Source organism: Erithacus rubecula, assembly GCF_903797595.1.
Source record: "Erithacus rubecula genome assembly, contig: SUPER_Z_unloc_2, whole genome shotgun sequence".
Lineage (NCBI taxonomy): Eukaryota > Metazoa > Chordata > Aves > Passeriformes > Muscicapidae > Erithacus > Erithacus rubecula.
The window spans coordinates 3,672,498-3,960,855 of NW_027635860.1; the positions used below are offsets into that span (position 1 = coordinate 3,672,498).

Sequence of the window (288,358 nt, forward strand, 5' to 3'; positions counted from 1 at the left end):
TGTGCAATAACTTTATGGTATGAAAGTGATAGACAGAATTCTGGTCCTGCAAAGACCTAGAAGTGCATGAAAACAGCCATGTCCAAAGTGTCCCAAAGCTGTAATTGGGCAGCTGTAGAGCCTTCAGAAGGAAACACAGAGCACAGATTTTGGACCACAGTCCTACTAAAGGCAACAGAGTCTAAAGGATGACCAGAAATGAGTTCTTTGTACCTTACATGTTTTCAGGTGAGGTCACATCTGATTTGCACTCACACTGTGGTTTAAGCCATTAGTGCAGTGCTCAGGGGCGAGGTTCCTTCCCAGTGCCTGGTGCAGACTTCCCAACACCACCTGACTCATGGGCTAATTCTTGTCCTTATCAATTGCATCTCCCTGACATATGCATTCATGCTGGCCAAGTCTGAGGGCAGCCCAGTATGCCCCACACCTGAGCAGCTGCATCTCCCAGCAAGGCCAGCACACCCCAGAGTGCTCAGAAACACGTGCGTGCAGAAGAGCTCCCCACACATGACAAACCCCACGTAGGATGCATCCCAACAGTTGCATATCACTGTCCTTGCTCCCAGCATGTGCATGAGCACTTCTTCAGGATGGCTGCCCAAAGCAGCAGATGACAGATTGCTGCTTAACACAGTGGTCTGCTGTCAGAAGGAGAAGGGTTGCAGGAATGTCCTACTTAGGGGATGAAAAATGGATCATCTATAGACTCAGGAACTATATGAGTCATTATGGCAGATGTAGAAGGGAAAAAAAATAGTGTCCCTCAAACTTATTGCCATATCATGAGGACAGTGAGGAGATATGGAAAAAAAAAAAAAAATGAAAGTCACAATGTCCTTTAGGGAAAATGCAAGCATCTACAGGATGACTCTGGGGGAGAAAGACCAAACTCCAATCAGTTGAGGGGGAGCAACTAAACTGTTGGGAAAGAGCTATTTTCTCAGTATATGAAAATAGTTTTTCATCTAACCCAATGGATAATTTTAATAGCATGAAGAAGGAAAAAAGCATTTGCAAGTAGGAATGAAGAATATCCTATAGAGAACAGCAGGACTGACATACAGCAGAGACCAAAAGAAGGTGGATGTATTAAATCACTCAGACAGCAGATACCAGGGAAAGAAAAAGAACCCCAGATCTTCCCTCTGGGGCTCACTTGAATTTCAAGTGGAGGCAGAGAAAGAATCAGTAAAGACAGGCAGGGTGTCAGAGCTCCTGCCTCGGAGAGGGATGGGGGGAAAGGAGGCTGGGAACAGGCTCCCATGGGGAGCTGCTGCAGGCAGAGATTTGGCAGCCTGTCCAGACAGGTCCTGCGAAGGAAGAGGAGAGTTCTTCTGTTTCACTCTGGTTTTTGTTTGTTTTTAAACACCAACAGCATTTCCCAGTGTTTATACTCATGTTTGCACTCATTAGCAGCAGTTAATGCACCATCTTTGCCGTGATATTTGTGGATTCATAAGGCATCAGTGCAGCAGAAATTTCCTCAGCCGCAGGGCGTTTGGTTTGTGCAATTCGTTTTAGGAAATCTCTCTGGATTTTCCCAGGTTTTGTACAGAGTTAGTTTTATTGATGGTTGTGTCTGCAGTCAAACCCCTCTTTGCTTTTGATACGTTCTCATGGCTCTGCTCCATAACACTCAAAGGCCAGCTGGGAAACAAAAGGAACCTCTGAGATCAAATGGCTTCCAGCTAGTATGTGATTACACCTGTGACATGCTTACCTTGAGAAAAAAATCTGCTTTTTAAGGAGAATGAAGCGTTAAGGATGTACATGTATATGCATATATATCTGTATAAACAGACATAGACATATACTTTTTTTTTCCTCTCATGCGTTGAAGGCCTTATTCTTATTACAGCTCTTCCAAACAGAAGAACTCATGTGTTAGCTAGGGGTGATTAGCTTTGGGCTCTGGGCCTCACCGTTAACATTAACATTTTCTTAAACACAACTATCTTTGGTAATTCTTGCGGATTCACACCTGATTATCCATCAGGTTACATTTTCTTTTTTTAGTTTTAGTCAAAACACAACTAATACCGAGTCGATACTTCTTGTAATACCGTGTTCCACCACCCCTCCTCCCCAACACGGCGCATATATACTGGGGGAGGTTTCTCGGTCAATTCTGCCGAAACGAGAAGGAGTAAGGTCCATTCCCGGTTCTGGCGAGGTTTTCTCGGCTGGCTGCACAGCAGGGGCAGGCTGCAGCTCCTCTGCAGAAATGAGTCAGAGGCCAGCAGGGCTCCAAGAGAGAGGCGGCCTGTCCGCCGCTGTCGGGGCCTGCAGGCACGGACGGCCACATCCTGCCCCTGCCCCGGCAATTCAGGAATTCCTAACCTCAAAGGAAAGAATTCGGTGCAGAATATGCATAACCATTAACCTAAAGTGCCCGGGCAAGCTGCCTGTTCTCATGCAAGTGGGCAGGTGACACAAGCTCCGGGGACATGGATGCCCTCCCGAAGGGAGGACAATGTCACCCTTATCAGCCTCTCGTTTTTCACGGCTGAAGGTTAAGCCCCGATGCTTACACAAACGCTAGTCGTAGCGGAAGGTTCTTTTTCCATCGGATCCCTCACAGCTCTGCTGTCTGGTCTGAAAGCTTCATTAAAATGCAGACTTCCACTCCTACCTGATTATTCCCGCAGCGATCCGCAGGAGGTCTGACAAGACCCGGGCAGGTGGCAATCCCTGTCACATGCGGCAGTTTCCTTTCTGGAAAGTGGCCAAGACCAGCACCAGAGGCACCGAAATTCAGAAAATAACAAATACAACAAAAGATAATGTGGGCGGGGGAGGGACGTGAAGCAGTAGTGCCATCCAGACAACCCATAAGCGGTTCGGAGGGTCTTTCTGGGCAATCCCCAAACTGGAGGTGCCACGGACCTCATTTATCCTGCAGCTTGACCTCTAACACAGATTAAGTTCTTGAAAAGGAAAGAGTAAATCTCCCTACCTTTCTCCAGAAATTACATACACCTCTGCAGGGCAGCCAGCCAACAACAGCACAGCATAGCGCACATCTGCCTTGGAGATCTTTCTTTCTCACTTTGGCTCCCAAGGAAACGTGATTCACAAATGAAAGGGCACTTCTCAGAGGAAATTCAAAGTTTTTTACGTCAAACCGTTGTTTCAAAGAGAAAACTCCCAAAACCAAAATGTTATACTCTTTAAATGATAGAAAAAGCTACTTTTTGCCACATCCTTCCTTCATGAATACAGCAAAGCCAAGAGGAGTATTTTCTGAATGCTGCAGTGCCTCTTTGTTTAATAGTCTAAGCTTTGTGTAAAACTAATTTTCTCCTTCTGTAACTGACTCTGGACTCACTAAGCATGCAATAAATTAAAATTAGATTTATTAATGAATAACCATCTTCATTCATAAGAAATGCAGTTATGGACCTCCTCTGAAAGGGTTAAAGTGCTTTTTGGCTGCTTACCACCTACTATCAATTTGCATAGTTAACCCAGTGGGAACTGAGGAGTCAGGCTGGGAATATCTGTATGTTTTCAGTCTACATCAAGGATGGAAGCATGACATTATATAAAGTAAACAAAGATGGAGGGAGTGCAGAATACTTATTTTAAGTAAGGACTTTATCCAATTTGAGTAAAAAGGATCAAGAATGTTTATAAACCATTGAGTGCAAATACTTTAGACTCCACCATAACAGGCTAGCAATAAACAAAAGATTTCTGTAATATTAATTCTGGTTTAAGCAGTAATAGTGTGCATGATGAGGAAGATTAAATTACACAAAACTACTTTGTGTGGGGACACGCCATTCTTGCCATTTCATGGTGCTGCATAAATGGTAAATAATACCATAATATCATAAATGTTTCTGCAAAACCTGATCATACATAATTTCTCCCAATTTATCATGTTGGTTCATACCAATAATTTCCCAAAGGATCAGCAGGTATTGATTTCTGAGCCCAGACTGCATCTTCCTACTATTACACTTCACGTGAGAAATTAAAATGTTTCTGAAAACTGGCAGTGGGGCAACACACTACCTTCCTGGCAAGGGAACATTACAAGGCATTTACTGCTGTCAGCACCAATTCCATTTACAAGGCTGTAGTGCATGGGAAAACTTTTCTGCATTACTAATGAATAACAACTTCTGAAAGATGGGAAATTATTTTGATAAGAAGCCACCCAAACCCTTGCAGAGCAGGATAAAGGCATCTAGGAGGAATGCATAAACAGGATGGCTGAGTCGACAGGGTAAAGCAGGAGGGCTGTCAGAGGAACACTTCGACTTTTCTAGCAGAGGCTCCTCGAGGAACAGCTTCCCTGAGCTCTGAATGCCACATCAGCAGGGCACCGATTTCACTCCCAGCTTCACCTTCTGGCCTTCTCTGTGTGGCCCTACTCACATCTCTACAGCAGTAGTAGGTCTGGCAAGAGCCAGGAAAGTACTGAGAACTTCAGACCTCCCTAATTAACTCCTTAGTCATCACAGTCCTTGATCTTTCTAGTATGGCCTGTCTTCCTTGTACTAATCCGTGAAATCAAGAGAAGTGCTGACAAAAGTATAATTGCTTGGGCTGCTGTTTTATGGTATGGAGCATTTGGTGGCAAGACCGCTTGAAGGTGTTCCTGTTCCCCTTGTCTGCCCACTGCTTGCTTCCTTGGGGGGAGACCACTCCAGCAGCCTTGCTGCAAGCTGCTTGAGGAAATGCCCCAGCTCAAAAAAAAAAAAAAAAAAAAGAAACCTGCAAACAGACACCACACCTGAGACAGATCCGTGTGCAGAGGAGAGATTAGGAACGAAAGCTGATTTCAGGGCAGAGACCCAGAAGCAGGGCTTCCTCAAGCTTGAATCTTTGCCAAGCACTTGGTAGCTGTATACACATGAATGTTCAGGGAGATTTCTGCTCCAGGAGGAACTCACTGTATTTTGTATGCCAGAAGACAGTCATGGCCAGCAATAAAATTGCTACCAAATGTGATAATATTTCCATTAGGAAAGATGTGTTTGCATCTGGGTTCAGCTAGGATAGCTTTATGCCCAGAGAGTTATCAATCAGTGCTCCTTCCTTTTTGTTCTGCACTCTCAAGTCTGATTGGTGTTTTTGTCTCTGAGGCTAGAGACAAATTTATTGTTTTTTCTTCCTAATACCATTAAAGCTTTGTCGTTTTGGCCTTGTGAGATACTTTATTTAATCAAAAAGAAAAATAAGGGATTTTATTTCTACAAAGACTAGCAGGAGGCAAGAGCTTTCAGAACAGTTGCTCTCAGGAAAATTATTCTCCAAATGGAAGCTGAGGGCACTGACCACAGTGAACTGAGCTGCGACATGTAATTTCATTACCTTGGCTAGGCTAAGCTGCCTAAGCTTATTGCTGCCTTAGCTGGGGAGCACTTCAGCTTGCAGCCACAGTGGAGGGATGTAAAATGCTTGAGGGTTGCTACAGTTTCCCAAGTGCCTAAAAAGTGTCCAAGTGGTCATTAGCTGATCGACTCTTGGTTTAAACAGATCACACACTGCTGTGATCTGAAAACACACTCGTTAGGCAGCATTGCTGTTACAGACTTGCTCTTGAAAAATCACTACGCACATAGAAAATCTGTTTCATTCCCACATGTGTTTGGTTTTCAGACTTACAGGCTCCATGGTGGGGTAGGGGGAAAACCAACAACCAAACCATCATTAATTCCTTTGAGATCTGTGCTGCAATCCTTTGTTCTTCAGCAGGCTGTGTATACCAGTACAGCATTTCTTCTCCTTCCTGGCCCTTTGAAAGTAAGAGAGTAGGATGAATAACAATCTTGCATGGTGGGTATGTATATCTGTCTGTAAACATTTATATGTGACTTTCATGTCTGTGAATTGTGCTGGGCAGATAATCATGAAAACTTGACAGTCTCTCCTTCAAAGCAGAACTGTGAGAAGCAATTAAATACACTTTGAATACCAGCTGGACAAGCTTCCCACACCATAAAACACCCTATTTAGTTTTAAACCTGAAGGAGTTGCATCCTGCCATCTTTACTTTGTCTTCAAATACGATTACTGCACTGTGCTCCAGGAAAAAACATAATGCTTATCATTTGCACTAGCTGCAGAAAACCTTGGCTGAATTCACTGACCTCTGTGATACACAGGGTAAGACTGCATGATCAATCATCTTTAATCCTTAAAACCTACCAACAGGAAGAGGGAAGTGCACAGCACCCTCTGATACAAGCTGTTCTGTTATATGTGGCAGAATCCCTAGTACATAAGGATCTGAGCTTTATAAAATGCCTCATAAAATCCTGCATTTATCATGGGTGTCGGTACTGGGTGTAACTAAACCAGAATGGAGAGTGGTTTAACAACGTGTATAAACATGACCAAGCAATGCAAATCACAGTTCCTGCAACGCATTTTGAGCTGTTCTTAGAACAGGGAGGAACAATATACACAATAAAGGGTGAAAAATCATCGGTTTTCCCCTTTTTGAGCTTTTACTTCTTGTTAACTAATTCATATTTTGAATTAATTACGATTGGTGGATACATTTATGTGTTTAGTGAATCTGAGAGCAGTCCTACCTCCATTCACACTATGAAACAAGCACAACAAACATGCCTATTGACTGGATATCTGTACTGCATTTGGTCATTTGAGAGCTGTGCCACCATAAAGGTCACTCGGATGCCTGAGGACAGGAGGAAGGAAGATGTAAGTGTAGAGGCCCATACATCGCACAAGGGCTGTCAAGTGACAGGAGCTGTGGACAGGCTCTTTTGCACCCCATAAAACCTGCTACTCCACACACTACTGACAGCAACGCGTTTACTCTTATTTTAACTCAAGGCATATACCTGCACTCAGTCAGTTTCAAATTATCATTAATCAGCACTCCAAAACTGCCCTGAAGTCTTCACGCACTCATTGCTGTAAGCCAGTCAGCCAGACTCACTGCAGAGCACAGGAAAAAAAATCTTGTGTGATTTAATTTCCTCAGTCTGAAATATCAAGAGATGTGTTAACTATGTGGACAAAAATCCCATTCTGATTTATCAGGACTTAAATACATATTTTCAAGTCAGTATTTGCCTTTTTCCCTAAGTATATTTCTAGCTAGCCACTAGAAGAACAATGAGTGCCACCTACACCTGTTTATGATAGAGACTGGCCAAAGATTACCAGTAAAGCCCAGAATATGATAAAGGCAGAATTGGCAAAATTAAGGAAAAAAACTGTGAATGTTCTAAATAATGGCATTTTCTTGTGTCATTTCCTTCTATGGCAAAGCTCTGAGAAGAGGGCTGTGTTTGCAGGGATTTTCACAAATCTTGCTGAGAAGAGAGGCTTTACCTGGGAGGAACGTGTTGTATGTTTTGCTAGAGATGAAGCAATTTTCTCCTGAAACTTTGTCCCTCTGTATCAGGTCAGGATTTTGCTCAACTTGCTCTGGTGCCAAGCTGAGCTGACAGCACACTTGGGAAAAGGGGAGAGGGGCTGTGGTGCTATAAAACCCTGTCAAAAGGGGAGAGAGGTGAAGACACCAAGGGGCACCCTTGCACCCACAAAATGCAGCATGGCAGAGGCAAGTTATATTGCACCACCCCCGATCAAATTCAGCTGATGATCAGAGAGCTGGTAACAGTTGGGAACATCCCACAGAAATTTTTGCCCAGACTAAGGTTTGAAGACTATGAAGAGGATAGTCTTTCACTTCTGAAGAGATGAGCAAGTGCCATTAAAAGGCCCAGAAAGGGACCTTGTGAAAATTCTACTATCTGCCTTCTCCATTTAATTGAAAACAAAGTAATTGGCAAGATTCAACAAGGACACATGACAATAATGCGTCACAACTAGGACATGGTATTAATAGGCTTAAAATCCCTTGGAACAGCAGTTGCTTATCCCATTTTTAAATGTGTTAAATATGAAACTTTAGTGATAGCTGGTACAAGTGCACATATTGCCACCACTCCTTTGCATTGGGATTGGAGATATTTTGGCTTTTCAACTTGACTGCCTGTACCACTGGCACTGCTTTCCCCAGCTCCTACCACTGGTAATTTCCTGCACAAATGGGCAATCCCAGCCTTTATTTTGAATCTGTATTTAGACTTTAGAAGATCTACCACTTAGCGTTTGTAAAAGTATCTGTTATTTTTGCAAAAACAGCAGGCAGCTTAACATGTTTGGATTTGGGCTTGGTTTTTCTCCTTTCTTTGCTTCACATAGAGACTCATGAGCGGCTCTTTTGATGCCATTGGCTTTTCCAATGCTACATACTATCTATTAATTTCATACTACCAGACTTCCTTGGCTGTTATGTATGAAATGATTTCCAAGTGACTAACTTACAGACAAACAAATGAGGTTGGGCTCTGGACCAGGTAAGGGAGCACCAGCCAGGGAGTCTGGCACTGTGTTTGTCTTTGCCTTAAAATGATGGGACTTTATGCAGAAAGAAGGCAGGAGGACCAGTAGGAATTGTGACAGTGAGCAGAAGGTGCTGATATGATTCTGATCCCTGAAATCTATTCAGACAGTCTTTGACTGAGCTATTTGTGCAGCTGCAAGGTCAAAGAAAAAGTGGGCACAGAAAGAAGTAAATACCATTTCCTTATCCTTTGTTATAGGGTCATTTTTTGTTGTAGGGTATTTTTTTTTTCTGATAAAGGAGTGTACACAATAGATATAGACTGAAAACACAAGGCATGCAGTGACTCCCAAAAGCATTGCTTTAAAATGTCTGCCCCTAGGCATATCACTCAATGAATCCCAGAATCTGGAAACTCCAGACCTGCCCTAACACTGAAGACATATAATAACCAGAAACAACAGGCCTTGAAAATAACTTCAAAACCCTAGGAAGTCTGGGAGTGAACTTTTTTTATTGTTTGTAATTACAGAATATTTCTTATCTTTCTCCTTATCTCAGTGGAAAAACATATTTTAAATGTGAGAAGCATATAAATAACAGGCCCAGCTGAGTCATTAGATTTTTCTGATATTTTTCTCTGATCCTTTTTTCTCTACCTCTTTTTTTTCTTTATCTTGGCTATTTCTTACTAAAGATGCTTGCTTTCTACCTGACTTTCTTTCCTTTATTTTCATTCCTAAAGCCAAAACAAAGAACAGTGGCTATCAGCTAAGATCCTTCATAATTCCTTTGTTGACATTTTTCTTAGTCTTCTTTTTTATCTCTTTCAACCTAAAATAGAAATTTTAAGCCTTAATCAGAGAAAAAACAAAGGGTAAACATGTTTTCCCAGTTCTTCCAGCTTACTCCTAAGGTTAGTAGCTATAGCTCTATCGGCTATACCTGCTTTTAGAGTCAGGGTTTCTCAGCAATGAGGTACAAGGAAGAAGTTCCACTTTTGTCCCAGACATAAGCCCAAATGTGCAGTACAGCCCCTCCCATGCTCCTTCCTGCCTCCCCTTTATGCCAGTGACCATGCTGTGGCAGAGGGAAGAGAGACAGCTGTTTGGGTAACAAATCACTTTAATGTCACATGAAAGAATGCAGAACCAAAATCTGAGCTATGAAGTTTTACTGAACAGTTTTGCCAGGCTCAGCACGGCTAAATTCGTTATCAGGGCCCAGCTTCTGGATGGCAGCGTGCATGGCCTGACTCCCTGATGCAACAAGGCCATGACACAAAAACCTGAGTGACTAACAGGCCTCTACTCCCATATTTCCTATCATGATCTATTACCCTGAAGACTACCAAGAATTCTGGACACCTCCTTTCTTGCCTTAGAATTTTCCTTGATATTAAAGCTTTGCAAATCTACGCCAGAAAATCAATAGGGAAATTGCTCCCAGAGAAATGGTTGATCAAATTGTTTCATCTGTAATTGAATATATATATTTTTTAGTGTTAATTAACATTTATTTTCAAAATGAGAAGACCTTCAGGATAAAAACTTTTGGCTAATGGATGAAAATTGTTATCAACTTGATAATTGTAGCTAAAACATCAGTGTTTAATCACAGGAACTGAATCTCTTTCCTTGTAAGTAGTTTTTGTTAAGTGATGGAGAATTTTCAGGATTATATAAAAATAATCCAAACTTGCTCTACTATAAAACTTTTGCTTAATTTTCTTCACAATTTATTTATTTTATTTATTTTCCTGTATAATCTGGCACCATGGCTAGAATAATGAACTTCTAAGGAGGGGAATGTTTTAGACAGATAAAAGACATCTTTTCCTGATAGCCAAACTGCTTGATGCACATTGAAAGCAGTAACCACGAGTCTTTGTATTTTTCTTTCCCTTTCAGGGATGACAGCAAGATACAGATGTGAATTCTGATATTGTGCACATCTACTCACTTGTATTGTTACACAAGTCTCAGAGAAGCTATAAAATGTTCCAAATTTCTGCATGCTTAAAATGACCTTTTAAAATGGTCTTTGTGAGACTCCCATCAAAGACCAGCCTTGGTCTCTTCCACCCTACCTTTTATTTTTCCTTTTGTTATTCCCTGGAACAGAGCTGTGTGTCCCCAAGAGGGTTTTGATAGGAGCAAATTGATCACATCAGCTTAGAAAAACCCATCCTCTTCTGTACTGTATGTCCCTTTATTTAGTTTATAATAGTGAGGCAATTGGATCCTTTGGTTTGTTCTCCATATAAAATAACAGAAACCTAATAGGAGCAACCAGTGGAAAAGAAAACCTTACTCTAGGGCAGGAAAAACATGTCTCTGTGACAGACAGCATACTGGGAAATCATGACCTGGCTTAGCTTCAGCCAAAGAGGTGGTTATTAGGGCAACTTAGTTCAAGAAGCAAGTTACATCAGGTTTTTGCATTCTTTGGGAGTGAGAAGGACAAAAGATGCCAGGACAAAAAAGAAAAAAAGAAAAAAAAAGAAAAAGAAAAAAAAAAAAAGGTTACACAAGGACAGGAAAGCTGTCTGCTTTCACCTTTTATTCACAGTATATTTCCACTGCTGACTTCTCATTTTGCAGATTCCTGATTGTCTGGGTGTTGACAGGAATCAATTGGCTTGGGATAGGAGATAGGAGATAGCTGCCCTGTACAAGAACAGGAGCAACTATAAGATACATGCTTTAATATTGTTTCTCTATCAAGGTTAGAAATTGAGAGTCTACATGCTCAGCAGAAGTTACAAAGTTAGTTACAGACATTGGTACAAGTCAAAGAATCCCACTAGTCTTGTGATCCTCTCTGAGTAAACTGTGTATGGAAAGTAACTGAATTAAAATGCTATGTTGAATGATAAAAAGGCAGACTCTTCACTCACTACTGTGGTGATGCATTCCTCTGTTTGCAGGCCACACTAAGATCTGAGACATGAATACACAAAGGAGACAGGTCTGTGGTTACTATCTTTTACAATCAAGCTTGTCACCAGAAAAATCTCTTATAATTCCCCTTTTCAATTTATTTTTGTAAAGCATCATATCATTAGTCTATAAAAAGAAATAAGAAAAAAAAAAAGAAAACATCCTAAAATATTGTAATAGTGCAGGCAATAAAAACATAGGGTTCATCTTCATACAGGAAGAATGCAAGTTTAGTATAAAATTTATAAATGTCTCAATCCACTACTGTCAAACCCTACATTTGCTTTTTCCATGTTAACAACAGAACACCTTTGTTACCTCTCTGGTTTCATATTTATTCATGACTAACATGTTAGTTTGATATTGATATTATACATGTGAAAAACATATAATCAGAAATAATACCTGTGATTGGTGATAACTCCATTAAACAGTTTTCACTAATTTGGTCTTTTTGGAAATGGAATTGCATTTTCAAAAAACATAAAAACAACATACTGAGTTTTAGTTTCTTCATTATTCTTAATGTACTACATTATTGATGTTGCCTCGTTGACCTTGTCCCCTGAGGTAAGCACTGCTGACACCTTTTTTATTATTTTTCTCATTAATAAACATGTGCCTCCTTCACTAGCCCATGTACTTCTTCCACCATGTAGAGTGGATAAAGTGTCTTTTATCATTCATTTATTATTCATTGACTGTTGATTCTGAATCCTTCCATGCCATCTTCCTATGAAAAGACCACTGGAGTGGTTAGTTTCTTAATTTTGCTCCCATGTACGTAACTTAGCTGTTTGTGTATGAATTACAGGCTCTGTATTTTGACACTAAGTAATTGAGAACACAAAGTATGTTATTAATGTAATTTTCTGGTAATATCTCATTTTAAAATTCAAATGCTGATACAGCACCAGAAAGAGGGGAATCCCTACCACTTTTGCCACCCTTCCCTAAATTCACCATGTCCCTTATCCCTTGAGCAAACTTTCTAACAGGATGTGCTGTGAGATTTAACAGAGACTAGACTACAGATAACTCCATGATTAGACACTAACCTAGAGCATAGGTCCACTAAATCTGTTATTCCAGATTAGGAAATGAAAAGTAAAATATTCTCTGTGACCTTTGCAGTGTTCTTAGCCACACAGTTCCACCAAAGGCAGAGAAAAAGACCTTCCTCTGCCATGTCATCCAGACATGCACTTCCCCATCATCTAAATGCAGATGTCTGTGTAGCATTTACTTAACTCCCTCTTCTTCTGTCTTAGGCATACAAACATAGTAAATACAGGGACAGTTTAAAGTCTCTGAGTGTATCCTCTACATAATTGCCATGTTTATCCATAATGATATAGGAAGTGCTCAGTCCAAAGAAACCCAAAAAACCCCAAGGTTAGCAGATAAAATCCCTTGACTATTATAATTTAGTTTCACTGCCTCTGTAATTGCAAAAGTGAAGTCAATGCATTTTCTCTGCCTGATGGGGAAGATACAAAAGTAAAAGGTCAAGGCTTTACTCATCTGTGGTTCTGCCACTGACTTAGTGTATAATCTTGCACAAATGACTTTGAGCTTTTGTGTATCAGGTTCCTAACTAGGATAGTTAATGGCATCTTTCTGCTCTGCAAATAATTTTAGATCTATGCCAATTCTAGCAGCTTAATAACGTTAATCAACATTAATTCATTGGGCAATGCTTTCAAATGCCTTTTGTGCACTTATTTTTTTGTGTAAGTGTTTCCAAAACTGTTTTTATTGTCATGATTGTAAAATGTATTTAAAATCCATATTTTTATTATGTTGTTTTCCCACAATTAGTAGTGAAAAGACATTATTTTCAGCAATGTGTACTGTTTTCCTCTAATGTTGGCATATGTCAATGACAAGTGATCTGAAATGCCATGCTATCATAGCAATATAAAGGTATAGCTTGAAACTTTGACTTTATTCAGAATTGTTCACAATTGCATTCATTCAACCCAACTATTTATTCTTTTATTTTCTCATCCATTCATTCTCTCATGCACTCTGCTACTGACCTATTCCCTGCATTATATATTGGTTTGCAAACCTCCAGGCATGTTCACTGCCCTTTTCACTGACTTACTAAAAACCTACCACCTGTTCACTCACTCACTCACTCTTGGACAGAGCTGCCCTCAGCCTCAGACCTGGCTTCTGAGACACTTTTGGTCTCCTCTCATTCCCTACTCTGCTTCTGTATCATCTACCCTGTAGCTTATTTGTTTGTGAGTTTAATTAAGGACTGCAGGTTTAAGAGCACCGTCAGTTGTTAGAGCTTTAATCCCTTTTTCTGGCTTAATTGCCCCTTTCTTTTTTTTTTTTTTTTTTTTTTTTTTCCACAGATTTGATACAGTTTGCCTAGACTTAAAATACCCGCATTTATATTCAACATCAACACATTGTCTGAAGTAACTGTATTAGGACTGAGACGATCTTGACATATTATTACTTTGCAAAAGCATTATGTGTTCTTTTGGAGATTAGACTTTATTATGCTTATAGTAGAGGTTTCTAAAAGCATGTTTCCTCCATGTCCTTGGAATACCCATTATGGACTTGATGTGGACATGTATTAATAATTGTTCATTATATGATTTCATCGCCACAGCATGTAGTATTTGGAAGATTGTTATCTTTTTTAGGAAAACAAAATCAGTTACAATCACTGTGAGGACCAGTGTCTTTAGCCTTACACCACTAGCTCAAATACAACTCAGATTACTATTACAGGCCATTGAAAAACCTCTCAAACTTGTGTCAGAGGTCGTTTGTTTTTTAGTCCTGTGAAAGACATGAATTATAATTCAAACCAAAAGGAATTTCAGTGGTGCATTTTATGGTACTAGCTGTATGTTCCCAACACTGTTATTACTACTGTTTCTTTTTCTCATCAAATCCCATTAGTAATATATTTTACTTGAAAGAAGGTTTCTAAATGTGATGGACAATATTCCAATATAATTTCATTGTTTTATCTCCAATCTTCAAATCTCCAAGACTCTCCAAGTTTTGCTAAGAATAGAGATTGAAAACTACATTATACAAACTAACAATGTGATTCTTAAGAAGTCATAACATCTAACCAAGATAGAGTTAGAAATAAGGGAAATTTTGTCTTGGTGCTAGCCTCTGCTCCAGTTCCCTTGTGCCAGTCTGGATTTTTGAAATTTGTGCAGACTGCAGGCTCCCTGGGGAAACCTGACAAAATCCCTGTGATTTTCCTAATCAGAACTGCCCAAGCATAGATTTTGTAAAATGAGAGATTAAAAAAGCATCTTTGTTTCTTCCCTTTGAATATAATTTCATAGTTTTATCCCTCAGGAGATGTTTAAAGTCTTGTCTACACTAGAAGGTTTTGTTAGCATATTAACATCAGCAGTCAGTCCCACTGGAGATGCAGGTTAATCTTCTGATAGTAGAAATCACAGCAATTGCCCAAATAAAATATGATAAGGACTTTTTATCATGTTACTGTATTTGCAGAAAGGATTTTCTGGCATGGATTCATCTGACCCTTTTTTATGTCCCTGTAAGACTCGGGTTAATCATCAGAACTAGTTTTCCCCCTTCCTGGCAGACCATGGCTTCTCAGACCCTCCTGCTCCCCACTGCTGCCGTCCCCCAGAGCTGAGTATGACTACTTTCTTCTCCATACTTCATATCCAATGTTTCGGTGGCATTATGACCCTAATTGATGTCGATGGTGTGATGAGCACTGTTTTCCCTATGCTAACCTGGACTGTGTTAATAAAAATGTAACACAGGGAAAACTGATTTCCCACCGTTTTTCACACTACACACTGTTTGCTGGCTATGCCAATAGCCTCCTTCAGACACTACCATTTCACAGACCCTGAAATATTAAGGTTGCTTTCCATCTAAACTTCCTTCATCTGAGGTTATCATCATGTCTCCATGTCTTTCAGAGGCTCCATTTCCTCAGTTTCTTACCTACAGCTAACGTGAATTATTAGAGATTGACTAGCATGTTATTGTAAAAATACATTGTTGTATAATGCTGGAACTTAAAGGTCAGCCAGTATCTGACAAACTACGAATTTTGTTCAGTCTTGCTTCAATGACTGTTGCTAACCGAGCTACGGCAATTTCATGACACTGGTATCACCTGTTCCACAGCAACAAAAAAACCCCAAACCAAACTTCAGTCCAAAACCAGACACCCATGTCACTCATCTGAACAGTCACAGCAGGCGTGCACGGACATGATGGTGATCAATAACTCATCAGTGACTCAGCAGAAGGATGGCGGGTGAGATCTGTGCATTTACTGACCTATTTTGTCCTCCTTTTATACACCGCCAAGCAGTCCCCTAGGCGAACCTAAGCTCTCAGGTGCAGTAACTCCAGTAAGGTTTGCTTTCGGTACGAGTTATTCCAACCCCACGGTGCCGAGAGGCTGGATCCCAGGTGCGGCTCTCCCTGCGGTCTGCGGCGAGCGGATCCATCCTGCCCGAGAGGAAAAGGCGGAGGAGGAGCAGCGGAATGCGACAAGTGGCACTAGGTGCGAGGAGCTGCGGCGGCTCTCGCTCGGCCCGGCCGGACTGCGGGGCACCGCACCTGCTCTCGGTAGAGGCGCCCCGGTGCCGTGCCAAGCCGCGCAGCCCCAGGTGGCGGGAGGAGCCGCCGGCCGGCGCCGGGAGCGGGCTCATGTCCCCGGCGCCGTAGCCGCCCCGCGGGGCCGCTGCCGTTAACGGGGCCGCGCCGGGCGCGGGGAAAGGGGCGAGCAGCACCGAGGAGAGCGCGGCTAGGCCCCCTGCAGGACCCCTGGGGGCGAGGGCCGGGTCCGCCCCCAGCGCCGCCCGGCCGCCATACTGCGGGGCAACCCAAACTTGTTACACACGGGCACCAACTCCTCCTCCTCCTGCTCCGGCTGCCGCCACTCCCGCCGCCGCCGCCGCCGCCCTACTCCCGCCGGCGCGGAGAAGAGGGGCCTGCGCCGGCCCAACCCCAGCCGCGGGGAAGGCGCCGAGGCGGGCGGGGGCCGCGTGAGGGGAGCGCCGCAGCCCCCCGCAGGTAGGAGCGCCCGGCGGGGCGGGCTGTGCGCCGGCCGGGGAGGAGGAGACGGCGGCGGGGGGCGGGCGGAGGGAGCAGGAGGCGGCGGCGAGGGAGCGGTCGGGAGCGGTCGGCACCGGGGCAGGGGCCGTCCTCGCATTCTCCCGCCGAGGTGGGTGCGGGGCTGGGGGACCCTGCGTGGGGGCGGGCGGCTCGGCACCTACGGAACGCAGTCGGTCCTGCCGCCTGACGGGCCCGGCCGCCGCTGCGCTCGGGCGGGGGGCGAGGGCGCTGGCAGCCCCCGCCTGCGACGCGGCCGGAGGGAGACGGAGAGGAGGAGCTCCAGCAGCAGCAAATGAGCGAGGGCTGCCAGGTTTATAAATCTGCTTTTCCTCCCACCGACCCCGAGCCCGCTGACTCCGGCGGGAGCGGTCGCCCGCCTGCCGGCTTTGGCTCGGCCAGGTGCGTGCCCGGGGCGGCGGTCGGGCCCCCACTGCCCGCGCTGGCCGCACCTGAGCGGAGTCGGGCGCCGGGGCGCCCGAGGGTGATGGGGACGGATGGGAGGCGTTTTCGCTCGGCTGAGGAGTGGTCTGTTTCCAAGGGCCAGCAGCCCAGGTTGCCAGGAGCGTGTCCGGGCGCTTCGGGGAGGCCGCTGTCGGCTGGGAGCCGCCGTCCCTCATGCGGCGAGGAGCAGGACGCGGTGCTGGGTGCTTGCTGTCGTGCAGCCGGCTGCATGTGTTCTGAAGAGCTGTTATGTGCTATTTTATTTTACAGCTGTCAGGAGAGTTTAAATCTCGTCTCCGCAGAGGTGCCGAGCTTGCAAGGTACTGGTGGAAGAGAGCGATTTCTGTCCCCATTTGTCCCTCCGCTAATTCTGAGGGATGTTTTCACTGCTTCCCGGAGGTGTGGGTTGTTGCATGGTATTTTCCGCGTATAGGTGTCATGGGCGTTTAAGGGAGAAGGATTTAGTGGATGGATGCAGCCTGGTAACTTCATTGTTGCAACTCCTTTCTGTTACGCGACTGCCTTTAGCAGGGAGGGGAGCAGGAGCCTGATCCTGCCCTGGTGTGGGGGGAATCTGATGGGTATGTAAATTGAAGGGATTTTTCAAGTCTGCTTTTTGGTTTAATGCCGAAACGTTTTCCTATCTTCGTTCATTTTATTATCATGCGCTTCTTGTGGAGAATTACTTCGGCTGAAAAATGTAAAACATCACCTTTAAGTTCGTAGCACCCAGGTATATAGTAGCTCTGAAAATCAGTGTAGTAATAAAACCTCTTTTTTAAAGAAAATTAAAATTCCTACGGTAATTAGCACATGGCTGTTGGCTGCTTTGTGCCCATCAGGCTCAGCAATAGCTACTGATCTCATACTCCCTTTTGGATACCTGCATGGAGGTTTTGTTAGAGAACTGTTTAATGACTTCTTTTATTAGAAAGAGTGCGAGCTCAGGCAGTTACGCAAGTGCGCCTAAAGGAAGCTGTGCTGGCTGCATGGATGGCGAATGTGGAGGCCGAGCCGGAGTGGGAGTATCATTTACCAACCGAGTTAGAAAGGGGCATTGTAAGAGAGAATCGGGTGGCTCGTGAAAATGCTGTACGTACCATGTTCCCTGCTGTGCAGGGAAGAGCCTTAGTACAGTGTGCTGCCTGGGATGAGCAAGCTATGTATGGATGGCCACTCATCATTCTTTCCGGTAACAGGGATGAGGTATAGGTGACTTTTTTTCCCACTGAAAGCAGATGAGGGGCATGGGAATGTGTTGCTGCGTGTATGTTCTTAGAGGGAAAAAAAAAAAAAGCTTTGTAAATGGGGAGCTGGCTTGTAGAGGAAGTATTTAACCATTTCTCCCTCCTCCCCTGAAGCAATTACTTCATATACCTTTTTCGATGGTCAAGGATTGCTACAGAGTCTGCTGACAAAAGCTGTTTGCAGTCATACCTACCAAGTAGGTCTATAGCTGTTTTTAAAATTTCTTTTTAATTTTTTTTTTCTTAAAGAAACAAAAGCCTTTGTAGCTAGTGGGGAGGGTGGTAGCTACTTCCACAGCAAATGAAGCGTCTGATGTGAACAACTAGTTCTATTTCAAAACTATCACTGTTTCATAGGTTTTTCTGGACACTCTTTAGTACAGATGTGCCCACAGACTTAATTTAATATGTTGTGTTGCCATCTCTTTGCTGGTATTCTGATTCAGTCCCCTCTCCTTCCCTCACCCCAGTTCCTGCATAAACAGCTATTACATTTTTGTTAACCTTGCATGGATACAGGGGTATGTGGATTTATACTACTAACAGGTCCTGCAAGAAGGAGAGGTGTTCTGGGTGCCCTGGTACATCCCATATTGGCTTGCCTTGTGAGCAGCTGAGCTTCAGAGTTCCCTGCTTCATGCAGCCTTTTGCTGGGGAGGAGCTGGAGAACTTGAGAGGATCTGTCATCTGCTGAAGGCCACTTGGGTGGAGTTGAAATCTGCACTGTGCTTGCTCTGCAGCACACTCTTGCCCTCTCTCCCAGCTGTCTCAGGGGGTGTGTGCCAAATGAACATTTTCGTTTTAAAATACATTTTCTTAGTTGTTTTCTTGCAGTGGAGCAAGTGGGAGATCTCTTCCAGTAATTTCAAAATTAATTCTTGTTTTGGGCAGCTAGCATTAGATATAATACTTGCATATGCAAGTATTTGTTTGCAAAAGTTTGGAAAAAGGTATTGGATAAATTGATAGGTGGTTGTGCCATAATCTGATTTTTAAGGATGGCTTTTCAAAGTGGAACTCTAAATCAATAGAAATAAAATCTTGGAGCATTTCTATTTCTATTGGAACTCTGACAATTGTTTTGTTTTAGTTTTGGTTTTCTCTAGGAAAAACGGGATCTCAAACCAGTTATTGCAATAGGGATTTTGTAGATAACAAGATTATAAAATATTTTCCCTGAGTGTTCAGGGGTGAAATTACTTATCCTAGGTTTTTCTGTGCAAAGGTAACGAAATAATTGCCAAAGTTGACAAACATGTCTTGTAAGCCTCCAGTGCTTCCAAGTGTTGGATCTTGTTGGGTTCATATGCTGTGATTTAAATGAGTTGAAAAGTAGTTTCTAAAGGTACATGACCTTGAAAGCATTATTCATGAATGGGTGGTGATCTACTGTGCTTCTTATTAAATTAAGTATCAAGTACTTGTTGACGTGACCGAGACAATTTTTCACTGGGTTTTAAATTCTGGGTAGCATGTGAGAATAAGGCTGGAGATTTAAAGATGGCAACAAAACCAAGTAAAACAGATAGTGAACTTTCATTGTGGTAATAGTAAACAGTTTAGTGGGGGAGTGTTCTCTCTTGTGCCCTATACGTAGTTGATGGATGCCATGTTAATTAACTGAAGAAAGGTATGCTCTATTGTAAACCTGCATAATAAACAAGGAGCTAGGAAGTGCTTTTGGCTTTGGTTGCTTTTTCTCTGAAGTTTTCTGCCTCCTTTTTTGTAAGTAGTTATTTCTCTGATGATAAAGCAATGTTTTATAAGGCCTTCTTCATCTGGCTTTGCATAGCAGACCTGTGCTTGACTGTTCAGGTAGATAGGTAAAAGAAGTGTATTGAAAAGAATGAGAAAAGTCCCACTTTACTTGTGTCTTGAGCTTTGGAAATTGAAGTGGCTGAAGAATTGCTTTTCAGTGGAGCATACAACTGTTGAGTACCAAAAAGACCTTGGGAATGCCAAAAGGCACTGTTGCAGCTTCCATTTGCAGTTAACTTGCTTGTGTGTTGATGTAACTGTGCAGGCTAGTTGTGGAAGCTGTTTTAATTGTTTCCCTTCTGCTATGAGGGTTTTATCCTTGTTTCTTGGATGAATTAGTGAAAGGAAGCGAAAATTAGTTTTTCTGTTCCCATAGCTCTTCAGCTACAAAGAAAAAGGTAGAACCTCCTGTTTCAGACTAATGTGTGCTGTCATCCTGGATTTGGAAGTTACAGATCTTGCTATCCAGGACTGGATTAATGAGGTTTTACATTTAATTGTATTCTGGCCAAAAAGCTTTTATATTCTTTTATCTGCCTGTGAAGTTCCAGGAATGCGAAGGCCTGTTTAGCTTCTGGAGGTGCTGCTGTAGCCTGCCTTCACCACGAGGGAGGATATTACTGCAGTAGGAAGAGTGTTGAGCTCCACTTCTAGCCAGGAGTGTCCAAGAGCTGCTCTGTTTCCTCCTCCTGCCTGTAACACCAGGTTGTGGTGCAGCGAGCTTCTGGGTATTTCAGTGTTTCTGAAAATAAAATTGAGAAATAAACATGCCAGAACTTACTTTTAGTAGGTGTAGTGCTTTCTCTTTTTTTTTATGATGGGATGGAGGAGGAAAAAAAAACTTATATTGAATTAAGGGGTATGAATGTTGTTGTCAGTACTGTAACTCAGACTTCTGACATGTAACTCTTTTAAAGCACCAAGCAGCAGTCTGTACTTCAAGAGAATGTTTCTTTTTCTGTACTGAGGAGGCCAATTCTTGTGGCCTGGGGGGTAAACAAAATAGATGACAAAATAATAAAAACATGTAAACAGATGAAAAAAATAATAAAAATCTATACATGTAAGCAGATAAGGAACTTAGGAATCTTTGTGAAGACTGTACATATCATTAATTGAAGACCACATATGAAGTTTAGAACCAGGTTTGTTGGTATGAGAAACAGTGGATACAGTTTTTTGTCTTTCTCTATCTGCCACCTATTTCTTTTTGTCTCTGTTCCTGTACAGCAGTGAACTCATAATCCACTAGGCATTTTCTGCACTGATCCTCTTAAAAAATTAGCGTTAGCCTATATATGAGGCAGGCTAAAGAGGATTGAACACTGCTGCAAAATTAGTACCTGTTGGCCTCATTGCAAGGATAGGCAGGTTCCCTGTTTCTTGCACAGAGCTGTGTTTTGTGTTTGTCTGCAGGATTGTGCAGATGTGTAGATGATAGAGCACTGGTATTGAAGTGACTTGGGAATACATGGGATTAGCAGACTGGGAAATTGTGATGTCATTAGTGCATCTGATTACTTAGCTGGAGACAGAAAAGAATATGCAAATCAGGGGAAGGTTTATGGACATGACCAGTTCTTCTGGGAGGAGAGGAGAAACTTTTACAGACTTGATTAGCTCTTTGCTGGTGTGCAACAGAGAAACCGAAAGTTGAAAGGTGAAGCAGGTCTGACAGAACAGCAGGGTGAGACAGATGGAGTGGCTGGTGTTCCCTGTGCCTGGGTGAAACCTCCAGGTCCACACAGATTTCTATGCACTGCAAATGGCAGAGCCAGGGAGTAGGGGGAAAAATGCATGAAATGTGATTATAGTTCTTGCTTTGTCAAAGAGTAGTTTTCGTGGCCAAGGCTTTAACAGTATTTCTGAGTGTTCTTCCTTCTCCCAAAATAAAGCAGACATTCTTTTTGCCCCAAATAATTGATTTATAAGTATATGCTCAGTTGTGCTTTGTTTTTTTTTTTTTATAAACAAATGATACTGTATGAACTTGGTCGTTGAATATACAAAGGGGTACATAGAAATGTGGAGGGTTTTTGTTTTTTATAGAATGTCTTTGTTCTCATTTCCACTGAAAGAGATAATGAGTTATGATTGTGTGTTACTGGGAAAACAATGCAGGATATGGGGAAGAGACCTAGAGATGTGGAAGGTCTTGGATTTATATTTGAGTTATCTCATGTAAATTTTTTATGTTCTAGGGAGAATGGAGAATATAGACTCTTTAAAAAACAAAGTGCTCATTGATTTGACATCTTAAATCAGGTTATTGAAGTTGTGCTTGATGTTGGTTAGATTTGTCGTAATTAAACTCATAATTCTGGAGTACTTCAAAAGGAGCTGGTTTTTGTTTTGCTGAGTGTGGTATAGACTGGTCAAAGTCTATGTGAGGTCACAATTAATTCCGTAATTTATCTCCATAAAATGCATTACTTTACCTTTCTGGTTTGCACATCATTTTGTGTAGACTGGCAATACCTTGTGGTGTTTGGGAGTGTCATGTGGCTATGGATAATGCTGATTTGTTTACTAGATTTACAGTAACTTGTAAAAATATATGTCAATAAGTATTTTACATAGTCATCTCTCTGTCTTTCACCTCATCTAGTAATGCTTGAACGTATTCAGAAGACATTTGTTAAGTCACATTTAAGAAATAAAATCCCAGTTGTTAATGCAAACAGAACATGTGACTCTTCAGTAAAATCAGATGAGACTCCTTTTGCTTGTCTAAGGATGAAGGAAGACAGTTTGTGGAAGGGGGATCATTGGACCAAATGATAAAATGACAGGCTTTGGGACAATCGATATTCTCTCAGCCTAATCTTATAAAATATTTATTGCCCTTCTTTCTGAGCCCCATCTTGGATGTTCTCAGTAGACTCTGTAATTCGTGCCAGACATTGCAGTGTGGGCCACGAGATACTACTCTGTCTAAATATGTACTTAATTTGAGTATGGTAAGAATTGTCTGCAAAACGTTTGAGAAGAGTAGTCTGCACAGAGAAGTTAATAATCAGGGCCCTGGTCTTGCCAGCAGGTTTATGTGAGTGGAATGTAGCTGAGGCTGGGCATATGCCTGCAGAGGTTGCCCTCTAGTACAAGGACCTGCGCAAGTATCCTCTCATGACCTCTCAAAAGAGCAACAACAAAAATCCAAACCAAACAACCCCCTTCCCCCCTGCCAAAATAACAACAAAACAATTCAATCCAGCTAAAAACACACACATACACAACCCTTAGAGAGCAAAAGCCCCCAGTAACAAGCTTTAGTTGTCTGCAGACTTCAGGAGTCTGCTGGACCAATGCTGTGCTGTGCTCAAAGCTTTTTTTTTTTTCTCTCCTGTATATCTGTTGTTCCTTTTCAGAAAAAGTGCCTGAAATGGCCAGAGGCAAGAAATTCGGGCGTTACTATTACCACTTAGCAACTGCATATAATTACTAAGCGCACAGATCCCCATCTGTGTGTGGCTGTAGATGGACCCCACCTGAAGGGTCCATTTGTCAGAAAATTATTAATTGATCAGAGCTGTAGATGTAAGGAAAATAAGTAACTTTGATGGAATTAATATCCTCACCAAGAAAGCAAAACAACAACAACCAAAAAAACTTGCACAGCCATTAAAAAGTATCTGTATTTTGCTCAGTGATAGGAATTAAATTTTTCTTTACTGTTAAAATCTAGTCCTGTTTATAGGCGAGAGAGAATGATTGCCTTTTTCTTCATTAAATTAATTGGATTGTTGAAAATCTGCAGTTAAATGTTTAGATGCTTGTCCCTATGGAAATAAATTTGCTGTTCAGCTGAATCTGACTTAGGTTTTACTCAGCATCAGTGAAATTGATAAACTGCCTTGAAAGGTCACCCGATTATCTTTTAGGCAAGTAAGACAAAGAATGTAATTTCACTTCTTTTGCACTGGAGTTAGTTGTGAAGGATTTTATAAGTGAATATGCGAGATGTTTCCATAGACTTAAGAGCTTTTATCTCTACAGTTTTATATCTTTAAAGAATTAAAAATTAAAAGAACTAACCCATAGATAAGTGTTCACAGTATATTAGCTGTTTGAAGTATTTGACTGGCTATTTTTAATGAGGATACTACTGAAATAGTTTCTTCAAATTTGTAGATAAATGTGTTCTAAATGAATGTTGAATCTTATCTTTTATGTGTCTAAGGGATTTATTACTGCAGTGTCAGAGGGTATGTGACACAAATCTCTTTTTCATACAAACACGTGACTGCAAAAATTAAATGTGTATATTGGCTCGTGTGTATTAGTATGTTGATGAGAACACATTCTCAGATGGTTGAATTTGCCTCTTTGGAATTTATTAAAATAATAATAATAAAAAAAGGCATCTGTTTGCATGTGCCTTGAAATGGGCCTCCTATGTGCATAAATTGATTGTGCGTCAAATGGTACATGCTGATATCCAGGAATTCCACTGAGATTTTTAAGAATTTCTTGTTCTCCCTTTAGCAGTGACAACCACCGGACGTAAAAGTAACCATTAATCAAAAGCTGTCTTCTGTTCTGTAATTTAATTGTTGGCTTTTATGAATGAGTGTTCAGTTCCTGTCACTGCATGTCTGCCTCTGTTTTTCTTCGTAGCTCTGCTTTCCATCTTCTGGAATAGGATGCAGATTTGTTATATGTGAATTGCTTTGGAAAAAGAAATTTCTCAGCAGATTATGAAATGATGCTCTTGATCAGGTGAAACATCTGATGGCCTGTGCAACCTCTGGTTTCTGCTTAGTGTTTGCTGAGAAGGCAGTATACTTTGAAGATTAATTTGCTATAGTGTGAGGATAGTGCTGAAACAGGTTTGGGAGCATGTCCTGGGAGAATGGTTGAGTGCAGCAGAAAGTCAGTTGAGCAGGAGTAGTTACTGTTTGTCTGTGGAAGGTGAATGGAGTCAGCTGTGCTAATTTCTATGCAATAAACGGGCTCTGGGAGTCAAAGGTGCTAATGTGGCCCTGTCATTACAAGGTGCCTGACAGTGAAGGAAGCTTTGAGGTTCCCACGGAGAAATGTTGGCCTGCATATTTCCATGGCAACAGCTATCCCTTACACATTTATAACCTTTGATTAAAGATACAGAAAGGAGGGGGAAAACCTTTTAAAAGTTACAAATATGTAGCTTTAACTAGATCTTTCGTTTTTAACAATATCCCTTATTTACATTCCTTGGAGTGTAGAGATTTCATAAGGAGCACATCTGTCCTTTCCTCATTTGGTAGACTATGGGATGACATTTGGGGGCATATGTGATGTTCTGTAGATGGCTATCTGACTTTGATCATAGTTGCACTAACATCACTCCACTAATTTAGTTGCTATTTATTTGCATTAGTATATTTTGTACCAAAATTGTAGTCAAAGTTTATTATGCAAGGGGATTTGTTACTCTGATAAAAGTGTTTTGAGGGGGGTGGGGAACCCCCTAATTCTCTGTTGAATAAGACTTATTTTTAAAAAGGAGAAACATGAGATAGCATATATCTTAGTTTCTTAGGCAGCATAGTGGCTGATGTACAAAACCTTATGCTGGTGGGGAGAGCAGACTGTTCCTGCAGAAACTTAGGCTTGCTCTTTGTTTGCAAGCTACGTGGAAGGGCAGATTCTTGCTTGCTGCATCTTCACATCTCTCCCTCCCTTACCCCACCTCTGTGTTCTTTACAGTATTTTTCTTCATGCAGTGGTGGCCAGGTATCAGGATTGTGAAAGGAGTGTTCTCTGTCTTGGTCAGCTATTCTCACTAATTCTCAGGTGCACCATGTTGCACTTCTTGGGAATTTTTGTTATTGAAAAGCAACAAAATTTTGCCACCCATCACTTTTCTTGGATCATCTTTGTGAAGAAACAGTAATTACTTTTGGATTTCACATTTATGCTAGAAGTTGAGCTATAGTACCAGAACTAATGCAGTGGGACCTTTGTGGAAGGATGAAATAAAACTGTGTCTCTTCTGTGCCTTTACTTTGGACAGTTAGTCTTTCTTTTTGCTTTAGACTACTCACTACTGTCTCTAGGTGAGGCCATTGCTGCCTTGATCAGGGGAAATGACAGATATTTTGTTGGACTGCATGCAGAGTCTCTTCAGCGTTTTACTGTCATTTCTTTCAGAAGGAAGAGGTGTATAGACGCTACTATGCTTAGTGGTTGGTGATAGGTAGTTTAAATGAACAGGGTTCCCGAAACAGGAAGTTTTAGTGCTGCAGATGTACTATTCCTCTTAATTGCTAAGGCTGAGCAGACTCTGTGGTTACTAGGAGCCTCATGTACTGCTTCTGCTTTGACCATAAAGCAAAGCATCCTTCATGTTGCTCTTGTACAGATCCCTAATATTGCTTGAGAGGTTTTGGTACTGAAAGACTGGGTTGGTTACTGTGGAAAGTTCATTGTGACTATGCAAGCAGGACTTGTTCACGATGCTGGGATATTTAGGATAGTCTACATTATAAAAGAGATGAGAAAAAGAAAACTTGGAGGAAAAATCAGAAGGTATTGCAAACTACTTTTTTCATTTAGGCTGCAAAGGATATTGAAAGTTACTAATCTGTGTAATTTTTTATTGATTCCCGTGTTTTGGGAATGGCTGATAGTGACTGTTGTGATATGAATAAGTATTTCTTGTCACTCTGAAATAAGAGGTGACTGTTGTTTGCCTGGGATCTAAATGAAAGCTGAAAACAGGTCTTCGTGACGTCAGGACCGCATGTCAAATGGACATGGTGGCATAGTTACAACATTTCCATCCATTTTCATGAATTATGTGTGGATTGTTTTGATTTTATTGTTAGACAGAGGATGAGGGATTGTTTCGGCAATTTTTGGTTTTAACAGGAGTTAAAGAGATGCTTTTTAAGGCCAAAGTAAGTTTTGGGTCAAATTGCCTTACTGCCTGAATACAAGACATTGTGCGAGTGAATATAGTGACATCCATGCAGAGCACAATCATTTGTCTGAGAGAATAGTGCTGTCAGTAAAACACCAAAGTCACAGCCCCACTCTCTGAGGTTTTGCTCTAGTGGTTACCACCAGAGAAAAATTGTGCTGTTTTTGTCAGCTTCTGCAATGTGGCAGAATATTCCCATAGCAGTTTTACAGTGCCAGGAGTGAGCTGAGGTAATGCTTGAGAGCATTGTGTTAGCTAGCTTCTCTGTCAGTTACAGCTAAGATTCTAACCGCTATTTTTGGGTCCTGAAAACTTGTTTGCAAGCTTTGTGAGGGTTTGTGTCCTGTGTCGCTAAGAGAGAATAAAACCAAGCAGGATCCAGATAAATAACATTAATTGAAACTGCCTAAAAGGGAGATAGAAATGTGTAGAGGTGGGAATCAAGTGGTATGAAGGATGGTGAAAGCATATGTTGGAATTTGAAGATGGGTACATAAAATGCAGAACAGACTCTGATGATCTGAACATGTGCTTCTGGTTGGAGAGCTGCTGTGAGAGCTCTGAACTTCAGTGTTCAGACCATAATGTCTGGGCAGTCTTTGAACAGTTCACTCTGATCCTGAAATGTATACCTGGATAAAGCTCAGCTGGAATAGATATGCATCTAGAAGATAACACTGTAGCCATTGTTCAGGATTTACAGGTTTTTATGTTGGCTTCTGAAAAGTGTTTTAATGATCTCACAAAAAAGAGCAGTGTGGATTTTTAATATAGTACTTACATTACAGCCAGTAGCACCATAAAAATGTTTGGTTAGATGTCCTTGTGGGATTGCTGCCATGACTTCGAAACTTCTTCAGATGATCAAATGGCTTTTTTGAGACCCTTCCTGAGGTGTTGAAAAATCCCTTGTGGTTGTATGAGTTCAAGATGTTCAAGCTTTAAGACTTTATGGAGTTGCAAATTGTAAATGTGGCTGAGATTCTGTATGTGGTTACGTGGGCAATATGCTTTTAGTTTTTTTTCTTTATGCATTGCCACCCTGAGCATGCCCTCTGTTCAAACGGACAAACCTTTGGTTAGAGTTAAAATTAATCAAATACTGAGTAAAGCCACTAGGATTTTTATAGGCCACACTGTCTAAAGGTGGCATATATATAAGATTCTCGTGGAAAGCAAGAAAAAGTGAAGCTTTATTGCTGAGCTACTGACAATAAGGATGCATATCAATTTTAGCATTCAAAGAGGCAAAGTACAGTTTTGAGCCACTGTGTTTGTTTTGGCAAGTCATTCTTTTAAAATGCATTGATGGGACTGTTTGTACTATTGTGAGCCAGAACAATGTCAGGTGGGTACTGCATGTTCTGGAACAAGCAACTTTAGTGTTTCCTGAATCATCCTGAGTTAGAGGAATGTGAAGGACAAAACTGTAATAAAAATGGATGAATATTGCTTTTCAGTGAGAGAGCAAAGCTATAGTTAAAATTCAGTTCAGTTTAAATTCTTGATATTTCATTCCCTTTACTCTAAAGAAGTTGATAAAAACATATTTGATACCTTCCTTTTGAAGACCCATATATTCCATGGGACGTAGAAGTCAGGCTTCATTAAAATTAAAATAATTGTAGGCTAAATTTTAATATCAAGCTACTTAGAAATTGTTTTAATCCAAATTTTAGATTAAAACTGGATAGATAGTTGTAGTTGATTTAGTGTGTACTTAGTGACTGGTAAATATATCTTGTTATATAAATTTGGTTATATATATATAGGTGTTTCTAGTACCTATGACAAAGAGGTATTGTATATAATAAAGCTTGTTTTTCAATTGCCTTGAATTCCTATTACTGTAATGTACAACAAATTACACACATAGCTTTTTGTTCTCTTGGTGCATTGGCACAGATTCTCGAGACTCATCATGCTGAACCAGTGGTGGGATTTGTGCCAAAGGGTTAAGTGTATAGAATAAGAGGCAGGGCATGTAATATCCAGGAGAGCACCAGCAGTGTGACCATGGTCTTTTCTGGGGCTCTGTTGTGATTTGTACAGTCTATGTAGCATCGTTCAAAACCTTGTATTTGTACTTTGAGCACATGTGTGTGTGGCAAAGGCAGGGAGTGGGAAGGTGGAAGCTGTTTAGTTTTCATAAAATGCACAGCAAGATGCAGAATTCGTCTGCGGTTCTGTTGCTGCCCAGCTGTTAGCCAGCTAGTTACCCATAGGAGTAAAGTACTTGTGCTTGTTTGGGGGTTGAACTTTGTGGCAGGTGGAAATTTAGGATTTCACTAGGAACAGCTGAGTCTTTGCTGTGGTAATTGTGGCATGTGTCTGGACTTCATCTGTAACCCCCTGCTCAGCTCTTTGGCAAGAGGACAGCGTAATCGGGTCCAAAGCCTGAGGTCAGCTACTCAGGCCTTTACCTCTCTGAGAGGCATGTGGAACAGCCTAGCTCTGAAACTGCTAAGGGGGGAGAAACTGTGATAGCAGGGAGGATCAGTAATGAAGTTTACTTCTTGTGACCATCTGCAGAGTTTAGTGAGGTTCACTGTTCATCTTTAATGGCTTTGTACTTGGGGGTCATGTAGACGTGCGTCATAGAGGAATACATTGATTAATCAAAGAAGTGTTTCTAGTGAGAAGAGGAATCACTTCAAAACTGGAGCTTCTCATTAGCATTTCCCCTTCCCTGTCTGGCCTCTGTATGATGAAATACAGAAGTTTATTTACTTCTGTACTTGAATGCCTTAAACGTTTGGCAAAACTTTCTTGTATTCAAGGTTTCTTTATCTGCTTACTTTGCTGCCATGTTTCTTCAACTTTCTTAGGATGCCTTGATCATATTCAAGATATGAAGCATTTCTTACTTTTGGATCTCCCAAAGCAAAGATTTTTCTCTCCATATTCAGAACTTTGCTTTAATTTTAATTCCTAATTGCATTTGTTTTTCAGTGTTGTGTGAAGAGGTCGAAAGGTTTCTGTGTTACTGTGATGTGACATGAAACAAGGGCAGTTTAATCTTTTGTAGTTGATGAAAATGTGAGCTTTAGAAAATATTCAGTAAACAGAGAAGAAATAGAAGTGATTTTTTGGGAGGCTGAGAAGCTGATTATGAAGGCTTCGGGAATTCTCTTTCAACAGCCAAACAGTGCCTGATAAAGCCAAATTAGGTAGTTCCCTTTATGTGGAAATGAGAGGCTTGGAGATTGTGAAAGCATGGTGTTTGTTGCTTTCACAATTAACGAGTTCCGTTTTCTGCAAAGCTCTAAGATTTTAGGCTTGTAATTGATGGCTTTATGGCTATCAGGACAGTCATATTCCCGTGGCATTTGAGGGCCCCAGACAGGTGTGTTATGAGTTCATGGTATCTAAGCACCAGTGGGAAATATGGTCACTGCCGTATGAAGTTGACAGTGCAGTTTGAAACAAGAAGAAAATGAGCCTCATGGAAGGAGGAGAAGCAGAATTTTGTGAGACAGTTTGAGTGGTCCTGCTCTTTTAAGTCACTCAACTTTGTCTGTGGCTGTTTTATCTGAAAATTCTTTCCAGGTAAGTCCTTCTGCGGAAGTGAATCTCAAATGCTTGGAGGAGGGAAAGGTGGCAGTAGCTGTTAGTTTATTGAGCGTACAGCAAAATTAAAGGAAAATGGGGTGTGGGATAGGAGCATCAGCCACATGTCTGAGCTGTGTGGCACAGACAGCAGGAGTGGATAGTTAGGAAGGGTGTAGAGTTAGGAAGGATGGAAAACTGGATAAAAAAGACATATGGCATTTACATGCTCTTACAGAAAAGGTGACTTTGATGTCTCTTTGAGAAAGACTATGGGAAGGAGTATGTCTAGATTTTCAAGCAGTGTGTCATGTGAAAAGAGAAGGTGAGTTGCTCTGAAGAAACACATCCATGCAATTTCTAGATGTTGATGTTTCATCGTGGCATGAAACTATCGTGTGTATTACTAATCTGAAATAAGCTGAAATATGTATTATTGTGATTCACACATTACTTTCTTGGTATATCCACTGCAAGTATATTAACAAAGCCCTTCGCCATCCCTCCATTTTACTGAGAAATAGATAACTAGTTTTATTTTCTAATGTATTTGTGCAGAGAAGTAAATTCATCATATTTTATAAATCTAATAGAATTATGCTGGTATCCTTCCTATGTTGGAGCAGTAGAACTTGCAAACCTACTGCTGCTGATTACTTTGTTCACACTATGATAAAAATGTCAAGATAAAGCAATTGATTATTGCTTGTGATTTTATATCTAGGTATACCAAATATGTTGGGAGTTCATTTCTACAGATGGATTTTCCCTGAGGTTTGTATTCAGGCTGCACTGATTGATCCTACGCATAGCTATATCAATAAGCTTTAAGTCCTGATAGGCTGCTGGTAATAGAATTGGGTTTTTAGAGGGCAGCCTCATTGGCATATGGCTCTCATTATGGGAGAGTACCACATCTAAAGTCATTTTAGTTCTTGATGTTGCCATAGTATCTTGTAGAGATGGTGCAGTTGCTCCAGGGAGAAGATGGAAATGCCTCACATCACTCAGCTGTGCTGCTGCTGATTAAGGAGTGACACTGTCCGAGATGTCTTTAGGAGGCAGGCAATTATTTTCAGACGGAGAGATGTTAACCAAGAGCTGAAGCCTTATGGGAACAATGGGTAAGCAGGGCTGGAGAGGGGGGAGGCTGTTCCCAAAATATTTATTTTGCTGCTTCTTAATATTAGGGTCTTTAATAAGGTTTTCCATTTACGTGGTGAAGCATTTAGCACTTGTGAGCTGACTATTTGAAGAGCTAAGTGTTCTGTTTCATATTCTGTATCTTTACACTTGGTCAAATGTAAAATAATGTAGTGCTAATTTGCATCCTGTTAGTGAGACCAGCACTGCTCTTTTTCTTTCTACTAATTTCAGATAGTATTAGGGGGTTTGTTTTGTTTTTGTTTTAATATTGATCCAAAATCTAGTTTTAAACAGCAGAGGGATTTATATCCAGCAGACTGCTGTCATTTGGTCATTATTTTTGTGGCAGACTCATTACTTGATGACAAAATTCAGGGCATTGCCAACTGCTCAAGGCAACCTTTGCTATGGTCCTTGTAATAAAGCTCTGAGAACAGCCATGCAACTTGAGTTGCAGGTAAGAAATTTATTTTTTAGATTTTTTTAGGCAGGGTAAATTGGAAGCTCATATAAAGATTCTTCTAATAAATGAGTTGTCACAATAGGGAATAATTTAGTGGCAGTGGAAAAGTATTTTTTGATTTGTAAAATGGTCTAATCTAGACTCAAAATGGGAGAAGTTTACATAGTGTTTTCACTGTTGACTGGCCAATTTCATTACATCATAACTAACAATAAAGCTGTTTGAATTGCTTAGCAGATTTAAGTTTCCTAAACTGGCTCTGAGTCATGTTGTCTATGTAGAGATTAATTGTCAATATTCTTATGTGTATGTATACATTGAGATACTTTCTGTGCCTAGTTTTCCTCATTTCTGTAATAGTCTTGGTTCAGCTGGAGACCTACATAGGTGTAGTCTCCAAGAATAGCAATGCCTGAGTAAGTGCTTCAGTGTTGTCTAGTAGGACCTACTGGGAAGCTGCTTTCTTTTTTTTTTTTTTGTTGGTACATTGTTTATATATACTGTGTGTTTTCTATTGCCCTACAGCTTAAATGTGAAGAGATCATGAAAAACAATGATGCCTATTTTGTGTAAATTGTAGCTGAATAGTTAGCTTCTTTGTTTGCACTATAAGTGTGCAAAGCTGTAACTTGAATCTTGATTTATTTTAAAGGCATCAGGCTTTGATGTGATTTGTAGAAATATGCACGGAGTAATCTGTGTTTACAGCAGTGAACGGCAGTTATGGGTTTTTTGCCCAAAGATATGCTGAAGTTAGATGAATAGATGGGGCCTAGTATGACAGGCACAGACCTCAATTTTGCTTGTGCTCTAGAATGTATTATTGCATTTTCTGGTTATTGCTTCTGAATCATACCAGTGCTTTTGATTTTATTAAAACTTGTGGTATGTATTGCATAACCAGCATTTGTTTTTTCCGGTTTTGTGACTTTAAAAATTTACCTTGATTATCAGCATCGCTGAAACTCACTTGAATAAATGAACAGAATGCACTCCACACAAATGCAAAATCAGTGGGGTGTTATTTAGAAATGCGTGCAAAACAAGAGGCAAACCAATAATAAAATCTGCATAAAAGATTATTCTGATAATCTAAAAGATTTCTTTTCTTTGATAACAAGAATCTATTAAATACTGAAAAGATGCTGTTACATTTTAATGACATTGATGCTTTATCCAATAAAAAACCCAAAAATGTGGAAATGAATCTGTCTACACTTTGAGAAGCTAAGAATTTAACAAGAAACTTACTTGGTGCTCATTTAACATGTGTATTTTTTCAATATTTTTAATGTGTTAATTTTTGCTTCACTATGTTTTAATATGACCTTTAGTTAAGGTCTCACTGAACCTATGAATTCCCTTTTTTTTTTTTTAATTTGATGAGGAAAAGAAGACCAAAACAACGACAGAAAAGCAGATTCTGATAAAAGAATGTTTGTCACTTAGTTGTGAAGGATTTTACAGCAGTGAGATGATGGCACACACATAATTGGATACCTCTGTTGAGGAGGTCTATCTTTGTTGGGAAGGGAGACTTTAGTGGAGAATGTGGCTAGTAGGTGGTGTCCATAGTTCAGTGTGCAGGGGCACTGGATGGCTGCAGGCAGGCAAGTAGAGTTTGGCCTGGTGATGGTAGGGCCTTCAGGAAAAGTTTGCCACAGCAGGTTTTTCTTGGTTTTGGTTTGGTTCTGGAGGCTGCTGGGAGATGGGGATTGTTTTTGTGGGTGCAGGTAGTTTTTCTTTGCAGTCAGTTGGAGTGATTTGAGAGGGTGGTGGGAAGTGTGTGTGATACAGACCTGCTTTTCTCATGAATGGCTGAAACCTGGCACATGCTGTAACTCTATGGGAATGGTAAGCTGATACTTCTGGTCTGCAGTAACTATCATTGGTGTTTTGCTTTCTCCGTTTTCTGTCTGGGTATATAGCTGTTTGCTTTTTCCTATTCCTTTCCTGGTTTTATTTTTTATTTTAAGCAGGTATCACATGAGTGTTGTCTTGCATAACTCTCTACAGCTTTGTTTATTGATACACTTCAGTACAGACAGTTATTTTGTGTTTGCTTTTGTTTCTGTCGCGTGTGTGGTAATTAGTTTTCCCCTGAGCTGTGCAGGTGCTGGCTGACAGGGGCAGAGGTGTCAGTGCTGTGGGGCAGCTCAGGAGGTCCTCTGCTGATCTGGAAGTGATGACTGCTGCCGTGGGAGCCTCACTGGGGCTCCAGTTTGCCTGCTGGCAATGGCTTCCATTCCAGCCTGGCAGCGGCTGCCTTCTCCAGCAATGAAAGCACTGGAACAGGCTGCCATGGAACCTTCACAGAGGGAGCCTCTGGGCTGCCCAGAGTGTCAGGGCACAACCGCAGCCGCTGGTAGCAAGTGGAACTGAGTGTGTTTCTCACATGAAAGTTGTGTCCCTCTTCACTGCTTCTCTCATTCTACACAAATCACGTTTTGCCCTTGTTTCTTTTCTAACTCACAAAACCATGATTTTGCCAAGTAATTTTCATAAAGCAGTTTTTATTTGTGTGATGAGAGTTTCTGCTTTTTAGTAGCAGAATTGTGCTGGAAGTATCAGCAGAAGAAGTGTAGTTTAAGGTTGGAAGTAGATAGTGTTCAGGTTCTTTCTCATTATTCTGTCAAGGATGAAATGGTTAAAACAATGAGAGGTTTCCGGTTACCATGTTTGTATGAGCTGACTACGTGTTTTCCTTATTAATGAACTGTAGCTGAGTAGTTGGCATCTGCTGTGAGGGAGGGTGAATGGGAGAGGGAAATTATCAACCATCAGTTTTGTGACTTCAATTTGTAGACCAGCTATTAACAGAGTGCAGTAAAATTTGGCAATTTTGGCAATTCTGAATGATGCTGGCAGTTTCACATTGTTTTCTGTGTGACTGTTCTGGTTGTTGCTGTTAACCTTCATCAGGGTAAAATAAGGTCTAAAAAAACTGCTGTGAAACTAATGATCTCTTTTGAAGAAATCACAAATGCTTGGGATTAGTGTGGCTGCTTCAGCAGCGTGACCAAGGACCAGATTGGGGATATGTAGTGCAGCATGCCAGAGCAGAACCAGTGGTGCATGCCGGCTTTTGCAGTTGAAATGGTTTGCAGAAATAATGCTGACAAAGTCTCCCCATTGCAGGAGCTACCAGAGATGCAAACAATCAAGAGGTTTGGGAAGAGCTGCAGTGGCTGAGATGCCATGCTTTCTTTGGTCTCTGGGAAAGTCACTGTATGAAATGTTACTGAACAAAGAAGTTTGTCTTAACTTTTTAGAACAAACTACTTTTTTTAAGTGACTTTGAGTGATAGATTATGACCTTGAAATTAGTTTATGTGGGCAATATAAGTTCGCTCTTTAAATTTTCCAACTGGGAGAATTTCAAAAAGCTCAATAAAGTAAGGTGTGTAAATCTGTTTGAAAGACCAAAGTAAAATGAGTTCATAGCCCATAGTTTTCATGACTGTTTTTTCCTTTTATGTTAAATATTGCTTTAAACTTTAAAGACATCAGTTAAAGAAGTCTGTGCGTTTCAAAATTTTTCTAATAAATATAAGTAAATATATAATTGTACTAATATGCACTGTAGTACCTAACATATAATATATAGTAATATGTTATTGAAAGTAATTATAGTAATTACATTATTAATCATGTAAATACACATTTTCTTGTCTGGAAATCTAGTGCAGGTCAGGATCCTGAAGGGCCCTATTTGCTTGGAGCTCAGTGTTATTCTGAGGATGAATGAGGAACTTCAGGAAGAAAAAACAAGTTATACCTGTTTGTTTGATTAGAGAAACTACTAGTTACAAGCTCAGGACTGTTTACTGCTCTTATTATAGGATCTGCCTTCTTGATTTGGGTTTGTGGGTGGCAGAAGCAGATGAAATACTTCAGGAGGTAGTCAAGAAGGGAGGCTGCTTGAGCTTGATGTCAACTGGCTATGTTTTGTCAGCCTTTCTGGATGATAGGGATTCATTACCTCCTGAGGGGACCACTTGTGTCTTCAGAGGCTCCAGACATGCAGGGCTTCTGGGAATGGGAGTGTGTTTTAACTCCGTGTCAAGAGCAGCACTTCAACACCGGGCACACGAACAGTGGGCCTCCTCTGCTCTAAGATTTTGTAGTTGTGTGAAGGGAAAGACTGATGTAGGAGGAGGGATTCTCAGTTATGCTGGCACTTGTTGTTGACTTCAGTTTGGCAGATGATATGCAGAGTAAGGTTTATTCTGCTAAACCCTTTGGGCCACATGCCTTCTTTTGGGTAGTAACGGTACACAAATGCTTTGGCCAAATGATAATTTGGACAAGATCGTGATAGCAAGAGGGGTGAGAGAGTTTCTCCAGTGTTGCTACCATAGACAAAACATGACATAGTGCTGGTTTTCTTTTGCTCCGGCTTCAGATCCCATGTCAGATATTCAGAGTTTTCTGAGGTCTTGCATATGAGCAGAATGCAGTGTCTTGAGTCTGAAACTTACTCTCCCATTTATTTGATTTTACAGTCTATCACTTTCCAGTTTTACAATAGAATTTTTCTTCATATGGGATTTCTCATGAAGACTCTTTTTTTCTCATGAAGATTTCTCATGGAGAAATATGGTGTGCAATTGGCGGAGTTCTACTTGCATTGTTACTTTGTATTTTATCTTGTGTTATAATTGCTGTTCGGGAACTGCACTATGGTAGAGTTTATCTAGAAATGAAGAAGTAAATGGTGCAGCACTGTGTAAGCATAACATGTGAAATAAATGTGTACTGAGACATTTCCTTTGCATGGCATGAAATCTCTGAGTTAAATATGTAAAAATATGCAGAGAGAACATTTGTAATTATGCCATGCAAGGTTGAAGAAGTTAATACAGAGAATTTGTATTGCAATGATTCACGGCAAATAAGAAAAGACTTCTCTAAGTCTGGCTTTGTGACAGAAACTTCTTAAAAATCTAGGTTGGATTCTTCAAAGCTACGTATAGAGGCAAAGAGAAATGAGGAAGGTTTTTTCACAATAATTTTCAGATAGGTCACTGTGTAGAGCTTTGCTTTGTAATGATTAGACATTGTTTCCAAAGCACATATGTACTGATTCTAGGGTTTTGCTTCCAACTTGGCAATGGCTGGGGTGGATTCATAATGGAAAAAAATCTGTGCTGTAGTGATGAATTACTGTTTTTTGGTGTGGTGTGGGTTTTTTTGCTTTTGTGTTTTGTTTTGGGTTTGAGTGAAAGAACAGCGAAATGTATTTAAAACAGCCGTAAGACTGATTGCTGCCTTGGTCTTTGTGTCTCTCAGAGTTACACACATGAAGTCTTTCAGAGCTCTGCATGGCATGGTGAGGCTGCTGCACGTGTAGCAGCAGACTGCTGAGTGGGTTTTGCCCTGAGAAGGGGCTGTGCCTACTGAGCTGTGAATGCTACTGCTGCAGCTGTGCTCTGTCCTTCATTGCTATTGCAGCTTTCTGGCGTGGCTGCATTGTAGAACTATGTAAAAAATGTAAAAGAAAGTGAAATTCCTGATGGAGGCACAAAATCAGTTTTCTTGTAGCACCCCAGAATTACAGCAGCTGTTGTCCTGCCTCCCTTTCAATGCCTGCTCTCTTGCCTGAGACAGGGTAGGGGTGGGCAGTACGGTGGTGAGCTTCAGCTAAAAGTGAAAAGATAATCTGATTAAAAAAGTGAGCTAGTGCTTCCCTGAAGAAAAGCAAATTCGAGGAGTTACCTTAGCCCCAGAGTAACACAAACGTCTGGAATTACTGAGTGAAATTTTGTAGCATGCCTTGTCCACTGCTCTCATGTTCCCCATGCAGAAAATGGATCTCTCCTCATTTTGATTCTAATGATTGCAAATCCCCCATGTCATCTTATTTCCAAGCATAAATTACTCTCCTCTGTGAGAGCATGCACATTTTGTTGTGGATGATGAGTTTCTGGCTGCTGGATCTTTTCATACCTTTTTTAAATGAATAACCGTGCTATTCAATATCACCTTCTCCTATCAACATGATTATCTCTTAAATTGCTTGCATATTGCTTAGACTGTAGTAGGTGTTTCATAGCAAATTGGTTACTGTAGGAATTGTTGATCTTTGTGGACAGAGAGTCTATCATTTGTAGTGTCAAAATTCCAGAATATAGTTTTACTATAAAAATAAATATAAACTAATTTATAATATAAATATGATAAATATAAACTATAATTTTGTAGTTTATAGAAGTGGAAGCCTCCTAATACTGTAAAATGAGATCATAGAAAAGAAATTAATGAGCAAAATCAGTACTGAATCTTGTTTTTTCCCCAATTCATTTACTAAATGTTGTAAATAAAGTGCTGGATGGTTCACCATTTAAAAGCACAGTTCTGGAATAATCAACCTGATTATTTGGTTTTAAGTAAATAAATAATTTGGCTGCTTTTACTTTTCTGTGTGAGAATTGAAGAGGAGGATGAGTGATTATATTATTGAATGTGCCAGTTAAATATCCTAGGCTGTTTACACTGTAACTAATAGTGCCGATTAACTCTGGGAGTGAATTTGTTTTTACTTTGAGTAGACAGCTATAATAGCTGCATGTTATATTAAACTGCAAACAGTTTTTAAGTACAGGTGGAGTAGGAGTTTTTGTATCAGCAAATGCAGTAAAACTTGAATTGAGCTTCTTGTTCAATTAGTTGTATGTTAGTAGGTGTATATTAGTCTGTTAACCTGAGTGGCATGGTCTGCTGCCTGCCCTCTCTGTAAAAATGAAAGCAGTATCTACTTTCAGCAAATTTAAGCTATGTCTGCCTTAAATCCTACCTTTGTGAGCAAGTGGAAGGGGAGTGTTTTAAAGAAAAAACAGCCCTGAGGGGAACAGCTGAGGCTTGGGGAACACTGCAATAGACAGTGAATGTGATGGTTGGAGTCACAGTTTCAGTCTTTGGAGGTGTGATGTGAGGTGGGGCTTTGTACATTGCCTATAGATATCCTTTCCTAGGGAAGTATTTCCCTCACCAGCTGGAGTCACAATCCTGGAGAAAAAAACCTTTTATTCAGTTATCCTGTAATACTCAATTGAGCATAGGGAACAGTTGCTCAGTTCCTGGTTACCTTTTTTTGGTTTTATTGGGGTTTTTTTGGTTGTGGTTTTTTTTTTTTTTTTTTTAAATCTTGATGCATCTTTCTGAAGCTGGAGCCAGACTTGGTAAGTTCTTGAAAAGTTTGTACAGAAGTATGTACAAAATCAGTTTAGAAGGAGAAAGTGCTTGCTAGCAGTTACATTAAACTGTTCATGTAGATGATGCTGACTTGCAATGAAAGCTTGCACTTCTGAGTTTGTATTCCTTAATTTCACAATGCTGATATGCTTCAGTGGTGATTCTCATGAGGTGTACATATTCAGTCTCAAGCGTGCCCCTTTACAGTAGCCTTTTGTGACATAGTCTGTTTTTCAGCACGACTTACTTTGACATCTACTTGAGTAGGTTTTTCTGTTGAAAAGAGTATTTCAGATATCGTACCGTAAGGTTTACAAAAGAGTTGCATCTAATTGCTCAGACTGAAGTGCTCAATCTTCCTGGCTTGCACACACTCTGCCCATGAAACATGTTAATCCTCTCCTGCCCTCCCCCCATTGAAGAAGCCTGATACATTTCCTTTTGCATTAGTTGGGCCTTCTGGGAAATACATGCAGAAATAAAAGACTTTTCTATAGCCTTTTCTCCCTCAGGAATGCATAGAAACTAGCTCCTTGGATCTGGTCCACAAACTTGAAACTTGATTGGGGGGTAGCGGGGAGGGAAGGAAATCTATAATCCCATGCACATGTTACTGAGAGAGTCCTAATTGCAAACTGAGTGAAGGTATAGAAGCCCAGAAAATCTCACGGTACTTTGCAGATAAAGAATATATTCAGTTGTTTTTTGGTTTTTTTTTAAACTTACGTGTTTTGCTGAGGTTTGCCTCCGAAGCAGGTATTTAAGGCTGGCTTAGCTTTGTGACCTTTGTTTGTCCTTCATCTTCATTAGCAGTGTCTATCCAGACAGTCTGCATTGAAGAGGCTTGTTTTGTTTGCAAAGATTATTCAGGTATGGTGATAGTTTCTCAACTAGTGGTGGTGCTCAGATATTTTACTTTAACTATAGCAAGAATCAGGATAATTATTTGTGCATACTGGTTATACATGCTTGAAAACCCACAAGAAAGGTGACTGCAGGTTTTTACATGGTATCACGTGTTGGCAGTTGATATCTGTAGTGTACTACATGCAGAAGGGCCGTGCTGAGGTTGGTGGAGTGTTTGGTTGTACAGCTTGGGATGGTCTGGCTGTCAGTTGCAAAGGACCCTGAGTTTTGAGGTGCCTATGTATGGCAGCCGCTCTTGGGGCACACAGGTGCTGTACCTTTACAAGAAAGCCCTTGTGAGGGCTTTCCTGGGGTTGGTTAGCTGTGGACATACACTGGTGCTGCCAGGGTGGAGTGGTGTGGTTGCCTGTCCATGTCATTGGGCATGTGGCAGTGCCTGAAAGAGGAGTCAGTGTGATTTGAGAAATGTGAAGCAGGAATGCAAGCCCGTATGGACAGGACAGTGTGGTTGTTCCCAGCATAGGCTTGCCTGTGGGTTCATCTTGACTATGGGCAAAACCGAAGTTCCCTCTTTCTCTTCTATGATTATATTTATTGCTTTACTGTAGCTTGAAAATTGCACCGTAAAACCCTTTATTATGAATACATATGCAAATATCCAATGTCGCCACTTGCTCATTAAGATCAGCTCAAATATAGCAACATTAATACTGTTTTGTGTTTCTCATGGTCATGGCATTCATGGAGGCTTGTCCCTGTCAGTGTGTTGGTGCACCACTGCCATTGCATATGCCAGAAAAGCCAGTTGGAGCTACTTCTGCCACTTCTCACTCTCTCGCTGTGCCCCCATGCAGCTTCCTCAGAAGTGGTAGTGCCACTGCTTAGAGGCCTGATGCTGCACCACATCAGTGCTGCTTGCTGATGGTGTGTCCCCTGTGACAAAGCAGCACTGCTGCAGGGCCAGGAGCTGCCTCAGCTGGTTTTGCCAGCAAGAGGAGTGTTGGTGAAACCGTGGTATGATCTGTGCTGTGGTGAGTTGGAGCGTGAAAATGGGCATCAACGAATTAAGGGTGCATCTGACTTGACTGAAGTGACAATTTCTTTCAGCTGACAAATATTTCATAAGCGTTGGCTTTTTTTCACCTATTTAGTGTGAAATTGTAGGTCATGTTCCTTGGCAGCCACCAAAGGAGGGAATTATTTTAATTCCACTCCTCTCCCTGAAGCAAGAGATTATGATCTTGGTGATGATGGGTTGTCAGGCTGTCTCTTCTACCCCCAAGTTTTAGGATGGAATTGCAGAGCATGGAGTGTTGGGGACCTGTTGCACAATGTCATTTTCTGATGCTGATGTCTTTGCCTCGTGTTTCAGTGTTCTCTGCACCTTGACTTCTGCTATGGGTCAGTTTAATAAGAGCATCTGGCATTCTAATGTTACCAGCTGGCAGTTGCTTAGAGCAGGCTGCATTTTTTTTTCCTCTTTGATTTTAATTCAGGTTAGTAGTTGATCTTGTTTGTGCAGGCGCAGATTTTCACCATGTTGTTTGCTCTCAATAGGTGACATCTTGTTCTGTGGGCATAGTTTAAGCTCAGGCTTTCAATGTAGAGGGAGAGCTCTCCTTAATTTGTAATGGTGGTGTAATCTGGCTTTATAGGCATTTGGGGATGCTTTCCAACACTGACCAGCTCACTGTGATTAATTACTTGGCTACTAATGAATTGAGGGATGTTTTCTGCATTTTTGTTATTGTCAGTGGTTGGTGCTTTTTCACAGCTTGAATTCTGCTTAACTAGTTTCCCTACGATTTAATATGCTGCTTCCAGCCTATATTTTTAAATTATGTTGAGCAAGTTGCTGATTTTAATATGGAATCTTCATTTAGTAATGACCTCTCAGGCTGTTGGCAATGTTTTGTTACAAAACTGGTTCACTTGAGCTCTCCCATATCTGACAGTTGCCATGAAGTTTGCTGGTGTGCTTTTTTCAACAGCAGACTTACTAGGTAAGAAGGCTGAAACCAGAAGTTTTTATTTAATTTAGAAACTTTTAACTTTCTGTAGCTTGTTACGCTTTGCAGAGAATTATGCAGTACATAAATACAGCATGTGGTTAATCTTTTATGGTAGTATTGTTTACTTTTAAATGGTGGAAAAATACTAAGAAAAGTGTGTTGGAAAACACAGCTGTTTAATGAGAGGTTTTAATTTACTCCTTGATTTGATGTTAAAATTTTTAAATATGCAGAAATATTTCTGTATCAAAACTTGTATCATAGGGACAGTATGGTGTGCAGCTTCTTTTTAATCATCTTCCTGAAAGAATGGTTGCTATAAATGTGACGAATATTCAGTCTATTTGCTGAGGAGTGCCTGGAGAAAAAAATGTACTTAATCATGCTGTGTGTGTTTATTTAGCACTTTAAACTCCTAATTTTCTGTATTGTTTCAACTGCATTTATTTCAGGTCGTGCATTTGATTATGGAATAGGGTTAGGCATGGAGAGGATATTTCCTGCTTTTACAAGGGTGGTATGGTGGTGTTTTGTGCTCATGGGTTAGAAAACTATATGTCAGCAGAGTTTCTTCAAAGCAAGAAATAAGTAAAAGTTTGGAGTTTGGAATTGGTGACTTTTTTTAAATGTCCAGTTAAAATACAGATCACTTGACAGGTTCTAGGTGAAACACTTGGGCAAGAGTTTCAGTGTAAGTGATGAAAACCATCTTTGTCTTAGGAAAAAACGGTTGACACATAATGTGAAACAAACTGATCAGTTATGTTTTTCAGCATGGATGCCATTAAGGGCCTGATAAATCAGTTGTGTGTTTTCACATTGAACAAAACCCTTTTTAAAAATAATAAAGCTATCTGGTATTTTGTCTTAAATTGTTAATGGTAGATGATAGCTGTAGACTTCCTTCTTCTGCAAGGTATTTCAATTTCTTCTGTGTAGGGGCCCTCTGGCTGTTGCAGCAGTGCTGGGCATCAGCTGCTGGCTTGGTGTTACCAGTCTTCTGCAGTGGCAAAATTGGTTGGGAATCTGAGATGTAGTAGGGATCCAGGGAGGCTCTGACCCAAACTCTTCACCAGACAGAAACACCACTGGGCAACCATTACTGCTGGGGTGGCAGGCTCTTCAGGTTTGTCATCTGAAGTTTTTGAGTGCGGAGTTAAATTTCTTTCTAAATTGGGTGTGGAGTTTACTTACCTTTCTTGTGTTTGACAGTGATTCTTCCTTTGAATATCTCAATGGTAACTTTTTTTTTTCAGCCTTTGTTGTAAGTGTGTCAAGTCTGGCATGGCAAGATCAGCCCTAGTGTCAGCAAGGCTGTCCTCCGAGGCTTTATGCCCTTGTTGAAGACACGGGGCAAGGACGGGGACAAGAAGGAGCAGCTGCCAGGCCCTTCCTTGCTTTCAGGTAGTGTGACAGGAGAGCCATCCCTGTCAAGGACTAGCCTCTGGGAGGGGCTGCTGGATCGGAATGGGACCAGGAGGACTGTGAAGGATGGGTGAAAAGTATGTTGTTTTGTTTTACTCTCAATTAACGATTGAGAAAGTTGCAATGCTACATCTCCTTTTGGCAGCACAACAAAAATGGCCTCCATGGTAATTTATGCCTCTTACCAGGATTTTACACTCATTGTTCTCCATGATGATCACTGCCTCTGTCAGCTTCTTGCCCTGCTGTACCCCCTTAGGCCTGGCCACTCCCTCCCTGCTTCCCAGTGCCTGCCAGAGACAGCAGGCTCTGAGCTTCTGCCTTCCTCCTGTGGCTTTTGGGGATCAGTGCTGTGTGGCACGGTTTGGCTTGCATTGCGGACAGTTGAAATGGTGGTTTGTGAGCATGCGGGTTAGCCTGGCTTCTCATCCTGCACCAGAGAGGGAGAGTAAACCAAAACCCTCTGGCACAGGCTTGCTTTGCTGGCCCTGGGAGGTGGAACTGGGCCTGCCACACCAGCTCCGTGTCCCATTTAATGTTGGTAAAGAGCTGTGAATTGCCTCTTTGTATCTGTAGAAATTGGATTCAGCAAAAACGGCAGGTTTAACAAGTAAGATGCCTTTCTAGGGTATTTGTGTTTAATGACGACAAGAGGCTATTGTGAGGGTTGGCCTCTGTCTCTTCTGGGTAGTGATGCTGTTAATAGGGTTTTCTAATGTGTAATCAGAGAGTATTCTTTGTCCAAACTGATCTGTTTTGTCTGAATGCGAAGTGTCTGGGTCATCAGGTTTCTATGATTCCCAGGCTCACTTACAGCATATTATTGGATTGTATTTTTTTTTTTTTTCTTTTTCGGTTTTGCTGTTGCTGAATTCCTCTCTGTAATTCTCTCAATTCTGTTTCATTTTTTTGCCTGTTTGTTGAGGAGCTTTCTAGAGCAGACATGGTAGCCACTTCCTTGAATTCCCATGGCTACTACTGTGCTGTTGCCCTAGGGTACTGCACCGAGATGACATCAGTTGCTTCCCATGTAAGTCAAACTAAACAAAAATGGGCCCGTACACCAGAAAGTCAGCTGGTGGAAAACAGAGGACCCTTTCTCTGTCCTTGCTTTTCCCCATTGTTTTCCTCTCTGTGGTTGAGCAGGGCACTCACGTCTGGGTGGACAGGAGCCAGATACAGTGGTGGCCAGACTGGTTGCAGGACATGGGGAAGCAAAGCTGTGTTGTGGGGCTTGTGCAGCACTGGGCACAGTGTGAGGGAACTCTTGTCTTTTCTGGTGTTCAGCTGGGTGGCCCTCGCCTTGCTGCTTCTTTGTACCCACCCTGAAATAGTTTTTCTCTCATCCATGTAAGGTTAAAGCTAGGAAGGCATCAGGATTCTTGTTGCCTAAAGAAGGTAAATTCAAGTGCTGATTAAGTGGAGTGATTTTTGCTAAAAGATGAAGGCAAGAGGTTTTTTGGCTTGTAGTAAATGAAAAGGGAAGAAGGAAATAAATTGGTTTAATTTTTTTTTTTTAACCCCATTAGTTTCCTTTACTCTTGCATACTTTTATGTAGGTTTTAGTTGATAGGAATAAGAGGATGAAGGGGATTTTATGTATTCTAGCAATTTAAGAATTGGACTCAGGTTGAAGAGAGGTACATATATTCATGGCATGGCCAAAGTTACACCACGAGACAAATCTATTGTGTCTTAGTAGCTTATCTCTGCTTCTTACTTGTTTAGACGAGTTTCTACCTGACATACCTCCTTTACCCTCATGAAATGATGTAGCTAGAGTGGAAAAGGAATACAGAAGTGGACTAGGACTTAACTTTTTTTGCTTCTTAATCTTAGGAACTGTGCTGAACTGACTGAGTGTGATTTAATGAAAGACCTTGGTGTACTGAAAAGTAGTGTTTTAAAAGGCAGTAACTCTAGAGCTACCTAAATTGACATGTGAGGACTCCAGTGCTGACAGCCCCCAGAGGCTGCTGGTCTCAGTCATGACTTTTGGCTCTGAACCTGGTTGCTTTGAAAACACAGGGTTTTGGACAGTCATTATCTGAGTATCTTGGAAAACAGTTTTAAAGTACACTTGCAAAGATTCATTTGAAAGGTTGGAGATTTATTGTAATATCTTGGTGATTGTGAACAGATTCCATGTAATCCACAATGCTTGTAATGCATACCAGTTTAGTGAAGCTCACAACGCCTTGGTTTAGTCTCCTTCCATTATCTTGTTGGCCTGTGAGGGAGTTCAGGATATTACCTGAGTTGTAGAGGGTTGATAAGCACTAGAAAATATTTACAAAGTGGGATAAATTCAAAAAAGCACTGCTGGTATAACTTATCAGAGAAAAGGTAATGGGCATAAATGGATATATACAAATGATGATGAAGAAAAATTTATCTGACTCCTTAGGGTAACATATTTAATACCCCAGTGTTTGGAAGCTGAAGGCAGGTGTTTCAGAGCAGTAATAAAGCACACTTCCATAAAAGAGAAGTGGCAATGGATTCTACTGCTGCAGGAGGTTGTATGTTGGGAACTGCTTTTCTAGGAGCAGATTTTCACTTCAGATGACTTGTGGAGGAGTTTAGCAGCTTCTGTTATGTGGAAGGGCAAACTGATTGTCAGTAGCAGTGTTGACTTTGTTAGTTGTGTGGTATTTTCCCATTCATATTTTCCCTTCTGTAAATGCTTTTCATGCAATAATTGTTCTTTGTGAGTTTGTTTCTTACAGGCTTTACCTGATCTAATTCACTGCACTGTTACTGACTTTTGTGTAACAACTTTATGCATTGTTTCATCTGTATCGTGCAGAAACAGAGATATTAGAGAAATGTTGGTAGCTGGGAGAATTACAGCTTATATCTAGTATCTAATTTCTTTTGGTTGGTTTTGAAGATAGTGTTAAGGCATGTCTTCATAAACTTAAGGTCATAAAATGTAATGGATTTTAAGACTTTGTTTAAAATGTTCATCTGTCATTTTCACAAGATTATCACTTACAGGCACTTGACATCAGCTGACTTAAATCCATATTGCTAATTGAAAAACATTTTCTCCCTACATAAAATCCTAAATCATGTGGGCTCATTACATAACCTGACACTAACAGGCTCTGATAGAATAAATCACTACCATTAGAGGCCCTTTACTTGTCTCAGCCTACTATTTCATTTTATTCCAGGGTTTCTTTCTTTACTTGTTTCTGAGGCTTTGTTCTTTCACTATTTTTTTCTTCTCATGAAAATTGGGATAAAGTATCTGCTTGGTCCTCACCTGTGATTGCTGCTTGTAGTTAGTGTGGTTGATCAAACATCACAATTCAGAAACTACATTGATATGATTGATTTTAATTTTTAAATGTGTTGTATATATTCATGGAACACCACCAGAAACTCAAAACCCTTCTTACCTTCCTCTATGAAAGAAATTTTCTCCTTACCCTTTTCTTATGGTGAGTCTTTTGCAATTTCTTACATCATATTTTTACTGAAGAACACCTGTCATATCATAAATGTTTGGGAAGAAGTGAATATGTGATTTTTTTTTAGATGTTTATCTCATACTCGAGTGTCAAAATGTTGTATTTTTTCATAGGTTTGAAAAGTTTCAAAAGACCACTAAATATGGTGACTGAGGAGGATGGAAGGAGGATAAACTGTCCTTCCTGGGGAGCAGTTTTGTTCTATCTTCTCTAGCTAATGGCAGTAGTTAAGTGGTATGATGTTGGCAGTTATGAAAAGATACTGTTTAGTGAAACACTGTAAGAGAAAACTTTAGGGAACTACTGTGTTTTATTTTTATTAAGAGTTTTCACCCCTTCTATCAGTGCAAAATATTTTTTCACTGTTTGTTGAGATTAAGAAGTGTAACTACCTGCAGAAGTTCAAGTCCTTGTTGACTGTACAACAGTCACCTTTTGTTCTCCAGTAGAATATGTAAAAGACTGACTAACAATGGTTTTGTTATGTGATGGCTCCTGAATGCTGTTGCCTGATGGGCAAGGAAGCGTCAACTTTAATTACTGAACAGTCTGTTAGTACAGTTGGTTTGTTAGAACTGTGCTAGGAAGCCCACTGCTCAGTGATACACTAACCTACAGGAATATGTAGTTGTTTGCATTGGAAACCTTTCAGACTGGTGTATGAATTTCAGCATCTAAAACTCATTTAATGTTAGAAAAGTTAGACTTGTGCCAGTAGCTGTGAATTATGATTTATCTCTTTTGAAGCTCTGCTTCTGAGAGACAAGCTTAGTATCCAGTTCTTCTCACAGAGAAGCAAGTGGATGCTGTCACTCTTAGGCAGGGCTTTAATCACAGACCTGGTTCTGTTTCTCAAGATGGCAGTACCCACCTAAACCGTTTCAGTAACTGCAGTGCTTTTTCTTTGGGATCCCCCTTCCATTTACAGTAAGGTAGACAAACCTTTTAAAACAAAGTTTCACATACCCATTACTCAGGGGTGCATAGCATGAAAAGCAAAGGTTAATGAGGTGCCTGTGTGTGAAAGTCTCAGTTGTATGTTAACTTTTCTTTGGCAGCTCTAAACTATCCTGATTACAGCTTTTGTACAAAGCATTTTCTGTCTGCTGCAGCTGTCGTGACTATACCGTGTGTCATGATCAGTCTGTCACTGTTCATTGATTTGGAGGGGGTAGCCATTAATTACTCACTCACTCCACTACCTGCTTCTCTAGCAGCGATGCTTTTAGAATCTTCTGATGAAAATACCATTCTAACTTTGATAGAGTGAGAGAGCAGAATCTGGTTAAACATCATTGTATTTCAAATTAGTTCACTTCATATTGTTTCTACACAGAACTGTCTCTTTTAGATTGGCTTTTTTTTTTCTTGCAGCCTTTGTTTGCTGTCTGAAGTTGCTTCAGGCTGAGGGCTGTGAGAGTTTGTGTTAGAACTATAAATGCAGTTGGTTTGTGTTTGCTTTACCCATTGCCTTGGTTTTCTGAGTAATCCTTTATATGGTACATTTTCAGTCTTCAGCATGCGGTATGGAAATTTTAAACATGCTAACAGTGCTTGTTCATACTTTTTTGCTGCTATCCAAGTAGTGAAACCAGCTTGTGATACAAATTATTCTTGCCAAACTTGTCATCAGGCATTTATCTGCCCTGTCTCAAGTACTCAAAATGGCTTTTGGCATTCTACAGTCACTGAAGTTGGAAGATGAATAAAGGAAATAAGCATGCTACAGCATAGGTGACTTGTCCCTTTCTGCTCTTCCTCAGTGTTCGTTTTTGGTTCCTGCTGCTGACCGTTCGTGATGCATTGTTGTATTCTCATAAGTCATTAGGTCCCTGCCACAGTCTGCTAGGTTTTCGTCAGCCTGGGAACAGAAGGGAACTGTGGGCAACTCTGATTCAGTGACTTACTTTCTTATTTATCTTCTGGGAGCAGCTCACGTTTTGTCTGGGACTGAGAATGGAGTAATATGGGTCTGGTATCCCCCAAACCCTGCTGTAGAGAGGCTTTTGGAGCTGTAGCTCACATTATCTGTCTGCTTAAGGGACTGAAACAGGTCTAGGGTAGAGATAGCAAGGGAAGAGGGATCTGCGTTGAGTCCTGCTATTCTTAACTCGAGATCTTCTACTTTTTAGTGCACCTGCTTTACAGGCTTTGACACATTGTTAATATGACTGTAAGATCAGAATCCTCTCTGTGTCTGTGTTTCAGTGATGCTCAGGTTGGTGTTTTTGAAGTGCTCTCCTCTGTGTGTGTGACAGAAGCACAGCTTGTGCACTTCCACTTATGCTTATTTAGTCCTCTGATGCACAGGATTTTCAGAGCCTCAGTGGTCCAGCTTTTCTCTATGCTTCTTATCTTCACTATAGCTCAAACAGAAGTTAACACAGATTTCAAATAAAATAGGTTGGTATTGTGCAGTGTTTTCTCACTTGGTTAGCAAGAGTGTTAACTCTGTGTGTGCTGTAAGCTGAAGAGGCATGCATCACAGTTTGTCAAGTGTCTGGTGGGACTGCCAGAAGGGAAATTACATAAAAGACATTCAAAGGATACACATGCAATTAGAAATTGAAGGGACAGGTGGATCAGAGGAAACCTGAACTTGTGAGGAGCACATTCAAGATGCTTTGTTCCATGGCAGCAACTGGTCTGGTAAGCTTCCAAAGTGTTTTCTCTGGTTGGCAGAATTTCAGTCAAAACCTTAACACTTTCCAAAACTGTAGTTCTGCACTGTGAAAGAGAGCATATTCTTCCTGAAAATCTGCAGTTAAATAAGCTTTTACTTGTTTCCTTGCATTACTATTAGAACTATATTGAGCTGCATTTAGGAACTGATCTGTCTGAAAAGTGATGTTGCACCTCCATTTCTTCACATAAAAGCAAATGGCCTTTTTTTTTTTGCTGGGTAAGTTTTTTGAAATTGCAAATTTGTCTGTAAGAACAAGAGAAGAAACCTATGCATGTGTAGCTTTCTGCATCTCTCTTACTAATACATATGTTACATATAGACTGTTGTTAAAGTGTCATTTTCAAGCACTGTCAATCTGGTGGTTGTATAAAGAAGAATTTTTCTGCTTCTGTGCCTGGTCCTGTTCTTCTTGTCCCTTGGGTGATGACTTCTGTTCCTGGTTGGTGGAGGTGGAAAGAAGACTGCTGGTAAATTTCTGTATCTCCATTAATGCAGTGCTAGTATTTATTCAAATTATCTTCCATCTTATGCTTGATACTCTTCAAACAAGTGAATTTGGGGGCTTTTCCAATGGATCAAATTTTGAGCACTTAGTAGTTTACATTCTCCTTAATCCCTGGAAAGTAACACTGATCAGACAACAAGAGGGAGAAGGAAGGTGCATGTGCAGATATAGCAATATAGCTATAGCTATATAGATATATAAAGCTATATAGATATAGCTCTAGCAATGATCTGGAAAATGCATTTTTGCTTCACTTTTTTAGTATATCCCAGAAGTATATTTTATATATCCCAGAACATGAGAAGTGCTGAAACGAGCAGCGGTATGGATCCCTGCCTCAGTTCTTTCAGCTACGATCCCTGGTGTTTGGAGGAGCACTGTTTCTTTTTGCCACATTTATAGGAAATGCCAGTCTTCTCTCTGTATTGCCTAGGGTGGTTCAGTATGCAGTGGGGCATGATCCTGGGAATTTTCATTGAGTACAAGAAGGAGCTGGATGATAGTTCTGTTTGAGCAGTAATTTCCAAAGTAGCCACTGACAGCCACATGACTCCTATGCCACCTTTGATGGAATGATCTTTTGCTTGCGCTTTGCAGATGATGTGTTGTTGGGTGCCCATCTTCTGGCCTGAGACCAGAATGTGTGGGGATGGAGGGCACAGCCTTGTGGATCTGTTTACAGTAAGGCCCATCTTTTCATTCCTCTGCAGATGTGCCTTCTTTTATGGTACAGAGGGTGATACTGATACAGTTCAGTTAGTGAAAATTCTGGTGTCTTAGCACAAATTCTCAGGCCAGAGTAGAGGAGGAGAAGTATATTTGTGTATTTTAAATCAGTGTAGCAAACACTCTATTTACACCATTGCCTGGGTTTGCTTCTTAGAACAGGAGATGTGTGTTTTCAGCACTCGTTGTACTGTCTTAGTGCTTTCTGATTTGATTTTCATGAATCTTATTCTTCAGTCACTTAACACATGCAGGATGAGAAAATGACACCATTTGCAACAGGAGAATTGGCTTCTATGAGAAGTTTAGTTTTGGCCTTATGGAGGCCCTTCAATAGTTTTGGCCTGGCTTGGAAGCTGTCTCTGTCAGTCACATTATTTCAGATGAGTTACCTATAGCTGTGACAGTAGGCATGCTATTGCTTTTGAAGAATCCCAGCACTGGAAAAAAAAAAATACTGCCCAATTACTGCAGTACGTTGAAGTTCTTTTTCTCCTTGTGTAAAACCCCAAAATGAAAGCCTTGCTTTCTTTGCTCTATGACCATGAAAGGGCCAAGTTTGGAAGAACAGTTATGGTTTTATTACAGAGAAATCTGGGAGAAAAAACTGTAAATTGAGAATATTTTTTTTCCCCCCTCTCTTCATGGTACAACAGGCTTGGCTCTTTGAAGAGGCAGCTCTTTGACAATATGTTCTGAACTGTGAGCATGGAATTTTGACACTCAGTGCTGTGAGAACAGAACAAATGTTCACACCTAGGTTTTGGTGTGGAACTTTGCTAATTTTTCTTTTCTTTCTTTTTTTCTTCCTTTTTCTTGTAACAGAAGCTTTGGTCTGATTTTTGCCTGTCCTGTGCTACTGTCATAACTCTCCTGGACACCAGATGATTACTGAAATTTTAGATATACAGTCTTAGTGCATTAAATGTAAGTCTCACAGAGAAATGATGCTCTTAGTGCATTAAATGTGAGTCCTACAGAGAAACGATACTTTTTGGAATCTGTCATAAAAAACATTTGAAAGAGATTCTTATCCCTTTGTTGTGCCCAGCCTTCCAGAAAGTCTTGCTGTGGAAACAATGAAACCCAAAACATGCGTGTTGTATATTCAGGATATTGGTGTCTGAAGGCTCTGTTTCTCTGCAAACAAAGTAAGGTGTTTTTATTGTGCTGTTTATGTTTACAGGTTTTTTGTTGTTTTCTTTTTTAGGTTTTTTTTTTTTTGCACATGGTGTTTTGTTTGTAATTTAGCATACCATTCATTGTGTATGAAAGTAATCTAAAATAGCCAGGCAGAATTGAAGGCTCCATTGTGCTTGGTACCGTGATGGATGTATTTTTTTGTTTCCTGATGGGTTTGCAGCACTATTGATTATGTTGGATGGACAATGAAGCAGGTTTTGAACTTGTGGCTAAAGAGAATATTTTTCAGTTGGAAAACCATACTTACTATTATTTGTACTGCCACATGCAACAGAAGTTAATCCTTTGCTGCAATATATCCTTGGAAAATCATGTTTAAGCTGCTGCCAGAGGGACCCTAACAGATGGGGAATTGGAGAAATGTGCCTCTTAAGTTAGTAGTTAGTAGTGTTAAAAGTCAATATATGGTCCCTATCTGTAGTATGTGTAAAAGCAGTAACTTAATGTAGGAGACTGTCCTCAAGTTCACTCTTGCCTAGTTGTGCCACGTCCAGTACTCTTGTCCTGTGAATCTCCCATGGATAGGCAATGTCCTGACAGCTGGAATCTGCTGTCAGAGGTGTGTGGCTGTTAAACACGGCACTTTCCTGCAGCCCCTACAGCAGTAGTTTTAAATCTCTATTTCCTGATAGCTATTTTACAGGTGTGTTGGATAGAGTTTAAATGAACATAAGTTCGTAATCTTTTGGCTGTGCTTATATGAGGCTGTAACATAGAGGTATTTTTAAATTGTTGATCAGTTAGCTTCCTTGATTGGACATTGTTTACATTACCAAATAATCCGTTCAAATATTTAAAAACAAGCACTCCAAGATTAAATTTGCATTCCAATTTACTAGTTTATTGCCTTTCTTCAAAATACAAGTATTGCCAAAAATGTTGTCAGTAATGTGCTATCTGCATATGATATATGCAGATGCTGAAGTATTTTAATGTCAATATGAACAAAATATTTTCAGGAATTTTTTTCTGCTGCTTGCTTTGCTTTTTGCAAAGGTTGTAGCCTTGGGATGCTAGCCAAACTTTGTACTGTAAAAGAGAGCATAAAGAATGCAGGATGTTTTTAGAATAGACTGAACTGTGAGCAGATGGTTTCATTAAATTCTTTTTAGGCAAGGAAAGCAGTTGCTGCTTTTGGAACAAAATTGGCTGGAGCAACTGCTTGTACATTGCCATCCTAAGTGTGTGGCAGGTAGAATATTCATACAACTCTGTGTAAAAGAATTGGCCCATGCACCTTTAAAATACAGTGTGAGACAGTGATGACTTTGTTCTGAGAAATTATAGGTATGAATTAGAGCAAAAGACTGAATGTGTCATCAGTAAACTTTCTGTGCATATTTAAATTATTGACTGCTAGTTGATTTTTTGCTTCTTGACCCCAGAATTATGTTGTTTGCCACAAAATCCTTTGTTTTACTTTTTTTTTGTTTTTTTCTTGCTTTCTGGAGAGCACAGTGGGAAACGACATTTAGAACTGAATGTAACAAAATGGAGTTATAAATGGCTTTCAAAGGAGAGTGATACCCAAAAGATAATTTTCTTTTTTTAGAATATAAAGACTTCTGGCAGAAGTGTATCAAGAGCATGGTTGCTCAGGGTTTTAGAGTTTTTGTGTTGGTCAAAATTTTGTGTGTACAATGTGAGCAAATTTATGCTTTGCCTGCACCTAAGCTGTAATTAGGTACTTGATGCTCAGTCCTTCCAGCCCCAGTCTTAAAGAACTTCTAAAGTTTGGGTCAAGGCAAATACTCTCAAGTCACAATATCTGAATACCTCCTACAAGCAGAATGTCTTTTGAGCTTCAAAGATAGCTTTAAGGAGGAGAATTTGAAGGGCTGTTGGCCCTTTCAGAGTTGAGTATTTCCTTTAATTTGTTGTCTTCAAATTCAATTTTAAAGGCAATAAGCCTGGTATCTGGGAGGACATTGTCCTGCTGTAATGCTAACTTTATTGGTATTGACTGCAGCATATCCATTCTTTTGCCTGTGAAATGCCTCTTTATTACAAATTAGATATTACTTGTTTTAAGTAGTGAAGGAGGACTGGTGGGTCTGCTGCAAGTGGGTCTGAACTGACGTGTTAAGGCTCGTCTGTTGGTATACTGTGTATTCTGAGGAAGACTTGGCTTTAAACAAGCTTCTCTGTTAGTTTCAGCTCTGTTAAAATGCTGCTAGCAGATAATCTGGGCCAGTAGTTTTGGGATTAATTCTTTGTTTGTGATTGAGTCAGGGGAATGCCTTTATTTATGAAGGTGCTTGTGCACTGGTGTATCACCATACTGAACCAAATACCTCAGTGTAATAGGTGTGTGGAAGTTTGTTGCAAATGTTTACATATATTTGCATAATAGATCATGTCCATGGTTTTTACTCAGGTTGCTTTTTTTAAGGGTAAATTCGTAATGTACACAGGCATTGTGGAAACTGGCTGAGCCAGACATCATATTGCTGGAGGAAATTTTGTGCTTAATTAGAATCAATACATTCCACAGTGAGAGTAGAAAATGACCTTGAATTTGGGAAGATGAATTACTGGCATGTTATTGGCCTTGTTTGAAGTTTTTCCCTGTGTTATTTGCACCCTGATTTTCCTGTTAAGCTTTTGTATGTCTATGGTACTTTCTTTTTAAATGCTATCTTTTATGTTTGTGTGTTCTGGGACTCTATGTTGTACTAAGAGAGCTGTCAGTGACACTATTGTGATAGAAGTATCTCAGCAAATCCACTGCAAGTGTAGTTCTGTCCCTAGCTCTCTCATGCCTGCCATTGTCTGTAAGACAAAGCTTTTGAACTTAGCTTGGTACATGTTTGTGAAAACAGTAATGGCTTTCAGTGGATCACTTCACCTCACCCTGTGGTGTATCAGATATTTGCCAAGATTGGCAGCATTTTCTCACCTCTTTTTTCCTCTCTGTCTCTTTGTTGCTGACAGGTGTAGCACTGCTTCATAAGGTTGTGGGGACCCTAATGGGCAGGTGGTTTAGATTGTGCCTATTTTCACCTCTCACTTGCACAAGAACTGAATGTTGTATAACTGTAGTTCTGGTACGTCACTGAGTGTTAGCAATATGTGCTATGAAAAGCAGTCTTGTTAAATGCCAGGCCTTGCACGTCCTCTGGACAGGAGCTCAGTCCTATATTTGTGTCTGTCATTCTTTATTGATGTTTTGCAAACAAAGACTGCTAAGCCATTTGGACATCTGGGCTGAATCACATTTAACCGGCTTATGTGAGCAAATGTTTCTACCCGTTCACGCAGTGAAATGTTAGCTGCAAAGCCTGGGATGTTCTGCACAGAGATGAATGGCTTAATGTGGTTATGATTTAACTGAATTCGCTCAGCTTGTTCTAACTCTGGGTTTTTCCTCATAGAGGCAGAAATGGCTGCCACTTTGCAGTCTAGGTTTAATCTTTCGACCCACTGAAATTCTCTGCTCTTGCTCTGTTTAGCTTCTGTCAACCACAGACCCTTTATAAGCAGAATCAAAGGAAAGAGTGTCTACAGACATACTGCAGATCAGATGCTTCTTGTGTCTGTCAGCCTTGGTTTGGACCAAATAGTACACATCTGAAAATATTTTTGCTAGTTTGGTAGTGTTTTTCTCTGCTGGTAGAGTAGATTTTCAGCTTCCTTGAAACTGGAGATGTAATAATGATCTATATGTTAAGAAGATAAAATGTCTTCTAAGACTGGAGGGGAAATAATTCTTAGTTGGAGTCTGCATTGTTTCCAGATTTTTCCTAATATGCAGCAGAGGAAAATTATTCTGGTGTTCCCATATTTGCTCCTGCCAGTTTGATCTAGTTGTCAGTGCTGCAGCTCATAGGTGCAAACAGCTTCACACTACTCTGAGCTGCTATGGAAAGTGGCCCAGCAAGAGGGTGGAAGGAAGGCCAGTATTCTGAGGATGCAGCCATGGCTTCAGGTTGCATTTAATTGAGTAACTGTAATTGCCTGTTCCTTGTTCTTTTTCTCCCTTCCCTGACCTCTCGGCTGCTGGTGCTTCTCTTGAGTTAGATCTTTGTGATGATGGGACTGTATGTGTTCTGCTTAAAAATCTATTCTTTGTCTTATTCCCCAGAGACAGCTTTTTCCTGAAACAGCTGTCTGATTTTTAAGTTTGATTTTTAATTTTTACTTTTTACCTCTGCTATACTATGCGCTGTGTTACCTGTCCAAACAAGTTATGCCTCTTCTGTTTTTGTATTGTTCTCTTTCATGCTTAATTCAAAGCCTGCTAATCAGTGGTGGTTGTTCCTGTTTCAGGTACAAAAAAATGAGTCATTGTTACACTAGCTTCCTCAAGTCCTGGTTGATGGGCAGCATCCACTGTGTATATTGAGTTTGAATGCTGTGTAAACCCTGGCCTGACTATAGTATTGTCTACAGAGTGGACTAGTAACTTGACTTTCAGGCCTATAGACTTTCTTATCCTCCCTCTGGTGGTGATAAGCCTTCTGCAGTCTCATGGATACAATTGTCCCAGACAGGCTTCTAAAAGTGACATGTCATCCTTTCTAATCCAATAGAGTTTAATCTTTTGGACTATGAACAACTGACATCATTGAAATGGGGTTTGACAATATTTTATATTCTCTAAGCATTTTTATTTGCTATTTTCTGTTTAAATTTGGCAAGATAGCAGCAGAAACAATTCCATATTCTTCCATAGATTTGCTGCTATAAAAACCTCTTCCTTTGAGAAAGTTTTTATGTTTTGGATAAGTCTTCCAGTGTGCTGCAGTAACACACCGAAGTGTTTGCTTTATCTGCTTTAATAGATCACTTTAAGATCTTGTAATCTTATTTGTCTCAATTTCAAACTGGAAGGGCAAGGATTGAAGGACTACAGACTTGCTATTGGATGAGCATTTCACCTGAAAAATACCATTCAGCTCTGTTCCTTGAAATCATGCATCTTTGCTGTTGATATTCCAAGAATAGGCTATGTTCTTTGCTGTGTGAGAGTACTTCTTGATGCTTGTCGATCTGAAAATTTTTCAGTCATTGTGGGGTCAAAACTGTGAAACAGGACCTGTGTAGCAATGGGAGAGAGAAGTCCACATGACCCTTGCCTCTTCTGGCAGTACAGAAGAGAGTAGAGGGTCTGGCATGGGGTCTTTGTGTGCGCTTGCATCTCTCACTTACCAGCAGCTCACGGAAGGGGTTTTATTTTGGACACAGGGTATGGCTACTGGGAGACCAGATAGTGTTGCTGAGAATATAGGGACTTCTTCAAATTAGTCTGCATTCATATGCATGAGATTGTCTCTGTCTCTGCTGCTGGGTGTTTTCTAAGCTTGTGTATAAGTACAGAAAGAAAGTACCCCCATGTCAGGCATGGATCATTCAGTGCAGTTGAAAGAGTCCTGTGGTGGCAAAAGAGTGGCTGCTAGAATGAGGTAGCTCTGGTGTCAAGGTAGATGTGAATGAAAGGATGTGGTGAGTGGCTGGGAGATCCTCACAAAGGTGGATGCAAAGTGATGGGAGGTGCTCACAAGCAAGCTATGCTACCAGCTCCTCAGACTGTTAAGGAGACAGTTAAATAATGTTTATTTAACTTATTTTCCCCATGAAACCTTATAAAGTGGCTTAGTAGGAGAGAATTACTTGGCTAGTGACATAAGCATTAACATGTGTAAGCTCAAAGTAGTGCGAACTTTCACTGAATTGCTGAAATTGTAACTTTCACAAGCCATGTGAAAATCCTCACTAGGCAGTTTTCTCACCTTTTTTCTGTTGGAGTTGCTGAAGTCTTCCAAGTCTTTCTGATTAGAAAAATTTTGCTTTTTTGAACTGTTGTCAAAATGCTGTTCCAAGAATAGGCTTTCATTGAGTCCATTGTGACATTTTGTTAGGCTACCTGAGCCAGGCTGTTACCAGCACTTTGTGTGCCACAGGAGCTGGTGGAGTGTTCTGCTCAGAGGTCTCTTCCCAGGCATGGTCGCCTTCTGTGTTTGCAGTTACCATGTCCTTCAGAAGTGAAGCAGTTGATCCCAGGCTCTTGCGCTCTTTCTCAGGCATGGAACTGGCAACTGTGCTGTCGTGTATCAGAGAAGCTTCAACATAACGCATGTCTCTGAGAGCTGGAAAATGTACCGGAGCACTGGAGATCAGATAAATGCCATTGACAGGTTCTAGGCCTTGGATGGAAAAAGACCCATCACCAATGGACTGGTCTGAGTGATTGCTAGCAAGCAGCTCATCTTGGTCAGGACCTGGCCAGATTGTTTTCAGGACATATTTTCTCAGGAAGTGTCCTATGAAGCCTCTCTTTTGCTAGACAGGAAGGACTCCTGTAGAAAATCTTGCAAAAACATCTGTAATAGGTAGAATGAAGCAACCAGTTTTCGTACTCAGAGAAGCAGCAGGAAATGCATCTTTGGTTCCCTTGTGCATCATGAGTAATTTGGAGAACTTAGATGAGTGAATGTCAGCAAGATGAACCTTTTCTATCACTACTGAAAATCTGTGAAATAAACCTAATTCTTTAGCTTGTCCTAAGTTTGTCATTGTCTTGAAGAAGGTTCATTGTGAGCAGTGATTTCAAATGCTAACATTTAAAATATTTTGTTTCATTCTAACACAAAGGTAAGTAAGCAACAGCTTATTTTCCTGCTGAGGGAGATGCCATTTAACATCATCTAAGGCAACACAGCATGACAAGTGTTTTGCTAGCAGTCTTGAGGCAGGGGTCAACTGTCATGAAATTGCATCACCATTTTCTGTTACTTAGATGTTGGATATGCCACCAGCCTTTCAGAGCATATTAGAATTCAAAAAAACTTTAACCTATTCAGATAGTTTTAAAGTGCCATGTCTCAAAGGAGCTAATGGTAAAGTGCATAATGCCCATTGTGTTAAAAAGATAAATAAGCTGTTTGAGCATAGATACTCCAGTACCTATATTTTTTTCTGCAGAGACTACTAGTTTTAGGCTTTCTTAGAGTAATCAGGGAAGTTTAGTGATCAATAAGGAGCAGCTTGGTGTTGTGCTTCAAGGTATGCCATTGGCTGACCTTGCTGTTAAGCAACGTAGACCATTGCATGCAAACTGCAGCGCAGTTTCTCATGTGTCGTTGAACAGCAAATCTGTTGTTAAAGACAGTATTGTGCCAAACAGAGATATGTCTGCAGCCTGTAAGAATAAGAAAGCTTAAATGAAGCTTGCTAGCAGACAGTCCAGCAGGAGACAGGATTCTTAGCAACAAAAACAAAGAGATTTGTCATTCTGTCTTAAATTATAGAGGAGCAGTAGCAAAGCAGCTAATACATGGATGTTAATCTGTAGTACTGATTTCAGTTTGTAGTGTGTATACTCATGGTTACCTTGGATGACTTCTAAAAGATCTGCCAAAGCTACTTAAGAAAAGCAAGCTGACTGTTAGTAGATTTAAATTCTCAGTGCAAGTCTGCAGATACTATTGAGAAATTTAAAGATTAGTGGTTTTCAGTTTCTAAAAAAATAATTTCTGGTTTCAAAGAAGTCTAGATAATAATTTACTGTAAAGAAAACTGTATATCAGAAGTTATTTCACAAATAACGTTGTCTAGCTGGGTCCACATTTTAATACTGGGACATGGTTTTGTTTTTTTTGTTATGTACTCTTGCAATAGTTTAAAGCTAGTATTCCAATTAGAGAAAACTGGGGAAAGTGTCAAGGGAGAGTGAGAAGGAAACCAATGCTTAGTAAGAGTAATTTGTTTGTTTGCTGTATGAAGTCTGCCTTTATCAAACAAAAATAAAACCCTAAACCAGCAGACCCAAAACAAACCACCAGACTTTTAGCAAACGAGCTGCATCAGTCGAAATTTAAATTCAGAAAATAATACAGCCACAAAGAACTTTAACATTTGAAGTTTAATTGATTTGAATTAATGTAGAAAGATGATCTTTTGTTTTGCTTTGTATAAAGGGCCCATTTATTTTATAGGCTATATGGGCAGCTTTGTTTTGTTTCTTGCTTATTAAGTGCGCTTTAGAAGAGAAGGATATTTTGCAGTACAGAATGACACTTGGAATAGAGACAGTGAAGGTATCTTCTGAAGTCCTGTCTCTACGTGTTCTGGCTTGTGCAGCAAGGAAAGGGGATATAGCAGTCTCAAGGATGTTCTTCTTTCTTTCTTTTTCTTCTTTTTATTTTCTGGTAATGTGTTACCTGTGTCTGATGACCTGAGAAAGCTAAAAAGGGATACAGGGAAGCAGCTAATGGCTTTAACATCTCTGCAGAAACTGGTTCACAGTTAACATTAATTACTGAATTCTCTGACATGTCTCTCTTGTTTGGGATTAACTTTTCCATTTGGCTCATCTTAAATGCAATTTTTCTACTCTGAGATTTGAAATGTAAAAGATGTAATTGTTCTGGGGTTGAAATCTCTGGTTTGAGATAAGACATGAATGGTGGCTGCTGTGGCATTTGGAGGTCAGTGTTGCCAAGGAAAGCTTTGTTTCTCTGTTGAGCCCTAAACCTTTGAGGAAACACATAAATCTCATCTTGCCTCTAATGCCTTCGTGCAATTTTCCAGATCTGCTTTTCTGTAATACTAAAGCCCCTCAAATTTAGCTTTCAATGACTAAAAACTTGTAATAATTACCTGTTTTGTCAGTGTTTGTGGTAGAACCTCTGTGGTGCATATCTCCTATCTTTCCTGTTAAAATATTTGTAATGATAGTGCAAACAAGGTTTTCGAAGTTAATCGTCAAGTGTTGTAATGACTCTCTCTGCAGCATTTCATTTGGCATAAGAAAAAGCTCATTTTAGGCTTTGCAGGAGTTAAAGTCCCAGTAATGCTCATGCGAATGTTCTGCGAGCAAAGCTTCTATAATCCTGTTCCTGACATGCTCACACATAATTTGATGTGAAACCTGAAGCACTTGTACTGAAAGATCTGCACCTGTGTTTTTGGATAAGCAGTATATGGGCACAAACTGATACCCAGTTACTAGGTAAAGGTCAAAATGACCTTTGCATTATTAATATTGCCACAAGGGTTGTATTGAGGCAGAAACAGTTACAATTGATGCTCTGTAACCCCACAGAGTAGACATAGCAGCATATGATTAATCACCACATTTGTGGAAGATATACCAAAGTCAGAGGGTTTTGGGTTGTTTTGTTTGGGTTTTTTTTTTTTTTTTTTCCCAGTGTCAGTCATTGCTGAGTTGTAGCTGCTTATGTGTAACAAGTTCTGTTCAATGCAAATATTTTTGTATTTGCTGGTATCTGTAATTTCTTTGTATCTCTTACAGAAGAGTGCAGGCTCCCTAGCTGTATGTAGTTTAAAAAACAGCGAAGCTTATTAGTGAGCAATGGTAAAATAGTCTAAGGATGATTTGTTAAATCCATGTCTGTTAAAAGCACTACTAGCTTATTTCAGAAGTTCTGTTACTTTTCAGCATAAAAAAGAACAAAGGTTGATGTAGACGTTTTAACATAGTAAAAAAGGATAATTCATTTCTGACCTAACAGAATCTTAACCACAGCAAAATTGCAAACCTTTTAAAATGCTTTGCCCTGAACCTCTCTGCATTAGCTGTATCTGTTAGAGTGAAATTATGATTTCTTAAATATCAAGGCTATTTTACAGTATTTCTGTGGAGCTTGGCAAAAAAACATGAGTTTTATTCTGCTGTTGGAGATAATCTCATATCAAGATCTCAGCTATTAAAAATGACCTTTGTAATATGTGGCAAATTCTGGATTTTCACCCTAGACCTCATATGTCCTGTTTTGAGTGAGACTGGCTGGGGCATGCAGTTGTGCATGGTATGTGATCTTTGCCAGTCCTTAGAGACAGTGGAATTTCTTGAATATGCAAACAAATGTTATAGTAACATGCTTGTTGCCAGGATTTAAGCTGATGAGAAGGAATTGTACTTGCTTATCACTGGCAGGGTAAAGTAAGTAGTTTTCATAATGGTGTTGCAGGAGAAGAGTGGTGTTTACTCTTGGGGAAGCGGTGTTACCCTTGGGTGGGCTTTGTCTTTTCAGTGTGTTTTTCAGCAGGCAGCCCTACAGAAAGCCCCATACCTAGTGGGTGCTATACAGCATCAGAGGGGAGAGCTGCATTTTCTGTCACAGGTCTAGTCATATATAGCTCTCAGATCTTCAGAGTTCTCTTTTATGGACTGGGATGTCTTGTCTCTTCCTCACTTTTTCTTACTTTGGCCCTGAGATGAGGCAAGGAGAACTTAGATTGTGTCAAACACTTACATGCTACTCCCATGTTTTTTTTCTCCTGCCCAAAGAAGGCCCAGATTTAATGTCTCCCATAGTATTGCACTTATATTTCAATCTGCCACAAGCTAGCATAACGGCTGAAAGGGGCACTATGTGGATTTAAACTCCCTTGATCCTGCACCTTTCTGAAGCAGATTTTTAGCCAGTGGAAATTTATCAGTTGACCTCTCTGAGTTGCACTGTGTGGTGTAGGTCAGGGTGGGGAGTTACTGACAGAGACCAGAGGATACAGAGGCAAGACAGCTTAAGTAAGCAGGCTGGATGCCTGGCAGCTGTAAGGAAGAAGAGCAGTTACCTTGCTGTTTTTCCCAGCCCCTTTTTGGGGTCTGAGGGGATGATTGTTTTAAGCCATTCACCCTGGCACATTGCTAAATTTATGATGAGTGTCTTAAAACTTAGATGTTCATGAAATTTATCAGCTGGTGTCTAGGGACCTATTGAGCCTAAAGGTGCTGTTTTTACCAAGAGTGAGCTACCTCATCCTGCAAGTGGAATACTGCAGGAGAAAAGAAAAAAATTGTTTCCTGGTGGTAGACCAGGTGTGAGAGCTGAGATTGTCATACTGTACTTGTGTCAGTGAAATAAAACTTGAAAACTGCATTGTTTCTTTATACTGTTGATGTGGTATCTGAAAACAGAACTTTACACTTGTTGTCTGCAAGTCAGGTATCAAAGAATCGGTATGGAAAGTAAAAGTAAGATGTTTCTGTTACTTTCATTAATTCAAGGGTAAGAAGACCTGAGGGAAATGACCAGTTTTATACTTTGTTATTGTTGTTAATTCTTTATTCTGTGTCAGGTTTTCAGTGGAAATAAGTTTAGAAGCCAAGACTGTGTTTGCTTTGAGAAGATTCTCCTATATGACTCTATCCCATGGATGCGTGACAGGAAGAAAGGAATTGAAGTTCTGTTTAAGTCTTAACATCCCTGTCTCTGTGATATGGAAACCCAGGAGGTGAAACTTGCTGCTGAAAAAGCAGCTTGCAAAACAAACAGGACATGCATAGAGGCACTGGCTTCAGCTTGGAGCTTTGGAAAAGGAATTGACAGCATTTGATGGACACTTCAGATAAGTGCCATAGAAATACAATGAACTGAGGAAAAAGAGTTTTGAAAGAGGACTTTACTGCACCACCTTCAATGTGTGTAATGCCAGATGGAGGAAAAATTGCACAGATTTTACTGTTTGGGCAGCATGATTCATGTCAAGTATGAAGCTGCATGTTTGTGGTTGGCAGTAGAAGGAGCACTGGAGGGACAGGTAAAGCATTGCGAGTGGTGATGCTTCCATCCTCTCACTGCCTCCAAAACTGAGAACTCAAAATTACTATCAAAGACCTGTTTGGCACTTTATTGTTGTAGTTTTTCATCCCAAGAGTAACTGGGAATGTGGTACAGGTGGATTCAAGAATGTATTAATTTCTTGTGGTCCATTCTGGTTGTCTTGCTATATTGAATGGGCGTGTTTTTGTCATGCTATGAAGTGTTGTCCTAACCAGTTCTAGTGGCATTCTCATTACATCGTGACCATGAGAGCAAGATAGTTTCAAAGTGGCATGTGTGATAAGGCAAGTGGTGCATGATAGTAAGATAAAAATACTCAGAACTAGAACAAATTTTACCTGATCGTAAGTCAGAGACGTCCTTGCATAACTTGAAATGCTTGAGGTAATCCTTTTTTATAGCTTTTTAGGGTGTTTTTGGACACTAAGTTTTGCTTTGGTTTTACAAAAGATAGGTACATTCCACATCTGAATTTCAATTTGGATTTTTTAAATAGTATATGCTGCTGCAATATTCAGTTTCTGATTTTTATATAGCCAAAGACAGTAAAGTTTTGTTTTCATTACTTCTCCACTGTTTTGAATAACTTGGTTCAATTCCTTACTTCAGCAACCTCGTGCAGCTCCCTCAGGGAGGCTGTGCTGTCTTATGCAATCAGGGAGTTGACTCTGGCTCCTTGAACTGAAGTTTCCTGTTTCTTCCAGCACAGAAGCTTTTTCTCAGGACAGGTAGCCTCTTCCAAGGTTTCTCTTTAAGGTGCAAAAAGTTTTCTGTGCAGTTGAAGAAGTACTGGTTTGTAATTTTATGTATTGAGGTGAAAATTGCTCCTCTTTTTCCTTTTGGTCTACTTAATGCCAAATAACTTTTAGGGGAAAAAAAAAAAAGAAAAAGGAGGGCAGTATTTTGAACATGCTTTTAAAGTTAGTTTAAAGCTGGCTTTGTATTATGTTGTCTTATTGTTGGTGTCCCTGTGCAGTGCATGGTGTTGACAGTGTGTAGGAATATGTACAGACTAACAAGTTGTTCTCAGTGGGCAAACAGGCCCAAAGATATTTTGGTATTGAAAACTGCTCTATGTGGAAAAGGTAGTTGTTGCATTTTCCTCCTCTGAGTCAAGAAACTTCAGAATCTGGACCCTGTCAGTAATGGGCATATTTTGTTAAAAACTGTCTTGAAAGCCTGAAAAACTAGAATCTGATACTGAATAGCTGGGTTTTTCTGCTCTACCAGGATGGTAAAATACTCAGAAAATATTCAGTTCTAAAGAATGTGAAAGATTGCTCATATCTTTTCCTTGCCTGCTGTTTTTTTTTTTTTGTTTGCTTGTTTTTGTTTTTTTTTTTTTTGAGAAATGGCCATGTGTTTCTCAAGGTGAGAGAGAAAAATACCAAGATAACATTGAAAAACACTAAATGTGAAGCAATGTGAAATCTACATGTTTTGTAATCTTATGTCCAAATAACTCTTACACATATTGAAAGTATCGCCTGTAAACACTGCTAATGCACTTCAGGTAAAGAATTCAGAGAAGTAAAACAAAGAAATGCTGTAGTATTATATAGTTGAAAAGCAGCAAAAGTTCTCTGAAATGACCAAATATTTGATCTAAGCTCTTAAGAAAGCAAGTGATATAATACAGCATGTCGGTGTTAATTTTGGCTTTCCCGAGTTGCCATGTTATCAAAATGAATATGGAAATAGGTAAATTCTCGTACTAACATTAGGAGGTATTTCCCCATAATTGGCAGCTGATAGTCTTTTGGGTAAGACACATGTTTTTTTGTGGGTTTTTGAGGGCTTTTAAACTTGATTTTCTTTTCAGGGACCTTAAACATCTGATAACCTTAACAAAGAATGCAGGCAGAATTTAGACTTCTGTTTTCTGTTACTTTTCATTGAGTACCAAGAGTAAGATTTGGAGGCTTATCTGCTGTTTTTCTTGTGGAGGTTTTTTAAACAGCAAATTATTTCCAGGATTGCTCCTTTTCTGGTGGAAGGAGATTCTTCTGTCTTTGTGATAGAAGAATCCCATGGATTGCACAGGATTTTATGACAAGAGGAATAGTAATTGTCTCCTTTATATTGATCTTGTTGAAGTAAAAAAACTGTTGAATATGGTAGTGATCACAATGATCTCTGCTCTCCAAAGATTGATTGTTTATTGATCAGAATAATCCAGTGTTGCTTCTGAATTTTTTTCTTCCCTAAGCGAAGGCTCTGTGAATATATAAAGATTTTACATATCTCTGAAGTGGTGGCTTAAAAAGATTAATCTGAAGGAAAGGTGTTGGTACTTGTTCCTTTCTTCATGCATTTGTGCATCCTTGTTTCTTCTCTCGGGTGCTGTGACTGTTAGCCTCACACAATTGTGTTGATGTTCTCTGCCTCTACTGGATTTTGATTCAGAACCGCTACCATGTTTTTTATTAAAATACTAGTGTTGATATTTGTACAGTGTTGTAACTGTAAAGTAATTTGTACAGTATTGTAACTGGAAGAAAGCTAAAATTGTGAAACCCTCTTAAATCCTTTCCTGAGAAGGGTTGGGATGCATTGATACTATAATGAAAGCTCCTGTTCAGTTTTATGGAAGTTTAGTTGTTTAGCTACAGATTTTCCATTTTGAAGGATATTGAGACAAACTTTCATCATGGCAGTAGTTGGCCCGACCTTGATATTTTTATTTTGCCATTGGGATGAAGGAGGCATTTGTGGCTCTCTGCCATCAGTTTAGTCTCTTTTTTTTTTTTTTTTTTTTCCCTTGGCTTATTGAAGATGTTTGTAAGATCTGAGGAGTACCAATGTGAAAGAAATTTAAAATGAGGATCCCAGCAGAGTTTGAGCCAGATAGAGATGTCTTTTCAGGACCTAACAGGGCTTTTTTACTTCCTTGTTTCAGAACAAGGTTTAGGGGCCTCTTTTTCAGGTTAAAACTCACATACTTTTTTTCCCTGTAATGCTTAGAAAAAGTAGAGGGTGTTGATAGGCCATTAAATGGGTCTATGAAATAAAGATGTTATTATGAAAAGTAAACTTCGTAGGCAGGAAAGGGGAAAAAAACATTGGAGTTTTGCTTTCTTAAGTCTTGTAGCACGTTTGTAACTTGATTTCTTACCCCCAGTGTCTTGCACAGGTGGTTAGCAGATATAATGACCAGCCCCATGCAGAGTGAGTGGGGGCAGTGTCAGCAGTAGCTGTTTTAGTGTGTCAGATCACTTTAAATATAGTGATGCTAATATGCACTGTTCTTGAAGTTTGTAATCCAGCCTACGTTTTAATGTAATTCAAAACTCTAAAACCACACAGAGCATTTACAGGAAAGTTCTTAGTGACAGACACGGTCTGTGGGCTGTTTTCTGTACAGTCTTACTCAGAGCTGTTTACTTTATTGTGGCTTCCATATAAGCTTTTAAAATAGTTTTTCTAAGAAAACCAGTATATATAGGTTGTGGCTAACTTGAGATAAGGGTAGAAAATACAGCTCTAGTTGTGATCATCAAGGTATATATCTGGAAATGGTATTTCAGTAAAGTTGGTGTATAGTGCTGTAACTCTAGAAGTGTTCCCAAACCTAAAATTTGCCTCCATAGGCTCCCAAAGAATCTTTCTTTACAAAGTGTGAAGAAAATCTGTTTATAAGCTAGTTTTCTTGAATTGCCTTCTTTCTTCTCTTCATTTAGAGAATCACTAGGACCTGCTTACAGCTGCTATGTGCTTGAATAGAAAATGGAAGAAATGCTTCTGATCTAGACGGCAGTTGATGTGCAGAAAGAAAAGCAGTACATGCTAGTTGATTTTTTAAATTTTTTTTTTAAACACAAGTAGGATGTGACAGCTGGAAGTACCTTGTATGCAAAATGTTAATGTGGTTTGGAATTTGACAGATTAGAAGGTCTTCAAATAAATAAAGTGTATGCAAACACACATATATGAAGGATTATGGATCTTTTATGAAAAACTTTATTGAGGTGACTATCCTTTTATTCTACGTAATGTATTCCAGACTGTCTTTCATTTATAATCCAGTAGGTGTTTTCTTTAATCTTGGAAGACTTAGTCACAGTTGTCAAAATAATGAGCTATTCGTGGTGTAATTTTTCTCTCCAAGCTTAAGTAATTGTTGCCAGAAGAAACAGTTTGGAGGGTTTTTTTCCCCCGTAAGTTTTGATTTTAATACTCTTGAAACCTCATGAGATCTAAGGTTTCTTAGGGAGCTCCTGCAGTGCCTGCTGTAAAGGATCACCTGTGAGATTTGGGTCAAACAAGAGCACCTGAAGGATGTCTGCCAACCTGCAGTTCTTACACGGATGCTTAATTTCATGCTCGAGTCCTAGCTGGATTAAAGGGCTTAATTATGTCATAGCTTCTGGCAAGCTGGGAGTAGTTATTAATGTGTGTAGCATGACTACAGGTGGTGTCTTGACAGGCAGCCGGTGGCAGTGTGACCAAAAGAGAAGAATGAGCCCCTACTTGCAAACCACCTTCACCTCAGCCCAGCCACCCTTACACCCAGCCCCATGTCTGTGCTCTTCTCTGCCAGAAGCACTGATGGTTAGTGGCTCCTTCCCAAGGACCACCCTGAGGAGGGATGGGACTGCTCTTAGGAGCAGAGTTCCTGAGCTGAAATGCCACAGCTTGGAAGTCCTAGCAGCTCATCCGGTTCTTATCATCTCCATAGAGATCCAGAGGCTGGCTGAGAGATGCCTGACCTCAAGCCATTTGCCACCTGTCTTTCAGACCACACAGTGACCTCAGATCATAATTCAGAAACCTGGAGCTGTTTGCAGAGAATTGAAAACCTCTATGTCAGGATGTTTAAAGTAGGGCAGGAAGGTAGACAGGTCCCCTGATTTGCTGGTAGGCTTTGTAGAGGAGTTTCACACCTACTGTAACCATTAATTTAGATGCAAGTGTTTAGTTACAGTGAAAGTGTTTGTACAAGCTGTAGGCTGCTGGAAGCTCTTTCTCAAGAGAGGCAAAAGAGAATTTTTCCCTTAAGGTACCTGCAGCTAAAATAGATTATTATAGTTTGCTCTGGGAGCAGTAAGCTGTAAGGAGGTGTACTGGGATCTGAAAACTCCAGTAGCAATAGTGGCTATGTTGATTGGTGGCATCTTTTGACAAGCAAGAGTTTTTTGTAGATTTTACCTGTTCTCTTAAATACTGAGTGGCTCCAGCCATAGAGATGACCTGGTATTAATTAATTTGCGGTGAGCTTTATAACTGATCAGATGATTTAAAGTTTGCCTGCTCTAGTTTTTTTTTTAACAGAGTGAAAGATGGATGAGGTTTTTTTTTTCATCCAGAATAAGTCAGTTACATTCTGCTACTGTTTGTGGAAAGTAGCCAGGTGGTAATAATGTAGAGGGGTAATGGATTTTCAGTTTTTCTTACTGAAAAACGATTCTGGGGAGAATCAGGCTGCCTTGCCCTCTTTATATGGCCCAAAAGACCCAAATGATATGGAAAATAATGTTTTGTAAGTGAAAGTATGTTTGATATAGCTGCCTGATGCCTTTTACCATACTGGTAGCTACAAAACATTCACTATTGAAGATCTCTGGAGAAGACCTTGTATAGTCTCTCCCTTAGAGACCTATAGTATTGAGCTGCTTCTTGTAAATTTTTTCTAGCCTGTTTCTTTTGAGGCCTCTGTCTTCTGAGTAATTGTAATTTTCTGGGACAAGAATGAAACCTTGTGGAGGTTTTGTTATGTGCACCTTCTTACCACTTGCATCTTTGGAAACCTCCTAATTATTGACTTCAGTGAAATCTACTTTAAACCCTCAGTGACTTGCATTTAAAAACCAGTATCCCTTCAAGTGACTTAGACTCTTCTAAAAATGCTTTGATGAACATTAGGAAATATGTATGCTAAATACAATCTGATGTAAGTGTTATGTGTCTCTTGGAAGCATTGAGAGCATACTGGAAGCATGTTATGTAGAACAGTCTTGGAATAAATGCTTTGTTGTGATTGCTTCAGAGTGGCCCACTCTTGTCCTGTGATTGCAGCAAAATAAATACGAGCATGCCAGGATTCATTGTCAGTATCCAGGTCCTCTTTCCTAAGCTTGTGCATAATGCAATCTCCTGGTTTGAAGGACAATTATCTGCCAATAAAGGCAGAAGCTTCTCTTTGAAATGGAGAATGTAAACCCCCCTCCCTCCAAAGTATTATAAATTTGAAATTAAGGGACTCTCAGGCAAAGATATGGAAATTAGGAATAATAGTTCTTTACTGGGAAAATTAAAATAGAAGTACAGTATTAGAAAAACAATTCCAACCCTGATGGAGTCAGAATACAACCTGACACCCTGTCAGTCAGGGATTTGGTAGCAGTCTGATCAAATGGTGGCCGCAGTCCCCCTGTGGTGGCAGATGTGGTTCAGCTGAAACAGTGCTCCTGTAGAAGGGTGCAGCCTTCTTCCAAAAGTCCAGGGATGATGTAGAAAGGTCTGGCTTCTCCTCTAGAATCCAGTGGAAAGAAGGTAATTTGCTGTCCAAAATCTCAGTTTTTCCTCTAGGTACGGAAGGCTTGGCTCCTCTCCCTGGCTGGAGCATCTCCCAATGGGATAATGTAATTTTATCAGTCATCCAGTGGGACTCAATGGCCCAGCAGCAGATGATATCTTCCTGGAGTGGACGGGTTGTGGAAAAGATAAAGATGATTGCCCCATCTTGTCTTAAAAATGGTCCATTAGCAGATGGTATGTGCCATGGAGATAAGGAATCACTACCCCACCCGGTTTTAACAGGTGGTGATAGAATACACATTTCTGGCCATATCAACCCAACACACGCAGTTCTTAAATAATTCAGAAAAGTGTTGGAGCTACTTTATATGAATTTAGTAAAGGTAGTTATTCTGGGGCTGGCAGGTGTCTTAACCTCTCTCTGGTACATTCTGTACCAGCATATGAGGGGTCCCAGACTCTTACTAGTATCATTAATTGCTACTGCAGTGCAAATGCTGAATAATTTTGTACTAGGTAAGTACCAGCCTTCTTGGGATAGGAGAAACAAAATGAGTTTTAAAAAGGCTGATGTGTCTGCTTTTTATCAGGTCTGCTTAATATGTTTTGTGTTAAGTGCAATGTCAGGATCTTGGCTCATTGGATGCAAATGTAGCAGTTCTGGTTTTTGTTAGGAATGCTCTGCCCTGGTAATCTGAAAACTAAATGCCACACTCCTGGGGGAGTATTTATTATAATTCCCATATCAGAATTTGCCCTTTATGATTATGTGGTACTGGTGTCAAACCTGTTTCTTACTCCTTTACAGAAAGGACGTCTTTCTGACGGCTTCCCAACTCCAGGGTGTGCAGGAGGCTCCAAAGGGTGGCAGGTATGTATATTGAAAGCAGAGGAGCATATCCACAGCAAAGGGGCTGTGTTGGATTTGTGATGACTCTGTTACAGGTGTCCTCATTAACGAAACAAATAATTACTGCAAGAGTACTAGGGACTTAGTGCATACTGAAAAAATATAAATTAGGATTGAATTACAATAAGTTTGATGTATTATATTGTTTCTCTTCAAGACCAAAATACTCAGGAAACTTACCAGGAAAGGATTTTTTTCACTCAGGAATCTACTTTGTATTTACCTGTTCCTTAGTTACCGTTAAAAGGTCATGTTCAGCGTTTCACCTTCCCTGTGTTATGTGGCTTATGTGTATGAAAGGGTGTTGGGCTTGCTTTTGGAAATGTTTGACTGTGAAAGTATTGCTGGATACTTGTTTTTTGTTTTTTTAAAGCATATGTATCTGTTAATTCAGATATGCAGGTACTTTCACGTATGCCATTAATTGCCAAGAGGCAACTCTAAAATAATTTCAAATGACTCATTCAGTCCTGTGAGCCCAAGAAGAAATGAGAAAGAAACTGCAATGAGGAGAAATGAGCAATGTTTTTGATTGTGACAATATGTTTAACTGGTAGGAAAAGATGAACTTCAGGGACTTTTTTTCTTGGTTTTAGTTGCAGCATTCTCTGTCACAACCCAGGTTTAATATCTGGGAGTATCCAGTCAGGCAGAAAAGGGTCTTAGAATATGCCCGGGGAAGCTCTTGAATACTATGTTTGGGATAGGTCAGCATCCAAGTTAGCTCTTCCCTGTTGCTCTTTGAAGTTGAATCCTATTCCTAGTGATCTACCCACAATAATCTTAAAAATAAAGATTTTAATCTGCCTTGTAATTTTTTTATTTTTGTATTTTTTGCATAACACTTTATATTGTCATCTTTGCCCACAGAAAAAGAACACAGTAGTAAAAAAAACAGGAACGTGAGTTTAAAAAAGAAAGGATCTCTAGTAGTATCCCTCAGAAGAAAAATTCTCTTCTTTAAGCATAAGCATTCATTTCCTGAGGACTGCTTGATGGCACATTTATTGTGCAGAAACAGAAAATACTGATTTCTGTTTCCTCAGCTTATATCCTCTTTCAGCACTAGTGCACATCCTCTAGCAAGCTTTTTGGTAGAGATAAAGACCACACCAAATTGTCTTTAAGAATCTTTATCTAATTTGTAATCATCTAGCAACTACAAAGTATTTTGGTTACAGTTTGAGATGCAAATAATCCCTTGCTCTACATGTAAATTAATCACAAAGGGCTACTGCTGTGCTACTTCTAGGCTTTACCTTACCTCAAGAGAAAATGAATCCATAGGTATGTTATAAAAGGTTGTAAATAATGATGTTTTTCATAACCCTGGATAAAAATGGCACTGTGCTTGAGGATTTTAAAACTGTGAGAACTAAAGCAAAGGATATAACCAGCCTGTCTTTATTAGTCTGAAATTCACAAACTATGTAAAATAAAGCTCAGCTGTTAAAGGTAATTTGTACAGTTCTCACTGTGTAATTATGATTAAATACAAATTTGCTGACTTGTCAGTTTTGGGGAAAATAAATGAAAAATAAAGGTTTAAGCAAAATGTCGGACTTCTTGGCTTGTTCTTTATATATGGAGCTTTAGAATCTGTTATAAAATAGGCATCAATAAATATTAAAGCAGGCTTGTATTCTGTTAAGGCTTCAAAAGAAGGTTATTTAGGAAGAACTTGGAATTTATGCCCTCTGACAGTCAAATCCTTTAACTCACCCTTTTCTGCAGGCAGAAACAATTAACTCATAAATCTACTTGTCTCCACATTGAGCTTCATATCCCTGATCATAGTAGCTTACAAGTTATTCCTTGCAAGTTTTGCAAATTTTTTTGGTGGGGTTTTTTTGTTGCTGGTTTTGTTTTCTGTTTTTTTAATTATCTAAAAATAGCAGGGTAGACTGCCTGGTAAACCTGCCATGCTTGTTTTGCTCCTGACAGTCAGAAGGAGGGGTGTCTTGCAGTTGGTTGTTCCTTGCTGTGAGGTCTTCATTTTGCTGTCCCTGGACAATAAGTGATGTGACAGTGATTTGATGGAGAGGTAGGGAGGTGTGTATTTTGAAGGGCCTTCCTTCAAGCCTAAAGGAAAGTGGTCTTTTGTCTGGCAGCCTCACTGGAGAGCTAGCATCACCTGTTTCATGGAGGTGTGCATTGCCTGGGGAAGAAAAGTGGGTGACTGTGTGGATGGGAGAACAAGTACAGAGTAGATGAGGGATTGCAAGGAAGGATAAACCCTGTGGAGGAGAATAAAGAGCAATACAGAAAGGGAGAAAGGTTATGGGGACATGTAATGTGGTTGGGGAATCATGAAAAGAGTGGTGGAACTAGGCTGGGATGGCCAGTGCTCCTTTGGCTTTCTTCAGGAAGAGGCTGGATCCTCTCTGTTGGTAATGATTATTTCTTGGGAATCACAAGAGTTCTAGTGATGATGCTGACTGTTTCTGGTGTGTTGGTAAATTATCCTGGTTTTAACTTTTATATACCTATAAAACTAGATCCACTGAGCAGTTTAGGTAATACCAAGCCAAACGGAGAAGTTGCACACTGCAGCTAAGTGTTTATCAGAAGAAAAAATATTTCAAAACCAATGTTGCAGAATTGGCCATTTCCTGGTTTTGAAATTGCAGATTTTGGCTAACTTATGTGGTATTTGCTCATATAAGATACATACTTAGATACAGCCATACCTTGCTGACTGGGGAAGACACTTGCCTCTGGGTTGTATTACTTACAAAAAAACCTGGATACTGGCAAGGGTTGTGGAATTGACACCTCTGAAAGATGAAATTTTGTGTTCACAAGTACTTTTTTGTGCATACTTTGCCTCTGTGTCCTGGAGGATGATAAAGATTACAGTCTCCTTCCTATGGTTGGCTTTCTGGCTTCTCACACTGCGTGACTAGGATTTTATATTTTTCTAGAAGGTGGATTGAACATTGCCTCCTTGATGTCCAGTGACACAGATGTGAGAGGTAGATGTTTTCTGATCTTGGTGACAGTGTATACCATCGCAACTCTCTGTTTTCAAGACTTGTGTTAATATTCCCTACTAGCAGTTATACAGTCTGAAATTTTTCTAACAGCTTTGAATTTTTGAATTTCTATCCTTATTTCTCTGTCCATGCATTACAATTATACATGTCAAGGGGAGTGTTCACAGCTTTAAACTTCCAGCTGTGCTCTGCCAAACTGACAGGAGCTGTATTGATTGCTTCTACAGTTGCCCTGTTTTTAGTCACCATAAATACAAGCATTGTGGAAAACTCATTTTGCTCCAATTCATTGTTACACATTGATGTAAAATTATCATCCGAGTCCCTAAAGTACGGATTTACTGATTATTTACCTCAGAAAATTTTTTACAGAATTTTTTTCAGTTTTACAGAAAAGTAGACCTATGGTTACTTCAATCAGATTTTAATTAGGTAGACAAATATTTCAGGCTTTTTTCTGCTTTACTAATTTAGAGTACTTGTTTCCAAGCAAACTGTGGCTTATTTTTTGGGAGTCATGCTTTAAGGAGATCTAACTTTTCAGAGTTTCAGAGCAGTCAGATCTTATCAAAGCTAGTAAACACTGATGAAACTGAGTTAGTCTGGAAATCAGGCCATTCATTGTCTGGGCCTTTTAAATTTTTACTTTTTCTTCCTGTACCCCTTGTATTATGTAAAAAGAGATTCGTATTAGATTATGGATGACCTCCCAGTGTATGTCAATAAAGGGCTTATTCCAGATAATTTTCAGCACAGGGAAGGGAGGAACAGGGGAGAGTAATTAAAGTGAAGGCTAAATTAAAGGACAAGGCTCTGAGTGTATTTTCACCTCTATTTAATAGAAACGAGAACAAAGTAGATCTTGCACAATTGGGCATGTAATGTTCACTGTAGTCTGTTTTATTCCTTTCTATAACATGCAAAATTCTGACCTAAATCATCAAGTAATGTCCCACTTGTCAGACTTAGTAATGTGAAAAAGGACCATTCTTGCAACCCTCTACAATAGGAATGAAATCACAGATTTCCATTTTGTATAGCCAGAGCAATTCTCAGTCCACACAGCAAAGCAGGCACTGAAGGATCCAGACAGACCCTTCGTTTCCTTCCAAAGATAATGTAATTTGTTTCAAGTTTCATTGTCATTTTGCATTTACTGAGGTAGGCAAGCTAGACTAAGAATGTAATGTGACTGTAGGAAAACTCAGGATTTTCCTTTACTAGGGCTTATATTTGCTAATCATGTTTGAAAGTCCAAAATATGTACAGAACTTCAGAAGTCTCCTCTGGAGTTGTCTCTGCTATATGGTGTTGTACATAACTGATAGCTTAAATGTGTCCTGGCTATCTCTTTAAAAAAAACAAATTAAAAAAAATCAAGAGTTAACAGGGGATTGATTTTTACATGCAGTCTTCTCAGTAACAAAAGGCAGCATTAAGGAAAGGATTAACTGTGTGTATAAATAATGGCTCAGATTATTTATTCAAACGGCTGTTTTCCTCCTTATATTTGTCTTAAAATGAAATAGCTAAACTGCCTGGAACTTTAATAATTGAAGTATTGTAACATTTTTAAACGCTTACCTGTAAAGCTGTTTGCTTGCCTCAGGATGTCATACCTTGTAACTCAGATCTGAGTGGACATTTTTTAGTGTATTGGAGAAAAAAACCCTGAAATTCCTTGTATCTTACAATAAACAGGAAGGATGAGAGACAGAGAAAAAAGCCTAGTAAGCTTAACTTAAGACATCTTGCCTTAAAAACCAAAATGATTTGTATTATCTGTTACTAACAGTTGGATATGATCCAGAGTGCTTTCCAAGACAAAAAAAAAAAGGAAAAAAAAATTAAGTTACAGGTTCAGCTTGAGCAAGTTAGGCTTGTTTGGATTTTTTTTTCTTAGTAGATAAAAGATTTATAGAAATAAGTGAGATTTCTAAATCTTCTAATCTTGTCTGTGATCATTTAGTAAAGCAAGTGTAAACACTTAGAATGTGCTTCTACTCAGCCTCCTTACTTAAGATCCACTGGCTGTGCTGATTAGAGATTCCTTGCCTTTTCTTGCTTAAACCCAGGTCCTCCCAAAGGCATCTCACTTGTGCTTCTTTTTGCTGCAGCTTCCCCTTAGTCTTTTTACCTCTGTGTTTTTCAGGTACTGTCTCCTTCCTTTATAATGTTACTAATGATTTTGTAACCTTCTGTGTTATGGGTTGACACTGGCTGAATGCCAGGCATCCAGGAAAGATGCTCACTGACTCTCCTGTGCAAGTGGGCACGGGAGAGAAAATTTAAAGAAGAGTTTGTGGATTGAGATAAGGACTGGAAGACATTGCTCATCAAATATCATCATGAGTGAAGCAGGCTCTAATTAAAGATATTAATTGAAAACATTACTAACACAATCAGAGCAGGATAATGAGAAGTGAAAAAAGGCCCTTAAAAACAACTTTGATGCCCCCCACCCTCCTTCCAAGCTCTACCTCCTATGCCCCGTGGTGCAGGTTGACAGGGAATGGTCAACTCATCAGCCATGGTTTATCCTGCTGCTCAGGGGCAGGAGTCATTCCTGCACCATGGGGCCTCTCCCACAGAAGACAGTTCTCCATAAACTTCTCCAAAGTGAGTCCCTCTCATGAGCTGCAGCTCTCTATGACCTGCTGCAATGTGAGTCCATCCCACAGGCAGCAGTGCTCCCAAAATTGCTGCAGCCTGGGTCACTCTTCCTCGGGGTGCAGTCCTTCAAGGACAGGCTGCTCCAGCATGGGAGCAGAGCCCCTCTCTCCACAGTTCTCTCTGGGGGTCACATCTCCCTGCTCCAGCCTGGACTCCTCCATGGGCTGTGGTGGGTCTCTGCATCCCCATGGATCTTCATGGCTGCAGGGGCACAGCTGCTTCTCCAGGGGCTGCTGCACCAGGGGCTGCAGGGGAGTCTCAGCTCCTGCCCCTCCTTCTGCACTGACCTTGGTCTCTGCAGGGCTGTTCCTCTCACATGTTCTCACTCTGCTGTTCTTTGCCTGGAATTAAATCTGTGCCACCACCTGTGTTTCTATTTCTTCTTACAGATGTTATCACAGAGGCTTTACTATGATTTATAATTGGCCCAGCCTTGGCCAACAGCACGTCTGTCTTTGGAACTGCCAGGCATTGGCTGTGCTCTGCTGGACATGGTGGAAGCTTCTAGCAGCTTCTTCCACGAGTCACTCTTGTAGCCGACCTGCTACCAAAGCCAAGCCTTGCAAAATAAATACACCTTCACTTGCTCTCCTGCTGGATAACCTCTAGGTGTTACAGTTATCTTGTAGTACAGCTCTTGCTAGAGTCACCTCGATGTCTGAGGCTGTGGTGGCACAGTGAAAATTTAGCATCTTAACGCCCTGCTGCAAAGGGCAGTGTGGTTTTTTTTATCACTGCCATAAATGTACAGGCCTCAAAACCTATTTATAATCTAGTATTTGATGGTACTCACTGCTTCTGGAATATTCACCTAGGAGTGGTTGTAGGAAGACAGGAGGAATGGAGACTTCTGAAAGATGGTGTTGAAAGCAGTGAACAGTTTTGTTTATTAGGACAGACCTTTCTGGGTCTGAGAGAAATAGTTGACTCAGAGACACGGTGACTTTCATGGGACTGCCTATCTAGCAGTTTCACTGTTTAAGTGTTTTCTCCCTTAATTTTTGTATGCAGTTCATTAGCTCTTTGTTCCTGAAGCTGTATTTCTACCCCCTGCACACTGCATATCTTAAGTGAGTTAGTAGTATTGTAGGAAACTTCACTAAAAAAGACACTTCCATAAGGTCTCAAGTGTGGGAGGTACAGGAGATTTGTGTAACCATACCTACTATTAATGTGCACTTCTCATGTTCTTTACTCTGTGACCTTAGTCATAGTGATTTTTTGTTATAATTTTTTATTATTTGTTAGAGAGGTGGGATTTGCTGTTGAAAGAATAGACTAGAGTCAAGTTTTATGCAGTCAAGTTTTATGCATCAGGCATAATTGAACTTTGCTTAAGTATTTGCATTTTACATTCCAGATTGAAATGTTGCTTTCAATTATTGCCCATTTGCCATGTAACGTGTGTCTTGTTTTTAAGAATATGATTTTCAACAATTAATACATTTTATATTCAAATTAAGATATGTAGTCAACTGTAGAAATACTGCAAGATCAGTGCTATTTTTGGCAGTATTAGGTTTGCTTCCTCATCTACTTCTTACTTCCCTCCTCTCTCCACAGCATCATTTATTTCTCTAGTGAAACAGAAGAATGCACTCAGTCACACTTCTCAGCAGCTCTGCAGCCTGTGGAGTGTGTGGGCAGTCTCTGTATGCAGCATCCTGGAAAATGTGTGTTCTCTTGAAGTGATCTGCTGAAAAGCACGTACTTGTACTGTTGTTCCAGCTTCCCTTGTTGCATTGCTCTCAAGGGCTGAAATGCCTGGTGTCTGATACTCCCTGAGATCTCCATTTCATCTGCCAAAGAAACACTACCTGCTGCAGTTATCTGGTGAACCCCAAAGAGCAGGGACACTGAAGATGGCTCTGTGTGCTTTTTATGCAGTTTGGGGTTTGTTGCTAGAAGTGGTAATAGCATTTGGCCCAGTACCAAGGATCACTTGGGAACACAAAGGTAAGAACAGAAATTTAAGTATTGTGATGTTTGTAAGTATTGTAATATTTGCTCATCCTCAGGATTTCTGTGGGATTTGAAACTCAGTGAAGCTTTAGGTTCTTCTGTTCGATTTGGTCTGGTGTTGCTACTTTGCTCACCTTATGAAATGCTTAGGACTAGAATATTCAAAAGTCATTCAGATATTGGGTTATTGATTTTGGTTCCTTCAAGCAGCTTTAAAAACAGACCTGTTTTGTCAACAGAGGAGAAATTCCAAATTTGGCTTTCTCAGCTAAGGATACTGCAATTGAAACTTGTTTCAAGAGAAAATCCCAATAGGTGTATATTATTTTAAACAAATTATTTTACCTGGAGTCTGAATATATCAGCAAAATGCACCTCTCTAGCTAATAATCTGTTTTGATACTAAGCCATCCTGAGCATTAAATAAATCAACAGGTAAAGGAAAAGTAAGCATTTGGCCCTCTTCTGACAGTATTTTATGGTGACTAGATATGAAAGTCTTACTTAGAATAGTGCTTTTCTTGCATTTGAAATTGCAGCATGTATTCATAATCTCCCAATACAATAATCAAGAGTCTGCAAATACAAGTACCAAGAGAAGTTAGAGAAATCAGAGGATCCTATAGCTTTTAGTTTATTAATTTAGCCTGGATCTGAAAAGAAATTTAGAGCAAAGCCCACAGAGTAGTTACTTGTGAGTATGTGTGTTTTTTTCCCCTCTTTTCTGCTCCTATGCCCCCATTACCCATGTGATATGGATGCTTTAAGAGATTTTGTCTTTGGGTCCTTTTTTAACACTAGTAAGCAGCAATTGATTACTTACCCAAGTGTGCAATAACTGAACAAACCCAAACAAATACATTGGCCATATAATGAAGCAATCTTAAATAAGGATGTTAAATTCTGAACAGACTTTCTGCAGGGAAAGATGGATGGAGATTAAGAATGTAGTAAGTATAAGCAGATTATGACGTGACTGTAGGAAGTGTTTTTCCTGATTATTGGTATAGCAATTAGTGAGTTGCTGATACAGCCTTTTAAAAGGATGGCCTAGACAAGGCTTGTAGTTCTTGCTTAGACTCCTTGATGCTTCTGTCTTGTAGTTAAAATTTGGCAAGTCGCTTTTTAATGGTACAGTGAGGTACTGCCAACTCACACCCAAATTAGTCAAGATAAATGAAGTTTATTTTTGTTCCTACTGTTTCTGTCTGCTAAAGATTGTTGCTTTTAAATGTTGGAAACTTACTTTGAATTGAAGAGGGAATTTAGTTCAGCAGAGTTGTATGAACTAGTTCATCTATTCTGGGAAAATTTTCCTGCCAAGTAAAAGATTTCAAAATTACATACTTGAGAATATAGTTTAAAATTAGTGTTTCTGGAGTATTATAATTGAAAATGTGCAATTACTGATGATAGAATTGAAAGAAATAGTACATTGTTTTCATCTGTATCGTAAAAGCCATGCTTAATCTTGCATCTTCATGTACAAAAACTTTCAGTCATTTTTACATTATAGTTGTACAAAAAAATACTCTTTTGTATTAGTCAGTTTGTGTCATCTTTCTTCAAGTTATTCTTGTCCGTTCTACACGCTTCTCATTCCACTGCCTTTTCTCTCATATTTCCCTCTTTTTCATATCTTATTGATCTTCATTTTGATTTTATCCTCATGCTGTTATTTTATGTGTCTGCTGTGTATTTCATCTCTGGTTTTCACTTCACAGTCGGCTGCAAATGATTTGCTATTTGCTTCTGTATCTTCTTTCTGTTATGTCAGTATTCTGAAGAGTTGTCTTAAGGTGCAGGATATTTTGTAAGATTTGTTGAGGGTAATTTCAAGGGATGTGGTTACTGGCCTGATTTTCCACAGTAGATTAGTATATGGAAAGGAAAAGGTGAGGAACTGACAGTGGGTGTGGAAAATAGAAGTTTAGAAAAAGCAAGTAGGAAAAAAATGAAGGAAGAAGTGAGTTACAGGGATCCATCACAAGAAGAAGTACTTGAGCATTTGAAATTGAATGACAAAGTCAGGACAAGTGATTTTGATGTTGTTGGTGGAAGCTGCTGTTTCTGCTGAATCAAGCTTCTAAGGAGTCCCTTGTCTTCTGTATGGGTTGTCTGAACCTAAGTTTTGTTGTTTTCAAGTTTTCCAGCAGCTGTTAGACAACTTAGAAAAAATTAGTCATGAGCTTGAGCCTAAATGATTGTGTTTCTTCATGAGGTGTTTTTTTTTTTTTTTTTTCCGTTTCAACAGAGGTCCAGCTAATACATTTTAATGAATCAAAAGTGTCAAACTATTCAACCTTGCTGTTAAGTGAAGACAAAAATGTTCTATATGTAGGAGCCAGGGAAGTGATCTTTGCCTTAAACGCAGTGAATATTGCTGAGAAGCAGCACGAGGTATGCCTTTTAATACATTATCCTCCATGTAAAAATTGTACTCCAAGTTTGATTTAATTTCCTGATATCAGTAGCACTGCATTTTAGACAAATAGATACCTAAAAGAGAAATTGCTCTGTATGGGCTACTAGTATTATTTTGGAAGATTTTACAGAGTAAAGGAGAGTAAGAAAGGAGAAGCTGGATATAAACAAGTAATTAAAGGTCTCCTTGGGTATTTTCTTCTTAAGGGCAGGGTGCTGGACAACAGAGATTGTGGATATCATCTTTAGCAATACTTCTTACATGTTTTCTTAATATCAGGAGTGGGCTTTTTTCTGCTAATCTGAGTCTAAAAGCAATCTGAAACAGAGGTAGAGCTGGGGCTTGCTGAGAGCAGGCAGTAAATGTTCTGCAAATGAAGACCCTGTCAGCCTCGTGTTCTGTTCTGTGTCTAGGTGTATCTGCACAGCACGTGGTGGTGCAGACAGGTCTGATCAGCTTCCTCAGAGAAGTACTTTGAATATGTTTGTGCTGGTTTCTCGAAGTAGATTAGCCCAGGCAGAAGTCTGCTAATGTTACTTTGCTTCCAGGTTCTTCCCAGGCTCCTGCTTTTCATTCCATCAGCAGCACAAGCTGACTTGTAGAGGTGCAACGTGGTGCACCACCCAGAGTGCTTTAGAAGATGCTTATATGAGTTTTAATCTGAAGAACATGTTCAAGAGTGGTGGTGGGCACTTTCACTAGCATATAAAACATAGTTGTGTAGTGTAAATTAGTCCAGTAAATTTTCTTTGATTCCTTTCCCCCAAGTGTTTTTATTCAAGTGTTAATGAAATAGAGAAGTACTTCAAATCGAAAAAATACTTAGGCCAGTTACAGTTGCATTTCCCTAATGCATATGATAATGAAAAGTTTATTAGCCACTTGTGGGGAATCATTATTAACCCAGAGGATGGTAATTTAGTTCTGCTTAAGGCACATGGATTTGAAAATGTCACTTTCCTGGGAAAAAGCGGCTTTGAACCTTTGAATGCTACTTGCAAAATGTCTTACATTTGCTTTATATAGGATTGCCTTTTCTTATGTGTGTTATTGCAAGATTTTCAGACCTTGCATTTAATTAAAGTACTTTGAACGTGCTTTTTGCTATATGTTTTTTCATTTAGTTACACTGGAAGGTCACAGAAGATAAAAGGACTAAATGTGCAGTCAAGGGCAAATCAGAACAGGTATGTACTTCTATTGAACTTTGAGAAAGATCTTGTACATTTTACTTCAAGAGAAGTGACATTAAAAGAAGAAAGTCTCCAACTGTTTGAAATTAAAATTTCAAAACAATCACGTAATTTTTTTTTAAATTAACTTGAGCATTAGAAACTACAGCATACTTAGTCTTTTTTTTCTTAGTTCATTATTTTTGTTGTTGATTATTATTTGAATGCTTGAAAATCCGAATGCACCTTGATGTGTGTTTAATGTTAATGGTTTTCCATTAAGAAGATAAACCAATATTGCTTTCACTGAAGTAATTGATAGCAACTGTTTTGTTTTGTTACTGCAACAATTCAGTCAGAGCATTTGATTTTACAGAGTAAGTGATTAATTTTGTGTTCTTTGCTTTAGGTCATAAGGGTTTCTTACTAGGCCAATGTATTCTTTCACTAACTGTGTTAGTGTTGTGTTGCTCAGTGGGTGTGCACACAGGTCACACCCCTGTGATGCCACTCAGACAGCACCCGAGCAGCCAGACCTCCTGTCAGCTTGGGCAGGGTCCCCTGGTGCTTCTGGGAACCACTGACTCCTGATGACTGCCAGGGCACAGGCTGGCCTGCTTATCTTGCCTTTCGCTGAGGATGTCCTTTACTTGAGGTGGTTGACTGAGTGTGGATGTACCTTTCTGTTTGTGTAACACCTCTTCATTTAATGATGCAGTAAAGCAAGGGTTTTCTGGGCAAGACTGGTGGTCAGGCCTTTAACACAGTTTTGAAAGTAGAAGTCTGCAAGTCCTCTGAATACAAAAAGCAGATCTTCTCTGCAGTTGGAGGGATGTGATCCTTGAATATACAGCCTGTTTAGTTTGCACCGTTAAAAAGAGCCCCAAATGCTGCATCCAGGGCTTATAGTTATCCTGGATTCATGTGGTTCATCTGGATGAGAGTGGGCTGTCTCCCTCTGACTAGCTGCTTCTTTTCCTTGACTGATTACTGATAACCATCAGTACATTATTCAAACATGAGTTATGACAGATATTTAAGGTGTGTTTCCTCTTTGTCTACCTCTGTAGGATAGGATCAGAGAATATTATTTTTATTCTGCAGTTCAGTTGGGGCTGCTACTAATACACTGATTCACAGCCATGATGAACATGGGATACAATTTCTCTTGCACATGAGCATATTTTTAGCAGACTTGTGTGTGAATCTCCACAAGTCCTCTCAAAAATCGTTGGTGGGGTATATTATACCCCATAAATACATAATTTGATAGAGCTCTGAATTTATTTTCTTCTATTTTCTTCTGCTCCCAGTTTAGCAACTCATACTCATGCTCATGCCATACTCAATACCAACTCATACCAGCCATGCTTTTTTCTCACTTCTAACCTTCTACTAGTCATATGGTATTTTGCGCTGTACAAAAGTTTGAAAAGAGTCAAGGTATTAACCCATTGTTGCTATTTGTTACACTTAAATGGACAGTTCTCTCCCCCCCCCACCACCACCCATCAGGACTATGCTGCATGATGCCAGCAGAAAGCATTTATACAGCTTTTCAAGGGCTTTATCTGGCGGAAAACTGGTCTTACACTCTTTCCCCCACTTTTTTTCTCCCATTCAGCCACAGAAATACCTAATTTGTGTCATAAGAAGAAATAGTAAGGCCAGTGCTTAAACTTGTGTAAGAAGTTCGTGGAACAACAGTTCAGTGGAGGGATCTGGCAGTGTAGCAGCAAGAGGTGTTGCTGATACGGGTTTTTAACCTCTCTCTAAGTGGTTGTTGAGTTGTTTTCATTATTATTCTGAATTTTTCTGGTATCCTTTATTAAGGATTTTAGTCAAACTCCTTGTTCTATTTCAGAGGTAAAGATAAATAGTGTCCTTGGCCAGTATCAAGGACTGGAAAAAAAAATGGCTATAAGCGACAAAGATTTGTAGCTAATTTAAGGCTATTAGAGATTTAACACACTTAACAACCTTGGCTGTCATTGTTTCATTTAGATGTACAAGAGATGACAAAGTCTAAAACTCACGTCGTGTTTAACTAACATGAAGTTGTTCCCATGGACTGGAGGTGTGTTGGAGCTTGTCCTTCCATAAAATGGGATGGACTCTGCTGACCATGCTGTCCTGCTAGGACACTGAGGCAGCTGCATGCTACTGGCTGTAGGAAACCAGCTGCTGCAGGATTGATTAGAGCTCGTGGAGACTGTAGGGTGATGGTGTCCCAGTGTCACCCATGTGTCACCTAGGCTTGCTGGTGTGATGTAGCATAAGTAGTGGCAATGGACAATATGTTTGTTTATGTTGGAATGTGGAAGATGTGTTTTATCAAACTAGTTCTTTCCTCATCCTCTATTACAGACAGAATGTCGTAATTACGTGCGTGTCTTGCAACAGCTGAATGATACTTTCCTCTATGTGTGTGGAACTAATGCATTTCAGCCAACGTGTGATTACCTGGTAAGAAATGTACATGTTTTGACCCAGCAACAGCTGTAACTTAAAAGCTGCTCAGGTAAACATTGAATTACTTCCATTTCCCAAAAGTGTTGCATCTTCACTGCAGGCTGTAAGGTTAGAAGTATTTGTTGTACTGTCCCATCATAATGGCAGAGCATACTTCTCCTTTTTTAGAGCACTTAATGAATTATTGGTTCAACTTGTCTAACTGCAGATTTATTTTTTTCTTAGCTTTTATACTGTTTCATCTGTTGTGTGTTAGCATGAAACTATTACTAAAACTGAAATTACATTGTTTGCAACTTCCACTTATTACTGGATCTCCCTGAAATTTCTCAGATTCCTGTCTCTGTTTGTGTCTGCTTCTGGCTGTGCCAAAGATACGTAGTGCTGAATCCTTCAGAGTGAAGTCTTGGCACAAAATTAGAACTATCTTTTTCTCGCTGCTGACTCTTGTATCATTTTCCTTACTGCAGCTCTTAGCCATTTGAAAATTGAGAAATCTTGTAATTCTTTGTGCCTTTAGTTTCCAGTGCTTTGATTACATAGTATAACTATTGGGAAGGATGAACCAGGAAGACTTTACAAATATGAATGCTTAGATTCTGAAAATATGAAAACCATGAGCGAAATTGAAATGAAAGCCACTTTTGAGATATCAAACCTCAGTTACTGAATAACTAGAATACAATAGGATGGCCAGCTGAAAGTAATCCCCTCTCGATAGAACAGTGTCTGCTGGAGAGCAGGTCCAAAGGTCAGAGAAGACCTTGCTAGGATCCAAAGAGTAGTTTTTAGAGTTTAAAGTATAACACACTATGGTAATGTAATGATTCTGATACACAGTATGTAAATGCTGTAGAATTAGTATATTGTATTAGATTGGTTAATGGAAGTTAAAATATTCATCATAGAAGAATACTTACTGTATTGTAAACGGGAAATCTCGCTCTCGTTTCTCTCTCCCTCTCTTTCTTGCTTTTCTCTTGCTCTTGTTTCTCTCTCCCTCTCTTGCTTTTTCTCTTGCTGTTCTCTCCCCCTTACTTCTCACCCCCCTCGCCCCCTTACTTTTACTGTTGCCACCCCTCTCTTGCTCTTCTCTTTCTCTTACCCCCACTCTGTCTCCGTCCTGCTCAGGGCTGTGGCTGACAGCCCTTAGCAGGACTTAACATACCCACGCCCTTACAATAAACTGCAACTGTAACACCCGGAGTATTGTCCATCCCGATACACAGACTCCCACATATAACTGATTACTTTCCTAGTACTGTGGCTATGTTTCAGCTTTCTGATCCTCATTTTTGAGCTTTGTTAACGATTTATGAAGTAGCAGACGAAGTACTCTGTTGCTTTTTAAAGTCTAGTTGAATTACGCCCTATCTCACAAATTTACCATCATCTCAAAAATGGCTTAATCCACCTCGGAACATCTTGTTTTCTAAGACTCTCCATCTATTTTTTTCAAGCTAATTGAATAATTGAAAGATCTTTCTGTGTGTCAGTTAACTTCTCTACCTTTCTTGCTGCCTAGTTTTTTTGAGTGCTCTTTCTTGAGGCCTGTCTGGATTTAACTTTCCATCTTTTGCTCTTTCCTTCTTCCACCCTCACAAATTACAGGATCACATTTTTTCTCTCTCTTTGAGACTCCATGAGATTTTCTGAAGGCACATACGCCTTCTATAATTTTACACAAAAAGCCTTTGACGCTAGAAGTTGATGATACAGCTCATTATTTAGTGTTTTGTTTTTAGCTAACTTTGCAAAAGTTGAGTTGCTGAAAGAAAAAAAGGGCTAGTAGTTGTTTTGTGGTTTCCAACAGAATTTGATTTCATTTGAACTTGGAGGTAAAAATGAAGATGGTAAGGGCAGATGTCCATTTGATCCTGCTCAAAGCTACACATCTGTTATGGTTGGTAAGTTCAGACTTTGCATTCCTCATTCTTATATTTAAAAATGTTCTATATTTTCCACTGTCACCCTCCAGTCTGTCACTATTAAAGTGGCTTGCATCCATATTTTTTTGTCTGTATTGTGTATCTGTATATATGTTAAAATACTTATGTAGTCAACTAAGCAGGTTTCTTAAAAGGAGAACTTCAACTCTAGGTTGTTTTGAAAGCAATTTCTAAAATACCAATTTTCAAACTATTTCTACATGTTAAACATATTTAGTCCAGATAATCTAAATGTACATTGTAAGTGCCCTTGTAGTATCAATTACTGTAATTTCAGTAAATGTAACAAGCAGTATTGTTAGCTGTTCCCAAGATGTGCTACAGAATAGGGAAGCGAGATATTTATTGCAAGTGTCCTTCCTACATAGCAACACACCAGTGAATCGTAATTTGGGGAAGCCAGAATTTTTGGCTTTTACCTGCATGTCTCAAGATCATAAAAGAGAAGCTCAATATTACATGAAACAGGAAATGAGAAAAAAAATTAACATGCTCCCTGCCTAAATCTATACAAATGGAGTTTGAATAATTGTGGCATAGAAAGAGAGGAAAATAATTTCCAGACTACTGGGACATTTAAGTAAATTTACAGGTTTTAACATAAACTGTAGATTTTCATTTTAAAATGCCACAAAAACAATGTTGACTTTTGTCAGTTTTCATGTTAGAGCAACAGTAATAATAAATCCAAGTGTGAAGTTAGCTTGAGAATGATTGACAGAAATGTAAACGTGAAAGACGTGTCTAGGGCAATTCAGAGGAAATCTGTGTTTCCCTTTTCTTGTGGGAAGTTAAAACTTACACAGACTCACAAAATATTTATGTACTTTTTTTTATATCCAGTCCATAAGTTCTAATATGTTTGGTTTTGTGTTGAAGATGAGGAACTTTATTCTGGGACTTCCTACAATTTCTTGGGAAGTGAACCTATTATTTCACGGCACTCTCATCAGAGCCCTCTGAGAACAGAGTATGCAATACCTTGGCTTAATGGTAAGTGAGCATGAGAACTGGCCCAAACAAATTACTTTTCTTCTTCAACATCACATGTACAGAGTTTGAGTGTCTTACCTGGGTAAGATGTCTGATGTCTCAAAGAAATGGATTTTGTTATACTGGCATGCACTGTGAGTGTATGCCCTCATGTATGCCATCAAGAGATTGAATTTTGAGATTCCAGGATTTTTATCAGCATTGATGGTGAAAACAGCTTCAGAATATATATGCTTCAACTTGACATTAATGGTTTATTTCTTATGTGCTTGTTCATCCTTGCAATAATGCAGCTTAATTATGATATGGTAAGGAATTGAATGGTTTGTTCTTGAACAATGGTTTGTTCTTAACACTTTAAGTTACTGAATTTCAAAAGTCACTGAATTCCGTGAATTCTCAGAGGGTTGAGGCTTTGTGCCAAAAAGGACTAAAACTTGGCCATTTTCAAAAAGTATAGGATTCAGAGTTTTGTAATATATGTTGTAATGGCACTGTTGCTGTAGTGCTTCAGCTAATAGTTGAAATAAAGGAGAGGCAGGCAAGGAAGGGTTACCTCTCCAGGCCCATTAGAAAACCACATTTGAGTGTGAAGAATGCTGAAGTAATGAGCTATCAGATCATAGAGATCTCTTAGGTATCTTAGTGCTTTCACGTACGTTTTGTGGGGTTATGGGGTTTTTTTCTGTTTCTGGTTGTTTTGTGTGGTTTGGGTTTTTTTTTTAGAAATCCTGTTCATATTATGAACAGCAAATTGTGTAAGTAGGTCGAAGGGAGAAGAAGTAAATGCAGTGGGGAGTTTGGGTTAAAAGATGACTTCTGTGCATCTTTGAGGCAATCAAGTCAGTAGTCACATATATAATAGAAAATTATTCTGTTTGTGTCTGTAGAGCCCAACTTTGTTTTTGCTGATGTGATAAGAGCAGATCCAAACAGCACAGATGGAGAAGATGACAAGATATACTTCTTTTTCACTGAGGTGTCTGTGGAGTATGAATTTGTTGGAAAATTGATGATTCCAAGAATAGCTAGAGTATGCAAGGTGGGAGATAGTTCAGTTTACTTTTACAATATCTCATAGAATCTTGTGTGTGCTTGTTAAGAACATCCTTTATTCTGGATTTACTGCCAGGTAAGTGGAGGTGATTTAGTGTGGTAAATCTTAAAGAATAAGTGGTTTCAGTCAGTTCTTTGGAACTGAGAAGACTAATGGTTGCTTTTTAAATAAAACTTGATTTAATTTTGCACAGTTGTGAAATTTCAGTATATCTGGGGGTTATGCTTCTCTCTGGGAGAAAACAAAGCAACCGTGATAAAACCCAGCAACATAAGAAGTGTTGCTTCACTTTTCATTGTTAGTTTTCTTAAACAAGGGCAGCTCCCTGTGAAGAAATGACTTTGCTGAAAGCTGAGCAGATAGGATGTGTGTCAGGTGACTTGGAAGTAGCTGTATGCAAGCACAACTGTAGCTGTGTCATACCAAAATAGTTGGTGACTGTGGTGTAGCAGATGGGACTTCTATGAAGCTGCTGCAGCTGCCGGGGCCTGAAGGGAAATGGTCACCAGCAGCCTGATTCTGTCACACTGCCTGTGCTTAAATCTCAGTGTGTTAAGCTGATTCAAGTGCATCCTCAGGAGTGCTGGTTAAAAGTCTTGCTGATGGAAGATTTTTCAGCAGAAAATGTTTATTTAACAAAAACTTTTTTAGTGGAATGTATCAATTTCCTTTTATTCCAACAGGAAATTCATCGAGCTGTTTCATTTTTATGAGGTTGAAAGTTTTATTTTGACTTCCCTGTTTAAATACAAAACAGTAAAGTCAAAACATCAATAACAAGTTAGTGCCCTTGAGATTTCCTTTAAACAAGAAGCTGGAGGCAGGTTTAGATGGGGCTTATTATTATGGCACTCTGCCTACTGACAACTTGTGCACACTTTAAAAGGGGAGTATTGTGCAACATGAGAGCTTCATTTATTATATTGTTGTATATTTCAGACTATTGTTTGAAATAGAAATCAGGGGCAGATTGCAAACCCATAAACACTTTAATGTATTTATTAAAACAATTATGTTAATTGATAATTAACAACTTAATTGTTTTAATAAATTTTGCAGATTTCCTTTAGTACATTGCATACACCGTTGGATAATGAGTGGAACTATTAAATGGAAGTATTAATACTGTTTCAATATGCCCTTTTATAAGAGAAGTATTAGAGCTACAGCTCAATTATCAAATATTTTGAAATACATTTCTAGTCAATAGATCTTAACTTACGCCTTGGTACCTGCAAATCCTTAATAAAGGCGGTAACTGCTAGAAGGATTAAACCATAGCTGGATTTCTTCTAATGAAATTATCAGTGTCAGGCAAATCTTAAGACAAATTGCAGCATTGGAATTTAAATCAGTTTTGATGTCACAGAACAAATGCAGTGTTATGTATTTCTCTTAAAGGACAGTATGCTTCCATGCTTGTTTTACTTTTTTAGTAATTTTTACGTGCCCATCTCAACTTTTCTGAGTGATGCTGAAGTATGGTTCTTCATTAACTCTCATATTTCATCTTCCCTGTATATGTGATAAAAATAGTTATTTTTGTTGAACTGATTTTCCTGTGGCTTTCATACTGTTTTGTTTGTTAATTTATTGGTGTTGCTAAAGATAAAATAAAACACCAGGGCTTAGTAATTGCATGTTCTGTAGCAATGGTTCTTAAATGCAAAAACGCTGCTAGTACTCCTCACAAACACCTTTTTATTTTTTTAATACCATAAGAGGGACCAAGGAGGATTAAGGACCTTGCAGAAAAAATGGACTTCGTTTCTCAAGGCCAGACTGATTTGTACCATCCCTGATAAGAATTTAATTTTCAATGTTATCAATGATGTTTTTATCCTCAAATCTCCAACTTTGAAGGAACCAGTGATATATGGAGTCTTCACCCCACAACTGTAAGTGTGGTATAGCCTTTTCCTGGTTAAGTACCTTTAATCTCAGTTGGTTACTACAAGAAAATGGTAATTACTTCAGTGTTTTATTATTGTTTTTTTTTCTTTCCCAATTTTTTCCTGAATTAATAGGAATAATGTGGGGTTATCAGCAGTGTGTGCATACAATCTGTCTACTATAGAAGAGGTTTTCTCAAAAGGAAAATACATGCAGAGTGCTACAGTGGAACAGTCTCATACAAAGTGGGTACGGTACAACGGGGAAATTCCTAATCCTCGACCTGGTGCGGTAAGTTTCTGTCGTCTTGGATCTGATGACTTTTTTAATGCTTAAGAGAAAGCAAACTAAGAAATACTAGTAACTTACTAATGATTCATTTGTGTGTCCTCACTTGGTTGCTTCTTGTAAAAACTTCATAGAAAAACACTCAGGTGGTACGTTCTGAACTTTTTATCTGGGAATCAAAGTCTTTGGGTTTGGGTTTTTTTAAATTTAAAATTAGGTTATTTGCTGGTTTTGTATTTAATTATTTTGTTGTTATCTCATTGTCAAATAGAACTCAGTTTACACTAGCAACATTGTACACTTTTTAGTTCAGATGAAAAGAAATATAACAACTGTTGCATTGTCTCAATAGAATCAGCATGTTTATCTAATGTAATCTGCTGCTCTGCAAACTCAAACTTTCGTAGACGTGGGTCTCTTTCAGACTTTTTACTTCCTTATGTTCCTTGCAGTCATACTTTTGCTAGTGCTGAAAGAGGTGATGGTTAAAAATGGTGCATGAGACCACAGAATGAATATTTTCCTAGAATCTATTTTGGACCTAAGCAAAAATGTAGTCCAAAGTTCAGGGATTAGTACATACCTGAGACCATCCCTAGCTATGAGACCCGAGGACATTCCTTGGTACAATGAGTTTGGTGTACCAGTGTGGTTACTGGCCAAAATAATGTGGAGAAGAAAATGCATGCATTGTTAATAGTCTTTATTTTGTACAAGTAAATTATACAATTTGGTTGTCTTTTTTCTTTTTCACCATCTCCCTGTCCCCCCTTCTAGTGCATAAACAATGAAGCCAGAGCATCAAACTACATGAGTTCTCTGAATTTACCAGACAAAACATTGCAGTTTGTTAAAGATCATCCTCTAATGGATGACTCAGTGACCCCAATGGGAGACAGACCTCGGCTAGTAAAGCGAGATGTGAAGTATACACAGATTGTAGTTGACAGAGTCAGAGCACTCAATGGCACCATCTATGATGTTATGTTCATCGGTACAGGTGAGTTCTGCAAAGCACCTGGTTTTGCTGATGCACTGATTCTTTAGTTTTCTTCGAGAAACTCTTGAGATTTCTATATTTGCAGTACTTTTATGCCAGCTGGTGTTTCAACACTAAAACAAAAATAAAAACATAAGGTACCACAGTAAGTAGACAGTCTTAGGTACTTTGAAAAGGTATTGCAGGAAAAGAATTGCAAAGCTTCAGTGAGTTCAACAAAACCACACAATATAATCCCCAACTGGTCATTCTGTGTACCAAATTGTTATTTCTCGCTCCGAGATATTGATGATGGCAAGTTTAACAGTTGCCTTTCACACAAAGTTGTGCTGCTGAACAGCAAGCAGATTGTTGAGACACCTTACAGAAATTGTGAAGGCTTTTTTCTTGCCTTTCTTTTTTCAAGGCTCTTAAACATATTGTTTTGTTGTTTCAGATCGAGGAGCCCTGCACAAAGCTATCAGTTATGAAAATGGAATGCATATTATTGAAGAAACACAGCTTTTCCCAAATTTTGAACCAGTCCAAACTCTCTTGCTTTCATCCAAAACAGTAAGTGATGTAAGCATTGCAATATTCATCTCCTTTTGTTCTTTCACAAAACTTCCTTTGTACCACTTTGACCTTGTGACAAGAGACCATTGCTGTGCATGGAGCCAAAGGCTGCATTTGTAACCTGCCATGCTGCAGCAATCACATATTGCCTCCTGCATTTCAGTATTTTTGATAGGTGACAAGCTTCTGAAGGTATTTAGACATGGAGAATGGCTGGGGGAGCATAGGTATGCAGGTCTTCACTTGGTTCCATGTGCAGAAGCAGGAAACTGTAAGGTGTTTTAAGAAACCAATTGCAGGTTTGGAGTGATGTAAAAAACCTGACCCCTTGTGGCCACTGTGGATTTCTGAGGAAAAATCCCTGGGGCTGAGGTTAGCAGAGGAGCCGTGTGTGGTTCTGAGGAAATATAAGAGAGAACAATCTTCTAGCACAGGGACTCATAATTGTGTAGTTAATTTATTTCTGCTGTCCCCAGTCATGAAAGCTCCTGCATGCTGGTTGTGTTATGAGAACAGTCACATTTGCAGCTGTGGGTGAGGACTTCTGGTGAGGTCTGTCTGCCCAGTGGGCACCAGCTGCAGCTCCAGCTGGATAACACAAGAGCTGCTGCACATTCCAAACTTGGAAGCTGTCCTGCACTGTTTATCCATTGCTTGGTTTAATCCTAGAGTGCTTTTGTGACAGTAGAAGGATGTTCACTCTGTGTAGTTTGTACATGAGTTAGGTTTTTGCCCCTAGTTACTAAGATCTTCATGTCCATTAATTTATCTATGTGACTTGTAGCATCAGTGAGATTTTCTGGGTTTCATAAAGAACGAATCCCTCTTTTGAAGTATCTAATAATAATACCAACATTTAGTAGCTACCTAGTTAAGTGCTCTGCATCTTAAGGACTTAGAATACTTTGAGACAGCTGTTATTTTTGTGTGATGTTTAATAAAAGTTTGCATATCAACATGATCAGCTCAGTGGAACAGAACTTTATGCCATAATTTTTACAAGCTCATTCTGCATGCTTTTTTTGCTTTCATTCTTATAATAGAAAGAAAGGACAGTATGTTTTTGCTAGACAAATGAAAATGTGGATTAAGAACATATGTGCTTAGTTTTCCATAAACGTGTTTGTATTATTTTTGTGTGATACATCACACTGACAACTTGCACATCTCTGCAGATACGTTTTATGTGTGTATATATATATATATATATACACATACACACACACAAAGCATTTGTTTAATCTGCAAAAAAAGTTTTAAATTACTTGCTTTGACAGGAAGTTTTGGAATTTGCTCTGTCATAGAAGATAATTTGATAGATAGCTCTTGTAATATATATGCTAATCCCCATTCTTCTAAATGTGGGATCATTCTTATACTGGCTTAATGATGATTTGCTTGTTTCAGGAGAGTGCAAAGAAAGAGATGGACATTAAGCCTGGTACCAAATACACATCATGTAGCAATTTCAGCACATATTTGGAAGACTGTTACAGGAATAATAGCATTGAATTTATTCACTCTGGGTCCAGGTGCCACTTACTCACTGAAATAATGCTGCCTGGAACATTCCTGTAAAACTGTCAGTCCTTTACAGTGATGGGGAGTGGGAGGTTAGGTCAGCTTCCAGAGTCATGGTAACTGTATAGTCACAGTACCACCCAAGCAGGGATTTGCTGCTTCCCAGCCTGAAGACACAAGTTTCTGCTTCCAAAGTCAGTGGCTGCTGAAGTCCATCACAGAGCTGGTATTGTGTTACATGTCATGGCATCCCACACTAGTGGACTAACCACAGAAGGGTAATAATTACCCTGAGAGTAGGCTTTAGACCTCTCTGGAGTCAGAGTCCTTTCTGAGTGCATTTTCAATAGTCTCTAGGTTCTTCCCAAAGTGTATGGAGGGTGGTGGACAGTCAGATGAGCCTACAGCAGATCATCTTAACTCCTGCTTAACTAAAAGGTGCGTCTGGTTTTTGTTTAAAAATGGTTTGCTGAGCTCACTGCCTGTTCTCTGAACTCTTGGATGTATGAGCTGGGAAACATGCCAAGACACTACAACCCATGCACAGTGTTGCACTATTGCAGTGTTATCCAGCAGAGCACTAGAGAGATAAGCAGTGCTTGGTGCACTGTGGAGATCTTCAAGCAGAATGGGAAGCTTTTCCTAGGAAGTTGTATGTCTCCAACACTGTAGGCTTCCTTCTGTGAGCATTGCAGCATAACACTAATCTGTGTTAGATTTCAGGATGGAAGAATGCATTTGAATGTTTGTTTGACTGTCATTCAAATGGTATCTTTCAACAGTGCCAGCAAATTCTTCTTTGAAAGAAGTTTTCTCTTATTTTTTCCAGTGTCAAGAGTTTCCCTGAAAACTGTTTGCACACTTCATATGCAAGAAGGATTCAAACTAATTTGTGCTTGGTCTTGCATCTTCTTCTAGAGACTTTCTCCTGATCATTACTTTAAGGAGACTGAGCTGTTCAGAGTTTTTGTGGTAGAACCTCCTTACATCCTTAGTTGAAAGAGCAGAGTATCAATGAGCCCCAAAACCTAACTACAGCCTTAAGATGCTGTGTCAGTTCTTTTCTTTAAGGTATTTATGATGTCAAGACTAATACACCTGAACAGGAGATTAAGAATGTTTCTATGCTTTAAATCTTCCCTTGGATGTCGTCATTGCTTTGTGACCATACTCATCTCGCTGAGTCAAGCAGTCTCACTGCAGACATGACTGAGTACCTTTCTGTGCATGGAGATCTGTACAGCTGCAGTACAGGAAAAGTCATTCCAAGCTTGGATACAGCTCATTTGCCTGGCAACTGCAATAGGGTGCTGATAAACCTGCTTGGTATCTTGCTCAGATGAAGCCAACCCACTGCTGAGGTGGGGTATGCCATTCAGCTTTCTGTGCAGACCCTCTCAAAAGGTGAAGTGGGTCAGTCACTGTAGATTTGGGTTGCAGCACAGAGGCTTTTCCTGAGGCTTTGCCTGATAATATGTAAAGTCAGTGTACCTTTAGCCATCATTTCCCCCCCCAAATTCTAAAGCAGATGAGTGAAATATGGTAGCTGCCTGCCTTTTATTATAAAGATAAGTGTGCTCTTTTTTTGCTGTGCTCAGACTGCTTTGGGATCCCCAGCAGCAATGGTTCAACAGCCATTGTGATTATTTTCCCCTTCCAGATGTCTTGCTAGTTGCTGTTTCCTTTGAATACTGCCAGTGTTCCTTAAGAAGCAGTGGACTCTTGTAAGGTTGATGCTGATGTGGCTGCAGAGACTGGCAGGCTAAAGAGCTGAAAGCAGTAGGGCTGCTTGGGATTAACAGGAGCAGCCTTACTCCCTGCTCAGTCTTGCATGTGCCAACTGCAGCTTTGTCACCAGCCTTGCCTTGCCTGATAGAAGGATTATTGCATTCATATTTCTGGAAAAGCTGATAAAGTCATAGTTAGACATGGTTACTTCCACATACCCATTACAGTTCTTTGCTGTCTTTTTGCACTTTGAGCATTGCTGCAGTATTTCCAAGTTAACTTTCTAGAAATAAAAGCTAATAAAATGCTTACTCTCCTGAGGTACCACTTTTTACAAAAAAGGCAGATATATATATATATATCTGCATATATGCATATATGTATATATGCAGCTCTTTAATAACATTTAAATTGTTCCATTAATTAAGTTGTTTGGGTTTGAGAAAGTGATTGTCTGTTATGTCCTTTGTTTTCTTTAGGGCAGAAGATACCTCTTTGCTGGTTCAAACTCTGGTGTGGTGCAGTCTCCTGTGGCATTCTGTGACAAGTACACCACTTGTGTTGACTGTGTTTTAGCAAGGGATCCTTACTGTGCTTGGAAACCTCATGAAGCTTCCTGCATTGATATTTTCAAAGAAGGTGAAAGGGAAAGGTAATAGTATCCTTTGATTACCTTACGATTAATAGTTACAATTAATATTTAATCATTTTTGTCCCTTACTGATAATTGGAATTTTAAAAATATAATGTTTTCAAATACAGACTTTTTCCTATCATTTATGTCTGCTAGTGCTGTTTAGATGACTCATTAGTACAAATGGATGGACGGATTTTAGGAAACAAGATTCGAAGTTGTAATGGTTTGACTTCCTTTACAGGAACTGGATGCAAAACATAGGTGGAGATGCATCTTCTTGTTCTGGTGAGTTAGTCTTCAAACAGCTCCTTTGTATGTCTAGGTAGAGTGGTGAAAGAGTTCTGTTTAGTTCAGCTTTGCTTTTGTGATTATCTGGACATTCATTTACATTTTAATAGGTATGAGATTCTGCTTTGAATATTTGAGCACCTGTACAACCTGCATGTTGTCTTAAAAACTGTCTGTGTTTGTATGCATTTCAGTGTGCAGTGCACAACCCCCTGAAATGAATGGGGGCACCTCAACAGTGACTTGTGAATGAAAGCAATACCAGAAGTACTTCTATTGCAGAGGCCTCTGTCTCTTTGATGCAGCATTTGACATTCTACTGTGAGCTTTGACAAGTGCTTGGTTATTGCTGCTAGATCAGATTAAATTAGTCTGAAAAATAGCTGTTTTAATGGTGAGAGGGGAGGGGGAACTTAGAACATGATATACAGCAGCTGAAGTACCTTCCACAGTGCTTTAAAATAAGTAACCACAGGTTCTTTCTTTATTGTGTGTGCTGCTGCCGCCAGATCAAGGAGATCATAAAGTGGAGTAGAGTTACAGGAGCTGCAGTAAAAAAGCTCTTAAGAGTTTGATGTACTCACTTCTTATTTCTAATCCAAGCAAAGCATGGACCACCATAAGAACTTTGCTTGTTACTTTTTTTGTTGACTTACAGGGTGCCATAAATGCAAATGTGCCATAAGTGCAAATACCCTTTTTTTCAGAAGAGAGTTCCTAGTTCAGTTTCTTCTTGGATACTTTGTAGTTGCTGCTTTACTTAAAATGCACTGATTGGATATAACATAAGACCAAGTACAGTATCTTTCCCAGACAGTGACTTCTCAGGTGCACAGTCAGTTGTGCATCAGTGAGATCTCACCTTTATCTAGGCGTGGAGGCCATCGTAGAGTTGAGGTGTCCTGTCTCTTAGTTTGTCTTGATGTTCCACGTGCAGCTTGGTATTCCACTGAGATTCTTGCATGCTGTCCACCTGGTCTTGTGAGGTGAATACCATAGTCTTCATGCTTCCAGTAAGACTGTAACACAGTCTGGTGAAGCTGTACAGATTAGAGCAAACTGGAATCATTGCTGATACTCTGCACATTTATTTTGATGTTCCAGATAAAGTAAGAGAGAATCCCCTACAGCATACATTCAAGCATGGGAGCACAGCAGAACTCAAATGTTCTCAAAAGTCCAATCTGGCACAGGTAGTTTGGAAGTTCAAAGATGATGTGCTGAGAGTGGAGAGTCCCAAGTACCGTCTACTGGAGAAGGCACTGCTCATCTTCAATTTATCAGAAGGAGACAGTGGTGTTTATCAATGTTTGTCAGAAGAAAAAGTGAAAAATAAGAAATTTTCTCAAGTGTTGGCTAAGCATGTTTTGGAACTGAAAAAAATGCAGCATACCACGGTGGGCCCCACCACGACTGCCGCACCAACAGAAGGTAATAGTGATGTGCCAAAAGTATCAGCCCTATCAACCGAGGGGTCCACTGCTCGCATCTCAACCACTCACATGGTACCAGTAACGACAGCAAGGATATTAACAAAGCCCATTGGCCCTGTCCTAACAAGTGTAGCTTCCAACACGGAGCTCTTCAATTCCATTCCTGATGCAGTCCCAGAAAAGACAATGTTCCTCAAGTCAAATGATAACTTCCTGTTGATGTTTCTCTTCCTCTTCTTTTTCATTCTCTTTTTGTGCCTGCTCTCCTACAACTGTTACAAAGGCTACTTGCCAGGGCAGTGCTTGAAATTTCGCTCTGTCATGCTGCTTGGCAAGAAGAAAACAAAATCAGATTTTTCTGATTGTGAGCAAAGTGTGAAAGAGACGCTGGTGGAGCAGGGCAGTGTCAGCCACCAGAGCGGGGAGCAGCCCAAGCCCGCGCACGACACCGGCTACGAGACGGAGCCCGACTGCGGGAACAGCCAGCTGCAGGCTGGGGACTCGCAGGCGTCCCGCGAGGCCAAGGACAAGCCCTTCGACGTCAAGTGCGAGCTCAAGTACGCCGACTCGGACGCGGAGGGCGACTGAAGGACCCCCCGGCGTCCTCTCGGTGGCAGAGTGAGCTGTGCTCCTGCGGCTGGCTGTTTGAGCACGGAGAGCCTGGGTGTGACAGCCAAGCCATAGCAGGGGTTACATGCTTCAGCTGTACAGCAAGCCAGATCCAAACAAATTAGAGAAGTGGTGTACTTGTCTGGAGACCATAGCATCTTGTGTTGTACTGTCATTTTATCTGTTTTTTAAAAATGGCCAGTTTCAGATCACCACTTGTTCATTCCCCAGTTTTGCCCCACCACTGAGCACTTTGCTCTAGTGAAGCTACTTGCTTGTTCTTTGGCCATATTCTTCGATAGAGTAAATGTAACTTTATAATTCAGTTGGCTTTAAAAAGTACTTCAGTCTTCACATATTTTTAGTTGCCATTAAAAAAAGATCTAGTTTCATTTTAATTCCAAATTGGAAATTGAGTTTAGTTTATCAGATTGGTAAATTATAGACTTTTGTCCAGATTGGGACATTTTTTTTCTTTGCTTCTAGTGATTGTTTTTAGTTTTATGCTTTGTGTTACGGCACACTAGATCTCTTTAGTTGGTTAAAGTTAATTTTTTTAACTGCTCTATAAGTATCTTAGATTTTAAGGTATAATGGGGATAGCATTGCCTTGATTTGTGTAAGACTCAGGGATAATCTTGTTTAAAGGCTCTTTTCTTTGCTGCTTTCTAGAAATGTAGGTACAACAATATCAGTACAAAACATGGAGTAAGTGGGGAATGGGGAAGGAGGAAAAATGCTTTTTTGTTGGTTTTTTTTTTTTTTTCCTCCCCCCCACCAGCCAGCCAGCTGGACATAGTCACATTTTATTTTCTATACAAAACTGGATTTATTTTTTTCTTTAGTTTATAGAACAGTACAGGCAAGCAACTGTCAGTTAGCAGTGACACGGAAAGAGATTTCTTGCATTGTGGAAGCAAAACAGGAATCAAGAAGAATTAACTCCCAACAATTCAGCTAGTGACTCGCTGGAATGGACTGTTAGGACACAGCCTGATGAGAAAACGTTGCTGATTTTTTTCTTCTTTTCAGATTGAGAAATAACTCAGCTTCTTTTGTGACAAATACTTGCAGCATCACCCTTTCTGGATGATATCTTCACTCTCCTATGCAACTGGAGACTGAAACTGGAGCTGCTTAAACAATCAGTCCTTTGAACTGTTTATGTGAATCATGCCTGCTAATGTGAAAGTGTGCATTTGTTCTCAGCCTGGTTCACAGCAGCACTGTTTGTCTGTAAAAGCATTTTATGTGTGCAGTACAGTCCTGAAGAATTGTTCCTCTCACTGCATCTTTCTGTAAATATTGCTAGAAGTAGAATACATTTTAACAGTAAATAGCAGTATGCCTGGGCTGCTTTTCTGTGTTGAACCTTCATGCAAACATAATTTAGACCATCTTAGTGTAAACAGTTTATATTTTATAAGATTCAGTTTGGTTTTATTTTTCTATTTTTAATTATGTACATATAACAGAATAAATATTAAAATAAATTGTATTACATCTTGGCTTTTCTGAAACATGACACAATGACAGTGCTTTCCATTTGGCAAGCACTAATGTTCCTTGTGATTTCCTTTGGGGGGGAATATAAAAACTCAGTAATTAATTTGAAGCAGCCCCTCAGCTTCAATTGAATGGGTTATAATCTAGGGTAAAGAGATGGGAAGGATGGGAGAAAAACAACATGGGTGAAGGAGGAATGTGCTCTTCTCTTAGGGGTGTAGGGACACTTTGTCTTACTACCTTTCTAAAACTCATGTGTCCTTTTGCATTATTTCTTCATTGTGTGATGTGTTTCTTGCAATTTCTTTCCTTAGTACCCTTTTACTTTCTTTTCTGTCCTCTTCTGTCACACAGCCTCATCTCCTATACCTTTCCCTCCTACTGGTACCTCCTTTTTGTCCTGTGTGGGAAGTGATTCACCTCCTTCACCCACCAGTACCCAGCCTGCTGTTTGGTCTAGCAAAGACCCCGTAAAGGTCATGTTGTTGCCACCTTTGCTAAGTGACCAGGTACAGCATGTTAGTGTCCGGGGATCCTTCCACCTCTTCTGCCAAGCCACAGGTAAGTTGGAGGACCCCTGTATAAGCCAGCATTTTCTGCATTAAAGGTTTAGCCATTGTCACCATGTACTGTATAAATATCACTTTTGTGATGTCTGGGGGGAAAAAACAAGAGCAAAGAGAGACAGTATCAGGATGCCAACATGATCTAACCAAGAATAGGTCACTGCGAGAACCGTACTGTATAATGGAGGCTCTGATTCAGCAACCCACTTTAGCATATTAGTAGTCAGTTGATTTTATTAGCCTCACTTGCATGGTGAAGGAGTTCAGTGAATCAGGAGTGCACATGGATGTCTGGCAGGTAGATATTTTCATTGTAAACGTGTATGCAGTTTAAAAAATACATTTTTATTGGATTTGAACTTAGCATTGAACTTACTTTCTGAACCGGATCAGTCCTTCTTTTTCCGTCTTATTTCAAATGGTTAAGTACATACAGTAATAACAACTTCCATTTTACAACATATATTTTCTGAGGAGTACAGGAGGACAAAGCTATTTTTTCCATAGTAATTCAGCATTTTTTCCAGTTTTTGTTTGGATTGTTACAAATTTCAATTTGTAATTTTTGGTTTCAACTAAGTGTGATTCAATGGATTGAAACAGGTCTTCATAGGTAACCTTATTATTTAAAAAAAGAAATGGTATAGATTGAATTATTTTAAAAAGCAGTGTTGTTCTGTATTGGCATCTCTGTTAGTGTTACATGGAATCCAATCAAAATGCTTAAGTCTTTATTAGCATAGATCTTAACAAGGGTACCATTTGTATTTCCATTGGTAAAAAAAACAACAGTGGGATGAAGGTTCTTGCATAGAATAGAATCATTTAGCTGGAAAACACTTTACAGCAGCAGTTTTTTCTTTTTTTTTTGCAACAGGCAATTCGGAAACTTGATTGTCCACCATGAAAAGTAAAGTTACAGTAGCACAAAAGTTTTAAATGGATAATAGTAATTAATAATTTTGTTTGATAATTGTGCTGCAGATTTAGACTTTATTTTAGAATTGCTTCTTTTCATCCAGCAATGCCCATCGTAACATGATGCTGATGCTGCTCTTAAAAATTGTCAGTAATTGTATTTGCCTTGGTAGTGAACTTAGGACGGAAGGCGCGGTGTGTCAGCGCGTGGACTCCATTCCTCAGGAGGTGTTGGGGTGAATAGTGGAAGAAACTCCAACAATCACCTGACATCCAAGGGGATTGCAGTAATGGCACAGGTGGGGCCAAGGTGACCAAGCTATGGAAGCACTTCCACTGCCTGTCAAAGCAGGGAAGGACTGGACTTTGCATTATGGATAGAGCTTTTGGTCCCTTTGGGAAGCAAGGCAGTTGGCTGACACATCACACTTCTCTCTTACCCAGACTTATGATTTCAGTCTCTTGATTTAAAAAATGAACAAACCAGCAAATGCAAACCAATACACTGAACTGGTGCAAGTATTTGTGTCTTTCAGGGTCCTGCATGTGAGGATATGTCATCCTGGGTGGGGGGTGGCTAAATAATTACTTTTGCAAGGAAGGTCTCTGGATTTGTTCAAATTTGTTCAGTATCTGTTGGCATTTCTTTATATTAGCATAGCTTTAGTGGAACTTGATTTCTTTCAGCTATGTATATAAGGTAAAATGTGCTTGCTAGGAGCAAAGGAGACTGGCAGTTAAATGTTCTGCCTGGTTGTCTGCAAAAAAAGGATGTGGCATCAGTAAGAGTATGATGCAAATACACAGATTGCTACATCATCCAGTAAAAACCTCAGAGCTTCTTTTTAATTAAGTTTCTAGCTTAATTGCTATTTTATCAGAATTGCTGAATCTCTTCCTTTTTTAATTGTAAATATCTGTTTCAAGCTGTCTGGAAACTCGGCAGGAGTTGGTGAGTTGTTTTGCTCATCTCTTACTCATCCCACATGTTTTAACCTGAAAGCTCGCCTAAGGATAAGACTTTACAACCTCATAACTGGCTCATTTCCATAAGGTAAAGTTTAGTGCATTCAGCACAAACAGCACTTGTGGCAAACTGCTTCATTTTTTCTTAAAAATAAGTTTTCTCAAGCATGGAATATTCCTGTCCTTCTGGAAAAGGGAGGAATAAATCTCACCTCACAAATTTTCTCCCAGTTCATCTCTCTCTACTTCCCCAAATACTCTCTCACATTTCTCCAGAAACCTGTCTATCATATGTGCACAAGCAAACATTAGGTTTCCTGTGTACTTTCTCTAATAGAAATTTTCTCTTCCATCACAGAATTTTTAAAACTTTTAGAGGCAGTTCAGGCAAGTTTCAAATAAATTGAACAAAATACTACACTGTCTGCTTCAGGGGTGTGAGCTGGTGATGTATGCACCTGCTGTGCAATTTCTCTGGTGTGCCCTGTTGAAAGCAGGTATAGTAGGAACAGGTTTTTTCTAGAGTTTTGGTTCTGCTCGAAGATGTTTTACTGGTATCTCCTCCCCCAGATTTAGAGTAGTATCTCCATATACGTAACTTCACAGACAACAGTAAAATACGGGGAATGTGCTGTGCAACAGTTTAAATGCTTCTCTAATCAGAAATGCTGCAAAACACTGTGCTTCACCTTGAGATTGAGCCTCTCTCTGTCCATGATGTCAAGATGACTCCCTCCCTTAGTTCAGCTGGAGATTTTACATATTGGATTGTGTTCAGTCTTGTTAAAAACCCCGAGTAGTGTGAACATAGTTCTGTGAACATAGTATGAACAAGTTCTGTGAACTTGGAAATATACTTTCAAGGAGTTACTATTTCATGGAGATAATGACATGGGTAACTGGTAACACCCACATATAATTCCTGTTCCCTGTAGTTAGGCTATTTTAGGAGGAATACAAGAAAGTTTCCCACGTCTGTGGAAGAAAAGATCCACAACTTGCAGGAATCAGAACTGCAAGTGGTTCACTAGAGATTGCTGTTTGGTGGAGCATGAAGTTGCACTGAATGGCATGCCAGAAGGGTGGCATAATACAAAACACAACACAGTGAATGTGGGAAATGCAGCACGTTGCCCTTGAGCAGGACTGCTGCAGACCAAGCAGGACTCTTGGCACCTGCACAGCGAGGCCAGAGGAGACCAGCCCCAGGCCTGGCCAGGGGCCTGAGGGCTGCCTGTGCTGGTCTCACCAAGTGCTGCTGCAGGTCTCAGCTGAAGGGCTCCAAGTCCATATGCCTTGCTGCGGAAGCTGCATGTCAGAGAATGACTTACCCATGGAAATGAGCAATTCGTTCTTGGGTGAGGCTTTTTTGCATCATTTGCATGATTGCATCAGCCATGGTGCACTGGGGTGGTCTGGTATGGTGTACAGCTCAGCCAGGAGAGGCATGGAGGTGAGCAGCATCCAGAGCAGAATGAGCCTGCCTAGGAATGTTGTTTGTGCTAGACAAAATGTAGGTCCAGAATGACAAATGACAGCATTTAAATTACAGCATGTCAGTGTCTTATAATGGACTTTACTTGGGTTGTTACTTTCCCTTTTTTAGGAAAACACAAATAGCAATTTTTCATACACTTGTGTTTTATAACCACTTCAAATTGTTGAGTGACTCTTAATTATGGCTATGGACAGATACAATGTTAATTTTTGAAAAGATAATGATAATGGTTTAATTGGTAGCCTTGAAAGGAAAAGCTCTGCATCTTCCAGGACTAATCAATCGACTGCACAAATATTTCAAAACTTTATAAAATTTTCAAATTTTATACAGTATATTTTGAGATTTACACAGTGATGTTTTCCTGAAGCAATACCCACGGCTTTAATCTGTATGCTTAATAAATGGGCAGGTTATCTTCCTGTGGGAATGTAAGTTTCTACCTTGTTAAACAATTTCATTTCCCACTTTATGAATTGTCTTTGGTGTTATATCACATACTCTTTGACTTAAATTCAGTATCTTTGGCTACAGTTATCTTGTAGCTGTTAATTCATCATTTTGTGGTTTTGTCCCTTTTTTTTCAATGATTTCTGCACTGATTAAATATTGCTTAACAACACTCTGGCACTATAAAATATTTCCTGTGTGCAGATCTCTGACATGCCACCTGTTTAATGTTATTTGGGATGCTTCTGGAAGACAAGTTGAAATTACCCATGCACTTGTTTTTGTTCCCCATGACAGCTACATCCTGTGGACCTGTAATTAGTAATCTGTTGGTGTGGTGGCCGATAAACTGAGTACTAATTTAGACCAAATTAATATTTTTTAATTTAGACCAAGTAATTTTTTTTTTACTCTTTCAGCAGAAACTGCTACTGGAACTGTGTCAGCATATTGTGTGCACTGTCCCCACAGTGGAGATGAAAATCTAATTTCCATCTCTTCAGTCATCTTCCTGCTAGATCTACCTAGAAAACAAAGCAAATGCAGTCATTTGTGTTCTCTGGAGAATAGGAATTATATGTTCTCCAGTTTTCTTCCCTTTATTTTAAAACTTAACATAGTAGCCTTGTTAGCTGATAGAATGGGCAAAAATAATTAGGCAAACATGAAGTGCCAGTTCTTCAGAGAGAGAGTCATTGGGCATTGGAATGGGCTGCTCAGGGAGGTGGTAGTCACCATCCCTGGAAGTGTTTAAGGCAGGACTGGATGTGGCACTTAGTGCTGTGCTCTAGGTTATAAGGTGGTGTTAGGTTATATGTTGAACTTGAGGATGTCAAAGGTCTTTCCCAAACTAGTTAATTCTGTAATTCTGTGGAAGTGGAACATATTTTTTTTTTTTTTTTTGTGACAGTCCCTGGTTCTAGCTTACTAGTGTTTCATCAGATTTTTTTTTCACAGACCATTATCTAGGTTCCAGTTGCAAAACTTTTTTCTGGACATCCTCAGAGACTATCTGAATAAGAGAATGAACAATTACCAATTGCATTTTTATCAAATGAGCCAATCAGCCATTTTCCCAACCTGCTTTTAAAATTCCACTCCAGGAGGACAGATGCCATGTCCTACGTGTGCTGTGCATCACCTCTAGCAAGTGGTTGCTGCTTCCAGCTCTCATGTGGTCCACATTTCACAGGAAGCACTTCCTGCTTTTCATCTGCCATAGTAAGGCTGCATCAGCTTGTGGTGTTGATGTTACAAAAAGGGATGGGTAATTTAATGAAGCACCAGGTGTCTGAAGGACATCATGCATTCTTCATCAGTATTATATATTGGTATTGGAAGTAATATTCTTTGGTATTTCGGAGAGGTCTGTTTTCTTGGCTTTTTAAGGGGATTTTTTTCCATTTCTGTCAAGCTTGTCCTCTGGAATGAATTGCCCTACTTTTAACAATCAAACACCACCAAAAAAAATGCACCCGAGTTATAGGGAATACAGGCTATGTAACTTGCACACTATTTTCAGAAAATTGCAAAGATGCTTGTTTCAGCTTAAAAATTTCCCCCCCCTCCCCTCCCCACTTTTCCAATCAGCTACCCTCTGATAATCATACTGATTTATTATTTTGGTATCTTATCAGCAGCAATGACTCAGACTTCTACAACTCAAGAAACTATGACCAGCCCTAAATCTTTAGTTCACATACTGAGCAGTGCTGGTGGTAATGTTTCTTATTAATGATTGACTAACCTCTACCTAGACTAACTTTGATGTCTGATTTTTAAAAAAAAACCTTCCTGCACCCAGATTATAGTGCCTTTTTAAAACCTAATCCCTGCTCCAGATGAGAGCTTTCTGTATGATCTTGATTTTCAGAAATCTGGGATGTTTGCTTCCGTAGCATTCAGCAAAGCCGCAAGCTTGATAACAAGCATTAAATCCAGATGCTGTTCTTAATCTGATGCACGTGGTGAGCTTTGAAAGAGGTTCTGGTGTGTATTGGGTTATACAAGGGAGCTTTTTTTCCTTTCCCTTACCTCTGGATAGCCTCTGGTAGCAGTTCTTTGTCTAGATTGCAGGAATTTGCATAAAAGACTTTTTGTTACCCTGGCAGAATTTCTTTCTGGGATACCTGTCGATTATCTTCACTGGATTTCAATTTGCTGTCAATTTGCAGAAATTAATAGCTGGGATATAGGTTTTCTAATGGATCTTGCTTTTGTACCAACTCCTCTGTCTTGGAAGTGTTTCTATGAATATAGGGAAGCCTTACTGAAATGCTACCCTTCAAAAACTGTGTTAAAAATGAAGGAGACCCTGTGCTGAACCACCACCAGTGCTCAGGTTTAACAATGCAGCTTCACTGGGCTGCTTTTGAAATGTCTTCACAGCTGCACATGGCAGTGCTTGGCACAAGGAGCCAGCTGGGCCAGTCCTCCCTCTTGCTCTCCCTGCCTTATGTCACTGAGCTCTACTTTTAAATTAGTGTCTCCAAGCCATCTTGAAAACCATATGTCTATTAGGACGTGATGCGTATATGGCAAATGCTTAATTTGGTCCAGCTTAGCAGGGCACATCCCCATGCCACTCTGAATCTGTAGCTTTGTACTACAATTCTTTAAGTCTGGTTTTATTTACTTTCCTTCTTTTAACTTTAGGTCAAATTTATACCAATAACCCAGTGGATGCAGTCAGACTGTGGGTGGAAGATTAGAAGCAGTTGCAGTGGTTTGAGTTTCTGTGCGAACAATGGTGGTTGAATTTTTGTCTTATGGAAAATATTGAGAAAAAGTCATCTGAATATTAAACACGCAGTTTTTGTAGCCTAGGTTGATTTGACATAGGTCAGAGAACCCATTCTGCTGGCAGAAACTACCCAGGCCCTTACTACTCTGGCCATTACTACCTGTGCATTATCATCTCATTCGAACTACTGAAAGCAGAGAAAATGAAATCTGTGTGGAAAGAAGCAAACACTTCCACAGACACTGGAGATTTTGAAGGGCTTATGCAAAGAAAAGGGTTGTTCAGATAATGTCACAAAGTTTCCTGTATTTCTGTTTGATAACTGGTAATTCCCCTCTAAATTTATCAAGATGATGAAGTTGATTTAATCACCTGTAATCAGTGTAGTTTATTGAAGAAATGTTTCTGAAGTTAACTGTTTGAAATGCATTTCATGGCTGCTTAGACACAGTTACTTATGTACTTAGCCTGATGTGCTGTTTAATTCTCTGCTTGATTATTATGTTTTAATAAAATTGCTTTTTTAAAATCTTTCAAGCATTCCTAACATGGATGGTGAAGTAAGTAGATCAGGTCAGAAACCTGTATTTGCACTAGACATGTAATGAATTATAGTGACAGTAAAAAAAGCATAGTATATGTTCATATTATTTTATTTTATCTTCAAAAATATTTGTCTAACCATTATATCTCAGTCTGAATTTCTCACCACAGAGAAAATACGCATTTAACAAATGTGATTCAAAATTTTTGCAGATTAAACTGTTTTACAGTGTATTTTTTTTCTATTGATCCATCCTGAAAATGAAATCAAAGTAGAGAAGGTAATTGCCTGAAAATTGGAAGCAAGCTGCACTGAAACAGGATCAGGAAAACCCTGAGTACTGCTTGCACCTAGATATTGCTGTCACCCAGTGTAAGTGGGGATGAGTGTGTATCTCTGGGGATTTCCAATGCTTCTGACTGCACAGAAGAACAATGGAAGCGTAAAATTGCCTAGTTGCACTTCATAAGGAGCCAATCTGAACCAATGCAGCTTGCAAAATTTCATGTATAAGGAAATTGCTGCATTTTAGTCCATTGGTGAAACATGGATGTAAGCTGAAATTCTGGCAGATTTCCAGCACCATTGGGATCTTCAGCACTGGAAAGGAGAGCAGGTTCTCTGGTGTGAACAGGACATCTGAAGTAGATCTAGGGACGTGTCCTGCGCTAAACATGTTGCTTCCCTGCATGGCTCTAAAACAGCATTGACCAATTTTGATTTTTTTACTGTGCTTGCACTTATTCCTCCCATTTGTCCAAATTCTAACTTCAGCTTTAGGTTCTGAAATAATTTGTCCCTGGTTCCACACTTCCCATGAACTTAGTCACACGTAACCTATCTGCTGTTAACTGTAGAATGAGTACAGTCATCCATAAAACACCTTTAAAAAAAAAAAGTATGTGTTGGAAAAGCTGTTTTCAGGCCAGGCATGCTTGCCCTTTCTGCTTTGTTAGAGCTGCTCTCAGCCATGCAGATTGTGGCACTTCCCTCAGAGAAACTCTACAATGCTTTAACTAGACCATGTCTGTATCATTCACCTTACTGCTAATTTATGTGCCCATATATGTGGAAGATTTGGAAATAAAATGTATGAGTTAAGAATTTAATATGATATACAATGAAAAAATGTCTACTGTGTATAAATATGTAGTACATACACAAATGTAAAAACCAGAGAGGTTTTTTTGTGCATGATTATGTAAAACTTAATGATAGAATTGTATTTTTCCAGGAAAAAATGCCACATCAACTTGCAATATGAAGTGCTCACAGTAAAAGCTGTAGTACTTTCTGTCACGACATATTTGCAACCATAGTTCATTTTCTTTTTCCCCAAATTTCTCTTCACATCTTCTCTTGCTAAGGCTAGTCTAGATCCTAGGCCCAGAGGGAGGAATAGTCATGTTTTAAACATCAGAATTACAAAGTTCTTAGCTTGGCCCAGATGTCTGTGTCTTAAATGGAAAGGTTCTGATGCTGCCAAGTGCACTTCAGCCAACCTTGCTAGCTAGATTTCTGGGAACAGCTGTTCTGTCCTCCAGGCTACTGTCAATCTCTGATTTATTCAAATGTTGCCCTTGCAGGTTAAGACAAATAATAGTAACAAGGCTAAAAAATTACAAAGGCTCTTTGTTGTTGATCCAAGGTTCTTTCAAGTTCTGTCTTGCTTAAGTGCCTGCTGTGACTACTGGTTCTGTGGTTTTTCCAATTCTACCTCTTTTGTTACTAGTTCCAGCATCACTGATGCACTGAGTTCTTGAACTTTTCCCCTCCTGGCCTTTTTTTCAGATTCGGCAAGGCATGTCTCGGGTGGTTTCAGCTTTGTAGCAGGACCTTGGGTAGCAGTAGGCAATGTGTCTTAGTGCTACAGGAATTCACACAGGCAGATAGATGGTGCTGGAGTTCATCACTGGCTCTTACTGTGTGTGCTAAGTTCCCCATTGTGAGAATCCACACAGAATTCCTAAATACAAACTTGCAACTTTGGCTTGAAATTAAATTTCCAGTGCTAGCTCCTCTTTATGCTGGGTTTTTGATACCCAGAATTTCAGCTGAAGAAACCTAAGAAACATTTCAATCAACCATTTATGTGATGGGGTTTGTTTTGTTTTCAAAGACTCATCTATTTTTTTACAGAATAACCTGACATTTTTACAGGTCCGGATAACTCCTACTTTGTCTGGGAGAAGAATGGACAAAAGATGAAGGCATGCATCATGGAGCAATCTCACAAGCTGCTTGATGGCAGAGTGCATGTTCTCAGCTGGATGAAAGATGCAGTATCAGAAAACACAGAATACAGATGTTCATTCATCTCAAAAGTTGGGAACACAACGTCAGAAGTGCTGATCACAGTGGAAGATAAAGGTAGGCTTGTTTCAAGTGTATGCCTGACCCTGGTATGAGTAAAGTTCTATAATATTCCCCCATAAAATGTGCTTACCTAAAGATGGTAACTCTTGCCTACTGTATCAGTATGCACTTCATTTATGGAAAGGTTTTAGTGCCATAGAAACTCCTCCCTCTACCCCCCTCCTCAAAGGACTAATGTAAATTAGCAGTTATGATCTAGAAATTGAACCAAAACCTGATAAACTAATTAAAAAAATCTGAAAATCAGATGAGTAATAGAGAGTTACAATTAAATACTCTGATGGAATTCTACAGAGTAATGTAGAAAAATTCTTTAATTCATAGGGACTTAAGGAAGCCAGATGGTAAAGAGAAACGCCCACTGTGCTGGATTTTAAAAACTGCATGATTTGTAAACCACTTTTTGTTGAGCAACGTCTGTTCCCTCTGCTCCATTTGGACACTAGCTAACTAGGCAGGAGGGCAGTTAGGTAATGTCAGCAACTGCAGGATTTTAGGGTATTCAGACTGCCTGCTGCAACTAGCTCTTGAGACCTTACTCAGGTGTGGAGAAGGTCTGAATAGTCTTTAAAAAGACAGCAGGAGCAATGAATATACAGCAGGGATACAGCGGGAATTTTCTTGGCAAGATGAAGGAAAAATCAGGAAGCTGGTAAATACAAATGTGAGTCTGTCAAGAAAGGCTCAATACTTCTTTTTTCAGTCTCTCAACAGAGAAAAGCCATGGGAGTCATGTCATCACTCCAGTTACTCTGAAGTCTGTCTCAGAAGCAGAATTAAGAGCATCTCAACCAAACCAATGTAAATGTAAAACAGACAGAGGGGCTCTCACTGTACTCTAAAAACATATGGCTGTTGCTAGTGTCCCAAAAGATAAATAGAAAACATGTCATCAGTCTTTTGCAAAAAAAGCTGGCAAGTAAACCAAGATGCAGTAATATAGCCCTTCTTAAATTATCAATGTAAGGAAGTATAAAGAACTCTTGAGTGAAATTACATGACATGGCTGAAAGATCAGATCCAGCCAGCATGGATTTAGGAGAAGCAGGTGCTGCCTGACCAACCTGATCTCCTTTTACGACCAGGTGACCCACCTGGTAGATGCAGGAAAGGCTGTGGGTGTTGTGTCCCTGGATTTCAGCAAGGCTTGTGGCACTGTCTCCCACAGCACACTCCTGGAAATGCTGCAGCCCGTGGCTTGGACAGGAGCACTCTGTGCTGGGTTAGGGACTGGCTGGATGGCCGGGCCCAGAGAATGGGAATGGTGCTCCATCCAGCTGGGATTAGCACCAGTGGTGTCCCCCATGGGTCTGTGCTGGGGCCAGTACTATTCAATATTTTTATTGATGACATGGATTAGGATATTGAGTCTCTCATTAGTAGATGACACTAAACGGGGAGCATGTGTTGGTCTGTTGGAAGGTAGGAAGGATCTGCAGAAGGGCATAGAGAGGCTGGATTGATGGGAAAGACTGGATGTGGCACTGAGTGCCATGGTCTGGTTGACAAGGTAGTGTTGGATCATGGGTTAGATTCGATGATCTCAGAGGTCTTTTCCTGATGGATTCTGTAATCCTGTGATTACTGAAAAATGGGGAATACTAACTGGACCTGTCCATCATGGCACCAGTCCTTCATGCTAAGTGGTCCTCTGCCAACATGTCACTTTTCTCCCCAGGCTTGTTATGATCTACCTGGAGTATTCTTGTGCTTGTTAGAAGGATTTGAACTTCTAGATTTCAAATCACAGATAATGACACTAAACCTGTTTACTTTGGAGGCCATTATGCTGCAAGTGTAAGAGACATAACCATTTCAAGAGAACTTACTGCAAAGTAACATGAAAAGATGTAGAGCCAATGAAGGATAAGAGGGAGGCTCCTTCTAGCCCCCTTCCTGCACAACAGGCACTCCTGAATCTGACAAGGTACTGAGTTCTGCCATTATGTGGTTATGTAATCATCCCATTCTATTCTCAGACAGTGCTGGTCAGGATGCATGGACCAAAGAATTTGATACCTGGAGAAGTGCCATCAGTGAACATGACAAGATGATGCAAAACTGGAGGAAAACATGGGTAAGACTTTTATAAACTGCCTCTTGCACTTCTCCAACTGCATGTATTTATATAACAAAATTATCTGTGCTCTTGTACATGTCATCATCCTTGACCCTCTCAGCAAAGTCTGTTCTATGTATGACATTCCTTGTAGTTCTGCCAGCTTATTCCTTCAGTCCATTAACCAAGTGCTCATCATCTTCCTACACAAAACAGCAAGTCTGTGTATAGTGAATAGAGTAGATCAATTTCATCACATCTGCAGACTAACTGGATTGCAGAGACTACTGGACTTCATAAATGGTACTGTTCATAAAAGCTGACCTATTTAAAAAAAACAAAAAAGTCACAGCCATCTATTTATATTTTCCTCAAACAGTTAGAAAAAAGATTGTTTTTCAAAACATTATAGATATGTGCTTGCTGCCTGTAGAACAGTTAGTGCAGGCAACCTTAAGCCCCATTTTCATTTTTAGAGTGGTATTAACACATCATTCTGAAATTTTTCTTCAGGAGACCTGCAACAAGAGAAACAGCCTCTAATGGACAAAGGAATGAACAGAAGGAGAAATGTACACAAGAGTACCTGTTACTCTTAATATAGCATTTGGAGAAGTCTTTGCAAGCGTTAGCGATGACATTAAAACTGGTATTCAGGAGAATCACCTCAAGCATGAAGTGGAAGGGGATATTCTTACTGCACCAAAGAATAACTAAGCTAAATTACATGGTACAAGAGAAGCCACACATCCCATGCTGCAACCTTGCCTGTTTTTCTGATGTCAGCTATTTCAGCTTAATAAAGAACAAAAGTAGTCTCAACAAGACTTGTGCTGCTGTTCAAAGAATATAGTATGATGTTTTCTGTTTTGAGTTCATTAAGTCAACCAGATAATTTTGAGCTTGAGGATCTTGGCATGTGATTTAGAAGTTAGGACATGGATCACATTTATTTAAAGGCAATTCAACTTGTACAATTATTTTTTTTTTACTATGTTTTCCCTTATGTTGCCAGTGTTTTGAAGAGCGTTCCTTTCTAGTGTCAGCAAGCTCATTTGTTCAGACATATTTCCTTTGGTAATTTTGTGCTGGGTTTCAGTTAATTTTCTTCAGAATGGCTGGTTATGAGAATGTTTTGGATTTATGTTGAACAGAAAGTTGATAATGGAGAGATGATTTTGTTATTACTCAGCAAGGCTTGCACAGAGCCAAGGCATTCTCTGCTTTTTTCACCGCCTGGATGGCAAGAAGTTTGGTGTGCAAGGGAGGCTTGGAGGAGACACAGCCAGGACAGGTGACACAAACTGACCAAGGGGATATTCCAGACCATATGGCATCATGCTCAGGACATAAAGGCAGGGGGCATTTGGAGTGATGTCATTTGTCTTCCCAAGTAACTATTACATGTGATGGACCCTGCTCTCATGGAGATGGCTGAACACTTGCCTGCCCATGGGAAGCACTGAATGAATTCCTTGTTTTGCTTTGCCTTATGTGCATGGCTTTTGCTTTCCGTGTTTAACTGTCATCATCACAACACACGGGTTTTCTGGCTTTTACCCTTCTGATTTGCTCCCACTGTGAGAAGCTGGGTGATGCCTGGTTGCTGGCTGGTCTTCAAACCATGACAATAATAAAGTTTCTATACCAATTACAGAAGTTGTGACTAATGCTGAAAGTACAGATTGCAAGTATGCAAGAACACTCTTTAGTTTTTGCAAATTCTTCTTCTATATTTGAGACAATGTAACTTAAAAATTCTATGATGAATTAATTCAAAGTCCATTCCTTATGATCATCAAGTGCAGACTGAAAATGTGAGGACCTACACTATCCACAGTAAAAGTGTTGCACTGCATTACTGTTCAGAGTTTTGTCCTTTTGCATCTAAGAAACAGAATATATAAATATATATATAAATTAAAATATAAATTAAAGTATAAATTAAATTTTCTTTATTATCTGGTCAATGGATTTCAACAATCTGGAAGCAAGAAAGATCCTCCCTAATAATCAATCAGCCCAGGTGGAAAGATGCTTCAAGCAGTATCAGAAAGCTTCATACTCATCCCCAAGTTCTCTCCAAACTGGTAAAATTTAGAGTGTTTCCCACATTAAAGAAGGCAGTCTCTTCATGCTAAGACTTGAATGATCCTTTTTTTCCAGTGTCAGACCACTCTGTCACACATGCAGAGTGAAAACTCATTTTTTTCCCTACTTAGCTTAACCATTTTCCCAGTTTTTCACATAGGCATTTCACTAATGCTGATGGCAGACTTTTGACACTAACAGAGATAATTTTTTCTCATTTGTTCTTGTAATTTTTTTGGTCCCAGGACAACCATAAATAGACTTCCCTTGATTGTCTCTCCTCTATTTGTTCAGCTGACTTGGAGCACACTTAGTTTTGTGCTCCAGAGTTTAGTTCTGTGGAGCTGAGTGGGAATATAAAGATAGGGGTCAGGTTTATGCATGCTGTAGCTAAACTCTGCTTGTTTCTGCAGGAAATTACTGCAAGTAGTAAAAAAGTTGCCAAATGTTTTGTTTAGTTTAGTTTTATGGGGGCAAAACGAAAAGAGTGTGTACACTGGTAGTGTACCATTAGTACCCATGGCTCTGACACCTTACAGTAAATTGTTTTAATACCCTCTAAGAACTGGAAGTAAGTCCCTAAGATTGTGAACGACCTAAAATGTCTCTGAACTTATGTTCTTCTGCAGTAAGACAAAATAATAAACATGGTCAAAACCCAAACTTCCTTACCAACTGGTCCGCATTCAATGCAATGACTCGGTTTGGCAGTTCCAGAATTTCAGACGTGTATCCAAGTGCACAGGTACAAATGAAAAAATTACAGCTTACCTTTGCTTCAAGGGTATATGCTGGCTAAAAGCATGTTTTGTCACTGGGACCTTTCACCCCAATTTCCATTTAAGATTAGAGGGAACTAATACAAAAAAGATCATCATCATAACCAGTGCATTTCAGCATAAGGCTGGCTCCCCTTGTCAATGCTCTTTCCCAAAAGTGACACTTCAAGTATCACTAAATTCCCACAAGACGCGCTTATTTAAGTCACAAGCATTCTTTATAGAATCAATATATTGTAACAGATTTTATACAATTTATATTCTACAAAATTGTTTGCATTTCAAAATTATTTAAATTTTTTTATATCAGTTCTATCATCACAAGGCAGCTACGTTCCCAAGTATTGCACTACAAATGTTCAGTATGGTGAAGCGCTTGCAGACACACCTCAGAGGTGCTGAGCAGCACATGACATCTGTATCACTCTCCAGAAAAACTGACACAAGTTACATGTGCATCCCTCCAATTGCTTTCTTTAGGCTTGTCCTCAAAAAACAGTGTTTATATAGGCTACTCCCACTAAGGTGCTCCACCACTATAAGCACATTTTGTTTTCAAAATTTTATTACCTCTAGGATACAAACCTCATTTCTTATAAGATATAAATTTTTTCTATTTAGATACAAACTGAGATTACTCAAAAACTCATAGATGTAAATACCAACACAACCCCAAACTGAAGGAATGAGGAGTCTCAGCAAGGAGAAGGTACAGATAAGCAGGCTAGCACATTTGCTGTCCTGCAATATCCTCTAACTTCAAAGCAGGATGTATTATAAACTACTCTCAGTAGCAACAGAAACATCAAATTTATAAAAAGGCTAAACAGAGCACATTCACTGCAGGAATTTCAGATCCTTGTAGTCTGTGCCATATCCTTTGCACCTGATGAATGATCCCCAAAGAACAACACAGAAGAGCTAACTATGGCCCTCCTTAATTAGTTTAAATCAAGCCACCTGCCCCAAACTAATTTGCTGCTGACTAGAAAAAAATGACATTGATAGCAGCTTGCACTTCTGAGCAGGCTTGTTTAGAAGGAAAATTAAGAACAAACCCACAATCAAACAACAGCTGAAGTTTTTTATACAGGAGTTAAAAATTAAGGGCAACTTCTTAATCTCCTTCTAGCTCAAGGAATCTCTTCCAGAAGAAAATAATTGTCCTATCAGATTCTTCTGGTATATTCTACCCCAAGAAATCAATGGTAGTTCATAAAAGCATTAAAGTATGCCCAACCAGTTCAAGTGGTTTGGGGCTACAAAAATTTGGTGCTGTGATCTGCTATAATAGTCACAGAAACACATGGAATATAAGAACATTAACCAGTGCCTCATGTGCTCCAGTGTATATTTTGCATAAAGGGATTCAGACAGTTTGCTTAGCTGACTTCAGGTATTTCTTTATATTATGTTATTTTGCTACCTTCTTCCTAGGAATCTAACAGAAGAAAAAAATTAAAAGCCCAATAGACCTGGATCTAGATTACTGATGGTCTTCCAAATTCAGTATGGCCATGTCAGCAGTTGCACTCTTTTCCAATGCCATTGCATATGGGTTATATTCTTCTTCTAGTTTTCTCTTCCAGACTTTAACTAGGGAATATTGGAAAAAAAAACAAACAACAAAGAAAAAACAGCAACCAATACATTACCATATAATACTTGAGTAAAAACTTAAAATGAAAAGTCAACCCTGATTCTTTACTTCCCCTTCAAAATAAGTACTGAGATAATGCCTGGCATTTACATTATGCAACATCAGATGACACACAAAAGAATAACTTATGAGTGATGGGGTGCACTGAGCTCCTTGTGTCCAACACCCTACTCAAGCAAGGCTAACCCTGAAGATGGTTCCAACTTTAAAAAATCCTGTAAGTTTTCAAAACTATCTGCAATACATTGCATTGTCTGTTGACTTATGAACAGAGCTGGAGGAAAATGTTTCTAGGAATGAGTGCTTGTGGACAGGAAGGTGCATCTCAAAACAGGCTTCAGTACAGAAGTTAATTCTACCATAGTCACAGAATATGGACATCTACAATTAATCTTAAAAGGATTTTTAAACAAATAGGAATATAATTAAGAGCTCTGTTAAACCTCCTTGAGCAAAGCATTGAGTACTGCCTATCATTTGTAGATTTCAGAGAGGAACTTCCTTTAACATTTTCTCAGCAAAAACTGGCCTCAGATTTATTAAAAAAACGCTCCTTATTTGTCCCCTCCTTACTGATGACTAGAGCAGATGTCATTTGTTTCAGTGAAAATCACAGAATTGATGACCACTATGAACGAAAACAGAAGAAAAACCAAGTCAGTAAATACTTACTGTAATTTGGTACATCCTCATCTGAGTCCTTGGATGGGGTTTTATAAGTTTCTAACAAGCCATTTTTTTCAGATTCAGGAGTTAAGATGGTGGGTTGGGTTTCTGTTAGTCCTGCTTTAGCTTCTTCCTCTAAAGCTGCTATCATATCTTTGTAGGCCTTCCTAGCCTCTGTTGTAAGCTGTACCATTCTATGAAAATGGTCCTATGGCAATATAAAACACTAGTTCAATACACAGTAAGCTTTAATATTTCCTTGAAAATCTAATGAATATTCCTTATTCAGAATGCACAGGTTCACATACAAAAGTTGAGCAGCTTAGCACATATGAAAAACACAGCATTTATAAAAACAGCAGTTCTCTTGAAAAAAAAATCGAGGGGGATAAAGGTGAAGTGGATGTCGGGAAGAGACAGCAAGAGTGATTTTTTTACACAGCGCTGACTGCTTGTACTTCTAAAATCAGTTTTTCATAAAAGCTATGTATATGACCTGTGATGAAGAGTGTAAGTCTGCAAAAGCAAAACAAACAAACCCCACCCTGAAAAATCACAGTATTTTCATCACCTCTTCCAAATAAAAAGTGAAGCTTTTCGGACAAAACCATGAAGTGACTTATTTCAGCTTACCTGAGCCCCATCATAACTGAAGATTCCCACCACACTCACAGGCACTGCTTTGTTCACACAGCGGCCCAGGGCCTTGCGATTCAGGGCAAAAACAAACGGGATGTTCTGCTCACAGGCACAGTCAATAATGTTGTGCAGAGTCTCGTCCAGCCCACCTGGAGCAGACAATACAATCAGGCTGATTGGAGCTAAAGAACCATGGCAAAAACTACCCCAAGATTATGGGTGCATTCTGAAACTACACTTATAGGGAAAAAACCCAGAGATCACAATAGAAGCATTGAATATCCATTTTTAAAGGACAATTGAACAATTTTTTCTTAATTCTTTGTTAGCAGTAATTTTAGTAGCACTAGTAGCACTGCTACTATTCCATATTTTACTATATATGTAGTACAGTCTAACCTAGTAACAAAAAAGACCCAGCTGCTAAGGAATTATTTAAATTATAATAATTACAACGATTACAATAAATTAATGCAAATAATGACAACTTCTAGGAAACTATCACTAGTGATTTATCGCTGCTCCATGTCCTAGAAGAGATTGATACAGTGGGAGACTCCTTGTGATGGCAGAGCCTTTGGATGGCAGAGCTGGACAGTGCAGTTTTTTGTGCAGTAGCATAGCAAATCAGTAACTAAAGAGACCATAATGTCAGGTAACTTCTCCCACCCCAGACAGTCTTGACTCAACCCACAGTTCAGCTGCACAGCAATAAGCAATCTGAGCAAGGAAGGCAACTTTATACGACTGGATTTCAAAGGATACTCAAATAAGTTCTTCCAATAATAATACTGCTGTCAATATACTGAACCTTCTCTTTGCATTTCTTTTATTAAGCAGACTTTTTTTACCCTTTGATTGAATCTTTTCACAGTTAGGAGAGATGATGACACACTTCAGTTTTTTCAGCTTCAGATGTTTCAGAACTTCCCTGAGACCCATAACAAGCCTGCGTTTGATCTTGGCCTTTACTGGGTCTTTCTGGTACAAGCGATCTTGGAAACGAACCAATTCTTTTAAGAGATCTGTCACGCAGCTGTCAACTTCCTTACTGAGTACCTGGCTGCAGTAACTGGAAGAAAGAAGCAATCAAATGGTTAGATTCACCAAAATTACAAATATGTACCATTTAAATATGTAATAAATTAAATATACATTTTAAATTCTATTCTATGTCTTCGTGGTTTTTTTCTGTTTCTACTACAAACACACTTGTTATACACACAAAAACATAAAAGTACTTAGGATTTCTTTTCAGTGTCTAAGAACTTAAGAGGAAGATGTTTTGCTCCTTGTGTTACCTGGCTTCCTAATCAAACTATATTAAAAATACCATACAATAAATCTATTTATCTATATAAATATATATTTTTATCACAAGAAATAGGTATGTGCATATCTCTTTCTATAGAAGCATTCTTCTGAGGTCATTTATTTTGATGTATATAAATCAAAGTAGAGCAACCAACATATGAAATTCTAACTTATTTCTAAGTTCAAGGCTCTGTGTAACAAACATTGAAAACTGGATCACATTCCTCCTCCCTGCATTGGTGTCTGTCATCCTCTTTCACTTACTTGACTATATCTTTGTGTTGTTCATAAGGAAAGAAAACAAAACAATGTAATTCACCCTTCTAGTACACTCTTGGGAAGATCAGAGTTAGAAGTTATTTAACCCACCCCATTTTTACACAAAGAATTTTCCAGTGCAGAAGGGTATCAAAGAGAAAAACTAAAGATATATCAAAGCATTGTCAACAGAAAGAGTTGCCAGTGGCAAATTCACATAAGATAATGTGAATTACACGTGAATAATAAGAAGAGATCACATCTTCTATCCTGAATCTCAGAGATACAATTATTTCCAAATTTTATTTAGGTTACAAGAATTTTTACTTACTATTTACTGTTGGTTTCACTAAATCTTGAAGACAGATCTACTGGGACACTAAAAATCTCAATCTAAAGAAAGCAATCTAAGCTTTGCTGAATGCACTATGTCCTCTACACTGGGTTGTTTCTCACATATTCAACACAAACTGTGCTGTGAGTTGCACAGACACAAATTAAACAATTTTTACTAAAATTAAAAGTTAAATTAAGAGTTAACACCGTTAATGGTTGTATCACTATTAACCATTACTGACATGAACTGCAAAAAAACCACCAGTGGTGAATTTGCTTTATGGGAGGAGAACTAAAAGATAAAACACTGCTTTCCTCAAGAAACTGTTTTAAGCTCTCATGACTGGATCTCTGACCTCTTCACATATAGAAATGACTATGTATTTTTTATAATGAAGTGTGTAGACACATCATCTTGCACATTTAGCTGACAATGTTTGCACACAATAACTTGTAAGTATTACCTTTATTTCTTTGCCCAGCCATAACATGAAAATGTGATTTCTTCACATTTTTGCCATTCGGTCTGGCAGTAGAAAACCAAACTACAACTAAAAATATTATTTAAGAAATAAAGTAGCACACCTTATTTAAGCTGTTACCCTATTATTTAAAATATAGTACTTTAACAGCAGCTTCTTTTCTTCCCTTAGTCTCTAGTAAATTTGTTTTTTATTCCTTCAAGGAACATGCATTTTCAAATGGAATCACAAAACACACTAAGTTTATAATTTCTTTGTGTGTCAGCTTACAGAAAGACTGAAAGAAAATATTTAGAGCCTTCAGTTTAAATTCCAGTCAGTTTTGCAAGAATGCAACTGAATTACCTTGCTTGAAAAACACCATGTTAGTGGTACTGTGCAAAATGCACCATCAATACAATCAATACTTACTCTCTAAAATTCCTGCTGTGGATTTTTGGAAGAGTGGCAGTTAGCTGCTTTGGAGCCACAGAACCTTCTTTGGATTCCTTGATCCCCGTGTGCTCCGGAAACCCTTCACCAACTTGCGCTACCGGAACAGCTACCATGTAAACCAAGATATTTCAATGAAAAGACAGCCCAAAAAGCATTGTGAAGAGATTAATCTGTCAACCATGTATCTAAGAGACACTACTTTAGTATTAGAACTGTGGCAATAGGGAAACAGGTCTAACTTCTTTTTTTCTTTTTAATCTCATAGGATTTTTTTCTAATTTCAAACCTTTTTAATTGCCAGAGATAGGCGGGAACTCTCTTTACAACATATCATAAAACCAACAGGCACAGAAGTGTGGAACAGCAACCAGAATCCCTACTGCTGGCTTTCAGCTTTGGCCCACTTTATGGCCAAGATAAGCCTGGGGTAAATCTCAGAAAACTCTAAGGCTGCAGCCCTCATTTGGCAGTATTTAGTACTTATTTTCTAAAGTACTAAATGTGCTCATATTTCCAGCTACATACTGTATTACAGGTTCTCTCAAAAGATACCTTGACTATCCTGTAGAAGTGTTGCGTTTTCAGTAACATTTCCTGCTGTCTGAGAGATGTTGTCTTCATCTTTTGGTGCTGCTTTCTGTTCTAACAGGTGCTGCTGTTTTTTTTGTTCTCTTTCTTTCAGAATAATCTAAAATATATATCAAAATCAAACCAATTTGATGTCATGCAATTAACAAAGCATTACTCTTACCACATATTTACACAAAAATCATTTCTAAAGAGGTTCAGTACTAACATCTGAAGCTTAAAACTTGGCTATTTGCACATAAAAAGAAGGAAAACTAATTCCTAAATTTACATAGAAAAGGACTTCTACCTTGATTACCAGTGTATGGGTGGAGAAAATATTTACTAGGGATAAACTACAAGGGCAGAGTAAAGTTTAAAAAATCCTCTGTACAGAAGATGTTACAGGAGACAACATGAATGGGCAGAGGGTCAATACAACAGAAACCACCAGCTGGACCTAACACCTGTTACTCCAGAATCAGCTGGAGTTCTGGCTTGGAAGAGCCAGAAACACTAAATACAACTATGTTTGATCCAGTCTCCTCAGTTCCTGAGGTCATCTTTGCCAAACCAAGTAATATTTCTTTGCATGTCTCCCTGTACCAATGATGTGCGGATACTTTTGTACTGGGACTTTATCAGCTGTCAATTGATTCAAGGGAGAAAGTATCTTTTTTGGGAATTTGTATATGACATTTAGCAAGACTACACTTTTCTACCCCTCGCCTCTTTGAAAACAAGCAAAGCTAAAGTGAATTCAGACAAGTGGACACTGAGATGAAGATCTCCATATCAGAGAGCTTAACAGACTCCCAGAGTAATAGATAGTTTTAGTATTAGAGTAATTAGAGTATCCCAGAGTAATATATAGTACAGTTTTAGTATTTAAGGTTAAAAAAAAAGGACCTTTTTAAGAGGTGTTGGTCTCTTGGCTTTAGGTACTTCTCTCTGTTTCCCTTTCTTTACCAAAGGAGCACTGGAATCCAAGGGATTATGAGGCATCTTTCCTTGGTTTAAACGGTGACTTCTTGTGGCGGTAGCAGGGTCTTTAGATAGCAATGGTATGGCACCACCAACTGAGATTTAAGAAGAAATCTGCATCAAACAACTAAAATAAATACCTGAACTAGACTCCACGTGTTAAAATTGTGTTGATGTCAAGAATACTTGCAGGCAATCCTGTATCATTGAACAATGCTATTTTTAAAGGATACACTTCACAAAAGACTACTGTGTTCTCTACTTCTATTATATCCATGGAATCAAGATCTCTGTCCCAAAAGCAGAATTTGACCAAAAACTGCAGTCCAAACTACCTTCAACACCATGCCATGCCAGGTAGGTAAACCTTTAGGAATTTCTATGTTTCATGGTGGTGGCAATTCCTCCTCCCCAGATTCTGTACTGGGTTAAGATAAGCACTGAGTAGCAGTACTCCGGATTTTTTTGTTGTAAATAAACTCAAGCACTTATGCCTACCTTTTTTTACCTTAATGAAATTAATTTGCAAATGGGTCATGAGTAATGCAAAGCTACAGCTAAGTCTCTTTTTTGCTTAACCTGCAAAGCTCGCTGAAGATGCCCACTTTACTTGCATTTTTTCAGAAGGTTTAGAGCACAAAGCTTTAAATGACTGTAAAAATGACTAAGCCTGGATCTTCCACACCATGACCTCATACCAAATAAACTCCTCTCCCTCATTATCAGTAGGAATTGCTGTATCCTTTAGAGCACTTTGTCCAATTTCAGTTACCTGCAATATAAAGCAGTTCACATTAGCAAATCAAAGGAGAGGATGACTTAGCAAGTATCAGTGGAACCAGCTTGACACCTCCCTCTGTGACTCAGGCAACCTCTCTCCCCTAAATAAAGGAAAATACACTGGCAGCTTGTCTTAAGCCATCTTAATTTACTGCTTCCACAGTGTTTATATGCAGATCCTCCCACATCACATGCAGTACTCTTACCATAAAAAGTTTACATCAGAAAACTGCTACACTCTATGTTTCTTTTTTGGCTCTGTATATCAAAGGCAAACTGAGAACACTGCCAAAAATGTGCATCATAGTTGGCTACAAAAATTGAAGCTGCATCTGCAGCAATAAATAAGCACGTACCCTGAAGATACGTATTTCCTTCATGTGTACATCACCATTTCAAGTTCACAGTTTTCATGTTCCTAGACTTGATGATTTTACCAGTATTATCTATCATGTGAAGTAGTAAGTGGAATAAAAACAACTGTCTGTGGTCACACTCCTTTCCATTCTTGTTCACTGCCCTCTTCCTGGTAACAGAGGTCAGCACGATGCCATTTCACAAACTAACTTTGTATTTTGGTACACACCACATCAGTGGTGTACTCAACAAAAAGGTGACACATCAATTTTTTTCCTGCAGCAGACTCAGGCACAGGAAACTTAATATTAGCAAACAGGTATTTTGACCCATACCTTTGTGGCTCACCATCAGTTAAGTATTGTGAGATTATATCTTTTGTGATAAGATCTCTTTCTGAAGGAATTTCTATATAAAAACCTTTGCTGAAATTAGAGAAATTTTACCATCACAGAATGCTAACAAATATTGTAGTTCCTTTTGCAAAACATACTATGGCAGCATAATCAAGATTAAATTTTGACCTATAATGAGAAAGGCAATGAGGTATTTTTTCTGCTTTCTGGTTGTACATTATTGCACAATTAAGATGTATCTCAGAACTCATCCTTTGGCTTCGGCTGCCTGAATCTCATATAACCTCTCTGCTTGAAAAGGAGCTTTTTCAATCAAGCCTCAGCTCCATGATTTCTAGCATTAGAAGATATTAAGAAAGACTTTGTTACCATGTAGCCCCCTCCTACCCATTCAGATTGGAACAGTAACACAAATACTTAGGGGAGAGCAAAAACCTCCACAAACACTGGTATTTCTGCCAAAGCAACACTTCAATCATGCCTTGTATTTATACAAGACACTCTTTCACAAATCAGTGTCCTTAAGATACTTCTTTCCATAATTCTTCCGTCAAACAATTCACACTGCCATGCTCTTTAGATTTCTTTTTTCAAGAATCTTTGTTTTCTCTTGTATCTGGTGAACTGTGCTCTTGCCTGCATAGAGATCATCACAGATCACAAGTCAGACTACATTTAATGTCTGAATACTTAAAAATAGCATAAGGAGAAAGAAAGGAAATATCACATTAACCAATACCTGAAAATACCACAGGTTTAGGAGACTGTTTTGACTTCTCTGTTTGCTGCTTCTGCTCCAAGACTGCAAGCATGCCACCCAAATCCAACTGCACTGGAATTTGACTCTTCTTACCACTGCTCCTGGATGTTTCCTAAATAATTTCAGTACCAGTTAGTAACAACCTCCACTTCAGAATGCAAAGACCATTATTTTTTACAGTGTAAAACAGTCTTCTAACATCTTTATCCACAATACTTCTGATCTTTAATGTCACTCAAATAAACATTATCTTCAAATAAATATGAACTTTTATATCAAAAAATAAAAAAAAAAAACAGAAGTAGATCAGTTAACTTTTAAAAATGCTACCACAACAAAGCATAAAAGCATGTCTTCAATACAGGAAGCCTTTTATGTTGGGGTCCCACTTTGGTCAGACTGCCATCTATCTTTGAAAGAGATAAAAGGCTCATAAAATTTAAAGTTTTCTTAAAAGTATGAAAAGCTGCTGTGATACTTCCAGGGTATGTGACTGCAACACACATAAATCATTATCTCCAGTGTCTCACTATAAAGAGGTCATCATCTCATCATTTTTGCACCACCTCCTCACAAGCACTCATCTTTTTCTCTGCTTTGAAGACACAAACCATGATCCATATTTAATGATGTAGCAAATAAAAAGACTACAAATGAATGATGTGGTGAAGACCATGAACAAATGAACTACCGCAGCAAAACATGAGAAGGAAAAGAATGCCAGATTTGGCACTTTTAGAAGACTTATCCAGGAGAATCAATTCATTGTACTTCCTGTTACAACAGGGTTAAGGACCATGATCTCCTCAGTCCTCAACTGGGATCTCACCTTGGATCAAAGCAGGCCAGAACCTACTCACTAAGACAAAACTACTTCCTGACCTCACTTGTTGCTCTGTATCCCTCTTGCCCCAAGATAAGGGGACCTCCTTGCCTCCCTATTCCATCAGAACCACTTTTAGGAGGTTCCCAGCTCCTTATGACAATCAGTTTGGACTATGCCATTTATGCCATGATCAAGCAGAACATGATATCTGAAACCCACAGATATTAATGAGAAGTTTGTATTTTTCCCTAAATACTCAGTACCAACCCCTGGAGGCTGGTAACTACTACCACTGATTGCTTCTAATCAAGAGCACCATGTCACTTATCTCAAAGCATGAATGCAGGATCCCAGAAGAGCATGGACTCAGTCTTATATTTAAACAGGCTCAATTCTTTTGTCCATTTTGAGTTGTGAACTCCTCTTTGAACATGAATTAACCTACCTGAGCTTTCTTTCTTTCTAATACCGAAGATGAAGCTTGTTTCCCTGACAGTCCATCCACCTTGGGAATTTCATCCAGAGCGGGAAACCGACTATCACAAGGCTCTTCGGAGAGATGGATCTTAGAAATTTAAAGACAGAAGGTGACAGGGAGGAAGAAAAAATATTTTACAACAGGATACATGGGAAAGGATGAAGATGATACTAAATTCAATAGTTTGAATTTAATTTGCCCCTTCTTCAGCACACCTGTGAATGACACCAAGCTAAGTTCAGGAGAGGGATGCCATCCAGAATGATGGATGGCATTCCTGACAGGCTTGAGGGGTGTGCCTGTGTGAAAATCATGAAATTCAACAAGGCTAAGTGCAAGGTGCTGCACCTGCATCAGGTCAGCCCCAGTACCAACAGAGCCTGTGGGATGAACAGATGGAGAACAGCCCTGTGAGAAGGCTTGGGGGTGCTGGTGGGTGAGAGGCTGGAAATCACCCAGCTATGAGCACTCCCAGCACAGAAACCAAACGTGTCCTGGGCTGTGTACAAAAAAGCATGGCCTGTGAACTGAGAGGAGTGATCCTCTCTCTTTACTTTGCTCTTGTGTGCCCCTGCTCTGGAGTAGTGTATACAGTTTTGGAATCCCCAAACTGGGGTTACAGCAGGACCAGAGGAGGAGCACAGAAATGGTCAGAGTGCTGGAACCTCTCTTATGACAAAAGGTGGAGAGAGTTGAGGTTGTTCAGCCTGGAAAAGAGAAGGCTCTTGGAAAACCATACATGGCCTTCTAGAAGGGTGACCATTTATTGGCTGGTATAATCACATTCATGTTTGTTTGTTTTTTTCAAGATTTGGAAGAAAAAACTAGCAAGGCAACTTCATTTTCAAATATGTGTTGCAGGCATATGGACGGCCTAATGACCACATCTCTATGTAAGCTTCGAGGTGTTATATCTCACTCACATCTACAAAACTGAGGGACTGCTTTCATCTGAGCTCCATGTGTGTACAGCAACTTTTTTTATAAAAAATCTTTTTAAAGCAAATGCTGTGCCTTTTGTTAGCCACTCCTCCTTGTCAAAGCTATTTACTGCCTCACACAAAGCAAACAGTGGTTTGGTTTTCTTTCGCTTTGGGTTTTTTTCAAACCACAAAATTCACAGGGAAATAAAGCCAAGGAGCAAAATTTTTGTAGCAAAACTAATTCCAAAGAAACTGAAACGTGCAATTTTACCTTTATTATTTACATTATTTGCTTTGACAGAACAATCACATTTTCAATCCTTGTGACTTATGCTTAGGATTCATTCACATATTGAATGCATTTCCAAAATAATTCCTGAGATTTATTTCACTCATGTAAAAAAAGAAAAACTAAAAAACTTGGATTCTTAATTGACATTTGGCTCACATAACATTGAAAGATTACTTACTTCAGACTGCTTTCTGACTGCAGAAGTAAAGGATGGTTTCTGAGGTCCTACCCTGTTTCTTCTATCAGAAGCAGCTGCCAGATGAGGAAACTCCTCAACATCCTAAACAAATAAACCAGATTTTATAAGAACAATCAAGTTCATATTTTCAAAACTCTTTTTCCTACACTTCAACAATTTTCTCCCTACTTATCAAACATTCATCATAATTTCTTTCACTGTAAAAAGTTTCAGAAGCCAAGGGTAGTGCCACCAGCTATGACAAGTATAACAATGGTTAAATCTTCTATGCAGCAACTAATTTGGGGCTGAAACAGCTTGTAACAGAAATGCTTTCAAAAGCAGCTTGTTATGGTTGTCAGCTGATAGAAATCATTAGAAAGAAGTAGAAGACTTCTAAATGAATGTTCTTCAAATAATTTAAAAGCCTTGCAAACAACTTTCCTCTTCTTCCACTACAGTCTCCAGTTGTGTAATTCTACCTTAAACATGTGAGTGGTGAAGAACAAAACAGGCAGTGTGTACCAGAGTACAGAAATGAACATAGAAATTACTCAAATGATTATGGCTTACACAGAATAGTAAGTTTTATTAGCAGAGGATCATGCAGAATTTGGATTAATCAAGTGCAGACAGGGTGAAGTCTGCCCTATACTCATCACTGTATACCACTGTCTCCACCATAATGACCCAAATCCACCAGCTAAGTTTTTGCTTGTCCTCCCACCTTGAGAGGCCTTTTTAGCTCTGATACAGTACCACTGAACACACCAAGACTTTTCCAGCCTCAAAGGCTTCATTTAAACATCCCAATCTAGAAAGCTCTAGCACAAGAGCTTGATCCACTTCAACCAAATGAAATAATTTTAAAGAAGCCTGCAAGCCACATAGCAATTGCAAGGAGTGAAAAATTCACAAATACACTCTATTCAGTTTAGAAGATTTAAGTAAGTCTGTCCAGTTGCTTCTGAAATGCAAACACATTTCTGACATATGCAACATCCTGTAGCAAACTGAATAATTAAAATGTAGCACTCAGTGTGAGGTTACACCTCCCTGTATTTGTTCTTATCATCTGTAAGAACATCAAACACTAGGAAAAAGGTCAAGTAATTTCCTTTTTATCTTCTTGCAACTGCTATATTCCCATTTAACCATCTCTTTTACATACTGAGAAGTGCTAACTTTGTTCAGTCTTGCCTGCCACAGAAATTGCTTCATGCCTTTGAATATTTCTGGAGCCATAAGAAAACAAAATCCACACTATTTTTAGATCAGATGTGCCCTGAAATTCTGTATTGTCATAATCCATTTTCCTAGTAGTTCCCTGCACTGTTTACATGTCTGACCAGTTCCACAAACACTGACCTGATTATTAATAGTAGCTTCAATATTTAATTAAAGGAAGATATCGAGGTCAGGACCTACCAGTGTGTATGAAAAGGCAGCAGTGGTTTGCTCCATATGTATCCATTTCCACTTATTAGCAGTGTCAGTGTCTATAAATGACTGACCTGTATAAAACTAGCAAGCAATCCAATATACTACTCTGTTGAGCTGGTGCCCAAAACAGAACCTTCTTAAACCTCCTGGGTGCCCAGAAGATCCATGTGTGTCATCTCCTCATGGTTAACTATTTCAAGAGCATCACACAAGCACCCACCCATTTTTAAACTAATGAGGACACAAGCTTTCCCAACAAACTAGGAGGGTCAGAAAGCTTTTCTCCACTGCCACAAGGGATGCTGCATCCACATCACAGTTTTCAGTGCAACGTGCATGTCTTGTTCCACGGTTCTATGTAATTTTTTTCAAATTCTGACTTCAATAGTTCCATTATTATTCTGTTAATTTCCATGACTTCTGCCATTTTCTTTAAGTTTGGACAATGTCCATTCATAGCAAACAGCCTTTATGGTAGCATATACCAAAAAAAGGATGTGGTCCTGAATAAAAGAATTAGCAGATCTTTGATTTTACCCATAACTCGCTAACAAAGAGATCTGCTAACAGTCGTTTCTCACGCCACACCTGGACAAGGAACCACACAAAACCATGTAGACAGCTCTGCTTCATGTTCCACATTAAAAAGTACAGAACAGAAGCCAGCCAGGAAAGTTTCTTTATGCTGTCACTTCAGAGACTGAGTATTATGTACACTAGATCAAATGTGCAAATCAACACGTGCACATACTGTACAACATTAGGCCTTCAACAAAGCACTGTTCAACCACATGCCACACAGCACCTCTCCTCTAATGTGGGACAGGCTCATGCCTTTGCAATACTGATACACAGAAGTATCCACATACTAATATTCATACTACAGTTACATGAATTTGGAAGGAAACTGAAATTAAAAATCAGAAATGTAAGCACTGTCAACTGTGTTACACAAAAATTGCTTCTAGCTGTGACACAACTAGAACTCTAACACTGTACTACAATCTTTAAAACCACAGGACATTGCAGCACCCAGTACATTGCCCAGACCTCAAGCAACAGTTGCTACAGAGTATTTCTAATTTAGGAAATTGTGCTCTCCAAATGTGGTAATTTAAAAACTACAACATTTTCCTACCAGTAACCTTTGATAAACATCTCAATTGAAAAGAAACTGTATCAACATCCTCCAGAAACAGGATATGAACTTAAATTTGTACAAAACTGTGTTAACATTTAGCCTTCTAGTACACTCATAACACTTAAAGGAACAGCAATAAAAACTTCTTCAGTTTACCTCAATCTTTGGTGGTTCCTGCATTATGTTAGATTCACTTTGAGGCCTTTCTGCATCAGTGGGTGACTTTAGTTTTTTCTTCTTTTTCTTCTTTTTTTTCTTCTTTTCTGACTCTTCTTCAGGCTCAGTTTCACTTGCAATATTTTTTGTTTCTGACTGCTGCAAAAGACCATGAGGCATGACCTTTAAAAGCTAATCTTTTTCAGTATCACCTACCAAAATATACACAAGTGATTTGCCTTACACTCCTAAAGGATATCTTAATGTCCCAGCCTGGATTGGTTAAGTGGACAAGGAAAATTCAGTATCTCTTAGAAATTCACAACTACAGCAAGAATTCTTCAGTTGCAACATACTGCACTGTTACCAGAATGTAACTGGGATTACTGGGATTTAATTAGGAAATATTAAGCCACATAAGGCAAGAGTTCCATGTTTCATGTCTCATTCTGAGGGTCAGGAATTTAAAAAAAATCCAGTCTCAAAGCTGAAAGTTGTTATTCCTGGACTAGCACTGTCTTTTTGCTATCCTGTGGTTCTTTTCTATGACAAGAAAAATTCTAGTAAGAACAAGCTGACTTCATACAATCTCTCAATAGAGAGCCCAGGGAAAAATTGGCAATAGACACAAACACAGTGACAGGTATTAACTGAGAGCAGAAAATTCTCAAGTACCTTTGGTTCACTCGCCTGCTTCTCTTTGCCTCTGGAAAGACCTTCAGATGCTGGTGATGAAACAATTTTCTTTGGGGGCTGTGAAAGTACCACGGCCCAAGACACATGTGGCTGAGCAGAGCCATCTGCAGGTGCTTCAGTAAATGACACTGGGAAAAAAGTAAAGATGTTTAGATAGTCTAAATAGATTTCCCAGAAAAAACTATTGGCAATTAATTAGTCAAGGCCAAGTAAACAAAGCAGAGTCCTTCTGAGGGAGGACTGGAATAAAATACACATTTTATTTCTCCAGCAATCTTTCCTGAATTTTATCTATTCCATATACTGCCCAACACTATATATCTAAACACAATTAACTGATATTTGGAAATCTCTACTGTATTCATAATAACTCCATACTCCCATGCTCAACTTCAAAATACTGAAAATTCTATGTTTATATTCAAAATTTCTTTAATATTTCTCCTAGAATTCAAGCAGCTTTAATGCACAAGGCTGACTCAGTACTTTTTACTTTCTGAAAGTGTTAGGGGAATACGCAGAAGCTGAAATACTTCCCAGTGTGCCTCATCATACAAGAATGCCACTCACTACCACTGAGGAGTATCAGTGTTTTGAAAGACATTTTGAAAGACATAATTAATTTTGCAAATATTCCTAACACGATGCAAATATAGAACACAATCTAGATTTTTCTTAAGAATGAGAAAAGCTTCCCTTCAACAATGAAATAGCATAATGGGTATAGATGGCTGAACTTTGATAGCAGGGGGAGTTTGCAGTAGCTGCTGTGAAGAGACAGACGTGGCCAGCCCCAGCCAGCTCCAACACAGAACCACGGCCTCCCCCAGCTGGGCCCATCCGCTGACGGTGCTTATCTTTAGAAAGAGTGAAAAACACATGCAGGAGCTCTAAGCTGGAATGATAAGAAAAACTGTGAATGCAGCAGCCCAGCAGACACCAAGTTCAGTGCAGAAGGAGTGGGAGGAGGTGCTCAGGCACCGGAGCAGATGTTCCTCCATGGTGAGGCAGCTGTGCCCCTGCAGAGAAAGATATGGCAGAGTGGCTCTGTTTCTCTCTGCTACTCAGGGCAGGGAGGAGGTATTAGGAAGAAGAGAGCGTTGGAGGAAAGTGGCTTTGATTTTGCTTTTGCTTCTGATCATCTGACCATATTTTAATTGTCAATAAACTCTTTTGCCTGGCAAGCAAGCAAGCAATCTCCCTGTCCTTATTTTGGTTCACAAGCCTTTTTATCTTATTTTCTTCTTCTGTCCTGTGGAGGAGGGAGAGCCAGAGAAGAGCTGTGTGGGAGTCTGACTGCCTGCTACAGTCAACCCTGAAACTGCTACTTTTTTCTCAGGGATAGGAATTGACAATAGCATTTAATCAAAATGCCCCATTATCAGACGACTCTAGAAGCTCCGGAATTACTTTATCTTTAAAAGGCCTTGAAGGCATTTCAGCAGATTAACCGTCCTTTCTGAATCCTTACTGGGATCCTAAGTGAATTTACTGGGAAGACAAGGACCAAACTTTTCAGACTGGTGCATGTCTGCATATGTATAGAAATCCATGGTGAGACACTCAGACAATTCAATCTTAATGTATCTGATGCCTACAAGGCAGAGTCCTGATGAACCAAACTCTTTTCACATGGAAACTAGACATGGGATAGCTTGTGACAATTAAAAAAAAAAAAAAGCTCTTCATCTTCACAGCCAGACAACAGGTAACAAAAAAAAAAAAGCCTAAAGCCCCTTCCCCCCTGACAAATTCCTAAACAAAATGAACAAACATGAACAAAGAAAAAAAAAAAGGGAAGTGTTTTAGCATAATGGTTCTCTTAACAGAAAGAACATAGGACACTGAAAAAAATTTAGGTACATACTAAACTCTGGGGTGTCAGCTATTTAAAACAAATTGCATATAAAGACTAATCAAGTATCTGTCTCTCATTCGTTCTTGGAAAAAATCTGCGTATGACTCAACAGACTTCCAACAACCAATACATGTTCCCTTTCTCACCTGAAACAACATGAGAAGCAACTACAGAAATATTTTCCCTTGAGTATCAATAACACAACAAAATGAGACTCAATACTGGAGTCAGTTTTCTTTACTTTCCCCTGTTCTCAGTATTTGGGCCAGTACTGTATAAGTCTGTATAACAAGTCAAGTCAACAAGTTCACAGATGACACCAAACCAGGCAGGAGTGTTATCTCTTGGAAGGCAGGAAGGCTCTGCAGAGGGATCTGGAGAGGCTGGACTGATGGGCAGAGCCTAATTGCATGAGGTTCAGCAAGCTGAAATGATAGGTTCTATCCTTCAGATTCTCTTAACAACCTCATATGGTGCCACAGACTTAGGGCAGAGCAGCAAGAAAGCTGCCCAGAGGAAAAGAACAGAGGGATGCTGGTGAACAGCAGCTGCATTGAGCCACAGTGCATCCAGGTGGGCAAGAAGGCCAAAGGCATCCTGGCCTGTATCAGCAATGGTGTGGCCAGCAGGAGCAGGGCAGGGATTGTCTCCATGCACTCAGTACTGGTAAGGCCACACCTTGAATGCATCCAGCTCTGGGCACCTCAGTTCAAAAAGGACATTGAGGTGCTGGAGCAGGGAAGGGAAACAGAGCTGGTGAAGGGTCTGGTGCACAGGTCCTGTGAGGAGAGGCTGAGGGAGCTGAGGATGTTCAGCCTGGAGAAAAGGAGCTCTTATCACTACAGCTCCCTGAAAGGAGCATGTACCACCAACCAGGTGGGGGTTGTTTCTTCTCCCAGGTAACAAGAGACAGGACAAGGGAAAATGGCCCCAGGGCAGTTTTAGATTGGACATCAGGAAAGTTTTTTTTTCACAAAAAGCGTTGTCAACACTGGATGGGCAGCCCAGTGTAGTACTTGATTCACTGTTCCTGGAGATATTTAAAACATATGGACACTTGGCACTTAAGCACATGGTTTAGTGGTGGACTTGGCAGTGTTAGGGTTATGAACTCATACAAACTAAATAATTCTTCAATTCTAAAATCCCAGCTGATATAATATATGAGCAAGAACGAGCAACAAGTGGTCACCTCATTTGAAAGAAAGTGATACAGAGTTAGTGACACAGGGCTTTTTTCTCTTATAGTGAGCTTGCTCTGAAATTCTTTTTTTACTTTACATATCAACATCTCCCCATAAAACCTTAATTTTCCAAACTAAACTGCTGAGATACAAGCAATATGTTTCAGGCAAAAATTTTTGTTTGGAGAACTTACCCCTACCATCAAATGAAGAGGGAATTGAATTGGCTCCTGCTTCATCTGAAGCTCTTGGTGAAGCTTTCCTTTTTGCAGAAGTATCTTCCTGCAAAACAGATGGTCAGGTATCACATAATGATTCAAATCACTAGCCTGAGAACAGCTAAACACAAGAAACCACCATAAACGAAAAAATCCTCAACTCATCTACAGATAAGGGCATAGGGACCTTTATAGCCTTTTTCTTGTTTGTCATAGTGGAACCATGATTTCAGCCTATGGTACTACAAAATTTGAGCAGGTGTGTCTTCACTGGTGTATAGACTAGATTATGCTTTCTTATGTTTTACAAAAGCAACAAAACAATCCTCTTAGAAAATATTTTGATATTTCATGTATGCTAGAAATAAATTCTATCATCCAACTCAAACAAGTAATTGAAAATGGCACTCAAGGGTTAGCAGAAAGATCTTTTTTCATTACAGTTTTCCACTCAGAAGCATCAGAAATACTACTGTGTTTGGATCCTTCAGAATTATTAATCATTAATCATTACTGAAAACTTTGATTCAATGTATGTGATACACTGCTGAATACTTCACTGTTTTATTTACTAACAAACAGGGAGAAAAAGAAATAATGTTCAACAATATTTTTTTCTCCTTCTGGAATTCAGTTTCCTATTTTTAACCTTTAGCAGAAAGCAATTAAGTACAACAATGCAAACTTTTTTTTTTTTTAATGTACTGAAACTTGGATAAGTGACTGCTTACTTATTATTTCCAAGTGAAAGAGAAAACAGTAAGCAGCCAAGTACAGGAACATATGTGGTCTCTACAGGCAACCAAGACCACACCACTACATATTTACATTCTGGTGATACCTGGCTTTCTCCTATCTATAGTCAGCACAGACAAGAAAAGAACAGCAAGAAAGAGTAGGAGACAGAAAGCACTGACACCACCACCTAGAAGAGCCCTAAAAGCACTGAACCTCCTTGCCCACAAGGCACGTAAATATGTCTTAAACTGTCATACTGAATGCAAAGTACTTGTATTAATAAGGCTTGTACTCTGGACAAATTTTATTTTTATGAGTTCTGCAACACGGGTTACCATGAGTTATCCTTGGTGTTCAGTGGAAGAGACACGTGAGGTTGACCAAGGACTTAGTGTTACTTTGCACCAAACTTACTGGTGTACTTTTATGGTGTACATTCAGTATCTCACTGCTTCCCAAACTCTGTGACTTGTGGAAATCCAGAACACTAGCTTCAAATGTGGGTACAGGGCGAGACTCTGGTTTTGGAGCTTCAGTTGACTTCTTCTTGGTAGTTTTACTGAACCTGTCTAAATAAAGCATGTAAAGACTAAATGATAAAACTTGCTTGTGATCACTTCTATTTCAATTTCATTTTTATAGCACACCAGTTAACACAACTACAGCAATTGTCACGAGGACTGTTGCTATGCACAGCTCATATTAAATAAAAAAGTTAGCAATTATAATCAACATGCAAACACAACACTGACTTGAACAAGCAATTATAAATTCAAATGCTCGTTTTAGAAATTCTTTATATCAGTTTACATTAATTTGTTCAATCAGGAAAAGATAGGTCACCATTCTTTCCCAACAGAGTCATATAGAAAGGTACCTTTTTCCTTAACTGTTCTAGATTTAAAAACACAGTCACAAACTGCACTATATTGCACAGACACCCATTCCACATCTATTTCATGTATCTATAACCAACATGTTTGTACCTGGCTTCACGGAATCTCTGCTGCATGCTGAAGCCTGGAATGAAGTCCTGTTCACAATTCTGACAGAAGCTTCACCTCCATCATGCCTTTTCTTGTCCAGTTTTTTCTCACCTTCTTTTGATCTCCTCTGCTGCAAGTATTTGTGACATATTTAACAAGTTTTACTGAAACTTTGTAAAGTTAGCAAGTCTGCCATGACTTACAGTTAACTACCTCTGTATCTGGAGTTTGTTCATGAAGTTATTACAAAACAGTTAGTACATAATAACCACAAATAACCAATAAAAATAGGAGTAGCCATTTAGAGATACGCTATTCAATTTCATCTACCTTGTTCCCAGTGCCATTTTTAGCATATATTAGAGCCCAAGTAAGATGGATATATACATATGCTTCTAGACAACAGCATTTTTGCAATCTAATTAATCAGACCTTTTCCAATAATTTAAAATTGTTTGGTATTAAATCATCCAGTCTGATTTTCTAACACAAAGTTTATTCTAGAACAGGGCTAAAATCTTAAAAGCATGCCATCTTTTGACTAAAATTACATATCATGGGCAAACTGTGTAAGACCGACGTCACACCATCCAAAAGACTTGAATAATGAGAGAAGACACGCCTACACAATCCCTGTAAAGGACACACACTCACCCATACTGCACAGCCAGGAAAATCTTATGGTCCTTCCATGAAACACAGTTTGGTAGAGCTGAGCTTAGGAATCAGCAAGCAAGAAGCAAGCACCAGGTTTGCATCTATGCAAACTATACTATGCCAGCCTAGACGAATGGCTTAAGTCTGATCATTCAAAGTATATTTGGCAGCAAAACTGCTTTCTCAGGTGGAAGGACAAGGCATTTCTTGATCTCCAAAGGCAAACGTTAAAGTGTTAGGATGTGATCAAATTAATGCAAAGTTACAGAGATCAATCACTTCTCTTAAGTTCACAAAAAAAAAATATCACAGAGAAAAAAGACAAAAAGACTATGAAACAGTACAAGGCCCCTATAAAGATCAAAGAAGCTTAACTAAGTTTTCTTATTACATCACTAGTGCTAATGCTGAGCTCATCCTTTCCCCAGACTGCTTCAGAACATAATCCTCCTCTCAGTAAGGAAACAGATAATTTTATGTGTCTAGACCTTTTACCTTTGTACCTTATGTCTAGTAATGCATGTTTAGGACCTACTCTTACAACTCCTCTACAGGCTTGACCACAGTGAAGTTACCAGGTCTCTGCCTAGTGAGTAAGGTCCACCAGAAGGATGTGACTGCAGAACAGACCAGATGAAACTGCTGGATACAAAAAAGCAGCCGCACAAATCTAAGAAACACAATATCTAACCACAGAAGAAAATGAGTTTATAATACATTAGGGTTTTTTCCCTTTTATATTTTGAGAGGTTTGCCTATTTTTTATTGGAAAATATTTTGCCAGTTTCAGGAAATGTATCCCCAAACAGACACACACAAAAATGACTGAAGATGTCTACTGAACATGTACTGAACTGTCTACTGAAGTTTTACTTCTCACTGAAAAAGACTACATTGCTAACACGAACCTTTCTTCCCTCTTTCCAGTAGCACAAGTTCCTCCTTTCTTGTGGACTGTCTTCAACCTGTAGCAAGTCTTGGAAATCCTTCAGCAACAGAAGTGGTCTTATCATTTATCAGCCAAACAGGTGATTACAGACACCAAGTCTGTCTTAAGTCAGGCTAATGGAAGCTGCCACTGGGCTTAAAAAAAACTCTTCTCCCTCCCCCCAAGCCCAAAGAATGAAAAAAGAAGGCATAGCTCACAAATGAATCCTCTTCCCCACCCACCCCTCCCCACCCCACACTTTTGCTTCTGAGAAAAAAAAAAAAATAAAAAAAATTCCCCCTATGTTCCAAAAATGCTGCTTGAAAATTTGTATTAATCTGACATGTAGAATTCCATGAACTTTTCTGTATTCTGAAGCTAGGCACACTATACTACCATCCTTTTTAAATGTCATTCACGATCACTACAAGAAGAAAGAGTGATGATTCATTTTAAAAGTATGAACCAAACATTTATAAAGATTGATTTAAAGCAAGAATTTAATATTAATTTTTAAAAAAACCACAAATTTGCTCACCTTTGAAAGACTCTTACTTTCTTGTCTGACTGGATATGTTTGCTCAGCAGATTCACTGACTATTCCTGAACCATTAGAGTGTGTTGAGTTGTTAGACTGACACTGTGAGCCAGCTACTGGATACACATTTGCAACACCACCAGGTGAGTAAGAGCAGTTGGAGTATTCTCGGAAGGCAGGATCTCCCAGAACACTATGTGATGGATATTGAGAAAGAAATGAAAGTCATCCTGCAGCAAGTCTTCAGAACCTATCTATTGCCTAGACAAACATAATCCTTATCTAAAGAATTTGTTTAACAAAAAAGTTCTATTTCAAAAGAAAACTATTCCATACTCACTGACAGACTTCTTATAAAAACAATTAATTTTGTTTTGGGAAAACATGTAATTAAGCAAATATCTTAAAACACACATGCTATCCATTTCCAAGTTTCAAAGCTAGGCTGTTTTGCAGTTACAGTTCTCATGCCTTTTTTAAGGTTACTAAGATTCTTCATGCTTATTTTCAGTAAGGTTGTTCTTGTGAAACAAACCAAAAGCACAGTGTAAGGACATGACATGCATCACATACTTGACTGTGAAAAAACAAACATTAAAACCCATCTTGAAATGACAATAACAAAGTGGTAGTATAACATTTTATGGAGCATAAAGCACATATGAAATACAATGTAGAATTATAAAATAATAATTCACTGACCTGCATGTAACCATCACAATTTATGAAAACACAACATGTCTGGGGCAAGCCTCTTTCCTTCATATGTATGCTAAAAAATTCCCTTTCAATTTCCTCCTACACTTGGTACAGAAAATTATATTGAGCCCAGATTTGATTGGGGAGAATAGAAATCTGTCAGCTTCAGAAAGTTGCACTCAGTTCTTATAGATGTCCTCCATGAAGCTGCCAACCTCAGAATTTTGTGATAATGACAGAGAAACATTCCCATCTGTACTAGAGATGTCAGATAACACACTTCATACATACTAATAGAATGCAGACAAAACAATGCTCCTGATCAGTTTACACACAAAGAAAGAATCTATCAAATGAAACTCAAATATAGCTATGTCTCAGTACCAACAAGGCAAAACACTCATTAGAAGACTACTATTGTCTGGGCTGGGTTTTTTTCTAATAGCAATTGATTTAATGCTAGTGCCGTGGGCTTTCTCTGATGCACAGAACAGGCTGTACTCACCTCAGTGTTGCATTTCTAGTTCAAATGAAAGAAGGTTGAAAATACTAAGATTTTCTGTAGGATAAAATGATGGCCTACAATGATTGTGCCCACTAATCCTTTGAATTTTTAAAGAAACACCAATAATTTTGCAGTAAGTGTACATTCAATCCAATGCTTAGGGTCCTGAGAAGCAATGAGAGAACTATGTAACATCATTAGAGTCTTACAAGACTCAGCTACTCCCTACCCTTCTATGTAGGCTTTAGTCTAGTTAGCTCTGAGTTAAAAAATACTTCTAAAAGTCTACCACAAATACCATTCCTGGGCTCCAACAGAAAATCCCCAAAACCTGTAGCATTTTGAGTAAAACTGCTTTTCTGGAGATGCACAGGTTGTGGAGAGGAGCCCCAGGAGAGGCCTCCTATACTAAATATTTTACAGGATGAGAAACTCTCTTGAAGGTTTATCTTTTTCCTTGTGTACAACTACATGTACTTCAGCCTGGCTGCAACACAACCATTTTTTCATCCAAGGACTGGATTCAGCTCCTTCCAAAATACACAAAAACCAGACCAATTGTTATAGACCACCAAATCCTTAATGCTCTCTAACACTATGGGCCCTTGTAGCAAAAGACAAGGTACCTAGTACACACCCAGAAAACATAAATGTAAAAAACTAAATTACGAAGATAATGCAGAAGCATTCCTAAAGCTGCATTAGTAATGTATTGGAACCTTGACTTTTATAAAGAGTACTCAACGTCCAAAACCAGAAGGTTAAAATCCCCCAAGAAATAAGATTCAGAAAATATACATACTTATCCAAAGATGGTTCCTGAACAAATGGGTAGCATGTAGTTAAGTACCTAGGAAAGACACATGCTTCTGAGGGTTCTGACCATGCCACAGTTACCGCCGCATGCTTGGGAACAAATGGTTTGACCTCTGCTGACAACTTGATGCCCTGAGAAACAAAACGTTTTTTGGCTACATGCATTTGGAGATTAATGTTATTAAGTGAAAAACACCCAGTCTCGTGAGCTTAACTGTCACTGGAAAGTGTTAGTTTACTCTCCTAACAAAACATGCAAAACAACAAAGCTCACCAAAAGAAAATGGAGAAATAAAGTGAAAACAAAACCAAGGAATTCGAAGAAACATCTGACTGCTCTGTAAAGTCACTTAATACCCTCATTTATCACGAAACGCTCACAAAGGTGTTATGCAAAGGACAGAAGCTTGCTTAAAACAAGATGCAGTAAATGCAAATAAAAATGTTACTTCATATTTGAATAGTACAAACTAAAATTCACAAATACGCTAGCACTACTCTTAATCCAACTCTGAAAGTATGTAACAGTAATGATTTTGTGCATATCTGTATTTTAAGGCAGTCTGTCTGAAATGAACACCTCATTTTATGGCCTTCTTGTGTCTAGGACAATACAAATTTATTAAGACGAGTTTTCCATTTGTTCTGAATCACCATCGACTTAAACTGAATATGTATATATGGAATGAGACTCGAAGTTACTGCCATGTCATCAAAACACGGAGGAAACAACGGTGACTGCAGCGTGACAGCGAGAACCCCGAACCTGACTGGGTGACAGGTCCCCGTGTGTAACACTGCCACTGTTGGTTAAAACCCGGGCACCCAGCCTTGCAACGCCTGGGATGTCCGCCTGTCCTTCCGCAGACCCTCCGCTCGGAACGAGAAAAGGTTTCCACACTTGAGCTCACTGGAAGTTAATGGCCGGAGTTCCCCATCCCCAAGCGGTGGGAAGCGACTCGATGTGCTCCAACCTGAGCGATCCGCCCCCACCCCGGTTTTGACCTTTCAGAAGGACTCTTCCCCCAGTCCTGAACCAAAGGCTGATCCAAGGAGCGGTGGGAGTCACCCTGCCCGGGAAAGTGCATGGGCAGCTCGGCCCGAGCTGGCGAGCGGCCCCGGGGCGGGGAGCGGCACCGAGGCGCGGCCCGAGGCAGCGCCGCAGGCGGCTCCCGGAGAGAGACTCCGCGCCGGTAAGAGCCGGGGAGGGGGCAGGGGACTGCAGGTGCTGCGGCCGCCCTTACCTCGCCGCCGCGGCCCGAGCGCGGCCGCCGCTCGGCAGACATGGCGCGGGGGGCGCGGCCCCGCTGCCGCCGCCCGGCCCGGCGCGCGGCGATGACGCCGTGGCCCCGCCCCGCCCCCGCGCGCGCGGCCGCGGCAGCTCCCGGCGGCGCCAGCGGCCCGGGCGATCCCGGCCCGGGGAAGGGACACGGAGCGAGCGCAGCGTGCGCCAGCGACAGACACCCGGGAGCCCGCGGGTCACCTCCTGCGGGAAGCGTCACTGAAGCGAGCTCCGCAAGAGTCTTAGGGAAGCTGCTTGCTTCAGACTTGGACAGTCCTGGTATAGACCCGCACAGACATCCCCGGCAGCTTTTGCTGGAAATACAGCGCTTCTTTTCCTCACCAAAGTTTCGAGATTACTTACTTTGTCTCCATGAGAGGAGAGCACATACTTCCACTCTGCTTTTGTTAGCCATCCAAACCAGAAGTTTGTAATTACATTACAACTGTAATGCAATTTGCCTTCAAAATGAACCTATTACTCTTTTTGAGTTACCCAATACACGGAAACACCTTCTTAAAAAAACAGGTCTATATGACTATTATTACAGTGTCCCAAGAAGCCACAGTGACCATTTTAATGCAACACAGGAAGGACAGGCTAAACCCCAGGGAAAAAATTGTTAACAATAAAGTTAAACAAAGGAGCCTAAAAAGCTCTTTGAAATACTGACTACTACTCAACCCTAAGTTTATACCAAGTAACACCAGGTTCACCAAATTATTTTTGTTTTTTAAAGTAGATACTCTTAAAAAATGTTTGACAATGAATATTTGTTTTGATCTACTAAATTACAAATCCAGACACTTAGGTTTTAATGAACATCAAAAACAATTTATTTCTTAAATCTTGTTACTACTAAACAGTGGAACTATTGGATTTGAACATACTACACTGCAGCAGGAACATGAGTGCAAAAGTTAAAGAACACTAACAAGCCATAAGCTAATCAGAACATGCAACACAAACATCAACACAATTTAAGTCAGAGAGGCACATTAAAGGACAAAGTCATCACTTTTTGAACATCATAGCAGCCTGCTTGGAATTGCATTTGACTGAGCTTTGTTGCTGTGAATAATACAGCTCATGCACAGGTTGGATGTATGTTTTGTAAACTTAAAGTATTCACTGAATACTACCAACATATATACACTCATAGTTTCCAGAAGATTCAAGAGGCAAAGGCTTATTTCTGCTCATCCTTTGGAAGGGGTCTTCTGAAGAGCAGAATATGTGGTTCTGTGGGAAAAAAAATTAAACAGTGTCAGTTTGTCCAAATCTTGATTAAAGAGATTTCCTTAATCATGAAAGGGTAGTTGAGAGCTAGTTTCAAATGAATAGGAAGCCAAAGTATGGCCCCAACATGTAATATTAATAGCCTAAGTTCGCAGTACTATAACAGTCAAGTTTTTATTTTTATACCCAATGCTGGCAATATCGTAAACTTAAGAATCCTTACAGGAGGGAAATATTGAGAAAATACAGAGTATTTTATAACGTTGTTTGGCTATTTGATAAACACTAATATTGTAACTTAGACTAACAAACTGCTGATGCTGCCTGTTAGGCACACATCAAGCACCAACAAAATCCACTTTGGTTAATACAGCCATCTTACATTACTATCAATCTTCTTAATTCTAAATGCCTCCAGGAAAGTCTAAATTATCAAAATTACCCAAGTAAGGGAAACACTGGAAGGCTATGCTAATTTCCTCACCAGATTCTTCAGAAACTTGGAACTTCATGCTGCTGCAATTCATCAATCACCTGTTACTTTTTAGTCAGGCTTGTCAATGCTTAAGTTACCTGGAATGGCTGCTTCCACAATACCAACAGCCTAGTTGTTTTAGGGCTTTGCACCCTATTAACTGAAATATTGATTTCTTAGGAGGCTCTAGGGCTAGAGTTGAAACTATCCTCTAGAATTTTCAGAGGATTAATACAGGACCTTGTCTACATAAGCATCTATTAAGTTGTACAAAAAGTAGGTGTGCCAGCCATATGATTTAAAGATATGCCATGACATTAACTTTGGCTCCATCACATCATACTCATATTATTTAAGAGCTCACAAAAAGCCTGTTCCTATGGGCAGAGGCAGGAACACTTTCCAGCCTGGTATTTCTTGTCTACAGAAAACCATACACATCTAGGACAAGACTTGCATTTTGCAAGTCTGGAAGCAGGAGGTGAAGGCTGCAAATAAAGAGTATGTTGCTTTTGTTAGCAAAGGACTAAAGTAGCAAGGAGAGAATAACATCCAGTAGTGAATTCCAAATGGATTCCACAGTAGGAGTTATACATCACATACTTGAGTGAGCACCAGGCAGTTGATATTTGACTTTTTGGTTTGTCTAAATTCTGTTCAGATGTGCTCACCTGGCTCATGGATCATATAGTGAACCCAGCCAAGACTCTGCTGAACACCAAGTCGTCTCCACTCTTCTTCAGACATCAGATGAGATTTTGGCACTTGTTTTGAAAGTTCTCGTGGCAGCATCACATGTCTGTAGAGGTTTAATTATTAAACACACACACAAAATACTGTATATCAGAAAATCCAATTTAAAATCATTTACGATTATTAAACGTTTCATTTGCAAAAAGCAACTGCATATTGGGACACAAATGGTGTTTCGAAGAGATTTAGACCGCCTCAGACTCCAACGGCTGTACACTCAGATAAGCATGCGCTCCTCGCAACAGGAGCTGTATCAGCTACTTGAAAAACAAGAACTTTGGACTTCTAAAGCATTTGCAATACAGCTTTCAAGTAATCCTAGAAGAGTTAAAATTCCACAGGCCGCCGTCGGTAGGGGCCGACGCTGCGCCACCGCAGGCTCTGGCACAATCCCCTCTCTGGAGGAGCGCAGGGGGTGCCGCCCGTCCGCCATCACCCGCGGCCGAGCGATCCGAGCCGACCCTCCACAGCACTCGCACTCGTTACTCATGCCCCGTCCCGCCAGCTCAAAGCCACGCGGAAACCCCCCCGCCATGGGAAGGCTCAGCACAGCTCTTCCCCGCTGGTTTTGCGCCATCTCTGGCTCCATTACCCCGGTAGAGCCTCGTCATTCCCTGAGGGCGGCCCACACAACTCGGCCGAGGCGTCTGGCCGAGCCGCCCTCCTACGGCTATTCCTAATCCCTCCAGCTAGCCCTTCCGCACTCTCCTACAGCTTCTTACCGGTATTCGTACTGCTCGTCAGAGTATTTATCGGAATAGTAGATTTGCTTGTGCGCCATGGCGAGCGGCGGCGAAGGCTGGAAGCAGCAGGACGGACAGCAGCCTCTGGCTCTCCCCTCACGAACACCTCGCGCACTAACTGCCCCCTTCCGCGCCCCACACCGTTTGAATCCAACGGCTCGGCTCCCATTGGCTCTCGCCGGGGCCGGCCAATCGCGCGCCGCGCCGCCGCGCCCCACCCGAGCCCGTCACCGCGTGACTCGCGCGCTCGCCGCTCCCAACCAATCCCCGGCCGCCGCGGTGGGCGGGGATGCGTTACGTAACGGGCGGAGCGGTGATGTCGGCACGGAGCGGGGCTGGCGGGGGGTGGAAAAAGAGGCGCGGGCGCGTCTGATTGGCCAGTGGCGGCAGGGGCGGGAGCGTGCCCTTCCAGTATACGGCGGTGCGGCCGCGCTGTTGCTATGCGGTGCTGCTATGCGGTGCTCGGCCCGGCCCAACCCGGCCCAGCCCAGTTTGATTTGGTCCCCGGTGTCCGGCGGCCCTGCTGCTTTCAAGGCAGCGAGAGAGTGATGCCTTCGTCCTTTTAAATAAACGTCGTGTTGACTTTAAAATGATGTTACCCCCTGGCTGCCGGGTAGCTGCTATAAGCCCGTGCAGATAAGCGTGCTGTGTCTGCCCTGTGGGATGCGATAAGCGCGGTGGGAACGTGGCCAGGAAGAGCGATCTCAGGGTTGCTTTCACAGAATCACGGAACCACGGGAAGGGGCCTGAAACATTGTGTAGCTCCAACCACCTACCACGGCTGGGGACACCCGCATCAGGGCGCTCAGCCCCGGCCAGCCTGGCCTTGAACACGCCCCGGGATGCGGCGTCCGCGGTCTCCCCGGGCAACCTTGCAGCAAAGAGTTACTGAATGTCAACCCTGAATTCCTCCTCGTGCTGCGTGCCCCCTGCCCGTGGTGTGCTCCTCTCTGCTCTCCTTGCTGGGCCTCTACAGAGGCTTCTTTTCGTTTCATTTCTGCTTCCTTGGTGCTGCCAGAAACGTGGGTACTGCCCGTGGTTATGTAATGCATCTGTCTGAAAACAGTTCTGATGGAAGGAAAAAACAGCCAAAGCCATGTGATGCATGACTGCTGATACACATGCGTGGGTAATCGCTATGATTTCTTTAGCAGCATTGTTTCTACTGGTACTGCAGCTTGTCTTAAACAATAAAGTTTAAACCAGTCTCACACCATGCAACCATTAAAATTAGTGATTATCATAATCTAGCAATAATCCTTTTAATTTGACTGCATATTAGAGCCTGTTGGGCACAATTTAGTTACAGGCAAAGTGAAGTCCGTGTTTTTGAACTGGTGTAGCTGAGTGAGTGAATTTCATGTAACAAAGGAATGCATATTTCCGTATAATTCTAAAAGTACAAACCACCTGCAAAATTTCTAAATTTTTGGTTGGGTTATTCAAGATAGAGAGATTTGGAGTTCTTATCTTAATTTCAGGCAGCACAACTGTTCTTTTTAAATACTTGAGGCAGAATGTATGCAATGTTTTCTGTTAGGAATGTCATTGTGCAATGATGGGAAGAAAAAGATTAAAGTGCCATGATGGGTTCTATTGGATGAAATACATGTTTTCTTTTGTAGGCTTTCTGCTTACCTCATACATACTGAACATGAGAGAAAATTGATCTTTATGTAAGGCTATGTGTAACGCTTCTTCATTTTTTTTTTTTTGTAGACTTCAACAAGGCTTTTGGCTCCAGGTAATACCTTCAAAGAGAAGCAGCTGATGTATGGACTGGGTGTGCAGGCAATGACCTCAGGTGAATGGCCAGGCCCAGAGAATGGTGACACATGGCACAAGTCTAATTGGAGACCAATAAATAGAGGTGTGTCCCAGGGGTCAAAACTGAGCTTGAGCCTTTTTAGCATATTCATTAATGGACTGCACAGTGGGGCAGAGTGTACCCCCCTGCAAGTTTGCAGATGACACCTAGCTGGGGGGAGTAACTGAGAAACCACAGGGTTGTGCAGCCAGGTCAGGGAACGGCAGAAATAGGCTGAGAGGACTTTCATGAAGTCGAGAGTAACAGGCGGAACAAGGAGAAGAGCAAAGTCCTGTACCTGTGAAAGGACAACCACAGGTACCAGTACATGGTGGGAACTGCCCAGGTGGAGATGTGTTTTTCAGAAAAGGATTTGGGTATGATGACCACTGAGCTGAATATGACCCAGCACTGTGTCCTTGCAGTAAGGATGGCTACCCATGCCCTAGGCTGCAGTGGGACGAGTGTCACCAGCAGGATGTGATGCCTAGAGAGACTGATAGGGAACAGAGACTAGACAGTTAAAAGAATGAACTTGTGTGTGAAAACCTGAAGGTGGGATGCAAAGAAGACCAGAACCAGGCTCATTGCAGTAGTGCCCAGTGACAGGACCAGAGGCAGTGGGCACAAACTGAAGCATGGGATGTTCCTTATGAACATCAGAAAGCCTTTTTTACTGTGGGGCAGATGGGGCACTGTTAGAGAGCTGCTGGAGGACATTCTTACTCACAAAGGCTGTCAGTCACATTGCAAAGAAGGAAATAAACTGTTCTGTACCAGTGTGGAGAGAACAAAAATGCTTGAACTTTGTCAAAGCAGCTTTGTGCTGGATCTTAGGAAGCATTTCCTACCAGTTCATAATTTAAATGTCTTAGAACATTTCAGAAAAAAAATTCTTTCTGCAGTAATGCTTTAGGACAAGCTGATACTGTCTTTGATCAGAGGTTTCTTTGAGGCCTGCTTTCCATGGTTGTGTTAGTTATGCTTTCCCACTGTAACTTTTGCAAATACAGAGTACAGAACAAAAGTAATTTTTTTCTCTCCACTGCTCTGGAATGACCTTTTAATTGTGATTGTTATATGTTTTCATATCCAAAGAAGTTGGTTTCTGGAATTAAGAATATCAAGTGGTGAATTGAATCATTACTCCAATGCTTCTGAACCAGGTCAGAAGTGAGTCCACAAATGCCCATATTTATTGAAGAGAAAAGTTGCTGAGAAGCTTTATCATGTACTTTTGTCTCAGCATGTTGAAGGCATGTACTAAAACCTCTATCAAAGAAGTTTGCCGTAGCAAAGGTTAACAAGTATTCCTCATAGCCTTAGTGGTATAGGTTTGTTAGGAAAAATGTGAGCGAGCTGTACAACTGGCATGTAAGTTCCTGCTCAGAGACCTGTCTGATTAGGGCAGCAGCTGTGATCTAGTTGTTGTTAAACCATAAGATAAAAAGAGAATGTTCTTGAGCTTCCTTCTCTATCTCTATAGCTGTAACACAAGCACATGTAAAATGGAGCACTGATATTCTGCACTCTGTATGTAAACAGCATGACTGTAGTCAGCATAGAGGCTCTTCAGAACTAAAGATGGACTGTGAACATTGTTGTGGGGAATGATTTCGTGTATCTAGAAAGGAGCAGATTTAAATCCTTTGTGTAATCTCTTTACTTGTGTCTGAGGCCATCTACAGAGATATGGGGGCTATGATAAAACAGTTACAATGAAGGGCTCATGTGCACCTTAACTATTGCATGCACAGAGTTCAGGATGTAAGTTGTGGTACATTAAAATATTTTCTGTGCTTTTTGTCAGAAGGGGGGAGATGAAGAATTTGCCATCTGTGTTGTGCATAGCAGTCCCTGATTAAAAGTCTCTGCAGCTTTTCCTGTTTAGTTCTTTGAGACATTAAAAAAATGAGTTAAATGTACTTTTACTGTGCTTCAGTTTTCAAACATGTCCTTATAAAACACTAATGTCAGATGCTTGAATGTATTTCTCTGAATAGAAAAGCAAGATCAGAGTCAAGGAACCTTTTGTACTGTCTTCATGAGTCATAATCATATACACAGTTAATAACTTTTGAGTAATTTGAATGTGAATCACATTCATAGCACATATTGATGAACTATTATCTCAGGTTTTATATTTTCAATGTTTCTTATGGAAGCAAGGTGTACACAATTGCACTTCTCATCAGTTTTGATCCTCAGCTAGCTTTTGAACTTATTGGCTCAAAGTTAAGACAAATAGTGATAAATTATTTCAGGTTTTGTGATAACAGGCAGACAAACAGAGCAGAAGAACTCTGATAGGGGATGATGTTGCAGTTAAACTTAAACCTTATTAGACAGAATCTATGTGGGAAAAAATACTTTGCATAAATGCTTTAGGGGTAAATATATTTCAGCATTCAGTGTACATGTCTTCTGAGACTGTAGAGCCACAAATCATGAGTCAGTAGAGAACAAGTCTCACTTAATTCTTATGTTCAGTAAGGTAACTTTCTATTTGCTGATTTTATTTGCTGGCTTTATATGATGTTTGCCTAGTATTCCACAACAGTAGTAGTCCCCAAAGCACTCTCAGGCTTCTTGTAGGTGTAATATTAACTGTATTTGTCTCTGAAGGTTTGATCTTCAGAATTTACCTCTATTTAGATAGTTAAATTTGAATTTAGTACCTTACTTGATTTGAAGGACTTTCTCATAAATGTTGAATTGTTTTGTGTGCTAATTAACATCCCCTTAGTAAATGCAGAAGATGGGTTATTTTTGTTTTGGTTCACACAAAACTGTTGAGAGACTGAAGAATGTTGTAATGTTTTGATGGTCTAGCTGACTGCAAATAAAACAATGTAAGTGTTGAAAATTATCCAGTTGAGTTGCTGAGGATTGTCCTCAGAGAGAGGATAAACAAACTTGAAAAACAGAGCCAATTTTGATGCATGCTCCATGCAGTACCTATGCTGGTTCAAGAATTACATTTTGAAGGCATTGAATAAATTATTCAAATTATTATTGAATAGATTATTGAATAAGTTATTCCCAAGTCATAGAAGTGCCCATCTTGCAGAATCAATATAGAAATACAGAATGTCTGTGATCCATTCAGATCTTTGCAGAGCTTGAAAGCTAATGTTGGTCTGTGTATTTCATTGAGATTTAATTCTGTCATTCTGCTTTTAGGGATCTTCTTGTGGATGTAGTGATCAGCAGCTACTCAAAATGCTACAGCTTAGGTCTAAAAAGTGACACTGACACAAGCCTGGGGTGGCACACCAGTGCTGTGGGTGACATGGTCAGCCCAGCTGAAGAGCATCTGCACCAGTGCACCCTGCATGGTAACAAACAATGGGAGCAGCAGGAAGCTGTGCTGGAGTTATCACCAGGGAAGTGTGGTGGGTGGCTGGATGCTGCAGGGGTGGCTACAAGCTCTTCAGAAGGGACAGGTGAGGGAGGAGAGGCGAGGGGGGCTCTGTACACTGGGGAGGGTTTGGCTGCACAGAGCTCAGGGGCAGTGGGGATAAAGCTGAGAGCCTGTGGTGACAGTCAGAGGGATGGACAGCAAGGCACAGATCCTGCTGGGGGTCTGGCACACACCACCCAACCAGGATGAAGGGAAATATTCTGTCAGTGGATGTTCCATGAACACTAACCCTCGTTCTTGGGAGACTTTACCTTGCCCAGTGCCTGCTGGACCCTCAGCAGTGGAGAGGAGACAGTCTGGGAGGTTCCTGGGGTGTGTGGAAGGTCCTTCAGACACAGCTGGCAGGAGAGCCTTCCAGGGCATGGCCTGCCAGAGCTGCTGCTCTCAAACACAGAAGGGCTGTGGGACTCGTGGTGGTCAGGGGCCATTCTGGGCACACTGACTGTGGAATGATAGAGTTTCTTGGTGAAATAAGGAAAAGGATCAACAGAACCTCTACCTTGGACTTCCAGAGGGCAGACTTTGGCCTGTTCAGGACTCTGGTTCAGAGTATCTCTCAGGAAACTGCCATTAAAACAAAGAGGTTCAGGAAGGGGACATATTTTAAGAAGGAAATCTTAAAGGCACAGGATCAGGCCGTTCCTATTTGCTAAAAGGTGAGCTGGAAGAGAAGACCAGCCTGACTAAAGAAGAAACTGTCACTGGAACTCATGGAATAAGAGATTTTATGACCTTTGGAAGATGGGGCAGGAAGCTCAGAGATAATACAACGATGTTGTTAGTTCATGTGGAGAGAAAATTAGAAAGGCAAAAGATCAGCTAAAACTCATTCTGGCTAGTACTGTGAAATATAATAAAAACTATTTTGATAAATGCATTAAAAACCAAAAGAGGCCCGAGGAAAATCGTCATTTATTGGATGTGGGGGAAATAATTGTCACCAAGGATGAGGGATGAGGAAGGATGAGGAAAAGGCTAGGTTGCTTGATTTCATCTTTGCCTCAGTTATTAACAGAAAGCCCAGCTGTCCTCAGAGCAGCCAGCCCCCTGCGCTGGTGGGCAGGGATAGGGGTAGAACAGACCCCATGCAGTCCAGGAGGAAGTAGTTAATGACCTGCTGTGCAACTTGGACAATCACAAGTGTGTGGGGCTGGGTGGCATTCACCCAGGAGTACTGAGGAAAGGCAGGAAGAGCTCACCAAGCCACTCACCATCATTTACCATCAGTCCTAGTTAACCAGGGAGGCCCCAGACAACTGGAGGGTGGCCAGTGTGATGTCCTTCTACAGGAAGGTTCAGAAGGAGGATCTGGGAAGGATATGAAACAAATTATCTTGAGTGCCATCACACAGCACATAGAGGATGACCAGGGTGTTGAGCCCACCTAGTGTGGCTTTAGGAAAGGAGGGTCCTGCTTTTCACCTCATCTCCTTTCATAACCAGGTGACCTACCCAGTGAATGAGGGAAAGACTGTGGATGTTACCTGCTTAGACTTCAGCAAAGCTGTGATACTGTCAGCCAGAGCATTCTCCTGAAGAATCTGGCTGCCCATGGCTTGGACAAGGGCTCTGTTTGCTGACTCAAAGCAATGACTGAAAGCAGAGAATGGTGGTGAATGGAGTTACAGCCTGTTGGTGGCCTGCCACTTTGTGGAGCTCCCCAGGTCTCAGTATTTGTGCCTCTCCTATTTAACATCTTTATCAATGATCTGGATGAGGGGATTGAATGCACCCTCAGTAAATTTGTAGGTGACACCAGAGTGGGCAGATGAGTTGATCTTCTGGAGGGTAGGAAGGCTCTGCAGAGGGATCTGGATAGGCTGGATTGATAGGCAGAGGCCAATTCCATGATGTTCAATGAGGTGAAGTCTTGGTCCTTGTGTCACAAATCCAGGTAGTTGGGATCAGAGTGGCTGGAAAGTGGAAGGGACCTGGGAGTGCTGGTCAGCAGTGGCTGAGCATGAGCTAGCTGTGCCCAGGTGACCAAGAAGACCAATGGCACCCTGGCCTGGGTCAGCAATAGTGACCAGGGCAGTGACTGTCCCCCTGAACAAGGCCACACCTTGAATCTCATGTTCACTTGTAGGCCTCTCAATACAAGAAGGACGCTGAGTGTGTTCAGGGAAGGGCAGTGGAGCTAATGAAGGGTCTGGAGCATCAGTCCTGTGAGCAGCAGCTGAAGGAGCTGGGATTGTTTAGCCTGGAGTCTCGGGGGAGGCCTTGTCCTTCTCTAGAACTGCCTGACAGGAGGGTGTAGCCAGCTCAGGGTCAGCCTCTTCTCCCAGGCAACCAGTGACAGGACGAGAGGACATAGGCTCATAATGTGCCAGGTGAGATTCAGGTTGGACATCAGTGAGTATTTCTTCATGGAAAGAGTTATTGAGCCATTGGAATGGCTGCCTGGGAGGTAGTGAAGTCACCAACCCTGGTGCTGTTTGAGAAACAATTGGACATGGCACTTAGTTCTGTGGTTTAGTTGACAGCATCAACTTCTGTCACAGGTCAGATTCAATGATTTTGAAGGTCTTTTCCAGCCTTAATGGTTTTATGATTCAATTCCCATGTTAAACAAAATCAATAATGCAGAATTTAGCAGATGATTTCCATAGCAACCAACGCTCATATAACACATTCAGGATGATGCTGTATAATAACTGGAGAATCAAGCAGAAGAAGATTCTGTCAAATGAGGCACAGTCCTGCTCAGATTTTTCCTGGAGGCTCTGCAACATAACAATGTCTTAGAGTGGATCAAGGGCAAAAAATCTATAGTGGAGAGTTCTTCAGTTACTGGATATTTTTAATACAGTGTTTAAATACTGTAAGTAAGATTTTATTTAAACTTGAATATGTCAGTTCTAGACCTAAGAAAAGATCCTTTTACCCAAACTTATCTTTACTGCTTTCTCTGGTGTTTGCTTCTGTAATGGAAGAGCATAAGAGTTGCAAAACTATTGTGATGACACATTCCTAGCTTAGTCTAGATTCTTGATGAACAATTCTTTGCCCATATGGATTTTTGCTTCATGAATTTTCAGGTCATCTTTGGGCCAAATGTCTTCTCTCCACAGTGTCTTATTGCAAAGAGTTCCAAGGCTGAGCAACTTCCTTTATGAGAAGGGGTGTTTTTTTAAATTTATGTTAAGTCTGCCACATGCTGGGTTTCACATTGAGAAAGCCCATGAATGTTTATTCATTGTCCTAGATGTCTGTAGTTTCAAGAGAGAGTGTATATATCCTACAGTACTGTAGGCTAAGATTTTGATTTTGAGCCCAATGCATTGATATTTCCCACCCCCCTTACTTAAATATTGCTCATTGGCTTCTGTGAAGTTACTCAAATGTTTAAAATGTATCACAAATGTTATTCATACACAGGAGTGAAGGAAGGTATTTTTGAGCTACAAATACATCTGTTTGCAAGTATAAAGGTTGCCTTAAGTGTTGTTTAGTTAAAGTGGTAAAAGATGACAGAATATAAAGGAAATCAAATGTAATCTGAATAACTACATATATACAAATATTTTTTCTTATGGTTATTTTAACAATTTAAGGTTTAAAATAGCCACTGGAGGGCTCACTGATCTTATGGTAAATGACAAGCTTATCTTTTAAAGCCAGTACTTGCGAGTTTTGGTTAAGGCCGTATTAAGGCTCCCATTTGAAGAAGACTGGATGATAACAGAATTTTTGAAGATAATGCTCAGGAAACAATTTTCATCTCAGGTACATTTTCATCTCAAAGAATAACAATTCTTGTGCTTGTGTCACAATGTAGTAACATTTACAGAGGTTTGGAAAGCAGGAGAATCTAAATGTCATAAAATGAACATAAAGGACCAGAGTTCCCGTTCCCTTACAATAAAAAATGTGAAATGTCTTCCTGTCAGACAGCAGGGTTTCCCCATTTTGAGGAGCCACCTACACACGTGACAGATTTTCCCTTCCCTTCTCCATTGTGTGTAGTACCAAATCTTCTGTGATGAATCAGGCAGAGACCTGTGATCTGTTTGGACCACTGGTAGAACTGGTATTAAATGCAATACGTGCAATTGGTGTCAGTTTCTCCTGGAATTTTGAATCGAGCCTTTATTTAATTGGAGTTAAACAGAACTTAGTTTTTAGTTTTTAGAAACTTTGAAAACAATTAATTCTGCTTACATACACTAATATTTTTGTTTTTTCCCCAGCACAAATATTTACTTTGTCTTTTTGGGTTTTAAGTATCTTTCTTGTACTTGTAGTGTGTTGTCCTATTAGTTATACAATGAATTGAGCTAAATTATTTATATTTATTATGAGCAGGTTTCTTAAGTTCATGGCAGTCCTTACTGCTGTTCTATGGGATATATATGTGCTATGTGAAATACACTGTTCCTGAAGTGATTTTGCCAGTCATTTGTGTTTACTTATTAATTTCTGTTCCTATGAGAATGTATTATACCTGGACTACACTCAGTCTGTTGCTTTACTATAAGGAAACTCATCTAATTTGTTGTTCTCCAGTGGTCATTTTCAGCTCAGCCTATTTCAAAATATTTGCACTGAGTAGCTCTTTGAATTCTTTCCTGTGATTTTGGATCCTGAATTTTGCCAGGATAATTATATATATATATTTAATTCCCTGATTATATGTGTCCTCTTTGAGTATTCCCTGTGACTCCCCTCTTCTTTTACTTTAGATACTGAAAAGTCATCTAACAGAGGAGATACACAAAATTTTGATTTTGTCTTGGCAGGTAGGCCTCTTTTAAAATTCACAAGTAAGTATACTTATTTTTAGTTTCTTAATTCTCAACACATTTTCCTTCCACCTTCCATCATCTTTTAAATAATTCATGTAAGGAAAAATATCCATCAGTTAAACTCCTCCATTATGCATTATCATGCAGTATCTATACAGAAAATAATTTAACAGTTATAACATAGATGGGAAGAAGATTCTACCTGGAAATATGTTTTGTCTGAATCTGTCTTTCCTCCTGCTCAGATTAAAAATATTAATCAAATTCACCTCTTCATTTCATTCAGATAATGTGTTCATGGGGCCATCTTAGAAATTTGATACAAAATGAGCCTTTTTCTGATAACTTCACCTCTGAAAATGGCATATATTGGAAATATGCTCAGTTTGACATGTTTTCCTGTTTTCACAGCCATATCCCTTCATGTAATGAACAGATTATCTCTGCCCTAAACTATTAGTTTTCCTAAGAATATCCTTGACTGAAATCTTCCTTGGCCGTACTTGAATATGAGGTCATTACATGCATACATTTACAGCTTACCTAAAAAAACCCCCAAAAACCAAAAAACCAAAAACAAACAAACAAACAAACAAACAAACAAACAAAACCAATCAGCCAATTCACAGAACAGAAACAGGCAAACTGATTCATCTTGCTTTACAGGTATTAAAACTTAATGCCTTTTCGTGTTTTTAGCAGAGTATTAGTGGTGTTGTCATGGATATCCTGTTTTGCCATCTTGCAGATGTGCTAAAAATGAGATTTTCCCTTCCCACTTCTTAACTATTCATATGAACTTGATTGAAATCAGTGATAAGTCTTTAGCCATCTCAGCAGATACTGAGCTAACATGTAAGTGAATAATAGAATGTCAGCACGTTTTATTTCATTATATTTTTCAAGTATTTTTACCCTTTACTCCATTGTTGAAAATTAAATACATGTCATGAGCTTTCCCTCCTTGTGGAGCACACCGAACTGCACGCTTCTGCTGGCTTAGTCTGGTATTGCAGCTCCTGCACCTTGGTGTTCCTCCCAGGAATCTATCATCACTGCAAGGGGCATGCAGGCTCAAAATATTAGGCTACTGGCCTTTTTTGAAAACAATTTTTTAAAACTTTTGTTTTGTGACATAGTAATTTTATGGTTCGAAGTATTGGCTAAGTGCAGATTTGGAAACCATTGTCTGCAGTGGTGTTCTCAGGGAGCTGCTGGTCTAAGCTTTTCCCGAACATTAACCCTTTTCAGCTGTATCTTAGAACTGCCATGTCTGTAATATCTCCTTTTTGCCTTTTACTGTAAATTCAAACCCTGCCAGAACTTTATACCAGCTTACAGAAGGAGCTAGAGGGATTTCAGTTTCCCTTCTCCCCCAGCCATTTTTCCAACTTAACCTCCCTTTTGTGATGCTGGAGTTACCTGCATTCTGGCACAGCAATGAAATGAAACTTCTGACCCGCTGGTCCCACACATTCTACCAGCTGTGCAGCACAGAGCTAGAACCCTCATGACTCTTGCTTAAGGCTCAGGGCAGGTTATGCATCAATTCTCAAAATACTGCTGGTAGTTCAGATTTCATTATTTGTCTATTTAAAAAAACAAAAGCCCTTTAGTTGCTGTTGGCTGTGCTGATTTTAATTTTAGATGAAACATTAAAGGCTGTGGGAAACAAGGAAACAATAGCTTGATTCTTTTTGAAGACACACAAAAAAAAATGCTCTTAATTTGTCTCTTTACATGCCTTCTGGAATGAGGTGCTTGGTAACATAACCACTGCAGTGCAAGTGTTTGGCAGGCAGAGGGGTGGGGATGTGTAAACTTGATTCACATTTTCAACTGAATCTGCACTGTGGAATTGTGTGTACATCTATGCCTGTGGGATGTGCGTGCCAGAATGCATCGTGGGCTCTCCATTCCTGTGTGGTGTAGACCAAGGACTGGCCAAAATGTGTCATAAATTTGTCTTCTGTGGAAGTGACAGTGGGTGCGGAAATGGCAGACACATTTTTACTGAACTGCGATTTGCAACAGTTGCCACACTCATAAAAACCTGGTCGGAGCTTCCCCTTTCAGGCCCCTCATAAAATATCTTATAAACTGATATATTAAGATCATTGCTAAGTCTTTGGTATATGTAGCTTTCCAATAGAGTATAACTTTGCTATCAAATCAGCTGTATGCAGAAAGAGCTGGGTTACATGTTGTAACTCTTGGTTTACAACTGTAGTATGGTTAAGACTATAGATCTGGAACAGTACTTTTCAAAGAAACCATGAAATGTATACAGCTTGGAGAGTGTACTTTGGTTTTGGACTTAAAAATTTGTTTTGAGAAGATGCAATAAATAAAAATGAGAGTAAGGGGGAGATGTGTTTCAGGACACTGAACAAAATAATTGTTACTTGAGATGAAGTCACTTTATTTTTTTGGTTCAGTGTTACACAGCATGATTACAAAAATTACTCTGCATTTGGTAGACAGTATTATGCTTGGGTTTTGACTCTTGACAGATAGGAAACATTTAATTTAATATAATTTAATTTAAGAAGTGGATTTCAGAGACCTTGTGTTGTCAGGTTTACTGTTTTGTATGTATGCATAATGCAAAACAAATCTGAAACCAGCCCCATTGGAAAAATGCAGAAGACACTGTTGTGTTATTACTATTATATATTACTATCATATGTGGGGTGGGTTTGCAATTGAAAGAAAATTGATGAATGTCAACTCAGACTCATTATCCAGCCTGAATGCAGGAGATGGAGTTCTTTCTCTGTGGGCTCCAGTTGGTAGAACTGTGCAATCATAGTATGGATTTAGAGGTGTGCTTTTTCTTGTGGAATGAAAGGCTGCATGTGGGATTAATGCTGTGACTAGATCATGCTGTTTTCTCCTGCTTGATATCAGCTACTAATCTGTGCTGCAAGGGAGCCCCCAGTGAAGATAAGGGGTAGTTGGATTTTTAAGGGAACAAGAGGAACCTGAACAGTGGAGCTGATCATCTGGGTCTTTGTCATCATCCTCCTGGCAGAGGTGGACTTCTATAAAACAAAACCAGTATGTGCTTTTGAATTTTCAACCTGTTGTCCCTCAAAATTAATCCTTATGTGTATAATTTGTTTTTAAATGACGTTGATCAGTGATGTCAGTAGTTGGAAGCTAGTTGGCAAAGTTTAGACTTCAAAATTTCCAGTTCAATACTTTGAGAGCAGATGAATCATATTTTAAACTGCAAAATATATTGCATCTGTGAAACAGCAAATTTCTTTTCTTTAGGGACACTTTTTCCACTCTCTGCATATTATAATATCTTTATGTAAAATATATATATAATTAACAAGTCTATGAAATCTCAAAATAGTATCTCTGGATACTAGCACTGTATCTCTGGAGTATTTTTCTGACATTATTGTGCATTTTTTAATGTCTTAGTTATGCCTGTGGAGTCTGAAAACTTTCTTCAATATGTCTTATAGCATAGCAAGCGTTACCATGGTACCTTTTAACATTTTTTCAATCAGCATATGGAGCCTCAAGGGAAGAAAAAAGACTTGAGAGAAGAATTTTGGAATGGCATAATGCTAAAATAAACCTGTTATAAAAAATGCTCCATATGATTGATGATAAATTAAAGGAAACAGTCCTGTAATGTATCATCTGTTAGTTAAACATGTGCTCTCATTTATCTAATCAGTACATAACCAAAGCCAATTACTACAAATTAGCTACAACAAATGACAGCCTTTAATTAACTTGAAGCTATATCCCCTTATTTAAGCCCTCAACCCAATATCTGGAAAAGTTAAAAAAATTGATCAAGGTGATCAATTTCGTACTTTCTCAAAAGGTAAAATTAAAATGTAGGTATTAGGAACGGGGCAGTTTAACATTGTTGTAGAACTGGCTTGCCAATGCATTCAGCTCCTTCCTGAAGATGTGGTGGGATGCAAGAGGAAAAAAGTCTTCCTGAATGATATTAAGTGGTGGAAAGGCTTCTCATTAATTAGTTGAAGACTGATAGAGGTGCTTAAAAATCCACAGTATACCCATATTATCCAAAGCACATATTCCTCATGACTGTCAAAATACAGCACTTTGCCCTCTTTCACAGTACCTTACAAAATGTGGGTTTTGTGAAGCTTCCAGGAGATAAGTTAGGTAGTAAAGCTTTAAATATATTTAAATATGTTGCTTTTTTTTAATACAGTCAGTCCTGTGATTGAGCTTTTATAAATACAGCATGTTAGTTGAAGACATATGGTTTTATCAGTAAGGAATGTTTTGTATATTCCAGTTTCAGCTTGTTACAGGATAGGGATGTGTTTTGCTCCAACTGTTGTTCAAGATGAAATTTTTTAAGAGAATATAAATTACAGTACAGATTGTACAATCCAGCAAACAAATGTTGAACCTACTCTAGTATGACAATTCAAAGTACAAGAGAATTTAGACAGTAAGGCAATCAAATTACTTTTGCCCTTGTGTTTGGCTCACTTTTTTTGGTGACCAAAATAAAGATAGAAGGGAGGAGCCTGAAGCTTAGTCTAAGCTCAGCAGTTCTTCAACATGCATTTTGATGCTGTCATAGTTCTTCCTGCTGCATGAAGCAGATTAAAAGGAAGAAACTGGGTATTTTGCAACAATGTAAATGTAAATACGTACACGTACCTCAGATTTTAAAATGCAAAAATATTCATTTGAACCTTACTTTCCTTGGTGATCTCTTTTACATTGAAGTGCTGTTGCATTGGCTATTAATGCTGTATATCTTCTATGGAGAAACAGAAAATGTCAGTATTTAGTGTGACATCTTTGGAACCATTAAATGCATATGCAAGCACTTTAAAATGGCAGAATATAATTAGAGCTATGAGTTTGACAGTAATTACTACAAAATTACAATATTTTTCACTGTGCAGAAGGCAAAACTAAATGAAATGGATGTGTTAGCATCTGGTAAGCATGAGCACAGTTTCTTTGGGGTGGTTGAATGTCGTATTTGTGGCACTCTGAGTGAGATCTATGGCTGATTGTTCTTTATCATTCAATTGTTGCATCTCAATCTGCCCTGTTTGTAATTGGAGGATGCCTCTTTCTGCAGCTTGAAAATATGAGTGGGGAGGAGGTCAAGTTCTCTTTAGTCATTCATTCAGGAGTGCTCCAGTGCAATCACACATGCAACCATATTCTCAGGACCTATTAGTTGGGAAGGCAACTGTCCAGTACTTTCCCAGTGCATATAATTGCCAGGGACAGAAAAGGCTTTTTCAATGAAATTCTCCTCCTCCTTTTAAAATCAGGAAAATCAGAGCTTTAATTCTGTTCCTGCAGATACTCTGTGTTCTCCTGTTACACACAGTACTGAGTAGTGTATTAAGTCCTGGGTTTGGTGCATGTATGAAATATTAGCATAGCTTTCCTAGTGTTGAGAAGATTCATGATTTGAGATGAGTTACATGCATAACTTCCTTGCATTCTTAGATGTCATTGAATTTCTCTCAGTGGTATGCTAAGAGTATGTACATATGATAAGGGTGAATATGTTGTTTTTTTATCTGATAGGTCAAAACATCCATTTACTTCATTTACTTCCTACTTTCCAATGATTCCAGGTATCCTTTCAAGAGAGTTTAGCTTCATGGGATTTTCTTTGAGTGCAAAGTTTCTATGCTGGTTTTTATTTGTTGTTGTGGTTTTTTTTGGGGGGGGGGGGGATTGTATTTTTTTGTTTTGGTTTTGTTTTGGCTTTTTTGGGTTTTGTTTGTTTGTTTTGTGTGTATGTGGATGTTTCCTCTTTTTTCTTTCTGTTTTCATGCGGTGTGTTTTATACTGTTATTATGGTGCATGGCATATGTCTCTGAAATATGAATAGTGAAGATGATGAGAATAACAAGGAAGGTGGTGGTAGCAGGATTTCCTAGGGAACAGTGAGGAGTAGAAGTTTCTAAGAGACAAGAGGACTATCATTCCATTCTATAATTGCACAAAATATATTTTTATTAATTAATTTATTCATTTATTATTCACTTCATATCCAAAAGTTCTGCTTTCTTCACACAATGAAAGTATGAAAATCCGGTAACTCTCCTGAAGTGTTTATAATACTGTTTATAGTGCCTGTGTACATGCACAGTTAGTTCTGGTAAATATGGTGGGGTCCTGCACGGGTAAAAGAAAGGTCTGCTGCATGACTGATTGTGGAGCTCCTGCTCAAATTCTCAAAGATTTAATAAAGAAGGAAAAGTTTCTCAATTTTTTTTTCCCAAATGAAAGCAGTATATTGCATGTATGACAAACACTTTAATATGCAGGGCAGATACCTTATGTATAGACTTCCTAGAATATCAAAACTGGTAACGAGGAAGGTCTACAAATAGATTTCTGAGTGGCTATGATGGCAAGTAGAACTGAAACTGTAGGAACATTTTTTAAAATCTCAGGATATGTACCCTTTTGTTTTTTTTTATTTTTCTGAAACAAATGTTTTTATAAGTATGTACTGTAACTTGATAATCAGAAGATAATTATATAAAAAGATATTTAAAATTCAAGTAGGTTTGAGTTTGTTGGGTTTTTTTCCCCCACATTTCCTTTGTTCTATTTTTGCAGTTGCAGCCTGTTTTTCTGACTTGATTTAGTCAACTATATTTGGCTTGGAAAATGTATCGTTACATTATGTACACTGACTATATGGTTTCCTGTGATCATATTTTTAAGTTGCTGAAATGCAAAAGGCAAGAAATGCCCTTATTTTTCCTATTACCATTTTCCTATACTTACTGTTTCATCCTGTAAAATTGTTTAACTGTGAATGTCAACACGTTCTTTGTCAGAGATCTTGCTTTTTGGAGTAAAATTGATAAATAATGATACCTTTCCAGGCTTCCAACAGGGCTTTTGGCTGTGAGAATAGAAAATTATTGAACACTGATCAAAGAATTTGGGAGCTACAGGTAATTTTAAAGTAATCTAAGCCATTAGGTGGACAACTTGCTCATTCACCTGTAGTTATAAAAATAACCCAACTCTGTTCTGCTACTATCTTAGAGAGTAGATTTTGCTTATTTGCTACCTCAGGAAACAAGAGGAGAAAGGAGGAAGAATTATCTGTTTAGAAAGATAATAAATGGAGAAAGAATGATGATTATAAGGCCAGCAAGTTGCTGTTCACAGAAGTAGCTATTGAGAAGTTTGAATAAGGGGAGAAAGTATACAGCTCATTTAATGATTAGATGGAATTTGTTTGTTCTGAACAATATTCAAACATTTGATCTGCTAATAGGCAGATAGCTTCAGTTTGAATACTGAACAGACATTCACTAGATGTAATTCAGCTGCAGTAAAATCTTACCAGTCCTTTATCACTATCTTTCCATAGCCTGTGGAGAGAGTTTAGGATGACTTGGTTTCTAACTTTAGCCCCTCCACTAAGTGCCTAAAATTAGGTGGGTTGAAAATGAATTTTGGGAACATGCCACTCAGTGGAAAAATTAGCTTTGAACCTGGAAACTCCCACCTGCAATCTGCATATTAACGTGTCAGAAACATGTGCTATATTGGGCGGGATAAAAACAGTTGTACTGTTTAGGGACACGTTGCATTTCTGCTGAGATTCTATAATCATACTTGAGATAGCTTTCTGTGGCTATTTTAAACACATTGAATTCTCATTGACATGTCTGAACTTTGCAAGCAAACATTCATAGATTTCATTCATCACCTTTATTTGTTGCCCAGAAAAGACTTATGTTGGTCTGCCTCTTGATATCTAGGAACTGAATTTTCACAAATACCACAAATGGCAAATAGTGAATTAAAAAAGCCATGTGATCTTAGCCAGTTTTTAAAAATTGAAAACCTTAATCTTTCTTTGTTTTTATCTGTGCTATGAACAGTGAGAGAATATTCTCTTTTCCATAAAATATGCAGTCAAAAATTCTGGCTTACAGCAGTATCAACAGTGCCCTTTTCCCAAGTTACTAACCTTTCTTGAGCTAAGCCCTGAAATGAACCTATCATGGATATGACCAGCATTTTATGACCTGGCCATGATAAATGGAGAATTAGTCCTGTGTTACTCTTCTATTCAGTTAATCATTTTTCAATTTTGAAACAGCAGAAGGAGATTATATTACATTCTTTATTGACATTAGGAAAGCTATTTTCTCCTGAGTAATGTCACACAGTTCTTAACATCACACAAATGTGACGTTACCTAGGAGCTCAGTAATCTTGGTTCCCAGCATTAATGTTTAATTATATAATATGATTTATCTCGATGTTGATTAATTTCCTTCAAAATGTAAGGCAAATGTTTTACAACAATGGTAGCCATTAGTACTACATCACTGGGACACAGGACAATTTTATGTTCTTTTGATTAATTACATCTCATGTTGTCCTGTCCTAGCAGTATATTCTTGTAGTAGAGTTCCAGTGAAGAGGTTGACCATTGAAGGGCACAAAGGACAATCTTTACAATTTTCAATTTCCTACTTCATGTGCTCGGAAATGCTCTCCTTGGCTTTAATGCAGGTGGAGGAGAGGAGGAGGAGTGACCTGTTATCCAAACTTCCATGCTGATTCCTGAGTGTCTGATAGCAGTGCATTTGACAAAACTATCCTCAACTCTGAGAGATTATCCAAACTCTCCAAGTCTGACAGTAGGATAAAACACTTCAGGCTTTTTCAACAAATTGCTTAATGTGGGTCATTGAGGAACTTCGCTATTTTCAAATTTACCAATTATTTCTAAATTGAATTCATCCTATTACAATCACTAATATATATACAAATTTATGTTTTCATTTTCTTCTTCTTCTTGACTCACTAAATATAATTTTCCCTTTTCCCTTAATTCTTTTTCTCACCTCCATCCATTTTTTTCTGCAGATGTAGCATTCTATATAAATTATATATATATTTAAAAATTCCATTATTTATATATTTAATTTACAGGGGCTTTAGTTTTTAAATCCTCTTTGGTTCCTTTTCAGTTTCTTTTTTAGTTTGTGGTAAGAAACTGATTAATTTCCTTCATTTCTGTATGCTTGAAATCTGTGGAGAGTTCTGTTTTTATGTAAAAATAAACTGAGTTTTTATTCTGATAACATTTCAAACACCCAAATTTGTCATTCAGGAATTCTGCAGCTTTCAAGCCTTTCTAAAATATGGTTATTTTTCATTATAAATGAGAGTTAAAATCTTTTGTGCCTGTGCTTGGATATAAGATATGAAGCTGTTACATCTGCTACTAAGAATGATGTAACTGATCTGGTATTTAAAAATGCCAGAGTGAGTAGGTAGTTGTGGGAGATGATACGAACACTTTTAGCAGGTGCCTTGCTTTCCAGTAACCATGGTCCTTAATGTATGTTTATAGATACCTCAATTTTTAGCATTTATGGGTTGATTTTTTCACTAGAGTCTTGTTTGAATTTCACCTTTGTATGTGGTATACAAATATTCAAGCAAATAAACAATTGCATGTAAAAGTAGTTAGTTAACAGGCATATGAGGCATCAAGCCAAAGATAGAATTTGTAGTGAGTTATCATGGGACAGGAATAGCAATGTGAAGGTGGAGGAATCTATTTTGGAACAGGGAGTTGTTCTTGTGCTTTAAAAACCCTCAGGAACTTATAACAGGCTTTTTTGAGCTTCACAGCTAAAATTGCTTTGCAGATTTTACACCTTACAGTATTCACTTTATTGAGATACTTTATGTTTGAAAGTTTTGTACTGCAGATACTACAAGGCACTGCATTTGTTTTGCTTCACTAATTAATGAATTCTTTTGTTTGTTGTTTGCTATGAGTTTGGATTTTTTGTCTGATAGTTGTCATTGGCATGCTGAAAAGAAAGTGAATAGGTCTTTCTACTTTAAGGCTAATATTTGCTATTTTTACTGCACCCAAAGAAAAATATTCTATGAGAAAAAGTATTTTTGTGTCACTCTAGCATTAGTCATAAAAGCTAAAGCATTAACCAAAGGCTGCATGCTACACCTACAGTGTAGCATTTTGCTCTTCTGTGCTGGTACTGTTGGAGTCCTTTCCTCATTGCCTTGAATGCCTTGAATTCAGCACTGGATGCTGCAGTCTTCTATTGTGGTGCAGGTCACGTAGCAGTGAATGAACAAGGTTGCATGAATAATGTGCTTTTTATTCAGCGATTGGATAAAAATTAATGCCCTCAACACCTACGTACTTCCAATCTCCACTGCTTCCTGTGTGCTTATTCTTTCAGAAGCTTTAATTATTTATCCTTGGAGAGAATTTGACAGTTACAAGTAGTCACGACTCAGCAGATTAACCATACAAACACCAGGACCAATCTCCATGTCAAGTACACTCAAATGTCTCATGGAATCAAATGTTGATTTTGAAGTGATGTGACTCCAAATTAAGAGGAAAAAAAAATGCATACCTAACTGCTGAATATTTTTAATCTAACATGGTCTTTAATTAAATTAAATTTGGTTTAATATTCTTGCTAATTTCAAGAGGTAGTCTGAAGTGTGTGATATGCCCTAAATACTGACACAGACATTCTTCAGTGGAAATACAATTTCAGGAGAGAATAGAGGGAAGCAACATTAATTAATAAGCCAAAATATGTGCATGGTTTCCCATAATGCAGTATTGCATAGTGATGAGGGGAAAAAAATGAATTACATAAGATACCTGCAGTGTTTGCTACTTGATCCTTACAAAGTATGTTTAAATCAAAGAAAAACTGTAGGCATAGCAGGAGCAGTATAGCTATATACATTAAGAGGGGAAACAGGCTTGGAAATAAACTGTAACTTCTTTATAGTGGCTAGAGATGGAGAAAGAGAGAAAAGCATGTGTGTGCATGTGTATATGTATAATTAAATCTGTGAACATATTTTATCTACTTGCTCTAAGTGCAAGAAGATGACCAAAGAAACAGAAAGGTAATTTTTCATGTGACCTTTTTTATAAAAAAAAAAAAAATTATTATATGCCTGTATTTTAGAAGACAATGCCAGAAAGGCCAATATTGGACTACCTTGCTGCAGCTTGTTGAATAATGCTACTGTATTATCTGACTGGACTGCATGAATCACAGCAGGTGGGAGCAAATCTGTCTGCATCATCAAACAGCATAATGTAGGAGTATGCCCAGCACTGCTAGCTACTAGTGATTGATTCAGGCCTTGAAAATTACCCAGAAAAACTATACCTAATACTGACCTTATCTCCCCATGCTAAGAACAGACTCAAAAGTGTAAGGTGCAATGATTTTGTTTTGTGCTTTTGCTTACAAACAGCAAGCAACTGGGTGACTGATTACAGCAGCAATTCACCCAGAGTTGTGACAGCCTCTCTGAAGTTTCAATAAACACCAGCTATTTTCCTTGAAAGCAACTGACTAGTCTAATGAAGAATCCACTCACAGAAGACATGTTCCTTGTGTTAAACAAAAGAATAGAGAAGATACTAAAGGCAGCTCCTTTTTACCTTTTCTTCTAGGAATTATTAACTGTTAAGCTTACTTCAAGCCAATTGGTAAACTGCAAATTGCACAGTATCATATTTAGTTCTATTGAAATGAATGTGCAGCTGAACATCTGGACCAGTGGCTGAGGTTTGCCTAACTAGTGAAAAATCATGAGATGTATATTCTATCTAGGGATAGTAATCATGATCATGGTGAGATGAATGTCTGAAGGATGATTTGAACTGGTTCCAATTGCTTTTGTATGTGGAACTTGGCAAAATCAGATTTAAAATTGTTGAGTGTTAGCATGAGAGATAGTGGATGAGATAGCCATAATAAAAACAGGTGTGCTGAAGTATGATGATGTGCTGAGGTACTGTCAAGTGTCTCTTTTAATAATTTGTGACAGGTTTATCCCAGTCTGCACAAAGCTTTGGGTGTCAGGCAGGTTCACCTACTTTGTGAGATAGATTAAGGGCATTATGAATAGTCTTATAATTTCAGAGAAAGGAAAATGTGGTCTAAAATTTCAAACTCTTGTTAGAAAATCATTAATGAGTCTATGATTCTTAATCACAGATGTAAACACTGCTGTGTGGCACATACAAAATCTTTTTGCTCCAGTTAAATGACAGCAAAACAACTGCTGCTAACCATGTGGGTTATACTGCCAATGTCTTGAGATTTATATATGAAGCTTTGTGATACTGGTAATACTTCAGATAATATGTAAAGCATGCTTATTAAAAACATTAGACTTTAAGAAATACAGGCTAATACTATGATGCCTCCCTCTCTGGAGACATACGTATAATTTCACCTTTTTCTCTTTCTGCTTATTCCACAAGTGTGTTGTTACTTTATATCTTCCAAATCTCCCCTTCTTTTTAGTTTTTTGGTCAGTGGTTCCATTAGCTGTCAGTCTAACAATGGTGTGCAGGTAGAGGATACTAAGCAGCTGCAGAGATAACCAAGGAGTGGAAGACAGGCTCAAGGGTCATGAATCTCACAGTCACAGTGTATATGTAAACGATGCTTTTATGGTAGATATTTTTAATGGTAGGATCAAATTTTAATTTTCTTTGGCCAAAGTTCTATTCATTGAAAATGAACAAATTAATGATAGTTTAGAAATCAATATTTTTCCCAAAAAGGCACTTAACAGCTTTTAAAAAGTATTTTCTTTTGGTGAAGTTCAGTTACATCTCTAGTGATGCCAAATTAATATTCTGCTGTTTTAACCCAGTGCTTATATATTAATAGGATTATGGGCATCTGCTGTACTGAGAAGTTTCAATTTTTTTTATCTTGAAGTAAAAATTTAATGATAAATGGGAAAACTTGAAACAGCCTCTTTATTTTTAATTATCTATGTTACAAGAATTTACCTTGGAGTTTTATCACTCTTTCTTTCATCCATTTGCAGTTTCATAACTACAAGATTTTTTTTTAGGCATAATTACAGAAAGACCAATCATATGATCCTCCCTACACTGCTCATATGTCATGTGCATCACCTTTCCTGGCAGTATATATCTCTCCTTTTCCTTAAGTGATGGAGAGATAATTTCTGCTGCAAAGGACCATGCCAAGGCTGAACAGGATAGTTTATCTACTGATGACACTTTATAGACTGTTTTCTTTCATGAGAACAAAAAAACTGAAGGAGCAAGAGAAATTGGGTTGCTGGTAATTACTCTGTGCTTATGAACAGATGAGACTCTCAGGCAGGACATTTCTGCCCTCTTAAACTGTGGTCTTACTTTTTGATGAGATACCACTCTCATTTGATGCTGCTGTAACATGGTGTTGTGGTTTAACCCCAGCCACAACCAAGCACTACACAGCTGCTTTCTCACACCCCAAAAGGGGATTCAGAGAGAATTGTAAAGGCAAAAGGTTGGAAACTTGTGGATTGGGATACAGATAGTTAAACAGGGAGGGCAAAAACTGTGCACACAAGCATAACACAAGCAAAGCAAAACAAGGAATTAATTCAGTGCTTCCCATGGGCAGGCAGGTGTTCAGCCATCACCAGCTGAGCAGGGCCCCATTACACTTAATGGTTACTTGGGAAGACAAACATCACTGTCTCACACTTCATGTACTGACCATGATGCCATATGGTCTGGAATATCTCTTTGGTCAGTTTGAGTCAGTTGTCCTGGCTGTGTCTCTTCCCAGACTCTCTTGCACTCCCAACTTCCTTGCCATTGTGACAGTGCAAAAAGAAGACAAGGTCTTGGTTCTGTGTAAGCCCTTCACAGCAGTAACAAAAATATCTCTCCATTGTCAACACTGTGTTCAAATCCAAAACACAGCCCCATATGAGGCGTTGTGGTAAAAGTTAGCTCTACCCCAGGCAAAACCAGCATATGTGGCCTTGCAGGAACTTGTAAGTTTTTCATTCTCCTTATTCCATTTGTGAGTGTGATTTGCTGGGAGGTGGTTTAGGGAGGCTCCCTGTAGAGGCTAATGCTCTAGAGAGAATGAATATGCTCTGTAGAACGGAGAAGCTCTTTCCAGCTTTGTTTGCATCTTGGACAGCAGAGGGCAGGTGTTAGTTTTGGGTGACTGAAAGCTTATGTACAATGGTTGTGTGTACACATTCCCATCTGCATACTGTAAAGGGTTAGGAAGATGTAGTATAGAGCAATTAAATATAGACTATGCTTTCCTATGTATATAAGAAGTTTTTTTTCTAACAGAAAGAACATGCTTTTGCTTTTTCTTAAAAAAACCCAACTATTTGTTTTGGCCAAAAAAATGTAAACACAATATTAAAATGGTATTGGCAAGGTAAGAAAGAGTATATAAGAAAGAGTATCAGTCCAGGAACATTACTGTTTACCTATGCATTACTATATTGAAACCTCCTAATATCATCCTGTTCTCTCATTTGACTCTCATTGTGGTGGTCTGTATATGTATTCCATTATATATATTCCGGTGTATATATATTCTATATACAGACATATATATGTATATAAATGTATTCTGATATAAAATTTTATATGGTAGACTTGCTTTTGCCTTAACTGTTGAGTTTTCAATTTAATTGCACTTAGGGATTTTGTTGTTGCATGCAGTCCTCATGCTTGTAGCCAAATAACAGATTTCTTCTGGTTTAGATATTCCAATCAAGCATATGTTGGTAAGGTGCTGTTCAAAAGCAGGCTTAGTATTTGCACTGTTAGGTGCAAAGTTGGGTTTTTACTGGTAAAGTTTCATGCTCTTGGTTAGAGGAGCAGCTTTAGTAGGACAAAACATTGCTGTGACACTGTCTTGGTAGTCCTAGACAGATGAAGTGCTACATGTCTTTAAAATAGTCTTAGTTTAAGGATAATTGCAGTTCATGGTGGTCATTTATAACTGTTAAAACAGACACATAACTTCAGTGTCTGGTTGCTTCAGTGGCACATGATAATTTCATAACAGTATGGATCCTAGTGAAAGTGAATAATAATAGCAGGCAATCAACATCTATGCAATGCTAACATAGTGAACTGTAGTGACAGTGTTCAGTCAGTCTCAGATGTGCTGTTGCTTAAACCTGAACTAACTGGAGACAACAGCACTACTGTTGCCACTGAGTAGTAAGGCTGATTATTTTCAGTGCACTTAGTAGGATTTTTCCTTCTGCTTTACTTATTGCCATAGCCGACCTTCTCAGGCTGAATGGTGGCTTCACCATTGCTTTTACCTCTCTCTGCTCTGGAGCTGCAGGCTGTGTCTTTGTCTCTGCCAGAGGCATCTCTCCTCTACTTCCTCATCCTGGCACTAGTGCTTCATGAAATCCAACTCAAAGTGAGCACTGGGCAGTTCTGAGATTCATCTGTTGATACAGGATTACTCCAGAAACCCTCATAGCTGACCATTTTCCTCCATTCCAATATCTCCTCTGACCTGGATACCCATCAATTACCTGTTCTTGGCTGGTGGGCTTTGGTGTCTACTTGTCTGTTCAAGCACTTGCCATGTTTTTGCTCCAGCCTTTCTGCTGTACGTCCTTCCTACATGTTTTTGCTGTTACTGAAATCTGGTCCTAGCACATATGGCCGAAGTCCTTTGGAGAACTGTTGGCCATCAAAATACCAACAGTTTTCATGCTAACTCAGCCTAAATTGTACTGAAGCTTCTCAGGGCCTTGCCCTCCTTGAGCAAACAAAGCACATTTTCTGAGGGTACCTAGAGAAAGTTACTATATACTTTTGCTACAACAAATATACAGATTGCTGTGTATGACAGTAGGGTGGTAAAAACATCTTTATCTCCCTTCCTCTGCCATTCTAAACATTTTAAAATCTTGGAGTCCCTTTTAGAATTAAGGATTCTTGCCCCCCTTCCACTCTGCTTCAGTTCATGGAACTTAAAAGATGTCAGTCTTGACATCTGCAGTCATTTCACTTAGTGCCTTTCCTTACACTACTAGCAATGTAATTTGTAAACTTCTATCCAGTTAAGTGAACATTTAAACAGATGTTTAAATCCCTCCATCCAGCCCTGCCTCATTATCATGTCTTTCACAGATTTGCCATCCTGCTTTCCATATGTATTGTTGTGTCTAAGGTAGGCCAACTCAAATGCAAGGAAGAAAATCGACCCAGATAAGAAAAGAATGCATCCTTAATTCATGCAGGCATGTGGGTATACCTGCACGTAAACACTTGTCTGCAGATGCCTCTTTCATTTGACTGTATCCAGAAAGAAGTGAACCCTCACTTCAGGTCAGATAACAAGTAGCTTTAGTACAAACAGCTATGGTGGTTCATATCAGCTGGATGTATGGATAATGCAGAAGTAGTCCTTATTTTTAATTCACTGAGAGTGAGTGCTATGAGTGCTGCTGTGAATAACCCTCCACTGGTGCTGTTATCCACTACTGCAGAACTGCCAGAATTTTTTAGTACTGCAGCTGGCCCCTAATGGCTTTGCATGTAGCTCCATGTTTGCCAAGAGTACCTGTATCATTTGGTGACACAAGTTAATGGGTTCTGTTCAGATGAAGTGAGTGCAAGTGGGTGTTACACACTTGTCCTGGCCTATGCAATTTATTTCCTCTCCCTCTTTACTGTTCATGACTAAAGTGATTTCGACCCTAGAACTGATCTAGCTGAAAGTAATTCCCAAAACCCCAAAACATTTTTTTCGGTGTTATTCCTTAGCCAGGTGCCACACACAGCATACACTTTATGGCAAAGGTAATGCAGTCTGAACAGCTCTGCTGTCCACAGATCTCTACAAATACTGCAGGAATTTTGGTCTGATGTGCCACATAAGACAAAGATGGTAATTTATACTCTCTGTTGGTGTTTGCTTCTTACAGTTTTGGTGATAACCTTTTAATTATGGGAGAGGAAACTAATGGGTTTGGGTTTCTTTAATGGTCTGCTGTCTTCTTAGACAAGGTATATATAGTTAGCCCTGCCTGATGTCAAGAGATGCAACAAAGTACACTATGCATTTTTTCACATATCCTTTTCACTGCTAGTGAAAAGTTTTTGCCAGCATTTAGCTCTCCCAACAAAAGAGTAGATACTAGAGCATAACTTTTCTTATGGTGGTCAAGAACATATTTGTATCTATACTGCATAAATAATAAATAATTTTTCATTGTTTTAAAAAGCAAAATATAAATAAAATCACTTAATTTTTTGTAAAAGTAAACATACTTTATGAGTGGCAAAAACAAGATACAAACAAAAGAAAAATAAAATACTCAAAAAATTATCAAAACAAAAAAAAATAGACACTTTATTACAATGTAGAAAAGAAAACTTTTGAATAATTAAATACATTTCATGAATGAGAACCAAAAAGATTCTAGGTTAGCAAATAAGTAAATTACCAGTTTTCAATCTGAAGAAGACAGCAAAAAGAGTTGTTGCATAATTTGTCAGTGAACTGGGTTACTATTTGCTTTCTTTTCCAGGTTTTTTTGATTGTTTAAAATAGAGACACTTGGAGACAAATGCCTATAATGCACATATGCCCAGAAAATGCAACATTTCCATCAGTATGAATGCATAATGGGATGATGTTATGGGCCTCTCATTGCACTATTCACAATGCAGTACATTTTGTACACCATGCCACAGTTTGTAGTCACAAAAGAAAATGTAACTGGGATGTATTTCTTAGAGAAGAGTCCCTCTCTAGGGTGAGGCTCCAGCTAGAGTGTGACTCCTGGTGCAGAGGGTGAAAGCTTGAGACAGGGAGAAAAAGGAAGAACCATAGAAACACAGAATTATCTGGAATGAAAAAGACCTTGTACACAAAATTCTGCAGTGGGTGCAGGTAGCCAAACAGACATGGCAACGCTTTAAATTGTCTGTTTTTTAGAATATACAGTTTGGTTGCACTGCTGCTAATTCTCTAGTTTCAGTGTCTTGCTGAAAGAAAGAAATAATCAAGATTTGGGGGGTTGTAATGGTTGACTGAGTGTTGGTTTATAGATTTTCATACACTTCACTGTCTGATCCTTCCTTGCAAAAGCTCAGTGTCATGTTCAGATTTGGATATTATCTCAAAACTGTTTTTCCTGTGAACTTTTGTAGTGTTGACTTTGATTTTTAACAGTAGGCTCTCATGAACTGCTAATGGAGCAGAAGGAATTAAAAGTTTCATTTTCTTCTAAATATTTAATGTCGTATTTCAATAGGTGAACATGTCTTAAGACAAAATAGTTTCAGTATTTCCAACTAACAGAAAAAACAGATTCATGAACATTGTTTAGGGTCAGTTTCTGGTTCAAAATATAAGCATCTCCACAAAAATTTGTAGACATATTTGAGACCTTAATTCTATACTCCACTGATGTAATTTAAGTTGGAAGTTTATCATTAGTGGTTAATAATCACCGATCTTGAATAGTAATACTTTCAACAGTGCAGTTTTCCAGAGAAGTGTTTTGTAAAACCACAGAAAATGCTCCCATTTCCTGGTGCAGCCCACCCTTAGCAATAATGTTGCCACGGAAACAGCAAAACTCTGATCCAGTGGAAGAAAAGGGGTGAGGATGAAAGAGAGATGGGGGCAATTTATAGCCCTTTTTTTAATTATTATTTTTTAAATTTTTTAAATCAATTAACTGGATTTAGTTAGAATCGTTTTGGTTTCAGGTTGGGATTTTTTGAGGGAAGGGCTTTTCCTTGGATTTTGGTTGGTTGGTTGGTTTTTCTCCTACGAGAAAACAGCACTCTTTACCTACATACCTTCAGGGTTTTTTGCATAGGACAGTAAGCTGAGGTTGGACTCAAATATCCATTAGGGAAAAAAAACCTAAGTGATGTGATCCCAGTCTATGCTTTGATTCCTGAAAAATGTTTTGAAGTAGAAGTACGTAGTCCTGGCACTGGTAGCAAATTCAGTACCTTCCAATAATTCTTGCAGCTATAGGATGAAACCCCCTTGGAATCACAGTAGGATGTAACTGAGCTCTGTGTGCAGGTAGATCAGTGAAACAAAGGAATTCAGAATATGATATATTAAGTATGTACCAACAGAACATATAGAATTGTTCATAATTTTTTAAAATTAAAATAGCTAAATACTTCTTAAGAAGGTTAGATCATAGTGCCTTTTAGCTTTGCCTGATGTTATCTTGCTTTTCTGTTAACTACATCATCTGAGGATGTCTTTCATAAAGAAAGCTGGATTAGGCTGATTAATAAATACATGGGCAAGATATTTCTGATATATGGCTATCTCACATTGTGCAAAGAATGCTGATATTTTTCGTTCTTAATTATCAAAAGAAGAAATGTCCCCACAGATATTAGAAATGCTTGTACTATAGAAATGCTGTCTTTTATTTGAGGAATTGACCATTTATTAATATTGAAGATTTAGCAAGAACATTTACTTATGCAAATCATTAACACATGTGTCCATCATATTACAATGTGAGGAATAGCATCCTATTTGCTGATGGCTTAATGTCACATCACAGGAAGAGTAATTGTTTAGAACTTGTCATAAAGAGGAATGTTAACTATGATGCCCTATGGCTACTTTTTGTGCAGTATTAAAAGTCTTAGTAACGTCTATATTTATGTTTGTCTGACATATTCAGTGTTTCTTATAACTTAGCTAACCCAAATTCAGTTTGAAGGGTTTTTTTTCTGGTCCTTGACCTTTGATCAAGGTCTTTCTCATTTGTCTTAAATCCAGTTTAGTCTGCAAACAATTTTAGTGCTACAAGGCAATAACTCTGAAAATGTAAATATTTCAGTAGAATTTCAACAGTTTCTAGCACATATTTGTATAGAGGACATACCTGACCACAGTATGTTACTGGAACAAGGTATTTTTGTCTACTCTGATTATATGATTAATATTTCTCTGAATATGATCACTAGAAGTCACCTTTTTTGCATTCTGGAGAGTTTTTTACTGTAGCTTGGGGAACATAGTGGTGGCATTCCCTGTGTTTCCTCTTCAGGGTGGTCACATCATGCTACCTGGTTTGGCTTATGTATAGACAATGTCTCCTAAATTTGCAGCCATATAAAACCATTTAAAGCTCAACAAAATGTAGTTTCTCCCTCTAATCACGCCCCCAGCATAATTTCTCTTCTTGCCCTTTGCAGTTAATAAAAATTAGTAGCTTCTGAAATACACACTGCAGAGGTAGTTTAGGTACAGAAGGAAAAAGGTGGCGGCTAAGAATAAGCCCCTAAGAGCTGCTTGGAGGAAGAAAAGGAAGAATAGTGACATGAAATAGAAACTGAATTAGGATGAGAAGAGTATACATAAGAAAACAGCTGAAAAAAACAACAGAAAAAAAATCGAAAAAGAAAGAATGTTCTAAGGTGTAGTAGTTTGTAGGAAATGCTGTATTTTGTCAGAGGCAGTGTACACCCCCTAATGATATTTCTAGGATTATATATTATTTTTCACTTACTGACATTGACTCTCTACCTGCCATCTTATAACTGGGTCAACGAAGAAGTAATTTTTCCATGGCCATTTATTAATTGTGTTGTACTTTCTGGCTCACAGGCCTGCAAAAAGAAAAAAGAGAAAAAGGCTCATTTTCAACTTGAATCCACTTTACATGGTGACTTAGCATAGGTTTGCAAATAGAAGTAAGAGAGAAATAGTGCTCCGGATGTCTTGCTGTCGTATTATGATAATAGCAACAACATGCTTGTTTAAGGCAGGCATGGTAAAGTCAGTGTGCAAACTCCAGACACAGTGCTGGAAATGCAGAAGACATTATAAATGCTCTGGCAATAGCTAGCATGAGCTAGATCCTAATTTAAATTGCAGTTTATGCCTATTACACAGTCTCCTAATTTCATTCAGTATTTCCTGGAGTTGGATTTGAACCTGCTGCCTGCATGACAAAATTAGGTACTGTTTGTAGTCCCAGAAGCTATAAAAGGCAAGGTTTTGAAATGTTCAGGTCTCCTGCCCTAGGACTGGATTTGTAGGGGAGACAGTTTCCCAATCAGACACTGAAATAAGCACTGGATTTCAACCACTGAGTAATTCAGTGGTTTCTACTCCTCTGCAGTATCTAATGTCAGATTTGCAGGAGAGCTCTGCATCCAAAGGATGTGTTGGAAGCGTTTCTCTGTCCAGTGAAAGTTCCAAAAATTGCATCTTTTACTGGTGCTCTGGGAAGCTTTTATCCTATAGCTTTCCCTTTGCCCATCATTCCCTGGAATGATAGTCATACTGCCTTTAAATATCTACTGTGCTAACAGGGTAAATAAGGGAGAAATAAATACATGCTTTTTTTTTTTTTTTTTTTTTTTTTTTTTTTCCCAAGGAGAGCTTTGGATTTATTTTTGCAGTTATTTTTATGGGGGTTTCTGTTATTTGGGTTTTCTTTGTTTGTTGTGGGGTTTTTTGTTTGTTTGTTTGTTTGTTTTGTTTTTGCCAGAGGTCTCTGAAGACAAACCTGTAAAATCTGTGAATCTGCGGGCGCACAGAGAGCAATCGAATATCAAACGAAATGTGCACATTCATGTTCCTCTCCTGGATGTAAATGAATTGGCTGAATGAACACAGCCGGGGAGAAACACCGATCTGACTCCACGGTTTTCCTCACCTGCTACTCCTATGGACACCCCAAGCATTTTTCTGGCAGCACCCCGTCTTCCACGGGGGCATCAGGACCCATTCCCGTCTGCCGACACGCCGGCTTCATTCTCTGGTGTTGCAGCAAAAAAGGTGCCGCCTGCGCTGCGAATGGGATCTTCCACTATTTAGCAAGGCTTTGCTGAATGAGTCATCAAAGCCGGCTGGTATTGGCTGGGCTGGTGAGCACCCAAGGGATTGCCTGGCAGAGGCTGCGAGGCCTCGCTTCATTCACAGAAATGTGGGGATGCTAGCCAGCCCTTTCATTCACACGCGCAGCATCTCATTCACATTTTGCAGTCCTGCTGGCCGCTTCTAATGAAGAGAGCCGTTCGGGAGCAGTAGGGTTTTCTGGGCAGTAGAGACACGTAAAAATAGGCTATGGTGTGTATTTTTTGCTGTTGCTGTGCTAGGAGGATGACGAGAGGAATGAATGCTGTGAGGATGCTGTAGCAGGTTTGCAGTGGGGTGATGAAAGGCTGTTCTGCAGATCAGTAGAAAACTGCTTTACATTGACTAGGACATTGCCATTATTCATCACTGCTGGGATGAGAGGTGCTGACTTAATTCAGTATGTCATGAATATACTAATTAAATACCTGCATTTAAGCCGGCTGTTTCACTGTATTTGCAGTTTATATGCTGGAGCCTACAGTCGTGGGAGAAGGAAGGAATTCCATAGGCTTTTTTCCTTTAAGTTGTGCTGCAGTTAGTAATTTATTTTAAAAATTACTTTGCACTGTGCAGCTTCTCTGGTCTGAATTTGTTTATAATGCAGTGTGTTGTCCTACATTTAAAAATCGTTTTGCAAAACAGATTGATTTATATGAAAAAGCCATATGGCTTGTGATGGGCATTGTGTATCACAATGCTGTACACATTTGGACTTCTAAAGAAATTGCAGGAGAAATGAAATACCTGTTTTTTGCGTGTTTTGCTACTTCTCCAGATCAAATGTTTTTGACTGACATTTATGCTTAATAAAGCTTGTTTTTGTTCCCCCCCTCCCCTCCCCCCCCCACTGCAGGATGTCAGTTTGCTGCTACCTGGGCTTTTTAATATTCTTTTAGGGTTTTTTCAGTTTTTCAGAATTAAACCAAACATTCCAGTGAACTGAAGATCCTCTTCTTCCTTTTCTTCGGTGGGAATACATTTGTGAAAGAAAAAACATCTGTTAAGCCTGTTGTCGGACATCAGAAAAATACCTTTCTTCACACATAGGTACTTATGTAATTCCTGCATTAAAATAGAATGTTCTTGTGAAGTAACAGAGAAGAAGGATTTCTTTCTCTATCAAAATTTGAATATAACAGTTTCTGTGAGGTACAGCAATGACAAAAAGACACTGTTAGGCTGCTTTTGTGGAAAAAATGTATATTTTCTTTAGTTCTGTTCATCTGTTTCATCTGAAAACCTTTAAGGTGTCTGTGTTCTGCTGCAGGGGCAGGAGAGGGGAATTATATGTATGTAAATATTATCCAGATATTTGCTCTCTAATTGTGATTTCTTCATAGATTCACAAATATGTGAGGTGGAAGAACATTTTAACAGATGAATAAAGTGTGGTGTTTCATAAAGGCTATTAATTCAGTTTTAAAGGTAATTGCCTTTGGTACTAAAAGGGTGGTGGGAGGGAATAGGAATTAAAGGTTGGGAGGAAGTATCTGTTTGAGAAGATAGGAAAAGGGAATTTGAGAATTGATTGGTGCTAGTGTGCTGTAAGTGGGTGGATGTGGGTTTTTTTTTCTTCTCTCTCCTTTTTTTTTGGCTACAGGAAGTGATTTGCAGTGTTCACAGCCTTTTGTTGAAAAGGGTCCTTCTCATTTGTGTGAGTCATGCTTTTGCTGCGAGCGAGTTGGCAGCTCTAAGCAGGACTGGGATCTCAGTCACAGAAAACTGTTACTTCACCCAACCTTAACAGGGAACCAAAAGAAATTTATTTAAAATATACATTTTTTTTTTATTTTTCCTTATGCTCTTCTTTTTTTTACCCTAAACTCTTGTTAACCCTCCGTGTCGTTATGAATTCCTTGCTATGTTAGTACAGGCATCTCCTGCATTGGCATCAGATTAGCCAGAACATATGCAGGAAAGCAGATAGAAGGGCATGCTTCAACGTACCAAGTATAACCGCTTCAGGAATGATTCTGTGACATCTGTTGATGATCTTTTTCACAATTTGCCCATGAACAGCAAGATCTCAGCAGTTGCTACAACTTCAGCTTCTCCTTCGTACCTGGTCTCACCAGAGGTTCTCCGCAAGGACCAAGAAGATGGACCCACCGCCCTGTGTACCCTCATCCATAAAGTGTCCCACTTGAAACTCTCTAGCACGGGCAGCCTTTTGGGTATCAAAAACCTCTCCTCTGCAGTAAAGGAGCTTGCTGTCTCCAAATTGCAGGGAAGCTCGAGTGCTTCTAGTTCAGCAGCAGGGGCTTCAGACAACACATGTAACCTTGTCTCTGCCACTTCGTGTTCTCAGCAGGACGTGAGCAAGATGAGTATGGGGAAAAAAGCACGGTCAGAGGAAATGAACCTGGGAAGTGAAGATTGGAATCAAACTAGCAGTTTTGTCGATAAATCCTCTCGAGGATGGCTGCACTCGAGTGAGAAGATCCTGGGACCTGGTGTGACGTACATTGTGAAGGTTGGTCTGTTTTCTTCCATTCTCTGTTTTTATCAATGAAAAATTCTCTGCTGGTTTTGCTGACAGGATAGTCAGGCTGAAAGGATCTTTTTTTTTTTTTTTTTTTTTTTTTTTTTTTTGTGCATAATACATGAAATGTAAATGCAGGAAGGAAGGGTTGAGAAGCTGTGTTAATTTGTTACATTAAAGCAAACCTGCAAATAATGTTGTACAGTTGTATAAAAATCATGTTCCTAAGCTAAAAGCTGATTTGATTTGGGCTTTTTAGCCTTCTTCTGAATTTAGGTTTTCAGTGTTATCTAGCAAACTGTATATATCTTGGATACGTAGGCTTTCAATATGTCTGGTGCAATATACAGGAGGAAAGACACACTCCTTGATGTGAGGAGGACTGCTAATCATGCATGCATTTTTCAGTTCTAAAAATCTCTAAGGGCAAGCTTTTTTAAAGTGAAAGGATATTTTAAATCTTAGAGCAGTAAAGCAGAGAGGACAATTCTTATTCTGTTTCACAATTAGAAATAATGTTGTGGGTAGAGCAGGAAAATGCAGCTTGTTTTACATAATGAGCATTCAGCCACCTTAAATGTTATTGCTCTTTTCAGTTCATTGATACTGCATGTCAAGAGCAGAGGATCTTAAGTTTACAGGGTAAACTTAATGTTTCTGTATGCTTTGAAAATATTTTGAAACCACCTGTTAAAGTAGAACCTTCAAGATAAATGTATATGCAATGTTTTTTTGTAGCTAGGTAAGAGTCTGGTTATACCTTTCAACATAGTGTGCAGAAAGTGTAAAAATAAAATTACTGTCCAAAATTCATTCTTCAGTTGCCATGTTTCATTTGCCAACAGGTTTTTGTATCTTAAGTGTTAAACTGTTTTGCAGCAGGCTATTAATATTACAGGTCTATTTTTAGTGTCATCTTATTTTTGGCATAGGAGTCACAGGTGACTTTATTTCAGGATGCTTGAAAATTGAGTGACACCCTTGTTACTTAACTCTCACTGGTTTTTCTAAGTCTCATTATCAAAGGCAGAGTGCATATTTAGCTGTTGGGGGACTAGGAAGCAGTTTTCATTTCTTTGTGTTAGTGGTGATAATAGATTTAGCAGGTGGTGGTAGATTAAGTTGGCCAATTCAGAGCACTATTGAAATTGTACTGTCTTTTTTACTACTCTGAAATTTACTGGAACTACAAAGAAGTCAGTGCTACCTTTCAAACCACAAACTGCTGCTCTGTTACTCTTCAAGAAGTGTCTCAATAAAAATAACCTACTGACACTAGACACAGTGGTGTTGAGACTCTGATGTTTTCTGTAACACAGAAATACTCTGGTTAACAGAATGTCATTTTCCATTTTCACATTAGCTCAGGGGACTCAACCATTTTACTTTTTATTTTGCTTGGGATAGTATAAGCCAAATCATGACTGTGAGAATACTCTGCTGCATTTAGTTTTACCTGAAATGATCACTATGAATGAGAACATAGCATTCAATTTCTTAATCCTTTCAGTAGCTGACCTACTATATGCTAGAGGAAGCTCAAATCTTTGAATTGAAAAGAGAATTAAAGTTATATAGAAGTGGAATAGCATTTACAGTGAGTAATTTATCTATGCCTAACACAGATAGTAGAACAAATATTTAATTATTGCAATTGATGTTGGGTACATGAAAATGCATTTATACACATGGTATACATCAGAATTTTCAAAATCAATCAAAACAACTTGGTTTTAGATATTTGTTAGTAGTTTGTTAGTCATTAAAATGTATGGAATCTAGTTTATTGTTTCCGTTAAAAGAAAAATATGATGATTACTTTAACTTCATGATTTCTGGCATAAGAATCATGGAATAGTGCTGTAAATGTAAAAACAAAGATTGAAAATAAATACCAAAGTAAGTAGTTAATGAATGAATGAAAATAAGCTGGTCCTGATTAGTTCCTAATTTGCTTGCTTATTAACTATCTCAGTTTTCCTTGGCAACTGCAGCATTCATATGGATAAGAATAGAAGTGCAGTTCCCAAATCCTTAAACATTGTTTGCTACCAAGGTTTTTATCCAATCAGACCATCAAATCAATACACAGATGATGTATTCTGAGGGGAAATATTCCTTGGATACCTCATGGCTATACTGACTGTCTGGGGGCCTCATACCATGTTTAATTAGTACCATATGCCTTTCAGAAAATTCCATATGCTATTAGTTAAATGAGACAAAAATTAGATTTGTTGTTAACCAGCAAAGCTTTTATATTTTTTTTTTTCTCTTAAATATGCACTGGGTTACAATTTTGTCTGCAGCCCACATGTAAAACAGCAAATGAGTCATGGGACATGGTTAATTGTAACTACTGGACAGTTTGACAGCTCACATTGGAATCTTCTGAAGTAATAGATACAAAATTCCAAAATTCCTATGTACAATGTATGAAAAATCTGAAACTTCACTGCCGGTCCCATATTTTCACATATTATTCATTTTTAAAATAGGCAGTGTAACTCTAATGCTTAAAAAGGGTGTAGGTTTATGGTAAACTGTAGCTATATTCTGATCTTCATGGTCTGCTGCACTGCAATTGTTTTCAACCACAGAAGTTCTGGCACTTTCTAAATTTTTTCCTCTCAGTGGATTTCATGTTGCATTTATATATATTGTAAAATAAAGATTTTCATAAAAACAACCCCAAAAAATACTTTAGTAACAAAGTAGATAATGACCATAACCATATTTGGGAATAAAGTAGTCAAGTACTGATACCTTACTTAATGCTATTGCTGGGCTGTTTAACAAATAATGAATTAATGGAAAACAAAAAACAGTGGTTTGCTGTGCTTGAAGTCCTTAAATAGCTCAGTGCTTTCACTATAGTGGAGCTGGTTACTACAGAGAGAGTTTATAAATGTTTATGTAGTCAGAAAAACAAACTCATAGAATAAAAAAAAGTGTAAAAAAACTGAGTAACATAACAAATGTTTCAGTGTAATTTGTTGTTTCCAATGATAAATATCTACTGATGAGTATAACTGGGTAATGTTATAGACATTTTGGAGTCTGGTTTATTTTAAAAAGAGAACAACAGTCAAGAGGCAAAATGCATTTCTGTCTTCAGGTAAGTCATGGCTGGATTTTGTAACAAGTGTCAATGAGTTTAAAATGTAGAATGCTGTTCTTCAGCAGTTCAAAACCAAATAAACCAAAAATAATGTATAATTTTATATACCTGCATGAACTGCATATGAAAAATCTAGTAGGATTTAAAGCCAACACAGTAGTATGGAACAGATCTGGGTAAATCTAGTGTTAAATATCAGAAATACAGTATCTAAGAGAGAGGAAGGAAGAACTATTTCATCCGAAAGAATCACTGCAAGTCAGGCCAATAATATTTCAATAAAAAGGACATTAAATTATTATTATTATAGCAAAGTATTCAAATAATGTAATCCTAGCTGTAGTAATTTCTTTAAAATTTTAACACATTCATTCCTCGTGAGGGAGTAACAGCAATTTATATCTGATGTGGAAAACAGACATCATTGTGAAGCTATTCAAACACATCACCAAGTGAAGGCTTCAGTTCTGCAAGCATTCCTACATGACACTGTTTACAGGAGCATTCTCATTGAAATAATTGAGGCTACCTTTGTACACTGGAAGTTAAGTGTGTGCTTGGGGATGAACTGAATTGCTGTGTCTCTTTAATGGCTAACCCAGACTGCAAAGCACAGCCTTAAATGGAGCTAACAAAGTAGAAACTGCATCATATGTTGCCTTCCCCTAGAAGACTTCAGGGCTCTTTGGAAAAATGTTTCTCTCTTTTTTTTTTTTCTTCCCTTCCTGTTTTAGCCAGAATTGATTTGCCTCTCACAAAAAAAAAACAAAAAACAAACAAACAAAAAAAAAAACACCCCAAAAAAACCCAAAACAAAACAAAACAAAAACCAAAAAAAACCCCACAAAACCAAACAAACAACCACAACAAAAAAGACAAACAAACAAACAAACAAAAATTACAGCAAAGCTTTTTTCTCTTTTAGGTTAAATTTATCATCTTTATAGAAAAAAAAATGCAAGTTTGTTTGGGTTTCTTTTAATCAGATTTAATTTCAACTTTTGTCAGTCAAATTGAGATAGTGCTGTTGGTTAATCACTGATCATTTGGCATGGCCTGACTAAGAACATATTCAGTAGGATTTTGTGCATATAATTCAAATAAAACAACCCCAAATGCAGTCCCAGAGCATCCTGTTTGTAATGAAGTTTACATGTTTAAGAAATGTGTTGTGTGTTTCAGTCACATGGTAATAATAGGATAGAAAACTGACTTTTTACTTCAGAGTCTGCTACCCTCAACCTGGGTACACAAACAGTGTTAACAAAGACTAATGAAACTGGCTTATCACTGTGGGTTTTAAAGCTGCATGCATGCAGATTAGGGGAGAGAGAAGTAAGTGACAAAGACAGCATTGGTTTAAGTAATTAATCCCTCCTATTGTACCATATTCCTGAGAGATCAGTTAGTATCCTTTCCATTTCCCTTCACCATTATTTGGACACTGTTATTATATGAAAGAATGACATTGATGCCTGTTGCTCAGTTGAAAACCTTTCTTTTGATCTTCATGGACCTGTACTACTGTGGGCCTGTCATACAGCCCTATAATAGGAAAAGAACATTTCTCACAGAAATTAGATCAGATTCTACAGGTAGAAATCATATCATAGAGTTTTTAATTATAATGTTATTCTTATTACATGAATCAAGTACTATTATTGTGCATTTGCACACATTCTGTAGAAAGCAAAGCATGTATAGATTTCAGAGTTGAAGGATTCAGCTATCAACATGAATGTCTGTCCTCCAGTACATTTGGAGTGTTTATATAGAATATTTTTGTCTAAATCAAAAATTATACTGTTGCTAGTTATTTATCCTTCTAGTTAGGTATATCCTACAGTTTTAAAATTCCTAGATGAATTTATCTGGTCAGTAGGAGGTAAAATTGCATTCAGGCAGAATTCCTTCTCTGTTTTTCCTTGGAAATTGGATGGTTGGTTTCTTTATCTGTCTTCCAACAATGTTTACAGTAGGAATATCATGTGCCCAATGTAAATATCTGCCACTACAAACAAATGAAAACACACAGATGAATCAAGTTCTTCAGGGAAAACTCATGCCCTTCAGTGCTGCTGGAGAAAAGGCTCTCCTTTGTCCCAGGGTGTTTTTCTCTCCTAGCCAAAGAGAAATCCTGTCTCCACTGACGCAACAGCTACACTTGTGCTGCAGCCAGGTTTAATTTTATAGCTGAAAGTTCAAGTGAATGCACAAAGTATCAATATTAAATTTTCTTGTTTACAATGAGAAAAAGCTTTGATCTGCTTTGTGTAGTGTCAGAGACAACCAGCCTTTCCAGCTACTAATGCTCTTTCAAGGTGATTTACTCCCCCTTGCAATGAAACAAATTTCACAGAGGAATAGGGGTTCAGTATTGCTTCTCTGCAATTCTGCGTTGTCATGCAATATTAATTTCATTTGATCTTATTATTTATGACAAAATGTAATGCAGCTCTACCTTTGTCATCTGCAGGCAGGTCTGAGGCAGAGTCTGACCATTTGAGTTGTGATGGGAATTATAATGGGACTCAGTGCAAGCACATTTCCAATCATCCCTTATTTTCTGGAGAGATTAGGCACAATTCAGTAAGGATAATATAGAATGTTTATTTAATAGGTTAGATATTCCCCTTGGCTTTTCAAATAAGTTTTCATAGGACCAGGTGAGATTTCAGTCTCAAAAGGCTGCATCAGGTATTCCAAGTCACAGCTAAAAGTTCAAAGGCTGAAAAAAACCACATCTGAAAATAAACAGAAATGGCAACCAAAGCCATAAAAACTAAAACTAGACAGGATATAGGATGACAGAAAGAAATAAATGTGTGTTAGACAGTAAAAGTTGTCTAGGCTTTACTTTTCTTACAGCACCATCACATTAGATTTACTGATACATGTTTTTTGATTTTGGTTTTTTTTTTTTTTTTTTAACTTCAGAATAAATTCTGAAATGTGAGACATAAGTTCAACAAATACCTTCAATAGCAAGGACATGACCAAAAGAAAGAGATTTTGTCTTAAGATGTTGTCTATGCTTGCTTAGCACCATTTCTATCCTTTGGATATGTTGTTGTACTAAGATGGCTTTATTTCGAGTTTTCGGCTCTTACTAATTAAGGAATTATGCAAGAGAGAGAATGTCTCATGGGACAACATCTTTCCTGACTAACAATTGACACTGCTTACCTGTGATAAAGTAATAATACGTAGCAGAATTGTCTCCTTTTTTTATAGAAAAGCTGCTTTCATGAACCACAGGACATTTTAGAAATACCTGTAACTTCCCAAAGAATTGGAATGTTTCAGAAACACTGCCTTTGTCACCAAATGTAGGGACTGTGTTTTGTCATCAAGTGTTGAGTGCAGATGCTACGGTGTTATTCACTTTTGCTAACTTTTTTTTGTAAATTATTTGTTAAGAAAAACTAAGCAGCAAGCGCTGACTAACTGGAAACATTGTATGAACTCTCTGTAACAATATATTTATTTCTGCCAAGAAGAGAAAAGGTGTTAAAAAAGATGCTTTGGGAGTGGTGGCAAAAAGTGAGCGTGCTTGGGACCATGAGGGCCTGGTGGTGGCCCTGGTCCCCCAGAGCTGCTCTGCCTCTTCACAGCCTTTCTGCTGTGAGAAAACCTTCCAGAGACTTTTCATTATTTACATCCAGCCTTGGAAATCTCTTCCCTCATCCCTTTTTTTTTCCTGCACAGTGGAGGTTATCTTTTGGACACTCTTACTGAGAACACAAGAAGCTATAGCTTCAGCATAGGAGAGTTAAATATTGGTAAGGACTCAGAAAGAAGATCTGGCTTAATTTCTGAGCTCTTTCGATGAAGACCAGAGGTACATATGGCATTCATATAAAAATGTACTCCCTCTCCCTCTGTGCATGTTTTGGATTTTCTGTTTTAACAGTGACAAGTCCTTCCTACATCACACCTCCAAATGCACAGTTTAGAAAGCAGAACAGTATATGCATTTCAGATACTTAACATGGGTTTGTATTTGGCATAGTGGAAAAGCACCTGTTAGACATTTCATCTTCTGAGTCTGTGCTTTAATGATACTCCTCATCAAGAAGTTCTACATGCTAATGACTCTCTTGCTCTCTAATGACTGAGGAAGAGCAAGTTCTTTAATACCTAGATGTATTTACAGTGTCCATATTTACAGTTTCAAATGTCTAATTATGATTTCCAGCTATTGAAGCATTATGTTTTGGCTGCAGAAGCTGTTGTGTGTTTGTGTTAAATGAATTCTGATGCAGAACATAAGCTGCTGGAACTAATCTGCATGGTGCTTTAAAGGGAAGTATATCTCAGTGAATATTCAAGGTAGCAGCAAAGCAGTCTGAAAAGTATTCACTGAATTAAAGTATGCAGCTGTGAAAATGAAGCAATTCATCTGTGCTACTGCAGTGCATATTCTAAGTGGTTCACACTGCAATAATTGCATTCACTGTTATTATATATTTTTAAAATTAAACCTATAGAGCTGAAACTTGTGGAATTTTTTTTCCTCAAATGTAGCTTTTTTAAGGGAAATTTTTGGTTATACAAAAAAATTGAGGCTTAAGATACAATATGTTTACATTTAAAATAATAGAATAAATCCCTGTCCAGTGTGGGCGTCTGATTGTAACATTCTGATTCTCACATTCCTGACGTTTTGTGAAAACATAAGAAATATTGCTAATGTGAAGCTATCAATATGGGATTTTTCTGAAATCTTGTGTAGGTATTTAGTATCTTTACTAAATATTTTTGAGCATGATGTTGGCAATCTTGTTTTATCCACCTTCAAGTAAAAAATAAGAAAAAAAGTATTTTAGTTCAATATGTTTTGTTTTCAACCCCATTTGAGATGGAGATTAGAAAATTGTCAGAAGCAAAATTTGTTTCTTGGTTATATCTTTCCCCTCTCTAGCAAGAAATGAGACCTCAGAGTTGACTTCAGAAATTGCTTTTCCAGATAAGATAAAATATCTTATTTTCCCAGCTGAATCTTTTGCCTTTTTTAAGAGGTTCTTTGTCCTGAGTTGATTGTGAGATACTGCCAGAATGCTTTCACAGGGTAAGACAATTTGTAGGAAAGGTTGGCTATCATTTACTACTTAAGAATTGTTAGTCTGAATATATTGAGACATATAATCTCTTTTTGCTACAGAAACAAGTTGTTGTACAAGAGAAAATAGGAAGGTATTGGCCAGAGTTGGAGGAATTTTTGGGAGAACTGTGTTCTTTCATCCATTGCTATAAAAGCAAACCACCTGTTTTCAAGAGGAATTTAATTGACAGTCATATCCATCATCATTTCTACTGTATGAAAGCTCTGTTGGTTTACTTGTCTCATGGAGGATTTTGTAATGATAAATTTACACTGAGTGGTTGAGGCTTATCTGTAGTTGAACCCCAAAGATTTTCTGTTCTGTTTTCACTCAATCAATCCTTACTTAGAGTTTTCCATCTGGATTGGAAGATGCATTCTTTAATGAGAAAAAAACTTTGGTGGAAACATTGATTCACTGTAAAGCTCTGCACATGATTACTTACTGGTATAAAAATTACCAACTGCAGAAGTATGAAAGCACAGAAGACAGCCTTTCTATTTTTCATGGCAGCATATGTTTATGACACATTTTTGGTGCTGATAGTGTCTAAATATAGGGCCTTCTCCTCATTCAGAATAAGACTGCCAGGGCTTCTTTCATGCAGGATTTCTGCTTCCACAACCAGGTATGCTGTTCTGCATGTATCAGGGAAGCACAGGACAAAGGTACAGACTGGAGGCTTTGGCATATATGGGCAGAGCACAGTAAGCAGGTGCCCCCAGAGAGCTGCATAAATATCTGAAGATATGTCTTGCCCCAAGGAGAGGGAAGGGCAGGAGGCTATGGCATGGCTGAAGGAGCATGTTAGCTAAGATTTTAATATGGTGTTACATGATAGTTAACCAGGCTATTTAAAGGCAAGCATATTTATATTCCAAACTGTTCAAACTTTTCAGAGAAACTGAAATCTCTAGCAGCTTACTTAAAACTCTGTGACTACTGCTTATACAAATTTATTTCTCTCTGAATATCTAGTCTTTGGTTCTGCCCACAGCTTTTTCTAATATTATAACTTACTCTACATTAGAAATGTCACAGAACAAATTTTCCATTCCATTCTTCTACTGGAAAGGGCTAGGTAAAGTAGCATAAATCTGAATGGTTTTGTGCATGCAGGGCCTCCTTTCAATCACACTGCTGTCTGTTCAGCTGATGGTAGCCAGCATTTTCAAAGGCTGCCTCTTCTGTTCATCAATTGCTTTGTATTCTCAACAACACCTCAAGTTAGAGGGTGTCCTGCAGACTTCTGTGATGCCAGAGTTTGAGTGTAATGAGTGCTGTGATAATGCAGAACAGTGGCTCTCCATCTACCAGGAAAGGGTTTCCCTGACATTTGGCAACACCTTCTTAGCAATGGGCAGCTCTTAAGGTAAAAAAAGAAAACAAAGAAGCAAAACCCCACAAAACAAAAAGGCAAAACTCTACAAAGCAATAAAGAAACAAAAAAGCCCACAGAAACAAAGAAAATGGTTTTTGCACATTAGAGTGCAGGTCTTGCTAATCATATAGTTCAGAAAGATTTACCAGATTCTCACATCTGTGTCCATTTTGGATAGCTGAGCCACATCTTGGGTTAATGACTACTATGGTATTGTAAGGGGCCTTTACATATATGTTTTTTCAGTATTAATGCAGTACCTCTATATTTAAAATATTTCAAGTGTTAATCAAATAATATAAATAAAATACATACGTCTACACAACGATTTCCATATGAAGTAAAAAAGCAAATATGTTTTGATATCTTCTCTTTTTGTGCCCATGTCTTGCTGATTAGCAAAGTTAAGTAATTTTGTGATGGGTGTCTCAGTCAAGCTAGTAAGATATTCAGGGTAATAAATGTTCTTGTAAATCACAATTTAAAAGCTAGGAAACATTGTGGCACTTACCATTTAACTTATTTTATTAAAGGGAATACTTTCTGGTTACAGTTCCTTCTTAGACTTGTAATTTTAAAAAAAAAATTAAAAATCTGTTTAAATTTTTTTGTGGGTGGTTTTTTCCCACTTCAGTGGTTTATGAAGTGGGTATTGTAAATTTAGTTAAGCTGAGAATTTCATTTAATAAGATATGAAAGGGATTGAGTTTCATATTAATTTGCTAAAGAGAAAACTTCCTTTTATAAGATACTTGTCAATCTTGCAGTTTCTGGCTAAGGCTTGGGCTGATTTTATGGGGGGGTTTTTTTCCCTTTTCTTTTTTTCCCTCTTTTCACATATCAATATTGTAGTTGAAAATCCTGATTGTGTCCACAGTTAGACGTGGACAAACTTGCTATGTTGAAATCAAGTCCTGGGCTGTTACCATTTTTATTATGGCCTGCTTGTTATTGAGCATCTGAATTTGAATCTTAATGTGATTTAGGGTAGATAGCAAACCTGAAAATAATTTTTCAGTATTATAGAACATTGTGGAACTTTCAGTGCATATTTCATAAGCTCCTTTAGCTGTTAATGGCGATACCTGAAATTAGAGGGAACTGTCATTTTGATGCATAAATAAATGCACTAGTAGCAAAAGAATCTGAAATAAAAACTTATTTTTAAATAGGGGAGTCCTCAATCATAATTAACTAGCACCAGTTATTTCATACTAACTGCTCATTTATTTCCATGGCATAATCTAATTCTGGACTAGCTCTTTGGTGAATGAGAATAAAGAGTAAAACAATAAAACCCTCAAAACCAAGCAAACACATTCCCCCATCCCTTAAAAAACAACAAAACAGAAAATGTAAGCATATGAACTTGAGATGTATAAGAACCAGATGTGGCAAGCAAAAAGATACTCACTTTTTCACTTTTGCACATGCCAAGTAAAAGCACAGCCTAAGCCCGTGGGTGAGAAAATTGCAGTGAATTGCCCAGCTTATTTTATTTCTATTTTTGAAACTTAGATCTCCACAACACCCTGAACCCCAGGAATCAGAATCTAATTTTTGAGCCCCCAGGCTATTATCTGCAGCTGTGCAATGTTACAGCATACTTCAGATACATCAATATTTGAAGGCACAGGCTAATCTTTGTCTAACGATACGAGTGTATGTCTGTTTGCTGATGTAACCCTGTTATCTCTCACGTGACTTGTACAAGGCAGGTACAAGCTGCAAAGCAGTGAACCACTCAGATCTGATGATGGTCATCTGGTTACACAGATTAAAACCAGTGAATCTCAATTTACTAAGAATACCCATGCAGTTTTGATGAGCTGACGATACTCTGGTAGTTTGGATGCAGAGGCTGGGAGTTCTTATTTTGTTTGAGAGTAGGTGATGGGTAGATATGCTATGCACAAGGCAGACACTCATCTGCTAGACATTTATGTAGGTTGGACTGCTTCACTGCTGTATGGAGCTACATCCTGATGGAATATTAGAATAAGTTCTTGCTATGTTTTTCTAAAAGTATTTCTTGCTGTTGTTACTGCCAGCTTCTCAATCCAACAGTGGAGAATTTCTTCCAATAACTTGGTATTTTGAAGACCTTGTTAGGAAGCACCAAACAAGGCTGTTTGTATTTCTGGAGCAAACGGCTTCTCTGACAGTGACTACTCTCTTTTCTTTCTTTTTTTTTTCCCCTCTTGGCTCCAAGTACACAAATGCATTCAGCCAGTGTTCGTGTCTGTTTCTGAGAAGTGTTGAGAGATCTCAGTATCCTCTTTTACACAGGCTTCAGTAAAAAGTTTTAGTTGCTGGACAGGAATTTTCTGAGTCTCAAAGAAGACAGGTACTTTAGGGAGTACGGAACAAACGCGCATGGGACAAACCAGAAATCTGAGACATACAGCCTTCTTTTACACTAACCTGTCAAAATTGTAACTAATAAGGATGTTGGAACTACATGGAATGAGAGCTACATGGTCCCACCTGTATGTGGCACTCTGCTTCCTGCAAGGTACTGTTTAGCATGCAAAGTATGAATCTAAAATCTCTGAATGGGAAGGTATTCATTCAAATGAAATTCATACATTTTCCTTGGGACATAGTACCTTTAAGTGCACACACAAGCTGGAAACTCATTCAAATATTATAAAATCAACTGCAGGCAGAATGTTATCTGAGTAAGCTTGGAACTGGTAGTCCCAAATTCTCCTACTTCAAGGTGGACTACATCTTGACATACTCAGTTCCTGAGCAATGAGAGGGAGGATGATAGCAGGAACTTATAAATTTCACAGTGCACAGTAGCTTATTGGTTAGAATATACATTAAGTTCTGGGTGAAGAGGAGCATTTTTTAGAGGTAGATTGTTTTATAACTATATTTTAAATGTTTCATGGAATGCCTAAATCAAAAGATAGCATTTCTTTTTAATTAGGGTATTTATTTGTTAAAATAAATGAATAATTTATTTCCTTGCTATCTTGGTTGTATGTCTTTTTTCTGTGGATCCTTGTCAGGATGTACTTCAAATGGATATTTTTAGACAGCAGTGTTGGTCTTGGGGAGTAATTGAAGCATAGCAGTAGGTGAGTTATATGTCCCTGTAGTTGGCCTTTGGACCTTTTGAATGTCAGTTTTTACAGTAATTTCGTTACTTGAAAACATGCTGTGGTGATTAAGTGTTCACATCTTTTATCCCAGCAAATCAGTTGCCATCTTTGCATTGATCAGTCAGGAATACTGCAAGCCTTACTATGTTGTGTTCAGCTGTCTCCGTGATATGCATAAAACAAGTACAGGGTAATTTTTCCATCTGACTATCAGTCTATCAGTCTATCTTGTCTTTATTTTTGTTAATGCAGATCAGGTAGTATGACTCAAAGGAGTCTGAATGCACGTCTTCTAAGTATGTTTATGGGTTTTTGTCTTCTTATTTGTCTGTTTATTTTGACAGTGGCTTGTGTGCACATGTTTTTGTGTATTTATTTGCACGCCTGCATGTACTTGTCAAAATACCTTCCAGAGTTTGCTTCCAAAATGCTGGACCTGGTTCTCAAACTCGTGCAATTACTTTGCTTTAAAAGACTTGTGGCAAATATAGGTAAGTGAAGGAACAAGTATAATCCAAGAGTGTTTTAGTATTGAGAGGTCTAAACTAACATGTTCATGAAATTATTAAATTTCTTTAACAAAAAAAAACCCACAGAGATACCTTTGAAGAGTAATGCAATTTACAGCATATTTAATTACAAAAGCATCTCTTATGAAATACATAATGGGCAAAATTAATCTATGAAAGCATCCTAGACTAAAACAAAATAACACAGAAAGAAAACAAGAAAATATTGATCATTGCTGTTTATTGGCATGAGTTAAATGATTTCTGCTGATTATCTCAAGTGATACTGAAGAATTTAGTCTCCAAGAAAATAAATCACCCTCTGAGATACTTAAAAATAGAGCAAATAATGGCTTAGCTTCCTTCATCGGAGCAGGAAAATGTAGTTGTATATGTTTTAAGTACTCAGGCAGAAGTATATGCAAAAAAAAGAGTGAGGTTTGTCTAGTTTTGCACTGATACATGACAGTTTGGGAGTATGATATTTAGCTTGAAAGCTCATGTGCCAGGATCTCTTTAGACAAGATACTTTCCACAAATATTTTATAAATTTTCAAAAACCATAGATTTGAAGAACTATAAAATATTCTGGGAAAAGGATCTTGAGATAACCCATCTCAGAAACTGTGTGCTATCATAATGCAAGTTCAAACAATTTGATATATAAGAGTCAGTTGAAGTTCTAGCTAATTTTATTCAATGTTTTGATAGCTTCATAGCATTTGATAGAAATAAATTAAGTAATAGTGGATATGTATGTGAAAATAAACTAAATATTCCCTCATCCTGTTAACATTTTATGCCATACATGTTTCTGTGGAAAATCTTAACTGAAATTTCTATATATTACAGTTACTGATGTATTCATTCTCTTAAAAGATTATTTTTTCAGCAAAAAGTAAGATTTCCAAACAGGCAAAAATTGTATCCTCATGTGATTTTTGCACCAGTTTCATTCCAAATACATTGTATTATGCTGTGAAGATAGAAAAACTGATACAAAACCACAATGCTAGAATAACATCATGATCATCATTATGAGGCTCATGATGTAAAGACTTCTTCCCAGTTCCCCAGAATTTCAAAAGTCAAGTGTGTGGTTGAAAGCTTCTCCTACATGCAAAGATACTGCCATGAGTTATACCAGTCATGAGGCAGTTTGTGCAAAGGCAAGGTCCAAATATCTGACAAGAGCTTTAGCTCTAGGAAGCTTTAGCACATGCAAGTTAAGTCCACTTTTGGAAGCAAATCTAGAAGATTGACACAAGTTTTTCTCGCTCCCAGTGATAGATACTGTTGAATTTTAGCATCTTTCGGTAACTCCCCTTAACATAACAGTACTCCCTTTTTTTCCACAGAGATGCAGGACAGAAACTGGGTCAAAAAGTCTGATCTTATCTTAATATTACCTAAACTTCATGTCATTCCTTTCTTGAATGACCCTGTTAAAGCAATTTCCCATCATGGGTTATTAGTATATTATGTTAGTATATCCCACCTTTTTACTACTATAATTAATGAAAGTACTAAATCACATCTATCCCTGAACTGTTTATTAAGAAATTTGGTTGCTGGTGTTCTCTTCAGCTTTCCCTGTTATAAGTTGGTTTTTTTGTTCTAATGAGACTTAGTTCTCTCCCTTTTAAATAACTTTGTCCTATTAACCAATACTAGATAAATTGCCTTTACCACACTTCCTTTCTCATTAAGATTATTTTTTACTTTGATTGTATCTAAAGTGGATCAATTAAGATAGAACAAAACTAAAAAAAAGTGCATCAACGTATTATAAATTGAGTGTATCACAGTGACCAGGTTAAACATAAAATGATATGCTGAATGAAATGTGACACCTAAATAAAACAAAATGTTTATGTAACAAATCTGTGACATAGGACAGCACAATCACAACAACCTACTTTAGACATAGGATAGCTCAAATGTATAAATAAGAATTGCACATTGCCTTTTAATGGTTAGTTGCACTTTCTCCCAAAACTCAAGCATAATTATAATACATTTCCCAACTGTTTCTTTTTCCTTCCAGTACTTGGGCTGTATAGAAGTCTTACGGTCAATGAGATCTCTTGACTTCAGTACTAGAATGCAGGTTGCAAGGTAAGATTTTGTACAACTATGTCTTTTAAGTAACTTCTGAATTGTGTCCCCAGAGTGAAAAGGCCAAATGATAAAGGAGTTTTGGATACTATAAGTTCACTTTTAAGATTTGCTCTTACATGTAAATCCCTTACATGTTATTGATACAGTTTCAGCAGAACCAAAAGTCTATTTTCTCCATGGATTTTTGATATGCCAGGAGCTACTTTACACAAATTTTGCCTGTTTGTTATGCCAAGTAAGGCACTAATCTGAGTACCAATTTAATGACATTTAAGCCAGTGAGAATTAGAATATGCTTAAAATATATGATCTTAAAATTAATCAAGGTAGTTGGTTTGGAGCCCCATGTTTATGGGGTTTTATAGAATTTCTTGAAAAAAGGTTATAAACTATCTGCACAAAGGATATAAAGGAAAATATATCACCACAATGATACCAGAGGACAAAAAAAATTTCTTTTTCAGTCTGTATGTAAGAAACAATAAGCTTGTATTAGGTTCTTATGACAGATCATTTAAGTGTGTCATGGTTTTTTTGTAAGAGCAGTGTTTAAGTACAAAAGTAAAAGTATCCATGAATTATTTTTTTCTATGAAGAATATTTTCTGAGAACTATAGGAATGGTGTTTTGCAGGCATTTTCTCTTGAAAAGCTGAGTCATTGATTTCAGAAGAATGTAACACTGTTGTCTTCTAGCAACTGGACACTTTTTCAAATTCTTGAATTGAAATGATAAATACTTTTCAAAGAAACACATATAAAGTGATATTAGTGGATACATTGCTTGAATTTCACCTCCTTGAGGCGTCTTATGACTGACAATAAATAAATCTGTCATAACCCACAGAGCATACCATAAACAGCTAAATACTTCTTTTATTAAATGAGAAAAATCACTTGTTTTTAGGCTTGGATGCTAATTGTATCACCTATATGCACTGACTTTGGGTCACACTTGCATACAGCAGCTTTGAATTGGGCCATGTATGTCCTCAAAAAGTTATCCATTAATTTGTCAAGATACTGCACTGGTGAGAGGCAGAGCAGCCCAAGGACAGGTAAATGACAGAATCCTGTTTTTCAAGCAATGTAGACTATGGAGGCATCTGATAATTTGCCTGCTGATCTTTTATAAATGTATCATGTACATTTCAAATATTTCAGCAGTGAAAATTATTGAAAATTATTTTCTATCTAAGCAGGTTTGTAGTTCCAATATAGGGGGTGTATCTATGTTATCACTTGGAAATTCAGTGATACTGGCTTATGAAACAATTGTGATAATTATTTGGTTTCCTTTCTATATCAGGAAGTGATTTTTCTGCATGGTTTCTTTCACTGTAATGCCTTCATTGTAATAGTGTTGTACTTCTTTTATTACCTAGCTTAAAGGCACTATTCTAGCATGAATACATAAGCATATTTGGTGATCTGAAGTAATATGGTCTACACAAATAAAATATCTTTGCATTGTAGTTCCTCCAATAAAAAAACCTAAAAAGTTTATTGGCTTTTACTGTGAAACTAACTTGGAATTGTAAATTTTTGTGTTGAAGTTACAGCTTATTCAACTACGTGAAATAATTTTGTTATCCCACCTTCCTCTAATTATATCTAGAGCAAAGATTTAATTTTTTTTTTTCTCAAACACCAGTTTTGCTTTTTAAGTTGCATTTATGGTTTTCTGTTTATCATAAAACAATGCAATCTCATGATTTTTGTAATGTAGTTCTTGATTAAATTTTTTTTGGTTTTTAGGTGGCTTTCAAATCAGGATCTAGCATCTTAATCTGCATTTCATTAATTCATCTGGCTCTAGAAATCTCCTTGTCATGTCCTGGGTTTTCATTACTCACATGCTTTGTTATGTAGCATTTCACATACAAGCCTATTGATTATTAAGAAAATATTATTAAGGAATTGCTAAAATTCTCACATGCTAGTTAACTTTCTGGTGTGTTTTAAGAAACATAATGTAGGCCTCAAGGTATATACTGAATTAATAAGGCTGATGTTCTGATACAACAGGCACCAATTCCCTCTTAAGAAGACACCTGGTACCAAATGGTCTGTGCAGCCCTTTGATTACAAATAAAATAAAAGCACCTGAAAGTTACGTTTTTGTCTGCTACATCATACTTGTATTTTTAAGTATGTCCATTGCCAATTTCTCTGCAGCTTGCCTCCAGTAAAAAATCCTGTCCTGGTAGCCTGATGATTTCTGATGTGGTGTGGCCAAGGCTAAGGTCCTTAGCCTTAGCCATGACTGCATCAGCCAAGGAGCCTGGATTCATAGCTGAAGCAAAAGCTTCTCTGTGAAAACCTCTCTGTGCTGTTTCCCCTAACCAGAGGAACAGATGTCACAGCAGCTGCAATCTCCTTCTGATCCACATCTTTATAAATTTATCCTACTGCATGCATCTCACCTGTTGAATCTGTTAATTTTTTCAAGGTCTTTCAAAACCCGTTATAGAAGAAAATTATCTATCTTGGACTGATATGACTTCTGGCATTATGCAGTATTTACTAAGTATGATTAAAAAACAGAAAAAATGAGTCAAGTTACTTGATTTAGTGTGGAAGCCTGGATGCATTTCTTCTTAATAAGTAGGCATCGTGCTTAACACATACAAAGCACTTACTCCCATTTTAGCTCTGCATCACATGCCTGTCCCTGCTTTCTTAACCTTACTTTTTCTCCATGTTGCAGACCTTAAACATAGGAAGTCAGTTACTAGGAATCCTAAATTTACATTTTCTCTGCCTTCCAATTATTGCATATGCCATTTTATGTCTCTGTCAGCTTTGAGGATGAGCAAATCCTCAAAGTAAAATAAGCAGCATCAATTCCTGGAAGAAAAAGCCTTACAGGACTCAGTAATGGGAGGGTAAGACATGTACTCTCTTGCTCTGCTTGAAAACTCCTGGTATGATTTTAGACCAACTGTTAATCCCAGTCACAGACAACTCTGTGATTAAATGAATTAGTGCTTGTAAATGGCACTTAAATTGTTGAGTGAGTACTTAGAAATTACTTAAAAATTGGACTGAGATTTCCACTTCTCTGGTGAATTAGAGATAAGAAATTCATGGGTAAAGGTTGTGTAGATAATTTGAATGGCTTTGAAAATCACAGCTGTTATAATGCATTAGGAAAGTATATACATCAGTGTGCATGCATGGATGTATCTGACAAATGAAGAACTTTGGCTTCAATTTCAGGAACTGCACCAAAGCCCCAGAGTAAAGAATTTGGTCAGCAGTCTTTCCTGCCGTAGTGCAGTTCTGTGAAATATCAACTTGTGCCATCCAATGCTGTCTAATCTATCCTATCCTGTAACTTGTGTTTGTTTTGCATTTTTGCTTTTTGTACATGAAAAAGTTAAAACTTGCAGCAATAAATTTATCTTTGTGTGAGAGCAGTGAGCAAACACTTTCACTTGACATACTCTTCATCAGATGCTAATAACCTTGATGGTGCCTTGCAGTAATATTACTGCCTTAATTTTGAGTTGGATGAAAAATGAACAGTTATGTAAAATTTCTAACAGTTTTTTGCCTTTATCATTACACATTTGAAGTCTCAAGATTCTCTCATTCCAGGGGAAATAGAAGAACTAGAGTAGTGTTAATCAGTTGTATTTGTTCTTTCCTGTCATGAATGTAATACCATGTGAATTCTTGAGCAAATAAGAGGATGCGCCCGACAACGGTCAGACATTACATGTAATGATCAATGAAAGCCAGCTGAATCCACCTGTTGCATCTGTAGTTCCCCAGTGATAATTCTTGTAACACATGTGAGGTCAAGATGACTTTCTTGGGCAGCAAGACAAAAGCATTTAATTTTCGGCATAGTGGAGAACAGGAGGACTAGCAGACAAGACTGCTGAGCTAACCACGGGTGGCAAGTGGTTAAAGTTCATCTGAAACCTACCTTCATCAACATAGAAAGGGGCCACTCTTAAGCTTCTGTGGCCAGGCCCTTTGTGCCTTCAAGCTTTTTGTAAAAAAATAAATTAAAAATCAGGTAAATTCTTTCGCAACGTGCAGTGTTTGAAGTTCATGTAATATGTTTGTATGCTAATTGTTAGAGCTGTAGTAGAATAATGAGTCCTCACTTTTGTGTTGTTTGCATGCATGACTTATGCACTGATTTGAAGTAAATATTGCATGCACTGTTTGTTGTACATCTGAGTCTGAACTACAAGGATGCATGTTCACTGGCATTTAATTGAATGACATCAGTTTACTGCATGCAGCATCATAAAGTCACACTTCCCCATGATGAGTAAAATATTATGTTGCCTGTTGTTTTAATAGCAATAGGTCAGAGGACTGAAATACCTCATATCAGCAGTGGACCCAAATCCAAACTCTGATCCTATATTAACTCTATTGGGATAAACAGCTTGAAAAATATTCCTCTCCAAATTTGAGGCCTAAACTTTATTAATAAAATTATTAAACCAAATCCTTTTATGCCAATATCCTTGGAGGAGAGATTGTGGAAATCCAAATTTTACAGTTGTATTTGTGTCCAATGCTACATCATATGAATCAATTCAGTTGATGTACTGTTTCACTTGTATCTGTATTGTTTGCAGAAATTGTCAGCAAGCATCACTGAAAAAAAGGGTGGAAGACATTGAAAAGCAAGAATGTGTCTCCTGTGATTTTTGAAGGCAGATAGGTAATCTGTTATCTGCAGTGAATTTTTTATTCAGTGTCCTTCTTAACATGATGTCTTGCTTAAAGGTGAGTGTGTTTTATCTCTGCCCTCTTCCATGTGAACTCTGGGTGTAGGGTGGTACTTGGGAGATGGCAGAACACATAGACCATTTGCAGTTGCATGAAGAGGTGGGCACAGTTACTTCAGAGTCAAACTGCGGAGAGCATGAGGTGCTGGCTGCTGCTTGGTTCACCAGGGAGCAGGAGCCTCAAAAGTGAGTGGAGACATCCTTATAATTCATACAGCATACCCCTGAGTGGGGCAATGACAACTATAGTGCCAGATAGTTTGAGAATAATTTGCATTTGCTAGTTAAACTGTCATTAGAAAAGAAATGGGGTAGAATAAATAGGTTTTTGTATGCCTGAGACTGAAATATTTCCTTTTCAATGAAGTATTAGTGTGGAAATTGCTGCCTAGTATTTGGAATAATTTTACTAATATATGCTAATGCAAAGCTAGAGTGAGACCGATTAATTGAGCTCCCCAGTGCCTTTCTAATAAAAACCAAGATGATGGGGAAGGTGGAAAGTTGGAAGACAAACAGTCAGTAAAGCAGTTATGGATATCATTCTATCCTGGATTTTCAGAAAGATGGTGATTCCACATGGGTCTTCAGAAACAGTACCTGAAGCAGAGTGGTCTTAACATGTTTTTAAATGCAAATTGTGGTTAAAAATTGACAGAAATCTGGAAACCAAGACACTCTCTAGTTCTGCTAATAGCACCTGGCAGCGTGATTACACAAAGAGTCGATGGCATGAGGAATTTGTGTGTTGTTCACATGACATGTCCAGTCATGCCAGTTCAGTAACAGTGAACTGTCCTTTTTTGGCAAACACAGCCCAGGTACTTAAAAAGTGTCATCTGTGTTATACAGAGATTTCATAAAATACCTCTCTCCAAAGTCCTGCTTTGGACATGAAGCCAGTTACGCATTAGAGAAAAATGCTTGTTAAACTAAAATGTTTTCAGTCTATGTCTGTGAAGTTTTCCTGTGTCTGCCTGCCTTTGAAATATCTGCTAATATCTACTCTTTGAAAGAAAATGCTTTAGTAAATGACCTGACGCTGGGCCCAGTTTGGAGATTACTATGATTTTGATATAGCAACAGAAAACAGTTTTAATTTCTGTCTCCATTTCTCTGACCAGGACTACAATAAGTGGCTGAGGGAAAAAAAGCCTGAAGGTCATAAAATGCATTAAAGGATTGAGCAACTTAGCAGATCTAAACCTTAAAGTACCTATTTTTAGATGTTTTTGGTGTCACTGACTATGCTCCTCACAGTTGGAGGGTTGTCTATAAGGAAGGTTTTGTAGATGAACATTCAAACCAAGGTTTCATATACTCTATGTTCATCAAAGCTGTGTGTGCATACGAAGTTAAGAGATATATCTAAGTAGTGTACAGGAAACAAAGAAGTTTCACTCTATATTTCTTTAAATAAGACCATTGTTCAGAACTATTGTATTGGAAGGAATCATCAAGATCAGGTATATTTTTCTGTTACTGATGAATGAAACTGGGTTTTCTGAACCTTACTTGCATGTTATAAAAGAAGGTACAAGTTGTGCAGAAATTGTCTCAAATATTCCTTTAAAAGATAGGTCATCTATAAATACTGAGAACAGAGCACTGAGCATACCAGTGGATGAAAAGTTTCTTTGCCAATAAAAGCAAGAGTCCTTTGAATGGCATTGGTTTCTCTTAGGAGATTAATGGAAGTCTCACGCTGAAGATGCAGGAACATCTTCAGAATAACTATCATTAGGTGGATTGCATACTGCATATCGAATGATTTGTGGTATTCTATGCCTAATATTTGCCAAAGCCAACCACATGAGTGTATAAAATTTATTCAATAAGCAAAAAATTAAGTTGGCCAGCTTCCTTTCGTTTTCTGCTTTTAGATTTTCTACATTTGAGAGAACTCCATTTGAAGAAACAGAATGAGTAGCTGACAAAAAGAAGAGTTGTCATCATCTTGCTCTACAAGTGACATCATCGGCTTGTGTGACACATGTGCTTCATGTCACCTTATTCCACAAAAGTTTTCTTCCAGGATTCCCACCAAGACAGGCTTCACTTCAGTCAGGATGGTGACAAATGGCATCGCATGGTCTCTGCACCAGATTCTGTGGGCGTTCCCCCTCAGGGGTGCTGCTGCATGGTACTCTGGATTTGTGGCAGTAGGTGCATCTTTGCCACAGAGTTAGGCTCCCCTTCCTTTCCATACCCTCGATTCGTTCTCCTTAGCTGCTTCCTCAGCCTTGCATCCTCAGACATGGTCAGTCTGCTGTCGAATACTGGTTCAGAGGTTGTGAATGTCCCTTGTGCTACTTCAAACAGCTCATGCTCATTTTGTTTATTTTGCAATTGAACAAAAAATATTTCAATTATTAAACAGACTTCTAAAAATGTATTTTTGGTCTCTGGGTTTTTTTTTGTTGGTTTTGTTTGATTGTTTGTTTTTTTTTAAATTTTCTCAGAAGTGAGTTATTTTTAAATTTAGTACGACTTTATTTCTCCTATGCAAATACTGGTACAATATTTGGTAATGATGAAAATTGACAGGAACTGTCAATTAGTACTGTTAAGAAATAACTGTGAACAGTTCTTCTATTCAGAAAATTGGTCTTTTGATGTCTTTTTTTTCAACCTGTGAAGTCCTAAGCTTTTGAAGTGGGGAGAAGTAAACTTGGAAACTACAGGACACTAGAATATCTTAGCAAGAGAATATCAGTAGGTTTGAATATTTTGATACAAAACATTTCAGACTAAAATGTAGTCACATTTTCTCATCTTATTATTTGAGATGGTTTTACTTTTTCAAAGTATGCTGAGAAAATCTGCACTTTTTCTATGTGTATGCCATATCCCTGAAATACGAGTTCCAGAATTTGGGGGTTTAATCAATTAAATCATATTAATTAAGAGCAGGAACAGCACAATCAAAAAATGGAGAATATTTTCATGCGATGATGTTTCATAGAGGAACACATCTGAGCTTTTTGAGTGGACTATTTTGTATAACAGAATAAAATATCACTAAAGCTATGAAAAATACCAGGGCATTAGCCTTTTTAATGGAACTAAATGGCAATGTAAAATGTCCTTTTTTTTCTGCCTCAGTTGTCAAGCCACTTTAAAACAGTGTAGGTCAATCTCAGAATACTGGTGATTTTTTACTGAATACATTTGAATGCTGAAATTATATTCAAAATATGCAACATGTTTTGTGCCAAGAAAATGACTCCACAGTATGACCATCTGCAAAGTAGAAAATACTCTTGGGCAGATTTGGAACTCAGCATGTCGTCCCTACTGCAGACAGCACAGTAACTAATTTTGCAAGAGACTGGCAAAACTCTACAATGATTTTTAGCTGAGCCTAGCTAATGAAGCAGGATGTGGCGTAGAAAGGTGTAATGTGTGTCTAGTCAAATAATTTTCTTATTAGAAAGGAAGCAAATGTAGTCACAACCAGCATTTCCAAAATGCACAATATTTAGCCATGCAGATATATACAGAACTTTTGTTTTTGCCTTCCTTAGGCAAGTGTTTCCATGCACAGGCCAAGTGATGGCACACTCAGCCTAGTGGCAATACCTGTTCCTGAGCTTGATTTGTGGCTCAGGTGTTTGTGCCACTGAGGCATTTGCAAATTTGATTTGCTGAAAAAAAACAGGTTACATCCTGCCTGGCAATGCAATCTGGAAATAAGTCCTTAGGCCATCCCTTCCACATCACCAGCCTATCTGGCTATCTGTGCACAACTTCACCCACAAAATTATTCAGAATATTCTGGGTAGAGTGGTTGGGGTGTTGTCATAGAATCATAGAATGGCTTGGCTTGGAAAGGACCTTAAAGACCATTCAATTCCAAACCCCTGCTATGGGCAGTGATACCAACCTGGACCAGGTTGGTCAAAGCCCCATCCAACCTGACCCTGAACACTTCCAGGGATGGGCCACCCACAGTTTCTCTGGAAAACCTGTTCCAGTGCCTCATCTTTCTCACAGTGGAGAATTTCTGGCTAACATCTTGTCTAAACCTACCCTTTCAGTTTGAAACCATTCCTTCTCTCTTATCATTAAATGCCCTTGTAAAAAGTTTCACTTCTCCTTTCTTGTAGGCTCCCTTCTGGTGCTGGAAGGCCATGTTAATTCACCCTAAAGCCTTCACTTCTCAAGGCTGAACAATCCAAATTCTCTCAGCCTCTCCTCATAGGAAAGGTGCTCCATCCCTCTAATCATCTTGGCAGCCCTTGGATAAATGCATATCAGTGCAATGACAGATGTTCAGTCGTCCTTTTTCTTCTTATTTTCTTCAAATACTGATTTTAGACTCCTTAACTCCCACGCAGGAAAAGTACTGTGCCTTCTGTTGCAGGCATGCAAAGAGTTGCTGCCAGGACATTCTGACCTTGATTACACAGAATTGCTCTATGAATATGTTTTCTGAAGTTCCCAGCATTTTCACTACAAGTATTGTTAACTTGAACTCTGCAGTTGCTTGAATACATTTGGTATTCACAGAGGTTCAAAACCCAAAGACTCCTAGTCTTCCCACAGCCTTTGGGAGCGCTGAGTTCTATAAAACCAAGATATTTTGCCAAAAGGAAGATAGATAGCTGGAAATTGTATAGTGATTTTTTTATTGAGTGAGAGGACGTGTAGCCCAGGTTTCCCAGTTTTTTGGGGTTTTTTAAAGTTTTCTCTGCTTTGCCAAGACAGGATGTACAAGGAGTAGTCAAGGCTGACTTGTGAAGCCTTGCCCTGGGCTTCAGCCTTTTCAGCTATTGTATTTCATCTTCTATGCTCAAGTGATAGTTTTGATCAACAAGGTCCTTGAGTGAGATGAATCTATGGAGTAACACACTTAAAATCTGGTTATCAGGAGCTGACAGATAAGAGAGGTAGTAGCAAAACATCTACAAGAGCCAAACCCGCACTAGAAAAATAACAAGATTGCACACATTTTTTGTTGAGCACAGTGGTCTGAAAATCCCCTTGTAAGTTCCATGCTGCCACTAGAAAGAGATGATGGGGGCAAATAGGAAGAGAAAGGAAGTGATAGACTAATTTATCCCTCAAGCATATATCTGAGAAATCCAAGTAATTTCTGTGAGAGGGAAAACCTGTGAGGTATCTCAATGCACCAGTTGGACCACTGGAAGGGACAAAGAGATGACAAGTGTTGATGATGTCTCTGTGAGAGCAACTTACAGCCAAAGTTCCTAGGAAACTAAGACACACCTGATGAAGCAAGAGGCATGAGTCTGAAAGACTGAAGTGGGCTGGAGACTGCCACTGGCCTGGACTTCCCATTCTATTACCTCCAAAGGATTTGCTTCAGCAGAAGAAAGAGATGAGAAACCACAAGTTTTACCTTAGTAGCCGGAGAGGATGACTCTGTGAAAGATGATGTCTGTTTGTTTTTCTTGAGTCAAAGAAAAGCATTTTTGGTGAATTTTTCTCTTGAGAGGCGTGCTATTTTCTTTTCCCCAGTTACATTTTCAGGAGTAACCCTTGTCTCAGTATCATGGTAATCACAGTGTGATCCTTGCTGTGCTTCATTTCTAAGATGCATTGGACATGTTCTTTCAAACCAACTGCTTTATACTTGCTCTGTGAGATAATCTAGTAATTACTTTAACTAAAACACTTTTTTTGAGTAAAAAAAAATTGTGTTAAAGGTGGGAATTAAATACGGGTGCTGAACCATGAAATAGGGTGGTGTTGTAGCTATAATGATCTGAGCACATATGCAAGGCAGGGTTTGTAGTGAGAGGCAATTTTATTAGAAAACAGATGTAGGTGGTGGGGGAAAAATCGTAAGACAAGTTACAGAACTATCAACCTCTCTTCTACACCTGAAGAAAAGATAGTGTACTTGAAAGATTTTTTTAAGCATCTCTTGCTATAAATCTCACACTTCAGAATGGCAGGCCTGTAAAACCTACTCCAAGGTGTGTTCTGTTACCACCCATCTCCCCAAACCAATAAAATGTGATTCTTCCAGATAATTCAAACTTTGGATTGGGTCCAAGCTAAAAGTGCACAAGGCATAACTATATAGCAATTACTGATTGCCACCTGATGTAAGCTGCCATATTTGTTGAGTCATTATAAGTTGAATGCTGATGTAAGTGTATGACACTGTACTTCCGACTCACTTGTTGATCCTGTGTGTGGTTGATATATACAGATATGACATAAAGTTAATGTTGTTTTTATCTTTGTCCCGATGACATTTCAAGGTTTTGATTATTTTGACCATTCTTTAGCTTGTAGTTCATTGTTTCCCATTCTATTGTTTTTCGGTTTGGTTTTATTTGGTTGGTTGATTTGGTTTTGAGTTTTGGGGGGTTTTTCATTAAAAATATATGTTATTTGCATGGTTTTGATTCGAAATATAATGTACTGTTGGTTCCAATTCATATTAAAAATAGTTAAACATGGTTTGGAGTCACCTTTTCTTGTTCTTGTGAAACCATTCTATTGTGCAGTGAGAAAAGCCTATTAAAGCCTTATACCTATTGGTCAGAGAGAAGGTCTGTGTATTTACAGGAGAAAATTCTGAGCATGTCCAGGTTGACCATTCAGATAATAAGCTGCTAATTACTGAAAGGAACTGTAAGTTTTGTCTGAAGCAATATGATTTCAAGAGTTTTTGTGTTGTGCAGTTACTCTTCTAGGAAAGGGTATATATTTCTTTCAGTCAACCTGTGTGCTATGGGAAGAATGAAGCAATGTTAAAAAACTGAAGCAAAATATTGATGGCAATAATTTTCCCTATAATGTAAACATAAGGCCACTAATAAACTACTCAGACTGTATTGAACTAGTATAAATTAAAATGTTTTACATCTCATATACTGTGTAGAATAAATGTATTACCAAGAATACTTTAGGGTTCTGATACTATCTGAAGTCTGGTGGTTTTGCTCTGACTGGAAAATACATAGTATAGTAGTAAGTAAAATGATGCTTTCTAACTCTCACGTTAAAAGAAACTTTTTTTTTTAAATAAAAGGTGTGAAGCAATGTACAAAAGTGGATGCTATTAAGGGCAATATTCTAATTTACAGGGAGAAAAGATCTTTTTAGTAGTGTGAGGAAACATTTCCTTTTTTAGAGGAAAGCTAACTGACCCACTAACTATCTTCACCTGTGAACAGAAATACAGTTGAAACTTTTTGTTCCAGTGCATTTCAAGCATAATGAAGAAACCCACACCTTCTTTTGCCATAAAGCTTTTTTCTGTCTCTTCAGGGAAGCAATCAGTCGTGTTTGTGAAGCCATGCCTGGTGCCAAAAGAGCCTTCAAGAAACGAAAGGTATTTTTTTTTCTTGTAGTGCAGTTGGCTGTATTTTCTCTGTTCAGCACAGTGGAGACCAGGCACAGCAGGCAGGTGACTTTAAAGCAGCTTTGAGAATTGGAGATGATTAATCATTTAAAGTATTGGCTGCTTTTACTCACTGTGTGTTGTTGCTTGCCCTTTTGGTCAGGATCTGCTTTTGTAGGCATCTGGAAATATAAATACATCTAGGATGAAGATTATGACTTTATGTTCCTTCCATAGAAACCTCCTCCCATTACTTTCTTTCTCTCTTTTGTAGATTACAGGTGGAAGAGTTAAAACCAATAAATGGGATGCCTTTTCATAAAATAATGAATAAATTATGAAACTAGGTTCTGGAAGATACAGCAGAAGCTCAAAACATATATAGTTTTGAAAGTGACTAGATTTGTTCTTGAAGGACAGATCTACTGATAGCATTTAATGAGTTTGGTAATCACTGATTTCTGAAAATGGAAAGAGAATACGAAGTGATCCTTTGCTCCCTATGCTCTTTCCATAAACAGCTGTGGCTGATGCTCAGTGCCCAGCACTGATGGTGGGTCCAGTGTGTGCCTGACACTGTTATTACCATGCTTTTATTCTATTTGTGTGCTGGGAGTCAGAGTCTTCAGACAGGGAGAGGAGGAAGCCTTGGCTCAGCTCTGGTACTGATGGCTCCCAAATGTCTCTTTCAGGGGACTCCTAGCAAAGCTGGGATGTAATGCTATTTCTAAGGGAAGAGGCATAGAAAGTAGTTAATTATAGTCCTCGTGTATGTTTTTGGGCACAGGGGGAGAATGGGCAGGTGAAGGAAAAGGTCTGCCTGCTCCCCCAGCTTCTCCACAATCTAGGCAGAATCTCAGCAGAAATGAACACAATGAAATGCCACTTGTTTGCAATGGAGAATCATATCCTGGAATAATCAGTCATATGTGACATGTGTCACAGTGTAATTGGAAATTGTTTCAGAAATTAGGACTATGGTTTCACCTCCACCAAATTTCTTGGTTCTCCAGCTTTTCATTTTAAATCTGAAAGTAAAGATGAAAGTATCTTTCTTCTCCGAAAGAAAAATGACACAAAATGTAATTGAAAAAATAAGTTAAACAAAGTTCCAAGTACCTAGTGAGACACCTTGCTGTATTACAGGTTTTGGAAGTAATGCTGCTTATCTGTTATTGAAAAGAGCAACAAAATTTCTGATAAATGTTAAACACGTGTCTTTTGCTGGTCTGTACATTCATCATATTTCTGCCACTAGTGGTATATCATTTTGGTTAAGATGACATGTACTTCCTGAGGCCAAATTTTCACACTTTACCTACACTGTGGGTAGGTAATCCTTAGGAATAACCCAGGAATCATGAAGGATTAAGAATGAAGAGATACAAGAATATTCAAAGGAGTTTGTTCAAAAGAGAAGTTAATGAAGTACTAGCTCCGTGTCATGAAAGGGTTGAAATAGTGCAGCACATGGTACACAGGAGCAGTATGTACATAGTGTATTTTTAATCAGTTAAACAGAAGGAAAAATTGAATGTATGCAAAATTCCAGGACTACAGAAGGTCAAGTGTGTCCATCCTAATAGGAACAAAACTATCCAAGCTTGCAGACAGTTTAGGACAAATGCAAACATAGTGGCAGAAGAACACTGTCTCCAGTCATTTTGCTTTTATATCCTAATATAAAATTAGGACCAGCATGAATATTCACCAGTGCAAGTAGAGCAAATTAGAGGACTTGGTCTGTTACTGCTGGGCAGCCTGATTTTTGTCAGGCTGTGTTTACTTGAATGAGGCTGCTCTCATGCAGCTATGTCCAAGGTGAGAAGTTTGTGAATTTTCTTTGACAGCATAACTTCTATTGCTACAAAACCTCCTAAGAGCTGGTGAAATGCCTATAATAGTTATCATTAGTATTGCTTCTGCTGTATTACATTTTTAGATTTATTCTCTGACAATCCTTAGATACATGTTTTACCCCAGCATAAAGAGATTTCATTTATCTATGTCTGGTTTTACCTACTCTGAAGTCCACAAGCAAAGTCATAGAATTATTTGGGTTGGAAGGGAGCTTTGGAGATCACCTAGTACATAACATTCTGTATCCCATTTTGTGAGCATTCCATTGGTATCACTGGAGTCCCATTTTACATGTGGCAAGGGGGTAGAACAGTCAGCAGATGTAAAGCAAACAACAGGTTTCAATTTGAGAGTTGAAACTACATTTATATATTACAAGAACACTGTCATTTTAGGACACTGACTGAAGGCATTGATCTTAATCTGCTTACTTGGTCCTTTGGTGAAGATAAGATTGTGTGTCTCACAAAACCCCTAGTTTTCTTGACCAAGAGTAGATGAAGAACTGCTTGGCTAATTCTTGCTATCATTATTATTATTAATAGTAGAAGTAGTGTAGTAGTAGTAACAGTAGCATAAATAAGAAATGATTTCTGGAGGAAAACAGCTGTTGCAATTAAATGATCTTTGAAAAGCCATAAGCATTTTAGAAGCCTTTAAGATCACCACTAACCCTGCATATAGTGAAGGTCATTTAAAAAAATCAGAGAACAAAAATCTGCTTTTTCCCCCCCTCCTCACAGCCACCAAGCAAAGTTCTTTCTAGCATCTTGGGAAAGAGCAATCTTCAGTTTGCAGGAACGAGCATAATGTTGAATATCTCCACCAGCAGCTTAAATCTAATGAATCCAGATACAAAACAGGTGAGTGCAACTTCTGTATTAATTTGTGAGGCTTTTGATGAACAGCCTGCTGCACAATTATTTGCTGTCTCCCAAATACTCAGTTGCTCAAAGTTATTATTCCTCAATATTGTCATGAAATGAATGAACCCAAGATATAATCTTAGTGGAAGTCAGCTTATTTCACTATTCAACACAACTTTGACAAATTATTTTCCTCTTGCCATATTTCAGGTAGATTGGTTTTTCTCTTAAAAGACCTATGATGTGAAATAAAATTATCTGGTTGTGAGAGTTCTTATTGAATAAAATTATGAACTTTCATAGTGGTAAAACAGATGTGCTTGTAGCAACAACTAAAATACTGAATGTACATTCCCAATTTTATTGTTTTCTTCCCATTTAAAGGGCAGACTGTTCCCAGGGTTGCTGCTAAAAATACAGCCTCAGGGATTTTGCAGTGCAGTGAAAGGCCAGTCTTTTAGAGAGACAAGGCAGCCTTTTAAAAGTAGCTGATTTCTTCTTCTTCACTGTGCTGAAGGTACAGACAGACTTTGGGGAATCACTGCAGCGGTTTGTGAATGATGTATGAGACCAGAAAAATCCTTGCTCAGTGTATATATAAAGAGGAACCAGACAGACATGCGTAGTCACAGCTGTGCTATTTGCTGTGAACCACATATTGCGTTAGGGCATGCAACTTTCTGCCCAGATACAGACAGAGAGGGAGAAAAGTAAAATTCCTAGTGTCCCTTGGGGCCTCAGGGTTAAAAAATAAGAAAGAATGTATATGCTGTCTATTAAAAAGCTTGCTGGTTGTTACCATGTTTTCATTGGTAAATCTTCACACTAACCCTAGTTTAGAGAACATCAGGGTCCTCTGCAGTGAGCACTGAGACTGTGGGCACAGCGCTGTGCCTGGCTGCAGTAGTCTGTAGCCTGACTGTGGACTACACAAACAGTGGTTTTCATAAGGACAGTTACCCCTGCTGGAAGCATAAGAACTTGGTGTTAATTAGCTCTGCTAGGGAAGTGCCAAACCCTGAAAGTTAGCTTGTCATCAGCCAATGCTAGGTCAGAAATGTAGTTAAACTCATCAATTTCAGGAAAGACTCACCCCCCCACATTTTGCCTTTTCTCTGAACTGACAAAACTCTTCACCTGTCTCTCATATAATTCTTTTTGAGGTAGATTCTTCTGGGTGCTGCAGGCCTGGGAATTGTCTGGTTTCTCAGAGATCCCTAGTCTGGCTCTGGCCTCCCCAGTTTCCTGCTTTTGCCAAGGATTTGATTTGCAGACAAGCATGGCCCAGCAGCTTTGCCTTTTGAGGCCCCACAAAGGAGGATTGCCATGAACTTCTGTAAAAGCCCCTTTTTCCTGGCAGATCTGGAAGGGAAGAAAATAAAAGACAAGACAAAACAATGGGGTTGACCCTTGTGGTAGAAGGAGAGCAGTGGCATGTACACCTCAACAACAGTTCTGTGAACATATTTAGCAGGGATGAGTGGGAAATTATTTTGTTTTGCTTATTTCTTTAAAATGAAGTTTGGTGTATATTGAAAGATTTCTAAACTATATGCCAACATTAGCGAATAGTTTTAAGTATTGCAAGGCATTGATAGTTTACTGTGTCTCTTTTCAATATTTTGGTATTGGTGGAGGTGAGGTGGAGAATACCTCTACCTCCAACTAAATTAGCTGTGGAATTCAAAAAATGCCTGACTTGAACTAATGATTTCAAGCATTTTTAGCTTCCTTAAAAACTGGAAAATATTAGTTTAGTGACAACCTGAAATAATTTTTCTTTTATGTGCTGAAATAAAATATTAGGCTATTTGCACAAGTCAATTAGTGATAATATGAAATTGTGTAACAGAACTTCATTACATGAGTTCTGTTGTTAGGATATTCTACATTCAATATGTATTCTATGTACTATATATTCTATTGTTACTTCTAAAAGGGGAAAAAGAGAAAGAAATTCTCACTGCTGAGTAAGAGAACACTAATTCACCAGTGTACACTTAAAAACTAACCACATCTTTGGAGGCTCTTGTGGAACAAGCAGGGCTATTGAAAACGAAGTGCCCTTTACATAAAAGAGACATTACAAATAGTAGTCACCTCTCTCTGACTTAGTGAAGCAGCAAGATCCAGAGAAAGTTCTGCCAGGCTTTTTTCTTTCTAAGGAAGGTAATTGATAGTTCAAGTCTTTAAGAAGCAGGTTAGAGAAAACAGCTTGGAGAATATTTTTCTAGCCTATTTTTTTTCCAAATATTTTTGTATGTGGTTCCTTCTCAGAAGTGAAGAATCAAGATCCTAATTCTACTAGATTCTCTGAGGCACTAAACAGGGGCCTGTCCCATACAGGATGAATTCCTTGGTATGGCTTCTGTGACTCAAATCTAAAGTGAATATTTCTTTCAAATGACCTTTTCTTTCTTGGTTGTTACATGATTTCAGTATTAAAAGATATTTTTAAGTTAATTCACAGAATAGCAGAGATGTCCTGCTTCTATTAGAGGTTCAGGACAAATTGTCTCTTCATATTAGTTCAAATTGTACATAAGCAATTTGAATTTCAAATGCCCTGGAGTGTGCCTATGAATTCGTGTGCTACACTACAGCTAGATTCAAAATTCAGTTTGCATATTGTAAACATGTTGACATTTGAAACATAAAACGACCAGTAGGTTCTGGATGCAATGTTAGGAATCTTAGCTGGTGTACAGGTTGGCATAGTTTCATTGATTTCAACAGAGTGGCATCAACAGAAAAATGGTTTGATGAATAGGACCTTTTGTTCCATTCATCATTATCTGTAGTAAAGAAAGTGAGTTTTAGCAGATTAAAATTTCTCCAAAGCCACTCTCAGACAGCTCTGTATGATTTACTGGAGTTCTGAGTACATTTAGCAATCTTGCAGTGTCCTGATACATTTTAAAGAACACCAGAATAGATACATTCATCCCTAAGTTTGTTTATATTATCATGCTATGTTTTGAAGTCTTTGCAGGTAATTTTGATCTTGATTTTGGATTTTTACCAGCATACAAGTGAAAAAAAAAAAAAAACCAAAATTGCAAACTGTAAGAAACCCATCTGACTCACCCTTGTTCTTTCTGATCCATACAGATCATAGCAAATCACCATATGCAATCTATCTCCTTTGCGTCTGGAGGTGACCCGGTAAGCATTTCTCTAAAGCCTTCTCCCACACAGATACTGCTTTATGAGGACCCTGTGACAAAGTTTGAGGCATAAAGAAAAATATAACCACAGTAGCTCCTGTTTCTTCTTTCATAATTTTTTCTTGATTGTTGTCATCAAACTCTGGGGGGAGTAGCTGACAAGCGTTCATAGCATTCATAAGCATTCATATAGTAACCATTCATTCACAGCATTCATATATAACTGATAAGCAGGGCTTCTTTTCTTCAGGGTGATGTAGAACAGTGTTATGGGCATTGTATGGGTTTTTATCCTGTTTTCTATCTTGTACTTTTTACAGTAATAGAACATGTTGCAGCTATATTGATAGTGTATATAGTATTTATAGTAATGCATGCTTTTTTTTTTTTTTTCTTCTCAACTGTGTGTATTGAGAAGACTGCTAAATTCTGCCTGCGGGTATATTTGCTACAGTCATGCAGCTGGAAGACAGGCTTTCAGGAAAAGCACAGATTTTTCTCTTCTGTTTTGCAAAGCTTCTAGATACACCTACAAATTTTATTCATTTACCTCAAAGGGCAGATGCCTGCTTATTGTGCTTTTCCATATTTTTATAAGCTGTTCATCCAAAGGTATATTAATAATAGGAAGCAAGGGGAAAAATATAAATTAGTGTCAGTGCTCACCTTTTACCTTAGAGGTTTGAAAGCTTTTAAAGTTAGATTAATGAATATGTTTTTTTCTCCATCATGTGATTATCTGGCATATATCAGTCATGTACTACAGTTAAGGCAATTTCTAGCCTACTTTGTGAGTTAATTCTCTCAGTTCAGCTCTCTTAAGGTGAAGATGCTTGCTTCTTCCTCTGTTCATTTTGCTGTTGTCAGAAAACATAAAGGCAAATTTCAGTCTTAGTATAGCTTTGCTGAGCTCAGTACAATTACAGAAGGGAAAAGGACACAATATCACAATAATTTGGGGAACAAAAAATGGATCAACAGCAGCTTTAAAACACAACAGATTGCAATGGATGCTGTAAATGAACAATTCCTGAAGTGGGCAGAGGAGTGATTAGCACAGTTCCCTGCCTCCGTAAGAAGATTCTTTGCTGCCCATCTGCCATCCCAAATGCTAGGTCCTGGAAACACCATTTCACACTGCCCACTGATGAAATGATTTACCAGGAAAAAGGAGAGGAACAGCAGTAGAGTTCTGGATTTGGAGTAAACAAGCTTTTCCAAATGTTTTAGAGAGAGAAAAATCTCTCTACTGAGTCAGTGATCTACCAAAGAAATAAAATTGCATGGTGCAAGGCAGCCTGCAAGGGACAGTGAAATCATGAATTTGTATTCCAAATAAGACTACTGCATTAATTCATTCTGGTGTTGGGAGGAGGAAAGTAGTATGAGTATCTTATGTTTTTCTACAACCTTATCTCTGGTCTAGTAAGGAACAACTTTAAATCAAAGGCTTGTACAAAAAGCAGCTAGTTTCTTTGTCCTGGGTGCACATAGAAGATGACAAAATGCAAGGATGTGATTTAGCTCACAGCTTTATTAGCTCATCTGAGAGCCATCTAGATGTAACTTTCATCAATCCTTAATGATTTCCACTTGGTTGTGGACTGCCAAACTGCAGTCCACAACCAAACTGCACATCCCAACCACACAGGTGGCCTCCAGACCATAAATTTATCTCCTTATAGAAGTTTTAATTTATGTCCTTATATGAGCTTTAAACTGGAAGGAGAAAAGCCATGGTGACCTAGGAAGCTAGATATGTGCCCATCTTTCTTCAGGAAGTAATTACCTTATTTTGAAGTTTCTTTGAGACTTGGCTTATATACGAGGTAAGACTACTCTCACTTCTCTACTCCATCAACCTTTCTGCTCTGGATATCTGCCTCCCAGCAACTAGCCTTACAACCTTCCTCCCACTCCCTCACCATTAATTATATTATTCAAAATATAACCCCTGGAGAAGTGTTCCACAGTCCTGGAGGAGGGCTTGAATACTACATACATTTTGCAATATTCCCCTTTGCAATGAGTCGATTTCTGGCTGTGTCAGTATATGGGAGCTTAAAAATCTCCCTACCAAATCCTTTTGCACACCATTTCAGAACCATTTTTATTTCACTTCCAAGGCTGTGTTCTCAATCCACTTTAGCTCTCTTCTTCTAGCTGCTCCTATGAGACAGTAAACAATTTTTCTCCACAGTAATTTCAGGTGGCTGTTTCCAGGCTGCCAGACAAGACATCTGTTTTAGGAGATACCTGCTGAAATTCTGGAGAGGAGGATCTAATAAAGTCTAATATGCAGGTCTCTCAGAGGTCCCTGAAGGCAGTAGTTTTTCAGTTTTGGCAATACCTCCAAATTTTAATACCACAATGCAATGACTTTAGGCTGAAAATTTTAGCTCATTAATACTGGTTTTTAGTCCTTGAATGTCAAGGATCACTTTGCTGAGTCAGCCAATTCCTGTATAGTTTTTGGATGGGGGTCTTATAACTTAGCCACACTGAAATGTGCCCACCTTAGGTCCTGAATGGTTTGTCATAGTCAGCTTGAATCTCAGAGCTTTAAATGAAATAAGGAGTAGGTGTTTTCAGACTGTCACACCCACACGACCCATGAGATAGATATATGATTTACTCAGGCATAAATATATCCATTAGCTATGCCTGAAGTAGTAAATAAATTGATCTGTGGCCCATTTTCTAGTCCTTCTGGCCCTGAAATAAGTAACATAGTGCAATTTGCACCCACACGTTCACTCTCTTCCCTTGTAGTGGTCTCTTGGAATCAATGCCAAGCATGTGCTGGTCCCCCAGAGTTTCAGGGTATGCTGCAAGAAACCAGGAAAGTGAGACAAGACCTCTGTATTATTCACTACTACAGACATAATGACCTTTGTTTTCCCTTACTTGTTGATATGCATCCTTATTTCCACTGTAGTCACTGCCCAGATACTGTGCCAGAGGATGTGTAAGAAATTGTGAGACAAAATGGGAGGGCTGTGCTTTTTTAACAGACCACCCTTACTGGTGCTGTGTCTGAGTGCCTTCCAACGATGCATTAAGTGACATGGTTACACATCTGTCACCAGAAACCACAATTGTGCTTCGTCATTTCCCTCGCTTTCTCCTTAGGGAGGAAATTGTATGGACATTTAGAAAAGGGATTTGTTTCAGGTGGCTGGTGGCGGTGTGTGCACTTGACTAGAAAAAGCTGTGCTGAAGAAGTCTATCTTTTAACTGAAGATTGATGTTTATTATGACATTGAATCTTGGTATAACTGGCCATGATCTTGGATCAGTCACCTGGAAAGGCTTTGGGTAGATTTATACAGCCATATGTAATGTATCCTGTATATTCCTTGGGTTTAGCTATACCTGACTAGCCAGGAAACACCAGATCTAACCAGGACTTCCTGATTGCATCAAGGCAATATGGCATTTTCCAGATATATCAGCAGGCCTGAGAGTTTCCCAGAAACCCAGGCCTTTCTATTTCATCCACATAATGATAGAAATCTGCACAAGTTGTGCTCAGGATCATAGGGGTGGCAGGAGAGGAAGGGAAAAAAACCAAAACTGAAGAAGATGTCTGTGTGCTCTTGCCAGAAAATCCACCAGGCAGGTGGCAAGGGCTGGGGAGGGCGTCCAGGGATTCTGCTTGTCAGAGCCAAGCAGGGGCTGAGCACCTCTGTGCCATATGGCACTGCAGTCAGTAAAGTGAGCACCTGCTTGTCACACATGAATAAATGCCATTGCTCAGTATTTCTGAGGAGTAGCACTATTACTCCCACTCTTTCTGCCATGGAACCAGATGATTATTCATCTTATGAACCAAAATCTCTGGGTAGTTTGAAGATAAGAACTTGTAATTCTACTCCCTCCTAAATGAGGCCTGGGCCAAATCCTACTGAGTTTGTTTAATTGGTGGAAGAGATTTTAAAATTCTGCTGGATTTTACATTCTGTAAAAAGGAAAGTGGTACAATTAATACCAAAATCCACAAACTTTTATATGAGGTTTAAGCACCAGGCATCTGTAGAGTAAAATATGTCACTGGGCCTCTGCCCACAGGACTGTACATACTCTGGACTGTGATCTTTTGCTGTAATCAGTACAAATATGTTTTTGCATTCATTGTAGATATCTTAATTTTTTGACAGGATACTTCAGACTATATTGCATATGTAGCTAAGGATCCTGTTAATCGGAGAGGTAAGTTTGAAATATCTATTCGATGTCTATTTTTCCTTTGAGAAACAGTAATTATTCATGGCTTAGGTCAGATTCCACCCCCTTTATATTTCCTATCCTGAAAAAAATAAATGTAGAATATAGCCCAATCCAAGGATTGCCTTTGACAGAGGCATGGAAAGTTTGTGTAGCAATAAGAAGCAGCAGTTTGTTTCTTAAGCTTGGAATAAACAGGTCTTGCTGCTAGCTCATACCCAAATATCGTTTTGATTCTCTTCATCTCTTAAATCAACCACTTGCCTTACTTGGCTGTGTGAGCTTTTAGGCACCAGCCAATTCCTACCTACACCCAACTACTGTGCAAGAATTAAGCAGTCTTCTGATAAAGTCATCTGATGAGGCAGCTGAATCTGTTAGATCTTCCCAGTACTAGCCTAACTCTGACAGAATCAAATTCTTTATCAAATAGCTAGCTTTTGAGCCAGCTTGCTGAAATTCTCTTTCTCAGTGAAGTTTTACTCAAGGTTGTACTGCTCTAGTAACAATCTGTCTGGGAGAGGGACCTGCTAGTTGATTGTGTTCAGTAGGTTTTAGTGCAACAAAGTATTTTGCAATGTACCCAATAATCTATTTACTATTCATAGATCATAGAGAGAGAAGAACAGACTAGCTCAATAAATAAATAAATAATAAAAATTTAAGTACTTCCAACAGGATTTCTGGGAATTCAGGCACTTTAACTCCAGTTCTTTGCAATGCTTGTGACATTACAACATCATGTGTCCCCTGTTGTAGAGGATCCAGTGCCAGACTATGGAATCCACAGTGCAGAGCTGTTCTCCAGTCCACCTGCTTTAGCAGTATCCTTCTGCTAAATCCAAGACTGATTTAGTTGCTCTGAGAGATCTAGTCAATGTAGGGGCTAGCACTGTGGACCAGATATTTGCTCTGTAGGGTTTGGAGAAGCCCTGTGCTCTGTTTTCTGTCCCCATGAGTGGATTTCGTACACTCTGTTCCTTCTGCACTAAGTTCTTCCTGTATTATGTTCCTTCTATCTTTCATTGAATGTGCTTATCCTAAGCTTTCTGTGACTTTGAGCTAGGCTATCCTAGAAAGAGGAGTCATCTGAGCACCTGATGTTGTTGTCTTCCTATGGTGTATTCAGGTCAGGTAATTTAGTTTACTTTATGAAAGCATTGACAGATTGTAGCATTCCAGCTGCAATGCACATCCTCCATCCTTCAGATAATTTCTGTACCTCCTTCCTTCATCTTCCTGCAGTTGTTTTAAAAAGGTATGTGATGCCTGGATAACAGAGCTGCCACTATAGCAGAGAATGCACCTTCCTATTTGTTCCTGCTCTTGTCCTCTTTGTCGTCTGGTTTCTCCTAAGCCCTTTTTGCTGCAGTGAAGCACTGTTACCTCATGTGAAATTCTTTCACACTGTGATCTTTAAGCCTTCAGCACTATCGCTTTCCCACGGATGCTTTCCCACTTGTGTGTATATATCAGTGGTTTGCAGATCAGTGTCTTTGTATGTCACCTGTATTAAAACACATTCTTTAAAAGGGTCTAATTTACCAAGGGACCTGAATTGCCCTCTTTCACTTGCTGCTCTGTCATTCTTTGTGTTGTCTGTAAATTACTTTAAAAGGGAATTTGTCTTTACATCTGCATCTAGGGAAAATGTTACTGCTGCTGTTAGTGACGCTACCCTACCACCAATGCTGTAGTACAGCTTACATATTAGACTCATTTCTTCCCAAGAATGGAAAAGCTGTCTTCGTGCTTTGCATTCTGGATCTAACAAGCTAAAGGCAGTCTATTTTCTGCTGTAACATTCACAAGAAATCATCTCTGTGTGAGCCAAACCTTCTCATCCTTTTACAAGAAGCATATCTCCTACCTGCTGAAAGTCCATTCACGTATCCAAGGAAACAGGTTACTCATTATGTCACCTACTGAAACTACTTAATGACTCATGCCTCATTTCAGCTCCAGAAAGCTTTAGCAGTGAGCGATGTCGCCTCTTTAAATTTGCACTCTAGTTATAGAATGCAAACATTTTAGCTTTGTTTGGCCTAACTACTTTTGGTCCAAGTTTTCACAGTGCATCTGTGCACCTTCCATGGGGGCTGATTGTTCAATGCCAATAGCAGTGTGGCAGAGGGCGTAAAAAAATAAACACTTCACTGCTAGTCAGGGATGTCTGCCCATCTTTAGACACATGGGGGTCCTATTTTTGTCTGCTGAATCCACTTTCAACATGCAGCTGGGGGCATTTTCCCTGCATGAGGCATTTCAGCTTGCTGGTTGGCATAGCAGATGCTCTAGGGTGAGAAGAGACCACTGTATCTGTTTGGTGCTGTGACTGATGCCATCTCATGCTGAATGAGATCCTGCTGCTGCTGCTGTTGCTGCTGAGGAAGAGACAGCAGACATTCCCTACTTGCACAACTGCAGGTTCCTTGGCCCTTTATTCTGGCCTCTTCAGAAGTCTAACCAATATTTCAGTCTCTGAAAAAATAAAAAAACCTACCTAGTCTCCCTGTATTACTTTAACTAAATGTCATGGTCAACCCTTATTTGTAGGACATCCAATGTAGGCATCCAATACTCTTGGTTCCAGTGAGCTGGACACTGGGTATGTATTAAAATGCAGTTTTACAGCTGAAGATTCTATATTCAGTTTATTAAAGCAGTCAGGGGTTCTGGCAACCCCTGTTGCTGACACAACAAATCAGTGACTTTGAACAAGAACCCACTTTCCTGTGGCAGCACTTGGGGAAGAAAGTTTGAAATCCAATGCAGGCTATAGTCAGTAGACAATATGCTTGTCCAACTCTGAGTATGGAAAATTAACTCACCTGGGCTTCTCTGGATATGACTGAGATGTTGTTCATTGAGATCTTTAACTTCCACCTCTTAGCACCCATCTGTAGTCCTGCAATGTTAAGTGAGCTCTTCACAAGTTCACCTCTTGGTGTTTTAGTATATGATGAGACCTCCAAGCCATTCTCTGATTTAAAACCAGGACAGATTTGGCTGCTCAGACAGCTGATAAAGGTTTCTCAGCCTTCTGTAGGAAGACAACTTTTGTTGCTGTCTCCCCCTCTACTGCGTCTGTTGCAGAGGATTCAGAGAGGTTGCACATGGGAAAATGCTGGAGTTAATCAGGTTACTGGCTCTGCACTCCTCAGCAACCCTGCAGTTTCCTGGGAGTGTCTCCAAGCAAACAAGCAGGAAAAGGCACCAACCTCTGTATTCCTGGAATAAGATCAGGGCTCATTATCTAGAAAGTACACGAGGATGTACTCATCCTCAGACTGTAATTTGGGAAAAGAAAGAGCTTGTGAACTTGGGGTGATTAGACATGAAAGTGAAGTAACTAAACTGAGGAAAACAAATAAAGCTTTTATTGTTATGATCATGTATTATTATTTTTGTAATTTCAATTTAATACTTAGAATTCTTACATAATCTATTGCATTCAGGTAATAACAAGTGAAATTATAAAGATTTTTTGTTTGTGGGCTTGTCAATATAGTGGAACAGATTTGTAACCTTGTCTATAGCAGTTACACATCAGTGCAATTTTATGTAACCTTTAAAAAGTTGTGATTGCCTGAAATTCACTGTATCAGAATTGGATTTTATTGAAATGTGCACATCACTAATAGGGCAACTAAGTTTGACATGCAAGTGTTTAGTCATAGGTCATTGCATCCCACCATGGCATAAACAGTGATTTGCATGTGTCAATCTTTTTCATTTAGCTTGCCATATATTGGAATGCTGTGATGGCTTGGCCCAGGATGTCATCAGCACCATAGGGCAAGCATTTGAGCTTCGATTTAAGCAGTACTTGCAATGCCCCTCTAAGACACCTACTTTCCCTGATAGGTGAGTGTAATTGCAGAAGACAGTAAAAGGACCTTTTTTAGCTTTCAATTTACTTGATAAAATGTGGACAATGTTGCTGGAGACAGACAGGTCTTGAATACTTAGAAAAGATTTCTGTTGTGTTAGCAAAACCATGTTTACCTAATGAGTAAGAAAGAAGCACAGTGAATTTAAGGGGATAGTCTAAATATGAATTTAACAATGATGTTAAAATGATCGTGTGTTTCATGCTGTAGTTAGTAGGCAGAATTGGATGCCCAAGAATGGTTGTTATTTGTGGCATTTCCTCATTACTGTCACAGCAGCTGTGTCAGTTTAGATGGAATAGGTCAGACTGCTGGGCTTCCAAAATGACTAATGATGTTTCAGTATTTCTCATATTAGGATGATGTTTCTAGGAATGTGATGTATTGCAGGGAGGTTTGAATGCACTGATATCTTAATGATACAAACTCTGTCTGCTTGCATATGTTCAAAAGGCTGGAATATAGCCTTTTGGTTTTTTTAGCAACATGGATTGCTACGTGCTTACTAACATTACCAGAAATCCTAGTGAACTTGCACCCTCTGTAATCTCTTAGATCAGAGCAAAAACAGGTATATAGGGAATGTAAAATGCTACTATCCTAATCTAAAAGAATGCTGTATTCACATCTCTTGATTTTGTGAAGTTCTTGCAGAATTAAGTTGGTAATAGAGCAGTCATAATAAAAAACAAATATTTAGAGCCTAGTAAGTCAATCAAGTCATATTACAAGTGATATTTTAAGATTAGATGAAGTTGTTTGTTGATGCAGTTCATAATGGTCTTTAAAAACAAGGTTAAATATACTCTACTCAGCATAAAGAATTTGATCCATTGCAAAGGAGGTTTATGTCTGTTTGTCTAAACAGAGAAGATCTGCATGATCCATCACTGCTTCCTGACTTTCAGTGGTAGCTGAAGTGTGCATGCAGTATGCAGTAGTGATCCCCTGATGGGCAGTCCTAACCTGCTGAAAGTATCTGTAAGCGCTGTACAAATGAGAGGCAAAAGAAAGCATTCTCTTCCTTACAGGATGCAGAGTTTTGAGGACCCATGGACAGAGGAAGATAACGAGGCAACAGAGCATCCCTATTACAACAGCATCCCGAATAAAATACCTCCCCCTGGCGGATTCCTTGATGCCAGGCTCAAAACAAGGCTTGCCACTGCCGCAGACACAGCTCATGTCAGTATAATTTCATTTCTACTCTCTTGCTGACTGATCCAAAAAATTTTAAAATGCTTGTTTTATGGTGGATGCTTTGGGACTGTCTGTAATTCACAGCCTTTCCTGTGTGGCCAGTTTCTGTCTGAATGGTCATTGCAGATCGAGAGGGCAACACATTAGGCAGGTTCAGAGCAAATTAAAGGACGTGAAATCTTCATGGTAGTAAAAGATTAACCAGGTTCAAGGAACAGAAATCTACTGGGGGCTACTATATTTGCAGAAACCATGCCTGCTTCAGAGAGTATCAAAGAGTGCAAATTAACTGGGAATGATTTAATGCTGAATCATTTAAACAATCTAGTGCAGTCGTTACTAACAGTTCATTATGTTAATGATTTGGCAGTGATCAGGATTCAGCCAGGTTCCTAGGTAGGTTTTCCACCTCATGTTAAACTAAGGTCAGCTTGAATATTTCTACTAGCACTCCTGTCAAAAGTTTGCAATATCAGAGTAGCTAAGAGGTGCTTTCAGACCCAGCACAATGCTGCTTAAATCCAGAGGGGTCCTGTCTGAAGCCAACATCCTCCCCTCAGTGCCCAAGTGCATCCCCTGGTACCAAAGTGAATCTTTCAGCTCATGCAGCGAAGAGAGCTGGGGCTGTCTTCTGGTTCCATGTGTGTTTCTGTGGAACACTTTTCCAAGTAACAGGTTGTAGAGACTAACCATGTTAGTACAAACTAAAGAAATGATGCATCATTTGGTATCAGGGATCACTAAGAGCAGAAAGCAGGGTATTTGGGATACATATATTCTGACATTGTGATGAATTGGAAAGGAAGTGTGAGGGTCCACAAAATACAACCGAGGAAATTGGCAGAGCCATTTGTATTGTGTGTGAGCATTTTAAAGGCAATTGAAAATTTTCCTTCACATGTGTTCTAGTCTGCATCAGGAGTGGGAGGAGAGCAAATTTATTATCAGAGCCATCACTCAGGAGAAAAATTCAGTGAAGAATGGCATCACAAACCTGTTAAACAAGGTGAGTTTTGCTACTTTTAGCTCTAATACTGCAGGTGGTCTTGAAGGGCAAATCATGTGAAATTCTGATGCCTGAAAGCCTTAAGGCAATAAGCTGAACTTGGTTGATAGGATCCCTTTGTCAGAGTTTTAGTGTTGATGCCAGTGAAAAGCATTTGATAATTACCTCTGGATAAATTATTAAATTCACACCTTCATGAAAGATTTGTCTTCTGCAGAGCAGAAGAAAATAGAATTACCCAGACTTTCAGCTTTCTAACTTTCAGTATCTTAAAAACCTATGATATTTAAGGGTCTGCTGCATGATCTATTCGGAAAATCTGATCCACTGGGGTATGCAAAATAGAATTTTCAAAGAAAAGCCTAAAGTGAGAAGTTTAATTCTAAATGTGAAACAATGCTCTCTACTCAACAAATAGCAAATAGTGCATAATGTTCCTGTTGTTTTCTTTGAATTTCAAGTAATTTCAAAATATATATATGTAAAATTTCACTCTATCCAGCTTTATCTGATAACCTTACTGCATTTCTAGTGACACTTTAGTTCAGATGCCAGAATATATTCTCTATTGTTAATCTGCTCACATTTGAGGATTTTATACCTTCTCCTCCTCCTCCTCTCATGACTCCCCAGCAAAATAGAATTTTTGAAATTTATAATATTTATTTACAAAGATTTCTTTTCCTCCTGGGAAATAGCCCCACCAAACATGGTTCTGAATCCATTAATTAACACTTTTTTCTACTACCTCCACCAGTTACTGACTTTTCACCTTCCAGTCCAGGAATTCTTAAAACTGTGGTGATGTGGTGTGATGATAATTGGTCAACACTCTTCTGTCAATTACACACACACACACACAAAACAAAAAAAAACAACCAACCAACCAAATAAAAAGTCTTGAATTTTCTAGGATCTCTGGATATTTGTAGTATGTCAGAAGAGAAATCTGAAGTAGCACCAGCAGCACAGCTGCCAATATATGTAAACACCCAGCATATAAATAGAGAAGACCTATTGGCACTTCAGGCAGATGCTGAAACTACTTTGGGTGGAACAGCAGAGGATGCTGAAGCAAGCAGCCCAGGAAAGGATCTGTTTGACATGAGTGAGTTCCCTTCCTATTCACTTCCTTTCTAACAAATTACCAAATATGTTTATGCATTAGTTCTGTATTTAAAAAAAAAAATTACTTTTTTATGGTTTTCAAATTTAGCATTCCTGATGTAATTATGGTGAATTTTAGAATCCATTGTGGTTTCATATTGAACTGAACTAAAAAAAGGGTGGCTGAAGACTTGCAGTTAGTCTGTAAAATATATGAGTTAACGTTAGTTGCAGTTCATATTATCCTTAATGTCACAGGCAATTATGTCAGAAGAAAAATTAATTGGGAGGCTTGCCATAAGGAAAGAGAAGGAGGATGCAGTTATGGATGGGTGGGTGGAGAGTTGTCTTCAGCCTGTTGTGTGTGTGTTATGAGGAAGTCAATGCATATATGAAAAGCTTTGTGCCACAAGGAATCCAGCATGTAAATTAATTAAAGCACTGAGATACCTCGTACTCTGGGTAGGCCGATTGTCATGTCCGTTCCAACTTTGAAGGCAGTTTTTCCTAGATCAGAATCATCACTATAGCTGCAAAACCACTGCTTAAGTGTCAGCCATAGTTTAGTATTGGTGCTACTAATACCCATTTTTTCAGCCTTGAAGAGATACATAAAGTGAAGAGATAGTGAAAGAAATTTGATGCGCAAAAAATTTTCTTGGGTTTTTTTACTCTTCCTGCCTCAAATAAATTGCTTATGCATGCCTTATTTAATTCAGTTCACATAATTAAAAAGCAGTGAGACAAAGCTGTTGGTGCCTATAAATTATTTGTAAAATAAAATATCTGCATTTCTGCTGTCTTAGTATAGAAGAAATATTTTCCTGGCATGCTTTTGCTGAGATATGGCTCTATTTCCACAGCTTGGTGAGATGTTCTGTTGAAAGAAAGGAGGAGAGAAAGAGGTTGACAGAGTATCTATATGTGAATATAGATCTGAAATTAGGAAAATCTGCTGTTTGAAATCAGGGATGTTAATTCTTACCAGCCATTGGAACATCAGAGAAAAGTAACATTAGAAAGTATTCCAATTAGCCCTAAGTTAGTGGTTTGTTGAGTTAAACATATGTTGGACTTCATGCAGACTGCAGTATAGTGAAGATATTTATAAGCCACTTCTATAACTGGCTGAGATATCAATAAGCTGCGACAGCACAATATTTTTCCCATTTCTTTGACCTAAACTAGCCTCTCTGTGGCCCCATGCAAACAGGGCTTTGTACTCCTCGCATCTGAACAATCTATTTAGAGCTGGTGTATTGCTTCACTGTTCCGCTCTCCAGATGTCCTTTTGTAAGCCTAGGGGCACAGAACATTTCTTTTTGATATGTACTGGTGAGCCAGATGAAGGTCTTGCAAGAGTAAATAGCTTCCAAGAGGTCAGTACGACCTGTAACAAAACACCCTATGGCGTATTTGCTATTTCTGTAAGACTGCTGGGATCCATAATGACACTTCTTTCCACTCAACTCTACAATTGCACTGAGTTCAGGACTTAGCTGAGCTTTATAAGATGCTTCCCCAAGGCTGATTTTTGCTAGGCAAATGATAATAAATGTGCTAACATGTGTCTGGTTTGCAAGGTTCTCTTCCTAGATGGAGGCTAGGAGTAGGCTGAGTGGAGAGGGTGAATGTTCCCTACTAGACATAGCCTTGGGCTGGAGACTCAGTAATGGATAATTTTTAAATGAATAAGTTGTTTAAACAGAGACCAGATATGAGTGTAATGACATTAGGTACCCTTATTATGCAATTTATTTGAAATTAAACTGTCTGACATACCTAGAAAGACCGAAGAAGAGATTTGCCTGGTACCAGATGATATAAATACAGCTGTTGACAGTAGCCACTACTGAAATGAACCAGTACCTTTCAAAAGATCCTGCCAAGGTCGAGTCTGATTTTTATCACCATCGTGCATAACATATATTTTAAACACATTACACTCCTCAGTCTTAATATATTATATAAATCATTAAGTCTATCAGTGTATCTTCCCTTATTTTTTTTCATAAAGAGAAGTGGCTGCAATGCAAAATAAATCCAGTTTAAAATTACCAGAATATCACCATTTTGCTACATGAGTTTCCTCTGAATGATTCTGCTCTTGTTTCTATTTCCATAACCAGAACCATTTGAAGATGCTCTCAAGAGTCAAACATCAGAGGCTGTGATGAAGAAATCCACCTCCACGGGATGCACCAGCCCCCCTTTATCCAGAGCACCTGCCTGGACTGAAGCTGAAGAGCTGAGTACAGAGCCATGGTACCAAGGAGAGATGAGCAGGAAAGAAGCAGAACAGTTATTAAAGAAATGTGGAGATTTCCTCGTGAGGAAGAGCACCACAAATCCTGGCTCCTATGTGCTGACAGGCATGCACAAAGGACAAGCCAAGCATCTTCTTTTGGTGGACCCAGAAGGAACTGTAAGCACTGACTCCTCACTAGATGAGGTTTCTGACTCTACTCGTTTTCTCTAAATGCCTCTAATCTTCTTTACAGCTTATTCACACCATATCATAAGCACCACCTCATATCTCTGATGTGTCATCACATCTCTAATTCTCTCCCTGATGCCTAGCAGAAGATCTAGCTCATGGTTTCTGCACACCACAGGGAGTAGTGTGCAGCCTTAGGGCTGATTCCCAAGCCAGTTCACACTTTGACCACTGCTGTGCAGTCTTGGTCAGAAGTGCAGCTAAGTCACTTCAGCATTCTTGCCAAAGGAAGGAGATTTGGCTAGCCTGCACACTGGCAATTTCTACTTGGCATCTCAATCACCTGGGATATGGACCAGGCCCTCTGTTTTCCTGCATGTGTGCCCAGGACAGAATTGGGGTAAGCCTGTTCTGTCTCTCTGCTGCCCAAAGACTCCCTCAGCTGATGAAAGGACCTTCCCCACAGCAGGATGGAGGGGGCAAGGGAGTTTTCCATAGCTGTCCTGTTCTGCTTTTATGGAGACATAAACCCTTCAGAGAGATTAAAATCATTGTCATGAGTTTTATTCTTGGCTCCTGTAGCTGCAAGCAGGCAACTCCTTTTCCTCTACAAAAGACAGCTTTAGATAACCCACCCCAAGGTGAGAAATTCCCATACAGAGTTGGCCTGTTGGCATCTGAGCTGAGAAAGCTGAGAAAGCAGAATTATGTCAGTCCTAGACAGTCTGTATTGCAGTGGTGAGGAGCGTCCATGGTACATGATTGCAATTAATTACGTTTGCCACGTGAGGCCAGTCAAAGAGTGGTTTTGCACTCTTGAGTTGCCAGCTGCCTAGCCTTGTTTGATGGCTACACCATTGCAGGGGAGTGGCTTTACACCTCTTGAGGCGCAGCCTCTTCTGCTAAAATTTGCCAACAGTTTTGTGACTCCTGCAACAAAGAGCCTAATCTCTTTTAGGCAGAAATCCACAAACAACTGTTACAGGTTATTGCAAGGGAAACACTGCTGTGTGGCCTGGTAATTGCAGGAATGCTGTGTCCCACCGGGAGCTCTGCTGCAGAGCTGACCAGCATGGAATACTCAGGTTGTGTGATGACTTCCAGGGCATTTTCTTACTATACAGGTTGGAGGATCCTCCCTCCCCATCTTTGCTGCGCTGCTTCTAGTGCATCTCTAATTTGCTGATCTCCTTGGTTAGAGACCTGCTTGTTATCTGCCCCTATCCCTTCCCTCAGCTTGCTTGTATCACCATGCCCCAAATGGCTCTGAGATGCTTTGCTCAGGAGTCACTGTTCCAGAACAATGATTTTCTGCAACTCCAGTTAGTTACAGACAGCTGTGCTGTCTGTACGATCTGTGGGATCCTGACACAGCTTCTGAGCAGCCCTATTTGCAACTTGTCAACGTGGAGAATCATCAATAAAACCCCAGTGTGTGGCCAGCCACCACAGCGTGCCAGTGGCTTGCCTTTCATCTACATGGTCTCAGCGGGATTGTTCTCGAGGACTGATTCATACAAATGCTGCCTGAAAATTAATTTCACACACAGTACCCAGTGACACGTAACAGGTCTTAAGGGTGTGTTCTCAGAGCAGAGTTAACTGTCCAGTTGCTTCTGCTCTCATCCAGCTAATGGAAAAGTAAAAAAAGGAAAAAAAGCCCTAGTTCAGATAACAGATGCTTACAATGGAGGACTGCAGGATTTTTCTAGATGTAGAGTTAAACCTCTTGTGATGAAGAGCGTCTACCTTATGGTAAGAACATCTCATAACACAGATGAGTAAACATAATGCTTTCTAAAAGATACCTTTTTCATTTTGAAAATATAGTTTGATTTTAGAAAAAGTGACATGTCAAAGCACAATTTTTCAGAAACTGGCAGAGCCTTTTGGTTTCCTGCAGTGACTTAACTATGTGTAGACTGACCAGAAAGCATCATATGCCATCAAAGTTACTTGTTATCTTTTTTTTTTTTCACCCTGTGACCTATTGCATTAAGCTTCTAGCAATTTTTACAGAACTTAAAGTTGAAACTGAATTATTACAGGGGAGGTGTCCACCACAGCATAAAATGACTTTTGAAAGTTTTAACATAAGCTGTTCTTCTTCCTGAGAATAGTTCAAGGAGTACAGACAAAATTTCTTACTCAGAACAGTGCTCACAGGTGTTTGCTTGAGGCAGCATAGAGCCAACCCAATACAAATTTTTAGTGCAACATGGTGTTTGCTTGAGGTGGATCTATGCTCTGCCTGTAGCAGCTGTATGCCTAACTCATTTGAAACATAGGAAGGAAATTTTTTGTGAACATGTGGCTAAATAATTAAAGATTGTTTTGTAATATAGATTAGTTTTAGTCTTCTGTTAATTTTGACTGTTTTATCCTACAATATCAGTTTCCTCCTATCATGGGTGGAATATTGCATATCAGCAGGATGCTGCTACAGAGGGCTGGTATGTGGGCCAGAAAAATGAATTTTCTTGCCCTGAAGTGCTTCAGTTCCAAAGGCACAGGATGTATTGTGCAGCACAGGGCATACCCAAGCTAAGCAAATACGGTGGCTGGATCACTTCCTAGGAAGGGAGTTTTCAAGTAGTGGAAGAAAAACATATCAAGAAAAGCACAAAAATGCTGAGGTGAACAAACAAGCTGGTTTCTGACATATCGGGCATGATAGCTCTTTCTAATTAAAAAGGTGCAAACACCTCAAAGGTCCTTTGAAGGAGGAAAATTGATCAAAAAATCCGACTTACAGTGAAACAAAATCATGAATGGAAGTTTTCAAGCAGACCTATTCAGAAAGAGAAATAAGAATACGCTGTTCCATGGAGCTGCATGCAAAATATCTATTTGGTGAAAATAGGGGGAGTAAAGAGAAAACAGAAGCCACACTGGAGAAGCACCAAATTTCCACCAATTTTGATGGAAGCAGGATCAGTTTCTAAAATATTACTTTGCCCTTTTATTCTTAGACAATTTTAGTGTGAAGTTAAGGGGGAAAGTGCCTTACTATTTAACCTATCTTCTTGCATCCCTTTTTTGAAGGTTCGTACAAAAGATCGCGTCTTTGACAGCATAAGTCATCTCATCAACTATCACCTCGAGAACAATTTGCCTATAGTTTCTTCAGTGAGTGAACTCTGCCTGCAACAGCCTGCTGAAAGAAAACAATGATTCCAGATAACTCTTTTAGTTATTGCAACTCGCGAGCTATAGCTGGTAGAAATTGCAGATCTGAAAAGAAAATGTACATTAAAAAACCCCGCATATTCACACAGATTTCAAAAATATGTTTTATTTAAGTTTAAAAAGTCCCATTTCATATGGTACACTTGAACATTTTCAATGCTTTATGTGACATGAAATCACAGCAAAAGTCTTTCTTAAAGTAATTTCAACAAAATTGTTCAGATTCTCTAATGTGAATGTTGATAGTGTATATACACATTATATATACAAATACAGTATATATTTATATTTTTCAAGTCAGTCTGTTGACAGTATAAAACTATCTTCTGTGCCATGTGTTTTTACCAAAAGAAAAATGACAAGTGTGATTGTTCAGAAAAAAAAAAAAACTGAATTCAGCAGTCTCAATTTCTTGAGAAATTTAATATTGCAAATCTTATTTCTGATTTTACCTAAGAAGCACAACTATGGGGATTACAGATGGATTATGCTAGTTAACCACGGAAGGAATCTGAATTCAGTAACTAGTATTCCAACTCAGAAATTTAGCATAAAATGTTTTTAAAAAGCGTTATTTAGTGTCACTGATATCAAAAGAATTTTATCTTTCTGACATCAAGTTTGAATTCTTATATGATGCTATTCAAAACATTTGTATCTTTAGCAATGATTTGGTGTGGTGTCTATGTGTATGAGGTGTATGCTTTGATTTTTCTTATGATATTGTAACAGTGTTTATTAATTTCAGTGCTAAGGTTATTTATAAGTAGTTCTCTGCTTATGGTGAAGATCTAGGTGTCCTTGAACTAAGAGTCTCAAATGAGATGTTGCATACTGATCAGACAAGTTCAAATAACTTGTGTTTAATAGGCTTAATACAAGATGTACATGACTGTTCAAAGACATATCTGAAAAATCTTTTCTTCTTATAAGCAGTAAAAACTATCTGAACTCAGTGATCAATTTTGCAAACGATGCCACTTGCATTTACTTGCCAAAGCATAACTTCATTTTGGCCTTCAGCAAGTGATAGGTTTTGGAAATATACTGTTTTTCTCTAAATATCAAGTTTAAAAAATACTCATATAATAAAGAAACATTTCTGGCAGAAATGCCTTGAACTTTTGGTACTGGGAAATGCTTTAAGGGAGGTTTGTACTGTTCACATTTAAGCATTATATAAAGTTATTTTCCCATTCTATGAATCTTATTATGAGTCAAATTCAATAGACACAGTTCCTGTAAATGCAATGCTTGTGCCACAGTCAAGATTTAGCCTTCAGCAATCCAAGTCTTCCCTAGCACCAGTCTCTCAAATCAAATCTTCAGACTTGATTCATAAAAACTCAACAGGGTAAGTCTAGGTTAAGTATCTGCCTACCCTGCAGTATACTTGAAGTTACATTTAGTTCTAAGAATTTGCTAAGTTAAAAAAACATAATCAAGTTTCCAACCATAATCAAACTGACTAAGCAATTTGCTCAGAATATAATCAGACAGGACTACCATGTTAAAATTCTGAAATACCTTTCTTGTACCTTATACTTTTAAATATGGTGAAGTTGCAACTTGAAAATTTGATTTTGAGTAATCTCAAAACTCAAAATTATTGAGACACCTATTATATCTAATGATGTAATCTACACCTATGTAAAAATATACTTGATTCTGTAATTAAGACATCCAAAAGCCAGACTAAAACACTAGTGAACTAAATGCTTGTGATTAATTTTACTAAAGATAGCTATTATTTGGTATTTCTAGATCTGAATGGGAGCTGAGAGCTACGGAGAGCAATTAAATGCTGAATTCAACCCAAATCAGTATGCCACTGAGCTTAATGAAATTCTTAAAATTATGTTTTACTTGACTGGGAATGGCAAAGAAATAGGAACAGATCTAATGTCCCAAAGTAGTATCCACCAAAACGACTCTATCTGGGAGTCTCATAAAATGACTTTACTTATCCATGTCTCACCATATTCCAGTTTAAATCATCTCAGCTGCCACTTTTTTCATATATAATGCTTGTTATTCCATGTTCTTACCTTTCTGTAGCCATGTTCAGGAAAGTTTTCACTGTGATATCACCACCTATAAGAGAAGATATCTTTTTTTTCTTTGAATATTGCATATCATTTCAGTAAAAGTCTGCTGCATAAGACCCTTAGGTGTCTTCAAAAAGTCCACCTCCTTCCTATGCCCGCTTTGGATTCCTAAGTATCCTGAAATCATGAGACAAGATTTGAGCGTATGAATTAAAGGCCCTAAACATACACTGAAATAAATACCTTAATTTTTTACCACTGTCCTAGCTGTAGTTTTAATAACTTGGCAGCCACTTAGCTGCATGCTGTGGAAATTAACACTGGTGTCAAGGAGACACAAAATGAAACTGCTTGACAGAAATACTAAATCTCTCAGACTGTATTTCACAAACTGTGCCTCCAGGGAAATGTGGCTATTTTTGAGCTGCTCTGTCAGCACAGCCAATTTTCCCAACTCAGCATACCCCTCGATGATGCAAAGGTTGCATATATCTTGTCTAGATGCAGTGTGGTCTGAGATGGCAGCAGTGCCCTGCTGACACCATGGGCCAGCAGATCCTGTCTGGCCACACATCAGGATACGCAGGATTTTCCACATCACTGGGAGCCACACAGTCTCAAAACTCTCCAGAAAGGAAGAGCATGTGTGCCACTCGGTGCTGCATTTGTGGATCCTGCCATGTTTCTTGTCCCTGTTATTCCTGTAGATTTGGCTTTCCCCTTTATGAGGAGGTCAAATAAACTGTAAAGCTATTTGGATAGCAGTTCCTAACTGGTTGTCATTAGACTGATTTTAAACTGATTTCAACCAGATCTAACTGAACCTGCAAGAGTGGCTAGGCTCACTTCTGTGAGGAGCCAACACTGCAACCAATTTAAGAGATGCAAAAGTAATAGGATAGATTTAAATACTGAGAAGAAAGCTGAAAACCTGACAACTGACCGTATAATAATGTGAGTCTTTTAATGTTCACCTTTGGTCTGGAGTCCGTGACCTTTTTAATTATTTTTTATGCAATCTCAAGGACTAGACGCTTGTGGCAATTCAAGAAGTGGGATTTTACTGAAAGAAAAACATTTCTAGACTCAGTAGAAATCACTGAGATAAGGTGATATTGTAGTATCTTTTGATGTTTTTCCAATGAACAACTGTGAAGTCAGAACTGGAACTCTAAACATTCTGCAAGACTGTCTACATTGGTTTTGAGTCCTATCTGATTAACAGTTTTGATTACAGTTGTGTTGCACCTACAGGCACTAATGACAATGAAAACACATTCAATGCCTTTAAACAACATTTATATGTGAACCAGGTGATTTTGATTACTTTGTATTGTAGATCTAGACTAGTTATTAAATTAATAAAACTCATCCAATGTTGCTGGCAGTGATAGGCTGGACATCTAGGTACAATAATGTTCCTAAACTTTCAGTTGTTTCAGATGCCTCAGAAGTAATGAAACTTGAAAATATAGTATTAGGTCCTGACAAATGGGAGTTTGCTCAGAGTGAGGAGTTGCAAGTTCCCTTTCACTTAATGTAAGAATAGAATGTTCAAACTAACCAGGCCTGGCTGGTCACCATATGGGAAGATGCAATTTCCATGGCTTAATACCTGCCTTTTTTGCCCAGTTATACAGTTGTTTTTCTCCACTTAATTTCCTACAGGGTTCACAATAGGAGGTAACACTGGTTCTGCCAAAACCTGTCTGCTGGACATTCAATAAAAGCTTGAACAAAGGACATAGTCCTGGGGCCAAGACTTCAGTGCAAAATGTGCACTGTCACTGGAACAAAATGTTTAACAGTCTGGTAAATATCACCTACCAGCACAGATTTTTCTATAGCCTGTATTCATACATTTTTCCACACTGTGGAATAATAAACCGATATTTTTTATCACTATGGTCCCCAGGCATCACGTGCTGTAAGATGAGGAGAATTTAAAAAAAAATAAATTATAAAGTAGTGTGATTGCTGCTGGCACATCAATGCCAGATGCCAGCTATAATGTATTAAATAACAGAATTGATGCGTATTTAGACATTTGTCGGTATATCTGATAACCAGCAAAGTTTGGCGCCTTCTAGAAAATTTGCAGTTATCAGAAGGAGATTTGGAACTTGTGATTTTTTTTTGCAAAAAGCTTACAAATCCTGCTTTCAAAATTTTGTTCTTAGCTTCCAACGTCTGTCCAAAGTAAGTGGTAGAACCAAGAATTTATATTAAGTAAACCATAATCCATATTTGCATAAAAGAAGCCTAAGCTGAAGTAAGAGACATACTTCCCTTTTTATCTGCATGACAGTTTCAAAATATGTCTGCATAAAGTCTAAATTCAGACACATCTTTGTGTACTGTCAAAACCACTTTGACTTACATGGTCTTTTTTGCCCAAGCTGAAGTTTGCACTCTTCACACATCCGTGTAGGTTCAAAGCTGTCAAAATGTGGGTGAATTTCCCCTTACTGCTCTGTGATCAGCTGGACTGACCCTACTCACTTGCATACAGTGTCTGTGGACCTAGGTCATATCTGCATTGGATGCAGCTGGAATGAGGGCAGGCCAGTGGAAAATGTAACATGGACATCAATTTGTCTGCAGTTAACCAGAGGCTTGGATAGAGTGTGGAAAGCTGTCTTGGGGGAGAAAACTTCAGGGATAAGAAATGTGAAGCCTGAAAACATGAGCCAGTAGGCATTTAAGCCACTAATGAAAATAGAGAGTTGTTGCCAAATTATAAACATGCTAATTGGTTGATAGAGTTAAAGCAGAACCTCTGGGGATACAAAGCCTACTGCTCATCTCTTATTGAGACATTTCTGTTCACAAGCCCTGATCTGTTCCTCTGCACACTACAATGTAAAGCTACCAGGGAAAAATGCAGGGCTTTTATTTTATTTTTAAAATTTTTGTCTCAGTAAAGGGGATAAGATTTCAGAGCGACACATTTCTAGCAAAAACACTATACAGAGTGTTTAAACCTCGTTTGACAACACAACAGGTCATGGAAACCAAAGGAAGAAAGAAGCTAGAACTAGGTGACTCATTCTGCTACCCCACTGTGTAAGAGACAGACAGATGACTCAGAAAACAAAGGTAGCCTCAGAATGTGAGATTAAGATGCAGATTTACACTTTATGTAGCTATCATGAAGATCAAATAAAGTCCAGGTCAAGTGAAAACTTTTTCTAGCAGTCCTCCTTTTTCTTTCATGGGGAAAAGGATACCAAATACATCCAGGAATATATTAATTGAAAATTAAGTGAAATTTTCTATTAAGTGAAGAATGTGAAGATTATAATTAGTATACATTTGTGTCCTTTTTGTCTGGATTGCTGTGATAACTGCTTCCTAGTAAAGTCCTGCAGAGTTAAAACTTGAAAGAAGCTAGGTTTCTTCTTTTGAGGTAAATGTTTTTCTTTGCATTGTGTGGGCAGCAACAAGAAAACTAAAAAGTGACTATTTTGCTGTTAAAGGAAGTTTTATTGTACAATTGTTATTTAATAATATTTATTACTTTTAGAAACATTTTTAACTGAGAATTGCAGGAAAAGTAATGTATGTGGAAATATTGTGATAATTTATATTCCTAACCACTTTTGTGAATCTCAAGTGTTTGCCTCTCTGCTGACTGTGAAATTTTAGCTATAGAGACAAATTTTGCCTCTGAGGAAGTCCTTGAGCAATGTAGTTTGGAATATAAGTGTCATGCAACTGTTTTCTGATTATTCAGTTTGTATATGTTTAACCAAAGTAATAAAACAGTGAGCACTATTACTAGATTGAAATGCATGTAGAGTGGGCTTGAGTCTATTCTTATGCTCAGGTTCCTCAAGTAAGTTTATTTGCTAGGTTTGGGGTTGGGCTTTGCTTTTTATTTAATCAACCTGAAGGGAGGCACATTTTGTAGTACAATGTGTGCTTTCCAAAAGGTTCACGTGGTCACTGAATATTAGCAAGTCAACCAACTGCTCAACCCAGTAGAATCAGGGATGAAAAATGTCAGAGGACTAAATGGCACATGAGGACCTGGACCTCAGCTACACTGACCTCACACCACCACAGGAGCTCCACTTTGGCAGAGACAACACATGTGTTTGTTTCCAACAAATACCATTTTCATGAAAGCATTATTGCAGGCTCTGCTTCTGAGCCAGATGATGTCCTGTCCTGGAAAGGTAGCTTCCTGCTTGGCACACTGAACAGGTGAGAAGAGAAAAGGGTAGTCCACTCCATGATGTTTTTCAGTGGAGAGTGACTGCAAGGGCACAAGAGCAGCCACTCTGTGTACTGTGGAGAGGACAATGTCTCCATGTCAGCAGAAAGCTTAGTTGTGCTGAGCTCTAACCCTTGTCTTCTTCCTCCACTGACCACGTCTTCCTGCAAAGGCCCTTCCTTCCCTTTTGACTACTTGGACCAAAGCTGAGCCTGAGTATGCCCTGGGATGTTATGCTGCTCCTGGGGAGAAGAAATGAATCTCTGAATGCATCAGGGCACCTGCAAACTCTGCATGCCTCTGCATGGTGCCTCCAGCCCTCTTCAGGTGCTGGGGGGCCACAGAGCAGCAGCAGCGATCCCCAGTCACTGCTGGGAGTGTCCTCAGTGGGCAGGTGGGATGGCACCTGCAGGTGAACACCAGCACATCTCTGCTCAGGAGCTGCCCACTGCCTCACTTTGAGGCCCGGGGTTTTTGGGGCCTGGCACTTTACACACAGGTGTTTTCCATTTCCTTACTAGAGCAGCTGGAAACAAGCTTGGAAGGCAGCACAAAGCTCCACCACAGTAGCTTCTTGCAAAATGTCTCTTTCCAGGGAGCAGCCATGCCTGGAGCAGACAGTCTTCCAAGCAGACAGGCCAGGAGATTGACCCTACTCCCCAAAAGCCGGGAAAAAACCCTTCCCCAGCCTGGGGATGGTAGATCCAGCACCTGCCACCCTCCACGGCTTCATGATTCAATCACACAATCATGCAATATCCTGTGGTGAAAGGGATCCATCAGGATCATCATGTCCAACTCCTGGCCCTGTGCAATATATCACAAGAGTCATGCTACATGCCTGAGAGTCCAAATGTTTCTTCAACTCTGTCAGGCTTGGTGCTGTGACCCCTTCCTTGGGGAGCCTGTTCCAGTGCCCAAGCACCCTCTGGGTAAAGAATCTTTCCCTGATATCAACCCAAAACTTCTCCTGACTCATGCTGTTTCCTCAAGGTCTGTCACTGGTCATGACAGTGATGAGGTCCCCTTTCCTCATGATGATATTGTAAACCACAATGAGGTCCTCTCTCAGCCTCCTCCAAGCTGAAAATACAAGAGTCAACTGCTCCTCACACAGCTTCTCCTCCAAAGCCTTCACCATCCTCATGGCCTTCTACTGGACAGTGTCCGATAGCTTAATGTGTTTTTTATTGTAGTGCCCAAAACTGCCTTCAGGACTCAAAGTGAGGCTGCCCCAGCTCAGAGCAGAGCAGGACAATCCTCTCTCTTGCCCAGCTGTGAGGCTGTGCCTGATGCCCTCAGGACAGGGCTGGCCCTCCTGGCTGCCAGGGCACTGCTGGCTCAGGTTCAGCTTGCCATTGAGGAAGATCCTCAAGTCCCTTTTCACACTGCTGCTCTTGAGTCTACTCTCCAGCCTCCCAGTCTACACACCCAACTAGATCTCCACTATCACAGGTGTGGAATCCATCACTTGCCCTTGTTAAACTTCACATGGTTGGTGATTGCCCAGTACTCGAAGTTATTGTGGTCTCTGTACAAAGTCTCTCTGACCTTGAGAGAGATGGCAGCTCCCCCCAGCGTAATATCATCAGGACACTTACTTAGTTCTCCATGGAGTGCTACATTCAGGTCATTTATGAAGATGTTGAAGAGCACAGGGCTGAGGACATGGCCCTGTGGAACCCTACCAGTGACAGGTCCCCAGAATGATGTCACCCCACTGACTGTGGCTGACCTGTGAGTCAGCTGCTCACCCATGGATGGGGTTATCCAGCTGTGGGCTGGACATTTTGTTCAGAAGTATTCTGAGAGAGGTGTTATGAAAAGCTTTGCTGAAACCCCAAGATTAGATCAATTGGCTACCCTTGATCAACAAAGTGGGCTACATTGTCTTAGAAGGAAATGATGTTTGACAAGTAGGACTCTTCCCTCTCATGAGGCTGTGCTGGCTGTGACTGATGACTGCATTGTCTTCCAGATTTTCAACACCTCCCAGAATAATCTTGGCCATGACTTTACTGGGCACTGAAATGAGGCTGACAGGCCTGTAGTTTCCAGGGTCCTCTTTCCTGCCAGATTTGAAACTTTAGACAACATTCTCCAGCTTTCAGTCAGCTGACACCTCTCTGGATTCCCAAAACCCCACGAAAATCATTGAGAGAGATTTTGCAACTACAACAACAGCCCTTGGAGGATTACTGGATAAAACCCAGTCATGTCCCATAGATCTGCAGGGATCCAGGTGGAGCACCAGGTCCCACACAATTTCAGGGTCAGCTGGGAGCTGATTGCTCTCGCAGTCATGGCCCTTGAAGCTCAGGGCACTGAGCCTCCCTTGGTCTGTCATCCGTGTTGAAGACAGAGGCAAAGAATGCGTTAAACACCTCTGCCTTGTCCATGCCCCTGTTTGTAAGGTGACCATCCTCACCCTCAACGGGCTGATTTTATTTCTCAGCTGCCTTTTGTCACTGATACTGAAACAACTCCTTTTATTGTTCCTCACATTTCTGGCAGCTTCATCTCCAACTGAGCTTTGACCACACAGATTTTCTCTGCACTGGCAAACAGCATCTCAGCATTCCTCCCACGTCATCTGACCTTGCTTCCACTAGGCACACACCTTCAATTTTAGTCTCATTTCCAAGAGAAGATCCCTGTTCAGCCAAACCAGCCTTCTGCCTCTGGAGTATTTCCTTCAGGCACAACACCCAGAGTTTAAATGAATAGAAGGCCAAAACCTTTTCAGAATTCTTTGAAAAATGACTGCTACTCAACACCTTTAGTTTAATGGTTTGTGATTTTTTTATTAGAAGTTTTCAAAATGTTTCTGGTACCTAATGAGTCTCTAAGACCCTTGGCAATAAAAGACTCTTGGAAAGCAGATTGTGAAAACCTTTATTTTCTCCATAGGTGGCTGGATTTGCATTTATTTAATAATCCATAATCAAAACAAACATTCCAATTCATGAAATAATATGAATGAAATGTTAATCTTTGTAGACTTTGCTCCATGTAAAACCAATTGGAAAGGAAAGCCAAATTTGGTTTTCTATATGCTCAAATCGGCCTAGATGATAAAAGGCTTAGATTCTGGGATGTGTTTGGAGGAATCTTCTAATATTTTAGGGTGAAAGAAGATATAACCCTTTTTTTTTTTTTTTGCAGCTTCAAGGGTATGTAATCTTAAGGCTGTTTAAGATTGACTGCTGTTAAACCCTTGACTTGTTCTAATTTAAAATTCTGCTCTGAAATACTCCACAATCTATGCCTTATCTAGTATTTCCCAGTGGGATGGACTCACTGAAGATTGTATTGACAATAGTTTTTTTTCTCCAGTCATAAGTGCTTTGTAAATTGTATTAGCAGTGTTACATGTGAAGCCACAAATCTTAGAAACCTGCTTCAGGTACAGGAGGGTAGTGAACTAACAAAATATCCCCACAGCTCCAAAATAAGAGAAGGAAATCAAAGTAGTATGAAAGGGTTTTATACTAAAAAGCAATCACATGGCCATTAACAATGGAGTTCTTTGCATTACTTGTACCTTGCACCAATACTGACAACAGCTAAGGCTAGAATGCAGATGTTAAAAATCACTTTTTGGACTTTGGCTGTTAAAAGATTTTATTTTTCACCTATACAGCAAGAATCATGTAACATCCTTGACATGAGGGTTTGTGTGGGTTCAGCCGCCGTGTTTTCTCAAACCACTGTGTTGCTAAGGCCTGTCTGCTCTACAATAGCAAGGAAACTGCCACGTGCCACCACTTTGGGAACAAACACAAGTGTAAAAATATTTTAGCTTGCAATTTCAAGTGCCACAACTTCAGGGGAGAACTTCTGCAATACAGCCCAATAGCAATGTAAAATCTAAAACCCTAATCAGGCATGGCAATGCAATGTAACCAGTTCTATTTCTCACAAAGCTACAGAGCCTGCAGCCTGTATCTGCAATCCATATAGTTACATCATGCTTACCTTGGCTTAGCTTTTCTTCTTCTCTAAGTGCACTGCTTTTCAACATTTTTGGTAAAAACTATTTCATACTTACTACTCTCTTTCACAGTTATTTCATTCAAATACAGTTCTTTGTTCTTATACACTTTTCTAACACCATAAAACATTTACAGACTGTTAATTTGTAAAAGATAATCACAATGCAAACCTCTACATTTTAAAGGTTTTTGCTACATACAATACACAACTGATACACTATACATACTTGAGAAGAGTCTAATGCTGCTGCTTTAAATGATTAAGACCAGAGTAAAGCTAAGAATAAGTTCTTTCAGGCTGTGTATTAAAAAAGCCTCAACTACTTCTGATTGTGCATAAGGCAAAGTGTATTTTGAGACATTAAACACAAATCTTTGAAGGAGCCCAATAACATTAGATGTATACATTCTTACTGAGACAATGAGAACTTGTCCCAGAATTTCCCATCAAACTCCACTGAAGCCTCCAGCCATAAAATACAATCGATTGAAGTACCATGGGCCACTTCCAAGGGAATCTGAAACCAGATGTCTGTGAAGTCTTTACCTCTCCAGGGCTCAGAGAACCACTCTTACACTCAACAGCAACCTGTGTCCAGGCTGGTAAGGCAGTGGCAACTATAAAGTAGTTTTAGGTTTCTCTGGAACAGGCTCTCAAAAGGCTGGGGCTGGGGCTCCAAGTCTTTCAAACTAAATAAACCTTCCTTCCAGAACCAAGGCAGGGTTGGGTATAAATGAGATATGCCTTTCAGCACGACCCTGTTGTACCACATCTTCCCTCTTGTATCTGCAGAAGTGTCCAGAAGCATTGGATCTCACTGACAGAAAATGGGACAACTGAACTTTCCAGGGAGAATTTCTAACACAATCCCACGCTGTGGTAGGGTCTGGAGAGGAAAGAGCGAACTCCACAGGAACCCACTGTGGTTCATTGCTTTCTGAAATGATACGTCTCTGTTTCAGAACTGAAGGATCTCAGCTTCGGTAGTGCATTCACAATGTACACAGGTTTACACAGGCTCGACATACATTTTTAAATATATCAAAAATAGTAAGCAAAAATATATGCGTTGAAGCAGCACATACACTTGTTACACATGTATTGAGGGGTCACATTTTAACTACTTTAAATAGCAAATATATATCCTCTCTCAACAGTTTACTACTGCTTACTTAAAATAAGTTGTGAAATGCCACAGTGACAACTCTCAGGTTGTCTTTCACTAAACACAGAAAGTTTGAAGAACAATGGAAAAAATAAAAATACTGCATTGATATGACTTGTTAAAGTTTCTGACAGTTAAAAGCTACTACTTCATTTTAAATATCCCCATTGAAACGCATCTATTTGTACAATTAGTCACACTGTATACTGCAATACAATGTTTAGCATGTTGTAAACTTTTACCAATAAATGACTTTTTAATGAGAAATTGTACAAATATACAGCTATTTATACCACATACTCATAAGGCCATTAACACAACAACAAGATACATACAGAGAATTATAATCACCAACTTATGCAATGAATTCTTCTCCCAGCTGGCAATAACTGGGCACACCTTACAATCGTCAGCAGTCTTTAGTGAATGCTGAAATTTGTAACAGTTTTTAGTGATGTCTTGCAAGATCATGAGGTGTCAAATGAAGCCTTAGCATGCACACCATGTGGCACATGATGTCCTTAGCTGTGCATGGACTCTGTCCTGGCTGCTGGGTAGCATGAAAGGCTTTTTCTGAAACAGGTGTGTTACTGAATGAACACCCAAAGCAAATGATTGTTGATAAATAAGTTCTCAAAGTTAAATAAATGGTTAGTGTTTTCCCCTGTGACTGAAGTGCATGAATATTTAAACTACACTTGTAGCTTAAACTTCAAAATTACAGAAAAGTACTTGTCTCAAGGAGTCCTTTACTTACAGAAGTTTCCGTTGTGAAATGAAGATTCATTTTTCTCAGCAATACATGAGGGAACATTTATTGGTGGGAAATCTTCCTTTGGCTTCTGGGTATTGCTGCTGCTGGATTTACTTCGACTATTATCTGGAGTGGGTTGAATAGGCAAAGATCTGGCCACCTTGGATTTCACCAGGCAGCCACAAACAAGGCGAAAGAAAGCCCGACGCATTTCCTTACTGGCCAGGGTGTAGATGATGGGGTTCATTGCAGAATTGATGACTGCCAGAGCAATAAACCAGTGGGCTTTGTACAAGATGGAGCACTCCTTGACCCTGCAGGCCACATCGATGAGGAACAGGATGAACAGCGGAGACCAGCACGCAATGAAGACACTCACGACGATCACAACAGTCCTGAGGAGTGCCATGGACCTCTCTGAATTATTGTGGTTGGTGACATTACGACTGCTGGATTTAACCAGTATGTAGATACGAGCATAAAGGATGACAATGGCGACCAAAATGGCTATGAAGATACTAATGCAGAACACAACATACTTTTTGGAGTACAGAGGCAAAATTGTTGAGCAATCTGACAAGTTGTTTATGCAGTTCCAGCCAAGGATGGGGAGGGCACCCAAGGAAATTGAAATAAGCCAGCATGTACCAATGAGAAGGAACACTCTATATTTTTTATTTGCGTCGTAGGGCCTCATTTTAATCATGGTCAAGTGCCGCTCAATAGCTATCGCTAGCAAGCTGAAAGTGGAAGCTCCCAGGGCAACAAACATGCTACCTTCCCTAATGAACCAGATTGTGGAGGACAAGCTCAGAGTTTTCTTCCCAGACATAAGAATGTTTACTTTGTAAACAATCCCAGCTAAAAGATCACAGAGAGCTAGATTGCCAATAAAAAAGTACATGCGGTTGTGAAATTTATTGTTTTTCCATATGGCAATCAACACCATCAAGTTTTCCAGGACTATGAAACTACATAGGACAAGAAATGAAATAGTGGGCAGGTCTATTTTATCAGTTGCCTTTTCCCTTAAAATAAGCTTTCCTGTGTAATTATAATGCAGTACAATCAGAGAGTCCACCTCTTCATTTCCTTGAGGGCTGACAAGAGCATCAGGTGTCATGGTAACTGCTGCCATCATTTGTTTCCTGATGGATGCTGGACTTTTTCTCTTCAGTATCACAAGAATATAGTTCCAATAATTTTCCACAAGAGGGAGATCAAGCCACGTTCCTCCCAACGCTCCTCTGGATAGGCATTGTGTATCCCCACCTCCAGCAAGCCTTGCATATTAATTTGGGAGGGTGGTTCTCAAACCAGGCTCTGAAAATAAAATCAACAAATGCAACATAAATATCACTGTCTTCCCATGTCACCCAGTGCTTAAGCTGCAACATACACCCAGGAGCAAGGGGTGAGGGACCATGCCTGATGAGGTACCAAGGTTGAGCCCTGCTGCATGCCTCTCACAGTGGCTGTAGGTAAGCTCAGGCATACCTGGATGCAGAAATACAAGGGCAATGTAGCAAATTGCTCAGAGGTGTTTCCCCCCAAGATTTCCATGCAGAAAACCACACAGAGGAGCCACGAGAAGGACTGGCAAACAGACCCAGCAAGCCTTAGTGTGCACAGCAAGCAGCTTGCTTCCTCTCAGAGAGACCTAAGTGTACACTGCACTACCAAAACACCACCCAGCCATCACTGCCTCCACAGCAGCAGGGCAGACTCTGGGCTTTCTAAGCCTGCTCTTGTTTGCCATGCACACCCAAGGTAGGAAAGATCCTGGAAAAAGTTGGTAAGTCTTGATGCCAGCGTGCATGTTGCCAGTGCCTAAAATAACTTCCCTCAGCTAGGGGTATAAATTTCTGCTATTTACAATTGAGAAGATGCACTGAAAGCCAGTCACCATAAAGCCAATCCTATCTCCCACTCAAATTGGTTGGATTTCTGCTACCCTTTTTAAAATAAACAAGGTAAGTCATATTTTTAAGTATTGGGGTTTTTTTTATAGTTTACTTTTTCCCCCTTTTGCGTATACTGTACATATATTTAACGTTCTTGGGTTGTTTGTTTGTTTTTGTTTTTTTTTAATAGTTATACCAAATTGGTCTTTTTTAGAAATTCAAATTTTCTTTTAGTTACAAGTTAGATTTACTGCAGCATCTTCCCATGGACTTTGAGATTCAATTTTCACAGATGTTCCAATATGTAATTTTTTTCTAAAATATCAAAAGACATCTCCACAGTAAAAATATCAGAAGGTGTCAGATGCACTCACTGTTTTATCAAAAATGCTGCAGTTACTCACACTGCAAATGTATGCACGGAGGATGAGCAAACAACCAATTTTTCACTTTTCTAAGAAAACAAAGATGGAAATGAGGACAGAACTTGTTTTATGTGAACCAAATCTGTTTTTTTTTTTTGTTTTTTTTTTTTTTTTGTTTGTTTGTTTGTTTGTTTTGGTGTTGGGAAGTGGGGTAATGTAAGAAAAAAATTGTGTTGGATGGGAGAACACTTCTCATGGGCTCAAAATTAAATAATTTTGTTTAGGGAACTTTTTAACAGCTAGAGCTCCTGACCACAGCATTTATTTACTCAAGGGTGATGGACATTTTCCAAAGACATTACAGACACTTTCAAAGAATAGGTATCAAGATAAGGAGGGATGGAACAAGATGATAATTAAGGTCTCTTCCAACCCAATCCATTCTGTGATTTTATGATTCTGTACACAAGTTTCTTAAGATCAGAAAAATGTGTGAACTGCTGCTAACCCAACAGAGTGTTTTGGGCACTTGAGAAGTCAGAGATGTATTTTCAAGTGCCTTTTGAGGATGGGGGGAGGAGCAAACCACATCCCAGACAAAAGTAAAGGGATTTAAATGGTGACCCACACCTATTTTCCGACCCTTCCTTTTCCTTGATTCCCTCCTTCAGAAAATAAGTTATCTGATAAAAGCCTACAGTGAACTTGCTTTAGTTCTTTACTACACCCAAAACGTTTTAAAATTACTTTCTGAGACAATAATTTGGTTTTTGCCCACTGTTGTTTACCCATTCTAGTTCATAGGTCCAAACTACTACAATTGAAGAGGTCCACTTGGAAAGACATCCAAGAAACACAGTTACTGCTTGGTGTCCTTGGTCCTTTTTTACTCTGAAGATGACTACAACCATCTCATTCCCTTCCCAGGAGCTGAACTGGGCCCTTGAAATATTAAATTCTTTTCTGAAGCATGGTAACAGTGAAGCTCACAATAGAAATCTTCACCTCAGCTAAGGTTCAGTGTAATTGTAATTCAGTTACAATCTGCGCACTGTTATCACATTAACTGTCACAGTCTTTCATTGTATTGGCTTGTAACAAAATCCCACTGTGTCCATATGAATTGCAAGCACTTTCCACTGTAAAATAAACAATTACTTTTGACTAGAAAAGTATTTGTTAATAACAGTTCTACCAGCACTACTCACCAGGCTGCCTGATGACTGCCTGAGAGAATAATATTCCTATCATTTAAGAGCACCACATGCAACAAAATAAATATTTCTTTAAGTCATTTTCAAGAGAGTTATCACACTCGTCCATCAAAGCACAAATACATTTCTTTCTGTGAAGAAAATTATATGGCAGACATAGGAGTTTATCAGCCACAACTCAGCAGATGTAAAGTGTCATGACTCTACTAAAGGTAATGGTACTACACCAGTTCCCCTGGCTGAATGCAAGGATGATGCACTCAATCAGCAGAAATCATACAGCCTCTGCCATTGCTAGTAATTACTTCTCTTAAAATTGTTATAGCCAGCCTAGTATCAGAAAAGTAAATCTTTGCCTCTGACAAGCTAGTAACAGGACAATGAAAGTTGTAACATAATTATTTTACCAGGACTCTCCCTGACTGAGTATCACACAAGATATTTGAAAGCTAATAAAAGTGATGTAATAATTCAGAATTTATTTCCAAGTAATATCATTCAGCCATAGCCCTCTTTTGTTCACCTCCTGCTTTGTAACCAGTAATTCAGAAAGCACATTCTTTCTTTAACAATTAGAAAAATGAATGTTGGTTCCGCATCATAATAACAAGAAAACAAGTCAGGCTCAGAATAACATGTGTCTCTGCTTTGTGACAGCTCAACAGTTTAGACCTCAAAACAAGTTTGCCCCAGTCACATACCAGCTACAAAACATGGACTTCAGTTCAAAAGATTTAAAAAAACAACTTGAAGAACTTGTCTGTGGCATGTTGCTTGCCCAGCATTGTCATTGTTAAGTACTTCAGCATCCCAGACTCTTGAAACCACTGGAAATTAGTTTTATTTCCTGTAAAGCAAAGCAGAAGATTCCTATTTCTGTACCACCAAGTATCACTAGAAGGTTAAAGCTCTTTGCAGTGCAGGGGAAATCTGCCTGTACTTCCCCACGTACGTGCTGGCTAAAAAAACAATTACTAAGTTACCAAATTACAGCAATGGTACAACATCAATAACCACAGTCATATCCAGAACAATTCAGTTGCCATCTCCACCTATCTGGCTGACCTCTGTTGCCCCAGCTAACAGCTGGGGTCGCTGTGAGCACCAAGATATCCCCCCTCCCGCCCACCGGCACACTCTGGGGTTTAACCACTGGAGAGGTTAATGTGGTCCCCTGCAGAGGTCAAGGATCCTGGCAGGGTCAAGCACCCTTCCAAATTAGAGCAGGAGCTCTTTACTGTGGATCACATCACTGGTGGACAGGTCTGTATGGTCCCTCTGTCACACACACCCCATGAAAGAAGCAATGCTACTGGCAGGGCACAGCCCCTTGATCTGCCCGATGGCACTCACACGTCCTCTGTCCTCTCCAGCTGAACCACAAAGTGGTACAGGTAGAAACCCAGGGTCATAGCTCTCACTGACTCCCCTGGGTTGCAACTTTTCTCTGGGAACACATAATTTCCAGTGCCAGGAGGCAACAGGGGACCTGTGATAATGGGGATGCCAAAACCCTTCAGCAACCATCTCCCTCTCAACTCTCTGTTTCCAGTGGGCTCTCTGGTTACAAGCCCCACAGGGAGCTGAGGGCTTTTACCCTCTCATGAGTCACGGGGCACTTTATACCTAAAAGAAATAAGAAATTCCTGCATTCAAAAAGCAAGCCAAACTGCTCTTGATTTTCTTGAAGTCAAAGCAACAAGTGAGAATAAAGTGAGCATAGGACTTTATCTTCCACTATGTACTTTTGCCTGCTGAGGAACATATGATACCACACATTCAGTACACTCATAATTTAGAATCGTATTTTCTTGTTTTCCATATAGCCACAAACAGACTTCACCAAAGAAACCTGATATCCCTTCACCACCACCACCACCACATGAACTGCAATTCTCCCTCTGCCTCGATGTACAACAATACACTCTGGCCAAAAGAGAGAATTTTAAAAACGGCAAAGGACAAGACAAGAATGCAAATCTCAAGCCAAACATTTTTATATTTTATGCATCTGTAAAGCCTTTCCAGATGAAAACTAAACACGTAATTTGTCAGGTACACTCTGGCAGTCTCACTAACAGAGAGAGAAGAGCAGCACATTTCAATACACCTTTCCACCGAAATTCAGTTGTCCTAGATGCAAATGAAGTTTAAACAACAAACATCGGCTGCAGAAAAATGTCTTAGAGAACTCAAATACACTCGTAAAAGATTTCTTTTTTAAGTGAATGTGCTGGCAGTTCACAGTCCCAGGAAAACAAGTAGTTACTTTTCTTGGCTTCTTGCTCTTAAGACATCAGTTTGAATTTTGTAATACCGAGTAGCACACGTGTACACCTTACAGGGCGAGCTCCCGGATGGTTTAACTCGTGGTCGTTAAAGGGAATGCATTTTCACTTCTTTCCCCGTCTCCCAGCGCTCCCGACCTATTCCCCCCACTCCAAACTTCAGTAACTGTTCTCAAATTTCCACCAGCGCTGCGGCCTGAGCCTTCCGGGGTGACGAACACTTTGCCCAAGTCACCCGACGTGTCCGCGGCGCGCCCGCCTCGCACGGAGCGCATCGCTCTGTCCCGGGCTGTGCGGACCCCAGGGCGGGTCCCCCCCGGCTCCGATCAGCCGCCCCCCGAGGGGCTCCCCGCTCCCGGGAGAAGGGCAGGGAGCGCAGGTACCTGCAGGGTCCGCGCCGTCCCCCGGCGCTCCGAGCCGCCGCCTCCGACCTGGCCGCCTGCGCGGCGCCGCTCGGGCCCCGGGCTGCGCTGGGCAGGACCGGGCCGGGCCGGGCGGGGCTGCGATGGGATGGGATGGCCCCGGCCCTGCCCCAGCGCCGCCAATCCCCGCGGCTCCGCGCTCCCCGCCGCCGCCTCGCCCGGACACCCCCGGCCGCCCCCCGGCCGCCGCTCCGGGCTCTGCTCGGTGCCTGCCCCGTGCCTGCACCCGGCACGCAGCTCCGCGCCGCCGGACAGGCTCCGCTCCGCTCCCTGCCTGCCCCCGTCCCGTCCGGCCCCGTCCCACCACGCCTCACCCCGCCCCTTGGCCGCTCACCGTGCCCCGAGCCCGGGGGAGCAGCGCCGGGGCTGGATGCTGCCGGCTGGGCACGGGTGCCCAGCGCTTAATGGTTAAAGCTTAAACGGCGTTTTGGACAGCCGGCCTGAAAATGTGAGGCGGCAGAGCCCACCGCTGAGTATTTATAACGTTCAGAAGAATGCGAGGTGGAGGGTTACTCGGGTTGAGCGATTAGAATGTTCGAGTGAGGTTGTACGTACGCTACCTCTGCTCCTCTGTTTCACTGTGTCCAGTAATGCGACCTTCAGAGAGCTTGAGTCGAGAGGCACAGGGTAAAACATTCAGAAATTCTCGGTAAAAGTACTTCTGGTTTGACCCAGAACTGCCGATAACAGCATGCTCCTGGAAAGGTACCTCTTGACAGAGCTATTGAACGAATAATAGCAGCCCAAGGACGGCGATAAGCACGTGGATTGTGCCAGTGATGAGAGCAGCACTTTGAAAAAGAAGTTGGAACTTGGATCCCACAAGTGTCTTATTTAAATGTACTTGTAAAATGCTTGTAGGTACAGCAAATCTTTCTGTCAGAAGCGCATATGATAAGCTGGCAAACAGAAGCACTAGAGCAGCCCTGCTAAGCACAGGCAGACGTGTAGGGTTGCCTATCGTCTCATAGCAATCAGTGTTTTTCTTGGGAGCCTCCCGTCTGGACCTGAGCATCATCACACTTGGAGTCATGCCATGGGCCCGGCTGTTGGGTTGCCTGCACTGCTGTTCTGCAGGGAGGAAAAGTCCTGGAGGAAAGCAGAACTAGACTTTTTATAGCCAGAAGTTTGAACTGATGTAGCAGAACAAGTGGTTGTTCCTGTGACTTTTTTTTTGTCTCCTGAAGAAGAGTAATATAACTTCCCTGGTTTAGGACTTTGGTAGGAAATAAAGACTACAGTGAGTGGTAAAATTTCTTCCAAGCTGATGGACCTGATGGATACGGCCCCACTAAGCTATGGATAGGACTATGCTGCAATCTGTAGCAGTCTTAGCCTTATCTCCTGTCCTCCTGCTTTGTGTGCTGTGCGAAAGCTGCCTTCTTCAGCAGGAGTGAAAAACTCCTTCCATGTCACAAAAAGGTACACACCACTTTTTGTCAGAGGGGAACTCAGGCCTGTGAATCACTACTTTCCCTTTGCTCAGAAAAGCCTTGTTTCTATATCCCTGTAAACCACCCCATGGAGCTCTATAATCCTCTTGACCGCCACTTGCTACACACCAATGAGATCCAGTTCATGTATCGTGGATGTAAGTAGCCCCTATCCTGGCTCTCTGTTCTGCTGTTATTCCTTGTTATTTTCCCCTCTCTCCTTGTTTTTCCTTAATTACTTTTGGTTATTTGGAGAAGGGAGCCAGAAGAAATAGCCACTCTTACCAAACTGTCATAGATACTGGCCAGATGCTGCCATGACACAGATTTTTTGGCAATAGTTCCAGGAAGTGGCAAACTGTGTCCTGCTGCCCGTAATGATTTTAAATTTCCTTCAGCTGGGCTTACCACCACCAGGAACCCACAGGAGCAGCTAGCAACAAGTACCCACTACAGTACAAGGGAAGTGGTGTATGACGAGGATCAGATGTTATTTCTGACTAGGACTTCTGATGGTGTCTGATGGTGGTATTGTCTGAAATCAGCTTGGCTGCAAAGCACAGTGAGCAGTGCAGTCCCACCAAGTGAGCACAGCAGTCTCATGCCCCAGCTTTCCTACTCATCGTAGGAAACTGACTGCTCACACAGCTGTGCTGCAGGGGTGTCTGGTTCATCAGCAGGCAGTGGTTCCTTGCAGGTGCCTCTTGACCCCTGTGGTTGCAGTGGCTGCTGATGTCATTGAAGGTGGGTGGCAGGATACTGAAGGGCAAGTAGGAGAAGCACCCAGGAGCAAAGGACAGTAGAGAGTCCCTGTACAGAGGCTGCAGAGGATTTGCCTGGTGTGACATCTCAGGCCAAAGCAACTGTTGGTAAAAACCTTCTGAGAGCTCAGCCTCTTTGTCAATAGCTGATACAACCCACTGGCTCAGTTCCAAATGTCATGCAACAGCCAGTGAGGCAGCCTTGGAGAACTTTCCATGAAGATCTCAACCATAAAGAAATTACATTTTTGTGGAGTAGAGGGATTAATGACTAAGAAAGACATAGAAAGAGATGGTCAGGAGCAGTGATGAACTTCCATAGCATCAGGAGGCTGACAGCTCAGTTTTCTGAGGATGAGAAGTCCTTTCTGTTCTACAGATTCCTGAGTGATTGGGCAAACAGGATGAATAATGGGAAAGCGCTATTTGCTGATGTAATTTGGGGTATTTGACAGTGAAACTAAAACTGAGAACAAAATGATTCCAAGACCTGGAGGTTGTGAGTGACCTGCTGATAAAATGAAATGTTCATTTCCGTGCTGCTAAGTGAAATATAGTAAACCAACTCTAGCTATAGATGCACAAATTCATGTGGAGTGTTTGATACTCAGGAGAGAGGTCTTTGTGGATAGTCCTCAGAAAGCAACTGACATTCATTAACTGTCAAAGGGAAACTGAATTCTAGGAATGAGTAAGAAAGGGAAGAACAAATTGGAAACCATGATTGGGCTCTTCTGTGAGCTTGACACCTTGAGTACCACAAGTGTCTGTGGTTACTTCATCTCCTGTTTTGTAAATCACAAAAAAGGTAAAAAAGGTGATGGAATAATTAGAAAAGTTGTCCATGAACAGAAAATTCAGGTTGTCTAGGGCTAATCAATGGTCCAAAAAAAAAAGATGGAAGAACACAAGATGGAATACTTTAAAACACAAGGACACAAATTTAAAACACAAGACACAACAGACTGTTGAGTTGTGGAAACCAATGGACATGAGAGAAAAAGTGGTTAAACAAACTGATGAAACCACTTGGAGTAAAGGGCTGCCAGCAGCTGTAAAGTACAATGAGAAGGCAGTGCAGGACACAGTGGCTGGGAGCCACAAGCAGGAGTGGTATTTACCCTGCACAATTCTAGCTCTAAAGTTGCCATGTCCCAAATTCTGTCTGTGCTCTTTTCTTCTGTGTTGGAATTAAATGCGGTCTTGACTAAGACACAAGCCATGGCACATTTAAAAGTGTGTCTGTTGCCCACTCAGATGTTTCTGTAGCATGGCAGAGGAAGAGTCAGCAGAGGGACTCAGAGAGAGAAGGCTCAGTGATTCCATGGGCTCAGCAAATGTCCAAGTGAAGTTATCTGAATGGTCCTGGTCCTCCCAGCATCCTGTAATAGCCATTGGATTTGCTTTTCTGTCGTGGGTTTTACTTGGAGAATAACTGATTAGAGAAAGTGTACTTTTTTTCCAAATGCAGCATTTGATCCAATGAAGACAAGTGCATGATGAGTGCCACTGATATGGATGGCTTTTCAGTACATGCTTTAAAGTCAGAAAAGTGGTTGAAGTCACTGCTACTTACAGATAGATAAAATATATAAATATGCAATAAAAGCTGAAGTTACTGTCAGATTAAAGATATTGTGGTTTCTCTACAGACAAAACAGATAATATTTCAAGATTAATACTGTGCTTCTTTTGTAGTAGTTACAATTAAGTCCTTGAAGAATCTCTTTTTCTGTTAACGGTTTAGGGTATGATAAAATCTTTCTAATATCTGTCTGTTAAGATCATGCAATATTTGTTTTATTAATGCATTAGCTATAATTTTCGTACTGACATTCATCCAATGCTTTACAGGTCTGTCATTGATTTACTTGCCTGGAGATCTTGAAGTAATGCTTTGTCATTTGGAAAATCAATAAGTTATTTATTTTGACTGTTTTGGTATGAAAACTAAACAGTAGCAAAGTGATTTTAAAATTACAAGTCAAAGCAGTATGTTATTTACCTGATTCTGTGATAGTGTATTTTAGCTCTCTACTTTTCTACTGCTGCTGAACTATCATCTGTATATTAACAGATGTATCATGTGTTATTCTATCTAGAAGATGAAATGGTGCAATATATTTTTTCTTGTAACACTGTTTTTGTTATTTCTGTGACTCCAACTCAATATTAAGCCAGTATTAAATATAGTACTGTTTAAATTAGAAATCACTGAAAGATATGTAAGATGTATTGATATTTCGCTTGAATATAAAAATAAAACCAAAATGGGAGAACATTTATTTGGAGTGCTTTTAAATCATAATCTGCAGTGAAGAAAACCCATTTGGTTACTACATCAAAGAAGAAATATGTCAATAATTATAATATATAAGCAGAGGATATTTTGGAAACTTCAAGAACTATGACTTTTCACACCTCCTCGTGCACTTATACCATGGCACATGTGTAAGTCAATATAGGCTCATAGGACATATTTCATTTGCTAGTTTTATATGAACTACTGGGATCACATGCTTAGCTAAGGTGAACTGTCTACCTGTGCAACTGACACCCTCCCCTAGGGATAAAGGGGCAGATGCTCAGAGCATGGCCAGATATTTATTGGTATTGTTAAGACTGACTCATCTCAACGTCCAGCACTGTGCAGACTGCCCATGTTAAGGAAAGATAGCTGTTATCATAGCACTTCCAGCCAGACATGATGTAAAAAGTGAAGTGCTGTAAAAGGAGTAGGGGAAGTGAGTTCAGTCAAACAACTCCTTGGATTTCCCCATCTGCATTCTGCAGCTCAACACTCCAGACATGAGGACATGAAGATGCCTACATCACTGCCTGGAGGCTTGTCCCTCCTTTCTTTCCTCCACATTATTTCCATCCTTCCCCAGTAGGTTTCAGTCCATCCTTCCCCAGTAGTTGCCATCTCCTCCTGTGGCTGGGCCTCAGGGTATCAGAGGGAGACATCAGAGTGACCTGGGCCAGCTCATGTGAATGCACTGCTGCAGCAGCACCCATCACACACAGGTCCTGCAGAGCTCCTGCTGCCTCCATGAGACCCACTCCTGAGGATGGGCATTCCTGCACCCCTGCAAAGGGTAGGCAGAGCATGGCTGAGGCACTGCTGTACACACACCACCCCTGGAGCACTTCTACACTTCCCTAGCATAACATCATATAATGGGAATGTGCACATGCCACGTGGAGCACACTGACCCTGGGTTTTTTCACCTTTTGGTGAAAACAAAAGGATGGGCTGAAAGAACGGAAAAACTCAAATCTCAGCAAAAGTGGCAAAAAAGTGTGAAGAGAAGAATTAAAAACTCTAGGTCATCTGATTGAACTCCTTCTAAACTAGCCAAGGACTACAATATAACTAAAATCAAAATAAATTTGAGGGTTTTAAATAGAATTTACAGTAAAGAACCACATTTTAGTTAATAGAAAAGTTAAGCAAACAGAGAGGCTAAGCACATGTTATCAAAGGGAGATGAAGATACAATAACATGATGGTTTGGGTTAGAATGGACCTTAAATATCACCTAGTTCCACCTCCACTGCCCTAAGTAGGCACATTCTTCCAGGAGAAAGTTACTCAAAGCTGCATCCAGCCTGGCCTTGAACACTTCTGGGGATGGGGCATCCACAACTTGTCTGGGCAACTTATGCCAGTCCCTCACCTCCAAGTAAACAATTTCTTCCTGATATTAATGCCTTGAGGAGCTGAAACAGAGACCACACACAATCAAGGGGTATAAAATGGGTATTTATTGAAAGGCCTTCAAAGGCCACACCCTGGCAGTACCAGTGTCACAGTGTGGCCCCTGCCCTGCCTGAGTGGCTCCAAGGTGGAGCAAAAAGCGGGCTTGGTCACATGATGTCACATTTTTGTAGACTTCAGTCCATGTGCATACAGGAGTCAACCATCCAATTAATAATCTCAAATTGTAGAGGTGTCATCCTCCTCTTCTCCTGGCTGGCCTGCCCTCCTCACGTTGTTTATACTTAGGACCTGGATTCTGAAGAAACTGTCCTTGAATCCATAGCTGGAATCAGACTATTTCATCTTTATCACCCTAAAGCACAATGGAAAGCATACCCAAGCAGAGCAAAAACTCAGAACTTAAGGCATCAATATGCACTGTAAAATGTCTTTCAGTTTAAAGTCATTCCCTCTTGTCCTATCACTTCATGCCCTTGTAAAAAGTCCCTCTCCAGCTTTTTTGCTGATCCCCTGCAAGTAATGGAAGGCTGCAATGAGGTTACCCTGAGGTCTTCTCCAGGCTGAGCAATCCCAAATCTTACAGCCTGTCCTTGTGGGAGAGGGCCTGATCCAGACCTCAGATCATGTTTGTGGCCCTCCTCTGGATTTTCTCCAGCAAGTCCACATCTTTCTTTTGTTGGGTACCCCAGGGCTGGGTGCAGGGTTCCAGCTGGGATCTCACAGAGCAGAGCAGAGGGGCAGAATCCCCTCCCTCCCCTGCTGCCCACGCTGCTCTGGATGCAGCAGGACACAACTGACTTTCTGGGCTGCAAGCAGGCAGTGCTGAGGAATATAGAGCTTCTTTTTCACACTCAAATCCTTCTTGGAAGGATGCAAGTGTTTAGGAGTCTTAAAAGCCTGGGATAGGCCAACAAAAAAAAAAAAAAAAAATCAGAAAAAATAGATTTACAACAGCTTGGGTTCTTGGGACATCTTGCTGAAAATGGACCTCTTTTGGGACAGCAAAAAAGCACAAGGCAAGAAGGTTTTCCCCTGAGCTTGTACTGACACAATGCTTTTGTAATGCTGGAAGACTGTACTTTGTTTCACTGTGATATTTGATGTGCTGTATTTAACTATTGTAATAGTGGGGCATGATTTTCTTGCCCTGCTGAGATAAGTTGAAACTTATTGCTGCCCTGTTATCTTATAAACCATTTTGCTGCAAGCTGTTTACCTATTCCACAGTGGCCATGAGACACAGCCACAGAGGAAAAGCACTTCAAACAGAAGACACTGTTTGTGTTAGCAGCCTATTAAGCTAAAATCTGTACCTACTCTGAGTGTAAAGGCATTTCACTGTAGGCATTGGAATTCTAGATGTCTCTGCCATGAGAAATTTTTATGCTGGGAATGATTATGAGGAAAGAAAAGAGAAGTGGAGGTGGGTAGAGAAAGAATTAGCGTTTAAAAAGAGATAATAGACCTGGTTTTTGAAAGCCATTGAAAAATTCTGAGAAATTACCAGGACTAAGAGGGGCTGAGAGTACTCAAAAATGTTAAAAATCCAGCATAGGTATTGACTTTACAATAATGACTCAACATTATTAGAAAAGTAGAAAACAAGCACCGTTAGAAAAGAACCCTACGCCAGTCACAGCAGCCCCTTAATGTTCTTATGTCCTGCTCTTTTCGACATCTGTTTCTCTTTACACAGGAGATAAATTCCTCCCATACCACATAGCATTCCTTAAGAAGTGTTATTACTTGCTGAAACAAGAAGTTCCCCAGAAGCACTGCGTGCCATTGCTGCCAATCAGACTTTAAGAGCTTTTTAGGAGCTAATGGATGGTGTGTTTGTTGCTGTTTCATGGAACTTGATGGCTGAAGTGTCACAGCAAAGGTCTGTGTCAATAATGCCCAGATGTCTTTATTGCCTGCAGGGTTGTGTGGCTGAGTGGAGTAGGATTCCTGGTGGAAGAAGACGGGTGAGCCTGCCAGATTCTCTCACACATATCCACACCATGCTGTCCATATCTGTACATAAAATAGTGCAAGTTGTTCTAGAGTTTGGAATGAGTCTTTCACTGTTCTTCTTGGGAGTGTCTGTGTGGTGTGAGGCAGTGCTGTGTGGTGACACCCATACACAGTGCCACCCAGACGGAGCCTTACTGCTCCTCTGCCATGGGACACTGCTCTGCCACTGATAAATAAAATAATAAATATTCTTGGTGACACCCTGCTCCCTCTGTAGCATCTAATACTAGTACCATACCAACTACCCAGTTCTGTCTGTGGGATGGTCAGGGTTGTAACTCAGGCTCATACCCTCACTGCATGCTGTATAAATTACTTATTTTATTAACTTCTTTTACAGTAAGCCATTTTCTGTGTGGCAGTGTGCAAATAAGACAAAATATTGGCCTTTTTATGTCAACACAACACAAAGATTCCCACTGATATTAAAGTCCCTCCTGTGTCTTAATACTCCTATTTATCCATATCTTCTCATTTATGTTTTTTCTTACACTTTACCTTTTTATATCTTTCCTTTTTCAGAATGTGAAGTTCTCCAGCTACCGAATCTTTTTTTACTATTCAATTTTCTATACCAAGTTTTCCTATATTCCTATATATTTATATAACTAATTTCTTCTCAGTCTTGAAAGCTCTGACACCAACCTTCTTTTGCCAATATTTAAACTCTCCCTGCCTTCTGCCTGCTTATTTCATTGTTTCTGCTCATTGCTACTCTTTTAAAAGTCTTCTAAGGACAGCAATATTTAAAATATCAGTGGTACCAGAAATTAGCTTCTTCTTGGTTGAGTGCTACAGCTCACATGCTCCCTGTTGGAGCAGGAACAACTTGCTTAAGTGTGATGGTGTCACAAATCTTGTCTCCAGAGACTTTGGCAGAGCTGAAAGTAAATAGATGTGGAACTAGATGCAGTTCGTGGGTCACTTGATATCTGAGGTGGTGGATCTATCACCTGAGGAGATATTATTATTGCTCATAATAATTTTTACCACCTCCAGAGAAGAGTAGGAATGTCTATCTCCAGGCATATTGTTTTCTGGGATGTTTTTGGAATAGCATTATTTATGCCCCACCCATTGGCAAGTCTGGGAAGAAAAGGCATAATCAAAGCCTTACTTAACTTAAATACAGAGCTCTCTGGTTCTGGAACACCAGTCCTTCATTTGCATCTGTGCTGATGGTCATGTAGCATGTGTGGACACAGAATAGTTACCAGTGGCATCCTTCCAGCTGTTACTGGGGAGCTGTGCCTGCCCTGGGGAAAGGGGAAATGAAAAGGGGAGCTAACACCCTCACTGCAGCAGGACCATCGCTGCTCCAAGTTGCTGGAATATGCTAGTGCAAAGGAGGCAAGGGTATACCTCAGCATCCATGGCTTTCAGCTGCATGCAATTTCAGATCTCTCCCTTGTTTCCACCCACCCCACTGGGATAGGCACCATGGGAAATGGGTTGGGGTAGGAAACAGAATGAGCCCAAGGTAAAGGACTGCTTGCACATTCACACCTCAGCCCCAAGCAGCTGGAAGCCTCAGGAGCTCAAGTTAGGCAGGAAACACCAGAAAGCAGAATCCATAACTCAACATGAAATTAAATTCAAAATCTGTCATACTGCTCTGTACTTTCTTCAATGCTCTTCCTGGGATTGTGTAAAGGCCTGTAAATCTGTCTGATGCTTTCAGTTCCTACAGCGAATAGTCTTCTAAAGAGAATTGAGTAAGCTGTACATAGGAGAAAATTTTACATAATGAGATAAAGATATTAGAAGCTGTTTACATCTTGTTCAGATATATACTTATAATAATCTCTTATATTACTATTTCATTGACAAAAATCAGTTTCTGGATCAAGTTACTACTACTGTATCACTTTTCTGTGTATTTTTCTAGTATTCAATTTCAATAGCAAATGAATAAGCTGTCATTACAAAAAAAAAAAAAAAAAAAAAGGAGGGTTTTGATGTTACAGCACCCCCAAGGTCTGTGGGACCTGGACCAGCACAAATCTGACCAGTACAAAGGCTGGTGTGTCTAGGAGGGGATGTCAAGACACAGAGTTGTCATTTGGGCTGTGTGCACATCAAAAATGTTGTTCTACTAAGAGCATATCAGGAGATCTGTGACATGATTTTATCTAACAGCAACACAGTCTTTTGGTCACAGGCACAAACTGTCTGTACCAGACACAAAGAGAAAGATCAGTAAATGAATGACTGTGTTCTGTTATAATTTAAAGTGCCTTACCACTATTAATTCTGATGAGAACTATACGTGCCAGTGCTTACTTACATTGCACATAGGGGACAGTGGTTGTGTTGCTAATCCTTGTGTCTGTATCAATCACCTTTTCTTTTTAAATGCTGGTTTTTATCCATTTTTTTTTTCTTATAGGTCATTGTCTCATGCTGCCTCCAGACAGAGCTATCTTTGTGCTGGAACACAAAGAAGTAACACAGGGTAGTGGCTGTGGAGCAAAATAATTTGCAGCATTCCTGTTTATTTTCAGACTTAGGATGTTTGTATAAGAAATTAATTCTGTGGGGTTTGCACTTTTAAATCAGTGTACAATTTTCACTTAATTTCCACATTCACTTTAAGAAATGGCAAATGAAGTGTTTTATTCTCAACTATTAATTTGATTATGGTCCAGAAATGACGCATTTCAGCTCTGAATTTCTGGTCAAAACTTCAGCCTGAAGACACAAACTGGTGGACATTTTCCTGTTGACTGGGGCCCACACTATATAACTTCAGCACTTAACACTTTGAAACCTACTTATGCAGAAATTGTATTTTGATAGTGACATTATCATATGTCTTATGGATCAGGATTTTGAGGAGCAAGGAAAGATGTAGGAAAGACTGAAAAAGGTCTGACACTTTTGTGATACATTCCTTAGGCACATACCAGACTTCCAAAAACCCTGGGCAAGTAGAAATACCATTGAAAGGGTATTTTGTCCTAAGAAATCTCATCCATAATTTCTATACCTGCAAAAATTTATAGAAGAACTTTGGAAACAAAATTTGCATTATTTTGAGTACTGTTTGGTGATTTCAAAATCTGCTTTGTATTTATGTGTTTACAAGTGTTGATTTTGTATCCTCAGTGAAAACAGCTGAATTTCTGTGTGTACATCTCAAACCTTTTATGTTCTTCTCTTGGTCTCCTTCACTGTGTTCAGTCAGTGGGTTGCCTTCAGATGAATCTGGAAACACCAGCTGTTGTGTCTCTAGAAAGTAGTTTGTATGTGTTAGAGTGCTTCTGTAAAATCTCCATAAGCAGAAGTTTCCTATGTGAACAATTTGTAATTCTTCTTTTAGGGTTCCTTACAGAGCTGAATCTTTGATAAATTTGTTCACTTGAAATGATTTATGTAGGGGTTTTTGCTGATTCTGTTTTCCTCAGCCATTTAAAGAAATAAATTTAAAAATATGTTCTTGTTTTGGAATTGAATCTGACAGATCTTGTGTCTCTTGCTCTAAGAAGATTTTTGCATTCTTCAAAGATATGCATATGATAAGAATGTGGACCATAATAACAGATACCAGAGGTGCATGAGGTGAGACAGGTACCTACCACTATGAGCTTGGAAGACACCCATGATTTCATTTTGGAGAATTCCTGTGATCTGCATTTGCTGTCCTGCACTAACTCATGGTCATGCTGACAATGGCTGATATTTTTTCAGGCTTATTTGGTGAGCTTTCTGTTGAACCTTGTTTATATACTTATCAGTTAAAGTCCTCTAATATATTGCCAGCTTAAAATAGTGTGGCTTAAAATAGTTTGTTTGATATGAATTCTTCCTGTTCCAAGATTGGAGAATTGGGCATGATTCCCTAGTACAGAAGGAAAAGAAATTACAGTGTCTTAATAGTTATTGTGGAATGTGACATGATTCCAGGTATAACCATGTGGCCACTTGTCTGAGATAGAAGAGTTGAGAAGCTTTCCTCACAAATGCTATGCTCTGGTTCACATGAGGTTGCAAAGATAAAGCATCTGCCTATACTTTATACACGACTATTCCTTCTCCTTCTCCTCCCCAGGAGAGCTGGAGAAATACCTCACTAATTTTATTTCATCCAATACTGTCGTCTCAGCAATATCTTCTTCAGGTGTCTTCTTACAGCAGTGAAGATGTTCCCACTCAGAAAATGAGGGCCAGAGTATTTGTGTAAATTAGATCTGCTTCAGAGTGGGGAAGGGATGTACTGACCCACTCTGCTGACTATTTTTAGCTGGCAGGAATAACCACAGGATGCAGGGGGAAGAATATCTCAAGAGATCACCCACAAAAGGAGTGAATTAATAGCAGAAGTGCTATAAATATCCAGGGGCTGGATGACTTGAGTGAGAGTGGCTACTCTAATGGATGAACTGTGGAGAATTGCATGAGGGGGGGATGTGTGTGTGGCAAAGCAACAGGAGTTTTCATGAGGAGTTTTCATTGTCTCAAAGATCAGCTCAGAAGGACTTACTGGTAGAAAATGTCTCTTGAAGGGTGTTGAGGTTTTTGCTCCCTTTTCTATGGCATATATTCTTAACTTTTGTGTTCTGCTTTTTCTTGGCTTTTGTGTTGCTCACCTGATTTCCGCTGTCTGTGGAGTATCATCTTTATCACAGTCATTCATTAATCTGTGTCTTTCATTAAGAAAGTAGCACTAAGGCAAATGGATTCTTTAGGCCTGATAAAGGAATTTGAAACCAAAGAGAAAATTCTCCCAGGCTTTTCCCAAAGTCATTGCACATTCTGAAGAAATGCTTCTGTGTTTGACTGAAAAGAAATAGCATCTGTGGCAGAATGAAGCCAAAGACCTGTCACAGTGAGTAGGAACAGGTCGATTTCTGAGTGTCAAAGGCCATGTTACTGCTGATGTGCAGAACTGCCACAACAGACACCTTCACAGGAGCCCAGCCTGGAAATTCACCATCTCTGGTCAAAATTAGTTATGAATTAGTTCTGTGTGAGTACTCAGCCCCGTGGTTCTGTGGGGCTCAGTGCATGTATTGCTCCTTTTCTGTGTAATGATTCTATTCTTTCACTCCAGGGCCTTAAGAGATTTTTACAGTTACTGAGTCTATGACACCAGCAGCTTTGAAAGTCTGAACTGCATTTTTGTTTGTAAGTGGAAGACTTGTGCTCAGAAACATCTATGGCATTGAGATTTCATTCCTTCTAGGGCAGTGGACTTGAATTTTATTTTTGTGGCTTATGAGTAATTTTACCGAGCACTCAGGTGAGGGTAAGGAGCTAGTAATTCCCACCTGAGTAATGCAGAAATAAATGTGATTTTGGAAGATGGACACGTTTTCCTGCTTGGATTCTGTGCTGTTCAGAAATATTTGCCTACTAAGACTGCTGCTTACCATAGTTTTCAAAACACATTTTTATGCAGACCACCTCAGACAGACCAGGCAAATCTAACTAAGCCTTAACTATAAAGTTTGTTTAAATTACTGCTTGTCTACAGTGAATCAGAGGTGGTTCCTGTTTAATTGTTACTCTGAGAACAAAATTAGCTAATGTTTTACAAACTAATGCTTTATTCACTGAAAGTATTTTGTAAATTGTGTTGAACAGTGGAAAGGTGTCAAGGTGTTTGTATTTGTGACATATTTTATTTTCTCTTTGTGATTTCCTACATGAAGGTTAGGTTCCTGTTGTGTGTAAAACAAAAGCACAGGCAATGCCACTGAGCCTTTTAAATTTTATTAAAAAAATTAATGTGTTAGTATGCAAGTTGGCTGAGGTGTTGTGGCAGAAGTTTTCATTACAATGCGATGCAAAAAATTGTTTCACCTCAGCTCTCAGAGTGCAGCTTTTGAACAAACAGAATCAAACTACTACAATCAAGGTTAAACATCTAATGCATCTTTGACAATTACAAGAAATGCTGTAAAAATAACTAGGATTAAGCACAGCACAATTGGTGGCCTGGCACAGTGCCCTTGCAGGGAGCACTGCACACTGCTGGGGAAGAGGGAAGACATTTGCTTCTTGGGTTCATTGCATCCTGTTGGGATTGTGGAGGGGGAGGGCTAAAGGGTAACCCTGAGATTTTTGGGGTGGAATAACATAGCAGCAATGCTGCTGGGGCGCCTTTCTTGGCCACCTTGAGAGGATATAGCCAGGACTGGCTGTGGAGGGGCTGTCAGCCCAGCCCTCCATGCCTCATTGTGCTGGGAGAGCCAGAGGCATCTTCAGACACAGTCCAGCAGGCATCAAATCTGACACATAACCCCATGTAAAGGGTGTGATAGGCAAAAAGCAATCAGCCAAGCTAATCTGTGTTAAGGCTCACTTTCAGGTTCTCTGCCTTGTACTAATCACTCTTTAATTCTGCCTGTAACTTGTACAGACCAAAGGCAGCCTGTGAGAGAAGCCTGTGTGGACATGCATTATTGCCATGTTGCTCATTGCTGTGATCTTTGGCACAGGAAGAAGCCTTGTCTGAAAAAGAATTTGTGTTCATTTTTCTTTATCTGGAGCTGTTTGATCACCAATTTTAAACAGCTTAAAGCATAAAAGGAGATAAAAATCAGCAGTCAGGAGGCTGTGAGGTGAAAGTACAATAGATTCTGTCAGTTTCTTTGACATGCAAGTTTTCAGGTTGTGAAATACCTTTGCTTTATTTTTGAGAAATAAATTTTGCTCTTGCAGGGGATGTAGAGTATGATTACTTTGCAGCCAGACTTTGAAAAGACAATCTGAAGTACCAGTTGATAATAAATTTTATGCAGAATGCAATTAAAACAGTCTCTTGATTCCTGGTAAGCTGCCTGAAATGAATATTTAAGGAATTTGATTTCAGCATGAACCACAGTTGTTACAGGCTCACCCATTGTCCTATAGTCAACTCCTTACACAGGTTGGAGTAGCTCTCAAAAGGTCTTCAAGTGATGGGAGCTAGTGGAAGGAGTATTGAGAAGGATACAAATTCCTAATGTTCCATAAATGTTGTACGGAGTGTGCTTCATGGCTAGCAAGCAAATATTTAACAGGAAACAGCAATAGCTCTGTTCATGGAGTGATGGCAAGAAGAATTTCCTTTCATATTCTTGTAAGCTGGCCTGGCTCACACATAAATGAAGACCCCAGGAGGCTTCCTTCCTCCTTCCTCCTGTTTTGGGATTTCCACTGGGAAAAATTGCAGTTAATGGTCTAAAGCAGCTACACAGACAACTGAAGCCTTGCAGCCCTGGAAGGGCAGTGGAGCTGTGGTGTCTGGGCACATCTCTGGGATATGTGTGCACTAGCCTGAGGCCATCCCATTCCAAAGTCGTTCCTACCTCATTGTCCTGTTTTCAGCTGGGATAGAGTTAGTTTCTGCTCAGCAGCTGTTACACTGCTGTGTTTTGTATTCAGATGGGAACAGTGTTGATAACACACTGATTCTTTGGGTTTTGCCAAGTTGTATTTATCCTGAGTCAAGGACTTTTTACATCTCTCATGCTCTGCCAGTGAGGTGGGATGCAAAAAACCTTTTGAGGGAGCACAGCTGGGACAGGTGACCTGAACTGACTAAGGGATGTTCCACATCACACCATGACAATATATAAACTGGGGGCACTTGTGGGGAAGAGGGGGGTCTATCTGATTTCGGGGCGGGGGGGGGGGGGGGGGGGGGGGGGGGGCTTGGCATTGGTGAGCTGGTGGTAAGCAATTGCGTTTTGCACCACTTGTTTCCTTTTTATTATCACTATTGTCGCCATTTAGCATTGGCATTGTATTTTACTTTATTTTTTCATCATTAAGCTGTTCTTATCTGAATCTCTAAGTTTTACTTTGATTCTTCTTCCCTTCCACTGTGGCAGGAGTGAGTCGAGAGGGGGTTTCAGTGAGTGGCTGCATGGTGCCTTCTTTTCCATTTGGGATTAAACCAAAACGATCCTTTTGGATGACCAATATGGAACAAAAAGAGTTGAGGGAACAACAGATCTGACCACGGCATGTTAAAAGAAAAATTTTACAGTCATTGATTTAGCAGTTGTTAGTTGCAATGCAGACTTGCTTTCTCTCCTATTTGTTTAATCTCTATTACACCAGTAAAGCCTTACTTGCAGTTTGTGTTCTCTGTGGTATTTCACAGGATGGGCTTATTCTGTGACAATGTCTTTCCTCAGGATACCAATCTAGTGCCTTATTGCCTTGTAGGCTGATTGCAGTAGTTGAGAATTTTGAAGATTTTGAATATCCTTTGACTACCCTTGAAACCAACCTGGTCCTTTTGTTAGGAGCCAGCATGGTATTGCATATGGTTCAGGTCTTGTTTCAAGTTACACAAGTAATTCAAAATATTACCCAGAGATCTGCACAAAGGTTGAATAGTTTGGAGTGGGATTGCTTGGGCAAGTACTTGGGGCAGTGGCCACCTCCAATGTATTTGTACTTTACCCTTGAATAAATTCAGAATCCAGAAAAACTAGTAAAGTGTTTCTTTAGAAAGAGCGCTGGCACTCCAGAGAGGACCCAAGTGACTGTAAGTGCTGGGGTCTGGCCAGGCCTATTGAGCCATGTCCCACACTGCTCAGTGGCCTCAGGAGGGTCTCTGGATCTGACCATGAGATGACAACAGGCCCTGCAGCTGCTGCCACCACTGTGACAGACACTGTGGCTGCTCCAACGCCAGTGACAGGCACTGCCACCAAAACCCCCCAAACAGATTCTGCAGACTCTTATCATGTGTGAGGGAAGGTATTCCTGCAAAGATATATTTCATGTAACTCAGGCAAATTGACTACTATAGAGAAAGGTATTCCATAATTGAGGGAAAAGAAATATGAGAAAGAAATGGAATTTTGACCCAGATGATGTGCAGCTCCCTGCAGATTCAGATGACTTTTAATATTTATAAATTTTGCGGAGGAAATTTATACAGAGTACAGCAACATGCTGATCCCTTGGCAAAATTTTTTTAGGAAGGTGATGCACCACCAACAATCAATGATGGCATTTGGCAACTCTGGGAATATGAAGAGAGTATTTATTCCTCCATCTTTGCAGCTGTGGGTAAACTGATAGATAAACTCACAGATAAACTGGCTCATGAGTTCCAGCAATAAGTCCTGCTCCCCACCTGTACAGGCCCTTATTTCACCTGACAGCAGGCATCTTTTTGCTCAAGAGAGAAGATATTGAAGGTACACACGACAGGATACCCTGGGGCTTTATCTGTGGGACCATGGAGAGGATATGAGGAAGTGGGATGGACAACCTACATTGAGTCTAGGTGCACAGATGCAGGAATTCCAGGGAAAAACAGCCACAAGTGTGTTTTTCTGGTTTGCTCTGGCCTCCAATGGACAGTTTTCCAGGAAGAAAGGAATCTTTTAGGACTTAGAAAGATTGAGGCATATTGCCCTTGCAGAACAAAACCCAAATCCAAACAAACAAGCAAACAAAACCCCCAAGCACAGTAATTAAATCGTTAGCACTGGACATCTGTTATCCTCCTACTTATTTTGTATAAAGTGTACAAGGATGTTTCATGAAAATGTAATGCATAGGTAATGAAACAGCAATTGTCCTGTTGCATAACAGCCATTCATGGTTAGTTGACATGGAGGTAGTGTATCACTTGGTAGGGTGGAGCTATCTAGCCATATCTTGCAAAAGCAAAAGCACAGAAGCTTTCTACCATATCTAATCTTGTGCTTACTTCTAGTTGAAGTATTTTGTCTGTCTGGTTGGGCACAACATCCAGCACTTCTAATTCTCCTTGAGCAATCATGTGTTAGTCAAATGCGTATGGGGAATAGCACAGCCAGATGCAAACTAATGATTAGATTTTAATGGCTGATTTTGTGAAGAATCAAATCTTGCATTTCTGGCCATGATTTCACAGAAATGCCAAACAGGTTAGGCCAGAATATCTGACTAGAGAAACAATGCTCTTTCATCATGCTGCTGTTTCTAAGAGCAAGACTGAAGGTGAAGACTTTGGCTACTTGCAATATATATTCAGTCATTTGGGCAAATTTTTGTCTTCAGACTCTTTGAGCTCATGCAATTTGCAACCATACATCAAGGCTCTGAAAGGTCATCTGGTATGAAAAGAGGTACTAGGATTTTTGTCTTGTAGAGGAATAAACTACATCTGCATCCTTCTGCAGACTCTTAGGAACTGCCAAGTACATAAATATAAATGCAGTACTTCTCTTAATGTAATTGTCAGCCCTGTTGTGTCAGGAAAGACCCTGATAACCCGTTGCTGAATTTGTGCCCCACCACAGTAGGCACTTAGCTGAGGTGTTAGTTCTGGGAAGGCAGCCTTTTGGAGGGACACACGCACACAGACATGTCTGCAGACACTCCTGTCCCAGGACCTAGTCAACAAGCTTCCCTGTAGGGCTTCTCTCTATATTAATCATGGCAGGACAATCCCAGTTGAAGATGTATCTACCTTAAATACCTCAGTTAACTGCATAAAAATTAGGTGAGTCATAATACCACTTCTTGTTTCCCTTGGTCAAAAACTGCAAATTGTGTTTCTCTGAGTTATTGAAAATCCTAAACTACATTACACAAACTCTAGCTGAGATGCTGGGCAATGGCTCTCTTGCTTCTCACTAATGACCCCTTCATCTGGCAGCAGAGCAGGAGATTTTTAGAAATAGGCTGGTTGCAAAGCAAATACAGGTTGCCAGGACACAGCTACCCTTCTGAGATTTGCAAACATATAGTTATATGTACCTCTGTCCTCTTGGCATATAGCTTAATTCAGTTTTCAAAGACAGAGTTTAAATTGTGTCAAGATGGAGAGAATATACATATATAATTTCAGGAAAAGTATATTATTGGAATGTTGCACTTCAAACAATAATGCTTTGTATAGACAGGAAGTTTACAGCTTATATAAAGTTTAATAAAAATGGAAACAATGTTAATACTTTTTTAATAGTGTCCATGAAATAATGGAAATAATGTTTAGTTACTGATTTTAATGGCTTTTTTCCCTTTCTTTTTCTTTTTCTTTTTCTTTTTCTTTTTCTTTTTCTTTTTCTTTTTCTTTTTCTTTTTCTTTTTCTTTTTCTTTTTCTTTTTCTTTTTCTTTTTCTTTTTCTTTTTCTTTTTCTTTTTCTTTTTCTTTTTTAAGTTCAGTGAATCATAGTGGAAGAGAGAAAAGGCAAGGTTGCTCTAAAATATTCTGAAATAAATATAAGGCATAACTCTTAGTCATTAGCAACTAATTTTTTTCTTGAGTGATTCAACATCCCCATAACAACTGTGACTATATAAACCACTGCTCTGAAACTGGTCCCTCTGGAGTGATCTTCCTTCATTGATGAAGTTCTTTTTTCTAGAGAGGAGAACAGAATAGGATTATTTACAAGCAGTCTAATCTCCCTAACAGCTCTTGCAAGCCATTCATCTGGTTCAGAATATGAAGGATACTCAATTATTCAATGAAAAGGTTAAGCCTGTGGTAATTATGCATAGTCAGTAATGAAATGTACTTCCCCTGGGTATTTTTTGAAAGGGATGCAGGCTGACAGATGTTTACCACATCCTTTCTGGCAATGTTTTCTGAGTTTTCAGTTTGTGGCACTGTTTATGCTTATTTTTAAAATGCAGTTCATTGTCTTCAGTGCTTTACTGAAGTTGTAATTGGATGACAGTGAAGTAAGTCAGCCACAAAAATCTGTGTGCATCCAAGCCAAGGCAATGCTGCTCATAGCATTTCTGTGTAAGTATGAATATTCTGCTGCATAAGGAGGGTCAGGGAACAGCCCACCTAACTGCTGGCTCCACACTTTCATCCTTTCTTGCATCTATCCATCTCTTTGCTTTCAATATAACACTTTTCCTGCTAGGTATTTCCTACATAGCCAAAAATTATGATACATATGTAGGAGCTTGTAATTGTACTGCTGGTGGCATATTTGGCTGTGGTGCTTGGATGGTACCTGGCTTTTGTCTTCAGTAGTTGCTGAAGGTTTGTTCTGTTAATAAAATAACATTGATGAAGCAGTCGGACTCTAAAATGATAAATAGCTCTGCTAAAGATATCCTCTACCTTTAACCAAAACCATTTCTATCAGCATCCTGTCTTGAGTATCAGTATTTGATGAATAAATACTAACACATAGGCCTCTGCAGTTTCACTGCAGGACTGAGCTCCATGCACACCACCCATGGCATTGGGGTCTCTGCTGGGGAGAATAATGTCCCAGTGCCCTCATTGCCAGGAGCACGGCATGCAAAGAGAACCTACTCAGAGTCAGCACTGCTGTGGGCTCTCTGCCAACAGTGATTTGCAAAGCTTGATCCTTTGAGCAGTGCTGTTTCAATCATTTGCATCCAGAGGCCACACCTGTGGTCTTTTCTCCAGGCTTCAGGGCTGTATCAAGCAGCTCCCAATTAATGTTTGGGTGGCAGAGGGCATTAACAGCACTGTGGAAATCAACTGAGTGAAAAAAGTAGGTGGCAAGGAGTTATTTCTAATGCAAATGTTTTCCAGAGAGAGTGCCAGAAATCTTCTATGTGCTTCACAGTTTCCATCTGAATCAGAAGGGCCATCATTTGGACAGGAGATGGTTTTCCCCAGATGTGGCTCTCCCCAGATGTGTCCCAGGTTTTTTGAATAAACCTGGCACATCATGGTCATGGACAAAGAAAGGCCAGAAGCAAAAGCTTAAAATTAATACCTTTACTGAAATCAGAATAAAAAGATTTAAAGAAGAATACAACATCAGTTTGTATAACAGTTAGATGTTCCCTGTATCTGATTCATCTCTTTAAAGGCACAGAGAAGAGTGTGCAAAAAATAAGTTCTAAATTTAGGTGTTTCAAAGAGAGTTGAAGTCTCCTGAAGCTGATATGAGCTATAATTACATAGAAGTATGTTTTTATTGCTTGTTACTGATCTTTAACACTTTTGTAACTGTTGTCTATATTTTGACTGTGTATTTTTCAGTTCATCTATGTTAATACCGGATTCTAGGTGACAGGGCTACCTGTCTGCTTTCCAGTGCTCCTATATTTTTTTATTTGCCCCTAAAGCAAATGGCAGCATTCCTTCATTAGCTGTCAATAAACAGATGTCTGTGCTGCAAGCATGTTTAGATAACTACTGTTTTCCAGAAGTACCATGACCTGTAACAGGACACTGGGCAGTGTGGCCAAAGCCTAAGGGCTCCACAATTCTGAAAATAAAACCTACTTTCTCTGTCTGTTCACCTGAGCTTTCAGGGACTGAAAGCAAATCTGCAGTACTGTGTCTGACTGCCAGTGCACACAGGGGCAATCAGAGTCTGGAGTCAGTGGGAATGGATGTAAGACCTCTCAGTGTTCACAGAAATCCATACAAGAAAGGAAAAGCATGTATAATGAATTCAAGGTAATCTCTGGACTGCGGGTTCGGAAAGTTGGGTGCTTTAAGAGATTATTTAGAGTGTCTTTGTTTAAGTAACACCACTTGTGCTGCCTTAATATTTGCTCACAGTATTTGCTCTGAGGGCTGGTGACAAAAGTCCTGGGTGTCATCTGTTGTAGACTAACAAACCAAATTGTTTAAATGCTCATTAAACTCCCATACAAAAAGCAAAGAGTTCAGTTAGACCATCACATCAAACTGCTGATGTTTTTTCTTATTTCCTGTGGAATCTTTTGGTGGCAAAATGTCTTTCTCACGGTGTTCCAAGAATATTTGGGATGAACTTACTCTGTGTGATTGGTTTTCTATTCTCCCATTGTGTCCTCAGCATCACTTAGTGTTTATGTTGCAGTAGTGCCCATACCCTCCATGCAAACTGAGGATGGCTTTGCAGTAGGAAAAAACAGGGACCCAACCTTTGTCCTGAAGGTTGGTGAAACAGTTTCTGTTCACTTTTTTCCATCTCATAAAAACATTGGGTTTTGGGAGCTCAGATGACAAATGCAGCTGGGCAGACTGTTTGTAAGCAAAGGTGCATTGTACCTCAGCCATGGGACAGTCAAGGAAGGCCAGAATACATATATGACTAGAACTTCCTGAAGATCTACAGCCAATATAGATGCCCAGATATTGTAATAAGTATGTAATGAGTACATAGCTAGGGGGGGAGATTAACAGAGAGGTACTAAAATGCATGTTACTGTTAGGGGTTTTTTCCATCAAGACTATGAAACATGGAATTGGATTCTATTTTACAATCAGGTTGAGGTCAAAGAAATAGTGCTGTTGCAAAACAGCAGGATGTGGTTCACAGGCAAAGGAAGAAATCTCTGGAAATGGAGAACATGAGAAAGAGAAAGATGAGCCATGTGTCTGAAATTCACCATGATCTTAGTCTCTCCTTAACTGATAGTATGCCATGCCATCTCAGCTCTAGCGAAGCATACAAATGGATGTTTACACATAACTAATGCTGCTTCATGAGAGGTTAGAACAGCCTTGCAGCATCAGAAATGGAAAGCACCATTATAATGCATCAAGCTAAGGATGAGAAGAGGTGGTTTTCTGAGCAGACCCTGGCCTAAACAAGAAGCTGGTAGCTTCCTTTAGCTTGCAGCAAATTGGGAAACAGCAGAACTCCCTTTAATAGATATTGCAAGCTGGCAGTGGAAGCTTCTTACTTGAAGAAGCAAGAAAGATATTTGAGTGTAAAAAAAAAAGCCTAATCCAAAGTTTATTGAAAGACTGGAGTGTCGTATCCTATCAAAACATATAAAAATAGAGAGCAACATGCTAGAGAATAAAACAGTGCTCAGCTGTAAACTCTATTTGCAGTTCATGCACTCTAGTTGCACCTTCACAAATATAATAATCCTGTGTCATGACCCAGATGCCAGATTTGAGTGTGTGGATCAAATTTGGGTATCACTAAAAAAAGATTATCTCAAACTCTCACCCAGAGGTTTAAGAAAATAAAATTAAACTACTTGCTGCCTAGGTAATTAATTTTCTCCATTTACAAAGGCCTCACTCAGTTACTTTAGCAGTGTCTTTTTTTTTTTTTTTTTTAACTATTTAATTTATTTCTTAAAACTCCCTATAGCACTAAATGCCTTTCTCAATTAAGTCCTCTGAAGACTCCTAAATGTATTTTTTTTTTGTTGGTTTTCTTTTTCTTTTCAAGAAAAAAAACCTCAAGGCAAGGAACTTTTCCCCAGAGACAGGGAACCATTAATGCAGGACACATGTGCACATCTGCTAGTGGCCCAGGTTTCTAACCATGGCTGCTGTAAAATTCCCACTGCTCCCAAAGTACCTCCATGGTTTTGCTTTCTTAGAAGTGCATCCTGGCCCAGCTCAGCAGCTTCTGAAAAACAAACAAGTTTCGGGTCTGGCTTTTGGTTCCTTTCAGCTGTGTCTTTCTCTCTGCCAGATGTGGACAGAGGTCCTCTCCTGCAGGGTGAGCTGATGGGGAGAGGAGGAGGGCGTGAGAGAATGAGCTCTTTTCTCTTTTCTCTTTTAGCCCCTCATAGGTCTTTTTCTGGCTGCATATTTACAGGGATTTGCAGAGTCTGAAATACTTCAAAATTTTTAAACTTTTTTAAACATTTCCTCTTATTTTGATTATTCAGCTTAGGTATATCATGTTAGTTCAGAATGCAAAGTCATATGAGCTGGGATTTTCGGTCGAAGACAAGGAGACTTCAGCCAAAGCATCTGAGCACAGCCCGGAGTAGCAGAAACTTCCATCCAGTCGCTTTGCCTCAGATTAAATCTTTACAAAACAAACTTTGCAAACATGCATGCAAACGCAGCCTTACTACCATTTTCTGTTCCCAGGAGCATTAGCAGAGGAGCTTTCCCTGGGACCAAGAGAAGGGGCAGCACTGCAAAGTAAGTGCAAGGAAAGCAGAAATGGTAGGGGTGGAAATACAGGGGTATGTCCCAACATTTAAAAGAAAACAGAAAATGAGAGGACCTCCAGGATTGCTATTTTTCACAGGGACTGGGAGAGCTGGACTTTGTTTAAAAACATGTGAAATTTAAAAAGGGGGTTTGGTTGGTTGGAGTGGCTAAACCTGAAGCCCCATTATGCTAGACCACAAATGGCTGGGATGCCAGTTATTTTATAGCTGCCCGAGGCACATCAGTTGCTGTATCTAATTTTACTGTATCTATGCTAAGTTTAGCGGTGCCACAACATTTCAAGGGCTATCTAACTTTTGCAAGTATTCAGATTTCATCAGTGGAGCAGCAATAGGGAATAAAGTGACTGTATAGATGTTTATTTAAGTTTTAACTTTCTTAGCAATAATAGCTATAGAATTGACACATAAAAAACCCCCAAAATCCAAGCAGTGGATTAATGAGTTAAAAGCACGTGATTTATTTAAGTCACTGAAACTATCAAGAGAATAGGGACAGGGAGGTTAAAAAGTGCAGGCTGGTGTTTCTCAAAAAACCAGGGACACAGGAACATCCAACCCTATTTTAAGATAAAGGGGTAAAGGCTGCCTGGAGGAGAGAGGTTCTTTTCAAGCTGTTGACATGTTAGATGATGCTGTGCTGCAGGGAGGTAACTGTAACATAGTGACATCTCCGTGGATATTTACTCTGACTTCAAGTCAGTGAGGCTGTTACTGTCGTAGTCTCCATTAAATGTGAGCCTGGGGACATTGCAATGCTACCAGCCCCTGCAATTGTACTGAAGCTTCCCCTGCTAATACTGGTTTTTGTTTTGTAAAAGTCTTAGCCCAATCAGTAAGGTTATTGTAGGGTCTTTACAGATCCAGCTCTTTAAAAAAAAAAATCACAGTTTTAACCTATATGTTTACTTGGAATTCAATCAAAGTCCATTTTGAAATGTTAAAAAATTGCAAGAAAATAAAAGCAGTACAACATCTGTCAAATGCTTTTCAAACCCCACAGTTTTAAAGCTGATCTCTGGGTTACTCTGGGCATGACTCATGATTTCTCTATGTCTGGTGAGCTATAGCAGATCTTGATTTACTGCTTTCTCTAATCTGTGTATGTTCAATAGGATACATCTGGCTAACATCATGATGAGAAGAGCATCCACAGCTGTATAATTTTGTGGGTCTGTGCTGTGCTCCTTACTGTGCTCCCTAGACTCTGTGAGCTCAGCATTTTGCATGAACATCCAGGGCACCTCACATGGGCCAAAATAAAAATCAGGACTAAGATATTTCCCCCTAATGCATTCTCTTGAAGTGAACATCTGGATAGGATGGATTTGTGTGCAATTGGTTGCACTTGTGCAGCCGGTTGCACTTGTGCAGCCCAGGAGCCATTTTTTTCAAAATCCCCATGGCATCAGGGAGATCCTGATTTCATTTTCTGTCAGTATTCTTCCCTGGTCTGGCTGACTCAGGCTCAGTATCTTCCCTGGGGCAAGAGTTCTGCTTCTCTGGTGCTTTCTCCTCTCCTCCACGGTAGTTCATGTACCAGGTAAACTTGGCTGACATTTGGGTAGCCAGCATGTCTGTGAAAACTTGGCCACTCCTTCTGTGGCAGCTGCACCAGGAAGGCAGCTGAAGATGGGAATCAGGCACTAACTCATCTTGCCTGCACATGTTGTGGTGCTAGTCTATTCTTCTCTTATACAGAGTGCACAGCACTTCAGTTTTCCCTGAAAAGAGTCACTACTTAGACATTAGCCATACTCTTCTGGAAGCTTGTTTCTGGAAAACGAAAGAAGTTCCTTTCTAAGCACTAGCATCTGCTAATCCCAGGAGTCAGGTCCATCCTAAGGATAGATACTGCCCACAGTCCCAAGAGCAGAGGGATGAGCATCCCACAGCACCTGGGTGTGAGGAGCACACCACACTGTCCTGCACTGCACTGAGGGTGGGGTCTTCCATGGAAATGCCTGATGTTCCAAAGAAAGTGAGGCAAAAATAAAGCTGCATGCTCTGTCCCGTGTTTCATGCAACAGCCTGCCTTGGCTGCTGCTCATCCTGGCTATGAACACAAGCCGTGGGCATGGCCTGGGGCTGTGTAACAAAATCAGAGGTAGCTCCTGGATCTTTGCATGACACCAGACTCATGTATAGGAGACATAGCAGGACAAGATGTCTGTGGCTTTCTGGGACTGGAGAAGAAAATGGTTTAGGACTGCAAACTGTGTTTTCTCAGAGGGGGTCAAGCTGTAACCTAAGTGTGTCAATAAACTATTGAAAGGCTAGGTTCAACTCAAGCTAATTATTAAAGAAAAAAGTTTCTGTTGATGATTGAGTACTTTAAGATACTTCGAAGAGACTTTGGTGGGGATTACTGAAATGAAGGTGTAATTTCACAAGACAGGCAATGGAGAGAGGCAGAAAGCTCTGAAGAGCTCTCTTTATATTGAGATCAAGAAGAGATATGAAGAACTGTTATCCTTTGGATCCAGGCTGAGTGAGGAGAGAGTGGATTCTTGTGTCTACAACAGCAGCTCCTGGGTGTGTTCAGCAAAACAACTGGCGGCAGAGCCCCAGTGTCCTCAGCACTCAGTACTTTCTGCTGCAAGCAGGTTATTGGCTGACTCAGTTTAACACAGGCATTAACATGGCATGTTTCATTTACCTCCTGCAAGTCCCTCAGCATTCAATGTCATTTTTCTGATCTTGATAAAAAATTAGTCTTTCATTTCTGACCCTGAGTACAGATTATGACTCGGTGGGGTTTTTTTCTCTAATGTTCCTTATGATTCCTGCTGAGGAAAGTTTTTGTGTTGGAGGCACGTAATCATGTATTGCAAAGCTCAGTTGTCCCAAGAAGATCAACCACCTGGCATCAGTGGAAACATCAAGAATAAAAGTAAGATGTGTCTAGGGACTTGTGACAGCTGGAGAGAGGCCAGTTGTGGACAGAAGGACTGTGTGAACTTGAACATCAACCCACGTTCTTATTTAATTTTTTTCTTTCCTAGTTGTTTTTAGGGAAATGTGGGCTGAGGCTTCCAAATACAACAGAAGATGCACTTTGTTCTGAAGTAGAAGGGTCTTGAGAACAACTAAGTTGAACATATTATGAAGTGCTAAGTTTTGGGGTTTTTTTGTTTACTATATTTCACAGAGCTATAAGAAAGATCAAAATATGTAATTTCAACCAAAACAAAAGCTGTTCGCAAATTCAGATGGTCTGGGCAGAAATGATTGGACAAGGCATTTTGAAGAAGAGACAAGGAGTGAAAAATGTACAAAGTTTCAAAGACAGGGACAATTTTTCAAGGCTTCTGGAAAAACACGAGTTTGGCTCTAAATAACAAAGGGCTTTCGGGTCATGCTTCTCTGTAGGAGGCAGAAAACCATCCGCTGGAAAGCTGTTCCTGGATGTTGGGTCCCCTGTGTGTCCTGGAAAACATTACTTTGTTTATTCATTTAAATGGAGGGATTTTTTAGTGCCCGAAAAATCCCGTGTCCTTACATCAATTATTTCTTTTAATTCAAATAAGTTCCAAACCTCTAAATGCTGAGCTAGTCAGGAAAGCCAAGAAAAATAACATTGATGTTTCACAGCCATCATACTGCAGTTAAGTGGGAAAAACCCCCAAGAATTACTGAATGTTCGACAGTAGGGAAGAAAAGCATGGAGGTAAGTGATGCCTTGGACACCTCCTCTCCCTCTCTGCATATTTGGATGCAGATACCCTGTGTCATTGTGGGGTGCAAATCCTGTTTCCAGCCGTGGTCTGAGCCCAGGTTTCCAGATCTGCTGCAACAAGGCAAGGTTAACTAACACAGACATGCTATGCAAAGAGGATATTTTGGCTGAGGGGCCGTGACAGAGGAGGCAGTCACTGGTTGCACCAGTTTGCTTCTTCCCCCTGCTCTCCTGAAAAGCAGCTGCTGCTCAAACTGCACCATTTCCCAAGGAAGGTTTCATCCTGCACGCCCAGCTGGCTGCTGGCAATGGTTTGCCTCAGTCATTGCTGACTTGGATAATTCCAGCCTTGGGTCAGGCAAATCAGCTCATAACCATGTTCAAACAGCAATGTTACTTGCATTTTCCAGATCTCACTATCTCCCTGATAGCTTCAACAGTCTAGCACTTTAAGAAAGACCTTAGTTTTAACAATTCCATTTAAAATCCAGGCTCACTTTAGCATCTGGTACCATTTCTTGATGGTAGCTCTGCTGTCATTTAGGTAAGTGAAATTTTGTAAAAAGTCTCTAGTTCCACGTAAAGAACAATGCATTAACTTGGCCTGTCTGGATACACTTCTTCCCTACTTCCTTCATATCCATGTACCTCCACATTATTCTATTTAATTTGCTATTTCCTTTACTCAACTTAAACCTTCTCTTTCGTGCAGTCTCATTTGGGAGGTTTTCTTCTGCAAGACTGGTGTGATGCAAGTAGAAAGTTCTTGTGCAGGTTCCATTAATGTATATTTTAAAATATTGTCCATCTGAGGCATGAAATACTGCATTTAGTTTTCATGACAGTTAAAAAGGGAGGAAACATCACAAGGCAGAATAATGATAGATGCACTAGCACATGGCAGAGATAAGATAAAGTGTTTGATATTGCTGATTCTTAATGCTTGAGCTTTTATATTGATTTCTGTAGGAAGGATGGGGAAAAGTGGAATGAATGCAGTCCCATGACTTTAAAACAATTGCAAATTATTTTCAGAAAGGCATAACAGAAAATACCAGCTTGTGGGAGTCTGTGCTACACTGTGTTTTTTAATGAAAGTCATCAAAAGGAAGTATTTTGCAACAGGATGATGATGATGGCATGGAGTGATATTTGCTACTTAAATTGGTATCAGTTTAAAAGAAACCAAACAAAAGTGAAGTGAAAGATCCACTTTTTAAGAGATGTTGTATATTTTGTTCCACAAACACCATGTGAGGTTTTTGCCTGCTGGAGGTCTTTGTGAGAATTTCTCATTCTTGGATTTTTGACTGAGAGTTTAATGCAGAAAATTGGTTCCTCCTGTGGTACGCACTAATAAAAACACTAAGTAAGGACTTGACAAAGGAAAATGAATGTTTTTAGCAACAGAGGACTTGGCTGTCCATTTCTCTTTATTTTATGCAGCTGTCCAGACTGCTGCAGTAATGATGTACCGTTGTTCTTACTGGCATTGACGTGTGCAAGCTCAGCACTGGTGAACTTAGCAAGCAGTGATCCAGAATAATATGAGAGGAGTGTGCAGGTATTTGCTGGTTTGTAAACAAGGCTGGTAGTTTAGCCTTCACATGGTGTCTAGACAGCAGCAATTAGTAGTAATTAGTAAGTACATCTGCTGTCTGCTTAGTCCATTGCAGCTCACGTGCTGTGGAAATAAGGGATCAAAGAGTTTTACTTCAACATCAATACCCCATAAAATAGAGTCTTGCATTAGATTCCCATATGGTGAGTGCCTGCTTTGCTCTGATGATCTGGTTTAGAGTTTTTGAGGTGCTTGTTTCCCTGCTCAGGAGACAGCCTAGCAGATAAAAATTATGGAATAGTAGTAAACACTTAGCCTTTTAATAATAATAGTAAACAAAAAAAAGTCTTGACCTGGATTCCTGTCATGTAAATAAAATGCTGCTTTTAGGTAAGACTCAATTCTTACCAGGTCAGAACTTCACAAAACATATTCCAAGGTATAAATTCATGCCTCTGCTAGGTACTTGAATCTGGCTTTTTACTGAGCTTGACTTAGTGGAAGGCAGCTTTGTCATGCCTTCTTGGCACCATGTAGGTACTAACTGTGCCCCTGCAGAAGGGAGGTGGCAATATGCAGTCTGCTCTCTGTCAGAAACAGAGCAATTAAGCACTGGATTTTCTACTACAGCTATTGTAGCAGCTGGCACCTGAGAATAGCCCTATATGTGACTCTCCAAGAGGAAAACCACTGCTAAACAATTGAGGAAAATGCTGTTGTCTGCTGTTCATGAGAAGAGAGAAGTGTAAACAGAAATTGTTGTTGCTTGGGTTGGTTGAATTTTTTCCCTTTTTGCTTTCAGATGTCTGTATAACACCCACATGGGCACTGCTGCTGGTGGCTCACATACTTCTGATAGCATCTACCTGTAGTATGGCTGTTGCCAGCTACACCAAGTAGTTGAAATATTAAATCAGTCTTAGTCACAAAGCCCATCTGATGTGCCACGTACAATGAGCAGCATCAGAACAGTGGAAGAGGAGTGGCTCAGTGCCTTAGAAACCTCCTGGATTTTTCTTTGACACACCTATCTCTTCATTTCTCTCCCATAAGACAAAAGCTTGTGCTTCAGAGAGCTCCTGGAGTACCTACCTGATATCAGCCCTAGCAAGAAGTGTTTTCAGGGAAAGCATCCTGTCTGTTAGGCTACACAACATTGTTTCTCTGGCTTTCCTAATAAATACTATGAGGAAGAGAAGAGTATGACTGTCCCAGGATTTCCCTGAGATTGATGCCTTGGATATGCTGTAAAAATGAGGAGGTGTAGCTACCATATCACAGACTTTTGTCTCTCTGTGTTCCTGCCACATTGCAGCTTCTTGATGATGAGCATTTAGTGGAATTTTAGCAAAAACTTCTGCTTGCTCTTTCTTTTCTCTGACAAATTGCTGTGGCCTAAGAAACTTTTGCAGGGTTTAGGAAAATTATTGCTCTTGAACCAAGGACTGAGTGTCTCCTAGCAGGAAACTTCATCCTATTAGCAAACTGCTGTGGAAAATCCAGGAAGCTATAGTGCTAAGTATAAGATCACTTTTTGAAAGCAGACAGAGGAGCAAGAAAAGAAAACTGGGTGAATCTTTGCCAAAAAATAAAGGCCTGGTTTATTGCTGATGTTTGGGTCAGTCAGCCTAATTGGCCTCAGGGAGTACATTTCTGAAACAGCTGCAGTCGATAATGTAAATCAATATTTTAACATCACAGTTAAAGGGCCTCTATTGCATTAAATCTGCAACAAATATCAGATCCGAATTGTTATACCCATCTGGGGATTCCCAAAGTGTCCAGAATGGATTTTCTGTTCTTCAGATAAACATCAAGCCAAATCTGTGACTGTTTTGTAGCTCTCATAAAGTGAAAGATTCCAGAGAGCTAACCCACAATAGATTGATGAATCCCATTAAAAAAGAAAACAAACAAACAAGCAAACAGATTTTGTATTGTATACAAGCTGTGGTTTCCTAGCTGATTTCATGGCTAGCTAATTCAGATTGTAGAGCAGTACTGCAGTCTCAAACTGAGACATGGGTTATGTAAAGTCATCAAAGCCTCCCAGTCTGACAGAGATTAAACATACTCACTCTGATCTTTGTTGTAATGTGAATATCTAAAGACATTTTTGCATCCAAGAATATCACCAGAAAGTGAAAACCTCCAAAGGATGAATGAATATATTTCCTCTGTCAAGGAGGCAAGGTGTTCTCTGGACTTTTTCCTTTTCCACTGGTTATATGCACAGTGATCTGAAGCAGAAAAAGTACTCTGTGATGAGGCTGAGTTTACTCTCATTTACTTGCTGAACATGAGAAAAGCTCATATTTTTAACATTGACAAAGCTATATGAGATTAACATCCAATATAAAATGGGGCAAGTCAATTTTACTCAAGATTTGAAAGTTCACATGCAAAAAACCAGTGACATAAACCTTTGGAATCAACAATGCCGTTTAAAGAAGCAAAAACTGCAAAGAAGTACTTGAGCTAATCTAATATTCGTGATTTTATTTTTTTTTTCCAGCTACTACATGGAAAATTTCCATAAAACCTGTAAATAAATTCTGCACAAAATACTTGTTTGAGTGGTAAACATAAACAGATTTTTGGAAATTAAAAGGGAAAGGTCAATCTTCAATATTTTGTCCAATAATTGATTAGCCCAGAGACATAAGCATCCACAGGCTGGAAAATACATGGAGTGGGAGCATTATTTTAAGATGTGTGAAATGTTCTGTATAATTAGTTTAATATTCATCACTGTCTTTGTGGCTAATGAGTAATGATAACTCCCGATATCTTATTAAATTTAGCCTTACTAGATAATTTTTCTTTAAATACCGTTTTTAAATACCGTTTGAAATACCCTTTTTCAATTTTCTCACCATCTTATTGTCCTTTATTTCAAAGATGCTATTTATCTACTCAAAGGCCTCTAACTCCTTCTGTGGGACTGGCATACTTGTAACTGGTGTCTCTGCTAAGCAGATGAAGCATTAAAGCATTTCTATTATTCTTCCACTTCTGCTTGCATTTTTTTTGCATCACTTCATGTTGCTCTTTTACTCTAAATAGTGGGGATGCACTTCTTTTCTTCTCCTGATCTGGTCAGTTTGGAGACAGCTGGAGCAATGGACACAATGCTTTGATGCAGATCTTCAGAGGCTGAAAATACACTCCCTTTGTCTCAGTCAATAAATACATCATGATTTAGCTGTTAACAAGACATGCTTTATCCTCTCCTGCAGAGAGGTATTCTTGCAACTCCTTTACGGGTAGATGTGAATGATATTTTTCTTTCTGTATACCTGTGTTCTACTGTTTCCTTCCAAAAAGAATTGACCCCACATCCTTGGGATGTACTTCAGTCTGATACTCTTCTCCCCCATCACCTCCAGCACCTCTCTGTTTTCTGTCCCATGCTGTAAAATCTTGACATGATGCAAAATGAGTGACTGTTCCAATGAGTGACCGGCTGCTTTGTGGTTTCCTTCTTCATAAAGGCTAACCGTGGGCTGAGGCTGGCAGCTCATCAGATGCAGGTGTAGCTGGAAGGAGCATTCCCTTCCCTCAGTGGCCATTGCATGACCAGAGCCACCCTGTGTCCTGTGTGGCTGTAGCTGTTCACAGCTGCTTTTGCAAGGATTTTTGTCTTCTTGTAGCTGAATAAAAGATCTGTGGCATTTAATGAGAAAACTTTGCTCCTTTCATCATTTAGCTCTGTGAGGTTATTTTGTGTTGGACTCGGGGGTTTCTGGACTCATCATTCCATAAAAGAGCAGTAACTGTTCTAACAGCATGTGTAAGTTAGTACTTCAATGTGCAGACACTGAAGTTTGTAGTCTCTGTAAATTATGTTTCCCACAAGTGTCACTGCTGCTGCAAGGCTGAAAAGGGTGATGTATGCAACATTCATTTCTTGATAAGGCCCTACTTATGGGCTGTGAAATATTCACTGGTAAAGATTGGTATTTGATTTATGCCTTCCGGCATCACTGTTCATATTGCTCCAGAAGAAGTAAGGACAACGATTTTCTGCTCTATTTTCAGAAAGTGGGACAAAAATCCCTATGTGCACAGATATTCCAAGGCCACCCCTTCCTGCAAATCTGGTATATATGTATAGCAGAAAAAGAACCCCACAGGAACTGGGGCTAGCTTAAAGGGGTGGTGATCTGATACCAGTTCATAGCTCATACTTGGCAGTTCTAAGAAATTTTGGAACAGATTCCTAGAAATCTGGAATTACTAGAGTTCGGATTGCTTAAGAAGATTAAGTCCTTAGCTGACATCAAGGATGATCACCTGCTGTAAGGAGACTGTAAACTAATACAACTACATTGCCCTTTCTGTCTGGTCTCTGATTTTGCAGTTGTTTTATAAAATGTAGGTGCTGCAAAAGTCTGGGATCCGGTTTTTGTGGGTTCAGGACTGATTGCTTTATTTATAAAAGAAAGAAAATAGAGCAAAAATTTTAATTTCCATCTTAAGAAAAGGGGGAATGCCCAAACATTCCTATCCATCCATGGAAACAGTCTATTTTATGCCTTTTTGCTTTCTCAGTTACTTACCCATCCCAGCACCTTCTCCAGCTCAAAGTGATACACAAGGAATAGGACAAGGGAATAACATAATGCTGTTTCTGCACACTCTCACATCAAGTGTCTCATCAAATTATTTCTCCTGTGTGACCTATGTATTGGAGAGATCACAGTCCCCTGCCTGGCCTTTTTCTCAAGTCTACTACTATGTATATGGGAAACAGTGCCTCTTGACTAGTCCCCTGTCCACTTAATCTTTTCATTGGCCACCATTAAGCTGAAATTAAAAATCTAACTATTTTCATCTTGTTATGTTTTTTTTTTTCCCTAGGCTTAAGATGCTTGATGCTACTTTTTCAGGTTTTTGCCTTATTTTGATAAATTTTCAAGGACTAGCAATCCTCATTTCTATGGAGGGGATCTAGAGTTTCTGTGGACTATCTTCAGCAAAAAGTATCCCAGTTAAAAATAATGTGGAGGGTTTTATTTAGTGGTTAAAGAATGGGATGCAGTCTCCAGATTTTCAGTTCCAGTTGTCTTTCTTGAAATGAAAAAAAATCACCTTGGTTCAATTTGGTGTTATTCAATTGGTGTTATTTAATTTACTCCAGAACTGCTTGGTTTCTGTATTGCACACATTTGTACTTCTCATGTTGCAAAAGACTGCTCTGAAAATACCACAGTCATGTTTATCTAACTGTAACTTTCATGATTATTAATTCATGAATATTTGTGAAATATCTCCAAAACTCTCTGGATACTCAGTAGAAGCATTGTATTTTGAAAGACTGACTTTTTAATAAAGCTACTCGAATGGCTACTGAAATAAGCATGAGACTATGGAATCAGAATCCCAATGAAATAATTTTTCAATCAGACCTACGCTTTTCCTGTTGCATGGAAATGCTATTAAAATCCTGATAATGAATGCCTCTTTGCAAAAAAAACCCCATATGTGAACACAACAGTAATTAGGACATCTGAGAAAGGTCTCAGAAAAATGATTAAAAATCCAAGGTCGACACAAAGGAAAACAAATGCAAAGTTTAACCCAGGACTTCACTGGTGAGTAGGAGCGCATCCATCTTAGTACAAAATGTTAGTTTGTTACAAAAACAAAGCATACTTTGTTGCAAAAGCTACTGTTTCCTTTGTGGCCTTTTATTTTTGTTGTCATGACTGCATTAGCTGCCTCTTTATTGAAGTGTTTGTACTCCAAATACAAACACTGCAGCTCTCATCCGGCATTCTTGTCTGTGAGTCAGGACCAAAGCTTAGTGCCTCTTTATAACCCTTCTCTGAGTCCTGACTCAAGCCCAATGTGCTTAATTCTTCTATATCTCCTCCTGATGTATACCTTTATGGGCACTGATAGTTATGTTGTGCTAAGAGTTTCCCTGAAAGCATATCTTCCTCTGTGAGTTCGAAATTACTAAGAGCAGAATGACTTTGCATCTGAGAAATTAAAATATATCCTTAATGCATCTGAACAGGATCCTGGATTGGTAAAATGTGCTCTGTGAGGTGGATGGATTTTTAATCTACCTTCTCTGTCTGTTTTGTGGGCATCTTATCCAACAGGGATGCTGCTGAACAAACTGGCTTTCATCCACCAAACCACTTAAGCTCATGCTTATTTTGGAACACGTGAATCTTTCCGCTGAGATGTCTGAATAACAGGGGATCATTGCTCTTTGGAACCACCAGTCCTGAAACCCTCAAGAGGAGAACACAGGACCAGTTCTGGAGAAGCAATTAGAAGCAATATTATGTCTTTTTACTTCAATATTCAGTACTGAAGAACTTATCTCACTACTCCTGCTGAAGCCAGCAGGATTTTAGGGAGCTTTTCCAGTACAGCTCAGCACCCCAAACAGTTAGGAATGGGGAGGAATTAAATGTTCATTACTGAGTGGAATCTGTTGGTGTCAGTGTAAATGGTCAGAAATACACCCTACACTCAAAGCCACAGTTTCCAGAAGGACCATCGCTGCTCCTTGAGCCAGCTGCACTGGGCTCTGCCTCGGAGAAAAACCTCATCAACCAGCATCACTGTCTCTAATGTACCTCATCCCAAAACCCTCACTCGAGCAAAACTGCTATGTGTCTGAGGGAGTGGGAAGCTCAGGAGCAAGCTCTTGGTAGGTTTAGCAGGGGCTCTGCCATAAGGAGGGGAAGGACACCATCACACTCCTTATGTTTCTTCTCTGTCCCATTTCCTCCATGCTCTGTTAACAAATGTGTATTTTGTTATGCTGAATTAATGGTTTTCTGGTTTTGACTGAGCAGCATCAAAAAGCTGCCATCTCCTCCTATGCCCCTGTAACCACTCATGGTCCTGTCTTGTTCCTAGAGAACCTGTGCTGACAAGGACCATTTATCAAAATTAGTATGGGAAGCAGCTGCACCTAAGCGTTTCCATGTACACAACAGTCTCTGGAGAATGGGCAGGAAATGAGGGGGATGAACAGTGGAAACCCAGGAAGATGATCAGAGCCCACCTCAAATTGCAATGATTTAGTCTTCAAGTGCTTGGCCGTATTCCAGAGTGCTGTAGAACAAAAGCAAGCCAGTTTTTACCTGGAACTCTAAAAAACTGGAAAAAATAAAGGTGTGTCTTGAAAACTGCTTTTAAAATACTGAGGAAAACTGCCTTAAATAAAAAGCTTGTACCCATCTGTAGATGGGTTATAGTATTCTGCAACTTTACAGCAAGTCAGACAATGAGAATTTGTCATATTAACTACCAAATAGAAGTAACACTGTCTTATGAACAGGAATATTACTCAGCTGAAATCTGTTGTGTTTAAGGGGGGTCTTTTTTCTTTTACTGTTCTGTGAGGAAAAATATATTTTATGTCTGTGTAATCTGAAACTTGTTGATGCTAACCGTTAGAAAGATTACTTCTGTTCCAGGCTTTCAATGTGCTCCTGAGATTTTTACTTGCAATTTTTATCTCATGATGATCTCAATCCATTTTATTCATGTTTCTCCTTGATCCATGGGATCATTTTCTACTCCAGTCTGATCAGCTCTTACTAACCTTTTCATGATTCTGAAACTCTGTGTTCTGTTGTCTTTTCTATTGAATTCATCTCATTAACAATGACAGCAGAAAAAGTGAGATGTCAGCTGATGAGCTTGGTTGTAGTCCCAGCACAGAAGTAGGATGAATCACACCATCATGCTTCTCTGGTCATCTCTGAAAAATAATCAGTGCTGTTTCTTTTTTTTAAGGGGTGTAAGGTAGGTGGGAGCACCCCCATCCTGTGCTGGCCTGTGTGGTGGGGTCAAGAACAAGGACAGGAGAGGTCCTGACATCTCTTTTGCTGCAATGCTGGGAATGAATTTGTTCTCAGGGTTGCAGCTTGACAGGAAGAGACAGGGAAAATCTGGTATCCTGACAAAATTTCAGGAAAAAAATAACATCCTTATTTTTTGTCACAGTGCCAAGATGGCCCCTGTGCTGTGGGACTATCCAGCCAAGCTGGACATCTGGTGTGGGGATTCATCTGTTGGAATGAGAATGACTACATCAGAGTTAGTCACCCCAGGCTTGCTTCACAATCCACAGGGAGAAGTGGGTACTTCCAAGGGCATGATTTGCCTTATTATAAAGAAGTTATCCAAACCCTTATTACAGGAATTGTGCTCCAGATATCCCCAGATTTCTCTGCTGAACTAGTTAGCTCATTCTATTTTACTGACACCAAAAGGAAATGTAACATCTATTATAAATCTCTACTGTAAGTGTTGAAACTCACTTCTGTCCTTCCTCAATGGTCATAAGAGAGGAGTAGACCACCAAATCCTAAACATCAAAGCTTTATGTACCAGAAAATGTTATCATGACCCTGTGTCTTCTACACGAAATAAATAGCTTTTTCTCCTCAACATTTCCTTGCAGGACATCTTTCTTCATTTCTTATCACTTACACTGTTTTGATTGGACTTTCTCCAGCTTGCCTTCAACATTTAATATATTCTATAATGATTCAATAACCCAAGCTAAGTGATATCTCCTGTTGTTCACACAATAGCCTCTAATTCAGTTATCTCCTTTTATTCTCATACTATAAACATTGTGCCTTTATGAATACTGAGTCCATAATAGACTTTGAGATATAGATATCTCTGGTCTTTCCTCATGAATCCATGTTCATACCAAACTTTGAACATGAAGGCAAACTGAAAAACTCAGTTATTCCTTCCAGTGCTTGGCAGAGTTGCAGTGCTGACACTGCCAGCCCAGCAAAAAAGAGAAAAAATAAGATTAGCAGCAGTGACTGAATCCAAATGCCTTCCAGGGAACTGACTGCACTTGGGTTTGCATTTACATCTCAGCAGTAGACAGATTTACATTTCAACCGTTAGATCTCTGTGAGAAACTTCTACTCCCTTTGCATCTGTGATTTTTCTAGTTCTTAGTTAATGAATACACATAGATTTAATGCTAGTGGTAATGAAGACACAGGGAGCTGTAGGATAATGAGAAGCAGGAACTGTTTCACACAGTTTCCGTGAATGAAAAATGTATGTGGGTGTTCATAGTACTCAAATGGAGCAGAAAACTGTGGAGCTCAGTAAAAATAGATGTTGCTGGATTATCCCTCCTAAAAAAAACCCTCCTGAGAACAAATAGTAGCCAGAAAATCCCTCAAAAAAATCCAGCCATGGGACAATGTTATTTTGCTCTTCCGTACTGCATAGCCATGCTGTTGATTTCAATGGACCGAGACTCTGAATATGCTTTATGTATGCAGCAGATGGAAGGGTGACCCGTGTGCTGTGCATTCCTTTCCCAGCTTTCTGTGTGCGGCTGCAGAGGGGAGAAAAGCATTTACTAATTTCTGTAAAACTTTTCTGAATTATGAGTAGTTCTTCACTTTATTTTAAAATGAGGACTTATTTCTTTAAATTGAATGTGGCTAATTTTTTTGATGGTCTAATTTTAGTGTTTTCTAATAAGTGCTGCTCACCAATCCAAAACCGGTCTTGTTTTTAGCTGACACTGCTCTGAATTAGCTCACTTTGTGGACTAGTGCAGCATAGGGCACCAAAATCCAATGCAAGAAAAAAGTTCGCTTTTAATTTTTGTGCCTATGGCCCACAAAGAATACACGTGCTGTGAGAAACATTAACCAGCAAGAGCTTGTATGGGCAAGGTTGAAACATCAAAAGCTGCAGTCAGATGGTGCCCAGACCTTTCTGGGCTTGTCTCAGCTCCCGCTATTTAATGTAAATGAAGTGATTTCACATATGCAGATAGTGGTGTGATCCTACCTCACATCTTAGTCTTCCTTCAGGGAGCCAAAAGCAGCCAAATATTTTGAGGAACCCAGTACCCTGAAGGCAACCATTAACTGTCATGGTGAGGCACTTAGAGAGTAGTAACTCACATGTGCAGGCCTGGGCTAAATTATCTTTCTGTAAGGAATAGAGTGCAGCCAGCAAAAAAAATAGAGGAGAAGTGTGATACCTGAAAAACAAGCTCTCTCCTGCTGACTGGGGAAAGAGAAATGATACCTAAAAAGAGGAGACCCCAAGGCAAATAATAAGTGAGATTGAACCAAGCTGAACTGAAATTCTTGTGGCAACAAAGCTCTATTCCCTTTCCCACTCCCCAGTAACAGCAGCAAATAAATAAAATCAGCTGGAAGCAGAGACAGGCAGAACAGATGCTTTGATCTAGATTTCTCCTTGCAAGTCTGGCACTCAAATGACTATGCCCAGTCTTTAAACCTGTGCTCTCACTGATCTTTTTAACATCACTTTTTCCATTCAGTCTATTTCTTGTTCATTGCTCTGAAGACCCAATCCATGTCTTTTCTTCCCAAGTAAGCAATTTCTATTCTCTCTTCTTTCCTAAGTCCTTGCTTTACTTCTTCCTGATGTTGGTAACTTATAATGTAATCTCTTCACACAGCTAATACTTAATAGGGAGTCAGGTTTCCCTGTGATGCCCAAGCAGACATTTTCAGGGTGTCAGATGGAACCAATATAGTTAAAGAGTAACAGAAAAATTTGAGGATTATTTATATTTTTATGGCCTTTAGCCATGTCTCCATATGTTTCAACATCTGTTGTTTAGCAGACATTAAATGCTGCTTGAGCAGTGAGATAAGTTCATGGGTTATATTTGTACTTTAACCAAAGGGCGGTGTGCTTTTATATGTATTCTAGAATTCACGGGTGCACTTAGTCAATAAGAAATCATGTTGGACCATCTGCTGTTTAAAAGCTCTACAACTTCTTATGGTGAGGTTTTTATCATTCTTATCATATCATTTAGAAAAAAAAAATCATCTGCCTAAGGAGACAGCTTCTTCAATAAAGATTCCTGAAGCTTTCCTTGAGTGCTGGTTTGAAGCAATGGACATATGGTTACCATCATAATGGCAACCAATGGTTGCTGACTGGTAGGACAGTGGTGAGATGAGCTAAAATTAACTGAAAGAGCCCAGCTTCCCAGGGCTTTTTTTCCACCCAGCAAAGGTGAATCTATTCAATCATTTCCACGCAATTGAATTTGTATCTCTAACACAAATGTGTCTCGTGTATTAATTACAAGATCTCAGATCCAGGCACCTATTGTGAAGTACACTATCTAAGCATCATTCCAGAACAAAAATTTACAAGTATGTACAGACCCACAACATCATGTTGATAAATGGCCAAATGAGCACAGAATTTATGCAACCTTTGTAACAGCGGCTGATTGCTGCTAGTCTATTTATCTACTGCAATAATTCAGCCTTAAATAGTATAACTTACTGATGACTGTCACAAAATCTCCAGGAAAAATACTCATCTCCATGAAGTTCATAAAAATTATGCAACAGAATTTATTCACAATTTTAACATGTCCTTTTTGAAGTCTGTCTTTGCAATCTTTAAAATGTCTGTGTATCTTCTCTCTGATTTCTCTTTAGAAGTGGAAATATTTCTCTGAAAAAAGTGAAATAAACTTCTTTGAAGAAGTTTTTCTTTAAAGAAACTTGACTTCTCTAAGAGAAGCTACAGAAAAGATAGAGAGAAGAATTTTTTTTTGCAGACTATCATTTTCCACATCGTGTGCATACTTGTGCACCTCTTGGAAAGTGCACTGAAGGTATGCTTCAACTGCAGGAGCAGTGTCCAAAAAGAGCATGTTCCACTTTTTCTTCCTGAAGTTCTCATGCTTTTTTACAACTGTAAACCTTTAGCAAGAGGTAACTCTTTTCCCCTGTTTGTTGTCTCTGCATCTATACTAGAAGGAGGAATAAAGCCAACAGTTAGACTTGATTGCACATAGATCCACAATCTGAGTAGCCTGTGCTGCTCTGGGCAGCTGGAATTTTTTCTGTACTTGTCCATGCATAACCTATAATCACAGCCTAACTTTAAAAGACATCTGTTTGCATCAGCCAAAATTAAATGTTCTTTCTAGAAGTCTAGTTGACTGCATTTTTTATTCATTGCTTTTATGTAATATATAAAAAAATATATAT

At 39.4% G+C, this 288,358-nt stretch overlaps 6 protein-coding genes across 30 annotated transcripts; 3 read left to right on the top strand and 3 right to left on the bottom strand.

The window, feature by feature from the left end:
* The first annotated feature begins 15,635 nt into the window (after window positions 1-15,635).
* On the top strand, window positions 15,636-113,269 carry SEMA4D (semaphorin 4D). 20 transcript variants are annotated; one of them, XM_079330995.1, is made up of 21 exons: window positions 15,636-16,347; window positions 17,101-17,150; window positions 70,811-70,873; window positions 78,145-78,537; window positions 80,798-80,943; window positions 82,093-82,155; window positions 84,508-84,606; window positions 86,426-86,519; window positions 87,441-87,554; window positions 88,445-88,596; window positions 90,334-90,509; window positions 90,639-90,795; window positions 91,570-91,792; window positions 92,229-92,353; window positions 96,076-96,248; window positions 96,475-96,518; window positions 97,626-97,952; window positions 100,424-100,630; window positions 109,915-110,124; window positions 112,110-112,207; window positions 112,703-113,269. In XM_079330995.1, exons 4-21 carry the CDS (start codon window positions 78,444-78,446, stop codon window positions 112,730-112,732), a joined length of 2,532 nt encoding a protein of 843 aa, XP_079187121.1. In that variant the 5' UTR covers window positions 15,636-16,347; window positions 17,101-17,150; window positions 70,811-70,873; window positions 78,145-78,443; the 3' UTR covers window positions 112,733-113,269. The 20 variants fall into 20 exon arrangements, with proteins under 20 accessions (XP_079187121.1, XP_079187122.1, XP_079187123.1 ...); XM_079330996.1 differs by having other exon boundaries at window positions 92,229-92,344; XM_079330997.1 differs by lacking the exon at window positions 100,424-100,630.
* A 2,016-nt stretch (window positions 113,270-115,285) lies between these two features.
* On the bottom strand, window positions 115,286-141,242 carry SECISBP2 (SECIS binding protein 2). Of its 4 annotated transcripts, none has more exons than XM_079330981.1 (18): window positions 141,158-141,242; window positions 139,948-140,045; window positions 137,894-138,086; window positions 135,771-135,900; window positions 135,199-135,353; window positions 134,023-134,110; window positions 130,766-130,914; window positions 130,091-130,249; window positions 127,351-127,452; window positions 125,925-126,044; window positions 124,633-124,765; window positions 122,326-122,495; window positions 121,402-121,537; window positions 120,826-120,955; window positions 118,876-119,096; window positions 118,019-118,173; window positions 117,392-117,593; window positions 115,286-116,655 (listed from the first exon to the last, which is right to left on the bottom strand). In XM_079330981.1, exons 1-18 carry the CDS (start codon window positions 141,197-141,199, stop codon window positions 116,546-116,548), a joined length of 2,493 nt encoding a protein of 830 aa, XP_079187107.1. In that variant the 5' UTR covers window positions 141,200-141,242; the 3' UTR covers window positions 115,286-116,545. The 4 variants fall into 4 exon arrangements, with proteins under 4 accessions (XP_079187107.1, XP_079187106.1, XP_079187105.1 ...); XM_079330980.1 differs by having other exon boundaries at window positions 134,029-134,110; window positions 139,900-140,045; XM_079330979.1 differs by having other exon boundaries at window positions 139,900-140,045.
* A 765-nt stretch (window positions 141,243-142,007) lies between these two features.
* Window positions 142,008-144,512, bottom strand: CKS2 (CDC28 protein kinase regulatory subunit 2). The gene is made up of 3 exons (XM_079331261.1): window positions 144,385-144,512; window positions 143,581-143,708; window positions 142,008-142,437 (listed from the first exon to the last, which is right to left on the bottom strand). Exons 1-3 carry the CDS (start codon window positions 144,441-144,443, stop codon window positions 142,385-142,387), a joined length of 240 nt encoding a protein of 79 aa, XP_079187387.1. The 5' UTR covers window positions 144,444-144,512; the 3' UTR covers window positions 142,008-142,384.
* Window positions 144,513-144,887: 375 nt separating this feature from the next.
* On the top strand, window positions 144,888-176,930 carry LOC306814697 (uncharacterized protein). The gene is made up of 4 exons (XM_079331017.1): window positions 144,888-145,534; window positions 149,396-149,658; window positions 154,319-154,399; window positions 175,742-176,930. Exons 1-4 carry the CDS (start codon window positions 145,527-145,529, stop codon window positions 175,861-175,863), a joined length of 474 nt encoding a protein of 157 aa, XP_079187143.1. The 5' UTR covers window positions 144,888-145,526; the 3' UTR covers window positions 175,864-176,930.
* Window positions 176,931-177,681: 751 nt separating this feature from the next.
* On the top strand, window positions 177,682-235,518 carry SHC3 (SHC adaptor protein 3). Its single transcript, XM_079331009.1, has 12 exons — window positions 177,682-178,585; window positions 193,871-193,941; window positions 205,955-206,018; window positions 208,631-208,750; window positions 211,865-211,918; window positions 216,081-216,132; window positions 219,888-220,014; window positions 221,072-221,225; window positions 222,150-222,246; window positions 223,160-223,354; window positions 225,483-225,778; window positions 228,836-235,518. Exons 1-12 carry the CDS (start codon window positions 178,046-178,048, stop codon window positions 228,962-228,964), a joined length of 1,899 nt encoding a protein of 632 aa, XP_079187135.1. The 5' UTR covers window positions 177,682-178,045; the 3' UTR covers window positions 228,965-235,518.
* A 2,606-nt stretch (window positions 235,519-238,124) lies between these two features.
* S1PR3 (sphingosine-1-phosphate receptor 3) lies at window positions 238,125-247,934 on the bottom strand. 3 transcript variants are annotated; one of them, XM_079331011.1, is made up of 2 exons: window positions 247,915-247,934; window positions 238,125-242,484 (listed from the first exon to the last, which is right to left on the bottom strand). In XM_079331011.1, exon 2 carries the CDS (start codon window positions 242,300-242,302, stop codon window positions 241,157-241,159), a length of 1,146 nt encoding a protein of 381 aa, XP_079187137.1. In that variant the 5' UTR covers window positions 242,303-242,484; window positions 247,915-247,934; the 3' UTR covers window positions 238,125-241,156. The 3 variants fall into 3 exon arrangements, with proteins under 3 accessions (XP_079187137.1, XP_079187136.1, XP_079187138.1); XM_079331010.1 differs by lacking the exon at window positions 247,915-247,934 and adding an exon at window positions 247,689-247,831; XM_079331012.1 differs by lacking the exon at window positions 247,915-247,934 and adding an exon at window positions 247,316-247,670.
* Window positions 247,935-288,358: the final 40,424 nt, after the last annotated feature.

Bases quoted from the DNA above. Each gene is read 5' to 3' on its own strand.
- SEMA4D (XM_079330989.1), top strand. From the start codon at position 78,444: ATGGCTCTGTGTGCTTTTTATGCAGTTTGGGGTTTGTTGCTAGAAGTG. The intron at 90,510-90,638 runs GTAAGTGTGGTA...CTGAATTAATAG, and splicing joins GGAGTCTTCACCCCACAACT to GAATAATGTGGGGTTATCAG. The intron at 91,793-92,228 runs GTGAGTTCTGCA...TTGTTGTTTCAG, and splicing joins TGTTATGTTCATCGGTACAG to ATCGAGGAGCCCTGCACAAA.
- SECISBP2 (XM_079330979.1), bottom strand. From the start codon at position 141,199: ATGTCTGCCGAGCGGCGGCCGCGCTCGGGCCGCGGCGGCGAG. The intron at 120,956-121,401 runs GTATCTTTTGAG...TTTACATGGTAG, and splicing joins ACTTCTACAGGATAGTCAAG to CTGTTCCGGTAGCGCAAGTT. The intron at 119,097-120,825 runs GTAAGTATTGAT...TCTTTCTTCCAG, and splicing joins CACAGCAGGAATTTTAGAGA to TTACTGCAGCCAGGTACTCA.
- CKS2 (XM_079331261.1), bottom strand. From the start codon at position 144,443: ATGGCGCACAAGCAAATCTACTATTCCGATAAATACTCTGACGAGCAG. The intron at 143,709-144,384 runs GTAAGAAGCTGT...AAACCTCTACAG, and splicing joins GACGAGCAGTACGAATACCG to ACATGTGATGCTGCCACGAG. The intron at 142,438-143,580 runs GTGAGCACATCT...TTTTTCCCACAG, and splicing joins CTATATGATCCATGAGCCAG to AACCACATATTCTGCTCTTC.
- LOC306814697 (XM_079331017.1), top strand. The intron at 149,659-154,318 runs GTGAGGGAGGAG...CTTTTACTTTAG, and splicing joins AAGCTCTTCAGAAGGGACAG to ATACTGAAAAGTCATCTAAC. The intron at 154,400-175,741 runs GTAAGTATACTT...TGTTTTTGCCAG, and splicing joins GCCTCTTTTAAAATTCACAA to AGGTCTCTGAAGACAAACCT.
- SHC3 (XM_079331009.1), top strand. From the start codon at position 178,046: ATGCTTCAACGTACCAAGTATAACCGCTTCAGGAATGATTCTGTGACA. The intron at 206,019-208,630 runs GTATTTTTTTTT...CCCTCCTCACAG, and splicing joins GAGCCTTCAAGAAACGAAAG to CCACCAAGCAAAGTTCTTTC. The intron at 223,355-225,482 runs GTGAGTTCCCTT...TTCCATAACCAG, and splicing joins AAAGGATCTGTTTGACATGA to AACCATTTGAAGATGCTCTC.
- S1PR3 (XM_079331011.1), bottom strand. From the start codon at position 242,302: ATGATGGCAGCAGTTACCATGACACCTGATGCTCTTGTCAGCCCTCAA.